This window comes from Pipra filicauda, unplaced genomic scaffold (genome assembly GCF_003945595.2).
Source record: "Pipra filicauda isolate LSUMZ 115617 unplaced genomic scaffold, ASM394559v2 scaffold23_size5868930_pilon, whole genome shotgun sequence".
Classification (NCBI taxonomy): Eukaryota; Metazoa; Chordata; class Aves; order Passeriformes; family Pipridae; genus Pipra; species Pipra filicauda.
The window spans coordinates 5213945-5502302 of NW_024104354.1; the positions used below are offsets into that span (position 1 = coordinate 5213945).

General features: G+C 41.1%; 4 protein-coding genes, 1 long non-coding RNA gene and 1 other non-coding gene across 18 annotated transcripts; 2 read left to right on the forward strand and 4 right to left on the reverse strand.

Moving 5' to 3' along the window:
- Positions 1-6695: 6695 nt before the first annotated feature.
- On the reverse strand, positions 6696-58954 carry TRMT11 (tRNA methyltransferase 11 homolog). 6 transcript variants are annotated; one of them, XR_003546348.2, is made up of 14 exons: positions 58841-58941; positions 55295-55360; positions 54503-54576; positions 53143-53224; positions 52955-53047; positions 51790-51924; positions 49994-50150; positions 44097-44177; positions 43292-43456; positions 41831-41903; positions 41022-41153; positions 36955-37075; positions 27319-27474; positions 6696-6959 (listed from the first exon to the last, which is right to left on the reverse strand). XR_003546348.2 is itself a non-coding variant. In XM_027751096.2 (13 exons), exons 1-13 carry the CDS (start codon positions 58913-58915, stop codon positions 31715-31717), a joined length of 1386 nt encoding a protein of 461 aa, XP_027606897.1. In that variant the 5' UTR covers positions 58916-58954; the 3' UTR covers positions 31252-31714. The 6 variants fall into 6 exon arrangements, 3 of the variants coding, with proteins under 3 accessions (XP_027606897.1, XP_027606980.1, XP_027606955.1); XR_005563693.1 differs by having other exon boundaries at positions 6696-19697; XR_005563695.1 differs by lacking the exon at positions 27319-27474 and adding an exon at positions 36596-36767 and having other exon boundaries at positions 6696-19861.
- Positions 58955-58982: 28 nt separating this feature from the next.
- LOC120323346 lies at positions 58983-67084 on the forward strand. Its single transcript, XR_005563696.1, has 2 exons — positions 58983-61781; positions 62015-67084. It is a non-coding gene; the product is annotated as an uncharacterized LOC120323346 (long non-coding RNA).
- Positions 67085-67208: 124 nt separating this feature from the next.
- On the reverse strand, positions 67209-74072 carry HINT3 (histidine triad nucleotide binding protein 3). The gene is made up of 5 exons (XM_027751925.2): positions 73778-74072; positions 73201-73318; positions 71835-71904; positions 70906-71032; positions 67209-68939 (listed from the first exon to the last, which is right to left on the reverse strand). Exons 1-5 carry the CDS (start codon positions 73919-73921, stop codon positions 68892-68894), a joined length of 507 nt encoding a protein of 168 aa, XP_027607726.1. The 5' UTR covers positions 73922-74072; the 3' UTR covers positions 67209-68891.
- Positions 74073-76221: 2149 nt separating this feature from the next.
- On the reverse strand, positions 76222-167088 carry NCOA7 (nuclear receptor coactivator 7). Of its 7 annotated transcripts, none has more exons than XM_027751772.2 (17): positions 166954-167088; positions 164519-164695; positions 141480-141611; positions 121421-121674; positions 102299-102378; positions 101327-101434; positions 99802-99903; positions 98607-98732; positions 96086-96270; positions 93603-94639; positions 92063-92231; positions 84998-85145; positions 81353-81478; positions 80792-80944; positions 80179-80274; positions 79433-79506; positions 76222-78504 (listed from the first exon to the last, which is right to left on the reverse strand). In XM_027751772.2, exons 3-17 carry the CDS (start codon positions 141527-141529, stop codon positions 78369-78371), a joined length of 2844 nt encoding a protein of 947 aa, XP_027607573.1. In that variant the 5' UTR covers positions 141530-141611; positions 164519-164695; positions 166954-167088; the 3' UTR covers positions 76222-78368. The 7 variants fall into 7 exon arrangements, with proteins under 7 accessions (XP_027607573.1, XP_027607537.1, XP_027607560.1 ...); XM_027751736.2 differs by having other exon boundaries at positions 93603-94672; XM_027751759.2 differs by lacking the exons at positions 164519-164695; positions 166954-167088 and adding an exon at positions 159730-159823 and having other exon boundaries at positions 93603-94672.
- Positions 167089-167186: 98 nt separating this feature from the next.
- TRNAE-CUC lies at positions 167187-167258 on the forward strand. The gene has a single exon. It is a non-coding gene; the product is annotated as a tRNA-Glu (tRNA).
- A 13092-nt stretch (positions 167259-180350) lies between these two features.
- HEY2 (hes related family bHLH transcription factor with YRPW motif 2) lies at positions 180351-191675 on the reverse strand. Of its 2 annotated transcripts, XM_027752171.2 has the most exons (5): positions 191453-191670; positions 190217-190295; positions 190026-190109; positions 187347-187428; positions 180351-182547 (listed from the first exon to the last, which is right to left on the reverse strand). In XM_027752171.2, the coding sequence occupies exons 1-5, from the start codon at positions 191533-191535 to the stop codon at positions 181868-181870; spliced, it is 1008 nt and encodes a 335-aa protein (XP_027607972.1). In that variant the 5' UTR covers positions 191536-191670; the 3' UTR covers positions 180351-181867. The 2 variants fall into 2 exon arrangements, with proteins under 2 accessions (XP_027607972.1, XP_039237712.1); XM_039381778.1 differs by lacking the exon at positions 190026-190109 and having other exon boundaries at positions 191453-191675.
- Between the last annotated feature and the right edge of the window lie 96683 nt (positions 191676-288358).

Here is a 288358-nt window from a genome sequence, read left to right on the forward strand (position 1 = left end):
GAAAATGAAGACAGAACAAGAAGGGACTGAGTGGTTTACCGAGGGTAAGTTCTAGCATACCCCTGGGAGTCAATCAACAGAACACAAGAGAAAAAATACCTGGAAGGAGTGCACTAACCTGCCTATGTGTCTGCTGAAGCAGTCAGAAGCTCACGATGATTCTGGGCTACAGTGAGATAAACTGGTGCTGATGTTCGTGCCAAACCACAGACACCACACTCAATTTGTTAGGGAATAACCCCAGGTCTTTCCAGCAAAATATTCACTCCTTCCATATCCTGTCAGTGAGCAATATGGAAAAATTTCCCTCTAATGGGGGAGTGCTGTGTCCTAAAACAAGCCTGGGAAACCATAGCTTGTACTTCATGCATGAAAGTACTGGACAATTAGAAACTCAGCTGAACCATGCAGATTGTCTGCTGATGAGGGTAGACGCTTATTAAAAAACTGTGGAGGAATTTATTCTTTGTAGTTTACAGCTGTTGCCATTTCAACCACAAGGCCAAGTTTACATCCATGACAGCCAAAAACTACAGCACATTAAAAAAGAGATCCAGCTTGATAATTACACTACCATTTTCCACCTTTCTGAGGGAATTTTTTTTTCCTTCTATTTCAGTGGCTTTGTCAGGGCAAAAGATGACTTGTTTGGTACCCTAGAAAGATGGGGTCTCTTGTTGTTCCCCAAGATGGGATAGCTGGGACAAGAGGAGTGTCTTGGAGCAGTTCCTGTTCCCTCTGGGTGGGAGGCCAGGCTGTTTTCAGCCTGAGTGGGATTGCTAGTGTCTCCTTTTCATAATGTCTTTCTCCCTCCACACTCCTCATAAAACTACTTCTACAAGAAATGTACCTCCCTCACAGAGGGGAGCAGGGATGGGGCTCAAATAGAGATGAAAGAGCACATTAGTCTTCATGTGGTGGTTTTTTTTTTTAGTTACCTGTTAAGATCCAGCAAAGACTCCAGAGATGTGTTTTTCTTATTACCTGGATAAAAAGAATATGCTCTTTAGACACTGCAATGACACTCTGATGTCACCCGTTTAATACAGTCCATTGAGCAAATGAAGACAGTCTTCCATTACCTTGATTTGATATCCTTGATTAAACTGAGCTGCTGCCTGTTTGGAGTTCACCTCAGAGTTGAGTGATCTCTTCACTGCTGTTCCAAAATCAGTGAAGCAAGATTAAAACCAGCCACCTTAACATTGCCACATGGCCCCAGTTCACATCTTCATAACAAAACCTTGTAGGAAACATCCCTGAACATGTAGATTGCCTAGTCTGATCAGAAGAGCACAAGTGTTGGGGCAGGCGTCACTTGTCATGCTGCATGACTCTAAAGTTGATGTCCTAGGATCATTTGTATATGTGTGATGGCCAAGGAGCAGCCAATTGCATATTTAGCTGGATAGTGCATGGTGTGATAGACACCTCACAATAATTTTAACAGTCTGCATTGGCCTAGTAACAGTGTATTGCACAAATATTTTTTAGTTAAGTTTAATAGCAGACTGTAAAGAAAACAGTCAGAAAGGAAGAAAAATGGTTTGAACTCAGCCAGCCCTGCAGTTAACACAGGACAATGGGAAAGTCATGGGCTCACAGGAGTCTGGTTCAGCTTCCTGCAGGGCCTACTGAACTGGCTGGGAAAAACAGAGCCAAAAGTCTGACAAGCGAGAAGCACAAATGAACTCTGGCTGCATCAGCAGGACTCTCTTTTCAGAGCCAGGGAGATCTTGCGGAGCTGTTCAGGGGCACCAGACCGAGACTCAGGCGCTCACTGCAGTGTCTGCAGAAGCAGACACCTGCCTCAGTTGCCAGAGGGGCAGAGCTTTGGATAACTTGGAGAATGGGGAAGAATTGCTCATTTTGTAAATGCTTTTTTGGAAAAGGAAACAATACTATAGTTTTGAGAAAGTGGTTTTGACATTTTGTGGGCATCATTTGTCACACTATCCTCGAGGGAAAGTCCACAGACATCCAAACATGGGTTTTGGTGAAACCTTTCCTCCCTGTACTGTAAGCCCCTGGCAACTCAAGGAGAGTCAAGACTCAGACTCTTGAAATCTCCCCCAGTTAGCGAAGGCTCAATGTCCAAGATGAGGCCAAGCCCCAGTTTCTAGTAATGAACTCTGATGGGACTACGGATGTGAGCCCTACAGCCCCACTGGTCCAGGATTACCCTGGGGCAAGCTTGCATCAGGAGAAAGCATCGACTATTGGCAGTGATGATGGCAATATCCTTTGCCAGGACCTTTGCTCTACAGCAAGTAAGTAAGCTAGGCTTATTTAAGTCACCTGAAATCATGTTTAATCTATTAGCATATCAGTGATTTTGCATTACATTTGCAGCAGAGAATGCGCCAGGCCTGCTCAGTTCCTGCCTTCCAGTTCCAGGGCACTAACAAGAAGTACTCTTTATGATCATCTGAGTGTATCCACACAGCATTGCTTTTCCATGCTGCATTTCAAGAACTAGCAGTTCTCCTCTTCCAAAACCAAACTGCTTATTTAGATGAAATTTCATCAAGACTCTTGTGGTTACTGTAGATGTGCATCAGTAAGAAATGACACAGCCCTTGTTGGACAACAGCAAACACTCACTGGCTTATGTATATAAGGACAAGTGAGTGCTAGGTCATATTTAATTTGCCCTTACCACACTGACCATAATTCCATGTAACCAGAAGAAAACATTGCATGATGGGGAAAACAGGCAGACCACAAACTAAGTATACACCACAAAATCCAGTACAGCATGTTGAGTAAGCAGATGTCACAGGAAGGAAAATACAATATAATGTAGGTACTGAAAACCTTCAACTGACATTTGCTCTTCTTTATTTCTGTCTAAAGATCTCTAATACCTGGCTTCATGATCTTATTTTTTATTCTTTCCAAGACAAAATGGAAAGCTTTTATCTGCAATTCTCTGAAAGACATTTTTCCCCTGTTCAGAAAAACAGGTATCTTCTTGTTACAGGTGAATTAATGTTCATCTGGTAGATGATTTCTGACCAACCAACCATTGACACTGGTGGGTTACTTTAGAGAAAGTCTATTTATGACCATAAAGAAAATTACTTTTAGCTGGAATCAGCAGCAGAAACAAAAGGTTTGTCAATCTTAGGTAGCCTGAGCAGCACCTTGTCCTTTAGCAGGGAGCTAGCCTCGAAACACAACACTAATAAAGGAAGAAGTGGCCCATAAGAGCATCAATCTTTTCTGTCCACAATCGCTCATAGAAACTACAGCTTAAAATCTCAGCAGGGAGCTGGATGTCAAGTACCTCATGCTTTGGAAGCACAACTTGAGAAATATTACAGGGGCTCAATTTTAAGGAGTCTTCTAAAAATCAGGCTTTGTTTTGGGCATCATAAGCTGTTCAGCATTACCAGCCAGATGCTAAGATCTTGGGCAGATAGTACATCGTCCCATAAGCAATATGTACTTCTTTACAATAGGAACTCAATCTGCTGTTTGTAATGCTTGGCATTCTAACCTCAATTAAATACACCAAGTAATCTGCAGGATATGTCTCTGAGCATGCTTACATGGTAATAATGATGTTAAAGTAGAATGGCCATATGATTTATTATGTCTTGTGAAATAAAGCAAAGCCAATCTACTACCACAAGAAGCACCATCACAGTAGAAAATGGAAACAAGAAAAAATTAAATACCACCCAGGCCTGGTTTAAACATGCAAACTTTCTAATAAAATATCAGAACCAGATGCTGCTAAAGATGAGTGATAATTAAAGAAGATAAATTAAAGAAATGTTTTTCCAGGGAATGACTCTACTGCGCACAAATTGTTTCAGCATGGGGGAAAATATATAATAAAATTACTGCTGCTGCCTGTTTTCAAAAGTTTCCATTAATAAGTGAAGGCAGGTTCCCTGCTAAATTCCCCTATATCCAGGCTCCCTCTTTGCCTCTGTTGGTTTAATCTCAGTGTGGTTTAGCAGAGTGAGCAGAGGACTGAGCGCCAAGAACTCGGTTCCAACACTGACTCACTGTGTGGGCTCCCTTATGTCATGCTCCAGGCAGGTCAGCCCTGAAAAGCATATCTCTAAAAATGGTCCTGAGGGGTCCAGAGCCTGACAATCTCCCTACTCTTGTGTCAGATGCGCACAGTTCACCAGAGGTTTTCCTCTGACCGCCAGTCCAGTAAACTGATCTCGGGGTAAGATGGTGTAATGTGATTTTTTTTTTGGCTTGGTGTCTCATCACAAGAAATTAGTACACTGGAAGCCAAATTATGCAGGCACCTGTGCAAACTCACGGCAGGAAACATGGCTGGAGCATTGCAGATAAAGGGTGGATTCAGCAGACCCACTAAGACCACCCTGGAGCTTTATGTGCCTGTGTATAAACTCATCTTAGTCCAGGCTGTTGTTAAGCTTCATTTTAGCTAAACACAACATGGTGTTTAAGCCCCTCAAAGACTTTTAATTTTTTTTACATTTCTCGCATGCAGCAAAGTGCCTATCTAATTGTCAAAGGCATTTTTGTAGCAAATAAAATAACGTGCTGCACCAGAAGAGGAAAAGAATAAAATGAAACCACGTAAATACATGGCCTACTTCCCTTTTAACCACATGTTCCCCAGGCTCATAACCTCTGCAAAAGCCTATGAGGAATAATGTGGTTTGCAGTGTGCCTGTAAGGTCAACAAATCTGGCCTGTTTCAGGCTGAACAAGGGCTCAGACACAGGATCAGGTTCCCCTTGCTTACTGAGTGTCTGTGTGAGCGCTTTGCTTCACACACAGCAAGCGAAAGGTGAGACAGTGCGGCTTCAACCCACCTCATGTGGGTTTGTGTTCCTGGGCTCCGCTTCCCGTGCCTGAGGCACTGAGAGGACACGCACGGTGGTTCACTGCAGTTCGACTGCCTCTCACAAACCGGGGTAACACAGTTGCATGTCTTGTATGCAACTGTGAAAGCAAAGGGAGCATCGTGAAGGACACTGGGCTCACAGCTCTTTCTCCTGGATAGCAAAGTCAAATGGAATGGATGAACACACACGGAGTCAAGAACAGGGACAGGCCTCTTGAGCACGCAAGCTCCTAGCTATTTGCAGATGTTTTAGCTCAATTTGGGAATTTATCCTCGATTTGAGACTCTGTGCAAGCTAAATCTGTCCACAGGTCAGTCTGCTGGCCCCAGCCATGTGGTGAGGCCAGCTGCACTCTGCACTTCTTCCACCCCAGCCTCCTAGGAGGGAGGCTGTTGCTGCTGTGCTGTGCAGGCACAGGGGGACAAGGGCTATGGATGACGGTAGCTAGGGCTGATTCCAAAACAGTAACAGGCATGTTCTGCAGGCCAGACCCAGAGACAGAAGAGCAATGCTGATCACAGCTCTCCTTTAGTCCTTTAAAAAGTACATTTATTAAGACCCTCTACCCACTGCACTTTGAACTCTAAATAAGAAGTGTTGGTTATGCATCTCACAGGGAGACTGGTGATCTCTCCTTGATCTCTGCTTCAGTCCTCATGTTACCAATGCTGCAGGGCATCTGCCCCCAAATCATGCTTCTCACCAGCTGGACAGACTTCCCTGGACATGCTGAAGATTCAGTGGGAAAAGAAGAGGAGGGGAGGAGAGGGGAGGGGAGGGAAAGGTTTGGGAAGGAAAGGGAAAGGCTTGGGAAGGTTTGGGAAGGTTTGGGAAGGGAAGGTTTGGGAAGGGAAGGTTTGGGAAGGTTTGGGAAGGTTTGGGAAGGGAAGGTTTGGGAAGGTTTTGGGAAGGGAAGGGAAGGTTTGGGAAGGGAAGTTTGTTGGGAAGGAAGGTTTGGGAAGGGAAGGTTTGGGAAGGGAAGGTTTGGGAAGGGAAGGTTTGGGAAGGGAAGGTTGGGAAGGGAAGGTTTGGGAAGGGAAGGTTGGGAAGGGAAGGTTTGGGAAGGTTTGGGAAGGTTTGGGAAGGTTTGGGAAGGGAAGGTTTGGGAAGGGAAAGGGAAAGGGAAAGGGAAAGGGAAAGGAGGAAAGGAGTCATGAAATGGGGTGTGTAATTTATATATGAGGGAAAGTTTAAATCAGTGTGATTGGCAAGAATACAATGTTACTAAAAGCCAGAGACACGCTAATTGGTGAGTAATTTAAGTAAACTCTATTGATCTTGTAAGTTCACCAGTTTTCAATTTTCACTTTTGCTTGTAAACAGCTCAGAAAATAAGACTTAACCAGAAGCACATGATCAGTGACTTTTTCATCCATTTTTTTAGCAAATGTAGCTTCTGTATCTTGAGCGGTGCTCAGGTTTGACTAAGGGAACAGTTACAGAGAGCTTCCCTTGACTCACCTAAGCCTCCTCCAGAGAGAGTTGGAGCAGGCCAGGTCCTATATGCTTTCCATATTTCCATTATTTCCATTGCAGCTGCAAACCAAGATATTCTTTCCAACCATGGTCTTCACTGCTAGCAACCAGTCTTAGGTGTGTGAGAAATAACCACCAGAGGCCTGTGATACCTCAGCCATGGCACTGCAGAGGTGGGGGATTCTAAATGGTCAAGCTTGGTTCAGCTCAATTTTCTGCAGTTCTTACAGCCATGCCCAGCATAGAAGCTCTGAGCTGCTCAGAAATTTGACTGACATCATCAGCTTGCTGACAGTAAAGGAATGTGACTGTTGTGTAATGATTCAAAGACGAGTTTAGTTCAACAACTCATGTAAAGGAACGAAAAAAGAATGCTTTTATCCCATTATCCCATTTATCCTTTATTATTTGGGCTGTAGTGAAGGCAAATTTGACAGTGTAGCCAAAACAGGTATCCCTGCCCATCCACTCTGCTCCTCTGCCACAGGTTAAGAAGGTCTTGTCCTCTGAAAGAAGCACCATTGTCTGCTGGCCGATCCTCAGCTGCCGCAATAGAGGGCTCCTTCTTCCCCTCGGAGAGAGCATCAGGAAGCAGGCACAGGCTATTCCACATTAAGAAAAATATTTACTTTACAAGCGCTGAAATAAAATTTGGAAAAGTGAAAAATAATATTTATTTTGATGATGTTAAATTGCATTAAAGTCGAAAGTGAAAATTAGACGCATGCACATACACCAAAGGCATTATTCACTAATCATAGGAACATAAAAGAACTGGAAAATACCCTCCTTCGCTGCCAGTAGGAAAGTTGATCTGGAATAAATTACAGGCAAAATGTATAATTAAGCAAGCTATTATTATCCAGTGTCTTAGCAGATGCTGACCTCGTTTATGGTGATTGGGATAAGAATTTGAGATTTGATTTCATAGCTATGTCTATGATGCCTTGGACCTGTTGTACTGCCCCAGAAATCCCCAGTATGCTAGCACTGGTATCTAAGTGTGGTGCTCATGGATTCCTGTCCTCCTCAGCTGCTTTAGCTTCTTGGAAAAGAGAAATGATTTCACTGATCTGCCAGCCAGCCTGCATACTTGAAACCTGTGTTTAATTACTTCGAAGAAGCTTTAATATTCTACCAGTATAAGGAGAGGGGACCTTCCACTGCAGTGCTATTCTCTTATTTTTTATTTTTTGCAGGTTTAGGCTTGTGGCTTAGTTACTGAAACAACAATTCCGTTGAAAATATCCTTGGCATGAGAGATGAGCTGCCAAAGTGTTATGGGCACAGTAATTTGTATATAGAAATGAGGATCCAGGGAACAACATGAACATCAGTGTCTGGAGGGGCTTATGATTAAAACATTATGCTGAGCTTTTATGATTTCTACAGCTAATTAGCAAGATTTACAAGCATCTAACAAAAACCAAGGCTGAACACAGTAATGATCCTTATTTTCCACTTGAAGCAGAAAACTACTGGGTTCTAAAATAGCAGGGAAAGGAAGAGGAAAAACACCCTTATCTTTTCATTTGCCCACAATTTAGACTAATTGCTACTCTTTTCAATAAGATGAGTGGATGTCTCTTAGGTGGCAAGCATGAAGTCTGTGACTTACTCACATTGATGGCAAAACCTTGTTGATTTAACAGAGAAAAGGTTTCCCGTTGTTTTGTTATGGTTTCAGACTAGCACTGGTTTTTGTTTTCCAGCAGTGTAGTGGGGGAATGCGAGGTGTCTGAAAAAGCCACTTCCACCAATATATACTTGGTTGATTCTGTTCCCCTGAGGTGCAAAAGGAAAAGGAGGAGGGTGGGGGGGACAGAAAAAATACTAAGTTACTCTGTAGAGCAATGAAGGGCTTAGTCTGCAGCTGTAGACTGCAAGGGCCTCTGCTGCTCCCAGGAGGGCTTCTGGCCAGCAGCGCATGGAGGGGATGTGTATGACCCCAGCCCTTCCCCTACAATTTTTGTATTTTCAGAAGCCCAAACATCCTCATGTAGTCACAGACTGAAAACCCCTGGCCAGCATTGTAAAACTTGTCTATTTTGCCTGAACAAACCTTTCAGCCAGAAAAGGAGACACTCTCCAGAAAACTTGATTGCATGGACATCTCATTGCACAGGATGAGCCTTACTCAAAGGAGATGAAAAACAATGATTGTTACTGAAGCCAGTGGCAAAGGAATTGCTCCAATACAGACCTATAGCAACTGCAGTCACATGTGGTGACTGATTTTGCGGTGATTGCAGCTAGCTCCTGTGTGCAGAACAACTGAGATTTCACCCAGAACACAGCTGGTTGTTTTGGCCAGGGTGTCCCTTGTCCAGGTTTGCCTTTGCGAAGAGACTCTCCAGCCACTGTGGGCATTGCCCTTTCCCTGCATCTGCATAGGGCACCTCTCCTGTTTCTAGCCAGGAATACAAGGACCACGGTTGGGTCTGCACTCCCCTGGCTGGGAGTTGTGACTGAGAGCCTCACTGGGCCCTCAGCTGCCTGGGCAGCAGTGCTGCCCTTGGAATAGCACTACATGTAGGGAGATATGCTGTTTGTACAGCCACCTGAGGCAAACTTTACCTTCAGAGGGCTGTAATCCATTTTTTCATGGAGGCAAACTTCTACTGGCAGGCACACCTTCCTGTATCCCTGGGAAGTGCTGTACCAACTGTAGGTCGCCACAATGTAATAATTAAAAATCACAGCTAGTGTGACCACAAAAGTCCACTTATAAAGTTCCATCTATTTATGCTAGAGATATACAGCATATCTCTGCTTAGAGATATACAAATACTAATATGCCACACTTTGGAGTATCCTAGCATTTTATCCTTTTTAATGAACCACTGTCATCACCTCCTTCAGTATTTTTTTCTCGTTCCTGTATTCCTAGACAGTTGGCCTAAATGGGTATAATGGGATAATTTCCACTCCAGTAATGGTTTGGCACTTACATTATACAGTGCTTGGTAGGTGACGCATCATTAAGACAGAGAATCTGATGAAGTTTATGGCGAGTCCCACACTGGAGTCATGCCATACTCTCCATTTTCACCTCCAAAGCCAGTCCATTTTTCTGGTGACATGGAGTAGGAGCAATTACACAGAAACATTTTTGGAGAGTTTCTGGTCTAACATTAGATTGGAAGGATAAGCCAGAGAACTTTCACTGAAGTGGTACCTTGGCCAGAGGTGCTTCAGACTATGCGAATGTCACATTGGCACCTCCTACTGCAAAATGTCCAGTGACAGGAACATCAGCAGAGCTTGACCTCACCATATAAAGCCAGGGTGTGTACGAGTACAAAGCTCTCAAAACAAGGCTGTGCGTGAAAGGATCTCATGCTGCTGTAAAAAGGAAAGTGGAAAAAAGGCCTGGCTTGGGCAGCATTGCTGGGACGCCAGCAGAGCTTGGATTAGTACCTGTAGCAGTGGGAGGGGACTAGGGCAGGGGGCACCCTGTCACAGGCAGCCCCCTGCATTCTTCATCCTCCAGCACAAAGAGCGGAGTCCTCCCAGCTTCCTTTACAGGTGTGCAGGGAAATGGGGGAACAACAGGCTGCTGGGGCTCTCTTCCCAAGCATGTGCGCTCCAGATGGGCCAGGAGTGAAAGCCAGTCAATATGAAATATTATTTATAATAACAATAATAACAATATTAATAACATAAGAACATCTGGTAGCATTTTTTGCCTCCATCTGGTAGGCTGGAGGCAGAGCATCCGGGTGACATGACAATCGGTATTTCTGTTTTCAATTTAGCCCCAGCTCAGCTGCTGCAGTTACTCAGAGAAAGGCGCTTCCAGGGACATGTCTCTGGCTCCTGGCTCGGCTGGCCCCGCAGGTGTCCCACCACTAACGGCAGAAGCACCTAAGATCATCCATGCCTAGGTTTCCTTTATTGGCTGTTTCATAAGAGATTGCAAGGGGCTTTTTACGCTTCCATGGCTCCTTTCCATCTCATCCTGTGAGGAAGTTGCCCAACTGCAAAGATGTGCGGTTTCGGACAGAAAACAAAAGCTAGCTGCTTTGAAATCAAACCAGAAACAGCCTTATTACGCATTTCACGCTATTGAAAGTATACTGGACTAAATACATATTTGAAATATTTTGGTATTATTTTGAATTCTGAGGCTTTCAAATTTGTCCAGTAAATATATCACTTCCACCTACAAAGACTTCAGTTTTGACATGCAACTAGCATCTAGCCTAAGAAATTAATGCTGTGGTTAAGAACAGTCCTCTAGCTAGCTTTTCTTTCCTAATTATACTGACAGAAAACTAAAAGCAAAATTACCACGGAAGCTGCAGCTGTTGCTCCTAAAGTGCATACAGATAGTTGCATTAGGAACATCCATCCTGCTCATCATTAGTTTCTCCCAAGCAAATTCTAGTCTGGGGAGCTGATTTCTTTGGGATCTAGTGAAGTGGGTGGATTCCCTAGTCATGGAACAGTTGAAGCATTGCACAAACTCTCATCTGCTATAAATTTATACATGATGACAAACTTAAAAGGTGCACTATTAAAACTTCATGTTCAAGAATAATGTTCATTTAAGTATTTGAGCATTCTCTCTGAAGTCATTAAAGACTGAGGTTTACGTAAAGCAAATGAAGAGTTCCCCTTATGCCTTCAGAGGCATGTATCCTGTTCCTGTCCTTGGGGTCAGCCAGCTCTGCACGTACGCTCAAGGACAAACGAGGCCTCAACACTCACTATATTATCAAATTTGCATATGAAGTAGCAAAAAAACTGGTGATAAACAGAAAATCCAGACCTTTGGCTCAGCACTTGTCCAGTTATTAAAATCAGTTGCTTTAGATGGCATCTGAAATTAATCCATTTCTCCTAATGCACTTTACACAGTACTCTGTGAATAATAGCTTAGAGTAAATCTAATTATGCAGTTTGACCTCCTAGTTTATGCAGCTGAATTTATAAGGCAATGCAAGGCTGCTCCAATCATCTTTGCTCTAGTGCTGTGATCCTTAAAATCCGTAAGATGAAAATTTCAATAATGCAGCACTATTTATAACAGACAGAAGCTAGGAATTTGGGTTAATTCCTCCAGCCTTATTTTATTCCCCACATAGGTTCCCTGTTGTCACAAATATTATTAGCATATGAAATCTGCTGACTGCTAAAGTTTGGGGAATTCCAATACTGAAGGAATTCCATACCTTAAATCTAACACAATTTCTAAAGCAGACCCTCTTCTAATGTATACTGTAAAGCTTTCCTGGTTGGTTCAAAACTTAGTGAAAGTAGCCAGGAGCCTGGAGCTCTGGCATACAAACAGAGGGCCACAATTCCATCTCTTGGCCTGGAAAGGCAGTTGCTCCCTTTCTTTTGGGAGATGCTTGTGATGCCACCAAAGTGGGGCCCCAACATTTGCCTTTTTTCAGAATCTCATGGCTGGCCCCGAGTGCAGTGATTACATTATGGGGCAGAACACAGACTAGAAATTTGGCCACTGAGCAGCCAGAAGAAATGGAGAGGAAGCAGAGTGGAAACGAGCAGACTTGGGAAAAGGAAACTGGGAAGGAACAAAGAGAGAGTTGTAATCAGAAATCATCTGAAGCAATGCTGTTAATACATTATGCATAACAATGTCCTTGATGACAGCCCAGGACTCTCAGCTTGGGCCAGGGAACTGTCAGCTAGAAAGGAGTAAGTTGTTACGTAGGTTCATGCTATTAATAGTGACAATGCTCAGTAAATCTTACCTTGTGTGATGTAAACAAGTTTTTATTCCTGTGGCTCGGGACAAGTCCTTCTAAATCCAGAATTTATCTGTCTCCCAGCTACACAGACCAGAGGTCCAGCTTTGCAGGCAGAAGTGAAGCACCATGATACTGAGCACTGCACTGGGTGCATCCATTTTTAGCATAAATAGGTATGATTCACCTTCCTCTTGCAAGATGTTGATCTTCTCTGTTCAGTTTCTCCTCCCCTTCCCACATTATACCACTCCAAAATGAACTCTTCCCTCCCTTCTGTAGCGCATTCCCTCACACACAAGCTCTTTTGCTTTATGTGAACTCAAGTATTTGTGACAGTCAACTGGGAGGGGGACAAGTGGTTCCTACCTTTGTCTGAAAGATTTGGTGCAGCAGGAGGGTGGGAACTACATTTCCACAGTCTCCAGAGAGGTCTTGCAGCCTGGAGAGACAGCCTTACCTCTTCCAGTGCTTCCTCCAAATATGATAATTAAATCCTTGAATCCAAAGATGACAGCTTCAATGGGGAGACTGAAGTCCACAATCGCAAAGCTTTCTAAACCCCTTCCTCCTACAAGGTCTGTTAAAGAGCTCCGGTTCTCCCTGGCAAAGGGGGGTGTGTGTGTGTGTCTGTGTGCGTGTGTGCATATGTGTTCAAACTGTGTGTCCCACAGACTGGGTAAGCAGGTAGAGCTGGAACTGAAAGAGGACAGACTCAGATTAGATATGAGGAAGAAATTATTTACTGTGAGGTTGGTGAGACACTTGAATAGGTTGCTCACAGAATCTGTGAATGCCTCATCCCTGGAAGCATTCAAGATCAGGCTGGATGGGGCTTTGAGCAATCTTGTCTAGTTGATCTAGAATATGCTCCTGCCCATGGCACGGGGCTTAGAACAAGATGATCTTTAAGGTCCCTCCAACCCAAACCACTCTGTGATTCTAAGAAATACCTTCTCAGTCCTTCACAGTGTGCCTTACTTTATCATCAGAGGGAAGCAGAGAGTCAGTCAGCCAGTCTTTAAATACCGATGCAGAGGATACTTCAATTTATTTTTGTTGGTTTATGCCTTTTTCCAATGGTTGCCTTTGAGCATCACTCACAGACAAGACACTTTCCTCTCCTTCCAGGCCAGAAAAAGCTCTTTCCCCAAAATGGTCTGGAGAAGAACAGATACAGTCTACCCAGCAATTAAATTTGAGAGTTTCCAAGAACTGCAGGATTTCCCAAGCATCAATACCTGCAAATTTGGTTCAACATTCAGACTTGTTCTTCAGCAAAGAAAAAATGTTGACTAGATTTACCTTTGGTTTCCAAATTTAATTTATGGGCTCCCTGAGCACTGAAATATTTGGCACTTCCACCTACGTAATTCTGAGTGCTTTGGCCAGGGGACCATGGATTACTCTGTATTCTCAAAGAGGATGCGGCTGGAAGCAAAGTTCCCTTCTGACATCAGGTTAGAGCTGCCGTTAGTGAGCTGACGGCTCGTGCTACGGGGGAAGGAAGAGAAATATTTCCTGGATTCATAAAGAAAGGACCCTGGAGTCGTCAGTAAATGGGAGAAGAAGTGAAGATGACTAGTGTTGTATTGATTGCTGTCAGCAAGCAACTCAGAGTACAGTCCCTTCCAAACTCTTTTTAAGGAAAAACAAAAGACTAGGGAACAGAAGCCATTCAGCCCAGTAAATCAGGATGGACAGTCCACCGCTACACTGGGTAAATGAGCTGGTCCAGTTCCTACCTCAAAATAGCAGAAGCTGGAAGGCTAAGCCCACTTAACTTCAACCACCTTTTGCTAATGTGGGACCTTAAACCACACATTTTGGGGGATCAAGAAACAAGAGTGCTACTGGTTGCATTACAATGAACAAAATAAGCAGCAAAGTACTGCATGTGGGTAATAAAAATAATAGCCAGTGGGAAACATGAGGAATCACTTAAATGATGCAAGAGAAACGATATACATCTGAGTATATTTTTTCATAGGCAAACAGATGAAAACTGGTCCTCCAGCAAAGCTGGGGTACAGCCAGGGACTTAGATGTTGCAATGTTTTAATCGGCAGATTTCCTGTTGCCTAGTAGACTCCTCAGCCAGGAATTAGACACTCAAGATACAATTCCCAGGGAGAATTAGGTACCTTAGAATAGTATTCCTAGAAACCAGCACACTGATCATGAAGTTATTTACACTGCCCTGGAGAAACCACAGCAGAAGAGAATGGGACCACAGTCAGAGACAGCAAAAATATCTCTCTGCTTAGTCTGAATCTGCTCCTGATGGAAGGTGTTCACACCCAGGTAACTCTTTGTCACATAAGGATACATTGCTCTTTCTTCACCTCCCATTGCCTCCAGTATTCCAGTAGCTAGATCATTCTCCACAAAGAACTCTGCCAGAAATTGACCTTCTCCTTTTGCCCTCTTATTAAGTGTACATGAGTAATATTTATGTGAAATCACCTGAGAGATACATCCAAGAAACAACTATCCCAAAGAATATTTATGTGATTTTACCCAGCTAACACTAAAATGTCTCTGCATAAGCAGAATCTGTTTAGGTAATCTTATCATTCAGACAGCTGTATACTGCTTGCAAGCAATCTCTCCACTGATTTCAGTTCGTCTGCAGATCTTAAGGCATTGAAGAAACCTGCTTTAAAATAATTAAAATATACTTCTCATTGTCCAATTCAGAATAATCTTGACAGTCTAGCCTTAGAAAAACATTTTGAAATTGCCATGAATTATATATGCTTTAGACTTGTATTAGGGCTTTTTTAAAATTTAAGATAAAAGTGCACTAAGTAATTTTCAATGCAGCATCACTCCCAGTCTCAGATTCAGCAGATTTCTGTCTCTAGGCTGCCAGTGAAACTTTCTTTCTGTAGGCGAGTAATTTTCATTAGTTCCTTATTTAACTCTTTAAGACAGGTTTCCCTACTAGATAACCACTGCAATTTGAAACCACAGGAAAGCAAACTGCAAACCTCTTTGCCCAGAATGACTGCAAACATGCTAGCAAACATGCACTCAATAAACAAAACAGCCTTTAAGTTAATGAGGATGCATGCCAATAGCCATCATGTTTTCTGCTATGTGAATATCCTAGACTGAAAGGATTGAGATAAGTAGGACTCAAACAGTGCTGGTGATGTAGACATTTGACTTAACAGTTAATGGAATGTGCTTCAGAACAACCTACTGGATCTGGTATGAGTAAAAAGAATAAAAAAACAGATTATTTTTCTGACCATACAAGACCATCTCCCACCTCTCAACAGTACCCCAGACTACCCCCCTGTTATAGTTAAGGTTATGTGGGATATTATTAGTGGCAAAACTCTGTCGAATAAACAGGACCCACTTAGCAATCAGCTGGACAAAACAATAGCAAATGGACCACAGAAACAATAATCCTGTGCTGGCAGAGATGGACACTGGATGATCTAATTGACCTTCTGCATTTGAACCTTGTCATCTATCACTGGCCATGGGCTGCAGAAGAATGAAAAATGTGTAAGATGAAAACAGGTTTAACAATGGAAAAAGAAAACACAAATGCAAACGCAGAGTGAATACGATTGCTCAAGATGCAAATTATAACCAGACCCAGAGACAGATTAAGAAATGATGAGTATACTCGGAGTGCCAGGCTCCAAATAGTAGGTTACTGTAATGCCTCCTTTTTAACCCCACTCAGATACTGAGCCAGCAGTAAACTTCATTTGCAGGATTTGGCTCTCCCCATGTTCAGGACATAGGTAGAAATACACAGTCAAAGCTCCAGTTTTACTTCTAGGTCCACAGCACTTTAGAGGCAACAACCTAGACTTCATTTTTCAATAGGAAGAGTCACAGAAAGTAGCTCATTTCATCCGAGGCAGCCGAAGGCTGAATAAAACCTGTGTATGGCATAACTAACAGATCCCCTCTGAATACAGCTCTATAAACCCTGATTTCCCAGTTTATACTAGAAGCTATGTGAATGCTAGTGCTGCCATTAGCTGAAAAAGCACCTTGGATTTCTACTATAAGCACTCTGAAAATCTTTGATTCGTAGACCAAGTTAATCTGTGTTTCTTCCATCTCTGCAGCCAGTTCCATTAGGCTAGACAGGGCCTGAGGACAACAGCATGCTAAGTGCTTCTCAACAATCTCACTCCTTCAAGATTCTCCATCTCTTTTCCCAGGCCCATCTCAGGCACATCATCTCCTCAGGCAAAATTCAGAAAAAGAGACTGTTCTCCTGCTCTAGAATTGTTTCTCCTCCCTTTCTTTGGGAAACAATGGACTTGCTCCCCAATTCCTGGTAAAGAAGCAACTCCAATGCATCCCCACTTTGTGATGAAGCTCAAATGCAGAAACTTTATAAAGGAGAGAAAAGCAGTAAAAGTACTCATGAGAAGCCACAGCTCTGCTCTCTTTCATCTCTGCTACTCAGCTCAAGGTCCACAGAGCATGAGGGTTTCTACAATATCAGGAGGTGGCTGGTAAAATGACTACACCTTGCTTCAAACAAACCCACAGCTTCCAAGCAGGTTTGCTGACAAGCATCACCACCTGCTAGAGAAAACAGTGGGAGCCAGTCCCTCAGCCATCAGTTTTTCAGGGTTGGCAGGACTTACTGGAAGGCATAAAGACATTTTTATTATCAACACGTCTAATCAAATCGTTCGATTACAAGATTAACCTAGGATTTTGCAAAGTGATTAGCTTGATTGCCAAAGATTTTCTTACTTATTACTGACCCTTTTTTTCCAACAAAGAGAGGGATTCAGAAAGGTTCATAGATTTTATAAGACTACACCATTCTTCAATTAAGAAAGGTTGAGAAATACTACCCTTTTTCAAACTATTCAAAGACATTACAAATCCCGCTGCTCTCTGCCATATGATTTTCAAAGCAAGATTAAGAAGGGAAAAATATAACCTTAAAACATACAGTTCAACCTCTCCTAAGATCTTTGCCGCAATAGAAATGGAGCTGAATGTATATGAGTGACCGTCTGTTTTGAAGTTTTACAATTTCTTCTCTTACAAGTAGAATTAATAATAAGTCTAGGTTCATTTTATTCTTCAGATTCTTGCTGTCCTCTGACTCTAACAAAATGTCCCCTAATCTCAGAATTACCCCAACAGCTCTCATAAGCTGTTACAGGTCTCTGCTGAACAACTTCTTTGCAAATCAGATTAACACAGAATAATTTCCTTGGCCAAGAAAACCAAGAATTCAGCCAAGAAAAGAAAGAAAAAAAACCCCAAACCTTTCCCCTAAATTTTTATGCATACACACAACTGTAATAATATTTGAGCATATTTTATCATCAAAATCAACTACTTCATTCTTAAACAACTTACAATATCTAGCCAGTCATCCAACTAAACTGCTGGTCTGTCCAAACAATTAGTCATATTTTAAACCAAAGATAACATGCAAGATCATGGTTTCCATAATAAATAAATTGATCATTTTAGTAGAAACCATATTTTGTATCTGTTTCTCCAATGTATATATGTTATTGTATGTATTTCGAGGTAGTTAATACTCAGATTACAACTACTGGAGAACAGAAAAGAAACTGAGGCTGGCATAGATCCTACCTCATCCTGAGTTTCTGCTTCTGGGGCAGGAGTCAGGAAAATGAAAGGTCTCAGTAAACTTCAGTCTGTCATAAGTAATGAGTAGGAAAGAGGAAGGGGAACCCACAAAGAAATCAAAACAAGATGAGACATTGAGATTTCAAACTCCCTTCCAATTTATATAAACAGAGGCTATTTCCTTTGGGTTTAAATCTCTACCCCACCTTATTGATGTGTTGTACATTACAAGTAGAGGTCCTAAGCATTTACTTGACTGAATAACCACAGTATGTTGCCAGAAGAACAGTGATCACCAGGAGAACTCAGGTCACCATTGATCAGCCCAAGAAACTGGCTGCTCTACCACCTGCTAAGGGGTGAGCGGTTTTACTGGCATGAAGCAGACACGTCTGGAGACAAGGACATGGTACATTTTGGTCCTTCCAGGCCCTGCATCTCAGGGCACAACGTCCTGCTTTGCCAGAAGAGGTATCCACAACATAAAATAAAGCAGATGGCCTCCTGCTGCAGTGGGGAGAAGGCAAGAATGTGTGTCTGTCATGGCCCGAGGCACCCAGGCACAGAATCCCTTCCCCCTCTACCTGCCCATCTGGGCACGTGCTCAGAGGAGGCTCGACACTGGCTGCTGGTACATCACCTCAAAGCTGGTTGCAGCAGGACTCCCTGCTCACAAGGACTGGCTGAAACAAAAACTTGGGACATTCAGAACAAAACCCCAGGCTTTGGAGTGAGGTTTTTTTGGATAGGTTTTGTTGTGGGTTTGTTGGGGTTTTTCTTCAGGCAGATATTTATGTTGCAGAGAGCACCTGAACTAACTGAAATCTAAGTAACAATGTGGGGAAGGGAGAGTGGTAGGAACAGGGAAAGGAGTGGAAAACATTGGTCATCAGTAATTCTGTACTTATAATAATTTCTAAAACTGGCTAAGCACCTAAGCATGTGCAAGACTGCATAGGCTGAAGTCTTCCTTGGATCACCTCCAAGATATTAATGCCGGTACACTTAAAATTAATGAGATTACATATTTTGTGAGATCCCATCATTTCTAGTTCAAGGTAAGAAGAGTAATTTTGGAGGGGTCAGTTGCCCTTTCTTATCCAAAGAACTCATGCCAATGCAAAATTACTAAGTGGGAGAAGAATTAAAGCATGTCACTGGAAACTGGACAGTTTAAGTCTCTGGAGATATACATCTGACTTTATAGTTCATTCTTTGATATCTGTTTTAAAGACTGAAAGAGTACAAGCAATTGAATACCAATTAAACAATTACAGTGTCTGCAGGGCATTTTTTCCATTACCGTTTCAATAACCTAAATGAGGTATTTTAGTTATTTCTGCAGAATCCAGATTTACAAAAACACACACACAAACACACATGCCTGTGAATGCTGAAACCCCTGGTTTATAAAATCACAGTTTCGTTGTCCTCAGTTCTGAGGACAACACGGCAGATTAGTTGGACACTTTTCAAACTGCTCTATCTTACTTTCCAGATGCTCCAAATCTACAAAGAAAAAGGTAACTGGTACCAAAAGACTCTTTGGGTAGCAGGCTTACAGACTGGCAAAACCTTAAATCAAGAAGCTGTTAGGTCTCCTTTTCTCAGCCCAGACTATAAAGAGGATGTAATATTTCAAGGTAGAAGACTGTCAGGGAAGATATTTGCCTCTGCTTCTATAAATAAAGTATGTTTGGCAGCTATAGGGAAATGGACATTAGGTACTTTTCCATCTCTAGAGTCTATTATTCTAATTTCATTTAGGAATAGCACTGCAGTATCCATCTGTAGCAGTGAAGGCTAGAAAGGCAGAGGTAAGCACAGGCATAAAATCACAGGCTGCTGGAACAGGCAACACGATCAGTTGTCCATATCTGGTAGCCAGTAATCTGATAGTCCAGTCTCTTACCTTTAAGACTGAAAATATCCATCATCATAGAAAAGGAATTCATTTCTAGAAGAACAAACATAAAACTTTGAAAATAATCTTCTAGGCATGTGCTGGAGGTACCTCACCACCCTGTCCTCTGTCTTTGTGCTGATATGTTGCATCCTGTGAAGAAGGTTAAGACAGATTCTCTGAAATGTTGTGATGTTTTTCTCTTCACCTTGTCACAGCTCTGCTGAGTGATGGAGGAGAATCTGAATGGTCTGTTCTCTCTGGAGTGAGAGAATAGTGTCAACACCGCTCTAGATTTCAGATCTGGCAAAACATGCCTGAAGGTGACATGGAAAAACAGTAAGTTTTAATGACATCTCCATTCTCATGACATTCGTGAAGGTCTGGTATTAATAAAATAAAGCTTTCTGAAAAATTAAATGTTATTCTTGTGTGTTTCATACTGAGTATCTCAGCCCAATGCTGAGTTAAATAAGGCAGACACTTGCTTTAGATGTGGAGTAATAAGCCCCAATTACTAGTTTTAATGAAATTCTATGAGTGTGCTTTAGTCCCAGCATCATCAGTGCTCACAAACTAGCAATGCTCCATACATAATTAGGCTTTCTTGACATTAGCAAACACAAATATTCATTTTTTACTTTGAAAATCCTAACACAGATGGGTCTTTTGTGGAAAAAAATCTTTCAGACAAGCTTTGAAGATAACTGCTACAATAAAGGATTGATTTTCTCAGTTTCCTAGGTCTTGATCTGTTTGCCATAGTTTAGTATAAAATAAAGAGTACCTTTCTTACAACTGACAAGTCAAAGTGAATGAAACCAATTGTGCAGATTGCAACCTTTGAAGTATTACTTGAAGATCATACTAATTGCCCAGAAAAATTTAACAGCAATTGATGAATTCACTTGCATTGCTGCTCATGGTATCAAGCAGTTTTGTTTAAGAGAACCTGCACTGTATTGTGGACAATTACTTTATATTTCAGTATGAATTTCCCCACTAATTTTAAAACCATTCTCTCTTTCATGTATTTTTAGTACACTGCTGTGGATCATTGGTTCTTTCCAGTCAGAAAGCAAATGAGTGTAAATGGTGCCCAAAGCACTAAAATATTAAATGCTACAACAGAACCCTCCAAAATACTAGTTTCACAGGTAAATCCAGATTGAGATTTACAGGTCCAAAACATTTTGCTTCCCTGATCTCCTGGCACAGAAAAAAATCCCAGTGAACATACAGCGTGGGCTGCTTGTGATCAGCCCTAGAAGAAAAGATGGTGGAGTGGTTTGGGAGCTAGCCTGAGATTTGGGAGATGTTCATTTTCCTGCTACACTATGATGTCATGTATGACCTTGGGTACGTCACATTTCTAAAACTAGAACATCTATTTCATAAGGATCTTCTGAGGACAAATGCATTCAAGAATGCAAGACACTCAAATCATAAAATCATAGAATGATAAAATGTTTTGGGATGGAAGGGACCTTAAAGATCATCTCGTTCCAACCCCCTGAATACTTCCAGGGATAAGGCACCCACAACTTCTCTGGGCAACCTGTTCCTGTGCCTCATCAACTTTGCAGGGAAGAATTTCTTCCTAATATCTAATCTAAACCTACCTGCTTTCAGTTTAAAATTGTTACCCCTTGTCCCATCACTGCACTCCCTGATAAAGAGTCCTTCCTCATCTTTACTGTAGGTCACCTTTAGGTGGGAGGTTGCTGTAAGGTCTCTCTCGAGCCTTCTCTTCTCCAGGCTGAACAACCCCAGCTCTCTCAGTCTATCATCATAGGAGAGGTGCTCCAGCCCTCTGATCATCTTCATGGCCTTCTCTGAGCCTGGTTGAGCAGACCAATGTCTTTCTTATCTTGAGGGCCCCAGAGCTGATGGTTTACATAAATACATAAAGTAACTATGTAAGCTATGGGTTTAGAAGCTCCTAGGATAAGAAGTCCTAGGTTCCCCTACAATTTGTAGAAAGAATGGCCACAGCACCGTATAGAAGGAGTTTTAACCCTCCTTTCCCAAAGGCAGATGTTCCACACAGGAAGATGTTCCCAGCCTCAGAGATGAATGTGTATTTGCATTTCACACACAGAAACCACCTTCCGCTTCAGGCAGGATATAAAATCTGGGTTACCCAATGCAGTCACAGCTGCTCTGTCACTCTGGTACTGCTTCATCATCTCAGCATATAGGGTACAAATGTCCCCACATGGCATCTCATTCCAAACACCTCCCAAAACTCTGTGTGCTGCTGTCTTCTTGCTAAGTGTTGCTACACAACACTGCTGCTTCCCCATATTATTCAGGGTGGAATTAACTAGTCATTGATTTCACACCTTGAGTCTTGTTTACATCCTGCTACTCAGACCTTATCTGCACAGACAAGGGCTGTCTCACAAAACCAAAGAGAGAAAAAACCCACCACGCCAGCACATCCTCACACAAGCTAGCCATGCATGCTCTCTGAAATGCCTGTTGCAGCATCCAAATGAAAGGAGTGCTAACACGCTGAGAGTGTTGAATGTCCCACGGTCTTTCCAAAGGAAAGGACTGACTTCTCAGTAAAAATCAGTAGCCACTGAGATATAAAATCCAAATAGGCCAAAGACCAAATCAGAAACATACTGCATTTCAAAACGGCCAGTTTCACACAGTTGGAAACTATTATGAGCCAAATCAGCTTGGAGAGAGAATTTTTGAAAGGAAAACAGAAGTAATAACTGGGAAGTACTAAAAAAGAGAGCACTAAATACACAAAAGATCCACAATCACACACAAAAAAAAGGAAATTTCTGCTGCTGTGACACACATTACTACTCTACATCTTAAAACCCTCCAGAATTTTAAGAGAGGCTGCAAGTGCTGCAGGGCTGCAAATCTCTTTATGCCCCTCCAAGGTGCTAAATCCCACAGACCGTAAGCCCAATTGTACTTCCAGGTTAACTTTGGCAAACCCTGTCCCTGGATCACAAGAAGTAAAGCCATGATATAGCTGTTCAGTTAAAGGAAAAATGTAATAAAGCATTAAGTCTCAAGTGAATAAATAACCCTCAAAGACAATCCTTCTCACTTTATCTTTCCTTTTCTCAAAGGCATGGTCAATCTGTGTTGAGAAAGGCAGCTAATGACTTTTCTTCTTCAATTTTCCAAAATTTTACATTTAACAAAGCCCACAGTAATACAAAAGCTGCTTTCCTTCTGCCAGGAGGTTCTTGGGCAATTCAGCAAGGAGCTGCACAGCCTCCACAGTCAGCCTGAGGTCTAGGAGTGATGTGACCAAGACCACAATTTCATGACCACTGTGAGCTGATCCAACAACTCACCTCTGAAGAAAGAAATTCACTCTCTTGGGGTAATCTTTTTCATCAAAATAAACAGTTTTCTGCTTTCTTAATATGTTAAACTGGCACATGAAAGGCTCCAGTAAGAATCAGAGTCAGTGTAAGAGTGGGCAACTCTGCTGAGCAGAGGGTGAGAAAAACCAGGACCAGGGAATAGGGAAAAGGCACAAATCCACTCTCCTTTCAGCAGCACTGCACTGTCACATTAGCTTCCATGCTTGTGAAACCGCAGACTGAAGACCTGCTGTGGAGCAATAACTCTTCTGCAGAACCTTTCATGAAATGTAATCCAGTACTCCCGAGGAGGATTCATATCTCACCCATCAGCTCCCCCAAAGCATCACACGTATACAGTAACAATCTAGTGAAAGGGGAAATAAAATTAGCTGTGCAAATATTTAGATAACCCGCAAAAAAAGAAGTAGGCAGCAGCTTATAGAAATCAGAAGCGAAACCTGATAAGATGGCCAAAAGGACAAAAGGAAATAAATTCTGTGACTGCCAAAAGACAGCAAGAGAGATTTTGATCTTCATTGTTTGCTCCCCTGTGTGTTTGTTGAATTATTGTTTTTTCTTGTATATCAAAACCTAATTGGTTCATTTTTGGATGGACAAAGTAGATGAAAATGAAGATGCAAAACTATTTCATAAATATTCTTATCCAGCTTAGTAGAAGCAGGAGCTGATATGCGTATATGAAATGACGATGAATTAACTGGCCTCACTGTAAACAAAGAAGTACTGTGAAAAACCAGACATTACCAACTAGAGTAACTCATAAATGAGGAAGTCTGAGTTGTACACATCCAAGAGCTCCAGAACAGCAGACTGACAAGCGCCCTGGACTTGGTCCTCTCCACTAGAGGACTAGAAGGAGACTAACATAACTGCTTTAGATACGGCATTGACACGAAAGATTAGGTGCCGCCTTGAGGCTATATTCACCCCTACCTCAAGGCATCCTGAGAAGGAAAGATGATCTTGGTCATTGTGCATTTCCCCTGCTCCTTTGAAGCAGCTGAAGGCAAGTTAAGGTAGCCTCTCAAGCATCTGCTCATACTTGCTGAGTAGCAATGGGGCAAAACAGCAGCTAAGAGGGACAAGGAGCACATTCTATAAAAACCAAGCCCTCAGACCACTTGAAATGAGTGGGAAGGGTAAGTCTCTCACAGAAGAAGGGTTGCACATCTTTTCATGCCAGCAGGCACAGTGTGCAGACAGGAGATGCTGCTGTTCCTACACCATCCCCCTATAATGCTTCAGCAGTGGCCACCTCCTTCACAATCTTCACATTTGCCAGAAACTGCAAGTAGGCAAAGTTGCTGTTATTCATAATTATTAATAGACTATGCCATAAATATAATTGATAGTATTCATGTGCCTTCTCTGTGCAGGAGGTGCTCCAGCCAGGTCAGCAAGGCACTTAGAACATCTGCAGTGAGGAGCTCCTGCCACCCCCTCTGGCAAGTGCCGGCATCTAAGCCAGCTGCGCTCACAAGTAGCTTTCAGATGCCTTTGTGAGCTGCAGCCTCACACCTGGAGGGGCTGCACTGGTGAAGAGGACACCCTCTGGCAAGGCCACAGGAAGAGGCTGTCAGTGTCCCACGGCTCTGCTTGTGTTCGGAGCACTGCCTTTCCTCAGACTCAGCACGGTCATGAAGAGAGGAACACACTGAGCAAGGGCTTAATAAGCTCACAAGTTTCCAGAAGACTCTCCTGGCGAGAGGGAGGAGGAGCAGGAACATGGGCCAGTTGCCAGAGATCGATCTGTCCAATTTAAAGAAATTAATTTAATTGTTTGTGGCAGTAGGAGAGCTTGCAGCTGCTGGCTCCAGGAAGCCTGGACAGTAAGACAACACGGCGCCAACACTGCTAGAATTAAGCAAGTGAGGTGAACACCCAACAGCCGGGACTCAGGAAGCTTGGTGGCTTCATGTCCCTGCAACGACAGACTTGCACACCCAGCATTGCCATTCTGAACTGTTACATCCCAGGGCAGAAACCCTCTCTAAAATCCACACTGGCTGTTAACATTCAGAGTAGCTGGTATGAGATAGTGCTTAAGAAACGCACCACTCTGCAAGCAAAACCTTGTCCTGCAAAATCCAGGGGTCTGTCCAGCAAAGAGGAGCCCCAGCAGGCTACTGGGGTGGTGGGACCCTGTGTCCTAGACCAGGGAGGGGAAAAGCGGGGAAAACATTAAGAACTGTGTAATTACAAAATGATGTTTGCTTATTTTCTTTTTTTTTCTTTTTTGCCTCAGAAGATAAGAACAGTTGGAGAAGTATATGCCATGGGGCCTCAGCAAATCTACTGCCAGGATTTGCTGTTTAAAGCTTTCATCCATCCAGTTTTAATCCAAATTAGTAGGAGCTTCAGAAAGGGATCCTGGCAAAGTCACAGCTGGAAAGACTTTCATCATTAATTCTTCCAGGCTTATAAAAACACAATTTAAAAAAAAATAGGAAGGGGGTGGGATGTAACAGCTCTTGGCACAAACTTGTTTTGGTTTGCTTTTTGAGTAAAAACAAAAACCAAAATAAAATCTATATTTAATTAAGAAATAATCTGTATCTTTTGTCTTCGAGATCATTACATAAGGCTGAAAATGCTATTCTATGAGATTTATAAAATTAATTTCTTTGCTTCATAAGGAGGCAAGGTGGCTGGGGGTGAGAGGGGAGGGCCCACTCCCCCGGCCCCAGTGGCACGAGGCCCGTGCATTTTTTTGGCAGGTCATTCCCTGTAGCAAACAGCAGCAGTTTAACAAGTTCAGCCTGCAGCCTGTCAGGTCACTCCGGGGAACACCAGAACGAGGAGGCAGAACAACTGCAGGTGGTGCTTGGGTGCTTGTATTCACCCAGGATGCACCAGCACATTCACACTGCTCATAGCAGCCCCTTTCCTTATGTAATTCCATTCCCTTTTTCCAGGGACTACTGTGTTAAGGAATGAGGTTTGGTCAAAGGCATACAAGTACTCTCTGTCACACAGGCATTTTGAAGAGAGAGTAGGAACTTTCCAAAACCCTCCTAAATTGCTACAGGTCTGCTTATTAATGAGACACAAGGTTCTCTTCAAGACAGGTGTCTATGTCCTATGGTGCTCCTCATGATTCTGTTTATCCTAGTCTCTGCCACAACTGTTATTGCAATAAACCCACTGCACCTGCCTAGCACCCCTAATCTCAGGATCTCATAGCTTTAAGTAAACAGCCTCAAAACAAACCTGAAGGGCAGAACAGGTTATAAAGGCATGAACTGTGACCACAGAGGCATCATTCCACCCACCACATGCATTCACACAAAGGACAGGACCACAGCTCAGTGGAGAAGACTGCCTGTGTGTAAGGAGCTATCCTTCCAACTTAAAAGATCCAACTACTCACACGATTTTCTCCACATAGCTATGTTTCATCTCTAGCCAAAAATCACAGTATTTTAGGAACCTTCCCTATTAGGTGCTAAGAACTTTCATAACTAAATTTTTCCTGTACTGAAATTATCTACTTGCATTTCTCCTAGTGATACATCAGTAGAAAAATAGATAGAACAAGCGTGAGTCTTGCCTCTAAAATACAAGTGTTCAGTGGAAATCTTTCACATCAGTCGCAGGATAAAGCAAAGACACTCTGGGCTGTCCAGCCCACAGAACATGTCCACAGAACATTCATTCTTACTCATCAGTCAGAGACATCACATCTTTTGGGACAGACTCCAGAGAAGGAACTATTGTGATTAACTATGACTATTTTACCAATGGCATCTTCTTATGGAGATGAGATTGTTTAGTTAGCAGTTATATATATAAGATTAGAATTAACTACTTGTCCCATCACATATAGTAACATGACCTGCTGTTTTGTACTTTATTAGTGAAAAAATTATTAGAACAAATCCATGAAGAAAATGTTTTAGATTAAAATTTTATACTTCAAGTGGCATTTTAATTGGAAGAAAAAGAACCTAAATAAAATGTTGTTTTGGAGAGAATTACAACAGTGATAATACCATGCTGTTTTTACACGTTTAGATTTTTTTTTATTTTCACCATTTTTATGTAAAGTAAATTTGGATTAGAATTTCAGATGATCATTGCCAATCATCACCTCTCTCCAGCACCCAAAACCTGAATGTTAAAAAATTACCTTCTGGGGAATTTTAAATGAAGCAAAATATCCTGTTCCTACCCAGTGGTACTCAAAGTACTCCTTGTTAGACCTGATACGCATGGCCAGAGCCTCCTGTGCCTTGGTCTGCCGTAGGTTGGCAGCAGCCTCTCCTGGGCACCTCACTGAGGGTACAGTGAGCTACTATCCTAACAGTGGTAGCAAAGACACCAAGATCTCCCTCCTATCAATGGATTTTACCTTTCAGCTGCCCACCTCACTTTATGCAACCTGCAAGAGCTGTATAAGATCTTACTTGGCAAACCTGTCTCAAGGTCCAATATCCTTAGTGTAGCCAGATGGAATGTCCATTCTCCAGGACCTTGCGTCTGATGAGGTGTTTCAGCTAACAGAGAGCTGACGTCTTGTTTGAGTGGTGTCCTGCACACCCACAGGCCCAGGAAAGCTGTAGCTGATAAGAGCAGTACAAAATACAATGTACAAAATAACAGCATCCATGATAGAAAACTACAAAGAAAACAGTTGTGAGGATACATACATGAACAGAGATTTTTACAGTCCAGTAAGTCAATAAGAGAACATCACAGAAATATATTAAAAAGGGTAGCATGGAAGCAGGTAAGATGTACTTTGTTGTTTTAAATTAAATGACCATCAAAATCAATTATATGAAAGAATAAAGTTAAAGAAACATATTTTTTTTCCAAATAGCAAACACGAAAGAAAGGGAGAGTCTCTTCATTCTCCTGGGTACCCACAACTCTGTTTGTTTTAGGAGCAGGGAAGAAATCTTCAGACTGAAAAGACAGCCTTGTTTAACTCTGGACCTCAGTTTAAACTGCAAACCAAGCTAAGAACGAACATATTAAATTTTTCTTCTCTGCTTTTACAAAGGGGTGGAAAGGAGAGTCAGAAAAGAGGAACATTGTGGTGATTGGAGCTGAGCTAGCAGCTGGACCTCCTGTCAGGTAATCCCAGAGCTGCTTATTGTCCAACAGGAAAACCTGTAACCACTGCATATCACCCACTTCAGTCTTGCCTGCTCCAACTGGACATTTTTTTTGTCTCTGGAAAACCTGTGACCAGAGGACAGTGCCAGTGTCACCATCTCTGTGACACCCTTCTCTGGCTGGTGGCCTTGAAGCTGTGGAATTGTCCTGGCGACAGTGGAAATAGCCATTAAGAAGAAATCTTAAAAAGCAGTGATAGAAGGAAAGCAAATACTGAGAATTACTAAGGTGTTTTTTCCCTATAACATTTCTACATTCAACCAGTATCAAAACAGCCAGAGAGAAAGCCCGTACTTTATCTTCTAAGCCACATTTTTCAGTAATTTTGGACAGGTGAGCTTGACTGAGAACTCACAAAAATCTGACTGCCTTCTGCCAACTGTGGTGGGTATGGATACCTATGTCCCTCTTTTAAGTCCCAGCTCTGAGCTACAACGTTACTCTAAGGAAAAAAGAAGAGATACTGAACAGTTAAGCACTTCCACTACAGCCTTCCAGCCCTGCTGAACAGGCAGAGAGGAATAAAGGGTCCACCAAAACCAACCTTCAAGAGTTGCTGTTGAAGAGTCTATATCCAGTGAGGCAACACTGCTTCTCTACTGGAGGAGACCCAGAGTTAGATGTTATTCCATTAACAGACACCAGTTTCTTAGGCTGGTTTACAGAGAGAATTGCACTCTTCTTGAGAAGTTCACCCAGCTGATACATCTACTCCTCTCATTGGTGATAAGGAGAAACTACCAAGTCTGAGTTTCTGTGAGTTTGTCTCGTACCCTGGGTAGAAGTGGAAAGTTCAGCCAAGACCTTTATGTTCCATCTAAAAAAAGCTCTATGTATGCTTTTACTTGTGTCTCTTTGTTTTAAAGATAAGACCAAAAAGCAGCAGGGCCAGCACTGGTTGTCACAGTAGGAACAAAAAACATTGGTGAGAGCTTTTGTTTCCAGGTCTTGTTTCTGTGTGGGTTCTCTGATGTTTAATGAGAGCTGAACTTGTATTACAGCCTTTTCCTTGGAAGAGATTAACTAGGTCTTTTTTTTTTTTCAACACTTCTGCCTATTTCAACAAAATGTATAGCTTCCTGTTATCTGGTAAGACATCATCAAACCTTGACCTTCTGTTACACTTTGTCATATTGGCTACTAATTAAAGTATTAGAGAGAGAGAGAGCAGGTAGGACACACAACGACTGCAGAGAAAATCTATTTCCACTATTTTTCCAATTCCTCTTCCCGTAGATATGTAGGAGGCTTGCAGCCAGGAACACCAACATCAGGTAAAGGGATACTGTGAAAAGAGGGGGCTCTCTCCCTTTGTTGCCTCAACAAATCGCTCCCTACAGGAAGAGACAGCCTCTGACCATATGACCTCGCAGCTGTTTTCAGCTCCTCCCTCCATCCAATTTGCTGCAGCACAACAAAGTATTCCAAAAATAACATTTATTTTTAAAAACTGGAAAATGGCATAAACCACCCCAAAGAAGAGAATGACAACGGCATGAGTTCAGCGCGGGATTGTGAACTGATGCTCCCCGCCAGGGACAGGAAACTGGAACTACTCAGAAAGAGACTGAATGGAACCAGATTGAACGAAAGTGCCAGAAACCGCGGCCATGGATGGCCAAGTCCTGCTGAAAGGATAACTCACCCGCCTGTCAGTCCTTTGACAGAGCAAGGGCAAGGACTGTGTCACGGCTCTACAGCTATACATGCCTGTGCTTTGCAAGGCTGCACGTACAACAGGCTGGAGCGTGCACATTAAACAAGGAGAAATTTAAACATGAGGAATATTTCCAAATCATAGTTTTAAAGTTGCGGATCAGCAGAGCTTGAACATCTGATTTCAATTCTAAACGATTTTTGATTAGTGGGTGTTGATGCAGTACCCCAAATACACTTGAAGTTTCTGTTCAAAACGGTATTCTTGAGTAATGATAGAGCTGTTATGTATGAACTGCTAAACAGAGGCTACAGCACCACTGCTGAAGGGACTAAAAGTTGGACCAGGCAGAGGAGAAATAAACTCAATCATTTTCATTGAATAGACAGAGACAGATTTGCCACTACCTTCCCTTTTGTATAACTATGTAGATCATGTCTGTGTAAGGGAACTTTTACAAAAATGAAGCTATAAAGGCATAATAAATCCATTTAGAAAAATTTCTTGCCTATGAAGAATTGAAAATAATTTTAATTTGTAAAGTAATAAAAGTTGAATGCCAAATTGTAATGTCGAAACGAAGACAGGTTTTCAGAAGCAGTAATTTTTGAAGTAATATTTGAAAGTGATCAATTCAAATTCTACTTTCGAAAACTTTTCTGAGCTTTTGATCTTGCTCCAAGTTTAGCCCAGAACAACTATTATATGGTTGACATAAGAAGTCTCAAAAAAAAGTGATTTATAATGGAAACAGAGAAAATAAATCACTATTTGAGAACTTTTTAACACACAACAAATTAGATCCAGAAGGTCAGACAAAGCTGTCATTGAGTTTGTAAGCTTTCCTGCTGCAGCTGAAGACCACAATACACAGAAGAGCAAATTCAGTTAATGAACTTGATCAGATACACACAATGACTCGTGCCTTCCTTGGAGAGGCACTTAAAAACTATGATCTACAAAGATGCAAACATGACCATAGTCGGCAACCTGCGGCAAGTTGAGAAGCAGGGTTCCTCTGGCTGGACGAAGTAGATGCATTCATCAATGCCCTGCTGAAGAATATGTGGCCATATTCAAACACCAAAATGAGAAGGACCATTAACATCCTGAATTAATGGGCTTAGTGGTTTTCAAATGAGGTATTTTCATGATGGACATGGTGTGGATTCAGCAAAGTCTGCCCTTTAACAAATACAGCTTCAGTTTCAAAGATTTGATTAGGCTTAATACCATTAGGGAACCATTACTGATTTTATGCTGTTGTTGTTACTGGTTTAACTATCAATTTATGAACCAAAAATTGCAGACAGTTGGCTTGACCAAGAGTCAAGGTTTAGGAATGCAAAAGCAAATCCAAGGTACAGATGAGCTTCAGATGTGGACAGGCTTCACAGGGTTTAATAGGCTCTCCAGAGTTTGTCAGGTCACAGAGGCTTTCCTTTTCTTTTTTGTGGGGTGTGCACGTGCCCAGTTGTTTCTTTGCATTTTTTGTTTGTTTTAAATACTTCTGACCTCAGCCAGAGCAAGTGGAATTCATTCAAGCAATTACTACATGCAATAATTAAAAAAAACTCACAACAATCTTGTTTTATTGTGTACCATATACAAAAAAACAAAACAAATGAAAATTATCTTCTTAATAAGCAATTCTTGATCACCACCACGTGTTTCTCAAACAGCCAGATGTTCACAGTTTAAGAAGCCAAATAATACTACTACTTTTTTGTAAATGTTAATGGTGAAAGAACAATAATAATGTTTTTAGTCAATCATCATTAGTACTTGAAAGTACAAATATAAATTAAATAAGACTCAAAAAACTTGTACAATAAAATCTGCTGTAAACAAAGCTAATTAAAAAGAACTGCTCTCAACCTGTGTTGTGGGTTTCATCTTGTTTTAAAATTAAAAGCAGTATTTGTTTTTCTGAAACATTCAAATGAATGTTCATATCCAGATGTCCTTACAAAGAAACACGATCTCCATTCTTTTCTCATTTTTTAATCTGTTTATATTATATTTTACTTCTGATTTTCTTTTTCTTCCTTGGCAATCCTCTTTGTCACACCACTGAAATACTTCTCACGGAAAGAATTGTGTCCCCTGTATGGCATATACTGGCCATCCAACAAGTAAGAATTCTCATCTTGATCCTGCACGGTATCAAAATGCAAGCATTAGACTTCAGGACAGTTATGTTCAGCAGGTATTGCCACTGATTTGCTTCCAGACTTTTTCAAACACTTACAAGTAAGGGTAAAGTAGTTAGGTTTTTTTTACAATTCAACAGCACCCATTTAAGACACTAGACTGATTTAAAGAATTTAAAAAATAGAATGCTAAGGTTTCCACTAGGATTAACAAGAACATATACATTCTACTTCAAAGTCTTAACATTTAACAGAAATTAAATTCCATATGCCATGGATTCTCATTTGACATTAATCAAATACAAGCTGTAAGCAGACAAAGAGATTTTGGTTGTGATGTTAGTTTTTGTCTGTGTTTCTTAATGTACTCATTCAAACTTCCATTATTCTACTCTGTACAGCAAAATTATGCAAGTTGTCAGTTTTAACAGCGCTGCATCACTGAAAATATCTCGTCTGGCATCACGAGAATCCTACCCTTACATGAATGAATGAGCACAGGTACTATGCTGCACAGACTTTTATAAAGGAAAACATGTATTTCCAGAAAAAATGCCATCTGGTGAATTCCATCACTAAGGTAGGTACAAACAGAAGAGGAACACAGTCAGCTAAAATGAGTTCCTACAGTTATTGAAGCACAATCAGAGAAAATTTTTTTGTGCAGCATTCATATACCTCTGAAAGTTGATACAGTAAATCCCTATACATAATACATATTTGACACCAGCCAACAACATAGTTTAGAAAACTGTCCCACTACATATACAAAGGTTTAGTTCATTGTGTATTATGGCTTTACACAATTACTTGTCAACTAACATTAGCAATGCTATAAGCTAAACAATACATCAAACTTTGACCTGAGTGCTAAAGAAAACTGATAGGACTTCTAAAAACAGTGTTATGCTTATTGATGTCACTTTATTATGCTCAATAGCATAATCCCCACAACCTCTAAGAGGTCACACATGTGTACACCATTCATCTTGATTCTGTAAGAAACAAAATGCTGATTCAGGGTGAAGAGAAGAAAGAGGAAAGAAACTTCTCCTTCCTCTATCCCCAAGCTGATTAAGGCAAAGAGAGGATATACTGTGTAAGAGAACAAACTTCAAGTAAGACACAGGTGTAATTAGGAGCATCTGTATTCAAGCCTGGAAACAGGCTTGGTGCACCACTCCACAGCAGAATCTATCTTGAAAATCCAGGCCTCATCAAAAGCTCTGCAAAAGTCTGCTCACTAAATGAGAGATCTGCAGCTATGCATGGGTTTATTGGGAGAGATTACAAAGGAAGCTCCGGGCCCACATCACAATAATTCCAGTTTAAGAGGTTTCATTCTCTACCTCTCTCCTGCACAGGCATGACTGCCTAATAAAGATGGTGATTGCTTAAAAAAAACCCCAAAACCAAACAAAAAACCAACCAACCAAAAAGAACTACAAAAAAAATCAACAGATTGTGAACTGTTCTTTAAAAGAGGGAAAAACAAATTAAAGAAATCCTGAACTACCTGGAGGTAACACTCACTGTTAGCATTTACTAGTCAAAATAGTTTTATGGGCAACATGAGAATTGATCAAAGTAAAATAAATTCTTGGATTTCAGAAACTAATGATTTCCAAACAAATTCTAAATTACGACATTTTGTATCAGGGAGCTGAATGGGTACAACTTGAACACCAGGAATGCTTGTCCAAAAAACTCTTCATTAAAGAATTTATTGTGACAATTTGCACTAGAATTTGCCTGGGCATCAAGCAGCAGCTTGTTTCAGTAAGGAAATCAGTCAAACATCCTCAGTTACTCTCTGTCTTGAGTAGCATAAATTGTTAGAATATGCAAACTAAATATATGACAGGAACATTCTGCTGTAAGAGATCTCTCTTAGGGAAGGTGTCAGGGGCAGTGTCAAGTCTCCCTCGAACGCATTAACTGTCCAGTGCAGTTAACATGGATGTTTTTTAACTTTCTTTTCCTTTTTTTTTTCCTAAGAAAAAAAAGCTTAAATTCAGGGAATGGAGTTGAACCATAGGGTTTTAAGGAAGACAGTCTCTTTCCTTCTCTTGACATGCTGGAAGAGAAATAAGCAGTGCTGCTGGTGACACACAGCTGCATCCAGGGATGAGTAACTTTTTTCTCTCATTTCCTTTGAAACAACCATATGTAGTTTTCAAGGCGTAACTGGTTATTTAACACAAAACAGTGAGACTTCCCAAGAAATAATTTAGAAGACTGATCAGCAATGATCAGCCTACTTGGCACTAAGTCAGCTCTTTCCCTAGTGTGTCAGCACTACCAAGAAGACAAAGACTTCTTCTTTTATTTGTAAAATTCAGAACAGGAGATGTTTGTTAATCTCTGGTCATTCTTTATCATCACCCTTGGTTCTTATTTTGAATAATATAAGTTCTCAAAACAGCAGACTAATTGCAAGCAGCAGTTACCACATAAATGTTGCTCTGAACTGTTTTATGATGAGTTCTGTGACAACTGCAAACCAACAAAGTTCTTGTCAAAAAGCTACCAAACTGCTTTTAGCTACTTTGAGTTTTCAACTCAACACTTGTCTTTTGTAAAGACAACACTAAAATAGGTGTTACAGATCTCCAGTAAATAATGACAGAGGTGGAAGAGAGGAGGACGCTTAATGATAACAAGAAAGTTTTGATTTTCTTGAAATCTTGGCAAATATTAAGTGATATTCTAAAGATTTTTATAAATCTAGCATGTCTCAGTTTGGCTCCAGGGTAATTACCCACATTCAGTTTTTGTTTAAAGAAAAAAATCCTTCCTAGCCCTATCACCTCTTCCTACCACTCCACATCTGGTACTGGACAGTAGCTACAGAAACCACTTGTACTAATGTTATACAGCTATAAACAAAACGGACCAGTTACCAAAACGGGGACAACAGGGTCATATCCAGGAACAGACACTGCTAAATTCAACAGGAAAAATTCTACACCAGTAACAACTCTGGAGCGACCATGTGACATGGAAATTTTGGGGTGAGCACTGTGCTGGGAAGAACAATGGCAAAAGTTGCCTGAAACGGTAATTTAAAAAAAAAAAAAAAAAAAGCTTTAAATGTTAATAAACGAACAACTTCTCTGCTCATACTGTGCATATGCTGGAAAAGCCTATTCATATCAACACTGAGTTCAGTAAGAAATCTTTTCCAGTTGGCATGATTTCACTGTAAACTTAAAAAGAACAGACTGGATGCTCACTAGACAGTGAGTTATATACCACCTTTTGTGAGGATTTTAATTCAACATATATGATCTTCATGTTAATGATTAGTTACGATAGACCAATACTTCACCTAGACATACTCACTTTTTGCATTCATTTTGGTCTCCTTTTTATTACAATTCAAAACAAAATGCACCATCAATTTCAGTAACTGACTGAATTCATCTTCATTTAAGAGTTTAGAGTGTTAACAGTGAAATCAAATTTGCTGTGAAATCTGCAATTCCTTATTGGTGGCAAACCCTGGGGAAACCAAAGAACTGCATAATGACACTACATGATTCGTAGAACTTCTTAGCCACTTGCAAGTGCTGCACTAAGCTGAATTAAAAGGCAGCTGTGAGGGTCTGTTACAGACCAGTTTAGTAAAACAGACAGGAACTGTCTGGAAACATAAATGTTTGCATATTCATAAAAATTCACTCTTTCATTTAAGAAAACAGCCAAAACACTATCTATTGAATTTTATGATCACATCTGGTGAGTCAAAGAAATATTCAATTCAAAGGTTGCTCAGGATATTAAGAAAGGAAAAGCCATGTTCCAAGTAAGGGATACGGAGGTGGGGAAATCTCAGACACCAAACAAGACCCTAAACCAGGCAGGCATTGGCTAAGGACTCAATATGCATTTTGTTCTTTAGATAAGTTTTACATCATCAAAAACCATACATGGGTTCTGGTATCTTCAGATTATCTAACAGACATTTGGAGTCCTGAATATAAGCACTTGCACAGTTTTATCTAAGCAGTAAACCTGCCAAATATTCTCAGGTGCTCAGAGCTAAGCATTTCCAGACATGAACCTGTCAAATCATGTACTGAAGAACAGGTGATGAACAAAACAAGAATAACAAATGACAAAAGTCTAATCACAGAATGGTGGATATATTTTTTAGATTAGAACATGTTATCCTACAGCACTGGTATTAATAAAACTCCTGCAGAAAACCCCCCTGAAAACCCTGAGACACACATGTCAAAAATTTTCAGCATCTACCCTCCTGGTTTGCTACTGGTGAAGTCGGCAGCTCTGACACTGGACTCCAACTATGTGCTTTTAAAAATTCAGGTGTTGCTTGAGAACTGCACTTATCACGAGCATTATGAGCACATTACTGAAACCCTGCTGTGTTATTAGTGCAAGCACCATGCAGACACAGCAGTTTGACTGTATCTCCTGTCATCTGAAACAGCTCTTCCAACTGACAAGGATTGTACTAAAAGCACTTGCTCACTGTGTGCATTTTCATTAAGAATTTGCCTCACAGTTGCTTAGCATCTCTTTTAACAGTACTGAGTGAGAGAAGCATCGAGAATGGAAAGGAGACCTGAAGGCAATATTCCCTCACCCCAGTGCCTCAGGAGAGCCACTTAGTGTGTCCCAAAACAAAAAAAGAGTCAGTGTGCTCCACTGTACTTTCACAACTTCAATATTATCTCAAAAACTAAGAGCTCTAAAGATGAAGTAACAGAATCGAATACGGTTTACCTGTACAGAAAGACCCACAAAGCCATTTAGTATATACTTGGGCATCAAGTTAAACTTTGAAATCAATGGAAACTTAGGCATCTCTGTGGATGGGATTCACAAGTAACCATAAGTTCAAAGATCTTTTTCACACTATTCAGGGGCTTGCTTGGGATGAAGACTTTACCAAAAACTGAGAAGAAAAAGGAAAAAAAAACAAACCAGAAACCTTATATCACTACCCAATTTTCCAGAAGCTCTAAATCTGACCATAAAAACTCAAGTGTGATAGAAATAAGGATCAACTGGTGAATAGCACAAACTTGTCATGAATGCTATAACTACTATTTTACACAATATAATCAAGAATTCAAGCTTACCTTGAATTCTTTCACCTTTTCCATGGTAATCAGGTGCCTTGATGTGTGGCTGGAAAGCATCTGCTCACAGTTGCTAATAAGTTTCAGGCACGGGTGGCGAGGAATGATTTCTTCTGTATATCTGGAAGAAATTAACATTCATAATGCTGTAAGCTCATGAAGTGGAAGACTTGTATCTGAAACAAAATTCTTACAGACTCTTCACAAAAAGGCTTACACTAGAAAGTTGTTATGCACTTTAATCTGATTAAAGAAATTCAGATATCGGTGCTCCAGAGTTTTGACAACATATATTTCAATCATCTTGTGACATATAGTGTATAGAATAAATTAAAAGCTCACACTGAAGAGACATAACCCTCCCCCTTTTTTCATATGTATTTAAATTACATTAATGTATGCACACAGGCTGCTTGTATAATGTCAAGTAGAAAATATCTCAGCCAACCAGAAATAATAACTTATCCAATGGGAGCTGTGATTTTAAAAACATATTCCAGCCAACGTATATGATGTTGCAGGAATAAGAGACTTAACTCCGGCTCCCTAAAAAGAGACCATTATGCTTCAATTTCAAATCTTATTAAGCCAGCTCTTAATAGACAGTGACATTCCTGGAGTTCAACATTTGGTGTTACAAACCTATCTCATCATAATTACTTTTTCTAATGGCAAGAAAAAAAATCCATTATCATTTAACATTGGATAGTAGCAACACTGGCTTACAATTAAATCCTATCTATAGAAGCAAGCAGTTAAAGTGTTTTAAATGCCCCATCTCACATGCATACTATTTTCTGTAGAAAGTGCTTTCTCTAGATTGCTTTCAATCTTTCTATTTCTATTGCTGAAAGAGGAATTTAAAGATTTAAGACCTTTTGTAATGGTTTTGAGTTTAGGCCTTCCTTCCTGGCCGCCAGGAAGGAAGGAAGGAAGTATTCCATCCTATTCCTTTACGTAATCCAAACACATAAATAGACAGAGAGAGAAGCCTCTTCCTCTCTTCCCTTCCGGCAAGGTTTGGAGACATCAGATTCCCCACAGCCGGTCTCGTTTCTGTGGGGGAGTTGGGGCCTGGCTGGGCGTACGGGGCCTGTTGTTCCTGCTGATCTGGAGTCCGATAGTGTGGTTGGCGGTGTTTGGGCGATTGTGCTATCCCAAGGAAAGTAGTAAGATATTCTTTTGCTAATTCTTTAGCTTGCTAGATCCTGAGGGGTTTTTTTGATTGTGTATATCTGTTTTGGGTTTTTTTGTTGTTTTTTTTTTCCCCTTCCCCTTCCTTTCCCTTTTGGGATTGTATATAGTATTTCAACTGTATTTGACTGTAATATACGTAAATACATTTATTTTAATATAGTTCGGCTGGTCTGGATTTTTCATAGGTTTTTTTTTCTTTGCTCTTTGTCAGAGGTTTTTGTGCTGGGTTTGCGGACTTGGCAGGGAGCCAAGTAAAACTTAGACACCTTTGCATGGGACTAGAGCAGCAAGAAGTATTGACCTAGCTAATATAATAAACATGAGATCAGACACCCTTCCCATATACTGAAACATAGATCAGTCATTTAGTCTTAGTTTTTATAATACGCTGTCATGTAATAGTTACTTCCACATAACACAGAAAATGGGTTTTGGTATTGTCAGGGACTATGACTTTGTACAAAATGTCTGCTCTCATGATTCTCCAATGCTTGGGAGTCAACAGGAGTCAGACATCAAAATGTAGAACTAAACAACTGAAACACCTATCACTTCAACTTACAAGGTATGAAAGAGGAGCTTTGCATTTTTCTTGTGAAGAGGTGGATTTTACGAATGCACTTTACAAAGTAAAGGTATTGTTCTGGGAGAAAGAGAAGACAAATGTAACACAACTCAAAATAGGATCCGCCTAGGTGCTGATGGAAAACTTGGCATTTCTTAAGATAACAGTGAGTTGTTAAACAAGTAACTCAATACCAAACACAGATTTGTAAATAAGAAAAAAAGAACCCCAAACAGTACTGCCTCTTTGTTTGCCTCAAAACTTCCAGACTGCAAAACAACCTTTCAGTCACTTCTCATGTGGAATCAACTTGCTACTTCCGCTAGCTGACGTCAGAACATGCTTTTGACAAAGGAGAATAAAATTATTTCTCAATTGCTCTTTCTATTATACAAGACTTTCGATGCATCTAGTAGCACCAAACTCGCTCTTTCTCCTACAAAGGTAGGCACTCCACCACATCATCTTAAATTTTTATATATACAATAATATATATAGAAAATATATGTAATAAAGTTTATACATAAAGGTTATAAATATATAACATTATAAAAGACTGACTGCAAAGGAATTAAAAGAATTCTGACTCAACAATGACTTCAATGTCAGACTGAAAGAGTAAACTTTGGAGTGAGATGCTATCTTGCAGAAGGAGAGATCACTATCAGTTTGTTAAAAAGCCTTGTCTGTTAGCATTAAGGCATGTATTTCTACATTCTTTCAGGTAAAACTCAGAACCTTATCAAGTAAGGAATACAGAAGCAGTGGTTTTAACAGACATCCAATTCAATCCAGTTTTGGCTTTAATTTAAGGTAATATACAAGGACCTCAAGAAATGAAATTGAAGGCAGGTGTTGCCAAGGGATATTTGATAATGCAATATGTTAGTAGAAAGTATCTTCCCTTCCCCCTACATACTTGTTTTAATGTCTGTTCCCTTGTTCAGCATTACAACTGAAAATAAACTGACTGTACTAATATTCCGTGCTAATATAGTGACCTCAGTATTTCAATTCACAGTAGGATGTACAAATTCACTTTTTATGAGGCAACTTAACTAGCCATCCCCAAAACAGCAACCAAAGTAGATCCTGAATGTGCAGTTCCCAAGTTATCTGAAGTGAGGAAACATGTTTTTTATCAAAGTTCAATGAGCAGACAGAAAAACTCTAGTATCTTGATGAACAGAATAAATTCAGTAAATCCAAATCGTTTTTATTGACATCAAAATCTTAGAATTCACAATCACACACAGTCTGCTGGGGCTAAGCATGTATAGACAGACATTTTGAACAACTAGCTATAATACTGTTAATGGCATTCATTGCTTTGTTTTTTTAATTGTCTCACAATAAAAAAAAGCCTAAAGATACCAATTCTATCATTTATTAAAAAAATGCAAACTGCTAAGTGCACTCTTCTGTTACAGCAGCACGTAAAAGAAATGGCTCCATTTGATTTCCAAATTTTCAAAGCGTGTGATATATAGGATATACAGGACTGGCACAAGCCATTTACATGATGAAATCAGGGACAATCACCACTTTATTCATCAGTAATATTTTGATTGTACATAGAAACATCTGACATTGTAAAAACTACCTTCAGAGCACATCTGTATCTGGAAGATACTTTGAAAAACCTACAGAACTCTTCACTTTACAGTGAAACAGTTTAAAAAAACCCCAAGCCAAAACAAAAATACCATCAAACCTATCTAAGAGATGCTTAAGTAAGGTATGCAAACAGCTGTCTTTCCTTTTAAACTCAGTTCTGAACTCAGGCTGCACTATTGAGCAGACAGGATCCCGCAGTCTCTGCTGGCCCCTCTCGTCCTTAACAGGGTTGCTCCCTTATGATTCTTGCCTCTCACTACCATCTCTTGGTCATTTGACTTTTATTTCTCAGAAGAAAGCTAAACTAGTAGTGTCAAACTCCAAAGAACCAAGAATGTTTTTCATAGGACCTTGTCACACATCTTTATCAATTACTCTAGAGAAACACATTCTAATATGTACCTTGAAAGTTTAATTTCCTAAGCTTAAACCTCAACTCACTGGATGTACATTTGCAATGACACACTAAGGCTTTTTCTGTTTGGTAATACTCAGGAATTATCGCCATTCAAAAACCTTATTTCAAAATCTGGTTTTCCTCACACAAAGTTTTAAAATACGAAGTCTGGGCACTACTCTTGAGTGCTGGTGCTATGGAAGCTCCAGCTGTACTGTGCCCCAAAAGAAACACAGTGAGAGTGCAGCAGCCATTCTGACTTACAACATAACAGAAATCAACAATACATACTCAGGCCTGTATATTGGCAGCCAGTAAACTAATCTTCCTCCCATCACCAGATATTCTGCCGCAAACTTCAACAGGTCAAAAAAGATGTCACTTAGATGATAATTGGATGAAACGAAGATGTGATTTTCTGTGCTAAACAAAAAATGTACAAGTGTAAACAAACATAAAAGCACGGGTAAAACCTACATTTCTTAAAATAATAACTAAAAAAAACCCCAAACCAAAAACAGACCACAAAAGTACTATCTGACACTTGCAAAACTAATTGTGACAATCCAGAAATACAACTTCTAATATGAGGAATATGACTTTGCAAGTTCCCATAACTGGCTCTTCAGACTATCATCTTTAGTATCTGAAGTCAAAGACTCATAGGTATACTGGGAATAGTTGTTTCTTAACAACAGCTTTCTTAACAATTTAGAGCAAAACGCAGAAGAAAATGAAGGCCAGGCAGTGGAGAAGCCACAACCTATCTCTGAAAAGAGAGATTTTGCAGCCTGCAGAGACTGAAGAGAACTTTCTGAGAATAGGAAATAAAAGGTAATGATGGCTCACAGAGGTGAGAAATAGGATTCAAAATCTGAACACACACAAATGATAAGCAGGGAGAACAAAACCAAGATGATTTCAGGAAATGACATACTGGTTTTGCAAACAGAGTAAAAAGGGCTTTTCTTCTTTAATTTATATTGCCACTATTTTTTTAACTGTTGATAGCCGACCAAGAAATAGTAAAGATTCTAAAACTATGACTAGATTTCCATTAAGACATTTATATTCTACAACAGATGAGACAGCTCACCTACCTTCTTTCAACTGACTTTACTGCTTCCTTTTGTGAACCTGTTCTGCGAGTAGCTTCTCTGATACCATATGGTGCTAGACAAAGCAAATGCATAATGCAGAGATGAGAACCTCATTCCTTGTCCAAATAACACACAATTATACCATACATACATGACAGTGCATAAACTGTGGCTTATACAAAGTTAAAAAAAGAAAAGCTTTTACAAAGTAAAACTCAGCAAGGGAAATTTCTTCAAGATCTATTCAAAGTTTATTACTCCAAAAGGTTACTTTAGAACTGATTCAAAGAAAGCCCTTCAGCTTTCTAAGAGCTTCTAATAGCCTAGAAGTTTGCTACACTACAAAGAACAATGCTTTTCTGTTTTGTTGATTAAAAGATATTCCTCAGACTTGAAACATGTGACAAATAATACCATCCTCTTTTGTTTGCCAGACATGAACATGTCCCCTATAGCACTTAGTTAACCTTTTTCAAAATGAAATTAAATACATTGGAATTTCTTGCCAGTACATTACACAAATGGTAATTCTCTCACATAAGAACCAGAGATGGCTTTTTCTCACACATTTTTGCACATTTCTAATAACATAACATACTTATTTCATGTTCAAAACCTCTGGTTTTGTGAGACTTGTTTCAGCATCATGGAAGCACCAATATAACCACTGCGGAAGTCTTACAAATTGTGTCACACTCAGTTCTGAGTCCATATTAATATTCTACACTGTTTTATTGCCAAATGGACCAAATAAATACTAGCAAGCAACCTACGAAGAAAAGTCACACTCCCTATTCCTAATTAATATGAATGTCTCATCATAAGAGTCAGCACTAGAGATCAGAAATTGCTGTATCAAGGTCTTTCATTTATTCCCTTAGTTTCTATTCCCTCTCATACATGACAAATGGTGTTTAGTACAGAGGTTGCTAAAAGAGCAAAGGATCCTTCCAAAATGTTAATGCTTCTAGTGGTTAAGTGTATTGGAAACACATTAAAACTTCTCTTTGGAAGTATTACAATAAGCATTTAACATAAATCTTCAGAAGTCCATCAAGGCTGCATGGCAGACTCCAATGTCCTGCAGATCAAGTTCTAACAGCAACATGTACCATTCTGATAAGAAGTCTCTGTGCATCAATAAAGTTACGCTTTTACTGAATGAGACTTCTTCAAAGGATGATTTCCAGCCATATTGATTTCTGCTGGTGAACATAACATTCTTTCCACGGAAGAAAGAGTTACTGCCAGCTTTGTTACACATTTATAACTACCCTTAAAATAAATGCAGAGATGTCAAATGCAGATCCAATTTCCACAGTGCTGCTCTCAATAACCATCTTTGATAAACTGCAGATCTGAGCACTCATCCAGACATTAAATCAACACACATGGGCACAGACACAGGCAATAATCTTTCAGTCACTGCTATCAGGCAACAAAAAGCAGTAGCCAACTTACGGTCTGTAATGATTGCATCGAACAGCATCCCTTTTCGCCATATTGGCCTGGAAGAATCAGCAACCAGTGCATCGAGGTAGTATTTCTCTAAACCATACTGTCGGAGATTAGCTCTGATATTTTCATCTGGCCCTCTCCATTTCTGGTTCTTCCTGCTTGCCTTGCCTGGGAAGGGAGAGGGCCCAGAGTGGGGGGAAAAAAGCACACTCAGCAAGAAACTATTATATAAGAAAAGCTTTCCATATACTCTACCATTTAATTTAAAGGAAAATAATTAAATGTCACTACAAAACCTGTCAAAAGTACTTGCAGTAAACTTCAGAAGTAGTAAGAAATAATGAAAATACACTAGAAAAGTTCTGCTGCACCATCTGCATAGGGTGTCCCAGAACACATCTGTAAAAATGTTGTTTTGTTAGACATTCTCTCTGACCATCAGTCACAATCCTGTCCACTAGGTCAGATACAATTTGCACTGCAGATTTTCAGAGAAGTAAGAATAAGATTAGACTTCCTGGGTTAGGTTACGAGAAGCTTCCTACATCACAGGTTAAGACAGCACACAGCTGTGGTAATTATTATTTGGAATTTTGTTTGGTTTTTATTATTCCTTTTTTAAAATATTTCCTGCTTAAAAATAAGATAATATTTTATCTAGGATACATGTAAATTGGTGAATAAAAATAAGCATGACCAAATAAATCCTAATAAGATTAATATTGCTTTAAAATCCACTAAGTATCATCCACTACCATCCTAAATTCCAGAGAGCAAAATTTCAGTGGTTTAGAAATATGTAACATACCTAATCCATGGATTGTGTTGTAATCTATATCAGTACCACACACATATGCTCCAAAGTGTGCTGAGGAGATTAGAAGGCCGCCTACACAGGGGAGAAAAGAGGAAAAATATAAACTCCTGTCATAAATGTTACTTGTGTTGGAATTTTTTCCTCAGGAACTTCAGGAGTTTACAGCAGTAGCATACTAGACCCAAAGCTAGACCCAAGCATAAAAAAAAAAAAGAAACTAAAAAAAGAAAAAAAAATACCAACCTGTTAGAATCACTATGCAACTATAATCAGAAATAATTACACCAAGTCCCTCGTCTGCTATACCTGATTCTCCTTATCATACTATGCCTTATGTCACTCCTTATCTTTTGAGACTGCTCTTAGGAGTTTGTTTATGGTTTTCTGTATTTCAAGGCAGTAAGATTCTTTAATCATTACATGAACCAAAACTTTTGATACTACTTTGCAAGGAACAGAATTTCATATTGTTGGCACACAATTTGAAAAGTCATCACCAAACAAATAGCAGTTCTCCTGTGTCTGTTCTCAAAGTATCTCCTTAACTATGTCTAAAATCAAACTTGTTGTAAAATGTGGCCATTCCCTGCGTAAGAAACAATGGTCAAGAGCCTTGCAAATGTAAATATGTCCAATGTAAACAGGGAACATCAAAACAGTTCCTGTAATTGTTATGCTGTGTGAAAACTATATACAAATGCATTTTTCTGTGAGTATGCTGCCTATTTTGTCAGCCTGTGTACTTATTCTGCAATAAAATCATTTTTTTGATTAATACTATTGCAATCTGCTTTACTAATTGTAGTGGTTTGAACCAGGTTTTCCCCCTGAAGCTAAGAAAATGGTAAAACCCCAGGGGGTGGTGACCCCTGGAAGTTTTGAAGTTTTGTCCAATCTGCACTCCTGCAAAATGTAAACATACCACAAGCAAACAGAAGAGAAGGTTGTTGTAGTTTGGTTGTAGAGGTGGTAGCCATGTTCTGAGGCCATGAGGAGCAGAGGGCAGAAGCCCCTGGGGGGCTTTGGCCCCCCAGCCCCCAGCGGGGGCTGTGGGGACTTGAAACAGCGTGAGGCTGGACTAAGTGCCTGCAGTTGAAAGCTAAGAAAGTTTTCTCCACTGTAAGTGAGCAGAGACAGAGCAGCAGCAGAAGCAGCGTCCAGAGACTATGGCTAAGAGCCGGGACAGATAAGAACTGAACCAAACAGCAAACGGCATGCACCGCAGAGAGGACTCCTGGAAGGAGAGCCGAGAAAAGAGAGTCAGCAGCAGAGCTACAGAGTTTTGGGGGTAAGAACTGAACCAGACCCCCCAAAACTCCTTTGAGACCTCTGAGAAAGGAGGGAGATGGACTCCTATTAAGGAGAGGAGTCTTGGACATGCAGCACTAGAGAGAGAGAGAGGAGCTGAGAAGCTCAAAAGCGTCCTGAAGCTGGACTGGGACGGAGAGGAATGCAGAGGGGGGTGAGCTTGGCCTTTCCCCCCCCTTGCCACTGCTGCCAAGGTGGCAGCCTGAAACAGAGCACAGGAGCTCTGGTAGAACTCTTGAGGCAAAGGCTTGTAACTGAATGCTGCCCAAGATGTTCTGACTTAGGGGTGAACCCCCCTGAGGAAGGGACTTTCACGAAGATGCCCCTGCATTTCGTGATATGCCTGTGGTGAAGCGAGTTTAGTCCCTGCTGGCAGTCCACAGGTGAGACCTTCGCCTGGAGTCGAAGGGGAGCCAAGAGGGGTGAAAGGAGACTCCCTTGTGTCTTGAAAACCCTTCGTTTGGAGACGACAGGCCAAGGGGCTTGGAGATCCCCTTGTGTGCATTGAAAAGAAATCCAGCTATCAGCTGCTGCATTGTGAAGATGACAGATGACTGCTGCCATAGAGAAACTGCTCAGAGACTAGAAGGGATCTGTCCTTCTTCCCTCCTGGACTTTTATTTGGAGGGGAGAAGAGATCTGATCCATTGTAAATACTTATGTCATGGTAGAGATAGTTGTGATCGTGTGTATAATGTATTATAATATTTATTTGTACAGTCATTGTAATATATTCCCTTTCCCCCATTCTGAGTCTCGTGTTTTGTCTGGAAAAAAACCACATCTTATATTAGGTTGAGATGGGGGAGGGGGTTTAGACTAGGGAATTATATTTTGAGGATCTCAAACCATGACACTAATTTACAAAAAAAAAAAAAAACTAACAGAAAAGCATGTGTGATTTCCCCTTTAAACTTGATAGCAGTTGAACAGACCACAAAAATGAACAAATGACATTACCTCTTTAACAGCTTCCAAATGAAACAATGGACAGACTGTAGAAGACTACCAAATACCTGTGTGGTCAAGTTATTATGTAGCAGCAGAATGGTTTAAAACAGAACAGTGACTGAGAACAAGGCTGTGAACCCCACATTACTGGTGTCAACAGTCCTGCTAAAATAAAGGGGAAGATTGCTGCAGGATGAAGAGTTGACAAGCACAGAGAACAATGTGCAAGCTGGTTGTGCTGATGACACCAGTTTTCCCATTCACAGGGAGCATGGAGAGAAGCACTTCAGGTGGCTGAACTACCCTGAGCCATCCACTCAGCACAAACACCTCCCTAACATGCCCTGTGTGCACGGGCAAAAGGATCCCATCTCAGAGCACTCCTACACTATATGGTAACCAACTCTACAAAAACCAAATGTGAGGGAGAAAGAAAAGTTTTCAAATTCCTCTGATTTTTCCTGGATCAAGGAAGTGGATCAGAGAAAAGCAAGGCTACTCACCCCAGAGGAGTCACCCATTTCCCTTCTTGGCTGCAATCCCTCAGAAGAGATGGGCAGTACCTCCAGAGGGTCACGACAAATTTAGCTAGCCCTGACCCCAAGTAAGGCATACCACCCAGTCCTATAAAAAAAGTAAGAAGAAAGTACTTTGCCCATCTAAGAATGGTTTTAATCATAAGCAAAAAAAAGTTAGGAAAACATGAACTTAAGGCTTTCAATAAATCTCAGCTGGTACTAGTTCAATTGTGTTCACACAGAAGGTGCATGAATACTTAAATACAGTAATAGGGCCAGCTCTTTGATCTACTATATGAAACATGCTAAGAGGGTTAATCAGGGAATCACCGTGTCCCCTGATGACTATTAGCAGAATGCCAGTGGCACAGAACTTCATGCCTTTCTATCATACGCTATTCCCCCATCTCTTCAGCACACACGAGGACTGGTCATAGCACTGTCCCCCAGAATGTCAAAGAAAAAAATTCTTGTCATTTGCGACTACACAGTATCACAAATTGGCAAAGAGAAAGTAAGGACAAATAACTTCGAATGGTATAATCAACAAGATTACTGAGATAACCTGAACGGACTGTCTAGGAGGAAGGACAAAATATTAAGGTAGAAGACTTGATTTATTCTTCCAGAAAGCTCCAAGCTTCTTTCTGCCCAACACTGAGGAAAGAATATCTAAACATTTATGGAACTTAAAAACAATCCTGGATGTTCCAATTCTGCTCTACAATAAGAAGGGGAATCAAGTCTCCTAAAAGCCAGCCTGGTCAAAGAGCACTTCATATTCCAATGACAAATGCCAATTTGCCACTGTTACACTAACGTGGAAGACTTGTGATTTGGCTTATGCAAAAACCAGTTTCTTTCCAACAAGCAAGCACCATTTTGCAAGGCCATTCTGATTCGGCACTATTTACATTTTCAGTGTAAAAAAACCAGGAAGAAACCAAGCCAGGTAATAAAGCTGCATCAATAAAGAAATCTGAACCACAGTTTCAAAATGCTTATCAAATCCTGTATGTATGTTCTTTCTAAACCAATCAGCAGACTCATGCAGCTTTAATCTCTAGCCTTTATATTACAGATATCCAGGGCAAAAAATCCCCAAAAATGTAATTCAAACCACTAGGTAATTTGTTGAGAATTTTATATACTTGTATTGTATTTGTTACCTTTCAAACTGAAAAATGATTTAACATTTATATAGAATTTCTATAGCTTTGCCATTTCCATGTGATATTTCTTCCTCTGTCTTTACCTTTCTTTTCACTCCCATGAAAATGAATGCTCTCAGAGATTTTATTTAGCAGATTTTTGTAAGAAGATGCAAAGCCACAGATACCAAAATCAAACAAACTGCTCACAGATAAGTAGAGGAATTTCCTGAACCTTTCAAAGAAGGACAAGCACAAGGATGAGGAGAAAATTTCATAAGACATTATTATGCATGAAAAAAACCCAGATCATATAAGAACAAAAATTTAAGACAAAAACATAAGAGTTCACTGAAGCCTTGTGTTTCTGTAAATATTATATCCCTGGTTTGTTTTCTGTGGTACAGAGAAGATACATGCTATTAAGAATTTATCCTACTGGTGACCCTGTAGTGTTGTCTTCTCTCTCCCTAACTTCTCTGCAGTCATTTCTGCAGAAAACTATCCTCATCCTTCCATTAATGTAAGCATTTTTAATTGTACGCATTTCACACGTGGTCATCTTGATCAAAGTCTAGCAAGTCGGCCAGGAGGGCAAACGGTATCCCGGGGGGGCATCAGGCAAAGCATCGCCAGCTGGCTGAGGGAGGGGATTGTCCCGCTCTGCTCTGCACTGGTGCGGCCTCACCTTGAATATTGTGTGCAGTTTTGGATGTCACAATATAAGAAAGATATTAAGCCATTAGAGAGCACTCAAAGGAGAGCAACGAAGATGTTGAAGGGCCTTGAGAGGAAGCCGTATGAGGAGTGGCTGAGGGCATTTGGTCTGTTCAGCCTGGAGAAGAGGAGACTGACGGGAGGCCTCATTGCAGTCTGAAACTGCTGTGGATGTGGAGGGGCAGACACCGATCCCTTCTCTCTGGTGACCAGTGACAGCACTGGAGGAAATGGCTAGAAGCTGAGTCAGAGGAGGTTTAAGTTAGACATCAGGAAAAGGCTCTTCACCAAGGGGGTGGCTGAGCACTGGAACAGGCTCCCCAGGGAAGTGGTCACAGCACCAAGCCTGACAGAGTTCACAAAGTGTTTGGACAGGTGCTCTCAGGCACATGGTGTGACTCTTGTGGTTGTCCTGTGCAGGTTCAGGAGTTGGACTTTGATGATCCTTGTGGGTCCCTTCCAACCCAGGATGTTCTATGATTCTACTCTATGATTCTAAAATCCAGGTCAAAAACACAGCCTTCGTTACGTTTTTGAAGAAACTACTATAGGTAGCTTAATACAATATACTCTGCTATGATTATATGGCACAACCTGACACAACAGATCAGCTATTTCACCTACACAACAGCTCAGTTTCCCTGAGTCAAAATGTACTTTTATGTCATATGTGGAATAAAAGCTCCCCCTCCTGGATAAACTAGGAAAAGTTCAGCTGGGGGCGGATATGTGGTGTGAGCAGTATTATCCTGAAGACAGGATATGAAGGTACAACAAACTGATCTCTACTGAATGCTATGACCTAACTATTGTTACGCTGTGTTAAAAGCCTGGACGTGCCCTCAGCACTCTAAATAGCCAGCTCTAAAATGCTACTCCTTGTAATCCCCTGAAAGTGACTGCGAGAAGTGCATTAGCCAAATTTCACTTCTTGGTCACTTTGGATCTTAGGCAGTCCATAACACATATGGAGTAGTGTTTAACCCATGGTGCATAAAATAAAACCATGAAGACAGATTTTTTAGAAGCGTGAAATAAACTGTTTACAGCTTTGGAAGTTGGTCTCCTTCCCCCAAAATCCCTTTCAAGTTAATAGACTACTCATTTTACAATCACCATTTTGCCTTTGGTATCCTCTCAAATATCAGCTGAGCACCAGAAGCCACTGCACCAGGTAAAAGTTGGTGCAAACAATAAGACAATCTTCCAGTTTTTCCCACCAGTGGAAAAAAAATATATATACCTGTTCCAACAAATGGATCATATACAACATCATTGGGTTTTACTCTCCCATGGTTGGCCATAATGAAAGACAGGCAGGCATCCATGCTTGTATTTCCAATGAAGTGTCTCTTCTTTACACTGTAGGATTCAATGAGTTCTCTTTGGCCATCTGCAATCTGTTGAAACATTTAAAATCCCTGTCAGGTCTTAAATACAAGATATAGGCAGGCAGGCTAACATGTGCTTAAGTGACACCATCCAAAACCAGGTAACTTCATTTCATAACACATCACCTTGCTTTCTGATGTCTGAAAATATGACAGACTTCTTTCCAAGCAACAGATATCTTGGTTCAACACCTAGATAAATTCTTCAAGACAGAGGTTAAAAATATACAAACATTTTAGACAGAAAATTCTTCTGAAGAAATAACTATTATAGCAACTTTGCTATTATTCTATCAGAAAAACAATTCCTGGCAATTCAGAGTTAAAAGAATTTCAAAATTAAGAAGAGGAGAGATGCATGTTAACACATGCATTGCACATACACACACGTATGCTTAAGGTCATACAGAACTTCCTTCTTCACTGGTACTTCTGCCATGCTCAAAATCTAAATTTAGGATAGCACTGACAGATCAGAATTTAATGGAAAAGCAAACAAAGACCAAATGCTAGTACTTTTACATCAGACTTCTAAAATATGTTGAAGAAGACCAATGCAATCTGCAAGAAGACATGGTCAAAAGCTCTTCCAACACTATCCCCCCATCTCTGGTCAACATCAGACTTACTGGGTAAACAAAATACATTTGCCTATTTTTTTCAGGTTAGTTTACTCAATACTTCAGAAATCCAGCACAGATGGGCCAACAGCTGCAATGTTTTACAGTATTGTCACAACCCAGAGTGCTTACACATTAATCACATGCAGAGAGAACACTCACAGGTCCTAACAGATCACCTGGAAGTCTGACTTCCCTGTACACAAGCCACTGACTATAGCTGTACAGCCTCTGCAGTGGTTCTCCCTCCTTCCAGCTGCCCTTTACCCAGGACACTGCTAGCACATATTCCCATCAGTGGCTAGTGTCATTCCGGAAGATGTCCTTCGGGCAGCCACATTTTCCTCACAAAAATATAAAAGACCAGATCAAATTTCCTCAGGATATCCTAATGATGCGGCGGCTTTAGAGTGCATACGGCCAACAGGCAAGAAGGTTTGTAGTGAAGACCTCAGCTGACAGGTTCCAGACAGTTTTTATAACTGGTTCCTGCTGTAGGCCCTGCACTGCCAGTGTCTCCTCGGGCCTGTGCACTGAGCCTGCTGATGTCCAAAGCCTCAGGGATCAGTCTGCACCTTTCTGTGGAGGTTCCTGTCAGGACCTCTTGAAGCACTTACAGAATGCTCTAGTGGGCCTGACGCAACTCAGCAGGGCCACAAGGCACCTATAGTTCTGTATATCGTTCTACGTGTCTGAAACACACTGCTGGTGCTTTCAGCTGCAGCTGGTCCCACAATAACATAATACACCACCACAGCTGCGCAGTCTCACAGCTGTGCTGAGTTCTCTCAGTGGAGGGCAAGGAGGTGTGTTTCCAGATACAACTTCATTTTTTCCACCTCCAAACTGCTCAATAAACCCACTTTTTCCTAGTCACAGTAAAGTTTCCCAGACTTGCAGTGACAGATTCAGACATAATTATATTGTCTGCTTCCATTGAAAGTCAATACAATTTTTTACATTTCAATTGAAGAACACTTTCCTGAAAATACAAGCTTATAAGAACTGAAGCAAGCATATTCACGCACCCATCTACCAAAATACAGATGAAAGGGCTCTTCTGGAACATTATTTGGGTTCATTCCATAATCTTCCAAAATCCAGAAGATGTGTTCCGGATTCTTTAAATTTACTTTTCCTTTGAATGGCAGAAACTCAAGGGCCTATACAATAAAGAAAAAACAGAGTAAAAAAAATGTCAAACCAGGGTCAATTTTTTAAATAGAAAAAAACCCAAAACAAACTCTTGCCCCCAAAAAACCCCACCACAATTTTACTAGGAGAAATGATAGATAAGTATTAAAATTCTCAATTTTATCTGGATTTTTGAAATACCTTTCTTGTAAATAAAAATACCTCAAATGATTAAGAAGTAGAAATCAGGAACCATAACACTTTTTATTAACTGAAGAGAACCCAACTTTAGAGGAAATAAATGGTGCATATTATTTATGCAATTTTCAAGTTATAAAAACAACACTGATGATGAACAATAGGATATAAAGTTTCAGTGATGTGCAGCTACACCAATTTACATACTCAGCATTATTTCATGTACACAAAAACTGAACAAACAGGAAAGAGTGGTTACTACTAATACAGATAATTTCAGTCTCTGTAAATGGTGTAAATAAAAGAAAAAGTTGATAAAATAGAATGTAGAAGAACAAAAAATCAACGGTAATTTAGAAAAATTTCCTAATTATAATACTGATACAGTTAGGAGGAGAGCATAAGTGCAGAAAAGAGCATAACGACAGAACAGGAGATTAGCACACAATCCACAGCTTACAACTGAAGTCACTTGTTCCACATTCTGCAACAATAAAAGCCTAATGCGCAGATCAAGTAGCAGATTTTCCAAAAGTCTAGCACCTAACTCTAGCCACTTGAATCTTAGCATTTTGGACAATAAGCTTCAGTTTCCCCAGCACACTGGGCCAAAATCAGCGGTGATTTTTATTTGGCTTTGTATATGCCTCACATGGGCTGTTTAGGGAAACAAAAAAAAAAAGTCGTGAATTTTGAGGGAATTTTAATTCGGACGCAAAGATCTCATTTAGACCTGATAAGACATAAGCAATAAACTTCTTTCAGATCTTCAGGAAACCCAAACTTAAAAACTCTGATAGCATGGAATAAGAACAACATAAATGATTAAACTAAACAAAGATTTCTTAACCACCTACTTACATCGATCTTTTTTATTTTCTGTGCTTGAGTCAGTGTTTTATTAAACGTATGAATATGTACTTTGTAAGTAGAGTCTGACTGTAGATATGGAAGCTGAAAAAAAAAGGCAAAGACCATTTCATTAGTACAGATGCAGTGCTATTCAGTGTATAGAGGAACCATATTATCCAGATTCTTTATATGCATACCATCTTGTCCACTGGATAGTTCTTCAGAGAGGCATAGAGCTCCCCCTCAGATCTTCCATGACCCCACAGTTCAAATATAGACCTGGAATTACACAGGTTTTGAGAGTGCAGTCACATGGAGGGGGCAAAATGCCTTACAGACACTTACTCCTTTTAACCTTCTTGGCCAATTTATTTAGGCTTTACTTCATAGAGTACTAAAGTGTGGTATTTAACTCTTAGCAAATGTTTTAATTTTTGTTCTTAAGAAGGACGCACTAATTTTTAATCCTAAAATGACATTTTAACAATTTTTTTTTTTTTATTTGGTAACATATACGAAAAGCTTTAGAGCTTTTGTTACTGATTAGCAGTGCAATGGAGATGCACCAGAAATTTTCTTCTAAAACTAACATGTCTTCCCACAACGAGTAGTAGGCCAGAAAAATAAGTTGTGGGCTAGTACACTTTCTACATAAAATAAGGATACATTAGCTGAGAGATCATGGTATACAGAACATCTACAAGCTGCTTTGTCGTATTTTACTTCATTGGTTGCCTATGGCTGCTTTCTGAAGTGCAGTACAGTTGATCTCCACTGGAAACATACTGTCATAAGGACAGTTTTGTACACATGGGACTCCTTTAGGCAAGACTGGACAGCCCTAGTCACTGGAGGTAAAACTGAATACCTGACAAAATAAAGACTCAACAGGGACTACACAACGCTCTGCAGAAGGGCCCAAACTAACTCTGAAGAACACAGCACAGACACCACAAATTTAGTACGGTCAGAGAGACATACCACACTTACACCAGCTCTCATCCTGACCCCTACCTCCACAGCCTCTCTCACAAGCCTCACTGCAAAGAATATTATTCAGACACCTCTGAAAAGGACCAGCCGGAACAATCACTCTCTGGCATATTCTTGTGCTCTTGAATTTTCTAGAAGGACCTCTGCTGCAGCAGATTGGGCTGAGGGTTCAGATGCCAGCACTAAGGGAGGGTAATACAATCTTTCCCTTCAAAACTTGATTTTCAATTTTTACTTATCATTGTTTTTATCTTTTAGTTCCAGACATGTTTTAAAACAACTCACTAACTAAACTTTATTCAAGGTCAATAAAACATCAGTGAGTACTGTCTCTGGAGTGAAGAACACTATCCTGACTTGATCATACCCCAAGTAAAGAGAACATGAACTCTACATAATCAGTCCTACAGGAGTCCTATAACATCCAGTTACATCTTCTCAATTCTAGAAGAAATCAAAGACTGTTTATTTGAAGACTCCATAAAAAAATCTGTATTTGCCACAACATAACAAAACAATATTCCACCGCTTCAGTTATCTTTTACAAGATTTTCCATCTCTTACTTTGCACATACTGTCCGTTTCATTAGTCCCCTTGCCATCTCTTCTGAAGGAATATTGAGAATCCAAAATGGAGACTGAAATAAAGAGAAGATAAATCATACAAATACCTAGTTGGAGGATGTCAGATGAATTACACAACTACACAATTCTGTTCTATAAAAACAGAACATGCATGCTGAAAATAAATAAAAAAAAATAAATCTGTTGACTGTAATCATACAGAAGATAAATATTTAATTTCAGGCAAAACTGTTTACTTGGCTTGAATGTCTGAGAAATTTTGTTATGTATTTCATTTTTCCACTGTGTCTTTGACTTAGCAAAATATTATTTGTTTGCACTTCTGTAGATTATTCAGCCCCTAAAGACGGAAAACATCTCGTTACACAAAAGTAGTAACTTATTCCCAGTAATATGCTCTGACTAAGCATTGAGACCAAAATCATACAGCTTCCTAGCCATATTCTGTCTCACTGATTTAGATGCAAACACCAAAGTGCTGCTGAACGTTTTCACAGTTCGCCTATTCTGAGAAGAAAGGAGAGCCTCCCAGCAGATGGCACTACTTCTTTTCACAGTCTTAAATGAAGACAGCCTGAGGTGCATTTTGTGCATCTTTTTTTTAAGTTCTGAGTCTTCACTGAAATTGAGAGTTCCTCATTTTTGGAAGATTCTTGATTTTTCTAAGAAACTTCAAAATTTATTCAGCTACCCACATTTAACAAAAATACTATAAAGAACGTACTTGCATCCCATACACACACTCAAGTAAAATATTTGATCCTCACTTACATTTACACGAATTTCCTGCTCACCACTGAATTTTCCACCACAAAGGGAGAGCAATGATGTTATTTCCTAAATTGAAAATATAAAGGTCAGGCCTCAGAATCATTAACGAATGTTTTGAAGAAAGAAAGGTGGGAAACAAGGAAAAAAGGACAGCGTAACACAAATTCTAATGCAGACGGTGAGGATTATGAAGAAAATTCTAGAGACAGCAAGAGAAGACAGAATGGCATGTACTACCAACTTTACTGTGGGAACCAACAGTGAAACACTCAGAGTAGTTGTGTGGATAGGACAGAAGTTCACAGATAAATTCAGCTTGTATGTACTGTTCATGAACAGAAAAAAAATTAAAACTTTCCTGCTATAAAAGCAGCTTTCTCAGAGTTCAGTGGCAAAGGAATGGGCTCTGTTAGGCAAATTTCAGTAATCAAATTCCCCTGCTTCATATTTTCTCTTTCATCTAAATCTTCACTGTTCAACCCTGCACTCTCATAACAATATTCCTCTTACAATATTATTCTCTCTATTCTTAAAATATTTATCTGCCTAATTCACATAAAAATGATGTTTCACTAGTAACACTGACCCAGGGCCAGGACAAGCACCGAGCATCAATTCCATTTCTGTTACCTCTCTGCTTTACAAGTATCTCAACAGTTTTCTTCAGTAGATGTCTTCTCTAAATCAAAAGACTGTAAATTGAACATATGCAAGAACAAACCACCAAGAAACAAGCTAATAAGTAATACCTGAAAAAAAGAAAAAACAATGCACTAAAAAGACTTTCAAACTCAAATGAGATGTAAACACCGGGGATGTTTCTCATGTAGCCCTAATACTAGAAATTACATGCTGCAATCTCTGAATGATACTGGCAAAAGAACACAGAGGCAAAATTTTATAGTGGCTTAGATTTCAACTGAGTGGGTAAATGAAAAGATTACCATTAATTATCACCAAAAAAATGGAGGAAAGGAAAACCCAACATGACACTAGCATATGGTTTTAGTGGGACATTACCCCACTCATTTCCATCTTTCCATTTGAATAGAAAGGACATAAGAAACATTGGAAAAAACAGGGGGTTTGCTCCAGGAGAATATGATTATGTGTAACCATTTCACTGTATGGTCCTGAGGCACAAAAAGCACCTGAGATGTTACACATGAGTCGGTGGCACCTCCAAACACTGGTAATATTACCTACAGGAAAGTGACAAAAATGAGAAGCAGAAAAAACACGGCCTGCAAGGAAAGGCTGGGAGAGACCAGCTACATATGCTAAAGGTTGCTGTGATAAAGAAAGATAATAATCTGTTTTCAACGTTTATTATGGAGGAGATGACTGAATGAGGTTCAAATCACAGCAGTACTCTGGATGAGAATTTGGGAAGATCCTTCCAAGAGTAAAGACAATGAAGCACTGGAACATATCAATGCCTGAGGACATTGATAAGAAAACATCCGACATGCACTGATCTGTCCATTAGGCACAAGCTTTGCTGTAAAACAGCATGCCTGATCTTACCCCTAAGTATGTGACCTAACAAAAAACAGATCCCTGATTATGGAGCACAGTTTATCAACTAAGAAATATGAAACACGTAACTTCAGACACTGAATAACAAATGTGGACTCTGACAAACACCTTCACCTGCTGTGATCCAGCACTACCGGAAGTACAAAAGCAATCCTCTCATATCCCATATGCAGCTGTGGTAGAGATGGAGATCAAGCAGATCATCTGGCTAAAAAATCTGTCCTTCCTTGTTTCATTAAGTCCTTAACACAGCTCATGACAAAGCCAAGCACATAGCTGAGCAGAGTACAAGAAAAGGGAAATGGAACTGCTTTCTACAGCAGTTATATCGGCCAAGTGCCACTACAACCCTGGTGATAAAACAAAAACTTTGTTACATATCATCTTCTTACTTCATCTGATGACCTTGCCTAAAGACAAACTGGGTTGATCATAAATAAATTCATGTTCCAGTCTCACAAAGCAAATAGTAAAAATCAATGCACAAAAGAAAGCCTTAATGAAAACAAGGAAAACAAATGATGCAAGACACATTAAATATTTTATAACACATGTAATGATGACCCACCAATTCTAACAAAATAACTCCACATTTTCGCACTATTTTAAACAATAACATACCATCCTGGATATTACTAGCTCTTATAGATGGTGCCTAGAAGAGCCCTTGGGGTATCAAAATTTGTTAAGGTGTATAGCAACTCCATAAATTATCATGGGAAAAAAAAAATAATCACAAGTTAAATTTACAAACAAGAGGATTTTCTTATTAATGTGGAAACTGAGTGTATGCTAAACTACACATTCACCAAGGGCCCATAAAAAACACTGGGGATTCATAAAAAAGACCAGGGATCTTCAAATAAGTTACAATTTATTTTTGTTTCAATTATTTCTGTGAACACTACTTGGTAAGGTAAAACAGATTTAGCGACAGGGAACAAACTGCGCTCCAGATTTTGCAACCAACCATCACACACCTGTCAATGACAAGCAGAGTGCAGCACTCGAGGCAGCACTTGCTCTGATCCCACCACTGAAGCTCCTCTACTCTGCCTAATCCCACACAGGCCAGTGGGGCACAAACCCTTCTGACTGCATGGAAGCAAACACTCAGGATCACAAGCCGAAAGAGAGCAGTCCTCAGTGCCACTGGTGCGAGCAAGGCTCACAACCAGGACGCCAGCCGAGGCCTTGGAGACCTGTGCTCATGTGCTCCCGGCCCATGTCACAGGCCCTAGGGCTTCAGAGAGCACCATGCTTCCTCCTGAAAATGCAACTCCTGCAACTCTCCCGCCTCGCAAAGCTCCATAAACACCTGGGACAGGGAATCACAGAATCAATCAGGTTGAGAAAGACCTCTGAGATCATGGAGACCAACTTACGCCTGAACACCACCATGTCAACTAGACCATAGCACAACGTGCCACATCCAGTCTTTTCCTTAAACATCTCCAGGGACGGTGACTCCACCACTTCCCCCGGCAGTCCATCGGACACTGGAATGAGAGCTGGCCCCACACGTCCCCCAGGGCTTTCTGTACCCACACTGCGCTGGCGGGAGCAGCAATGTAGTTTAAACAAATTTTAAAAGTCACCAGAGCAAGACCTTGTGAAGGCATTTTTGTAACCCCATTTCCCCCCCCCCCTCACAGCTTCCCCTTCTCACGTGGAGCCCCACGTACTCTGCTGCCATCCTCTCCTAGCACCAAAAGCAAGGAAAAAAGCCACCACGCAGACGTTCTCCACGGGGCAGGAAGGGAGGAGAGGCAGCCCCACGCTTGGGGGTCCCTTGCCACGGGACGCGGGGAGTGGAGAGCGGAGGGGGACCGGGAGCCCTTCGTCCCCGGCTCTCCCCGAGCCGGGGCGGGCGAGGCCCCGCCAGAGTCCGGCCGCCCGCGGGCACACCCGGGACCGCGCTGTCCGGGAGCGCTCCGGCTCCCGGCCCCGGCTCCCGGCTCCCGGCCCCGGCTCCCGGTCCCGGTCCCGGCCCGTTGCGGCGCTCACCGGCAGGCGGAACTCGAGATGCTCCTGCGCCAGCAGCAGCAAGTACCGCCGGAGCGCCGGAGCCGCCAGCTCCATGTCCGCCCATCCCCCGCCCCCCGCATGCGCCGCCGGGAGCGGGCGGGCTCCGCGCCGTGGGGCGGGAGAGGCGGGATCAGCCCGGCCGGGGGCGTGTGACAGGGATACCCCGCGGACCGAGCGAGGCGGGAGGACTGGGTGCTGCGCGCACTCTGCGTTAACTACTGTTCATTTCGTCTCCTTCTCATCCTTCTTGTAATTTGTATTTTGTGTGTGCTTTATCATGCGCGCCACGTGTCAGGACAGCAGAGCCTGCGTATGGTTTATAAATAACTACACGTATCCTGGGGACACACGCTGGCTCAGAGGTGTTAGCACTGGTAGGGCAGAGCTGCGGCCTCTCCTGGCCACATTTAAGGATCTGGAGCATTAAATAACATTAAGAATTAACAGATGCCAAAGGAGTCGCATTCGTTTTTCCGTGGGAAGGAGGTCAGCACCGGCGGCGTGGGTGTCGGACCACGTAGAGAAGCAGATTCCCAGGAGAAGGACAGAGGTGTGACGATCCAACGGGGGGGGGGGAAGGGATTTGTCTTGCGGATTATATTTTATTTTAATATCTAGGCTTGATAACTATAATCTTGTACTCACTGATCTCCCTGTTACGTTGAGTTGAGAGATTCGGCTTATCCAGATTTTGGTAAGCTTTTCATTAGAATCAGGCCGGCTCAGCACTGAACTCATGTTCTGTATTTTATGTGCTAATTTTTGGACAGCTTTTTTTCTAGATAGCTAAGATTTTGCTCATGACCAGTGTGCGCTCCACAGGCCACCTTCCTTATGCATCTCCATAATCCCACCCTGCAGCTTCTCCAGTTATCCCTTCCTGCAGTAATCAAAACTGAGGTTTACTGTGAAGTTTTAGCCCTGATGATTGACAAGAAAACAATCTAAAGTGACCTGGCAGCTAAACGTGAACTTTCCTAGAAAAGAAAGAAAAGAGGTAGATGTGGATCAGGCTTGTTCACCTGAGCAGTTGAATGCTGGCACCCAGCAATAAACACATTGCTGAACTGCTGACAAACCCCGAGAGCCTGAGATTGCTTACAAAATCTTGGGATTGCTGAGAGAGATTTATTGAAAGAAGCCTGCTTTTATTTTTACGTTCTGTCTCACTTTAAATTTCTTAGCTGTGTGGCTTCCATTTTTTAAACTCCTTAGGAGGCGTTATTGGTATTATTTTTAAGCTTAATCTCTGAGACTGGCTTTTGCTTACTTTATCTGCACTGCTTTATCTTCATAGCATTGCTGTCTGTTCTCACGAGATGAGTACCTCAGTTTTCCAGTGATACTGCTTCTGCAGAAGAATTTAACTAAAGCCCTGTCTTTTTCTTGCTTTAGACTTTAGCACAGTTTGAAAGTGAATGTACATTACTAAGACTTACAGAATATTTGATTCTGACGTAAAAACAAAATGCTTTTCAGATGCTGTGTTTGTAAACTGAACATATATTCCTGTAATGTCATTGAGGAGAATAAAGCAGTTTGTTAGTGTGGATTTGGGAAGTCATCCTAAATCAACAACATTATGTAACTATTTTAGGGAGAGAAGGAAAGAAAAATGTCCTTTTTAGCCTTTTAGCCTTAAAATTTAAAGGAAAATTTTAAGTACACAAAATGTAATTACTTATCTTGAAATTTATCCAGGAAGCTAGAATTAACCACCTTCCTCTCACAAAAAAATATAACAATAGGATCATATGCCAATCATGAGTTTCAGTTTAAAAGTGAGAGAGCATGATTGAAAAGCCACTGTTTAATGTGTGCTGCTGCTTATTATTCTCAGGTCTCTTTTGTGGCAATTGTGTTGCCATTTTCTGCTCACTCCATGCCCTCTTCTGGACCCAAAGGCAACACAAGTGTTTTTTGACTGACTTGCACATTCTGCTGGGGCATTCGGTGAGCTCTGTCACTGCTCATGGATTCATGTGCAACAGCACCAACATGGTGCAATTTGGGCCAAGTTGCCCAGTATGGACAAATATCCATGAAATTCAGCCTTAAAAACAGCCATCTTTTTAAATTATAGAAATACCTGTTCTATAATTCGGTTGTTAAACTGTTCAGAATTTGCATTTCTGTCCATTTCCCCGTAGAAAAACTAGCACTAATCCTCGGTTTTGTGTTCAAATGTCAGTAAAAGTATCAGCTCTACTAATGTGCTATATGGAAACTCTAGTTTGCATATTTCAACAGGTGAAAAATACGACCCAGCAAAGACATGGTTATAACACATTCAGATCTCTGTAGGGATGCAAAAGTCTGTGCCTAATTCATCAAAATAATCCTGTACTTCACAGATAGCCCATAATCTAAGTACATGTAATGTCATAGGTGGTGGGCAGCCCGTGTACCCGGAGCGGTAAGGCAGTTTCCCCTCTGGAGCACAAGCTCCCTTGCCTTGGAGCCTGCCTGTGGCTTGTAGCTGGCAGACATGGCTGTGCAGCACAGCCTTTTAAGGGAGAACTATCTATTCGGGTTTTGTCTTCTTCACTAAATAGGGTGTTGCAGATAGTGACACGCTCACTAACTGGGATTTCCACTCCTCTTTGCAGTGCCTGATGAGGAAAATCCTCCTGCTCCCACCATGTACTGCCATTTCAGCTCCAGATAATATTTTCTGTGCATAATAACTTCCACAGTCTGTGGGAACCTTGTCAGCACAGCGTGAATTTGTCCACCTTTAATCAGCGCGCAGGCAGGAGAAAGGCTTTCCACCCCTTTACATGGGTTGCTGTGCTGCCTCTCGGGGGGAATGGTTTGCTCTCTTCCCGGGTCAGCCGGCACTGCATCAGGTTGTTTGGGAAGTCAGCGAGGCTGCCGGGTACTAGGATAAAGTTCTTTAAAAGGCATCATTGCAGGAAAAGTAAGTACTGCACTATGTTTGTGTTGCACAGAGGCTTTTACGAATAACTTACCCTGTTCCAACGTTGTTTCTGAATTTCAGCTGAATCACTTTTACTTTCTTCATTGCTGTAGAATTATGGGTGGACTTAAAAAGTCTTCAGATATTTATTGTCTTTTTCAGCAGCCTTTCCTCTCGCTTGAGCAAAACTCCTCCAAAAATTATCGAGCTGATTTGTTGTTTTTCTTTTACAGCTGACAGTGCACCCAAGAACCGCAGTTACAAGCAGTCATTGATTTGTTTCCTGCTTGAGTACCATAAAACGTTTTTCAAGAAATGGAAGGAGATAAAGGGCAGAGTGCTAAAGCTACCAGTGCAGTGGGTGACCTGAGGAGAAGTTGGCAGACCTGGGCAGAGGATCACATTGAGTATCAGAAAAAGAACCCGTTCAGCAATGACGACAGGCTTGCATCTAAACCTGCGCACACTCACCGAGGAGATCCTACCTATGGGAGACCCCCTGAAGGGTCTCGGACAGAGCAGAGAGGGAAAGATGCTCATTCACACGTGGGCAAGGAAGTAGAAGAGCTGTGCTTGATCATTAGAAGCACTGGACAGGTGGGAGAAGATGGACACGTGAGTGTGACATTCGGGCAGCTGTTTGAAACATACGTGACTATTTCCAACAAAGTAGTAGGAATCTTGTTAAGAGCCAGAAAACACGGTCTGGTTCATTTTGAAGGTGAAATGCTTTGGCAAGGAAAAGATGATGATGTGGTCATCACTTTACTACAATAAGGCTTTGTCATGGAATGAATTTTGCTGCATGGTTCCATTTGGACAAACATACCTAGATAGCACCTTGAAAGGTTTTCATTACAGAATTTCAACTCAGCTACCTACTGGGACATGAGCAGGAGAGAAAATTGGTGAGAAGGATAAAGCATATTATTGTAAAAATGTAGAGATTTGGACAGAAATCACAAATGATGAGCCAATCCATCACGCCATTGGATTGTCTTTATCATCTACTATTATGTATATCACAGTTCTACAAATGACTCTGCTGGCTTTTAGGTTACTGAGGATAAATAACTAACTTCCTACCATACAACACTGATCCTTGCAAGTTGTGAAATACTTGCTGCATGGGGGATTGAGATTTGTAAAACGTGAAATTGAAAACTTTTGTGGGCATTCATATACTTCTTCAGACAGAGAGCCTGGATATATTTAGGTTTAATTTCACACTGTTAAACTGAATAAGTGGAAGCTATTTTCATGAAGGAGAAAAAAATTCCCAAACTTACTAAAATACCACAGCAAGGATATTTGATGGTTCCTAAATTAGTTGCACCTTGCATGTATTTTGGAGAGCTGCACTAGTCCTGGTTTTTAATAGCCTATTCTTATAATCATATTTTCTCCAAACCTTCTGTGTCCTGTGTTCTTTTTCTTCTGTATCTCACACCATTTTTACCTCTTCTGTTCTTCCAATGCTGTGTCATACCCTAGAAGGTCACAAAGCTCTGCAGTTTTTTTGGTGAATTCAGCTATACCCCTTCATAGGAAGTAAGTTGCCACAATATAAAGATGTGAAAGACAACAGAAATTCTGTACTGGGGCATCTGTACATTCATAAGGAAAAAAAAGGCTCTTTCACAAAAATGAGGCAATGTTTTTTACGAGAGGAGAGATCCTGTAGTGCCAAATGCATAAATAAAAATATAGCAGTGCTGTCCCATACCTCGTTTACCAAAGGCAAAGCTGTGCTTTCAGAGCACAGTTGTGAGCTCTCCAAACTTTTTAAAAGAAAAAAAAAGGATTGATTATATAAAATAGTTGTAATAGTGCTATTAAAAATAATCAGGAGCTGTATTTACAATAGTTCCCGTCAGTAAAGCTGTAAAATTAGAAATCTAAAGGTCTGGTTTTTATCGGTGCAAATAAAAGCTTTTGTGTGGTGTTAACTACACTACTTGATGGGTCTTTAAAGATACTCTCTTGCATCAAAAGGATATTAAAATTTAATATAAATTAAGAACTTGATAAAAGTGATGTTACTTTATGCTATTTATATAAAAAAACCTTTATTGCAAAAAGCCTAAAAGAATGGTTTTTTGTTTTGACGTTTCCATCCAATTGGGATTTGCATCAAAATAAGCCTTTTGACTGGGCAAATAAGAATACAGATTTCATTATCACTCTGCCTCCTTTTTTTTCTAGTGAGAAGACAATGAAAATAGGAAAAAAGGAAGAAATGAATGTGCTGAAATAAGTATATCTGGGGAACAAGGGAGTCAGATGTAGGTAAAAAATGGATGGGGGAACAAAGGGTGGGTTTTAATCACCACTTAATTTTACCATGTCGGAAACTGGGGGATATGTGCTGCATCAGGCATTGCTGGTGTGTGTCCACTTAGTTTTCAAACCCTCCATTTCTTCCAAATAAATCTACGTCTTGCAGCTGAAAATAAGGCATGTCATTTGTGATCTTAAGACATTTAAAATGATTTGATTTTTTTGGAAAAGCATTTTTTGCCAAAGTGATGTGAGCACACCTCAGGAGATTTCAGCTCCCATTAGATGAAGTCTTTACATACATTTGGATTTCAAAACAAATCGAGCTTTTTAAAAAGCAGCTATGGAATGACTTTTGTTTAATTCTGTCAGTTCTGAAATTCAGTCAGGTCTGCTGTAGTGTTAGTACATAGCTTGCAGGAAGCAGCATCAGGTGCTTCAAATGTCACCAGCCAACTAATGGGGTTGTAATTACCAGGAAATGTAATACATTGCTAGAAATTGTACAAATAATCCATGGCAAGACACACAGTTGAGGCAGTGTGTACTCTGCAAGTGTGTACCCCAAGATGCAACTCCAGCTTATATAAACTTACTAGTTCTTAAGGCTGGCTGAAATAGTTAAATATGAGCAATCTAAGTTGTCACTGTGACTACTGTAAGCAGTTAGTGGCAGATGCTTATGCAGCCTCTGATGCATTTTCTCCTGCTGCTGGTTGGTTTAAATACCCCTTGAGTACATCTTTAAGCACACCTCTGATCAAAACAGATGGAAACAGAACAAGGTCTTACCTACTTTGTAAGCAACTAAAAAAACCTTGCTCTATCATTTTATTTTGAATGAAACTAAGGATTATTATAGAAAAAAATATTATTTATAGAGGGGTGGTATTTTTTTAAGCCATTATAGGGCCACATTTCCTGCCTGCCAGCTTTAGATGAGCATTCTAGAAAGAGTGACTGAAATCCTTCTATGTGCCCACACAATGATTATAAACACTGAGCTGCCAAACTGGGTCAGCATCCAGGTTGACAAATCTGATCTCGTGCTTCCACTAATAGCCAGTATTCCAAAAAAAACAGCTAAAAGATAGGTAATACAATTGGTCAGCTTGCCCACTCCACTACAGAATAAAAAATTACTCCTGAAGGCTGTATAGTCATGAATGCATCATATCTAATGGACACGACTCAGTTTAGCTACTAGTTTACAAGTTTTATAAAATTCTGTTTCCTCATCTGTGATGTGATTAATTAGCATCTACAGATGAAATGGGAATGTAAACACACAATTTTTTTTTTCAGCAGGCTCCCATTAGAGTAAATGAAACAGAATTTATTGAATTATTTTTGCAAAAATTTTAGCACGTGAGGAGCAGTAAACTCCAACACTCTAAAAGGTGTTCTTGCCCTATTCTAGGTAACTTTCAGCTCTTGAAATCTCTCCTAAACTTCACTTCTTTGCGGCAGCTCCCTCAGTGGTCTTTTCTCTTCTTTCCCTTGAAGGTTGTGAACTCTCCATCTGTTTTGAACTGTACATCATATAGGGATTATCTGTGGTTTGTCTTGTCAAACACTGAAGGCACTTTCACCATTTCAATAAATATTGCACATCAGTTTGAAATGACAGTTTTTAAGCAGCATTTTATTGTTTCCAAGTTTGTCAGTTTTCAAATACTGTTTTCACTGATTTTCTCCCATTTTTATGCTTTTATTTACAGCTCTCACTTAAAAAGACTTTGGAATAGTTTGAGGAGCTATTACTACTTTAAGCTGTTAAAAATGCTGTCCGTAGTCAAAACACAAACTTTTCTTTCATTCTTAATTTAACAGCATTGTATGTGTATCTGTTTCATCCTTTCAGAGGAAGCTTTTAGTAGTTCAGCATAACAGCATTATTTTTTGGGTTCACATTAGGTTGGGAGTTTATGTAAAACAATTGAGCAAAACAGTACAAATAAAGCTTTGTCATTTCTAAACATGAGGTCAAAAAAGCAGCTTTTCTCAGGATTGCTAATACTGGATCAAAGAACAGAGCTGGGGCAGTGGCTAAACAACTTTGCTTCTCCAGGCTCTTGGAGAGTAAGAGCTACTGTGTTCACTCTGCTTATTGATCTTTGCTCCTTGGAAGGCTCTACAGATGATTTTTTAAGTTTTAAAATAACTAAAATCTTCTATGGAAGATGGTGACATAGTCAATGGGATTTGCCCACTGCCTGTTCCAGAGGACAGCCAGTAGTTCAGAACCGTATTCAAAGTATTAGGTGTTTCACAAAATATTTCTTTCCTAATTAAAAAAATTATCTGCAGAGTCCAAGAGTGCTTGTCAACGTAGAAGGAAAATGAACACAGTTCTGTGCTGAAAAATGCTAACGAGATGCTGAGCATTCCTCAGTAATTAATGTTCCTCTGTTTAACACTTTGTTGTTTGAGCTGTTTTGAGGCCTATCTATTGCTATCAGGGATAAGTGAGATTCTCCATCTCACTCATCAGCAAAGCTCTGGAAGCTAGAATTATATCCAGATTTTTATCTTTCCAGTCTTATCATCACTTGTGCAACCCTTCTCAAAAGTTAAGATATAAAACTTGACGTTTTTGCTTTTGTGTACATTTGCCAGCGTACTGAGTCTGGCTGGGACAGAGGTGACTTTCTTCAGAGCAGCCCATGTTTTGGGTTTGACTGGAACAGTGTTGGTAACACAGCAGTGTTCTGGCGATTGCTGAGCAGTGCGTGCACAGCATCAAGGCCTTCTCTTTTTTCTGCTCTGCCCTCTCCAGTGGGCAAAAAGCGTGTAGTGGGCACAACCTGCACACCTGACACCGACTGGCCAGCAGGGATATTCTGTGCCATATAATGTCTGCTCAGCAATAAAAGCTGAGGAGAGGGCTTTTTTTTTGGCGGGGAGGTGGGGGGATTGCTACTGCCCTACTTGTGGGAGGTCATGGGAGGACTACCTTTGCATTGCACACCTTGGCTTTCTTCTTCCAGTTTCCTTCACACATTAAACTGCTTTTATCTCAACCCATGAGTTTTCTCATTTTGCTCTTTCTGTCCTCCCATCCTGCTGGGGTCAAGGGTGAAGAGTGAGCAAAGGGCTATCTAGGGTCAACCCCCCAGTCAACTATTCCATTGCACTGGAAGATCATTCCAAGGTTAGCATTTATTCTGTTTATTAATCCTTTTTGACAACAGTTCATGTTGGTACTTAAATATTACATGTCACAGTTAAGTACAGTTACATAAATTAATTACAGATCAGAACACATGCACAGTATTAACTCTTGAAAGACCTTAATGTTTGGGTATTTCCCAAAGCTAGAAGCCAGCTCAAACCTCCTCATCTCTTGCACAGAAGTAAAGTTCAGTGGCTTTAAGTCACACTTTTCCTACCAAATGTTAGAAACTAAAACCCTAAAGGACTGCAAATTACATGTAAGTGCCCACTAATAAGAATAACAAGACATTAGGAAGAAGATCTTACAAACAGAGAGGTGTAAACTCTTCCAGGTAGAAAATGCTGTTCTTCAGACTGCTGGGAACTCCCTTAAGTACTATAAGAATATTACAATACATCGTATCACCAAGGCAACAGGTGCTGGAAAACACAGAATATTATATTCAGGGAAGCTTGCAGGTGGAACAGACATCATCACCTCAGCTGCATCTAAATGCATCAGGTAAGGGCACTTGGTTAGTTAGACACCAAGACACGCTCTGTGAACAAAGAAAATCCACTCCATGTTTTCTAGAGTTTTAACTTTCCAAACAGTCTGCCTTATTATGGTATTGAAAAACAAAGTGCTGGCATTCCCAATTAGAGTCATACAGCAATGGCAAATGTTCAGCAGGTTCCTTAAGCAACTCAACAATTGAGTTTTCCAGTTTTGGGCTGAGTCACTGCTATCCCAAATTCAAATCACATTGCTCTTATGTAAGCCTGCCACATACTTAACTGCACTAAAGACCTGTTTCTATTATGACTTCACTTAGAATCCAAATTCAGCCAAGGTATTAGTAATCTCCAAGGAACTTCCAGTGAGAACAATATCAGAAAATTTGGATTTTTGTATCTACTGCCATGCAGAAGAGCAATGTATTAAATCCATTCCTCTGAACTCTTCGCTTTTTTTGTAAACATACGATAACTACTTTCAAATATTGTGCATATTAGAGGGAAAAAAACCCGTTTAAGTCCAACGTACAACCACTTACACATAAACTATATTCAATGTTATAGGGCATTATCACATCTTGGGCACATATTGTATTGACATTTACTATGTCATCGTGATGCAAACAAGTCAGGTAACGTTGAAGTGTTTTAGCACCAGAAAGTAATGCACTTTCAGCAATGCACCTACTAATAACTAGGCATAACTACCATATCATACAAATGTAGATGGAAACTTAAATGTCTTAATGTTACCTGCAATTCCAGAACAATGCATCCCGAAAATAAAAGCTTGATTCCACAAGAAATACTCCCTCTGGCACCATGTACATGCTGTTAGTTGTAACTTGTTGTCTTAGCTGCAGTACATTCCGTGACTATCCTGCCTTTCATTAGGAGAAGTTCTTTGCCTGTGTGCGTGTGTGTGTATATTATGCATGTATATACACAAATATAAAATTATAATTAAAATACACTGAGCTATTGCGAGGGAAGTATACAGACTGAAGTATCCAAAGGAGAATAAGGTTGGCAGTTACAAAACCTTTGTGCCTTTCCTCATAAGGAACTAAAGCTTTTTTTATCCTGGAATATTACTGGCAACATCAAACTCTGCAACCTTAAATCAGAGCTCAAACTGGCTAATGACACAAGTTTTCAGCTGGCAGCATTTTCACTTTGCAGTCTCTCAATCAGCTGTTCGGCCTAGGAGAGAGAGAAAAAAATGTTTTAACTACACCGTGGGCCTTCAGTTTACCGAAAATTCCATTTTAAAAACAGTGACGCTGACAGAGCATTTACTTTGCACTTTTACAGACAGAGCATACAACAGAAGCAGAATACAACAATTGCTTTCAACAGCAGACTCTCGCAGTTTCTATCACACTCCCACACTGTGATCAGAAGAGTTAACATAACCTATGGAAGTCAGAGGATGCTGGAGCAAATAAATGGCAGATCTATTAAAGCACTGTGAATTTAAAGACCTCAGAAGAAAACAGTGCTCATAACAACCAAGTGGTGAGACCTGGGATTTGTTGTGAGACGCTCCAGAGCACAGTGTTGTGAGCTCTCATCACCCAGCAAGCTGCACACCAGCTACATAAGATGCTGAGAGGTTGGGGGTGTCTGTGTATGTGGTTCATGTCATGAGATACACATCATTCTTTGGTCCTGTCACTACGCTCATATGTGCTTTTCTCATTATATGGCTTTTCTCATCATATCACATCTAGGGCAGAACTGGGACAGCTGTGTTTTGTACACTAACAGCACCAGCTCACCAAGCCCTCAGAAAGGCTCAGGGCAGGAGGAAGTCTGCCAACAACCAAGCCAAATTGAGCCCACGGGCACTTCTGAAATAGATGAGTTTACTGTCAGTCTTTCCTTTTTTTGACAGTCCTACTGAATTAAACTTTTAATTTGAGCTAGTGCTTGAGGTTTTATTGAGATCTCCAAAGGAACTACATTAAAAGGTGAAAAGTTTAAGTTTGGCGTATTTTAAACACACACAGTAAAAATACAATCAGCTACTTAGGGTAGGAACTTAACAGGACTTCAGTAGTTACTGTGGGTTTTTTGCAGTAAATGAAGCTACGTAAAAGATGGAGCAACTGAAAATGAAGTTATCTGAATCCTGATTTGCATTCTGAGACAAGTACTACATTCAAGATGCTATAATTAAAAAAACCCAAAATCAAACCAAACCCAGCACCAACCCAGGAACATTTTTCAACTTGACAACGGGGCAAAATACTTTTTAAAGTGCATTCATATTGAATAACCAGACTTCATACAGATCTCCCTGAACTAATCCAAGATAATAAGCAGTAGAACTACACAACTATACTTATTTTAGGGCCAAATATTTGTAAGATCCTCAACAACACAGCAGACATCTGCTTTTTTTTTAGCTGAGATCTTCAGCGAGGTACCACTATGAAGAAGCCAAGTTTCTTCTCTTTTGTAAGAGGCTGTCTATATTCTTTAGATGAGACAGACATTTTTTAGCAACTTTAATTTGGGGCTGTGTAATTATACCAGGATGCTGCAGCTACATCGCAAGGATAGGTGCTTTGCTGGATCAAAGCAGTGAGAGTGAGCTTTAGATCCCAAGAAAGAGATTTTCAAAGTGCTTTAGTCAGTGCCAGTTCAGTTTCACTGCTTATCTCCACTGGCATAAATCAGCAAAAACTGACACAAATCAGTACAAACAATATTTTTGTAAAGCAGACACTTGTTTTAGTCTAAAGATGACAAGATGAACTGATAAATGCAATCATTAGGTGGATATGTTTTCACCTACACTGGATGAACCAGAATATGTACAAAACAGTCCATCACATTTGAATATAACCTTTACATTAATCTTTTAAATTAAACCTCAAATATTTACAAAGTGTCCACAGAAGCATATCTCAGAACCTGAGCTTCACGTAAGATCCAGAAGTACTATACTGTTTGCTGTTATTAGGACTCCATTCCCTGTAATAGGTAAAAACCTTAATGTTTATGCTATTATGTTTTTCTCAAGTGGTTCATGCAAAATATACATGATTAAGAATTACAGTAACAACAAAAATCATTGGTCAAAGTTAAAAGGTTAGAAAGACATCACATTTTCAGCTTGCAACTGAAAACCTATCAAAAAGCTCATGTGCATTACACTCACCGTTATAAACCAGTAGGAATTGATTCTGTAATACAGCCTGGATAAGAATCCTAGCTGACTGGCTGGGGCCAGAACATGAAGATGCAAGTGGGATATTGAGCAGAATGGAGGCCAGTGAAAACCCATTCTTTAGAAAAGGAAAAGAAGTAAAAGATATTAGTGATGTTAATTCAGGAAGAAGTGGAACATTGCAGGTTATTTAACATGATAATGGAATTCACAACTCATCCCATTTTTCTTGTACATAAAGGCAAGAACAAAAATATGCCTTTTCATTATATCACAAAAAAACTTTTCAAAAACCCATTAACCTCCTCCCTCACATCTCTGTATTTAAGACACATTTTTTTAAAAAAAGAAACAAGAACAAGTATTTAAACGTATCCTATCAAGTTTTCAGCTGGAAAACCAACTATCAATTTTAATCATGAAGGCCCATCTCCTTATTTCTCTATACTGTTTAAATTATGTTATAGTTTACTTCAGCCATCAAATGCACTGCCTTAAACTACAAGGTCCAGCACTGAAAGAAATGAATGCAGGTATGACTGAAACACAATGCAGTGCCCTTGAATAGGACAAAGGTTATACCTCTCTTCTAGCATCTAGGATTTAGAGCATACTCTCAGCATATAAAGAGAAAGCAGCCTTTTAGGTAAGTTGTTTGAAGTGCCCTGCCTATTCCAAGATATGGTTGTTAAAGAATCTCAGAGCTGGAATGCAATCTGTGCTGGAATTCTATCAGACAAAAAGTTTATATTCAATGCCAGCAGATTCTACTTGAGAAGTCATGCAATAAGTGAACGTAGACCCAATTTCTTCATTAAATCATACTGCAGTTTTTGCCACCATTTCTGAAATAACATTTTAAAGTTAAGTAAAAGTAAAAGTAAAAAACCATGCTCAGTAGACAGGTTTCCATTACATACCTTACATCATTCATGTCACTAAAATTATTTTTCTGGAGGACAGATTTTCCGACTTCCATCATTCTCTTCACTGTTAAACACAAATAAATTTGATTTAAACAAGGTATTCTTCAGAATATTAACTTCAACAGACTAATAACATTGAGATTACAAACAAGGGTTTTTCAAAATATAAACACTGTAACTACTCCTAATCAAACAAAGACAACCAAGAGAGTGTGTGCAATGACTGACTGAAAAATTGCCACTGTTACCAATTTCCACGTTAGTGATAATTTTAAGTGTGATATTATGCTAAGGACTTTGGCCAAAGCCATGCTATCATCACATCCTTATTAAAAAAACACAACAAATACTGATTGGTCAGAATGCTGACGTTTACACTAATTCCAGTGTTGTACCTCTATACAAGTACGGGACTTTGATCTCCAGGTCCTGCGCAGCCTGGTGTAAGTTTCAGAGACAGTACAGAAATTAAAATAAAATTCCTAGTCCTACTTATTACTAGGACAAAATTCCATTACTCTATCACTAAAAAGTGCAGCAACTCCAATACAAAAACTCAATGTAAAAGGCAAAGGAATTGTCTTCAATTCAAACACAAACACATCCAGAAAAAAAGGTTTTTTTCTGGAGAAAATCACCCTATGTTTAGAAGAGAAATACCGCTAGTGATGCAAGATTTGCAAAATACCACTGTAACTATTTTCTTGCATCATCTGTAAATTTCCCTAAGATGGAATCTCTTCATGCATGTATGGCTGTAGTTTCTTCTGTTACCCAACACATTTAGCTAGGCATATCTTGTGAAACAAATTCCAGGACAATGTTTTCCTAAGAAAAAAGAAGCCTGGCAACAATAAATCATAGCTTCAACATTTTAGAATTTTATTTTTTCAAAATTTTTTAAAGTTTATTGGAACAGCATTTCCCCCTTTCATCTATCACTCCCTTTTTTCTGAAAAATGTAGCACTTATTTCGAAGTATACATTTCATAAAATTCTTCTATTAAGTTTTTCAGATAATTTAAAATTGCATATATATTTAAGAAAACACAATGAAACAGCACATAAATGCTTTAATAATAAAGTTGCAGTTCCAACAAAGTGCAGAGGCATCTGTACTCCACGCAAGCATAAGAGACTTCATGCACTAGTGCAGTGTTTTTACAGAATTGCAAAAAAAATGTGCCATTCCAGAACAGCACATGGAAGTTCCCAGAAAGCGTAAGTCCCTACCTACACTCACATCAACTATTTCCGTGTTTACAAATAGTGTTCAAAGGTGTTATTTACTTCAGAACGCACTATTTAAGGCTGTGAAAAATTATTTTCCCTTAGCTTAAACACACACTTAGAGCCTTACCTAGAGGTATGTGCTCTGCCTTCAATGTTTTGCAGTTTCCCATGTGCTTCACAGGCACCACCAGGTAGTGGTGGGGGGCACCAGGTTTCCTATCTCTAAAGCAAACAAGGTCTTCATACTAAAAAAGGATGTAAACATATTAAATTGATTAGGATGAGGATATTGGCGAAGAGTTGGCAAGAAAGTCCATCCTTCCCATATCAACAACAAGACCAAACTAAAAAATCTAAAAATATCTAATGTCACAGCTGAAGTAACTAGAAAAAAACCTTGAGATTTTTGGAGCCAGCCTAAAAGCACGATGTCCTGACCTCCTGCAGTCAGGAATCCTCGGTGCCAGCTTCACGGCTGCTGTGCCAACATTTACGGAAGGCACAGCGTTTTCCATCCGATCGATGTTTCACCCCCATGTCCACGTGTAGGAGCTGACGACCCTCAGGGCTGCCGCGCACCCGCCCCGCCTCTGAACGCGTCCCCTTCGCCAGGCGCCCGCCCGGCACCGCCCGAGGGAAGGCAGGAGGGAGGTGGGAAGGATGGAAGGATGGAGGCCGCGCTGGCACCGGTGCCCCTCACCCACCTCGCAGGGGAGCAGCGCCGTGCCCGGCTCCTCCCGGCGGGCGATCCTGCAGAACACGCACTTCCCGTCGTAGCCGCCGCCGCCATTCCCGGCTTCGCTCCCCTGAGCGGCGGCGGCCGCACCCGCGGCCTCCTCCTCGGCCATGGCCCCGCTCCCGTTCCCGTTCCTCTCCCGTTCCCGTTCCTCTCCCGCCGCCTCCCGCGGCCGCGCCTGCGCCCCGCCCGCCGAGGGAGGAGCGCCGGTACCCCCGGAGTCACTGGGAACAGGGGCTGCTCTTCCAGGAGGCACAATCCTGAGCTTCCTCGGAGCTCTGCGTCAGGCCTCTAGCCGCACGCCGAGTGACACCTCCGCAGCATCGGCAGAAACGCGTGAAGTCTGCTCACTTCAGTGAAGTTTTCACTGAAAAAAAAAAAGGTACAGACTGGGAATAAAATCAAGTGATTGCACTCTGAGGTCATTAAAGCCGAACTGCCAGGAATAAAAAATAAAAGAAATCAAATCCACAGTAAAAAGGGCAGATAGAAAGTGCTTATGACACTGGATCTGTCTCCACTTACTCCTCTGAAAGTTTTGTCCAGCAATTCCTTGATCAATACAAAACATGAAAAGTCTTAAGAGAAATTTAGGCATTTTGCCCCTATATTTCAAGAGTTATACTAAGCTTACTTAGATTTATATATATGCAAAAATAATCTTAAAATACCAACTCAGCTCTGTTGCAATCAGTTCAGGGTCACTAGTATAATTCCAGAGATTTTTCCAGTTGAGCCTACCTTTTTTCTTCTACACCCCTACCAAAGAGGGCTAAAGTCTGATGTTAGTTCTAACTGCATAAACTGACAGCCCTGAAATAGTTGCCTACTCACAACAGCTACACTAATTCACAGTCAAAGTGAGATATTTCATAGAATGGTTTGGGTTGGAAGGGACTTTAAAGCTCATCTAGTTCCACATCCCCTCTCCCCAACCCCTGCCATGGGCAGGGGCACCTTCGACTAGACCAGGCTGCTCCAAACCCCATCCAACCTGGCCTTGAGCACTTCCAGGGACAGGGCATCCATGGCGTCTCTGGGCAAGCTTTGCCAGTGCCTCACCACCGTCATCAACTGCTTCCAAAGCTAACAGAGGTATTTGTAAGTGGTAGTTATCTTTCAACTTCTAAAAATGTTTTCTTAATAACTTGTATTTTAAATTGTTTGCACTGCTGCAGAATCAACTGACTGTGGAATTTCAATGTTTGTATTCTTCATGCAGCCCAAAAGGCATAAAGTACTTGTCCCACCGATGACAAGATATAGTGTTTGAAAAGGTAATGAGATGAAAAATTTAGACTGAGATTTTTCAAAAATGCATATTTTTTTAGGGCCAGCAAGCTGTGCCTGTACAAACAGGACATGGTTAGCTATTCTACCCGAAGCAACTCATTTGCCAGATTCGCCAACCTGCGGAGTGCTGGGCATTCCTTTGCAATGTCTTAACCTGCTCCTTTTCTCTGCTTCAAACAGGCAAATGAAATCTTTAAAGTTTACAAATGAGAATTATTCTGAGAGTAACTAGATATTCCTTTGCTCTAAAGCCAGATTTGTGCAAAACATCCAGTGCAAAACCTGCACTGAAACCAGTATCAAATAAAACATCTGCACTTACCTGAGTAATGACAAGCCTTATTGAATGCACATTTTCGCACCATCCCGAATCAAAAATCTTTATCCAAGTAGCACTAAAGCACATGCTTGATATTGCAAGAACAAGCTTTTGTTTTACCTGAGAGAAAAATTACTAGTGTAATTTTCCAATTACTTTAAGAGAGTCGTTAATGCATTTCCCTCAAAGCAAGGCTCACAGCACACTTGTTCCATTGCACACATAAGCGTAGTTTGTTTTCTCTTAAAGCCACTTCTGTATACAGTAAAAAACAATAAAACCCAAGAAGCAAGTACTTTTAAGACGTTGTATGCCTTTGTCTTGCTTGGGCAGAAATAAAAATACATAAACACTTTGAAAATATGAAAAGAGTGCATACAATAATGATTTACATGGACTTATGACTTCTAGGAACAGGTTGGTCAAAAAAGATGAGGGAATACATGTCATTCCCTACTGCTGATAGTAGCAGCAAGAACTACTAAGTTAATTGTTTAACTGTTTACTGGTATTTCTTAGCCCTTTGTCAGCCTATCTCCGAGTGAACTCAAAACACAGCTCTCTTTTAGGACATACCATACTACACACACACACACACACAGAAAAACCTCAAAGCCCAAACCAACTCAACCAAAAGCTCCAATCTCCTTACCTGTGTTTCTAAAAGATGGTATTGCTAAAATTCTCTTTTTATGAGGAGGCACAGGTATTTGTCAGCATAGCCTGTAACTTAAACTGCATCCTTTAATCTTTAAAATGTTCTAAAGTTTGTGAATAAAAGAGAAAGCAGTTGTAACAAGTTTCTGAATGCATAAATTCCTTTATTGAAAATAGTGTGATAGCACTGCATTACATATATTCAATATTCATAGTTCAAGGGTCACAGAATTTTGATTGAACAACACTGTTTTGAATAAGACCACAGCGTTTAGATATGCTCTGACTAGATAATATAATGGAGTAAGTTGTAAGTTGCAATAGTGAAATGTATGTAAAATGTTGAACTTAGTTGGTCTAGTTTTGGTTGTTGTGGGGGTTTTCTGTTGATTTTTTGGTTTTTTTAAAACTATTAAGTAGTCTGCCACCATTTAAAAGAGCAAACAGTGTTAAATATTCTGGGTATCTTCAAAGCATTATGCTGTTAGCAACTTCCAAAATCTTTTAAAGCATTACCAATAAGAACTTTATTTATGGCTGTAGTAGACCAACCATATAGAAAGGGAGTGTGAAAAATTCACGTGCAGTGTGATACAGGCTTACCGTATATAGCACTGGTTTTTTAGACAGTGAAATTTCTGTGCAGGATTAAGATTTAGAAATGCTTTTCAAAAAAAAAACACCTGGCTTTTTTTTTTTTATTTAATCTATTCAAAAAGGAAAGAGCAGTAACTAAATTGCGTTGTATTACTCAGTTATTAATATTCCAAAATTAGATTGTACTGTTTTAGTGCACGCTACTGTTTCTAAAACCTGCCTTTCTCAGGACAATGACACATTCAAATCTAAGGGCAGGACAGCATCCTAATGTTGGTTAGGCCTGAACTGTGTAAACAAAACCACAGCTTAATGGCAAAGCAGAATTCCTTAGCAAACAGTGAAGATTGCCAGTCTTCTCTCACACTCTCCCTTTTTACCAAAATTTTCATTTTGTACTATAGTCTTTTCAGCTTTGGCGGGCAGGGAGTATAATTTCATCTCATTAAAAACAAGCAAGACTATTTAGTTGCCTGTCAAATCCTAAACCACCCTGTTGCTTCAAGGGCCTTTTTTTGGGGAAAAGAAATATTGTATGTAATTACTAAGAAAACAAGTTTTACACTAACGCGAACTGGCCTGCAAGGAAAAGAACATTCTTCTCTAAATCTCCATTGTATCTTCTCCTTAACAAATTCTTAAATTAGTAGAGAAATGCTCATAAAAGCACAGTGAGAGGCTTATTTTGAATCATTTGGTGGTTACACAGAAAAACAATTCTCTTTTAAAAATGTCTTTCGTAAACAGTCAAATAATACTAGGGCAGATGCTCAGAGCATGCCGTCCCAACTCTGTGGACTGCAACAGAGCTGATACAGTCTACACCACGTGGCACTTTGCCCAGTGTCTCCATACTGCCAAAATAATAATCTATTAACAGGAATGTGACAGCAAAGTTAATAAGAAGCACTATCCACCTTCTCCCTCATTTCAGGAAAAGAAAATGAAACAGAATTATGCACTCAAGTGTTTCTGCCAGAAAAACAAACCCTCTAAATTAGGGTATAATGAAAACAAAATCTCATTTACAAAATAAAAATATAAAAATTAACTTCAAAAATCAAATAAACTGATTCAGAATAAATGTCAATGCATAAGAAACCTACCTCAAGAGCAACTATTTATCAAAATGAGATTTGAAACATGGAAAGAAAAAATCATAACTAATATATTCACAAAAAAAATCTGCTATACAATAACAATAAATAAAATTATTTTAAAAACATGTTCCCTTAAGTGCTGTGTACACCTGTTTCTGACTCTTTTCCATGGCAAACAGTATGCTGTAGATTTTGGTAAAGTAACCTTTTATTTTTGGTCAGCATTTGTATGTTGAACATAAATACACATGGAATGTACTAGATAGTTACAGATTTCCCAAAGGATTTTTTTCACAGTTACATAAAAAGTTTTCAACTTATACACCATGAATGTTTTCATAAGCATCATATCTTCAAGGGAGGCATGTTGGAAGAGGCAGTAAAAAACACTTCAGAGTGATCTCTTACTGTTCCATCTCTTGCTGCCTCTCAAAACCAATTCTTTTATTCTTGGGTTGTTTGGTTGGGTTTTTTTGCGCAGTCATGCTCTGGTACAAACTTGAGGAAAAAGCGTGTAACATTGTGAGGCAGCCTGCACCTTCTAGTTAGCTTTTAAGTGCCTAATGGATCCAGTCCTTAAGGCAGTCAGTATTTCACTCAAATGTCCATACTTCTACGTCCTGTATTATGAAATCTTCTTTCTTAGTTAAGATGTCATTATTGAAGGTGCTGCAGGAATTGCTTCGCCCATGATACAAATCTGCATCTAACCATAAGCCAAACCGGCCACTAAAAAGGAAACACACAACAAATTTTGAGTTATTTATAATAGTAAAAATACTGAAAGCAGTAAAAACAATCAAAGAAACAATATGGAGAAATCTAGGTAGTTCTGAGGATCTCTTAGACCAAACTTGAAGAGCTCAGTCATGGCAAACCGCTCACCAGGAAGCCTGCGGAGCAGTCCCCTTGCTTTGTTTGCACCAGTGAGTGGAGCAGTGCACAGGACCTTGAGAGGGCCCCCAGACCCTCGAGCCATTCGACTGTTTGCACTGCCAGCTATGGCTCACACCAGGGCATGGATGCTGGGGTTCCTCCCTTGGCTGGCTGCCTGGATGTGGACACAGCCCCTTCCGGTTAGGAGGAGGAGGCAGGGAGTTTATGTACTCCAGATGCAAACCATGCCCAGAGGTACCATGGTACAACCTGCAGTAAGTTGTACTATGTTAGTCATAGAGCCCTAGCCCTTGATTTCATACCCACTGCCTCTCTCAAACTCACGACCTGACTATGCACTGTCTGTATCCTTGCTCTCTGGATCAACAGAATAATGACAACTTAATAAGGACGATGTGATAAACCTTAGAAGCTGATGGCAAAATTGCCATTAAAGATTATCTTCAACCCTCTTCAGCAAGAGATGTATCTACCCAAAACATCTGGATTTTTTTCTAGCTAAAAAAATACCCAACGAAAAAACAACACTACAACAAACCCTACTTGGCTAACATCAGTCACTCTCTTTAAGCAAATGAAATTGCTCTTAGTCTGTAACGGAAATCAGATTGCTGAGGTATCTGCACTACACAGACTACATACTTTTTACTGCTAAAAGTTCAGACACTTGACTGCTAAGTTTGTCTTACATCTACCATTGTCCCTATTCTCATTTAAAATAAAGTTGGCCACGTGATTTGAAAACCAAACATTCACTCACCCGCCACCTCCAAGCTCCAGAGAGCTAGTATCTCCATTGATAAAGTAGGTATTCTCTCCGCTCCATTTGAATACCTGAATAGAGGGAAAAAAACCCAAATATATTTGGACTGTGAAGATTCTTGTGCTCTCAAACTCTTAGGTACCTACTCTTAGCAGGTATTTTATGGTGTAGTCATCTTTTATTTTACTTTTTTCTTGAAAGGGGAAGAGGTAATAGGTAGAAAGTAAAGGATCAATATATATTTAAAACTATGAACAAGGCATACTAATCCTTCTCTTAAATTCTGCCTCCCTCTCTAAAGCAACAGGTATTCTGTTAAAAAGGAACAATGTGTTCAATATGAAAAAAATGCATAGGCCATAAGCATTAAGGGGTATTTCAGTATCACTCTTATCTCTAGTTTGTTGCCACTGTGATTCTAAGCACACATAAAATTATACCCTATTGTTGATATCACTGCCTTCCCCGGTGTCTTTGACAGTCCACTCCTTAATTCCTCTCTGCTTCCACCTTCAATCCACTTAAAACCCTCTCTTCCTCACCATAATAGATTGTCTTCTCAGCACTTAAATTAATTATAGCCACTTTTGCTTAAAGCATTGCATTGAAGCAATGAATGTAACTGCATTTATCAACAGCTGGCACATCTTCTAAACTCAAATATGCTGTCTTCATAAAAATCTCATAAATGTTTCAAAAGGGGAACCCAAAAATTTCATTTGAGAAAGTGAACATCCACTTACCTTGAAATGTGGACTGAATGTATAGAGGAATGTTTCACCAGTGCCATAGTAGTGGTCACTAAACTTGAAGGGATGTGTAGCGTATGCTCCAAATATCTGTTGGAATAAAATGATTCAACTACTTTTGTGGACAGTGCAAAATTAGAGTGAAAAAAACCCAAACATTTTAAAAATACTTTCTAAGAACAACTGAGGTGATTTTCATGTTAGAAGAACCAACTAGTAGAGTACACCAGATAAGCAAGTACTCCTCCAAATCTTTTGTATCTTGCAAGTTAAAAGCCAGATGACAACAAAGGCAACACGACTGCCACCTCTAGGAGCTACTGAAGAATGAGACCTCCACAGAGACATTGTGACAGCTCCTTAACTAAGATACCTAAGGAAGATACTACCAAAGGCACTTTTGCACTCATTGCAATTCTTAAGCTTTTATTAGTGCTGAAGTACTTTCCTTCTGTAAGTTTAGTTTAGGCAGTAGAAAATACAAAAGAAAACACCAATGTCTTATTTTGGTATGATGTCACTTCATGGTATGACTAGCATTTCATAATGGTTGCTTTTCATAATGTTGCCCTTTCAGTCCAACCCCTGGAGAACAAGCACTCCTTACCTGGTTGTCCATATCTTTGATGACAAGGAGAACAGGACTGTCAAGAGATGCTGATTTACGGTACAGAGTCTTCAAGCTAGTCCCATGCTCCAGTGTGCTGTATGCGAGGCGCCATGGATATCCCTGCACTCGTGCAGGCAAGCGCCGGGCAAGCTGGGCAATGAACAGGGGGAAATGGTTACACAATCAACAGGTTGGCTCACAGATGGTGCCCCAGGCTATTCCCTTTCTGCAGGGGCTTTCAAACCAAAAAATGGCTGCCAAGGGAGCAGCAGCTTAACTCTCTGACACATGGCCATGTAATCTGAGCCCAACTGCCTACATTCTCATCACTTGTTGAAAGCATTGAAAATGTTGCCAGTCCTCAAGATCACAACTCAAAAATAAGTTCTCCAGGTGATCCAGTGCTGCAGCAAACTGGACTTTGCACAAGGTCACTCCAACATGCTGCGTACTTTCCAGAAAAAAAAAGCATTGGCATTGCCTCCAGCAGGCAGAATGTCCCACACTCAGAGACAGCACCACATCTAACAAGAAAACTTGAGGTTTTTTTAGCCATACCTGCTCTATGTGCATGTTCTCCAGGAGAGCACTGTGATGCTTTAAGATAGGCAAAGTATCATCATCCTCTTCTTCATAGTAACTGCAAACACTCTTTCGTCGTTTGGCTTCTTCTACAGTAATGATCTGAGGCAAGAGAACAAGTGTCCAGCCTAAAGCATAGCTCTTACACTGTCAATCCTCTGTTGAAACCAATTAATTTAAAACTTACTCCTCAGGTGTCACACTGTGTGGAGCAAAACCACCATATGGGATAGTTATATCAAGCACAGGCAGCCTTAACCAAATGGGGAACATCTTAACTGGCAAGGTGCCTTTTTGACAGAACAACAGTCAAGGTCTTCATAAAATACATTCTTACTTGGAGGTGATCAAACAGCTCTTTGGAAACTTCTATCTACTCCTTTGCTGAGAAAGATGGGGCAAACTCTGAACACACGGCATGAGGAGCAAACAGGATCCCAAGTGTGGCATGGAGCAGGAGCTCCCAGGCTCGCAGCACCCACGGTGCCCAGAGCTCACTGCAGAGAGGAGGACACCACCTTAACCCCCGGTGGTAGCAGTCCAAGTGTCCTGGCTCCCAACAAGCTGCTGCTGGGGTGCTCAGCCTCCCGTCTAGCAGAGGGCACAACACCTGGCACAGCTTAAAAGCTGCCAAGACGTCAGTGCAGCTCAGGGTGCTCTGTGAGTGACAGGAGCCTCAACTCCTCACAGCAGTGGGAAGTGGGATGAGGCCTGTTGTACCCAGCAGCGGGGCTTTACCTGGGGCCTGGTGCCACTACAGCACATAGGAAGCAACAGCAAGAGCTCAGAGATGGAGCTGATGAGAAAGAAAAGTGGAAGCAAGGAGGCCTAGCTACAAAATAAACAGGAAACCTTAAACCGTCCTTTCCTTCCATGAGCATATCACCACAGAAGAGCAGGAAGCACAAGATGTGGCTGCAGAGTACACTGCTATGCCCCTCCTTGCCAATAAGGCTTCCAAGCAGCTTCCATGTTACATATGGATCAAGTTTTGCATAACTATTCTGCACCTTCACGATCACTGCTTGAACTTGCCTGAGGTCCTACACACACCTGCCCCCCAGGCAAGAAAGCAAATGCACTGGACTGACTCCAGGTGCGGATTTAACCATACTGCAAAGCACAGAAGGGGGTTTTCATGACGACCAGGACTGGTGAGGAGTGTTAGGAAGAGAGAAGGATCACAGGGAAAAATCCATCTTGCAGAACTAATGCTGTTATATGTGACCCTGCACCCTGAGGGGTTACAGGTATTCCTGACTGCAATACTGCAAGAGGTGTACAGCCTTATCTTACCCCTCCAGCCCAGTCCTAGGTCTTCTGAGACAGCAGAGAATCCTTTGCTGGAAAATTTTTCATATGGTCAATTTCAGGGAAGGTTTGCACTGCAAAATTAGGATAACTTAAAAAAAAACCCAAATCCAAACCACCACAACAAACTGTTAAAAGAAAATGGGTTTTCTCCTTTTATCCTTGTTCTTTTTTCACTTTTTGAATGGTTTGCCTTTCCTCCTCATCTCCCAGATCATTATTTTATCTTTTTTTTTTTTAATTAACACTTTTTTTTTTTAATTTTCACCTTAATTCAAAAGTACACAGCTCCAATTTGAAGACTATCTTTTAGGAATAGTCTCCCACCAGGACTAGGGGAAAAGTATCACAGTAAATCAACTAGCAACAGGTACCTGTAGCAAAACGTGACTAAATTCAAAGACAGGCAACTATAGAAAACCTATTAACACAGTTTTAAACTGCAAATTGACTCCAGAGACCAAGAAGCCCCTCCTCTTCTCTGCATGGGCACCTACTCAGTCTCTAACTGAACTGCACATTTGAATGAAGTTTAGTCAACAACTGCTAAAAGAGGGATCTGTAAGATCAGATATTTAAAGACCACACAAAAGCAAAAATGGATGAAACGAATAAACCACTACAGAAACTGGATCTACAAAATCTTTCAAAGATTTTAGAAGTCTGAGAAAGCAGCTACCTGAGGTGGAAATGCCCCCCCATGTGAGTACAGAGCACATTTATTACTAGGACAGAAGTGCTGTCATCAGATCTACACTGCTCAAACAGGGACACAGTTCAACATACCTCCACAAAAGGTTCCTCCTGGTCAGGTCTGGCATAGTAAAGAATTCGAATATTCAAAGGCATTTGTCTCTGTTTCATCATCTAGCAGTTTATTTTGCAGTATCCACCACTCTATCCCTGCTCTAGTGGCAAGAGTTCTAACCCACAAGCATGACAGACAGCTACTGGCCATGGCGTGCTGTGATAAAATTGCTTATATGCTTCTCTACAATTACACTTTCTGTTTCCCCGCAAGGGAGAGTGAAACTTCCACAGTCATCATGCCCAAATTTGGACTTTATTCAACAGAGATTTCCTGGCAGACCTACTTTAAATTGGTAAAGCCCGAATATATTACAAATGAAAGAAACGCACCTTTAGAAGCAGTTTCCAGTTCCCAATACATATTTAAATAAAACAATGAGAGACAAGCTCCTAGTGTGGCTAGATCTCTCCCACCTCTGTTCTTTGGATCACTGGCTCTCCTCCTTCATTTTGGTTTTATGAAAATGGCATGCAAATAACTGAACAGTGAAATCTAGTGCAATGTATGACTGCCCTCAGCTCTGAGAAAACAAGAAAGGCTTTTTTTTCCTCATCTTGCAGTTCACAAAGCACCAACATTAAGAAACTACAAAAGTGTAAAAATATAAGCTATTTGGGATTAGAGGCTGCTACATTGCAAATGACAAGTCCCACTCTCAAGTTCCATTTTTGAACAGTATAACACACTTTGAAGATAAAAATGCTCAAAAAAAAGGCAGTAGAATTTAAAGAAAACAAGTTTAAGACATATAAGCAGATCACTTTTTAAATCGCCATAAAGATATTTCCCACTTGGGAATTATCTGTCTTTTTAAATTTATCCCATATCCTTAGCACAGCAAGTGTTTGAGCATTCAGAAATATAATTTTAAAAAGGTGTTCAAGCTTATTTCCCTTAGAAACTAGGCTTTGTATGCAGAAGAAACAGATAGATAACAAGCACATGCATGCCAAGTGGTTAAAACAGATTGCCAAAGACCCCTCATGAAAAACCCAAAGTCCAAGGATAAAACTTATCCATCTTAGAGCCAATATTCAAACAGTACTGCTGTGTGCACCCAAGAAGCAAGAATCTGGCACATCACCACATTTGAGTTTCAACCAGGACACAGGAGTCTGTGTTGATGTTTACGCGCATATATACATTACATTCTAAGGTTTTATTTGTAGCATATAAATACAATAAGAATTTAGCAATATCCACCTGTATAGCTTTGCAAAAGACTAACATCACACGATCAAAATATTTACACAATTTCTGGCTGCACGCCACACAGCTCCCAGGTAAACACCTGCTCTTTCTAGGGAGAGAAGAAAAGAGGACTGAAGGAATAGGAGTACATTTGTGAGACAGATAAAAGTCTTGAAGAGACCTCTATGTGAAGCAGAAACTTATAAAGAAACACCATAAAAATCCTCAAAAGAACAACTGCTAAGATTCTTAACAGAGGATGCACACTTGATATGCATGTGCTTCATGTAAAGGCAGAAAGAACTCACCTCCCAGCTTTTAGAAGTGGGCTCACTGAAGAAGTTGTCTATCATGTCAAGTTCCTCCTTTTCTACCACGACAAAACCTTGTTCTTTGGCATCTTTCCCATATATTTCTGGTGACCACTGAACAAAAAATGTGTATAAGTGATCCACCCTATGAAGAAAAGAGGAGGAGACAACCATTATTCAGTGGTCCGTGAACATAACGCTGTCACGTAGTACAGAGGTCTTGCCCAATGACAAAGCAGGGACAACCACACAAATAGGATACTCGTGTACCTCCACCCTCACATATCACACAAAGCAACAGCTCCCCCCACCTGGCAGCCTGAAACATTTGAAGGTTGCTCTGCTTTCACTCCTCTCAATGTACTTTACTTATTTAGTTTGACCTCCAGGATAAAACAAGCCATGAGATCACCAGTAAAGTCTACACCACATTTCTAGCTGCCCTTTAAAAGTTATAGAGGCTAATCACAAAACAATCTTCATTCTGTTAGCATTATGAAAATAAGCTGTTACCAACAGCTTTGCTAATGATATTATACCAGGAGTACATGCTCTTCCATAAATGTAGTCAGCTCTCAGCCACTGTCTTTAAAGAAATGGTCCTTGACAACATCCGTAACAAAACATGAAACAATTTCTGAATAAAGAATTTATGTAATATGTTAAAGTTAAAATGAACACATGCAATTTTAAACAGGAATATGATAATGGATCCACTATACAAAAAGTTGAATTGCCAGCAAAAAAAAAACACCTGGTAAAGAGGGCAGATAGAAAGATAATAAGTGCTTATGGCACTGGATCTGTCTCCACTTACTCCTCTGAAAGTTTTGTCCAGCAATTCCTTGATCAATACAAAACATGAAAAGTCTTAAGAGAAATTTAGGCATTTTGCCCCTATATTTCAAGAGTTATACTAAGCTTACTTAGATTTATATATATGCAAAAATAATCTTAAAATACCAACTCAGCTCTGTTGCAATCAGTTCAGGATCACTAGTATAATTCCAGAGATTTTTCCAAGTGAGCCTATGTTTTTTCTTCTGTACCCCTACCAAAGAGGGCTAAAGTTTGATGGTAGGTCTAACTGCATAAACTGACAGCCCTGAAATTGTTGCCTGCTCACAACAGCTACACTAATTCACAGTCAAAGTGAGATATTTCACAGAATCATAGAATGGTTTGGGTTGGAAGGAACCTCAAAAATCATGCAATTCCAATCCCCCTGCCATGGGCAGGGACACCTTCGACTAGACCAGGCTGCTCCAAGCCCCATCCAACCTGGCCTTGAGCACTTCCAGGGACATGGCATCCACAACCTCTCTAGGAAACCTGTTCCGGTTTCACCACCCTCACAGTAAAGAATTTCTTTCTAATATCTAATCTAAACTTACCCTCTTTCAGTTTAAAGGTATTTACCCTTGTTCTATCACTACATGCCCTTGTAAAAAGTCCCTCTCCTGTTCTCTTTTAAGCCCACTTTTTGTACTGGGAGGCTGATATAAGGTCTCCTCAGAGCCTTCTTTTCTCCAGGCTGAACAACCCCAACTCTTTCAGCCCATCTTCATAGGAGAGGTGCTCCAGCCCTCTGATTTGGATGTCTGGAGGGGCTTCAATCACTTTTGTCTCAAGATATTTCGCTCTAATTTCCACTCCCCTCAAAAAGAGTAAAGGATTTGCTTTGCTTCATCATGGAAATGCCCTCTTAATAAGAGAAAAAGAAACATGTTTTTCTCCTCTCCTTTGCACATTCGCATTTTGTGGTGCATGGCTAGGAGATGTTCTAGCAGAATTTAAATTTGTTATCAAATAACAACTGTACCTGTGAAACATTTTTAATATATATAATAAATACAGTTTTACAATTATCCTACATTTTTTGAACACCCAACACTAGTTCCTGAGTTATCAGCAGCCTCCCTTCATCAAGAACAAATAAGGTAGTTAATGCTGATATCGAAGTAAAAAATTTTAGCTGCTGCTCATTCCTCCACAGAAACACAGACACAAAAGAGATCAAGGTAGTACTGTGCAAACAATTGGTCTCTGGGATAGTTCTCACCAATAATTGCCTGGAAAAAGCTAAAAGAGGGTCGCACCCCCATTGTGAAGGGTTCCCTCTTCTTTGTGAGGAGCCATGTGATTGCTTACATGTTTGCACTGATCTAAAACCAGTGAACTATGGAAGGCTCTTCTAAAAGTTGTATCATCTCATTTCAGTCAAGATCTTATCTTCTTCTAACTGCACAAGTTTCCCACATCAACAGCATGCCCTGTTCCCTTCACTTGCTCGCAGAGGCTTCAGAAAGAGCAGTATGATCATCTCTTTGCTAACTAATGTGACTTTTAACTGGAAGAGACATTTAACTTGAGCACTGTGTATTTTATGTACAGCAGTTCTACTCTGGAAAGCCAACTACTTAATTCCTGCAAATCCCTAAGAATGAACAATAAAATTAATGGTTGCTGCTGTCCGGCTAAGATCAGTTTTAAAGCACATTCATGCAGGTGGGTGAAGGAGAGCGGCATACTCTGATCTCAGAATTGCAGAACATATTTAGGTTGTAAGGCACCTCTGGAGATCATCTAGGCCAGTTCCTGTTTATAGCAGAGCTACCTTCCAGGTTACAGGAGGCTGCACATTCTTGTCCATTTGCAGTTGTAAAAATCTCCAACAGTGATTCTACAACCTCTCCATGCAACCTGTGAGTCTCATGTATAGTGAGTCTCATGGGTTTTTTTTCTCTTCTATCTAATCAGTGATCATAACCTTTCAAAAGATGATAGAAAGCAGCCCAACTTCCTCAGTATACTCCGAACATTTCCTGTCAGGCCCCATGGACCTGTATATGCTCAGTTTATATAAGTAGTACCTAACTAAGTTTTCTTCTACAATGGACAGTTGATAAATAAATCCAGACACTCCAGATTTAAGAAGCAGCAGCATAAAACAGAAATAGGTGATTGTCATTCTGAAAATGGATGCTCTGCTAATAAAATTGTAACATTATGCTATCCTGGTATTTTCAAGCTACCAAATTGAAAAAAATTGGAGCCAATTTTTAAATTGAAAAACCACTGCTTGAGGAACTCTCTTACAGCCAACTTGACAGCTGTGAGGAAATTTATCCTAGAACTCAGCGGCTGTTTTGGTGATCATATGCTTATGAGTGTGTCATGACTAACAGAGAAACATCAATAAAACACAAAGCACTTGGAAAGAAACAACTTCAGAAACCTGAAGTTAATCACTCCAGAAAGAAAATATTCAAAAGGCTCTAGGTCCAACCACAGCTCCTGGCCTAGAAAAAGGAATTAATTCAGAGGAGTCCTGTGACTGTATTATAAACGTGCCTGCCTAGATGACAATCCTTCACAAATTTTATGAGGGCTGAGGTATCATAAGCCCTCATATGCTTTTACCAACTTATATAGACTTCGATGAGTCCTCCTTATAAGACATTAAGCTACAGGTACAAACAGGTTTTCATAGGTTTCATCTATATAGTTTGATATCTTATTATGAGTAGACTAGGAGTACTCTCCTTGTAGGAGGCTAATTCAAAAGGATTCTAAATCTTTTATGCTACCTGTTCCATTAACATGAACATGGAAGAATGATCCTTCAGCATCTGGACCATCTTAATCATTGTCCCTTTATGCAAAGCCCTGTGTAAGTGCATGGAAGCATCCTGTAGGTATTGATTCCAGCCAGTTGTGCTGCAAGTTCTTTCAGGTCTCAGCTTCAACCGTGTTAAATACAGGGTGTTACAAACTAACACGAGTCACAATCAAGCAATATCTTGCTCTACAAAAGGAAACCCCACAGAAACTGAAACAGTAACAAAAACCAAACCAAAACTTACCCATCTCCCCAAACCAAATCTAACAAATCAATGAGGTAGGATGCCAAGACTGAAAAAGAGAAGCAAGGCTCAATTCCTGTTATTTTTCCTCCTTGAAAATCTGCCTCCTTTCCAAAATAAACTTAAAAAAAAAAGCAGGTATCCTCTCAGCAGCATGATCTCAGTCTTTTACATATACTTCAGTACAAAGTTTACATTCATAAACCAAACCTGTCTGCCAAATTTATACTATGGGAAAATCAAAGAGATTTACTTCTTGACTGATGAACTAGTCAATGCTATTATGCGCAAGCTATTATTTACAAAGAAATTCTGCATTACTATCTCTGTCCCAGTGCAAGGCATTTTCTTCTGCAAGACACTAAGGAAATCTGTGTCCTAATTACTGAGCTACTACTACTCAAAATCCACTAGGGTGGGAAATCTACCTACCATTTAAACATAAATCCATGTAGTAAGAGCACACAAAGACTTACCCCCTAATACTGTAAGCTATACCCATTGCAAGACTTCCCAGCAAAAGAATCAGCTTCTGTATTCGTGTCCAAAAGCATGGGTTCCTCTCTGCTCAGCTGAACCTGTCATGAAGCTGCCCTAGCCTGAGTAATCTGTATATAAGGGAACTCAAGACACCTACTACCCCCTTTACGTGCTAAGGTGAGCACTCCTGTGATCAAACAGGCAGCACAAAGGAGTCCTGTAGTGACTGATTAACTCAGCCACACTGTGCAGGTCACAGGGGGATGTGTGCCGGGACACCCTTGGCACCCTGGAAGCCATGCAGGAAGAGAGAACACCTACAACAGTCACAAAAGGCAAATGAGACTTAAGATTTAGCGACAGCCTTCATAAAGAATATCAGCCTTGAAGTCTTCTCTCTATATTAATAATGTTTCCAGAGGCTTCCATTTAAAAAAAAAAAGTAAATTAAATGGTAAGTACATTTTTCCCTCTAGTGCCACTTTCCTGCAGCCTCCAAGGCCAGGAAAGCAGCCTGTATATGGAAGAGCAGCTCTGCTGGGAGGAGTGGGCTATGGGGTCCAGGCTGAAAATGGAGCCATTTTCACAACTGATGACAGACGCTGTTTTAACAGCAAACACTAAGAGACCATGGAAAAAATGTAATTAAAAGTAAATCAGAGGAAGCTTTAACTTACGCTGTGATTACAGACATGCAGACCAATTTCTTCACAATCTCTCTCCAGGTTTGGACTGTTAGTTTGTTTTGGTGTTTCGGTTTTGTTTTTTGTGGGTTTTGTTTGTTTGTTTTTTTGTTACTATCACTTACACTGCTTTGTGGCCAACAAGATGAGAGTGATATCTTTGGTATTTTCATACATGAACATAAACTGCATTCCAAATAGTTTTAAATGTAGTAAATTATCTCATATATTGTATCTAAAATACGTTGCAAAGCTATCCCTCATGACCTACTATCCACGGCACTGTCAAGATGCAACACTTATAATTATATACTACGCAGTACTGATGCAAGAATATTCTCAGCAGGTAGGAAGCATTGCGTTTTGCTTGGAGAAAACACTGTCTTGTTCAAGAGGCAAAGATGTCTTGCATTAATACAAAGGAGTGGGGCTCACATTTCATTTCTGCTCCAAGTTTTACATGATCTTTTATGCAATTCTGTCATGTTAAAACAGGCATGCATGAATAGCACCAAAATGACCCAATCTTATAACCAATCATTCACCTCTAATTTTGATCAAGATCTGAACAGCCGCCCTGATATCAAAGATCTGGTCTGTCAGCCAACACAGCCAAGTACTGCTGCAGCAGCTCACCGCAGAAATTACTTTTTTCTCATTATAAAAACTGAAGTACAAACCAGTTGTCAGCACCTCAGTTTATATATGGATTAGGTCTGCTCACTCTTCAGAAAGTTTCTGCACACAAGTACAGAAAAGACAAGTACAAAAGCCATTTTCCAAGTCTGTGGTAAGAAGCTGGATAGATTTACCTGTTGCACAGAGCAATGATTAGAGATGACCTCAAGTTCAGCTCAGCAGCTTTATTCAATGTTAGATACACTATCCCCAATGCAGTAACTGACCTTGTGTTATATTACACCATCACTCCATTCCTTGAAGTATTTACTCACACTTCCACCTAGAATTTTCTGAACCCACCCTTTTGCAATCCCTGAGGAGCCAAGGACTGAGATCAGCAGATAGCAAGCAAGCCAAAATCTATCCAGCTACACTCCCAATGGCACATTCCAGCTGGATTAAACCTCTCCCTCTCCTCCAGGGAGAGTTCCAGGTCAGCAACTTCCCTACAGGCAATCAAAACACTCATTTCTAAACCACTAAAAATAAACACTTAAATCAACATACATGCTACATATTTGAAATTAAAATTATTAAATAAAAATAATTTAAAAAAAAGATTGATTGCATCTTAAATAAACACCTCTGGGATGGATCACAAGTTCAGCTTCCTCCTTCCCGGTATCTAATTCATCAAAATCACTGATTTTGGTTCATCAACAGACCAGAGAATTCCTCTAGCTGCCTTCTAGCAAAAGAAGGATCAGGGATCTGATTCCTCACAGACAGTGAAAATTCTTGGGTGATTTATGTGGAAAATCACAGACCTTCACCTCTCTAGTTTGTTGTCTTACTTTTTGCTATAGTACTACATAAGTACACAGAAACGTTTATGTTCTTCAATTTTATTGCAAAGGGACTATTTTTTATGGGCCTGAAGGCAGAAATAATCACACTTGTTTAGTTAGGAGTGTCTCCCTTTTCCAACATGATGCCCTTTGCTCATGTGAAATACCTGGGGTTTTTTAGCACTGACACCTTAGTGGATTCCTTGACTCTCCAGGCACTGCTCCCCTTTACTCCTTTCCCTCACCTTCTAGACTACAGGGGAAACCCAGACCATCCTTCAGTTCGTTTATCACATGTTAGCTGCACATACATTCCTCTTTCCATCTTCAAGTGGCACCTAAACCTCTCTTCCTTCCCACTGGGAGCTGTGTTAGACCAGCAACAAACATTGCTTTGTTTCTGGCATGCAATGAAATGAGGGCACCCCTCTCCTAATCTCAGCATCCCTGCTGCATTTCACACCTTGGACCACATAAGGAAGATCAGATTCAACTCGAGAAAGCACTACACATTTAAAAAGTAACAGACAATCATGTTTTTGTGCTAAGAGGACTGCAGCTTACCTTTCCCGAGGAACAGCAAACCAGTACTCTGGTTGCTTTATCTTCTTACTGTACTGCTGAGACACGGTGGTGTTCTGAGACACAAAGGACTTTCTCATGGGCTTGCCTACTTTAATGCACAGAAACATTGGAGGAGTCTTGCTCTTCTCCTCTTTTGAAGGAAGCATATCTGAATAAGACACAAAAGAAACAGGCTGCTTACAGGAAAAGTACAAAAACTGTGGCTGATAAAACACTGTGACAAAGATTAATAATCTTGTGCAGAGCAATACTCAGAGGCATCCTCCACAGAATTACACCTGACTTCAATAGCACAATTGATTTAATAATCCACATTCATCCTAAACTGTACCCCCCTCAGCTGTAAAGCTATGTACAGAATAACCCTGTAAAGCAAATAGGTAACATGACCAGGCTGGGTGCTGCCTGCAACATGAAGCAGGCAAGTAGAGGGGACAGTGTTTGACTGGGTCCTGGAAACCCATCCCACTGAGGGGTAATCCTTTACGCACGCACACAAGAAGCCTAATCGGTTTCTCAATTCTGATGGTCAGACAGCCATATAAGCACCTTTTATCTGCACAAGTCAGGGCCAAGCATAAGAGCAGTTTAAGCTCCTCAAATTGCTAGTGTGAAGAACCCCTGCTTAATAAACTCTAGCCTTAATCACACTGAAGTTGCCTTCTTCATTTTAGGAATACGCATACAGCCAAATATAACTAGCAAGATAAAAACCCTTCTGAAAGAAAGGAAAAATCATTTTAAGAACTACTGTTTTTAAAATAAAGACTTCCACTCTAATCATCCCCCCTACCTGATATGGATCAAGGGTATATCCACAGGTTCATTAAATTGCCAAGAGAGGAGCATCAATGCTCCAGGACACGCTAGTGCTTGGAGGCACTGGGTAGAAATGGTAGTATGCATACTTATCATTGTGTGCATACTATCTGAACTAAGATTTCATTTCGTTATATGCTTTCCAGTAGTAGCCTGAATTTTGTGATAACACAGTAACAATCACGAAAAAAGATCAGTCAGTAGGACTCTACATATATTCCTATTTATCACTTCTTTAAAGGTTTCCATAGCATGAAAGACACCGGACATACACAAATAGTGTCAAGAATACTTTGGTAACCTGCCTTAGAGCAATGCACTACTACTTTGGATACTCTCAGAAATACACTGACAGACTTCCATAAGGCAACAGATGCAATATAGAGTGACGATTCATAGACCATGAAGTGTCCTTGTCAGTAGTGAAAATGGATGACATTTCACTGTCCTTCTTAAACCCAGCAAACAGAGGTAAAGATATATAATCTGTGATCACTGGATATGGGAAGAGCACACAAGCTACTTATCAAACCAGAAGCTTAGAGAATTTGAAGATAGCAGATAATATAAAAATGAAATATACAAGAGTAAAAAAGAGACCAGGGAAAGAGGAAATTTAGAGCAGAATGCAATCCATTCAAAGGTTACCATCGTAATGCTGTCCAAGTCTCAGAGGAAATAAGGATAACCAGAGACCTACCTTCAATTGGCACTTGAATTTTCTGCAGCAGCCACAGTCTGATTTCTGATTGATTGTCTAACTGTGTTTCTTGACAGGTCTTGTCTATAGCTGGTACTAAAGAAGAGTCCACAGACTCTTTCAGGTTCTTTTCCTCTGCTGCTGCTGAGCTGATTTCTAATGAAGGTGCTTTCCTTTCAACACAGCAGGAATCAAGCTCCATACTTTTAACTGTATGGACTTCATTAGCTTGGGACTTTGAACAGCTAAGTGTAAGGTCTATGCCAATTGCTTTATTGTTTTCACCTTTCTGGATTTCAGCCTTGTGTAAGTCTTCAGATGACTGAGACCCATTCCCATCTTTATTGAGGTAAAATTCAATAAGTTTATCTTTCTCTAGCTCTTTCTTAGTGTCCAACGCATTCTCCACCTTACCTGTCGGGGAACTGACACATTTGTTTACTTCTGGAATAACATCTTGCTTTTCACACAGCTCTAAGTCTAAGTCAGCTTTAGGTTCAACACTGTCCTTTTTTTCCAAGGAATCAACTGTCAAGTGTTCCTGGACTTCTGTAGTAGGTTTGGTTACCTGCTGCTTAGTTCTCCCCAAGTCCTGGGAGTCTGCCAGCAAGCCTTCCATTACTGAGATTTTCCTGTCCAACCCTCTATCCATATGAGACGATGATGTCTTTTCCAGCTCAGTGAAGTCATCCTCTCCTTCTCCTAAACGCAATTTTTCTTTGGTTTTGATATCTGAAGCATTTTTTTCCCCAGAAGGGTCCTTGGTACATGGATCCACAGTAAACTTTTCCAAATGTTCAGTGGCAGTGATGTTGTTGGGAAACTCCACAGAATTTGATCTGATTGAGCCTGTACTCTCAGATGACTGAAGAACTTCAAAATCAGCAGACTTTTCCTTATCTGAAGGCTTTATCTGTTTGGAGCCCAGAGCAATGGATGGATCCCCATTCTGTTGCCTCTTTTCCTTGCTAAGGGATTTGAATTTGCTGAAAGGATTGATATCTTTCTCAGAGGATAGGTCTTCCCATTCTCCTGGCCTGTACAGAGGACAAAGATCCTTTGGTATGTCACTGTCAGGGGAAATGATGGATGTACATAGGATGTTAAAAGCAAAACGGAAACAGAAAAAAAAAACTGAAAGGAAAAACTAAATAATATACAAACTTAAACTGTGACACTCAACGAAAAATTATCTTCTCCAAAATAAACACAAAATTTTGGAAATAAGTGACTTTAAAGAAAATGGAGAAAAATGCTGAAAGGATAATACAAAAATAAAATGAGTAAACCACTTGGCAGAATATGCCACATGGGTGAAGAAATGGTACACGTGTAATAACAGTGTGCAAGTCAACAGAAGTTCAGTAACAGAAAATCACAGGACATGTATTTAGCTGATGGAATTTCATTCAAATCATATTAATACTGTAATTTCCCAAACCTGACAATGTGTCAACCTCTACAACCATCCATGCTTCCCTAGTCAGTACAAACGTATTTTTGAGAAAAAGCAAATTGGAGATAAGTCATGTCCTGTTCAAACATATTTACTGCAAAACAGTAACAGGCAACAGAGGTTTTTTCCTTTTATTTGTCTCCATTACTCAAACATACTGTTTCAATGCAGCTTCCTCAAACGTTTCTTTTTAAAGTAGGACAATCATAAAACATTTCAGAATGGAAAACTCTGAAAAAAATCTATCATCATAAAACTTGAGCTCTTCATTACTGCAAAAAAGTCTGAGGTGAATGAGAATACAAGACCCTCATCACTTAAAGGTTACTAAGAAGTTACTAAACGCTCTAGTAATGAGCATAACAAGTATCTGGAAAGTTTTTCTTGAAATGAGAAAATGGAGGGAAGATGATGAATTCCACTGATCAAACAGGTATTGCCTGTAAGAACAAAACCTTGCTTAGAACAAATACATAAGCACTGCCTAGTCTATGCATAAAAGAAAGTAGCTCACCCAGAAAGTCTATTATGCATTATAGATTATAACTATCGATGCATTTCTGGTTTGAAATAGAAGTATTCCATAGACTGGTATTTCTGTAAGTCCTGAAGATGGCAGTTAAGGGAGTGTTATCTTTAAAAGTTTTAAATACTCCTCTCAGAACAGTCCTGGTAACACAATATTGGTCCAAATCTAACCCTATTTGCTTCCACTGAAATAGCCCTAGAGACAGGTCAGTGCAAGGGCCCAGCCACACCAATGCTTTTATTAATTACTGGTTTGTACTGGTCTCCTTTGCACTTTGGTTCTCATATGCATGACCGATTTGCCTTTAATGCCACTTCAGTGTTCTAAAAAGAAAGTGGAAGAACAACACAAGTGAATCATTCCTTTGCTGGCACTTTCCTCCCCTTTTTTACTCTGCTGCATTAAAACTCTTCCCCTCCATTCCCCCCTCTCCTGCCCCTTTTCCATGACCCTTACTGAAAATCTACAAATATAAGTTCAGGAAAGAACACTCCTTACGATGGCAATGCATCTTTAATCTTCATGTGAGAGATGTCATTGTAGAGAGCTATTGAGACAACCTCCTCCATAGGGCAGATGAGCCCATATTCTTCACAGCCATTCTCAATTACCAGAGGATCAGATTTATGTGGGTCAAACATGATATTGTTTGGAGTTACTATCATGACTCCTCCAACTACACCCTAAAATAGGAGAAGAGAAGAGTTAGCACATCACATATAATGCACTTATCATTTATTATTGGCTTTTAGGCTATTATCCTAAAAAGCAAAACCTCTTTCCTGCCTCTTTATACTGTGTCATGCAATCTTTGCTAACAAAACATTCTGTGTTCCAATTGCATCAAGTCAGACATTGTAAGAAGAACAAAGAAAAAAGTGTCTTAGTAACAACCAAGTTCTTTGCAGGTAAGGAATAACATCTGAATTATTCAACTTTCAGTGCTGACTACTACAAGATAAAAATGTGACTGTTAATCAATCTCTAACAAAATAGATTAGTGGATTTATTTTTTTAAAAAAGGATGTAGTTTTTTATTCTAAATGCAGCCATCTTCATTTGATACATGAATTTACATGCAACCAGCACACCTGAATGCAGTCTTACTCATGGAAATGTCCAGGCTACTATGCTAAGCTACACTATAGGTCTCCTTGATCTAGTCTCCCATAGGTACATGCAAAAAGCTTCTCTATATAGGGATCTGATACGAGAGATCTTCTCCCCAAAATAGAAGCAGCTTCTACTACCAATCCAAGCATATTTTGCACAGCTGTAGAGGACATATTTAATTCTTCAAAACGTGCTCTACCCATGAATTTGAAAGAGGCTGCATCAGCCATTACTCAACATCAACTCGTGGCAACTGACCATTTTTCAAGATTTACAAAGGAGATTTCCAATGTCTCTCTCCTGCACCCTCTCCTTCAGAGGAGTTACAAAATTCACCAGACCAACTCAGAAGCTGTGTGTAAATCATGACAACTGACAAATAGGAGCCACAGATCAACTGGAGTGACTCACACTGCAGATATTATTAACTATTCAAGGTCATCTGCAAGGCAAGCCAAGGAAGTCTCGCAAATAGGCAGGTAAAAGACCACAAGCTTGGTTTGTTTGTTTGTTTGTTTTAATGAATAAGATATCAAGCTGATGGTTTGGCACTAGCAAGTGAGTACCTGAATGCCTGCTCCTCTGTTAAGCAAAGTCCATATGTATTTCACATTTGCTTTTCCTGTATGACCCAGTTCACAAGCCTGGTTTGTGTTTGGGTCAAAGAATCGAAGCCAAATGCAGAGACATGTAATGTAACTCTAGTATAGCCAGAAAAGCAATACATCAATAGGCTGTGCTTCCCACTGCGGGAAGCAAGGCAACAAGGGATTTTAGCTATGCTGGCAAAGAAGCCATCTCATTTTAAATTGTTCTGACTGCAAATTACTTTTTCAGTCCTGCAGCCATAAAACTGGCAATCTGTATCCTCTGCAACTAACAAGCATCACATACAAAGTGACAGTATTGCCCTAATTTACATGCAATGCACCAAGTAGTTCTCTATTACTTTCTACAAAATAGCAGACTGCAAAATTGCAGAGTGGTTAAATACAGTCTACATCCACTGAAGCCAGAAACTGTAGGTGTAAACACATCCATCTTAGTCAGGACTAAGGGAAAAAATACGTTGAAATGACAATGATTAGCATATCCAGTGTTATAAATTCCAGAGAATTTGAAAACCCAAACATGCAGATATCTAACTGAAACCAGAGTCAACAAGAGTAGATATATCAAAGTAGGTGGTTCAAGAAGACAGTGTCTTGCAACCTTGAGAAGCAAAGCAGGTTAAAATACTACCCAAGCTTTGTGCCTTTGCTTCTAAAACAGCTGCTGTAATTTAGGGTTTGCAGTTGTGGTGGGTACACATGTATTACAAGAATGCTTACACAAAACAGAAAGAAAAGAAAAGAAAAGGTTGTATAAAGCAATATTTATCTTTTTATTAAGGCTTGCACAACACTAATTAGAAAGACAGAAGCAACATGGACATATTTGGAAACACTGCTCTGGGAAATAGTTAAAATTTATCTTGAAGTCATAAATGAAATAGATTGGCATGTACTCATTTTATAAAGCTGTTGCACAATTTAATGGAACTTGGACAACTAATCCTGACATGTCATAACTCTAAAGTGCAGTTTTCTCTCTGTATGCACTCTACAGCAATGCACTCTTACACAGATAATTGGTAAGACATAGTAATGGAATAATGACGGGTAGAAGAGCTATTCTTTCATAAAGCTATTAGCATAACAAATTAAACAACTGAAAGAACAAAATTATACAGCATATTATCACAGTATCAATAAGCGCAGCAGTAACAGATAAAGCCAACATAACGTTTACATTCTTTAAAAACATGGAGCACATTTGACTCCCCCACTATTCATCTCTTACTTATCCAAAGAGATTTTGCTTTTAAAGAATCTCAAACAATGCCCAAAAATCAGGTTTCACCTACCTTACCATCTGTGAAGTAACGACAATTCATTTTTAAAAATTTGACAACCACAGGCTCATCCTCTTCTGAAGTAGAGGACAAGACTCTCTCAACTGGTTTGAAAGCCTTTCTTGCCAAATCAGCATCCTTAGAAAAGAGAAAGTTCAGTGCAGAGCAACAGGATCGGAATACTATACTTTTAGATTTTGAAAAACTAAAAGGCCAGGTTCAAACAACTATTTTCCTTTTGCTTAAGGAAGAAAAGCAATGGTTATGTATGTATGTATGTTCACTTCCCACAGCATCCTGTATGGAAAAAACCCCTTGTAACACTACAAAAAAACCTCCATACAAACAACAGGTAAGAAATTAAAAAATACCAAGGCAAGTCAGCTCACCAAAATTCAGTGATGCACTCTCATTAAGAGAGGGCCTGCCCTGCCACATCATCTACACTGAAGACCTCTGCTCATAGAGCACTAGTGTGATTCCCCATGCAGGTGGCACAGAGGCATAAGGCTAAGGTTAAACACAGTTATTCACTCTAAGCTTCTCTCCACTTTCCTTTTCATTAGTTATGGATTTGAAATAACTAATTACTTTTACATCAGCTAATATTAAAGATGTTAAAGGCAGCTAAACTGCCTAAAACTACTGTCTAAAAATCATCATAGCCAATCATCCTTCTAAAGAAAATGAAAGATCAGCTGTAGCAAGGCCTTTCACAAAGATTAAATCCTGCAGTCTTGTCTAAACACAAGTCTATATATGGGTACCACCATAATATGTTTAACTAGAAAGATACTGACTGCTCAGACTAAACTAACAGCCTCTCTGTTCAAGGATCCCAATGCAGGATTCAAGACTCTGGACTGCAGAGCAGCATAAAAATCTCCAGTGTGAAACACTAAATAATTTTTCATATTTGACTTTCTATTCTTTAAAGATTGCACACTGGACTATTTTCAGTTGTTTTGATAGACTCCGGGCCCAATTGAACTTGTAATGGGGTCCTAAGCTCGGACAGAATTTCCTTACTTTGGAATTTTATTTAAGATATGGTAAATTTCGTAGTACAGCAAATTAATTTTACACAATACACTACACACAAGGCCTGTAACCTCAAAAGGCTGCTATTTACAGAGCCTTGAATCTCAACTTCAGAATCAGAAAATATTTCGAGAGTTTAAGACCAGTGAACCCATATCTGACTTACAGGGAGTTTGTCATATTCGGCATCTGACGATGAAGGAGAAACAGGAGCACCAGGACTAAAAGACGACAGTCTTGCAGCGCTTGTCTCTGGCACAAAGAGAATCTAAATACAAACACATTTCAGAACAGTAAGGTACAAGCTGTAAAAGGTTATTCAATATAAATACTACATTCTTCTAGAAAGACACCACAATATTGATCACTTATGACTGCAATGCACTCCTTAACAACTACTTATTCTAAAGCCCTTCATAGGTGATGATAGTGGGGCACATGCAAGTCTAATTGCAGGATCTAGCTCTACATTTTGTTTTGCAGCACAGGCAAGAGAGTAAAACACATTCCACAGATTGAGAACCTTTTTTCCCCCCTAAGATTTGCAATCCCAGGTTGCTTTGCAACTACCGCCAACTAGAAAACAAGTAACTGCAAAATTACTATTAATAACCACTAACTTGTAAAAACAAATTCTGCTCTAAAGTGAAGGCCGTTGCTGAAAAAGAGGGATTTTTAGTGCTAGAAGTTTATAACACTTCACTACGGGTTGTCTGTTTCCAAAAACATATTTGCATCTCCAAATCTAAGAAAATATTCTTTATATGAAGCAGCATTTTAGTATATACTACAATTGTAAGAAAAAAATCCCAAATGTACAATGCTAATATAAGCGTATATAAAAATGCAATGCTTTGTTTGAATTTCCACATTCCCTCACAGTGAACATTACAGATTTTTAGTACAGGAGTACTAGAATTGCAGTACACCTTTGGACCTCCACCCAAAATAAAAAGTGAGTCATTTGTTCCAAGTCTCAGAGCAAAGAAAGATATTTCTAAATTTAAAAAATGTTCACAGTTTAGTTTTAAACTAAAAATGTTCAGAAAAATGAAACTATTTTCCTTATCCCAGCTTTTGTCTGCTGGGTATTCTTAGGTAAGTCAAGCCATCTCTCTCTGCCTCAGTTTCCCTATATGCAAATCAGGACACTTGAATCTCTTCATGTCTGTGAAGCAGAAGTAGAGATCTGCTCTTCATGAACCGGGTGTTAGTCTCTATATTTGCCTTTCCGATACGTGACTCTCCTAAAACCATTCTCTCGCCATTTATTTCTTATCTTACAGGAGACTGACTCATTCCCAACATAATGGCAAGAAGCCATTTCAATTTCTGTATCTAACTTTGTAATTCTTTAATGCATTATATATTGCATTTATTTAGACTTGCCAAGAATTCAACTCCCTTGCAACAACTGCATTACCTTATTGAGCTTCAAAGTCATCTTTAAGCTTTAGTGACAGCACACAAATAACAAGCCAGATATGGCAATTACAAAGCTCTCCCTTCCCCCCCCCACTCCAAGTAATGATCTACTAAGTTTCACTTTGAGGGAGGGCTTTAAATTACTGCCCCTTATCCTTGTATCCAAGTACCTAAAAGATATATATCTAAGTGCTAAAAAGCTTTTAAATACACAGCAAATAATGCTTCAGGTATTAAAAAAAACCCCAAATAAATAAAAGATTTACCTGGCCTGGCACAATGGTCTGCGTGAAAAGCTTATTGAGCTCCACAAGCTTGTTTGGGGTGACGTTAAACTTTAATGCTATGCTGTTTATGGTGTCCTGATTTCCAGCCTGAAGAAAGAGTTGAAGCTTAAGGTATAGTGAAAACATTCAGCACACCAGCTGAACCAAAACCCACCTAACAGACTGTTTTCAGGGAATAGACTTGATGACCTCAATACACCCTCTATTTAACAGCTTAAGTGATAGACGAGCATAAAAAAAAAAGACAAAACTATTCTCTCATACTATACAGTAGATAAAGTGCTGAGGTGTTACAGATGTCCCTCTCCTTTCCTGTTAAAACCTTAAAGTAGCACCACTGTATTTAGAACTGGTCTGGCAAGGAGAGCAAGGTCAAACACTGCAAAGTTCACCACACCTCCAGCAGTCACCGCAGATCAGGCATTTGTGTTGTTCCCAGCTGGGACATTCACCTTCCACAGCAGCTCTGCATGATAGAGAGTTGAGTGCAGTCCCTGTTTAGGGTCCTGACAGCTCACACAGACTTTCTGGGCAGAGCTAGTCCTCTGAGCTACCACAGCAGCATGCTGCTGTCCTGCTCCAGCATAGCCAAAGAGGTCTCACCATCTCGAGACCAAGCACAGGCCAACCACCTGATGACCTTAGCAACACTGTGGGAATGGAAGTATTTTTCAGAATAACAAAACAATTGCTCTACTAGAGAGTTATAATGTAGAAGTAAAAATAGAATTGGCAGCTGCAAGAAAAGACAGAGGATCTGGGCTGAACAGATTCAGGATGTCAGCCTAGCTCTCCCCATACAACAATATTTGGAGCAATCCCTATTGAGACAGGTGTAAACTTCAAAATTATTTACTAAGTGCTTTCAGTTTTGTGCCACTGCCTCCCTCTTGACCTCAACAGCTCCACTTTCAAAAAGCAGATATGAACACACCACAAACCAATACTTACAGTGTATTCTATGGTACCATGGGGTTTCTGAGAAACCATTTTCTTCTCTTTCTTTTCATTGGTTTTGTTTTGATTGTCATCTAAAGAGCAAAAGAAAATTCAAGTAATTGACTTTCAAGATTTTTGTCTTTCAGTATGTTTTGAAAGTGATCTACAGGCTGTGCAAAAAGGAGTTGTAAACAGGAACAAGAGAAGACATTAAAAATACCTATTAGGCCTTAAAATTGCATTGTAAGGCAAGCAGAACTTCATCAAGCACAGCAGATTTAGTAATAATTCAGGAACTCTGCAAAAACCCTTGCAGGACCCAAAAAGCGCTCAGGAGCTCTCAGCAGCATGAACAAGGTAGAGATTTTCCAATTTTTACTACAGCAGTGGGGGAGTGAAGCCAAGGATCAGGCATGATGCCAGCTGCCCAGCCAGCCCCAGCCCCATGGGTCTCGCCTTCCGCAGCCAGACCCGGACCCACACCCACATACCTGGGGGAGGTGAGGGCAGCATGCAGCCCCAGCTCCAGGAGTGGGGATGGGGCACGGTGAGGCAATTCATGGCTGCCCTGCTCGCCCAGCCTATCTCCCTAACCCCTCAGGAAGGTCCTGCTGCCTCCGGCAGGTTGCTGCAGCCTGAACAAGATGGGAAGAGGCGAGAAGACAACGCAAGGCTGGGCCCAGCAAAACCAGCAGCCAGAACCAAGAGCCCAGAGACGCTGTCCTTCTGGGAGGACCGTTCCTGTGGTCCAAGCTGGCAGCTCTGTAAGATCAGGAGGGAAAGGACAGGGAATGACAGCACAGGGCTTCTGACTTGCATTCAGGCTTTGCTGCAACCTTTGCTATTTCTAGGGAGCAAGAGGCAGATAGTAAAAACAAGGGCGAGGACTGGCCTGCCCCACTGTAATGTACACAAGAAACAAGGAGGGGTCGAGAATCATGCTGCACCTGATCCTTCTGCTGGCCCATGTCTACAGCAAGATTAGTGCTGTGGAGCTGCCGCAGCGTCTCCCAGAGGCTACTGGAGGGACTATCTCCTTCAGTCAGAAGAGACTCACAAGAGCCCTGAACACACATCCAGGCAGTACTGCCAGCTTACCCCGCTCCCCACCTGCCAGGGATGCAGTCACGAGAAGTGCTCTGGTTAGGGATACAACAGAGAAAACATGTAGGGACCTAAACATACACAATTTAAGTACATGTGGATGGTACACATGGCATGAATGACAGAGGTAGAAAGAGAAAGATCAGGATGATGCTGGCTTTTCTCTAATAGCATTTTGGGATAGAGCATCAATCATCTCAGATATTTCATCTCCGAGACTGGAGACCCACAGTGAAATTTTTTCTGACCATTTGTATTTTCACCATTGTTTCACCACCTTCCTATGATCAAAGTCAAAGCAGTCTGTGCTGAAGGATGGAAAAATAGGTAAAGACAGCATTAGCAGGGCACAATATTAAACTATCAGAAACAAAATAACAACATGAAGACAAAAAAAGTGACAAATACTGGATATTTTCTTTATCCATTATCTACATACAATTGCCAATATGGCACAATGCTGCCTGAAGAAGCTCCCCCAATTAACAAAGAGTGAGTCTACACTATTTTGTGCTAATAGGAGGTACCATTTTGGTTACTCCAGGATAACTAGAACTACGTATCACACCCATGCAGCCAAACCACCTAAGCTGTTTGCAACCTATGACTGGAGAAAAAAAAGAAAGGTTGATAGGTAGACTTAATCTTCTAGTAAATTATTTGGTCTAGCTGGAAAAAGCAGACAAGTTTTCAGATATTTTAACCTTTACTTATATCTGAAACAGTACACAAGGTAGAAAACAGTTAAGAGTAATTATTTCACACTAACTAGACATGCACCAGTATGACCTTGGAGGTGTGGAAATAAAGTAGCCCAGATAGATGTAGGGAGAGAGATTTTGTACCTGTTGAATGTGAAAAAGTTTAAGTCTGGGTGTGGATGGGAGAAATAACAATATGCAATAAAACCAGTTTCTCTGAAGAGCTTATGATGTTTGGTATTAGCTAAACATTTTTTGTTCCAGAGCTTTGTCTTTGGAAATTGTGACTGAGAGCTGAGCATGACAGCAACCACTATGCCACTGTGGCAAAAGACGACCACAAAATAGCAATACTTTCTCCCCTAAAGACAACTTTTTCCCCTACAGTTTTCTCCCTGGGAGACAGGACACCTCTCTCTCTCCCCCTGTGAAATACACTGTATTTTTCAGGTCCCCCTAATTGCACGGACTGCAAAGTCTGGAGATTAAAAAATACTATCCAGTGAAAAGCTGTAACTTGAAATACTGTGTTCAAAGGAGACGTACAATATGCTCTAGTTCTTGGCTGACAGGACTGTGAGTCTATTTAGTAGAGTCCTAAACACAAGCATGGTGCAATAGAGAAGAGTGAACTAAATATGCACATATAGTTGAAAACCCCAAACCATACAGACAAGAAAAAAAGTTCAAAAGACAAGCTGAGTTTAGACTAAACATAATACAGTCCTCCTTTTGCCAATAAATGTTAATAAATTCTAAATAAGTTGAACAATTGGACACTTGCTTTTCTTGCACATCTATGTGCAAGAATATATGTTGTATAGCCTGTTTAGCTACAGGCTAAAAGAAGCAGTCACAGTCTGTGAACTTACTTGTCTTCTGAAACCAAAACCTTACACTTTCTGTTTGGATGCTTTTTTTCTTCTACCCTCTACTCCCTTTTTTTTTTTCCTACCCCAACAACAAGGAGCTCTGAACACTGTTCTTACACTTGAGCCTAACTATTAGGCAGGCTTGGGCAATCCAAAACCACATCATATCAATTTGAATAGTGCAAAGTCTTAACTAGTCTATATTTTTAATTGTGCATATAAAGATTTAAAATCATAAATTAAAAAATTCAGACCGTCGGAATAAAAAATTGCAATGAATCCATTTAATTTGACAGGTACTGCTATGCCCCATATACTGTACATGTAGCGAGGTCAAGGTCATAAATTGTGCTCTACATGAATGGTTTACAGCACAGTGAGTGGGAAGCCTGGCTAAGCACACCACCACATACTATCTCTCCAGTTCCCTTATCTTCTCTCATTTCTCCTTCAGGAAGCCAATCTTTTTCTGGCATGATCTGAAGGCAATAGCTCTAGTAGTAGTCCCAAAGGCACCCAGAGCATATGCAGACATGATGGAGTCCCTCAGAAACCACATTTCTTTCAGGTAGAACTAGATGAAGAGCTCCACAGGCTTTAAAACAACTGCCACTGTCTACTTTTTGAACATTTGCTTAGTGGTGAAATGACTCATGGTTCTGCCTCCCAAGTTCTTCTGCACTGCATGTACACTGGAGATGGGATTGCACAACAAAGAGAAGTTACTAGGTGTTAATGCAAATTTGATCACACTGCATTTTTAAGAAAAGGGCAGTGTGGGTGGACTGAACCTCTCTGAGGTTCCAGGAAACATGCAAAATAAGAATTATGTAAAAAAAAAAAAAATGAGCAGAGAGAAGAAGAATGCCAAGAGAGAACAGGCCTACTGAAAACAGACAGGTCTAGAATGGGAATTTTTCTGCTCTTAATGATATATTTGTATCTCAGTTTCCTAGCAGACTCCTCACATTTCATTTAGCAGTGCTAAGGGAAACCTTACAAAAACCAGTTACTTAAGAGTAATTTGGACAGCAACTATTGAAGGAGTATAATAAAGAGGTTAATCAGTTTATCATCCAAAAGACCTTGACACATGATAGCAGAATTACACCTCTGCAACTGTGTAAATAGCTCTATAAGTAGATAGAATAGGTCAAGGAGCATCAGCAGACTCTGGGGCTGCCCACACTGATGTACAATACCATCACCACCAGTGTTACAGACTAACCTGCTGCCAGTCAAAATCAGTGCAAGGTTTCACAGTGCTGGCAGTGACAGCTGAACATGCCTGACAGGTCCTGATGTCTGGTAGCCCAGCAGGAATGCTGAAGTAAGCAAGGGGCCAAAGGACTGACCATTTCCCACACCTGGCAAACAAACTCAGTATCCTGAGAGGATAGAGGCAATGGCATACTTAGTGCAAAAGTCCAATTTACTTACTAATCTCTGTCTTACCAAAGACTTAGGCTGTATGTAAATAAGATGAATCTTTCCCCTGACTAGTCCCCTTGGCTTCTAGAAATCATAAATTTCCCAGAGTAGAGTAGCAGCATTCACTCAACTGCCCTGTCCCTTCAAGACCTCCACACCAGCCCTATGCCAATGAACCCCACGATGTGCTACATAAATTATCGCTTCCATGATGCGCTACACAAATTAGTGCTTCCCTTCTTGTACTTTATACTTAATTTCACTGATCATCATAATTAATGTTAGTTTAAGGGTGAACAAGTCATCATTCACCTTCTGCATACCATTCATGATGTCACAGATTTCCAACATCTTTTCTTAGTTATTTCACTTTTTCAGGCCAATACTTTAGACTCTTTCCAATTTCTCTGACCACACAGGCCATACTTCTTGTTAGCTTTTCTTCTCCTACTATATCCTTTTTAAGATGGATGAAGTAAAACCAAGCACAGACTTTAAGATATGAAAAAAATATTAATTTGTGCTGGTGACATAATAAGGGTTTCCTTAAATCTGTATATACTGGTAATTTTTCCACATCACACAGCAGTCATACTTTTCCACACCGCTCAGTACGTCATTGCTGGTTTAGGACATTCCAGTCCTACAGATGTTAGAAGTAATAAAACTATATTACCACAGTCTAGCCAAGCACCAGGACAAAGGAGTGAAAATCTGCAGGTAGCTTAAAAGAATCTAAAATGCAATAAATTCAGGGGAGAAGAGTTATCACTCAGAGTAACCTAATCAGAGTACTGATAAGAAATTAAGCAAACAAGGCTTCCTGGGGTAGTTCCCTTATCAGTGAATGAGACCTGATACCAATTACGTTGACAGAGACGGGGTTAGTATCACTTAAGTCATTCTGGAGTGTCCTAGTTAGGACAACTGAGACCAGTTCATCAGGGTATGGGTGTAACCCAAAACTGTGTATTCTATAGCCTTCCATGCCATTTCCCAGAAACTGTTATCAATGAACCATTTACACCATCTGCCCATAGAGCCTGACTCCTCAGGCTATAAACTAGGTGTTAAGAGGCCTGTGAGATAGGAGGATGCTCCTGTCCTCACACCCTTTGTGGAACTCCCCGCCCTGAGGGAAGTGCTGAGCATTCCTGCCTGAACTGCAGGATATATAATCTTGGAGTCTTGGAACATTTTTAACCACTCTGTGGGATCCAGAGAAGGACTGCGGCTCATCGCTCTCAAACAGACTTGGATCTATACTGGACTCCAATCACCACTTTGACCAGACTGCAACAGCTCTCCCCCCAGCATTCACTGCAATCACCACTTTTGACTAGACTGCAACAGCTCTCCCACCAGCAGGTTCTTCCCCTCTCCCTTTACTTTGGACTCAAGCGGGGCCCAAGGAACACCACGTTGTTCATGCCCCAGGGTACTGGGTTATACATTTGGGTTTTGTGGGTTAAGACCAATTGTTTGTTTGTATGATTGTACTTACTGTATTATTTTAGTAAATTGTTATTCTGACTTATAATCTCTCCTTTGAGTTGAGTTCATTTCCCCTGCTGGTTAACTCTTAAACCAGCACATGGAGAAATTCAGAAATCTCAAGAATATGAAAGTCCTGCTTGGGATGGTAGAGGAGGAAGACAAATCAATCTGTCTGAACAATTTTTTCCATTTCTACTTTCTACACTGACTTTTTAATAACTTTCAGCAATTCTGTTACGTGCAGACTAGTGAATAGGATCATTTGTGACTTAAAGCAACTCTCTGGTTCTTCCCATGACTCCTGAAATGAACTGAACAGCATTCACATTGCAATTATTAGTTTAAAATAAAAAGTTGTTCTTTCAGGTCCTGTCACGTGTGAGTGAACCCCACCACCACAGGAGCCAGATTCCTGGTTTGGGACACCTCCCACCCACTCTAACATTTCAGCACTTCCCAGGAGATGCAGCAGACTCTGAGACAGACATTATCCCAGCCCTATTCCCCCCCTTAGGTAGCTGCAGCAGCTAAGGGGCATATCCATAGAAAGGTTTTTTGGCTATCTCATCAGACCTATCTCCCTGAAGAAAAGCAGCGAGTTAGACAGAAACATTCTCTGCTCAGATTTGGGTAGCGTGCTGCTACCATATTAAAAGAAAAGAAAAATCCCTATACCTTTTCAACTCAGGTGTCTGTTTTTGTTCTGCTTCCCACTTTCCCCACAGTCTTCTGACAAGCCCTCACCTTCGCTTCTGCATATTTTATTCTACTGAATCATATTCTTGTTTGGTTTCCTCCTTCACTACTGCTGAAGTCCCTCAAAACAAAAAGGCAACTGTCATCCATTATGACCACACCTGTGCTCCTTCACCAGTGAAACTTTTGCCATAGGAAAATAGCAATTCCCTGATCAGTACAAATCAAAAAGGGAGGAAAAGGGAGCGAAGTAGGAAGTGGAATACAAAAAACACCCCCTCCACTCAATTTCAGAGGGAGGTCACACACTCCAACTGTCAGGGGGAAAATATGAACATTATTGTGAAGAAACAGTGAGATGCAGTCAACAGCACAGTGCTTTAGCTCTAAATATCAGCTGGAAATCTCTGTCCTGTGTGACAACAGTTGAAATGTACTGAAATCAGAGTACTGCTGAAATGGTGTGTCACTGAGCAGCCAGAAAAAAGCACTGAAGAAGGATGACTAGAAGGCTCTTTATACTGAATGTGACGGTCAGAAGGGAAGTTGAAAGGAGAGGAATGTGCAGTGCTGTGCAAAGGAAGGACATGCAGAGGATGTCCAGTAAAGGCAAAGGCGAAGGGTTGCTGGCATTTGCTCTAAGACTGTCTGAAGACACAAGCATGATGCAGATCAATTGATAACCTCTTATCAGACAGGAAACAGACATACTTCTGCACATAGAGACCAAAACTTAAGAAATAGGTCATAGCAATATTTGCCAAAGTGCAGCAAGGCTGTAGAGAAAGCGATTCTAGATGCATGTGCCTTGCTGATGGAGACTGCACAACTCATCCTCTGATAATAGGGGATACTGATGGGCAGGACAGCCTCTGCCTCCAGCTCCTGTGAAACTTATCCTGGGGAAAAGGGAGATGAGTGACTCCCAGGGAGCTCTCTCCCACCTTTCTGGAGATGTAACGCAGCCTATCTGCAATGTGAATATTTGGAGTCACAAGGAAGAAGGAAGGAGAGAACATGAAGGCAGGGGGTGAAGTGTCCCTTGTAGCCAAAACCAAGCAAGACAAGGCTATTGTGAGAGGTAAGAGGTTTCTGACGGTACAGTGAACACAGATGGAAAAATCAGAGAAGTCTTTGGGACCACCAACATGTTTTTCAGGTCTGACAAGGATCAGCCTTTGCTACTAAATACATATTAGGAACAAGTTATGTTATGTATTGTCTGGACAGAAGAATAGCTCCTAGCTGCACTGACTGTGTCTGTCTTTACCCCTCAGTAAACTAGCTGCACATCCTTTTCTTTTTGGCATGGAAAATGACCTACATGGTGCAAACGTTTTATGTCCTAGGCCTCTCAGAGATAGACTGGGCACATGAGCAAACATCACCTTTAGCTGTCTGTGGATCAAAACAAAAATCACATTCCCATTTGGGTTTGAGATGGAACACACCAATACTGTTTTTAAACAGCTGGTTAGATTTCAAGAAATACTTCTGCTTGTCCCTAGGGAATGTAATGTACAAAAATGGAATTATCCTAAGTATCTCTCTAAAGGAGTGGTTTGCATTTCAAGATGCAAAAGAAAAACAGGTAAGACAAAATCTCATTTCTGCAAGTCACATTTTGGGGAACAGTTGATAACAATCTTTAAGCCAAGTTCCCACGATGCAACTGGCATACTTCTGTACGCAAGGTTTTTGCAGACACAACCGAACACCTCCTTACACAAGGGTGAAATACATACTGAGCAAAAAACCTAACAGTTGTTTATTGTATTATTAAACCATATGTGGCCTTGCTCTTGGAGGAGATTTATCTGATGTTGAGATACCAATCGCAGCTTCTTTTTGGGTAGGATTTGCACAAGTGCCTGGGTCCGGTTTTCCAAGAGCAATTTAGGGCTCTGAAGTAAGTGCATCTCTCTTGAACATTTTACACTAGAGCATACTGAAGTTTTGTTTCTTAATTTATTGGAATTGACAGTTCACACTGTCATACTGTAATATGAGAAAGTGTTTATCAAAACACCAAACACAGGTAAAGAGTACTGTCAAAACCAAAAGGGACTGCTCAGCTGCCTAAAGTTAAACACAAGCTGTACATCTGCAGATCACTGTGACTTGTCCAAGACTGTATGATGGCAGCTGGCCAAAGAGCTTCACTGCAGAGGTAGCCTTGCTTCATATTATAAATCAGGTTATTATTTTAAAATTTCTATGAGAGATATTGTTCCCAAATAAGTATTTGTTCAAGGCAGCTATACAAATGAAAGGTAGATAAAAAAGTGGCACAGGAATTAAAAATGTACACTGGATAAAGTAATTTTCCTTACACAAAAGGAGAAAACTTTAAAGAATAGGGGGGGAAAATGTAAACAGCTCTTGGGGGGTATTCAGAGTATATTAAATAACTAAAAGTAATGGTACAATACCTTGCACTCAAAAGCAGAGTCAATACTGCTTATGTACAGGAAAGTATCTACAGGACAAACCAAACTCCCTCATATGCAAATACTTGAAAGAAAACAAAAGAATTGCATGTCAAGAATCATTTGATTTCGATTTACTGGATTCAACAGGAACAAAACACACACAACTACTGAATTGACTTCAATGAAGGTGCAGTGACCTAGAAAATCAGTTCAGTAGTTTATTTTTAAGTTTACATTTACATTGTGGTCTGATAAATGGCAGTGTCAGTTCAGAGGGAGAGAAAAAACATTGCTCCAAGCAGGGAGAGGCAGTACAAGACCTCCCCATCCACCAGCAGCAAAGCATTAATTCACATTGTGGAACATCCAGTTCCTCATAGCACTCAGCTGTACTCGGAACTATCACCTAAGAAAACGATAGCCACCAGACATATGGATGTATGCTACATCAGGCATGGGCTACTTTAAGAAAGAAATTTTAAACAGGAAACATACACGTATGAAACCTATTTATTATTCTTTAAGATTGTGAGGGACAACCAGAAATATTCAGATGGCATAAAATCAGGCAATTCATTGACAGGAGAGCAGTAAGACCGATTGACAGATATGAGGCAGGGAAGCTCTCTTTAGTTTTAAAATGGATCTTGATCGGTTTAGTCTCCACAAGAAATTATACAACAATTACTATCTTTAAGGAACTATACAACTATTACTGTAACAGAGAACAAGATCCAGACCACAAGCAGCTCCCCTAGTACCGTGAATAAACTGGTAGTATAAGCATCATGGAATTACAAGTTATATGCCCTAACAGCAGAGTTCATCATGTTCCTAGGAGCTTTTCATACATTTTATAGAGTGCTCTTCACCATGCACCACATTCATATGTGAGGTTTTAGCCTGTGCAACACTATTTCAAAATTCAACAGTGTACATTTGGATCAACCCACATTATCATACAAAACCAAGTTTTCAGTTCCTCACTTCTGGGGAGATTAATTTTTTGGATTATGCTTTAAACCAGTAAATAGTTTCCTAGCTTTAGTTTCTGTTCATCCTACTCCAATCTATGAACTTTCACTCTATCCCAACTTGCCTAATCCTCCCAGAGCAAGGTGGCATTTAACCAAGGTTGGTGTTAGCACTGAGGATGAGAGAGGGAAAAGAGGGATGAGGTGGGGAAGAACGAGGGAATGGGAATGTGGCAGTGAGTAGGGACTGATTTTTCAAGACACTCCACCACAGCTGAAGCAGTTGGGTGGTAGATCCAGGTCCTAATTCTGTTCTTTCCTTTAGAAAAGGACAATTGATTTCTCTCTTCAATATCAGTTGTATGTCTGATCTGTTATCACAATTCCTTTTCTGAAGGTTGTCTTGAATTCCTACTGATGCCTGGACACAAAGACATGTGTGATAATTTTAGCCTTCCATTTCACAGACAGGTCTCTTTCTGTACATCCTGTGTACAGACAAAGCAATGGTGACACTGCTGAAAGATGTGAAAATGGTGAAAGGAGATCTGTTACAGAAAGTTTTAAATCTAACATTGAAATGGAAATCCACAGAAAACTGCAAATGGAAAAATATTTGTAAGTGTCCTCCTGCATTTCGCATACATGATCTAACTATACTTACTGTGGAAGTACTTAAAAACATGTATTTATTCTGGCCCTGGATAGTCACAGTGAAATACTGACATGACTGTAACAATAGGAAGTGATCATCATTTTTGTGACAGGAGCTTGTTCCCATGCGCTCTGGGTAACTACTTTGTGGTGTCATCAAAACTGTGGACTATTCCTGACCTACTTTTAATTGATCACTAAAACTTTCCCCACTGCTATTTCACCAACCTGCAACAGCCTGTTTAAGGTGGACGTGGGAGCACGTTGTTTATCTGAGTTATTCAGAGACTGAAGTCCTACTTGACATCAGCACCATCTTAGGTTAACTGCTGTCAGCAGCCAAATACCTTGTCCTCAGCCAAGTGCTTCATTCTCCTTCAGAGCAAAGTTTATGAGCGACATTTATCAGCCACACAAAAGATGGCCTGCAAGCAATGGATGTCTCCTACTTAAGGGCAGATTAAATAGCTACCATCCATGAGGTCTATGGATATCGGGAAAGTAATTACATAGCACCCAGGTACACATGCTACCTTCAGTCTAAGAAGTGTGAATAGCAGTCAAAGCAAAGATGCATCAACAGAAACTTCAGCACAGGCTGCTACCAACTTGCTGAGTACACCTGGGTATGTATACAAGAATCCCAAAACTGCATTATTGTATCCTCCAGCCTGTTTGGCAGTTCCCCACTAGCATGATTAGCCTTATACAAATATACAGTGCTAAGTCGACCTTCCACAGAAACACCAACTTGAGCAAGACAATTCACAGATTCAGCATCCAGAAACTTCCTCCCCATCCAGAGTTTCAGCTTTACTCATATGTAAGAAACACGCAGACTCAAGATTTGAAGCTCTTCATTTCTTCCAGTTTCTAGTTCACAACCATTCAATCTATGCCAAAATCCCTGTGTTTGACAGTCTGCCTCTACAATATCCTGCTCTCTTTGTTTATTTGTGTAGGAAGAAAGGCCCTCATAGGTGCACTGAAAAAGCCAGTTGGAGCTGCAGGACAAAAGGAATTTTGTGCTTTGCCAGATTTATCAGCCAGTGAGGTCTCAGCTGTCTTATCACATAGCAACAGTGACCACGCACTTAAAATAGAAGCAGCCCTACACCTCAAAAAATAGCAAGGTGAACTACATGGGGGGAAAAAAGAAGGAAATAACCAACTAATTTCCATGGTTTTATTTAAAAATCGGGGGGGGGGGGGAATCCTACATTTTCAGTTTGATAAAGACAGTAGTAAAGTATCTGGTAAGTGCTTCCTTGAATACTCTTTCCCCCCATTATTCACTGCATGTGTAAGAGCTTTTCTGCCTAAGTTGGTCACCTGCAGATATATATACTCCATGCAGATGTTTGTGCTATCAACTTATAAACCGGATCAATCCACACAGCCTAGCTGAAGTATTTTGATCTTTGAACGCACTACCAAAATACACTGTGTTACTGAGAACTGCAAGAAGAAAGCCACACATATCTTTAGATCAGAGAGAGAAGGCTGTTATTTTCTGTCACTGGCCTGGGCTATTCAGAACACTTGGTATCTAATTGTGTGGCCAGAAACCCAATTCTTAGTAAACTCTACATCCTGTTTTCAGTTACCGAAGGAAATCCAGGCACAGGAACGAAAGTTTTCACACCACCTCTCTCAGGCCTCTGAGTAGATGGAGTTCATTCAGATCAAGTTAAGAAACAAAATAGTGGGAATAAGAAAAAGCAAAAACTTCCATCAGAAAACACTAAAAATTCCAACATGTCATTTAGAGCACATGTTTTTCAGTTTTGTTTGTGGGGTTGTTTTTTTGGGGTTGTGGTGGGTTTTGCTTTTTCTTTTTTTAGAAAAAAACACCACATAGACTTTTCAGACTAAGCAATGGTTAAAAATCAACCTTTCACATACCTAACTTTAATTTCTTCAGTGAATTTACCCTGATGGTAACAAAGACTTAATGCAAATGTCTCTGTACAGCTCCCCCTGAAAGCAAACTCAACATTAATCTCCTTGAAGTGAGACTGAATTGGGACACAGGGCCACAAGGAGCTAAACCAACCTAAGATGAAGCTGTTGCTGAAAGTGGCAACTCCACCAACCTTCTTCCTCCGCATGTTCCTGCCACCAGCCCAGTACTGCTCAAGGTCACTAGATACCAACCTAGAGAAAGTAGGTCCTGCCTCTCTGGGCTGGTGACAGCTGAAGGCTAGGACTGGCACCACTCAGCTGGGCTCAGGAGAAAGACAGGCAGCATATCCTCTTTTAGTGGCAGCACAGACACCTTAGAATGACTCTAACTGTTTATGAAAGTGGACTCTGGGACAGAAATGGTGATAATTAGACCTACTTCCAAGTTTCTTACGCAAAGGTGGAGATAAAAAGAGTTGCTGATTATTTCAAGAGATGAGGGGATGCAGAAAAGAAGATACAGTGAGTTTGTACTCACTTTGAGTGTTAGCAGGCTGAAGAGCATTTTGGAGATAGTGGACGAGAAGCTGCCTACTGATCTTTGTGGTCTGACAGCATTACTTGTGAATTCTGTTCAGGTAAGTGTCAGTGCCTAAACGCACCAATCACAAAAATATCACTATAAAATTTCTGACTATCCACTACATCAGGTACTCAAAGACAATATAGAGTGAGAAAAATCAACCTGTCAACAAAGCAGGTATGAGGGAAGGAATACTTAGGCATCACAAGACAAAACATGGGTATTTTAGAAAACTGTTAACACTACACAAGTTGTTTTTCTTCATTTATTTTGCTGCTTGTACACACAACAGCTTGCCTGGGAAGGCTATGCCATGTAAGTCAACCAAGTTTCAATTATTTGCATCTTTTTACTTAGTTTTACAACAAACAGGAGCTTATCCATCAAGATGAAAATTCGAAGAGGATTCCACACCTGCCCAGCGTTAAGATGTTTCCATCCAAATTTTCAGAACTTAAATGCTAATAGCATTATTACTAGTACTTACTGCTCAAATCAAATTCTCTTGCCTGTGAACAAGGCACCCCTTCTCTGTGCAACTGTTCCTAGTAAACATCTATTAACAACACAGCTTGAATATAACCTGGTGGCCTTACCACTGATCCACCGGGAATCACGATCATTTGTTCTTGTTCCAAAACAAGTCATATGAAAACAGTTGCCTTTCAGTCATTTGTCCACTTCATTCTTTCCACATGGTTTCCATAGCCAGTGCTAATAAACCAGCTTCCTAAAGCTTCTCAACCAGCCACTGCCCATTACATCCAGTTTACACTCATATGCAAGTTATTCCAACCTTCCTGTGATTCTACACAGGCAATTATAACCATATATACTACTTTTTATGCTATTTCTGGAAGAAACAAATTATTTCCCTTTTCACTCCTCTTTGTATTTACTCTCATTTTTGCTGTCTGAAGCCAAACTGAAACAAAACGCTAGAGCAAGCTCTCAGAACTTGGAAAAATTCAGATCCTGTTCCTCTTATAGTTGTATTAAGCAACAACACAATACTGAGTAGACCAGTTTTTAAATTACTTGGATTACTCAAAATAGAAAATACTTTGCTACACAAATAGGGCTCACCAAATCAAGTCACCAGAGATTAGGGCTGATTACTGTTAGCTAATTACGAGTAAAAATTTGTAAAGATTTTCTCTTTTTTTAAAAATTCTTTTTACCTTTTTATGACTAGCACCTTAATTAGGTCCTCAACTGCATCCTACTGTTTTGTACTAGGTAATACAAAAGACAAAACCAGGACTCATTAAATGAAGGAAGTTTAAATTTTCAACTCAATATATATTGAAAAGTCCACTTCAGATTGAGCCTATTTATCAGGCCTAACTATTATGTAATGTGCATTCAGTAAGTGCCCTGCCTTTTTAATAAATTTAAATTCTCTATAAATTTTCACTGCGTGGCAAGCAACTTTCAACTTCGAATCAGAGTAAGTACTGCTGGCATCATGGGAGTTGCCTCTGCTGTTTCTGTGCCAGTCACGGCAAATCTCACACATTATGAGCGATGAAAATTGCTATGCCCTCTCTATTTTATTTACTAAAATTTGTTCTTGGTCAGCTACCCAGAACATTCAGAGGCTTGGTAACTGCACACATGCTGCACTGCTCCTGTATTGCCCCCTGCTCCAGTGATGGCAGGGAGTATAAGTCAAAGAAAGGCTTCTGGTTTCTGCCTCTGGCACCTCCTGCTTAACATATGATACACTATCTCATTAAACTGGCACATACCATTTTCCTTCTCGTGATGTTCAGGACTCCTCTTTGTTTTAGATAGAAATCAGAGCTACAATAAGAAGAGGTTTTGTTAATCTCACCTCCCACTCACTGCAGAAATTGAACACCGTGCGGTGAACGAGAAAGGATGGCTTTATGATTACAGAGTATAACAATAAGCTAGTCAACTGGACTGTATTTTGTTGACAAAAGTAACTCTGTGATGTGGGATAACTCACCTAAACCAAACTTTTATTTCTGATGTATTCTTTAATGGAGACTAATTCCTCACATATGTCGAATGCTTATATTCTCAAGCAAAATCAGTGGAATCTAGGAATATTATGCACATTTGATAGAAGGATATATTATATCGTGCTGGAATAAGTATATTGATGAAATTTAGTGTTGTGTTTGACCACTGTTACACTGACTACTTTCAGAAGGTCACACACAGACACTGTTTCAGCATCTTCAGCAGCAAAACACAAACAAATATTTTCATCCAGTTTAGCAATTCCCGACAGGAATCACGGTTTCCTAATCTCACAGAAGTCAAGTCAACATCTTCCAACAAAAACAGACTTCCCTGAGAAAGTGTATCTGAACCAAGCAGCCATACTGCAGAAGTAGGTCAACTAGTTATCCCAAGAAGAAAGAGGGAGCATCCTGGGCACAGAGTATAGCAGCCAGACTGCCTACAGAACCACTCCACTGTACCTGACAGTCTGAAAGCAGCTTTCTGCAGCAACAACAGCAGAAAGGGTAAGACAAAGTTAAAAAGCAGACTACCACCTAAGCCAAGAGAGGAGGCAAAAATAAGGAGAAAGGAGTGTCATTTCCATTGGTCTTCAGGAACAAACAACAAGCAGTATTAGCACCTCTGTTGTTTTAAGGCAAGAAAACAAGGGCTGTATCTGCAAAGCAATGTCTTATTGGGTGAGATTTGGAGGCTGAATGGTACAAATTATTCCAGAAGTATGGCGACACTGCAAAACAGTGCAAACGCTAAGAGAAAACAAAAATACGAGGCTACGCTGGAGAAACCTTAGGAAGAGTAGGACCTGTTCATTCATTCAGCAGTGCCCTAAGAGAAATGATCAATACTGTGTACCATCAGGTTATTTGTAACAGTGCCACGACAATGCTAACAGACTCTACAGAAGAGTCTATAGAAGAGTCTTGGCTGAGACAGGGTTGCTGGAGGATCCCTTTCTAGAGGATGCTCGAGTGCACCTCCTCCTGCTCGGCTCGGCGGTGCCACCCGCCGGCTGCAGCCATTAACACAACCTTGCACCTGAACACCAGGCGAGCAGCTCCTCACTCCACCGCTGCACTTCCACCTTCCTCAAATAATCAAAGTCTTTTAAACACTCAGGGACAACCACCATCTGCAGTTCTGCACAGCCTTCAGAAGCTGTGTTACAGTCTTTCCACCGGAGAAGAGGGATTTACTGAGCCAACAAACTCCTCCTGACAGTGTCATGCCTGCATGTTACCTATTAAAAGGCACGGCATTCAAAGTGGAAGTCAGGATGTCACTGTCAGCATTTCCAGATTCATAAAGGCCAACACATTCACAAGCTTCTAATGAAGTGATGTGGTATGCAAGGAAGAAACCGAAGTCAGATGTGATGTTCCTTCCCCCATCCCTTAGCACAATAAATAAAGAAGGATTTATTGTCTGTTAAAATATGAAAAGGAGATTATTCAGAGGACAGTGGTCTTCACTCTGTTAGACTGACTGACACAACTCTTCTAGATTCATATTGTCTTATGACAGGACTTCCATATCATGAGAATATGCAAGGCTGTTGCTATGTCTAATAGATTTTTCTTCTGACAAGGAAAACTTTAGTATTTTGACAAAGTGCAGAAAGTATTTAGAAAAAAAGAAAACCAGTAATTCCTGTCTCAGATTTTCTTAAATTTAGAATCATAGAATTGCTTGAAAGGGGCCTTAAAGATCACCTAGCTCCAATCCCACTGCCATGTTCTAGACATTACTCAAGGCTGGGTAGTTGGGAAGGAACAACCATCAGGAACCCCACGCCCTTGAGAAAACACAACTAGAAAAATGGTTAACAGGGGGAGAGAGGGAGGGGGAGAGAGAGACAGAGAGAGAAAGCACATTTTAGTCAGAACACCTCAGAAACATCAATAAAGGGACAAGTCAGAAGGGAAAGAAAAAACATGTTGGGGGGAAAAACAAGATACATGTATCCCTAATGTTAAATAATGAAGACAGATGCATACGTATGGATAATCCCTCTCGGCCACTTTCATATGGATGTGTATCAATGATTAAAAGATAAAGTCCTTACAGATTTGGCAGTACCTTCCCACTATGGCAGCTAACACATCTTCCAGCAGAGAACTGTCAAATGTACACCTGGCAGAACTCAGCTCACCGAGACAGATTGTTTTGTCCTCTGCCACACCACATGCATGTAAAAGGCTAACTACTTTAACAAGTCCAGCTCTTCAGACTCTATGGGTGTAGAGACAGCTCTTGGAAACTATTCAGTGTGTTAGCAAAGGTGGCAGCTTTCAGGAGAACAGCAGTAACAAACAGTTAAGCAGGTAAGCCCTGTGAGTAGTAGCTGCAGTGGATGAAGGCACATATAAGACACGCAGTCTTTCTAACACTATAGCAACGACTAGCAATTCTACTCAAGTGACTTAATTTTGAAAATTGCACAGGAAACATAGAACTGCTGCCCTTGTTTCACAATCAACTGTTTTCTGTATCTATTTAAACTTTCAATTCCGCAATCTGATGCTCCAGTTGGGTAAACGTCTTTCTTTAGGAACAACCAAAAGCTGGCATTTAAACACGAAAGGGGTTTTCATCTCTCTGAGTTTTTGTCAGTCGGGTCTGTGCTCAGCTCAACAGCAGCATTAAATTATTTTATTTCTCAACAGAAATTCTGTATTTCTGCAGAACCCAGAAGCTTTGCACACCTACATGATGGCCAGTAGCATTTCAAGTCACCCCATAATGATGCCAGTCCACATGAAACACAGGAATGCTTATGAAACAAACGTTAGTAAAACCTGAGTTTGTACTGACTGTTGGATCATAAGTCAAAGACAAGTTGGAGAGCCTCACAGCATCCCTCACCAGCCTAGCCACACTCTTAAGTGACATCGACCCTCATCTCGCCATCCCAAGTGTCAACTGCTGCAGCATTTTTTAATTAAACTCCTGAAACACTAAAAAAACAAAGTTCAGCCACAGACCCCCAAATCCCTCTAGGTACAAACCAAAAATAAATCACTGCTTTTAGCAGAAACATTTTACTGGGAATGCAACAGAAGCTTATATTTTGGTGTGTTTGGATTTCTTTTATATCAGCATGCTACTAAAAGAATTTACAGGTTCATTCACTAACAATTCTCCAGTTTTTCCTCTACAGATTTTATATCAAGAACAGCGTGGTCAGAACTTCAGACAAAGATAAGAAAGTTTTCTTTTAGTTTCCAAATTATTGATCTCATCACAGTCAAATCTGCCAAAAAGTACAGGCTGATCAATAAATCACTGTAAACTCTTGCACTTGCCAAGAAACATTACTCCAAGGTTCATCTTCTTCATGGCAAGGCCTGTACTGCCTCATAAAAGACACTTTTTGGTTGTGGGCTAGTACACATCCACCAGTCAATGCATAACAACATTTTTGCTGCAGATTTCTTTTTTTCTCCTAAAGAGGAGGACTCCTTAGGAGTCAGCCATTCATGCACTCACTGTGTGAGCAGTAAAGAAGTCTGTTTTGAGGGTAGCTACAATTTTCTGTTCCCTTCCTTCTCTTTAAAAAAGAATTTCTTACAAGATGGAACCAGAGTTCTCCAAATCTAAGAATTCATTCTAACAAAATACCAAGAGAAAATCTGGAACTAGAAGTATTTCATAAATCATATCTAAAATTACTTAGAGTATCTAACAAATTACAATCCAGAACTGCAAATAGATGTGTATATGACTCATCTCGTATATTTATGCAGAATTTTTTTAATTACTTGCAAAAATAAATCTAAAAAGGAATTTAAAATTAACTGAGTTAATCATACAGCTGGGGGATGAGAGGGAAGCAAGCTTTCCATCACACAAGCCCTTTGACATCCTGTTTAAAAATATGTAGTTAATTTACTTACTTTCTCACATTTCAACAGACAAACATGAATATGAATTGACTGAAGTCTTAAATGGTATACATCAATTCATGAAACAAATAACCTCACCAAAAAACCTGAACCCAAATACCACAAAACATTGAAGACAAATCTCAAAGTAAAATCCAATAATGAACTAATTGATGCCTATAACAGCACTGAGTTTTAGAACCGAGAAGCAAGACATTTTTTTTTGAGAACTGCAAGTTTTAAGTTAGAAGCTGATGATATTTAGAAATATATAATTCTATTTCCTTTTACAGGAAGGATATTCAAAGTCGATTATCCTTTTAAGAAAGGCCTAAAGAATATGAGAAAAGTACACTAATAAGCTATAAAACCAAACATGTTTCAAAATACTATAGCATTAACTCACCAGTACTATAGTATCTTTTAAGTTCTGTGCGTCTGATGTCTTTCAGCTGATTGTATTTTTTCTTTTTCTTTTCCTTGTCTGGAGCAGTTTCCTTTTCCCCAGGAAATTTACAGTTGTCTCCAGAGGAACTGAGTTGCTCCAAAATAACTTTACTTTCATCATCTTTCTCTGACGGTGTTTTGGAAACAGGAGATCCAGGGGAACTGGCAGAGACAGTCTCGGTGTTTTGTTTGACTTGCCTTTTCTTTTTCAAACTATGCATAAAGAAAAGAAACCCACAATGTTAAGATGTAGCCAATCTCTACAGAGAAGTTAACTCACTTGCTAACTTGATCTTTTTAAAAATGAATTTAATATCAGAATTCCTTACAGCTCTTTAAAAACCACACACCTGGCATCAGTAACTTGGTAACTAAGATTATCCTACCTCATACTCTTCAATTATATCATAATCTCAAGGATGCTTTCTCAAGAATAACAAAAGACATAATAAAGTTTTTACTGTTGTTTACTGAGAAGGAACAGGGACAAACAAACAAAATATCAAAAAGTTGTTTTGGTTTAAAGCATCATACATCTGAATGTAGAAACAAGATAGTGAATCATGTTTTCAAGATGAAGCACAGAATAAAATAAAACCTTAGATCATAATGTATTATAATGCAACAGACAACATAATAATTTCACAGTCCAGTGCTCCTGCTTTGTAAAACCATTTGTTCTCATATAAACTTGTTATTTTTTTTCCACTTTGTCCAAGGTTATCTCCCAGCTGGCACTCGTGGTATTCCACAGCTGTTCTTGCACAACCCACACCACCTGGTACTCCAACTGATGCTGAAAATCTGGTATGAAGAACTGCTCAGAGACTTTGGATCTTTTGAGCAGCAAAGTATTTATTACAACGTTGGGAGCAAGAGTGGTTTGCACCACAGAAAACTTGCTCAGAGGTATCACACAAAATCAGGGGGTTTATATAATTTTCATATATGATTCTTATATTCATATGATTGCAACATCTATCTATACACATGATAGGCGGAGTTCAGGCAGAGCTTAGGGTGGTGCTTTTCTTGCCCCCCCCATTTCGGTGGGGGTTCCAGCCTTCAGCCTGGGTTTTGGGGTCTTCTTCTCATCTTCATCAGTCTGACCTCTCTACCTTTCCATTGTTCTCGACCCGCTCACTGAAGCTTGGAGAAAGCCTTGGCTCCAGGCCTATTTCTCCTATTCAAATGTCTACCTTATCCTAATTTATTACCTCTAGGCCTATTGTATACTGCTTCTAACATTCTTCTAAGTTTTGGTCCAGGGGGCAGAACAGAACGAGTCTTGGTAGCTCAGGCAGAGTAGATGTTACAGGGCCTATCTTAGTTAACTCTCTTAGGGCTGACTCTTGTTTCATAAGTGTCACCCAGCAGCTCATTCTGCAACATGACCAATGTGGCTGCAAACTACTTGTGCCGGGACATTTTCCAGCTGCCTGGATTTCTTCTGAGAGAAACCTTAACGAGATGCCTATAAATCATCCAACTTATCCCTATAGCAACAGGAGTATTTTCTTTTTAAATTACCTCTTAAAGCACAGCTCAAGTGAGAAAGATGCTTCAGGAATCCTAACAGAATTTTCTGCTAAATCGCCATCTAATAGCACTGACTTCGCTTAGCAAAAGCAAAGACTGACTTTATGGTTTAAGGGTCAGTGTCACTAAAATAGTTCCCAGTTAATCACTGACACATACCACAAAATGAAAAACTAATCTATCTAATCGCCCTTCTCTATAGTACATTAACTTCTTAGTTACAAGGTACCCGAGGGAGGGAGTAGTATATTTATCTTGTTGATGCTAAAAACTTTGTTACGTGCAAAGGAATGCATATGCATAGAAACTACAGACAACCAGTGAGTCACCACAAACGTGTAAAGGTTACATGATCTCACAGCAGTAGTTTACGTAAGTGAAAACTCAATACTTGAAGTTATTAATATAATGCAGGAATTTCAGAGAATCTTCCTTCCACCGTTTGTGTTCCCATGCTATTTGTATTTTTTTTAAGCTACAACATAAAAATAAATACACAGAGCATTTGACAATTTTAGCAATACATTTCAGCCTACTCATCTATTCTCTTAATAAAACATTAAAACCAGTTCCAAGTTTAGAATGTCTAGTGTGAGACCTCTGAGAAGGGTCAATTTCTCAAATTACATGTGACCAACACTTTCTAGTTAAACATTTCAAAATACCACCTTACAAACTCTGTCTATCACACATGTATGTATACATATTTCTTTAATATTTCCCAAAATAGGACAGTAGGAGATTCACATTCTGCAGTCAACTCAGTGAGGATTCTCCATTCACTCAAATCTACAGATTTTTAAGACAACTAGTAGCAATTCACACTCCCCACAGCAACAGACATTTATTGTATGTGCAACTGTCTGGATTCCGTCCTGATTACATATGAAAACACTGTACAGGCATCCATAAAAGATAACAGTGAATACATCTTTATAGCAAATGAAGTGTTTTGTTTAGACTAATGAAAATTTGCATATGCAAAGGAAGCTTTTTACTAATAAGCCACAGTCCTGATCAAAGGCTGCTGTAGCAATCACAAAACATTACAGTCATATTGCTTGCACAATGTGTATATTTAGCCCTGGTAAAAATCTTTGCAAAGCAGCCCTCTATGTTGAAATGGCATATTCTTATCATGGTTGTATCTGATTCCAGACTTGTAAATGAGCCACATCCCTGACCTTTTACTCTACTGATTCAATGACCTTCCTGTCCACGTGTATACCACAGGGTACCCAAATCATCTGCTTCAGCAGACGAGAACTAGCAAGTGTCCACTGGCACCCCTATTTCTACTCACACTGCATCAGAGGCTTCCGTCTTCAAAGTCTATTTGTTTTGATCACAAACTGTTAAGTAAGCTCTCTGTAGTATGAATGTAGTGTCTCAAAACAACAAAAAAAGCCACTAATGGAAACGTAGAACACTTTTCTGGAAGGGAAACAAAAAGGAATAGAGAAAAACCCCTCTAGAGGTCAACAGTCCTTGCGACAATACTAACAGCTTCTGTCAGTGCTTTCCTTAAAACATACTCATTTGAACTGGAGCTTTCAAAGTTGCCCCTGGCAACTTTTAGAATGAAGAGCTAAAACAGAACTGGTCCATTAGTGATAGAAAAGAGGAAAGCAGAAATAAGCTTCTGAACTGACTCACTGCAATGCAACTGACTGGCGCTTCTCCTCAAAGTGTTTAATCTTGCTGAATTCCCAGTACTACAGCCCACTGAGAGCTCACTACACAACCTACAGCACCCTCAGCACACAGCTGATGCTGCTGCAAATGGACAGAGCCACAGGCACCTTTCAGATACTAGTGATCAAGAATCTTGGCAGTCCATAGTTTCTATTCCATTCTCATGGCAGGCATCAGATTTTCAGATGGTGCCAAGCTTACTCCTCCTGCCCATTGCTCTGATTCAAGGCCATGACAATCCAACTCCCAAAGTGGCAACCTTGGCACTAGAAAAAAATAAATACCAAATGAGGACCAAGTATCCATGACATTCAAGACAATACCCAGAGTGACTGCAACTCTGCCTAGGGTTATGATCTCTGCTCAGAAGATGCTGCTTCTAGAGGTCTCTAAAGCCTGGTCAAAATTACTCTGAACCCTCCAATTCACTCACTCTTGAAAAGCCTTGATTAATATATCCCAAGGAACTAAAACAAGCCTTCAACAGCATTTAAAATCATAACAGCAGCCTCAAATCTACTATACTTTTTGATATTATGTGCACCCTCTTAGTAAAGCAAATATGAAGCCCTCTATACACACAAGGCAATTCATTATTAACGTACACTGGTACAGTGCAGCAGAGAGTGGGCTGTGAAGAGCACAGCTGGAAAGATTACTACATCTTAAAGTCCATCCCCCTGAGGTACTTCCTTCAGCCTTCACTCGCCCTTCTCTCACACCGACCCGCATATCTCACACAAATTCCCAGTCCTTCCCATGCAAATATCAAACCTGTCACCTCCTGAAGAAGGTGGAGGCTGAAGGTCTCATCTGCTCTTCTCCCAGCTCTCAGGTCTATTTCCCAACCTTCATGACAAGAGCTACCACAGAAGATGGGCTTAGAACATAATTTGTCAAGTTTTTCCTTTTCCAACTACTTTGGAAGATTTTGAGTAGTTTTGCTCAGTTTTAAAGAGGATGTCTCTGAACAAATCCAACATTCAGACTTGTTCTAGCAGTTACGAGAGTAAAAGGGAGCTGAAGGCCAAATAAATAAATAAATTAAACCCCTCAGTTTGATCAGTGTCATGTTTTACAATTACATCAGCCTTTCAAACAAAACAATATGCATCTTTTCCAGTGAATGCATTAAGTGTTACTGTAGAAAATGCTTGATTATCAGTATCAGTCAATAAGAAAGTTGCTGAGGGAAGAAAGAGAAGAAAGAAAAAGGGAGGGTAGGATAAACATCTTATCTGGAAAAACACTCCTGTTTATGAAGAAAGTCTTACACATCTGTAATTTCATTTAGACACCAGATAACATTTTTCAAGCTAATTCGTTCTGACAAGCCAAACATTTCTTCTGAGTTTCTATAGAGGCATCCTTTTCCAGCTCCTCAAAGTGTCTTCTGAGCAACAACCAGTAAGCCATTTTCTAAATTAGTCCAAATACAAAGTTTCCCAAACAAAAGTTTACAAAAAAAGTAAAACTTTCTGCAACATAAAGATCATTCTCATTTAATAAAGGCTAATGACCCGAAATGTATGCAATCTCAAAGTAGGCACGTAAAAATGCAAGGTTAGCAGTGCTTACTTAAATTAAATTTGCAACTGACTGTTTAATACCTTGGGCACTGACTTACAGGAAAAGAGCCAGGAAAGATTCCAGAAATGCCCTACTTCATCTACCAGACCCAAGTCTATTTGACTGCCTATGAAAGGCAAATAACTAGCTTTTAGGATAAAGCAGCCTGAATTTCCCATTACACTAACAAGATAGATGGTTAGTGTAAAAAAAAAAAACAACTGCTCAGAGGAAAGACGGGTGATGTAATCTGCCCAACTTTCACTAGAAACTACAAGCAACCAGTAAAGCTATGCAACTCTGACATTGTCAGATTTCCATTTCTTTATTATCTCAATAACTTTTTTCTAGAAATTCTATTTTGTTTTTCTTAACAGTTATGCAACAGAGATGCCTATCAGACAATTAAATAGGACCTCATCCGATACATAATATCACAGACAAAGAGCACTACATCCCTATCATAGGATGTTATATAAAAATCCTAGGATAATAAGGCATGTTTTTTATGATGTATTAGATTAATAAAAGTCATATACCATGAACAATTCTTGCTTTTGAAATAAAAGCATCTAATGAAGTGGCCCTCCAAAAATATAAAAAAAAGAGGGAAGGGAGAAGAAATCATTTTATCCTGAAGCTGACAAGCTCAAGGTTTCCTTTTGGGAAATTTTCCACAATGTGCATCCTCTAAAATGTGCCTTGATATCTGGTATACAATCAGCTTAACATCCTGCATGGTGCAAACAGACCATGTTCACAAACACTGTTCTTTTAAATCCATTTACGCATATATACATTAACAGAACTTGTAAAAAAGAACTTAAAAACACTTCAAACATCTTAATCTGTTTTGTTCCCATCAAGATTTCTGTTAATTTACTTTGTATGAAAATGATATATACCCTAATTATTTCATTCAGAATTAAACATTTTAATTGTAATTTTAATCTGTGCACTGATTATAACACGTACTAGTTTCTTTCTACCCTACATGCCTTTCTCCGACCATCCAGAACAGCTAAACAAATCAAAACCACGTCAAAAAACACCCACATCTACGTACAGAAACCTTACAGTAAAAATCCCCACTAGGCACCCACTGGTCTGATGCTAATCAGCTATTCTCTTCCATCCTGCACAGATCATCCGTCTCCCTTTCACCCAGTTCGGTGCCAGCATGACTTGGCCAGCTCCAGGCGTGGCTGTGCACTCGTCCCATTCAATACGAATAAGCAATTTCAGACAAAATAAATCATTACTGTCTGTCAAGCCAAAGGAAGTCAGGCTGCTTGCCAGACTGTAACACTTTAACCCAAGTGTAGCTACTTTCACCTCACCCCAGAAACAAACACAAAACCGTTCATCCTCAGTTAGAAATCTTCCTAAAACTGAACAGCATCCGCCCTGCAAGGAAGCACGGTCCATGAAACACCAGCCATTTCAGGTTGGTCTATGACCTGTTTTGGAAATGAGCAAGCCACAAGGCTGTGTATTTACTATTAAAACAGACTATTAAGGCAAATATAAGGGAGGGAACACACCTTTTACCAGAGATTTAAACAATTAACTACAAAGGGAAAAAATACAAGAAAACCTAACTCTGAAGAACTTATCATGGACAACAGTGTGGTTCCAGACACCCAAAGTGTCCATAATCTGGTCATTCGTAATGACAGAGGAAGAGGAACTACAGAAAGATCTAATACTAGTAGCACAGGTCAAAGCTGGAAATTTCCACTTTTATTGGAACTCCTGTTACTAATTTACAACAAATACCAGCACCAGGCTTCATGCATGGTCAGTCATCAGCAACGCTCAACAAAGTTGGCACGCTCCAAAAAGTGAAGTGCTGTACCGACAATTAGGGTATGTTCATTTTCTTCCTCATACTGCCATTAGCTCACTAAAATAAGTCACTACTTCTGTTTCTCTGTAATGTGGAGGGAAAGATTTGTAGTGAAGGTTTTTCTGGAATTTTAAAGACACTGCATTTTCTGATAAAAAAAGTTTTTAGATTAAGTGAAAATATGTTAATTTACCCTCCTCAGTTTTCAGGCTTGTATCAGGGAATTTTAAACATCCCAGCTAACATCTTTTATGTTTATTTGGGAGATGGGAATAATCCCAGTTTCCCAGGGTCAAGCTCAAGAGTTTTGAACTGTCAAAGTTCTTATTTTCTTAAATTTAAGACTACAACGTTCCCACACAGTTTGATAAACTTTCTATTTTCAAAGGCAAAAAGTAACCCCATCTTTTCTGTTTCCTTAGCAAAAGAGGTTATGATGTATTCAGCACTCTATTACCATGACAATGATTTAATAAAACATTTTCCATATGGGAAAGATTCTTGAAAGCTATTTTGCTTGATTTAGACATATATTTAGCTCCTTTTCTTATGACCTCAGTTATTGCAGGCTCTCAAAGAACAGCTTTAGGCAAAAAGCAAAATAAAGAAATCCTTCTCTTTGGATGACTCCTTTAACTCTGCCTGAAGTTCACTTTAATAGGCTTGTCCAATTAAACTAGCACCACAGATGTTATTTTGTCACAAATATCAACTTGACTCTTAACCACACGCCCATCCTGCTCCTTCTCCTCTGCTGACAATGCCAGATACTTTCTCCTACTGTGGTGTTCATTAATCACCCCAAACCGCTCCTACACATGCAAGGAATTCTTCCCAAAGTGGTTCAGCAAGACACTCTCCCTGCACCGAAGCCCTGACAAGGGAGGAATGGCCTTGCCCCTGTCACCTCCAGCCAGCACTGGCCTCCAGCTGCTCTCCCACACTTAGTGCCAGCTCCTTAAGCCACCATTCCCTCAATATCAGTGGCTGAAACTCAGGTAAGTAAAGGGAAGTAAGGAAAAGGGAACTGCAGTTACACAGCAAAGGAGGTTGTTACAGAGAAGCTGCACAGATTTTGCACAGAAGAATCATGCTGTATTAAAAACTGTTAAGATTATTCTCATGGGGACAATATGGCCACAGCAATCGAGCTGGCTGAAACACATCTCAAATTTCCCCAAAACTTTTATCCCCAAAACTCCTCCCTCCCTGCCTCAACTGACATGGAACTCAAATTCCATGAAACAAAGAGGAGACCCTTTAAAATTAGTAATTAGTTAACATAGGGAAACAAAGTGCAAGAATTGAGAACAACCCCAGACAACAGGGACACGGGAAGCTTTGGGGGGATGAGTACCACTCCATACAGTCATTGCTGCACACCCACTTTATCAGATCACCTCTGTACCAAATTTTCCTGATAATAGAAAGAAGTTTTAGTATTGATTAAACTGACTGGAAACAGTCAGAAAGAAATGTAGCGCTCAGTGACTCAAACATCAATAAAAATTTACAAGGAAGCAATAAAACAGTAGATGGAATTCAATGGTCAGTTAAAGCAAAATCCACAGGAAATGTGCTGTACATTGTGCAGCAGTAACGTAGCTGGAAACCACCTCCAGGAAAAAAAAAACCCAGGGAGTGCTATCTTATTATTTCTTATATGAGAAGTACCAAGGACACGAGATTTAATTATTTCAAGAATTACCTTCAGATAAGGTGAAAAGCAGCTAAAAATAAATAGATTAGGCATGCTGTGTTTGCCAAAGATGTAAAATGGTACAAAGAGCAACTATGAAAATTGATCAAGGCAGGGCCATGGAGAACACAGCAACAGCCTTTTGGGTTTAGTGGTTTGTTTTGGTTTTGTGGGTTTGGGGTTTTTTTGCTCAGCAGGTACCTGCACCACCAACTGCCAGAAGCCTGTACAGCTAGGGGCAGACTCTTGAAGGATACTAACATGCATCCAGTTCTCCCCCAGCCCCCATTCTTGAGCACCCCTGACTGGCCCCTGGCAGAAATAAAGCATGGCAAGTGCAACAGTAAAGAGGCAAAAAGCACAGCAACCCTCCAGGGCTCAAGAGGAGCCCAACACTATTTGAGGAAAAAGAGACTTGTCTCGAAGCTCGTAGCTCAAAGAAGCAACTTAAGCAACTTTGTCAGCAAAAGAAGGTGCCTCTCTGCTCACCACTGATCCTGTCCCCAGGAGATGTCCGTTCTCACACACAGCTCTTTGCTGCACAGGGACCAGATCTGAGAAATTATCTCGGTTAAAGATAACCCAGCAATAGTGCCAGTACATAAACTGTTTTCCAAAATTGGATCACTCCCTCATTAGATCCCACTTGGCTGTGCTACCATTCCTATCAACTCAAAGAGAAGGCCAAAAGAGGAGATAAGACTGCTCCTCCAAGCACCAGTTCAAAGGCATGTTGCCCACATGGATGGGCTTGTCAAACAACACCCTTGGTTCTTCTCTGCAATATTAGTTGAGACCAGTAAAAGAGGATGCCAGAAAGCCAAACCAGGCACACACCACACCATGCCCAACAGACCTCTGGACAGGAGCACCGAAGCAGTTGTGGCAGCTTCTTCCCACTTATCCAGAAAAGGTGCTTTGATGATGGGAAATTTTCATGAATATTTGCATTCCCGAGGGCTGGAAGATGGGCAGGTTCCCCTCCTGCAAAAAAGTAATGGTGATTCTGCTTCTCCAAAAGCAGCAGAGAAGAAATTGTTGTTTTCTTCATAAAGAGGATCTTAATGTTGAGTAAGGTGATTCAAGTCAATGAGTGAAGTCACATCGTGTTTGCCGAGCAGTAAGGTCAGGGGGATCCAAAAGTAGCTACGACTAAGAAGTCAGTGACCAAATTCAAGTCAAAAACTCAATGATTTCTTTATTTAAATGACTACTAACAGGGATATCTTAGAGAGGGAGAGGACTGAGATTTAAAGTACTTGTCTTTGCATTAGCTTTTGTTTTTAATAAAAAAGTTACTTTGAAAATTACCTTTTAAATGTCAAGGCTCTCCACATCATTGCACCATTCTGTACGGCATCAAACTACAGATTTAATACAGCTATAAACAAAAGTAGTTTAAAGAAAGAAAAATACATAGAAAAACACCATCCTTTTTATTTTTTATTATTAATAGAGAAGACTAAGTTTATAAAAAAAAAAGGCACTAAAAAGGAAGTCAAATTGTTGGTTTCAAATGCTAACTTTCATAACGATGCCAGAATTATCCAAATATCACTATATATTTCTCAAGGATTCTGTTAATAACAGCTAGAACTCCTAGTATATGGGATATTGTGCACATGCCTACAGACAGGCATTTAGGAACAAATTTACAGCAAGAAGCACAGTGACATGAGTGAGAAAAGGTTTTATTTAAAGTATTTCAGAGTAATTGCTAAAAACAAATCTCAACCAACCCACCGCATGTCTTAGTTCTATGTTTGCATTCATTGTCCTCAAATGACTTGTAACCTATTTTGCATGTTGAGCAGTTTAATGGATTTCCTGAACAGACTTCCCATTAACTGACACGCAGCATGGAAGAAATGCCCAAGTGCACTGAATAGTGTGTTACATGGATTAAAGTTCTAAAAAGACAGACAGCCAGGCCGATAATAGGTGGGGAAAAAGAGAAATCTGTAGCTACAGTGTTTGGAATAATGACTGATATTGTCTCACACAAGAAATATTTCATAAGTGAGAATGATAATCACTCTACACCCAGTGGAGATGTTTGCATCAATGCTTCTATTCAAAATAATATGGCATCATCTTTTTAATACTGTAGTCAAAAGACATTAACCATAGGTATAAAGATGACAAGATAGGGAGGGCTTGTCTACGTGGGGCAGTCACATGGCAGGTATGTACCAATGCAACTTCTCAAATGCATATACTTTATGCTAAAATGAGAATTTGGCATGGTCTGATATTTTCCATTAGCCATACCATCATAGTAGTGTAGTAGGTCCTCAATTACACATGTAAGAGATAAAGTATGTATTAATTACTTCATCTTAAAATTTCTCTGTGGATTTTATATCAAGTATTATATTATTTATGCTTTGATTTTTGACTGAAAAAGATTTTGGATTTTTGCTTTTTCACTTCGGCCGACACTTTCAACATGTATCAAAATGTATATGGTTGGAAGGAGAACCGCCTACTGCAGCGGAAGTAAAAACACAAAAAGTAAGTCTTGCTCTCTGTCAGCACAATGGAAGAAGAGGTGACAGGAAGATGCAAGAGGTCCTGCTCCCTTTCCACGATCTCTGGCCTCAAGGAGTCCATAAGGTCCCACGGCACTTCAGGTAAATTCTGAACTAGAATAATAATGGGAGGACATCAGAAGGGTATACTGCTCTCAAATTTGATCTCACAAGGCACCCCTCTGCTTAACACCAAGTGTCCTCGCTCCTTGTAGCACCTACACACCACCCAAGCTGCAGTACATCCAGGAGGTTGAGTGTCACCTCTTCCCTGCAGATGCAGAGCAGGAAGGTGGCAGGGAAGCAGGCCAGGAGCTATCTTCAGTCTCCTGTTATTTTCAAGGACAACAACCTCCTAGCAAATCTGGTTGGCCTGAGCCAGATAAGGGAGGTGTTCTCTGACACCCTGTTCTGCTGCCTGCCACTATGCCCACACCTGACCATTCCCTTCTGGGCTGGGAAGGAAAGCTTCCTGTCATGCTGGGTCCTATCCTTGCTATGGAAGGTGGGTAGGAAGCTGCTGGCCTCCCCTCTTCTGCGGTGCCCTGGCACTTCACCCTGCAGCCACAGTGCTTTGGACCTGCCCTCACCACCCCTGCTTGTACAGTTCAGTTCCTACAAGCAACTTCCTCTGTTCTGTTAAACCTAACAGTATGGTTCTTCATATGCATACAATTGCTGAAGTGCTTTAGTCCATGGGACCAGAGGCATATGCTGTAGTTTCAGATCCCGGAAAAAAAAAAAAAGTTTTGGCAGCATTTGTAAAACAAAACACCTCTATAACAACAAAAATCCTTCTCAGCCTCAGGCAAGCAGAACTGCTACATGCAGCACCTGCTGTGGTCCAGGTAGAAAGAGGAGCATCGTCTTTTTAACACAGATAGTGAACATAGAGATAAATCTTCTGCTTAAGGAGACTTTATTTTTAAAGATTGTCTGATTGAAATATGTGATTAACAGCTTGAAGCTATTTATTTATAGAAGCATTACTGAAAGCAAAAATCCATGAAAGAAATATGCCAGAAACATAAAATATAATTTAAACTAAGCTTACCTGTGATTGGTTAGCTGTTAAGTTTACATCTACTTAAATAAAAACAGCCAGTCCAGAAAAATAGTGGTAAAAACCTGAAGCTATTATCAGTATTATACAAGTGTTATACAAGGCAAGTTCTCTGTGCCTGAGACTGATGTGTCACAGGAAAATACTCAGTGCATTGAGACACCTTGAGAGTTGATTTATGGCTCATTTACATTACAAACATTTTCTAAAGTAAGGACAATTATCTCCCTCCTCCCCAAATTCCTAAGCAGTTCTGTTGCTCTCCTCGGGATTTTCCTTCACACAAATCAACAAGAGGAATCCCGCAGACCTCAATGGAATGGCACAGAGACTTAGAGCATAGTTAACACACATGCTCAAATTTCAGATGATCCTAGGAAATGCTCGCTACCCAGACTACTGAGTAGGACAAAAAAACCCCACCTTAAATCTACACTTATAACTCACCTCCCCATAATCAGATTGGCAGGAGCAGGGTGGGGTGGGTACAAATCCCTTCAAAATACAGTCTGGAAGCTGGATTAACGCTGAGGGCATGAGAGTTTACCACCTTAGCACCATGGGGAACCTAAGGCCATCAGGAATATCCACACAGCCTCTTACCCTGTTCGAAGTCCCAGAGCATAGGAAAAAATTTCAGTCCCTTGGGGAGGCAGGAGCTGGGACCCCAATGTGCACAGGTATGCAGCAGAAACTTCAGAACATGCAATTAAATAGTTCAGATACACTGCAAGCAAACAGGCACACAGTGCACCCAGACAAAATTCCCTTAGTTAGCTATATAATGCTCTACAATCTCTCTGACAGAGGGGGAAAAACTGCCTCTTTCCAAAAGCACATTCCTGCAGGTATTATTCATACCTTTCCCTTTAAACAGGCAGCACTATTACCAGAAATAGACCATCCCACCAGCCAAACCAAAAATACAATGTAGCACGGCACATTCCAGAACCAAACAGGCAACAGCCTTGAATAAGGGGCAGCAGATACAAAGGCAGGCAATTTAATTTGTGGGCCAGAAACACTGGTACCTTCCCTGAACAGGCATATCTAGCTTCTTATCAACCCGTGTTTTCCTCAACCCAGTAAACTCTTAACAAATCTCACAATGCTAACTCTTCTTCTCAAAATACTATACACCCCATTCCCTACTACCATGTGGTACAAAGTTGACCAGGACTGCTGCCACAAAGAGGTCCGACACCTGAGATTTCTCCAAGCATGAGCACCACTAAAAAGTCAGTACCATTAGGCATCTCTTTAGGTGGTTGCTTCTGGAAGGTGCCTTCATGCTGTAGTAGCTCAGTGATGCAGCTGTCACCCATAAGAGACGTGGCAAAATCAGAAGGCTGAGTTGGATCACTTCTTTCAGTAGCATCTTATGCAACACTGCTTCAAAAATTGATCGTAGAAAACACATCAGCCAAGTAGGAATGCTAATTTCCACCAGCATTTAAGTTAGACTTAATTTTAAAATAGTTCACTGGGATTAAGCAAAATTTTATGCAGTAAGTACATAATGCATCTAAGAGCAGAAGAGAAGATATGTCTGGGAAGCTGAAGGGACAACACCATACTTGCAGATGCTACAGAAACAGTGCAATTTAAAAAGGTAATTATATCAGATACAGCAAGAAGTCTGTATCTCATCTATCCAGAAAGCCATCTTGTGAAGCCTCCAAATTTTATAACCTTTAAGATATGTCTTTAAATCTCTCCATGAGTGAAAAGGTAAATGGCACAGCCCACCAGGAATGTCCAGCACACCCCTCATGCCTGGCATTCATGGGGAAGGGAAGCAGAGGAAGACAAAATACATTGCAACTATGTTAATACCAACTCTTACCAAAACTGCACAGACATCTACATCAAAAAGGCTATGGTTTAACTATGTTCTAAAAAAGAGGCTAAATAAGTTTCTTTCTAAAGGCTGATAAGAGACACGCAAAGGTCCCTTTGGGAAAAGCAAATTTAAGGTCATTGTTAGGCCTCTGCCCAACAATCCAGTCTTATAAGAATCTTGCAAGGTGAAAAATTCTGAAATTACTGGTGTAACACCACATGTTTGAAGATTAAATAAACTCTTTTCTCTGCATAGTCTGTGATATAGCACTCAAAGAAATCAATAATAACACAAAACTCTGCCTTTCTTCTCCCTCCTAAAAAAAGGTTCTTTATACAGAGCTCACACTGTTACCCAAGTCTCACTTCACATGTAGGGGGAAAGTGAATGGGTGAGATTAACCCCTCTTCCCTTCTTATGCAAGGTTTTTATCTCCATTAACAGCATTTCCAGTACTGGAAAATTTTGAAGAACATTGGGCCTCAGGGCCCCATTAAATACTTTCACTAACTCTGTTATCAGTAACTGAAGTCTTCTTCAATCCTAAATAACTTCGCTGCTCTTGAGGATGAAAGCAATGAAAAGAACTGTGACTACAGAAACCACCATCTTGTTTTATGTTTCCCAGAGGAAGCACTCACGTTGGGAATAATTCTGTGATTCAAAGACTAAATAGAAAACAGTAATCCATGTTCTGCTGACTCCCAATCTGCATCACAGAATTAAAAGACTGCTAATATAAAAACGTCAGAATCCAGAAAGCAACTGTGCAACACAATGTGAGATGAGGAAACAGTTCCCAAGATAAACAACTGTTCAACATACTTTTCCCAGGCACTGCAACACTCTTCAGAAAAAGTAGGTTCAGTTTCCCTCCCAACTCTCATTCTCCAGGTTTACAACTATGATAAAACTTTTATATATATACATATCTATATCTATATATATAAAACAGTAAGTTTGTAAGCAATGAATAGCAGCTGTCTCTTAAGCATCGGAAGGACCTAACCAACCTCGCAAAGTTCTACTCCTAGTGCTGCTGTCTGTGAAATTTGAGACATTTTTCAATGTCTTAAACTATGACAATTGCAAAGGACAGCTAAAACACTAACCTACACAGCAGCAGGCAGAAAGTCTGCTAAAAACATTGAAACCCTTCCATTTTAAGTAACTGGAAGATAAATCACAATACTGTATGTTTCAGAAAACATTTTATCCAACATAGCAAATCACCTATTCCAAACATATACTCCTAAATAACAGAGCAAATAATAAACATTGCACCCCATAAATTTGAAGTAGTGATATATTCAGTCTTTTCCTACAAAATAAAATGCCTCAAGCATACAAGTTATTGACTGAAACAATGTGAGTAAAATGCAATATTGTTATTTAGTTTCAGTAACAGGATTATGAGGTAATGTTTATATGACTGGAAGCAGAGCTATTTCCATTACACAGATGAACTGAAATGATGCATTATTTCCCACAGTCATTTAAAAATATTTAAGCATCTCCAGGATCTTGGCTTGACTGTTCTTCACACCCAAGATAAACCTCCATGATGGTTTGTTTTAAAAACAATGTGTGGAAACTTTTCCTTCTAAAAGCAAAAAATAAATTAGGGGTGCTACAGGAAACCTGAATAAACACCAACACTTTGGCTCAGCAGACTAAGAACAATCGCAAGGAGGCAACTGCTGGAGAAATAGTGAACTGAGGAGCACCAAACATTTGAAGCTCCTTGCATGGATATAATGAGTCTGGCCAACAAAAAAAAGCACTTAACAGAACAACTTATGACAAAGTCTCATGCATAGGAGATGCCCTCAAGAAAGGGTGTTTGTGTATATATCCCCTTATCTATATATCCCTTATATTGTGTTTTCCTTCGTCCTAGACACCACTGATTTCTTCTTTTCACACATTCCCTCTGTGTTTGCTGCATTTTTCTTATTTCATGATCTTCCTATGTCTTAATAGCCACAGGGTACAAATACTCAATATGAGAATAAAACAGAAGACAGAAAAATTCCAAATGAGATGCTTACAAACCTGTTAGCTTGCAGTACACAAACAACTGACCAAAGGAGTGACCATAGCATGTCAGACCCAGGGTCTCTGCAAGCCAACATCCTGCCTCCAACAGTGCAAGGACCCAGGAAAGGCCATAACAATATGACATAAGCTTTCCAGACTCTAGCTGTTTACAACTCAGTAACTATGTAACAATGATTCCTATTGCTGGAATTGTTGTGAATGTTTAAAGGGAAAGCTAAGGTTAGGTTGTAAACAACTACTGTGATTGAAAATCTGTATACCATTTGTTGCATGGTTTGTTTTAGTTATTTTTAGGCATTAAAAATAATTAGAAAGGGGGGGGAAAGCTGTAAATTAGAGCCTGGTAACAACTAAATAACAACTGCAGTAAACACTCATATATTTCCTTGTAAATCTTGGTTTTAATGTATGTCTTCATCTGTCTGAATGCAGATTTAGGTAGCATCTAAGCCAAGAATATAAATTAAATTACAACATGCTGTGAATTTCTTTATTTCCCTTAGATATTCACATCATAAGGAAACATGAGGTGAATATTAGGTTGTACAACTGGCTTCAGGTTCTGACAAAGTATTAGCAATCTGGAACTAAAGGGAGTGTCTGCCTACTGAGATGGGCTTTGGAGCTTTGGAGCATTGATGTAGTTTTTTCAGAAGAATAATGGTAATAAGACCAATGTAAATGTAATAAATACAAAAGCACCCAAATCCCAGTGAGAACATTTTCCCTAATACTTTCACTTCTTCTTTGACTTCAGAAATCTGGCTCTCAGTGATGACTGAAAAAAAGAGACTGAAAACTAAGATTCATAATTGCCCTGGAAACCACTAAGAAATCATTCAATTTAAGTATTGCTTTTACAGTTCATCTGCACATAGCATTCTTCAGATTAAGGTCACCACAAGTTGGAGATATAACAATTAATAAAATTAATGTAAGCATTTTGGTCAACTTGTTGAAAAGCAACATTTTTTCAAATAAAGCATACTCAGTTGTTTTCACTGCTAAGACAGTAGTACACAGCTACTTGACACAGATCGTACATAGCACGGAAAATGCTGAGTAACTCATTGTGATGAAAGTTAAGATACACAGAAAACCTGAAACTAAAAGAGCCCCTTTCATCATTCTTTCAGAAAACTATTCAAACTCTTCCATTATGATTTCTCATCTCCTTCAACTTCTTGTCCAAATACATCCAGTATCACACAATAGCACGTGCAAACCAATTCCAGCTTCAAGCTGTACATTCAGCCTTCTAGACTACCAATTCTTTCCATGGGACACACATCACTCATTTTGGTAATTTCTTTTTAAATTAAGTTAAAATTTTAATAGCTAATCATTTATGAGGTGCATTGCCTAAGAACTTGACCCTATGCAATGGGCAAGGGAAAACAGAGAGGCTTTCCATTCTGTTAAGGTGAGAGGGAAGATGCACAGATAGAGGAAAATAGCAAGTTGTACCTGGGTTCAAGGGCACATAATCACAATAAAAGGATCAAATGTCACAGCAGAGTCAGGGACCCAACAGACATAGATGTGCCACTGTACATCTATATTACACTGTGCCATTTATTTTTGGACTTGCTGGATACCAGTACGGGTATTGGTCCATTTAGGAGCCAGTGACAACAGAAGAGCCTGAAAACAAGGTTTGTAAAATTAGGCAAGAAAACTTAACTACACAGAATAGTCTTTAAGTAGGAGTAACAGTCTTAAATAAGGACCTATTGCATAAGAGAAATTTATGCTTGCATGTTACTCTTTTACTTCTTGCCTGTTAAACTCCCACGAGCTATAACATCTTATCTACATAAGGAGTCTAAATTGCTCTTTAAAATTTTTGTAGACATTTCTATTTTGTTTGAAAAGGTACTTTTTCATTTCTTGCCAACCAAGGCAAAAAATAAGCCCTTTACCACAAGACAAAAAAGGAGCATTTGGTAAGAAGCAAAAATGAATGGAGAGGGTTTTATTTCAGCATCACTTGCCACAGAGAGGGGAAAAGACCTGGGAAAACTGAGGTTCTCAGACCATGACTATCCCTAGTGGAAAGATACAATGGTTGGGTGGCTCCCTTCTACAGAGAAGTTTCAAATACTTTAAAGGATAAATGTGTAAACAAGCTTATTTACAACACTAAATCTGGGGGGAAAAGATGTAGACAATTTCATGTTCATCTTGCTTCCTCTCTTGCAGTTCAGGAGCTGGTTTGCCAGCACACAGTATTTTGGCATTCTCAAGCTAACCCTTCCAACAATTGCTAGAGTAACCACTCAGACACTGAGCAACACTCCTACAAAAAGCTGTCCAGGAGGCACAAGAATTACACTAGTCTGAAGGCCGAAAGGTGCCTTCTGATTGGTAAATCAGTTGCTTTGGGATGCTGGCTGGGCATACCACCTACTGACATACTTTAGCTTCTATTAAAACATGACTTGAGAGTCTGCAAGAACATTCTTATAGAAATCATGCATGGGTTTGCTTAGAGTGGGGACTTCACTTAGGGGCCTGCAACTTATATAGAGAAAAAAAATGGAAGCCAGGAGGGAAAGAGACAGGTGACCTCCCCAAACTTACACAGCAGTTAAGTGCTAGAACTAAGAACTGATTTCAGATCCTTTTGACCCTTGCTCAATGTCCTATGCCCATACAAGACACACCGCCCCTGTGAATTTTTCAAAGAGAACAGCCACAAGAGGACAGAGAAAAGCTGCACAACAGATTAAACACCATGTCAAGGACTTTCCTGAAAGCCTCTTGGGGCTTTCCATTTGTTTAGCAGACAGCACTAAGAAAGAACTCATAACATCCTCAATACTAAAGCATCTTACTCAGACATCTGTCTCAAAGCCTGAGTCTTCCTTAACACAAAGTTAATTGTTCCTTAGTACAATCCCCCTTTAGCTACTTCTGCTTTATCCTTCCTGATGCGTCCTCTGCTAAAGGTGTCATTGTCAATCTCCCCTTCTCAGAATCCCAAACCGCAACATTCCATTCTGTCAAACATCAACGTAATTGCATTTCTACCAATGGAAAGCAAGTCACAAGGCACTAAGAGATGAAACTTGACCACAGATCTTCAGCCACCACTGCATACCATCTGAATAGCAATAAAGTAGCAACTTTTCCCCACGCTACTACTTCTAAGTGGGACAGACATGTCTCTAGATGTCTGTAAATGCACTACGGCTACTGGTTTAGTGCAGCTTCGATAACAGTTACTTAGTACTGAGTGAAGAGAGTACACGATTCTCCTCTTCAACAGTAGAGAAAATATCCTGGAGACAAAGATGTTTTTTATACTTATTTCCTACCCCCCCAAGAGTAAGCGAGCTTTGGTTCTTCTTTTACATCAGAGGTCAAGATGATTGAGACTTGATAACTTAACAAACAAAAGGTACTAGGAAAGCAACGTCACTTATTTCTTAAAAGTCACCAATTGTAAATTCCAAATGATAAAAATGATTGACTGAAAAAATATTGTTTTAATTTATAAAGGTCACAAAATCACAGAATATGCCAAGTTGGAAGGGAGTCACAGGAATCATCGGTCCCTACACAGGACCATCCCCAAGAGTCACACCATGTGCCCAAAGAGTATTGTCCAAATGCTTCTTGAACTCTGCCAGGCTTGGTGCTGTGACCACTTCCCTGGGGAGCCTGTTCCAGTGCCCAACCACCCTCTGGGTGAAGAATCTTTTTCTAATATCCAACCTAAACCTAACAAAACCTCAGGCCATTCCCTCAGATCCTGTCACTGGTCACCAACAGATGATACAGTCTAGACAGCTTACCCTTTCTGAGTTGGTCTTATAGTATGAGATAATACTACTTAGATAAACTTTAGGTTTAGACATGTTTATATTTTAGATATGCTTGTTTTCTAAATACTCTCCAAGAACTGGATGTTAGAAGCTCAGATGCAGGGCAATTTGCAGTCAAGTACCCAAGAACAGTTTAGTGTCACAAATTACAATTCTGTCCACTACCCAAAAGAAAAAATCACCACTCCAACACTGAGGACACAGCAGGGGTAGCATTTCCTGGATACAAACTGCAGCAGGTTTCATTTTTATACATATCTGAAAAACTATATTTGTGAAAAAGGCAGAATAATGAATTCCATATTTTAATCAACATTGAAATAAATCCTGTAACCTTACCGAGCAAAATAGCCTTGTCGCCGTTCTTTCTTCTCTTCCTTGGTCTCCATAATTCAGACTCAAATGGGCAAGGTGAGCAGCCAAGCACGATGCTCCTTTTCCCCTCAGTACCTCATATCCAGGCAGAGTCTCCTGTATATAACATTTAAAAACCGGAAGTTCATAAATCAACATGTCAACAACACCTACAAAACCCAACAGGTCATGGAAATAAAACTGACCCAGTGACAAAGCAAAGTAAAACTTTAACCAGTGTTTGCCATGCAATATCCGTTTAGTATACAATGAGACAAAAACAAACAAATGGACTCAGGCCAGTTTCCCCATCAGCAAAAAAGAGATACTGTAAAGCAGGTAACCCAAAGAGCTGCACCAAGTTCTAAAACTCTGGAAAGATTAAACTACTTTGCAAGTTTCTACCAAAACATCTTCCAAGTCTCACGTGTTTCACAGACAGAAGATCAAGAGAAGCTTTGGAAATATACAGTACACACAGTAAAACCAGTAAGACACGCACTTTATAAAAAATCTGTAAAACAGTGAGAAATCAAGAAGTTTTAAAACAGTGTAAAGGAAGAAAGAGTGATCTACATTCTTTACACAGGTTTGACTGTTGTCACCAATACAAAAGTTCAAACAAGTACAAGGGAGAAACAAGATGGACCTCCAGCTCTACAGATGAAGTGCAGTCACCTTGAGGTAGGTAGGACTAGGGAAGATTATCTAGGTTATCTCAGAAGTTAAATAAAAAAAAAAAAAGAGACTAGTAACACTGGCTTTTGACATGAACATCACCACCTCTTGGCAGAATGCCATACTAAGACACTTGGAAACCAGGAGCTGGGAATTTTCAAACTGCTTTATAATTACTGCAATTAACAATTTGCCACATCTACTGCTGTCCAAGATCCTGCCAAAATTTTTTATCCTCTTTCCCTCTTAAATACATGTTAACCCACCTCAATGGCTTGTGCACATGCACAAAATAAGTTAACTTTAGAGCTCGTTATCGGTATTTCAGATTAAGCTCAAACCAGAAGTTACTACTAAACATTTTAGTTTAACAGGCTGCATAACAAAGAAATGGAAGCCACGTAAATCATAGCAAAAGAAGAAAAATTCCTCTGGGACCTAATCAGAGGACCTATTTTTCCCTGCATTAAAAGATCATAAGCTACAAACTACCAGTTGTCAACAAAATAGATAATGTAGCAAAGACAGACTAATCTACTTGAAAAACCCAAGAACGTACCATGCTAGATTCTATCAGAAGTACTTGCCACAATTTTCCATCCTTATTTATGCTTCAAAATGCAGTTTTTCTTACTCATTAGGTTTGAATACATCCAGCACATCAAAAGGACTCTAGTCTCTCTGATCTTTACACATCAGGTAGAGTCTTACAGTAATGGGCACTCTTTAAAGGCAAATGTCTAAGACAACTTTGGCTTTATAAAGAGAATACTATTTTATCTCTACGAGATGTAATCTTCAGTTGGACACAGAAACCTACACGACAGTAGCATAACAGCAGCATCAAAACAAATTGGCCTGCTTAGATGTTCAGTCTGTACGAAGACATCACATACTTCCTGAGAATTTTAATGCATCTTTATCTTCCCTGTTGGGGCAGGTCCTTAGATCTTCAGAGGATCAAAACTGGTGGCTTTCTTATCACTGCAGTTAGAAGTACAATAAGTCTTTCAAAGCATACAACTACAACCTATGTGCTAAATTACAAAGAGTTCAAAGAAAAAGGAACTACTCTTTCCCCTTGGCCTTCACTACACTGTGTTGAGGCATGAGGGCACTCAGGCCACAGCTGAGTCTCATGTTGACAACAAGAACTATCAAATAACCACAAAGCATTGAGATAGTATTAAACCCATGACCACAAGGACAGTGGAACCCATGGAAATGAGAAGAGGGAAGTGGGGAGAGCCCTTCACCTCACTGCAACGTGGTCAGCTGGGATGAACAAAGGGAAGAGAGATCTCTCCTCAGTGCCTCATCCAGTGCAAGAGTCAGTGGCACGCTCTTTCCATTCATACTCTTTCCTCCCATGATCTACCAATCCCACCCAGGGGAATAACAGCCCTGCCCCAATGAGGCTACTGCCCAGGGAGCCAGGAGATGCCCCTGCCTGCCCACATCCCTGTCTGACCCAGTGCCAGAGAAGCCCCTGGCTCCTTCAGCAAAAAGAGGCATGAAGAAAGAGAGAGGAGGTAGGGCTTAAGCCTGGACCTAACCGCAGATGATGCAGGAGGTACCAGCACCAAAACAGCGAGGCATGTGTAAGGTTTGCTGTTTGCTTTCATCAACACTAAACAAAACTTGCAATGACAAGGCAAGTACGGAGCCTGTTCCTCTCACATCAGCTAAATGCAGCTCCAAGTCCTTTCATACAGTGAGGGGGAATAAATCAAGAACTTTTAAAAAAAATTAATAATTATATTCATAACAAATTCAGAAAATCAGAATGCTATCCACAGACCAGAAGCAGCAAAGGCATTCAGGAGAATTTTGTTTTTTCTTTCACTAATAAAAATATACAGGAACATAATATCCAATTATAGAAAATTTTTACAATACAATAATTTAACATCAGATCCCACTCTGTTGACTTAAAACTTATTTAGCTCATCTTCCTAGAAGAAACAAAGGTGTTGTTCTAGGAAGGCATATTTAAGTCTGAAAATTATACTTTGAAAATGCAGTACTAGGAAAAGCAAACTGATTAGGAATGCTGACTTCGTAAGTTCTGAGTTTACTTTTTTTGTTGGGAATTTTCATGTACTAGTTGCCTTTAAGAGAGAAAAAAATAAAGCCTGAAAGCTAGGAGGTGCAACCTGCAGTAATTGCTACAGAAAACTAGTATTTAGTATTTCTGAAAGGTCCTTTTCATTTTTTAGTTCTTTAAGCAATAACAGTACAAAAGCCACAATTCCTTTTAGATTGTCACTGACATGTTAAGATTATACCAAAAAATGCAAACCTACTCCATACTTCCCCCCACCTGCCCTTTGATATCTCCCAAGAAAAAAAGACCAAGTAATCTTTATTAATATTAACTGCTTAAAATGTTATTAATGCTATATGATTAAAATGAATCTTGGTTTCCTGGCAGCTCCTTTCTGGTAGAGATGAAGACTGAATCAGACAGACTATTAAAAATGTACATATTTGGGAGATATTTATATGCCCAGAGACAGACAACTCACGTATCATGAGTTCAGTGCAAACTCAAATGATGACAAAGCTGATTTTATAGAAATTTCAGGCTGAGTTTAACTCTTTCTACTCTGAAATTGAAACAGTGAAAAGCTTATATTACATGTCTACAGCAATGCTAATTCTTTTAATTAGGTATTTTCAAGAGGAAAGATATTCCTAATGACCAAACAATGCATTTAAGTAAGGATCCAGTTAAAAATTTGCCACTCTCCAAATTTAACCAATGTCAGCACCTGATAACTATATGAAGAAAAGTACAAAATGCATAAAAATATACTGTCCTTTACAACGTTGGTCCTATTGTTCTGGATATTTTCATTTATATTTGCTCATTTTTGGATACTTGCTTCGTCTATTTAGTTTTGCCGCCAGGGAGTTCTGGGGATGCTACTGAGACTTTCTAATGAGAGTGGGAATGCTCCAGCAAGGCCATAAAAGAGGAACAGAAATTTTAAAGAAGTTAAAATCCAGGGAACAGACTGAGCTCCTGACCATGGATACCCACACCACTTCAACTGCTACCACCCTCCCAAGATCTCCAGAAATGCTGCTTCCAGGTCCTGCTGCCCATCCTGCCACCTGGCTCTGCAGGACAGCAGCCTCCTGCACTGATACAGTCAAAGCAGCAGTAGCAGATGCTTTAAGTGTGAGGATAAACAAAGGGAATGGAAACTGTATTTTTGAGGGGAACATTAAAAATAACTAAGTATGTGACTAGAGCACTCTTTAAAGGCTGATAAATTTATCGATTTTTCAAAATTATTTTTTCTCCCTTTTCCCTCCCTTCTCAGGCATGAAGAATAATGTACCTGCTACTTGGAGTTTAAGTAGTTTACATTTTCATGAGACAACAAAAAGCCCTGCTTGCTGCACTCATGGGTAAGCACCCAGAAATCCTGTTTGCTGGCTCTAAAGCATCAACAATTAATCCCCCAACTGTGGGCATTACTTTGCAAAACCATGCACATGAACAAGAGTACATCCAACAGCACTAGCAATGCAGAAGCTAATGGAGTATCTGATTATTTTTAGAATACTCAGTGGACTTGATGGCTTGTCTCTGACCATCTGTGCCCACTGCAAGTCCTGGAAGGACATACAGAGAAGAAGAAGCATTCAAGATCATGAAGTTCTCTAGATATATTTTTTATGATCCTGTAGAGTCAATATCTCTCAACCTTTCATAAGGTAGGAAAATTATGTAATTCCCTACTACGCAAATAGGGAAGTGAACTACCAGAAGTACCTCCACGTGCTCAAATGAAAGCAGAAGAGCAATGTGTGCAAGTATCCTCCCACTAGCTTTAATCCAGCCAGTCTCAATAACTAGCAGCAATAAGAACACGGGAGGAGACTATTTTGACATGGAGATAGTTATTATTTTCTAAGAACTTAAACTGACTAACTTTTAAGACCAAAGCACAGTCTCCATTTTATTTGGCTCTGTGGGCATATTCATAGAAATTACAGCTCAGATCTACAAAAGAAAATAAAAAGCCAACTCTCTGAGGATCCAGGTTCTGATGCTCTCTGGTACAGTATCCCATACAATAGTAATTTTTAAATTTTTGCTTCTCTATTATACCTCTGCCCCTGAGACTACAGACAAACATCACCCACATCTGCTCATACCACTGCACACTTCCTTACTATCACCTGCTGTAATACCAACATTCAAAAGTGGTCATATTCAGACATGAAGCATTACTAATTATTTGCCTTAGATCTGCAACTCTGTCTTCTTATCAATAACAAGTCTTCTGGGTACATGTGCCAATTCTGACCCTAAAAGATGTACCATGACAGATGACAAGGATTACCAAAAACAGAAGAGATACATATGTAGTACTCCGAAAGCAATATTAAAAATGTCTATCAAATTGGAAAAATACAAAATTGTAGAACATAACACAGGTATAGAGAAAGAATTTTCAGTGCATTAGATCTGAAACTGAACCCTTGGGGGTTGCTAGCTGTGCCTCTGATAAGCCCAAAGGAGTTGCCAGAGCACTGTGCAGATGCAAATAGATAAAACCACACACTAAGAAGGTTGTAGCATAGGGTCACACAAACCACCTTTAAATATAAGGCAACAGAAATATGAAAGAGGAGACACTGCTACTCGGTCATATAAATACATATGATTAAGCTTCACAAGCCAAACCACCAATATTGATTCTTGCATTCATTTCAACAGACCTCCCATGTTTAAAGCCAGGAAGGCGAACGCACATTCACACTTCATGAGAAATGCTAAACTTTGCAGCATTTCATTAACGCCTCACTGACTGGACTAACCAGGCTGAGCTTTACTGCTTTTATATTCTGCTAGTGTATTTTATTTGGCGCAATAGTAAAGATAAAAGTTTTGGAATAAATACTACAGCATCCCAAGATGAAACGTTAACACGAATGCACAGCCAGCAACGAGGAGAGTAAGCTACAACTCCTTTAGTCTTTTTCTTCAGGCAGAATGACCCAGAAAAAAAGTGGGATCGTAAGCTTTCAGGAAAGCACCTAGCACAAGCAAATAAAACATAGCACAGACTTAATACATTAAGTTGGATTGGTAAAATAATTGTTTATTCTAAAGCTATCTTAAGACAAATATGGAATTATTTTAATAGAATTATATAGACACATTATAATCACTATGTGAACAGTAATGTTATTTCTAAAACGTTAATAAGCTCTATAAAGAAGTTCCAATTTGTTACACATAACTGAAGGGTGTTAAACTAACCTAGGAGAGCCTCTCCACCTGAAGTTGAGGCTGATGACTCAACCCTTGCTTAGGTGAATGACCCTTATTCATGCCTTTAACATTTACTCCTGTCACATTATTTCTTGTAACAAGGGTACATTCTTAAAATCCAAAAATAATTAAAATGTAACAATTAAGGGACTGAAAATAAGTCTGTATGCAGAAGCAATTTCTAGACTTCTTGCTCATATTAAACACAGAACAGCATCACAATTCCTGTGTTACCAAATGAAGAGAAAAAAAGAGATTCGATATGGCTATTTGCATGCTGTGGACCCTCAAGGACAGATAAGATCTGGAGATAAGACAGGCAAAGAAAACAAATACTCTTGCTCTTGAGGAATACAGTACAATGTTTAGGAGGTTATTATCCCCCCTACAGTGATATAGTAACCTAACAGTCCAAGCATTTTCATTCCCTATTAATGAAGTAAGAACAGGCTAAGCTTAGATCACCTTCAACTCCCCAACTGGATCTGCAACAGTCTATCCACATGAACAAAGTTCAAATAACAAAACTTGATTCAGCTCCAAAGAACTCTCCACACAAATTACGCCTGTCTAGCTTGGGAAGAGACTTTTACCCACTAACTCAACCTGTCACGTTTCACACAGAATAAAGAGAAGCAAAAGACCTACCAGAAATTCCACATCACCAGTGAAGTTGTCAAGAGACAAAAACATCCAGATTTACTCTTCCCTCATAGGCAGCTGAACATCACCAGATGTATTTTCCATAAGGAACACAATGTATTTTACTGTTTAACTCAGCTGCAGTTGCTAGACAGAAACTGGTTACAAAACAGAACATAAACTATTAACAGGCAGTGCTATGCCATCCAAAATGTAAAAGTGCAGTGCCATTGGAAATCAGGCCACTTGGGAAGATTTTGATTTTTAGGTCAAGAAGAACACTGCTGCAGATGTTTTAAAACAATTAATACTTTCATTTTCTTGTTCATCCTGTTTCAACCCACCCCAATTCAATCAAGCATCAAGTCCAAGCCCTCTGAATCCTACAGCTTCTTATGCTCACACTCTAGAGGTATACACAGTATTACCCTCTACAACTACCTGAAAAGAGATTGGGGTCAGCCTCTTCTCCCAGGGAACTAGTGATATGACAAAGGGAAAAGGCCTTAAATTGCACCAGTGAAGGTGCAGGTTGTATATTAGGAAATATGTCTTCACTAGAATAGTGGTTAAGCATTGGAACACAGCCCCCAGGAAAGTGGTGGAATCACCATCCCTGGAAGTGTTGAAAAAATGAGCAGAAATGGCATTTTGCAATATGGATTCGGTAGAAGGTTGGATTTGATGATCTTGGAGGTCTTTTGCAACCCTAATGACTCTCTGATTCTGTGAACTAGAGAAGGAGGCAGTTTACCATATCCAGAGAGGTAAGATGGATCACTGTTCCCTTACCTCTCCCTAGAGCATGCAGACATATACACAAAGGACTTTTTATGTAGGCACTTCCCAGCATTCAACTAAAATACCAAATATTTACCATTTTCTACAATCCAAAAAAAATTATAAACACTCGACATATCAACTAGCATTTAGGCAATCTGCTTAGCACTACCTTGCTGATTTGTCACTTGACACCATCATGTTCCTTGCTCATAACAACTTCTAATTTCATGATCTGTTTAGTATTTCAAAGAAAGCCTGCATATCTGTTTTGACAAGGTCAAAACATATGCATAAAGATAACCACATCACTCCCAGACCCAAGGAATTACAGGGTTCTCTACCAGGTTTATAAGTGACACGATCAAGACCTCATTAGATTCCCCTCTCTGAACCAAGCAAAGGGACAGGAGCAGCAAACAGAAAGTCACTCCATCCTCACCGCTCCTACACAGTGGTATGTTACAAGAGCAAGTCAGGTAGCAAACAAATTCGGCCAACTGCTTGGTGCTCCCTCCGTGCCAGGTGAGCAACCAGAAGAACTGCCCTACACCCCATAGTTAGAATGCTGCTAAAGGCCACTGAAACCACAGTGTCACATATTGCAGCCTGGCTATACACCAGAGTTGTTTCTATGAATTAGCTTACACAGGCCTCGAGTGGGATTTGCACGGGTAAAACAGCAGCATCACGGCAGAAAACATACAGCAAATGTCCTTTGGTGATAAAGGGGACCCTGATCAGCCAAAGGAACTGGGTTTCCATTCATCTGTCTCAGGCTGTTAAAATACGTCCCTGCAACAAGTAGCTGTCAGTTTAAAGTATTACTGCCCTTCACCTTCCTCCCTTTCACCTACTTCAGCTGTTTGTCACCACTTCTCCACCCAAAATTTCCACAGAGATGACTTGCAGAAGACTCAGCGAAAGTGGCTCTGTGTCTGTACTTCCGTTTATATCCTACCATGCCAGCTCACGCCCCCTTTCCAGCAGGCTTTGCTGCACATGGATGAACTGTAGGCACACTCTCACTTGTGCCACAGAAAGCAGAACTGCAGGAGAAAGCTTGGGCAGTGACTTTGCTCAGGAGGCATTAGCAACCACATACTCAGAAAGATGAGTGCTGTGGAGACCTACAGCCAGCATTCATGAGATGAGAAACAGGCTACGAAAGACAAATAAATGCATGATCTCAGCTTCACAGCAATCTTGCTCTCTCTCTTCTCAGCTCTTTTCTCACAAGCACAAGAAAGGTATTGATACCAAAAGTAAATAAAGCTCAAAGCCAAAAAAGTTTGTGATTGAAGAGTCACTTAAGTCACAAAGATGCTGCTTGATGCTTGGCACAAATACCTGTACCGTCAATCCCAGGTACCATCAATCACCTTCTACTTACAATTAGCTTAGGTCCCAAAATGCTTAAAGTCAGGTTTATATTTGCAAATATACCCATTGTACTCAATGAGACTTGTTTAACATGTTCTCAGTGCTTTACAGAGTAAGAGCAGGCAACAAAAAAGATTTAAAATATGAACAAACCCATCAGCACTAGAACTGGTCACTGTTTTTTAGGTCAAGCACATTTCCAGCCATATTCTAATCATGCTGTGAAAATTATGGGAAATGTTTCTTTAAAAAGTACCCATCATTCTCAGGTTCTTAGAAAAAGAACCTCACATCAACAGGCCAATGACACTACACTGCGAAGGATTAATATTTAAATACTGTTATTTCAGAAAAGCAACTAAAGACACGAGAGCTACCTGAAGGTAAAATTATAATTTTTAAGTTTCAGCTCAACCAGTCGTTTTTACAATTGACCCTGACTCATGCAAATTCCACGCCATGCCTTTTCTCTGTCATCTATCTCCCAGCTGAGAAGCAAAGGAGCTGAACAGTGGGGGCACAAAGGAGTCTCACAGTAATGCAATGCAAATGTTTTCCTATCTGAAACACTGTTAACAGAACCAAAATGCCAGGTTTCCATAGCAACCTGAACTGTGTCACATTGCATACTCTGTACATCAAGTAACATATTGAACAGTTTAATTGTAACACAAAATCCTGTACATTTGTAATGTACAAAATCAGCACTGGAAACCTTCACTGTTTCCTTTTCAATTGCTTAACCTGCAACATTTATTGCATTTATTGTCTCTTGAGTGTGACCCTGTACTACACCAGCACACGCAGCTTCACAGGTGCTCTGACGTTGGCACCATTAGGTGCATTAAAATTACAGTGATCAACCGTAAATGAAACTCTCTCCCTGCGGCATAATCTGAAGCCTGTAAAAGCAGCAATGTTTCTAATTATTTCCTTCCTCCTTGCACATTCCTTTACGCATTGGGTAAGAGAAAGTGATTTACTTTCTTGCTTTTCTGAAACATGGGTTAAAATCTTTTTTAATCTTACCCTTTTTCCTTCCTCCCTCTCCAGATTCCTGTAAACAACTACACATAGTTTTTGGCCTTGTAACAAGAGCCACCTTGCAGTATATACAATGCAAAAACTCCCCTCTCAAATAGAATTCCCCTCGCTATACACCAGAGCACACACACGTTGACCTACTAATCAGAGAGTCTCTCTTCGAAGACCTGCTTTTCTGTTTCCAGAAACAGAAAAGTTCTTCTTGCTTTTCTGTGTTCTAAGCATTCATGCACAGTTGTCTGTTCAAAGTTATTACAGTAAATAAAGTTAGTAGCCTATTTCTATGTATGCAGAAAAGACAGTACAACAGAAGGATTCATACAAAACAGTTATATGATATCCTTTCTTCAGCATATCTAATCTGGCTGTTATTTGCTCAACTCTTGGATGTGTTCAGTCAGGGACATGGTTCAGGGCTTCATTAAACAACAAAGAAGTTGAAGATACACTTAAATTAAGATTGAGTACTGTTGCATAAAAAACAGAAGTGTAGAAATTTTCTGGTAACACAGTAGCAGTATACATTTTACTTTCAGGTTATTCATGTGTTTTAAATATTTTATTGAACAGAGGTGCTCTTGTTGAACAAAACAGTGATTTTGAAACTAAAATTTGAACATCTTACAGTGACAGTATCATCAAAGTAACTCAGGATGCTGACGCTACGTATTTCTTCTTTCTGGGAAAAAAAATACAAAACAAACATCACAAACTCAGAAAATCTGACAAATAGCTTCAATTTCTCCAGTGCTGCATTTTCATGGAAGCCATCCATTTCGGCCACGTGACCAGGTGGCACAATAGAGGCTCTCTGAGCTCTCTATTCATGTACAAAGTGCATCCAGAGGGACTACTCGCTCACACAAGTTATGCTTGTGATACCTAAGCACACATGTGCAGAACTGGGGCACAAAGATGAAAGCTGCTAAATTTCCATTCACCACAAATTATGCCTGACATAGATGGTAACAGTGAGTGTTTCAAATTGCCCAGCAAGACTTTGTATTCTCTTGATTCTACATCACTGCCCTATCTCAAGATGAAGCCAACCAAAACAGTTAATGTATTAACAAGTTTTGGGTTTGTTTGGGGGTTTTTTACATGTTAAAGCACCTATTTTTGAGGGGCTGTAGTCCTTCCATTTTTGGTGTTAAAATTTGGCTCTGGAAATTTTTCAGAAGAATAGGAAAAGCAGCTTGCACCTACCCTACCAGGGTGTATTAGTGAATTGTAATTAAAAAGAACTGACACATTACCTGTGGAAAGTGTATTACCCCAGAGCTGGATTCCTAGAATCAAGGATCATTTAAGTTGAAAAAGACCTTTAAGTTGAAAGATCTTTAAGGTCATCAAGTTTAACCCTAAACCTACCTGTTTAACCTACCTACCTATTCTTGTCAATAATTATTACAGGACCTAGGATTAAAATGCACTCATCAATCTCAAACCCATGGCTGGACTAACCTAATGAACAAGTAACACCTGGAGTAGCTTCCACAGGTCAAAATTGCTTTTCTGAGCTATCTGCTTGCTGGACTCGGGGAAGTAAAACAAAATGAAAAATAAGAAGAAAAAAAAGAGGTGAAAAGAAGCAGGCAGAAGGATACGTTTCAAGGCCAGATAATGTAAATTCCAATTTATGACACAGTACGCTGTCACGCTAGAGCCTTTCAGTGAGAAAATAATCCACAGCTCTTTCATCACAGAACTCACAACAAATAGCATATGATATGAAGAAGAAATAAAAACTTAAACAACAGTTGCAAAACACAGTACAAGGTAACACTTTTTATTTTAAATGCAATATAATGCTGACTGCAAAGGAGTTAACAGTTGAACACTGTACTGAATGTGAAGTCCTGATTCCAGCTGACATCCATGGAAGTCTGATTCTTTACAGAGTTTTTGGATATTATAAGAAAACCAAACCAGAACAACAACAAGAACTAACAGAAATAACAACCCACAGCCAGAGGACAGGCTTTTGAAGGACTGTAACCATTTACTAAGGGATGATGAGAATTTTGCCCAAGAAATAAATTTGGTAACTTGAAGCCCTTACGTTCCAAACCCTACACTGGTCCACATGACAGTTACCAAGTACAAAGAAATACATGTCTCCTCAGAAGGACCTTAAAATCAGGTTTGCTGCTACAGGGGGCTCCCTTCAGCTCCACCACCTTTCCTTTTGCAAACCTTCTTGGCTTTCCACTGGCATTTGCACACACTACCCACCATACTCTTCAATCGTGACTCATTCCTAAAGCAGCAGGGTCCCATTCTGCAAGGAGCAGGATCACTCTGCTCTGCCAGGTCTGGGTCTACATTTCCTTCCCAGGAGGAAAACGAGGAAGGGAACGCATCTTCTGCGCTCTTCTCATAAACTTAATCTGAAGCGCATCAAGAGTTGAGCAGAAGGGCAAGGAACAATGCTCCTGGATGCAGTGTTTTTCCTGCAGCTCACCATCCATGGAGCCCAGGAGAACCCTCCAATACATAAGGTCTCATTGATTCCTGGGGTTCATGTTACTTGCTCTTTCCAAACTCCCTGTAGGAGATTTATGATTTCTTGTACTTGCTGTACCATTTTGGTTTCAAGATCAGTTTCTAGTCCCCTTTCCCTACACCTGCCTGTTACCTGCCAGGCTCAGCCTGGGACTGGGAACCACCAGAGCAGGGCTCAGAAAAGGACATAACTAGTTGACAAAACACTGAAACTTACTTCTCACACAACAGGGTCAGGTGCACAGTGTCAACAGAGCAGGAGAAAAGAAAACTAATCTTCATCTCCTTAATCTCTTTTCATGACAACCGATGTGTTAGTTGTACTAACAGAAATGATGCATTACAAACAGAATCCAATTTTCAAAGCAAATAACCCACTTAAAAATTTGTCCACTGAGTGATCAGTTAGCAGCAGAGCTCTATTTTAAGGAATCTAGAACTCCTGATAGAAGTGAACAAATAAGTCCCAATGAGCAACCACATCAGCATTAGCCCAACAAAGGAGATTTATTTTCCATCCTGTATTACCATAGCAGGACACAAATGTAGATGTCACAAGAAGTTCTTGCCTAGCCTTTGTACAATGATGTGATGCTACCCTCTCTTCACTCCTAACCACAAGGCATACCTAACCAAAGAAACAATTACCTGCAAATCAAATTAAATTTCTTCAGCTGATACCTAACCACAAAGACTGAAGAACAACTCACAGCACCAGCACAGAGCCACCCTTGTCATTCCTTTGTGGTTCTGAATTCATCTCCTAACTGCCCTGATGACTACTCAGGCTGCTTGCAACTTGACCCCTATATCTGGGTGGCAAAGGGACTTTCATGCTCGCCAGCTGTTGAAAAGCTGTTAATCATCTGGACCAGATCTGCACAAGTGACTGGCTCACAGCAGGCAAAGTCAATCTTTCACCACATACCTGGGCACATTTCAGCACACTGTTCCCTAACAAAGTAAAAGTTTTACCTCCTTGGTTCTCCACCCATTGTCACCATGATGTCATGACTCACATCACACATCTAGTGGACAACACCAGCACTTCAGTTTTTGAAGCTGGGACAGATGGCATGGCCTGGATTTTATGTCACAGGTTATCACACCTCCTACCTTTAGCAGTCTTCAGCAGCTTCAGTGAAAAAGGTTTGATCCAGGATGGAAAAAAAAGGGAGTACAACAAGTCAAACATTGCTCATATCAGTGAAGAATTTATTTTTAATATATATTCTAAATATCACACAAGCAATCTTCATATGTAAAATTATTATACACTTCGATGCTTCTGTGAAGAAAGTATAATGGAAAAACTCAAGCCACTCTCTGGCCTACAAAGTTTTGCCACGCTTGCTACAGCTACCAAATCCATACAGATTAAACCCAGCTTTATCAGAAGTGCCCAGGTCTTTGGCATCAGTACAGCTACTTAAAAAGCATTATGGAAATGCTGCTTCTTAAGCTGAGTAAAATAAAGCCCTTGCCACCAGACTAAAGCAGTACTTGACCATGAAATAGTTAACTACAGCAACAGCCTAATGCTACCTACTGCACTTGTGCACAGTGACTACTGACACAGCATCCAAGCACTGCCAAGCCACTGACAACACCGAGTTGTTCCTTGTAGTATCTCCTCCAAAGTAACAACCTAAGCAGACTCAAGTATTTCTGCAATCACAGCACCACCTGATCTGGCAGGAAGCCATCCACACCTCTTCCCTTCGGAATGAAGGTGGCAGTGATACTTCATAAATATTCATACTTCTTTCTATCCTCTGCATTACCTTAGAGTATTTCAAAGGAAAACAAACCAGAAAATAAGACAGATGGCATGTGGGACAGAAAGCAGAAAAAAACCAGACAGGAGTAGCAGCAGATAGAGAGAGTACTGTTAAAAAAATGTTAAATTCACTTGAAAGAATGAGGCAGAGAATAAATTACCTTTTCTTAAGATGAGTTCAAGGAAGCAACAGCTCTCACTGTGAACTTCTGTAAAACAAAGCTGTGATTTCCTCTAACTGATACACTGGGACAGCTCTTTGCCTGGGGAGTCTTAGACTTTGGGGAAATGGCTCTCCTATCTACAGAAACACTATGGGAAGATATTAAAATCAGTCAGTAACGGTTGAGACTACAGTAAGCAATTTTCCTTTTTAGAAATTATATAAAAATCTTTTCAATTCTCTAAGTGAACAAAAAATGAAACATAAACAATACTAATTTGACACTATAACCAAAAGATAAACACATATCTTGCCTGTATAAACAGGTATAACTTCCCTGCTCAGCTTGCATGCTTTCTGTTCCTGTAAATCAGTTTGATGTTACCACTACTTAAACATGATGGGTAGTCACAGAGCCTGCATTTCAAGGAGGAGGTTGGAAAAAAACCCTGTAAAACGTACAGAGTAGCCATAAGAAAGGCAACAAAAGAAAAAAGTGGCACCTCAGTGGGATCTACACATAGCATATTGAAGAGGAGGCCTAATGCTTAATTACACCTTGGGAGTACTTCAGAGCATAGAAAAACTGAGAAGAGCAGGGAACAGCTTCACCTACTGACAGGGCACTGGACCACACAACACAAGGAATTTGAGGCATGCAACTCAAAGCACAGCTCACCTCTTAAGATAAATAACAATCAGAAGGGCTTAGTGAGATCATGATGAGTACTGTATACATTGAAAGCTCCAAGTCTAAGCCAGAAAGAAGTCTTCCTAAGGGATAAACTGTGGTTCCAGGACAAGTCATTAAGTCTCAAGTAAGTACATGCAAGTCACCAGAATGCTATATGATACTGAGCAGAAATACTGGTACTGTTTCTCCAAGCTTGGTTAGAGACTGGGAGCAGCTGAGGTGCAAAAGTGAAGCACTGCACCTGGAGTAACTCACCCTTCTGAGCACTTAACTACCACCTTCTGCAGTGCAATGCAACCCACTGGAAATCCCAACAGACCCCAGGACGCCTGCCTGCACCCTGCCCTTGCAGGCAAGCAGAGCAAAGACTGCAGATACACAACCACAGCCCCATGAAGCACTGCAGTGCGCTGCCCACCCCAACACTGAGCAAACTGTTCCTAACACACACCTTCCAGCAGCAGCAGAACTACTCATACCCAGCTGATGTTTTGACCAGGAACAAAGACATACAGATTTCTGCTTATAATCAGAAGGGTTTGCAAAGAAAAGGGAGAGGGGGAGAAAAAGAATACTCCTATGTGTATGTTTAATATATCAACCTGAAACATTATGTTTTTGGGGAAAAATATAAACCCTCTAGCCTGCTGTGAATTTTGTCACTGCCTCGTTTCATAAATCTGGCTAAGGAAAAATGACAAGGGAATAAGAACTTAAAAAGAAAAAAAAAGGGAGGAGAGGGAATAAAAACAAAGACTTGTTTCTCCTACCCTGCTTTACTTCCCAGTCAAAGGAGGTCACCTAAGTGAGTGCTTTTAATGCTGACTTCATTGAAACATAAAATTATATTTCCTCTTTTTGGGAAAGCAATCTTAACCCCCAGGACAAACTCACAACAGCAGCAGCAGCGTGACTTCTGCATTTCCTTCCATGAGGGTACAGATCCCCAGGCCCAGCTCCCTCAAGTGAGAAGGCACCAACTGTGTGGCAGGTGGCCATCCCCACTGTCAATAACTCCACCAGCAGGTGGGTACCTCACTAAAACAAGAGCTGCACCCATAAAGCCTTAGAATCTTTTGGCTTATTGATCACGATGAGGAAGCAATTTGTCAGTTTGCTGCTTCTTGGCTGATGACACTGGATTCACTCCCGAAGTGCCAAGGACTACTGCAGCTGCACTGGGCAGCACCCGCTGAGACAGAGGACACAAGCCTTGTTCCAGAAAGGTAGTTTTACCATTTTTCTCAACACTGGTTATGTTCCAGCTTTCCTTCCATGCCTACTAAATAGCAAAGAGAGTCCCTTTGTCCCTTATTTCCATAATTACTGTTTGCGAGTATTTCCAGCTGCCTGGAGGGCAATTTCTTGTGTCAGATCATGCTGCAGAGGCTCAGACTAATTTCCCACCCAAATGTGTGACTGCACAGAGTCACTCTGGCTGCAGTACCTATCCATAGGATTCTCATGATTTGTTAATTATCTTTTTGAAAAAATGTTATTCTCCAACCCAAATCACTCTCAAGTGAATTCACTTCTGTTTGAATAGAGGGGCTTATTCCCTAACACTGTAGGAGATTTTCAAGCTGTCCCCTGAAGTCAGGGCCAAATATTTACTATAGCCAACCTCCAGCCAACTTTAGTCTTTCAAAATCCTGGATATGCAAAGCAACAAAGCCTATACAACAAGACAAGAACTGTTCCAATCAATTCTAACTCACTTCAACTCCAAAGGGAATCACTTATCATTTTGGCAGTAGATGTAACAAATCCAAATGGAAGTGTGGCCACTGGTGCAATGAGAACAGGACACTGGGCAAAGCCCAGGAGCGAAACCCAGAAACTGCCTCATAACTAACTTGGACAAATCAGGCGTTCTAGAAGTGTTTCTTCTTCATAATAATATGCAACAAGAAAAAAAGGAACTTAATTTAAATGAATCAGAGAATTTCTCTCCAAGCCCAAGATTTTGATCCGTTATTTAAAAACAAAAACAAAAAAGAGGGAAAGGCATCAGACAGCATTTTGGCTAAAAGCATCTGCTTCAAGACAACTCTTCACAGGATCAACCTAACTTGACTATTCAGGTCTTTAAAATATTTTGGGTTTATTTATGGACATTTTCCAGGTAAAAGAATAAAAGAGAAAGCAGTCTAAAATGCACTAGGACTTATATGTTTTTAACCATGACTTACAGTTAAAGATATATATTCCCGATAAAGTAATTTTAATTCAGAAAGTATACATTTACGCATAATTTCTTGGCATTTTCTATTGCCTTCTCCATTAATTTTCTGAAAGTCTGTGTGTGTATATATAACTGTCCAATAGAACAATATCAGCAAATTATTATTTCCACAGTATGTAAACATTCACTGATAAAATATACTGGCAAAGTTCATCAACATACATTTTTAAGTATCACACAAACACAGGCCCTTAGACTGTTTCACAGGATTTGAGGCAAAGCATAATGGATTAACGGGCACCTACACATCTTAAAAGTCCACCATTGTGCGTTAATACAAGAAACCTATGACTACTTAATGAGAGAACAATAATTGTAGCATGTAAAGTAAACACATGCTAAAAGCCCGTTATTGAGTGGAAGTGTTCATCATCTAATTTCATCACCTAGGGGACAGTTACTGACTGCATCCTTTAGCACTGTAATATTGCAAACACACCACTCAAGACACAAGTATGCCCCTCCACCCCAAAACCAACTTTGAAGTACTGTATGATGAGGTACAAGGAGGAAAGTCCATTGCACAGATTAAAGAGACAAAAATCAATCACCGACAAACCTCTAGCACCCGGCAGTACTTCTTAATAACGACAACCTAAGACTATAAATTAAGAGAGAGAGAGAGAGAGAGAGAAAGAGAGAGAATGAGAGAGCGCCTGGAACATTCCAGTAATTCATCCAAGACCTGGTGAGGGAGGACATCAACGAGGTTCGAAGCCGTGAAAGCCGTCAAAGCGCCCCTCAGCAGTACCGACTGGTCAGCGGCGGCCGCAGAGCCCAGCGCGGGTCCCCAGACAGCTTCGGCCGCCGCCCCGGCCCCGCACGGCCCCGCCGCGCCCGCAGGGCCGCCCCTCACCTCCCACGCAGCGGTGCCGGGCTGGCCCCGCGCACCGGCGAGCGGGCAAACAAACAGCTCCTCCGCCACCACAGCGCCCTGTCCACGCCCCGGCCGGGAAACAAGGCCGTGACCGAGCAGCCCCGCCCGCCCCGCGGCCCCTCGGCAGGGCACGGGCAGTCACACCGACCTGCGGGCGGGCGGCATGGCGGGCCCGCGGCCCAGCGGCGGCGGGAGCGCTCCGCGAGGGCTCCGCCGCCCCCCGCTCTGCCACAGCGGCGTCGGCCCCGCCGCGTCCCCGCGGCTCCGCCCCGCTCCGACGGTCCCGCCTCCCTTCGGCCCCGCCCGGCCCCAGCGGACCGCGCTGGCCCCGCCGTCGGCGGGCGGGAGCCGCGTTCATTGCCCCGGGAGCGGGGTCGTACCGGCGCACGCTCCTCCTGGGCTTCACGGCCTTCAAACCCTATCCTGGGGAAAGGGGTCGGTCTGCGGGGCCAGAATAAGTCCTACGAGTTAGGCGTATTTCTTCATACCGCCTGAGCGCCAATGTGTGCCTCTAAAAGAGGAGTTTTCTCAAGGGCAGTACTAAAAAGAAAACAACCAGTTTTGGAAATTAAGGTTAACCAAAGCCTTTAGATCCGTGGGAAACTGAAACGCCTGCAAACTTCACCTGCTGTTTCTGCACTGCCAGCAAGCGGGTTCTTCACCCGACCCCCAAAAAACACCACCTGCTATAGCTACCAGAAACTACATTCCCTTACCCGAGGTAACTCCAGGTAACCCTTCTAGATATTTGCGGCTAGTCTAAACAAGATCTAGCTGCTTATTCCTTCCTTCGGTCAGTAACCAGCTCTAAAAGGCTGAAAGCTTAGGGGAAGGCCAAAAAGGCATTGTAACATTAAATCCTAAATTCCACAAGACAAAAGCCAGAAGATAGGCAGATACCTGCATAAATGAAAAAATGACACATATACGTGGAGATGCTAAGAGAGTATGTCAAAATAACAAGTGGTGCGCAGGTGTCTCAAGTGTAATTTTACTAGTTATAACGTTACAAACCCAACAAATTCTAATTTTAAGTAAGAGAGATATTTGTCAGAGGCCTATTTTTTAATTTAACAGCTGCTTAAAGATCCATTTTGAAAACATATGTATCATTTTCAGGACAAAATGCAACTCCAATACAGACACGCAGCCATCTCCCACCACTGCCATTACCCTATTCATAGCATATGCTTGCTACCACTCAGTTTCAATACTGGGACAACAACTGCCTCAACTCCTCCACTAAATTTGCTGCTAAAATTGAAGTTTCCACCTGATTTTTTTTTTTAAACTGAAACAGCGCATTTTACAAGACAAAGATCTGCTTTAAAACATAGTCTCCTGCTTAGAGGATACATTTTGATCACATACTGCAGCTATTACATCTTATATCTATATTATTACCAGGCAAAAGATGGACAAACCCAAAGTTACATTGGTTAAAATCTCAAATACTTCACTAGCACACAGGTTCTCTACCACCACACAGAAGAAAGGGGCCCTGCTCTCAGTTACTCTTCCAGCAGTGCTTAGATAACAAAATCAGGGGAAAAAAGAGGAAGAAAACTGCAGTACTATTTACCCAACTTCTTTTGCCAAATTGCAGAAACTATGAAGCCCTATCCATCAAAGTGGTGGAAACCCTTCTTATCTCTTAGCTGCACTTGCACAACAATGACAGTGACTAACACCTTATTTTAGCTCCAGGAAAAGCTGTCCCTGTCCTAATGTACCAGTTTGCTGCCAATCGTCATTCCAAGCACAGTCACCTCTATTGTATTGTGTAGGTAGCTCTATGAAGACAATGAGTAGATTCCATACAGTAGACAAAGAAACTACACATTTCTATAGCACTTCTTTTGCCCCAAGCATTTCAAATACATATTCTAAACTGCTGGCATGGTATGGGGAACAAATGACTTGAACTCCTGTCAGAGCAGCAGGCTAAGTAGGTTAGGACTAGAACAGAAGCATTGTACAAGTTCCAGTTATGGCACTGTGGATTACTGTGGTTGTAGCTCAACCCACAGACTTCATGTCATCACAAGAACCTGGGTAAGTGGGATGTAATGCACTGTTTTGTTTTACTGAGTCTGGAAGTAATAAGTAATGCCTGCCTATTTGTTGCAGCAATGAACATGAGATAAGTAGACAGGTCGATCAGACACAAACACACACATCACCTTTGAAATAAAATTTAGTTTTGTTCTCTCTACAGTTTAGAGATCTGAATGGTTTGCTCTTTCCCATGGCAATATGTTCTGTGCCAATTCATTTGAATACAAATGCTCTAACATAGTTTAATTCATTGTCTTTGTAGTATCAACTGCTGGTTTGAGAATAGATAGTTTGGGGCTTTTATTGTTACAAGTCAACCCAAAGTTGGGGAAGTTCGTGGACTGAAAATGGGGCATGGATTCTTGCTACAAGGCCTTTGCTTCTTTCTTTGGAAAAAATTACCCATTTTGCTTTTCTTCACATGATTGTAACGGTGTGATTAAAACATATTATTTTCCACTGCAATTGGTAATCCTTAGTATGATCTCACTAGTGTCAGATCTTATCCTGATGACAGATGGGAAACTGGGAAACATGGGTCCTATTTTAAGCTTCAGATGGTGGCATTTGATTTGCTCAAGAGTCAACCCCAGGCATTCCCAAGATATGCATCAGGGCCCGAGAAATCCCAAGGCTATATTTAAAATTATGAAAGTTTTAAAGCAACGTGTGTTTCTTTTCTCTGTCTTCTTTTTTTCTTTCTAGTTAGAGGAGAATATCTTTAGAGGTTAGAATATCTTTACCTGAGAAAATCTTAAGTTCACGTTGCTCATTCATTTCAGGATTGCACAAATTTGTTTTATCACTGATTGCACTATTTCGATGGACATAAAATGCAATTTCACTATTTTAATCACTTCCAAATTGTGAATTTTTACCCTAGAAATAGATTTCTCACAAAACTCACATGTATAACCACACATGGAAGACAGAACAGATTTGGGATACTTAAGTACTACATTTGAAGGGGTTTTGATCTCCCACAATACACACTTCAGAGTACATTAACAGAATTGCATGCATTACAGTGAAAAAACTGTTAGAGGTACAGTATGTTTATGGCCTGCATTCAGATCAGCTTACATTAATAGCAGAAAAAAATATTGTATTACTCGTGTGTGTTTCATGTAGTTTCTGGATTTTTTTTTACATCTGCAACTGTTAGCTTACAGCTTGCTTATTTAAGAAAGACAACCTGCCATAAAGAATTACACTGATAACCTTGAGTACTACAACAGTCCATTTTTTAAAAGATATGAAAATAAAGGTGACACCGATCTTTTTTTTCCATTAGCAGTCCCATTTTTCCCAATTACTCCTACAATTATTCACCATGAAGTAGTCACAAAATAGGTTTCATACAGACAGACTTTTATGCATACATAATTGAGGCCCAGCTTGATCCTACCATGCACTGAGGGCTATTTTTAGCCTGGTTTCTTCAGTTTATGTAATGATGAATTTTCAGAGTGTCCCCAACTCACCCTTTAACTTTGAATTGATCATCTAAGTAGAACTCAATTTGACAGAGGTATTGAAAATTTCCACAAGTTTTACAAAAATGAGAAAGAGGCCATAGCTTGAAAATTTTATAAGAACTTCTCCACTAATAACTGATTCTATGCACCCATTTTTACTGTGTAGTAGAGCAAACCAAAAGTTGCTTCCAAAATGCTCAGAAGAAAGACTGTAAAGGAAACGAAATTTGCTGATACAAAAGATGGCAAAAAAGTCCTATTTGTTTCAACTAAGGTATTTTTTTGAGCTCAGTGGGCGCTGGATGAAGCATCCCACCACCATACCTTATCCCAAACCCCCGAATCAGGTGCATTTTAACATAGGCTAAGAGAAAAAAAAAAAGCTGACACACGTTTTTCTAAATCAAATACAGTGCCAGGGTTAAAATGGCAGCTGAAGGAAAAGAATAAAAGAACTTGTAAAAGTATTTATAAAATATTGCTGGTTGCTCCTTTTCTTGTTCTTCAGGATCATTAAAGTATTTCCCGTAAACAGGGAATGCCGCTCCTGGACGGCACCGAGATGTGACGCTGCACGTCCTCGTGTGCCGCTCCCTGGCGCTGTGTGCGCCACACTGCAGGCAGAGGGAGTCTGGAATAGGGGCTTGGAGCTGGGAGATCAGCAGTTCTGATACTTGGACAATGCCTTTTGAGGTTTTCCTTACGTTATTTCCATCAAAACACTATTACAGTTAAAACAGATATAATAAATATAAACTACAATAGTATTTTTCCGCCAGAAAACTGTTATAATCTAACAGTTAGGTAACCATTCTGACCATACGTGGAAAGTAAACATAAAATAGCAAAAGACCATGCATCATCTTCTCCATCCCTCTCCTCTCCACTTCCTTGAAACTGGGATGATGTACATTTTAAGTCAGGCTAACTTAAAGAAGAAAGGCTGATGTCAGGACTTTCCAAATGAAACACACACTTGAGGTAAGAGAAGAGTGATAAATGCACAAATTACACAGTCGCAAATACAATTTACAGATTTTGTGCGGATCGAGGATTTTCGCTACTGCTGAAGCATGTACCACGGGTCCTAAAGACACTTTGTATTTACAGTTATAGAGTAGAAACATACTCAAATGATGTACTTTTCATAAATTAGCCATTGCTTTGATGTTATTCTTACTCATCTTTACGTAGTAAGCCTACTGTCACACATCAATTAACATGGCAAATTAAAGTAATAATAATATGTAATGTATTCATATGGAACAGACAAGTTAATTGCATGCTGCTGTACAGCTTGCATTTAAAGTAATCGCTCTGATTTTCCAGGTTCCAAAATTCAGCTTTACATTCCAAACTGAAGCTGTGGTACAGTAACTCTTAAGACTGAATGGTACTCACTTGGTTTTACCAATACACCACTGTTCTGTTAAGTGAAAAGAAACATCAGTCTCTGACATTCCTTCCCTGGCGCTTTCGGGAAGATCATTCTTCAGCCAGCATCTCAGGGATGCAGGCACCGGCTGCTTCTGTGCTGGCAGGAGGCTGAATCGCTGACAGTTTCACTGATGCATTTCCCTGTTGGATACAGGAAGCAAGAGAAGAAGCATAATCTTTTGTCAGTGCACATGACTTGTACAGCAGAGAAAGCCATTTCTAAAAATAACTAGACAGCATATGACTCTCAATGCTACTTTCCTGATGGTCTAGTGGTCAGCCAGGTTCACATCCAGGAAAAGATTTCTTATTTCAATACATTTTTCTAGTACATACCTTAGTTTTCACTGCTTCTATGGATGTAATCAACAACCCCTTCACTGCTCAAGAGAAATTTAGTAAGATGTATTACTCTCTTGGAGAATAATTTGCTAATTGTCAAGCATAACAGAACAAGACTGATTTGTTTCTACCTTTAAGAGTTTTCTAGGGCCTGTAAAAACCACATTTTCCCACCCTGCCATCAGCCATAAGATCACAGCTTTCATAGGCTCTGCTACTTTTCTGAAATTGTCAGGGGGGAATATTTTGTCTCCAACAGTCAGGCAGCTTAAGAATCAGGGGGCTCGTCCCTACCTTCCTCTGCAGTGTCACACAACAGAGGCCTTCTAAGAACTCAGTGGCAATGACCCTTCTGTAACACACACTTTCAACACTGCAAATGGAACTGCTGTGGACCTACTACTGTGTTCTAACCTAATTGTCTCGTGCTGCTAACATCTCAGCCACAGAAGCACAGAACTCAGTACCGCTCCAAAACACACATTATAAGCACCCAGGGTGGAGAAGCCTATGCTTTTAACCATGACACTGTGGACCTAGCGAAGCATACAAACTCCTTAAGGCTAGCTCAGTTTCTGCAGCATGGAACCATCTCATTATTTGGTTCACATTCCTTGCAGGTTCCATGTTGCAGGAAACTAGGTCCCACCTTGCCTTTTTCTTCGACAATGGGCACAGATTACCTGCTGGGACCAGCTGACCTCTTTCCCCTAACCACACACTCCTCTTTGCAGTGGCCTCAGGCCACAGTGATACCTCAACCCCCAGCAATCCACAGCTTTGTCTCCTCAAGGCCTGAAATGCATTGGTCTTACCAACGAAGGTGCTATCAATCTACACATGTGAAATGGTATTCTTGCATATATAAGACATAAGATTGTATTTAAGACAGGCTGATTATAACCTTGTATTTTATGATATCTACCTCATTGCACAATAAAATTGCTCAATTCAGACAAAAGAAATCTCCATCACAATCAAGACCCATGTTTTGTTCCAGCCTGCTACGGTGAAGGGTTTGGGATGAAATCACCTGTTGGCCGATGACAAGGAACTCCAGTGAGACACAAACCAAACACCATCAACCTCCTGAATACATCCCTGAGGAAAGGGATCCCTTTAAGTTTGTTTTCTGACTCTAAAGCTTTTAAAGATCAGCTAATGTATATTTGCACAGTCCAGAAGAAGCTTATCTATCTTAACACAGAAAAGGTTTCTTATATAATGCATTTTAGAAGCAGAGTGCTTTAGATTTAGAGAAATTTACTTGTGTAGAGCCAACCCGCCCGTATTATTGGACACTGCTTAAATAGGGAATATTATTTTTCCTCGTACTGCTCGCAGATCTACTGCTTTCATAAAACCGACATGCCAGAGGAAGAAGCGCTCATGCAATGTCATCTGCATCGCTGGCAGTTTTCATTCCTCTCACACAAATCTTACCAAAAAAAGCAAGGTCACGGATTATTATCTATGGCGTGAGGAGGCGGCGGGAGTGCAAGGCAAGCAAACCCCCAACCTCGAGTCCCTCTGTGGAGCCACTGGCTCCCACCTGAGGCACGCCCTTGGACCGGCTCTCCCCTGCCGGCCTAACACCGGTGCTTTTATTTCCACAGCCTGCCCGGAGAGCGACCAAGCCGGAGCTGAGGGAACCGCCACGTTCATTCCCTCCCGGCAGCCGCCTCCGGGGTTGTGCAGGGCAGAGCGCTCGGCTGACGAGGCCCCGCCTGCAGCCGTGACAGCGGCACCCCGTAAAGAAACGATCTTGTCAGCAACAGCGTGTACAAGCAACACGAAAGGAGGGAAAACAACTGCGCGGAGCCCCGCACCCGCCGAAGGCGGCCGGAGGGGGCCCCGCGGAAGAAGGGAGGGAGACCCGGCCCCGCGCTCCGGCGCCTTTCCCCGAACTCCCCGCCCCTGCCCCGGCCGCGCAGCTCTTGCCTGTGGCCATGAGCGAGTCACCCCCGCTCCCGCTGCGGCACCCCCGGGCTGACGGCTCCGTCTCGCCCGGCCCCCCACAGCCATCCCGCCTCCCGCCCGCGGTGGGGGACCCTCACCCGCCTCGCCTGGGCCGCCCACTCTCCTTCCCACCCCGCCGTCGCTATCCCCTTCTGTGGGGTGGAATGGAACGTCCCTCCGTACACGCAGCTGCCTCCACGACTTGGTACTGCCTGGAAGGTGGGAGCACAGGGGAAAAACAGCGGCACAATGCGGCGTAGGGGTGTCGTTATGGCCGTTGGAGTTCTTCAGAAGAAAGTCGTAGGAAGGAATGACGACGCTACTGTCAAGTTCCCTGGTGGTCTAGTGGTTAGGATTCGGCGCTCTCACCGCCGCGGCCCGGGTTCGATTCCCGGTCAGGGAAAATTGTTTTTGCCCTCCAACTTTCCTGCGTTTTTGGATTCTTTCTGACCCTCTCCTGCTTTTACAATTCTGGGAGCATCGGCCGGCTGCTGTGCGAGCGCGAGGCGTGGGCATTACTGCCCAGCTGCGAGTATTAAGACACATTTGGCAGCGTGGAGGAATCGTGCACAAAGGCAATGAGCAAAGTCACAGCGCTGTGGGCAGGGGAAGTGTGGCCAGGTGTAGTGTTTGGACATCTTGACTTCACAGAACTACCTGTGGACACCCCATGCTCGTGCATAGGGAGTCTAGAAGTCAGCAGAGGCTGCTTAGAGGGGTAAAAGTAGGGCTGTTGGCCAGCACTTACAAATACCATAATTTCCTTTTTTTTTGGCTGCTCTTAACAGTTTAGGGTGTTTCCACATCTTTCTCCCCAGAGGTGAATGGTTACTTAGTGCTATCACAAATCTTTGAACCATCTCTGTTATGGGGAAAGGCTGAGGAAACTGGGCCTGTTCAGCCTCAAGAAGAGACAAATGAGAGGAAACCTCATCAAAGTCTACAAGGATCTGAAGGGAGGATGTCAGGAGAAGGGAACCAGGCTCTTTTCAGTGGTGCCAAGCAGTAAGACAAGAGGCAACGGGCAGAATCTGATGCACAGGAAGTTTCACCTGAATATGAGAAAGAACTTCTTTACTGTGCTGATGTCCAAGCACTGGAACAGTTTGCCCAGAGAGGTTGTGGAGTGTCCCTCACTGGAGATATTCAAGAATCGTCTGGATGCAATCCTGTGCAATGTGCTCTAGGATGACTCTGCTTGAGCAGGGAGGTTGGAGCAGATGACCTGCTGTGATCCCTTCTCTGACTCATTCTGTGGTTCTGTGACCCGCTTAGCTGTCTGTGGTGTGCATGTGCCTCTCTGACCAAGTGCTGTTTCCCTCAAAGAAAGTGAGAAGGGTTTGTCTCCTGTACCCCTGTCGTGGCAGAAGGGGGACTGCAGTGCTCTGTGGTGCTTCCTCAGCTAAGCTACAGACTGTCTTTGTGCAGTGTATTTGCACAGCCCCCACCATGCAATGCATATGGTTGGGGGGGTGCAAGGAAGAGATAAGATATTCTTCTGGAGGTGGAAAGACATAAACAAAGAGACAAAGGGATTTTTAATACTTCCCTGCAATTAGCACCTGTCTTGCTCTCTCCTGCAATGAAACCCTCACCACAACTTAGAATCATTATTGTTGGAAAAAGACTTTTAAGATTATCACGGCCAGCCGCTGACAGAGCACCACTGCCATGTTCACCATTGAACTATGGTTTTTTAACACTTCCAGGAATGGTGACTCCACCACTTCTCTGGGCAGTCTGTTCCAATGCTTAACAACCCTTTTCATGAAAAAAAATTTCCTAATATATAATCTAAACCTACTCTGGCACAACTTGAGGCCATTTCTTTCTCGGCTCCTAAAAATGGTGTGGGTTCTCCAGTATGTGTGAAGGGAAGAAGTGATGAGAACAGGGTAAAGCCTATTCCAGTCCTGCAACAGGTGGTGCCTCCCCTTCTCCTCCACCCAGAGCTCACAGCTCTGTCCTGTAGCAGTGCACAATCAGCTGCGCATCCAAATCCTCATCTGGGGCTCCAGCAAGAGCTGCTCTTCTTCACCTGTAGCCCCCCGCTCCCACACCTGCCCCTAATTTGTAGGGTGAGAGGGCAGTGGGAGGACCTCTTCTTTCACACTGGAACAGTGCCTGCCTGTGGTGAGCTCATGTTGGCTTGCTATGAGGTGTCCACCTACGCCCCCTCCTCAGCAGTACAGGGGGAGAAAATAAGATGAAAGACTTGTGGATTGAATAAAGGGAGTTTAATGAAAAAAAAAAAAGGCCAAGTACATGTAGCAGTTGCTTTGGAAGAAAAATACCTTAAAAATTAATCCCTTCCCCCACCCTTAATCTTGCATTTTATTGCTGAGCACAGTGGCTATAGAGTAGGGAATATCCACTTTGGTAAGTTTGGGTGGGCCGTCCCAGCTGAGTCCCTGCCCAAATTCTCCCTCTCCTGACACTAAGCCTACTGGCCTTGGGAGGGAGGCGTGTTAGTGTCTTGATGCTGTGGAAACGCTGATCAGCAGTAGCCAAAACACTGGTGTGTTATGAACACCCTTCTAGCTACAAACAGAAAGCACAGCACTATGAGGGCTGCTAAGGGGAAAATTAACTCCATTCCAGCCGGACCCAGGGCACTGCCATAAGAAATACTATCAGTATTTCTTGGTAAAACAAGAAATACTGATAATAAATGAACATAATAGTTAGCTTGGACAGACTACAAGCCAGGGGCTACCACACCTGGCAGATTATGCTTTAGCAGGGATTCTCCCTGCTGCCAAGAGCAAGCCACGGCCCTTGCATCACCCATGTAACTCCTTGGTACTGGCAGGCCACTCTTTATGTGGGAGTACTTTGGTCTGATGTGAAAACACCACTGGAAATAATGGTTTTGGCTGCCTTTCTCAGGCATGCCAGAGACGTACTGCACCCTGGGCTGCCCTTCAATGCAGATAGGAGTGTCTCATGAGAAATCCCAAGGTCCTACACTACATTTTGCATGCCAAGCTTCAAGAAGGTGCAAAGGGATGGGATAACTTTTGCTTTAAGGCAGAAGGCAAACAGTCAACAGGGCTGTTGTCACCTCTTAGGTATTAAGAAAAAGTGCCAAATAATAGTTAAACCCAAGGACCAAAGGATGTCACCTAAGGAATTATTGCATTCCTATGGCTGGAGGTTGTTAAGAGTGGGTTGGGCAAGCATCTCATCAACGCTCTCAAACTGGATCAGGGGAATAGCTCAGTGGGTCACCTAAGATCCTGAAAGTCACAATTATATTATTTCATCTTGCGTTTTCCCCTTTCATTAACAGTTCACATGAGCTGTGTAGGGCCCTGAGATTCTTCCCTCCATCTTAGATCTCAGTGAAATGCCTTACCAAGTTGGTGGAAGAAGTCTCTAGTTTCTACCTCAAAAAATGATGCATTGTTTTAGAAGCAGCTAAAATGAATTACAGGTGTTGACTAGCTTCCAAGGAAAGGTATATGTATGGGTTTACAGAATAGGAACAAAAAAAGCATCTCCTTTGGTTTTAACTCATTTTGTAGTAGGACATTTGCACACTTTTAGCACCTTAAGAGTCACCTGAGAAAGGATAATCATGTATAAGATTTTAGAAACATGGAAAAGCCACCACACTACCTCTTGCACACAAAGAAAGAGTAGTTTTCGATATTTTGTTAGGAATACTAGCATAGTCTCTGAAGAAACTATCTAATGGCCTTCCCAATCTGTTTTCAGTCCAATGACAGACCTGAAATTTTCCCTTGTTCAGATGGCAAATATCCACCTGGCAAGGAGTAAGAACAGTCCTCTTGCTGGTGTCCTTCCTGTCCTGTTCATGTCCCATTGTGATTAAAGGTATCCTGATTTGGGGTGAAATGACTCCAGAATCAGTGTTCACCTTCAGCGTGTGTTGAACAGTTACAGCAGTTTCTGATTCCCTGTTTCCTGGACCTTAGATTAATGTGACGGAGGAAAAGAACAGAGTACTTGTTTTTAACAGGTGGAAGAACCATCCTTCCTAGAGTCTTTGTTGATATTTTTGTTTAAAGTAAAAAATAAGTCATGATGCTGGCATGCTGAAACCCCAGAAAAGGCAGGCAGTTTTACAGTGCAATCAAAAGCACATTACAAAAGTGATCAGTCTAGAACAGAGATATTGTAAACAAATATAAGATTATTAATATCACATTTTGAAAGTGTAGCTGAATTTGCTTTTAACTGGATAGATTTTGAAATACTAGCTCACAAGTACTTTTACTTTCATTTCTCTTCTTCCTCAAAAGTGTGACCAAGTGCTTTTCATCTCACAGCAAAGGCTGATGGGAATGCACTGCAGAAGAAATAAGAATAGTAAGGAAGACAATATCTTAACAGTAGATCAATTTAAACTACCAGCTGAGTCAACTTTTTTTTGTGGCTACCTCCCTTAGGTTATAGCCCTACATTAATTCCACTTCTTAAGATTTTTTCCAATCTTATATGAAGTAGCTTGGCTGGGAGTGAACATAAAATTTTGCATGACTTTTACAACTGGCAACTCTTTGGAAAATGGAACATCTCCCTTTTTTTAAATAGGCATATTTTCTACTTGCCCTCATGTTTCACTTCTATCTGAAGGGCGAACAGTCATGCAGTCATTAAATTTATTCTGTTCCCAGGACATTCTGGTGGCTGCTTATGGCCTTTTTTTTTGTTTTATTGTGGACATAGACAAGTACAACTTTGTGGTGTCCTCTGCAAGGCAACGAGCCTCTGCCTATTGATAAAAATATCGTTGGAACACGCCACGAGGTGGCAGCCCGGTCCTATGTCTGCCCCCACGCACGGCTCCCAGAGCGGTCCCTGCTCTGGAGGTTTCAGATTCAATTCCATAGGTTAACATTGTGCCCGTTCATTCCAACAAGTAATGAAGGCTTCGTATTTGCTGATAAGCCAACTTCATGCACAAATGAGGTTGTTATTAAGGCAAATTATATGCAGCCTAGTTCAGAAGTTGTACATGGAAACTTTACAAGCTGTCTTAACATGACATTTAAAAAAAAAAACAAAGAAAAAGAAAAAAGAAAAGCCACACAGTATTATCAGGAGTACGACTTGGACTCTAAAACCTCCTCCTATCTGTGGCATTAATACATTAATGATACATACCATTACCAGAGTGACAAAGAACCACGTGTCCCTGGATGTGTTCACCCTCACAGCTGCTCTTTTGGGGACCAGCAGCATCCCTGCTTTTCACCTGTAGATTTTGAACTGAAGATCATGCGGAAAGTTTGTGCCAAGGCAAAGAAGAGAAGAAGAATTTCTGCATCCCAGGTCAGGATCCCAGGGCATTGGCTGCTTTCATCCCAGGCAAGGTCTGCTTTCATTCCCTTCTGCATGGATTCACAAGGATGGTGAGCCATGGGAGCAGTCTGTGCTATGAATTAGTGCTATTTTCACCATGGCAGTCAAATGACACAAAAAAGGCAAAGTGTTTATTAAACTGCTGAAGGTAGAAGAAAAAAAACAACCCTAAAAGAAGCTTTCAGGCACACAATCCCTTCTCCAGACTTTTCCCCCATCCTATTATCTATCTCAAGATTCTTTCTGTAAAATATTGCTGTATTAAAATATAACTGTAAATCTCTTCCCTAGCTACAGATTCAATATGAAACACCTTCTGGACAGTAAGATAAAAACATAACCTCATTTCACATCCTCCTAGGACTGTCCCTTCAGAACTATAGTTTGGAAATTTACTCTTAATCCTATTTTAAGAGAAATTATTTTATCCTAACCAAGGTATTTTATTTAAGGTAATGTTAACAGAAGTCCAGTGCAGATTTAATTACCACTCACAGATCTGCATAATGTTATCCAAGGACCATTTTCCAGCAAGTCCTTTAACGGGAGCAATTGCCATATCCTATTAAGAAGTGGTCTGATCATGAAATTATGAAAGCTCTGATCCTTTTCAAAGTCTGAACTTTTGCATGCTGGAAATCTGTTTTCTAGACCCTTTTTATACTGCCTTGTGGCTACAGTCAATCATTACCTTCTGCCTTTCCATGCTTTGTTTCCTATATGCTCTTTTGATTAATCACATTTTAGTAAACTATACTGACAACATTATTATGCTGTGCCTAATTTTTGTCTTGCTGGCAGGAAAACATAGCTGGGAAGTGCCAGTTTCCCCCCAAAGCAGGAAAATAATAACAGACTATAAATTGCTATTACAACACATGGTCTGGCTGGTGGTGCTGTCTGCTGCATGTAACAGGGGATAGCAGTGACCCAGACAAGGACAAGGTGGCTGGGCTGATGGAGCATGGCCATAGCAGAGTGCCTTCTGCAGCTCTGCCATGGAGCGGCTCTGCACCCAAACTGGTCCTGCATCCTTTGCAAGGGATTTTTTTACATAAATGACAACTCTGATTACTAGAAATGGCATAATTGGTATTTTGTAAGCTGCAGATCTGCGCAAAAGTTCTAGCAAAATAAATGAAAAAACAGGAATGATTTTCCTTTCTATTCAGATGACTACCTGTGTAATTCTATTAGGGTGAAGTTTTGCAATATCTAATCTTCAGTTTGTTCATTCTCCACCCCAAGCCCGGTAGTAAGTCTCAATTTCAGATTTGTTTGGACTATGGCCTTGGGTCAATTGAAATGGAGTTTCTTATTGTAGCCTGCTGGGTGGCTTTCGTCCCTCTTACCATCTTAAGGGGAGATGCACCCATCTCCCCTTAAGCAACCAGGCTGAAGCTGAGCGTGAAGCACGTGAGAGGATGAACATGAGCTCGTAAACTCCTATCACCATGACTCCCCTGCTACAAGGCTCACAGGCAGCCTCTGTGTGTGTGCCAAACCTGTTTCTGAAGTGCTCACCCTTGGGCTTACCACCATTATCTTCCCAAGTCTGTCTTTGGTGAGAAAGGAGTGACAGGTGGCTGGTGGTTCTGGCTGTGGATGCGGGTAAAATGCAACAGCTCCCTGTGGCATGCTGTGCTGACACACTTCTTCAGAAACACAGAAGTTTAGGACAGGTGCCCATCACCCCCTACATGTCTGCTTTCTTGGTGACTGAACTCTGTTGATGGGCTATTTGTAGTACATAACTCTCAGCAGCATGAGGCAAACACACTGCAGGCAGCAGGAGCAGGCAGCTGTTTGCCTACAGGCAGGCAAGAGTCACCCCACCCCAGGCATGAGGCAACAATTTCCCCAGGACAGCTCAGCATAGCAATACACAGAAGCAGCGTCCTCTGCTTATTCATTCCCATCATATTGATATATTTACAAATATTATAGTGCTCCTGAAAACCAAGTATCTTAAAATCTTTTGTACCTAGTGTTTATTATGGTTTGCTGATCCTCCTTGAAGAGTAAAAAATAGAACAATTAAAAGTAATTTAATAAGTTCTGCTTCTCTTCTGGTCATACAATTTAGAGGGGATTTTCTTCCGTGTCATCCCTTATGCCATCAGAAATTTGTCTCCCTCACTATCATCTGGGCTCCAGGAGAGCTACTATATTCTATTAACCAGAGGCTTATGGTAAGGGCCAGAAACTCAGGTGCTCACAAGATGATGATGAGTTAGGAGACAATCTTTCCCCTGGAGTCTAAAGTCTAATTAGACAAGATCAAGGACAAGAATTAAATAACACTATTCCAACTTTACAGGTGGGTAGCCAAGAAGCAGGATAACAAACAGTTGTATTTCTGATGTATTTAAACACTCAAAAGTAGCTGGACCCCCAACATTTTTAAAGATCAGACAAATAAGAATGCATCCTCTAAAGTTTTGGTCTTGCAGGATTGAAAGTGTAAATAATTTTGTTTATACAAATAATCACAATGAAGAGGAATAGTTCCTCTGTGTCCCTCAGAAGGACATCCTTAGTCCATCTGCAGGACAAGTCCTAAGTGCATATTGATGAACTGTAAGACTGATTTTGAAAAGCAACAGGGAATTTCCATTGCTGAAAAAGTCATGCATGTTAACAATAGCTAAAAAATATCTCTCTAACATTTCTAGCTCTTTTTCCCTTAAAAGGTTATATACAGTAAAAAAAGGGCTTCATTTCCCATTTTTTTTGTCTCCAATTTGGTCCACAGGGACAGAAGTACCTCACTGCAAAAGCTGCGCATACGAGCAAGCAGGTTTTACACATTTGTATTGAATTATTACTTCTCTTTTGTTTTGTTGGTGGCTACTGCTATTGGGCATCCTTGGGGTTTGACGGTCACATCAAAGGAGCGGCTCTGGCGTGAGAACCGGTCAAAGTGAGCCAGATAATTAATGGATTTATTACTGAGGTTGGTTCCCATGATTGTCGGTGGGCAGCAGCCACTGCTGTGTCGTAATCCTCATTCGCTTGGTAAGGCACACACTGCCTTAAAAAGGTTTAATGATCCAACAGTGATTTACTAATGGGAATCTTGTTTGTCAGTTTAGCAGACCTTGAAGGAGGACAGAGCAGCATATGCAGGTCAGTTTCCAGCAGTACCAAGAAATGGTTTTATTTGTTTTGTTTTGAGAATGCTGTTTGTAGCATTTTTATCCACTAAATCCAATAATAAAATGAAGGGTCAAAGTCATTGTAGCGGGCAGGTATCAGACTCCTGATAACATGAGCAGGGAAGGAAACAGCCATTGGTAACAGCAGATTGAGGCTGAAGGTCTGAGATAATTATCAAAAAACATTCACTTCAGTTTTTATGATCAACAAAATGACAAAAAGTGTGGCGAGGGGGACTAGGACAGCCTGATGAAATCACAGGCTGGCAGCTGGTCCTTGCCACCGGCTGCTGCTGGGATGGCTGCCTGGCAGGGACCTTTCACTGAGGTTGCATCTCCTTCATGTTGGGAAAGGAGGGAGGGAGACACCTGGTGGGATGGCTACCCAAAAAGAGGGCAGGGGAAGGAAAAGGAGAGGAAGCAGCTTTGCCTACCCAGAGGGAAGGAGATGCTCTTGCTGCCCAAGGAGGCAGCATCCCAGCTGCCACTCCCCCTTGCCACCCTGGTGCCTCTTCAGGAAAACAAACCCCAGAAAAGCCAAGCAAAAGAAACTCCCTTCTCCTCCACCAAAATACATTTAGAAAGCCACAAAGAAAGAGGAGGGGAGGAGAAAAACAATGTTATCTTATTTTAGGTTTTATATATTAAAGTCAAGAGTTGTGCTGGCAAGTGACATTAAAAACTATGTGAACAATCAACACAACATACCTCATCTTTTTAATCAAGTTGCAAAAATGTACCTTGAATGCATAACTTTTCTTTTAAACTACTCAAGGGAGAGAGTCCTTCTCCTAAAGAAAATTAAAGTTACTTGTCTGTCTGAAATATATATAAAAAATACGGCATTCTGAGTTAAATCAAAACAAAGGGGGAGAAAAAGTATAGGCCTTCAAGTAATTATTATATTGTCTTCTTAGGTTTCTGTATTGCCTCGTAGTCATTTGTTAGATTTTCACTTACCACACAGTAATATGTATGGGTATTCTTTACAAGTAAAACACTTTTCATTGACCTTCTATTGAGACACTGTTTTCTGCAGCACTGTGTGCAGAGCTCTTGCAGTGTAACACACATGAAGACACTGGCAGCGTTCGAAATTTCCTAGCAATCACAATTTCAGTGTTGTATCAAGGTATTTTTTCATCGTGAAGACTTTCCTTTGTAGAAGAGAAAAATGCCAAATATGGACTGGGCAGAAAGCAAAATCAAGTCAACACCTCAGAAGGACTTTCCTGTAGAATAAGTAATAGCACTCTTCAGATAAACATTGTCTAAAACATTTAGCTTTACTCGAATTCAATATTGGCAGTTTTATCTGTAAAGAAAGAGTCTGCCTCTCCAGACCATGAAAGTAATCGCCCAGACATACTTCATTTTATTTCCCATAATAATTTCCTTTTGCTTCTGATATTTGATTATCTAGGATATGACACCAATTCATGTGTCCCAGCTTCGCCTTGCCACCATGAATGGAGAAAAATACCCCTTAAAAATAAATTATATTGGTATCATCTTATAATCACCACCACTGCTGCAGTCAGACCATTAAGAGAACTTCTGAAATTAGTGTTGAATGAAGTGTTGAGTGGTCTTAGTTTTAAAGGATTGATAGATGATGACAACACATTATCACCAAATGATTTTGATATTGTTCTGTTGTTTCTTCTGGTGAGGAATCTGATTCTTTGAAAAAATTACATCACATCTCCAGAGATTATGCAAGATAGGGAGAAATTCAGTTGCCTGGCCACACACATTTAGTGCCACTTAAGCAACTTGGGTTTCCCAGGCATCTGCACAGAGGCAGAGGTGACACAAGACACAAAGGAGACCTGCACCTTCCAGAGGTTGAAGCCCAGCTTAGGACATAGCAAACATTTAGGCAACTAAATGCTGAGTGATTGTATTTACACATTAATAGCACTTTACAACTTCCAGTAGTAGCAATTACCAGGAAAAAAAAACAAAACAAAAAAAATCCCACGTATTTTCAGATACGTCAAAATATTGTTTCATTTAGAAATCAGGAAAGGTTTAGTTTACCCTCAAGTGAAGATTCCAGCATTTCTAGCACCTGCCTGGTGCTCCTCTGCTTATCATTTCTTGTTATGGTGGGATGTGTTGCTGCAATCATCCCTTTGAGGTTTTTACACATTAGCTTCCAAACAGCAAGTACTTGCTGAGTAAAAAGATGAAGCAGAGAAACAGAGCACAAATAAAAAGTTCACTGCTGAGTAAAATTAACTCAGGTTCACGCAATGACCTCACAAAAATGAGGCTTGCAAACAAAGCTATACCAATTCCTTCATCTTTTCTCGAAGTTGGGCAAAACTACCAATGACTGTTCAATCACTCAGGTCCTCATTTGTGTGATCTCAGGCTATCTGTGCCTGTAGAAGCAGATGACTAATGAGGTTTGTGACTACAAAGCTGGTAACAGTCCACACTTCAGTAGATTTTCTGATATTGTATCTTCTGATTAAAAAATGCTTGTGACCTTTTCCTGTTGTAAAGAAGAAATTCCTCATTTACAATAGCCCTAAGAATTTGCCAATATCCATGTCCCAGGTTTATCTCACGACATCCTGATTAAAGTGTCGTCCTCCAAAATAGCTGCAAACAAACATTTTGAAAGCTCACACTAAGGAGGCAGCAGCATGAACTGGCACCTCCTGGCGGTCGTTCAGGCAGATGTAGTCACAACCATGAGATGATTATTCTACTTTGAATATATGCATTCAACACTCAGCCACAGTAGCTGGTTTTTCTTCTGGGCAACACCTAATGCCGGATTTCCTCCACTTGCAATCAGAGCAAAGGGAGGACAGGCAGCACCGCTTCTCAATTGCCTGTCTTCTCTCTAGGATAATAATCTTCTCTCAGCAGCCTAAGTGCTTTTTATTTGCATTGCTGAGGGCTAAGGTTTCGAGCCTGCTAATGCTGAGTGACAGAATTGGTTTTTAGTTTTTTTCCTCTTAAGAAAAACATTCTAGGAAATCGCATAACCTGCTTTGATCCTCTTGATAACTGGAATTTAGGTTGCAAACCCACCCATTGAAAAGTTAGTCAAAGCCAACTGCTTACTGTTGAACAAGCAGCCTGATTTGCCTTCCTGTGCTATGTGCTATGATTATGTCCTAAATTATATAAATTAAAAACTTTATTCTTCATTCAGGTCCAGTTATCACTGAATGCATAATAAAGATAGAAAAATGCTGAAGTAAGGTTGCATATGCACAGCCACGAGTCCTATCTGTTGGATCTTAGTTATGCCAAGTAAACAGCTTTCCCTTGCTCTGTTTTAAAAACTGCATAGACTTCTTCAGCTCTGACCAGTTAGCACAACCATCACCTGTTAGCACCAAAGCCATCAGAAGCTATTACCCTCTGATGTCTTTCCAACAGCACATGTGAAATATATCTCTCCATTAATTTCTCACTTGGGAAATCTTCATCCACTCTCAGAGAGGTTCCCAACAGGCTAGGAATGAACAGGCATGAAGGATGAGCTCCTGCTTCGTGTCCCGGCCTCTCTAGGTGATTGAATTAAAAGAAACCAAACCAAAACAAAAGAGAACACAACAAGCAATAGAGGAGACCAAAAGGAACACAATAAGAAATAGAGGAAACATTAGCAACTCATCATCCATGGGTCTGGCCTGTTTTGTGAGTGAAAATAGGATAAGCACCAACAGGCTGCAGCAAATCCATCTGTGGTGTATTGTTTCAGGATGTTAAAATAACTACGCTTTCATCTAATCAGTGTCTCAGAAATATTTTTTCAAACTGACTTTTCTCTTTTTATTTAGAATGAGGCAGAATATTGCATTTGGGGAAACAAATTATAATGTTTTGGGGCACATCAATTAGATTGAAGGCCTTAGAGGGAACCGAGTCAGTGGGTGCCAATTTTTTAACGATACATGAATTGGAGACCTCCTACCAGGCTCTTAGAAGGCAGGTTAATAGTTAACATCTTAAAGTCAAGGAGGACTGCAACCTGCTCTTTTTCATGTAACCCCCACTTTTTATATACCTGCCAGTTCATCAATGTCATCTTTTTTCTTGAAACTACATACATATACAGTGAATGGTACCTGAACTGTATGCTGCTAAAAATGGCAGCACAGAAGTACAGCATTACTGTCCTTAATCAGAAAAATGTCATATTCCTCTCCATACAATACTTCAAAGAATATCAAGGTTGATTTACAGTGCAGGGATTGCAAGGCTTCTTTCCCCTCTTTTGTCCATTTTTTCCATGGGACAGAATGCTGTTCAGAAGAATCACAACCCCTCCTCACCTAGGTGCTGGACATCAGCTGATTCAGGCAGGGATCAGTTCCAGGTTTAACATTTGGGAGAAACGGATCATAGGGAGTGAGCCACCAAGCTGAGGCTGCTGAGGCTTTTGATCACAGGTGAAATATCTGTCTGACTGTAGGGTTATCACCCTTCTTCTGTGCCGCAGTCTTGTCAGCTGTAACTTGGGCATTCAGACATGTAAGACTTCATGCTCATACCTTTAAACAGAGCTTTACACACCTTCCATAGAGGGACTTTGCAGGTCTCAGATGAAGCAATAACAAACCCTTGCCTCAGTGAGAACTGGCAAATTAGAAGATCGAAACTGGAGGTAAAAACCACGTCCTCTCATTCTGTGTATTTAATGATGTCAATTAAACTTTTTGCCTTCTAAACCCTTAGTGTGGATCTGAAGGAAAGCTGAACCTAAAAACCGCAATGATTTTTGGGGCTCTCCAGGATGGACAGATAGGTTTGCATCATTAAGCACACTGTCAATGCAGAACCAGTTTACAAGCCTGAAAACCAGTGCTGTTTTACCGCTGCCTTTTCCTGCCTATTCCAGTGCACACTGAATGAGACAGGCTTCCTGGCTGAACAAGGGGAGCAGAAGAGTACAGAGCAGCCAACAGGCTTGTTACCAGTGGCAGAAAACAATTGTGAGTCCACGAGTATTCCTCAAAAACAAACAAAAACTGCAACAAATCATCCATAAAACGCAGTCAAAAAGGACTTCGTTTAATTAGTGATATGTAAAGACTTTTGCATAGAAAAAGGTTAACAAGGTAATGCATAAAAGACCGAGTAGGTACAGTATTTTTAAAACAAATATTTTAAAGTATATTTTGCATAATGTTTAACATTCTCAATGCTTATTGCTTTCTCCACACAGCAGAGAAATCAAGTGCATAATAATACATGCTGTGCTTTATTTTTATTATTTTTTTTTTACATAAAATCTCTACTTCTTGACTGGATGTATTAAAATACTTATGTTATTTTAAGTCACTGTAATAGAAAATGAAAGCAAACCATTTTATGCAGCACTAGTTATCTGGGTATTGACAAAATAATTTATATCGATTTAATACATTCATTTTGGTTTGGAATCAAACCCACATTACAATGTTGGCATGTTAATAGCCAATTTAAAAATTGTCCCTACCATAACTTCATTCATACCCAGAGTGATCATTCTCCCAGAAACTGATAGTGAAAAGGAGAGGGATCTTACACGGAATCAGCTAAAAGTAAATGTCCAAATACAGCTAAATAAGTTAAATTGAACTCTTATAACACTGAGTCTCTTGTATTGGCATGAATCAACTGTATCCAAGTGTGCACGCTTTAAATAGGTGGTTACTTCTGGGTGCATGACAAATTCACTGTTTGTGCAGATAGAGCTAGCACCATGTTTAAGCCATAAAAATGGGTGCCTCAGGGCTCACAGGCAGCGCTGAAACGTTTATTAATCCCAGCACTGATAAGATAATTGCTTTTGCCAGTGCTATGCTAGACGTCACAATTTAGCAAGTCTGTACAAAGAAAGTGAACTAAGGAAGTGACAACTAGGCCTGTCGAATTGAACGTTCTTCCTGGGCAATCTTTTGGCTAAAAAGCCTTCTCCCCTTCAAGAGCACGCTCTGCCCTGGAAATGTATCTGAGTTCTGAAGTTGAACGCAGAATTTTGCCTGTCCCCCATACCATTTCTATACCTGTGCAATGTTATTTCTTTTAGCAGAACACACACACATACATATATTTATTTATTATTTTTTCAATGTCAGGCACTTATGAAACTTAAACTCTTTTTCTAGCCTGAGTAGACCTGGTAGATACAATCCCTCACTCTCTGCCAAACAAGGATGCATAGCTGGAGAATTATTAGTTCTAATGTCTACATATTCCTAAGTATTTCACAGGAAACCTCTACGTGCCGATATGGTCACACTGTTATGAAAGCCATTGCTGGTCCCTCAAGGTGCATGACCTCTCCAGCACCCCAGTGAGGAAGATAACTGTGCCATTCTTCAGTGGACTTGCCGGCACCTCTCAGGCCCTTTGGGTGAAGGCGGCCACCCGGGCATCCTGAGCAGGAAGGACACACCAAGTCCCAGAGGCCCATGTGTGGGGGTGTGTGTGTGGGCACGTGGGTTGAGCACATGTGCGTGTGCTGAGGGAGAGGAGGGAGCTGGACTGGGAGGACAGAGGGGGGGACTTAAAATGCTCCAACTTCAGTCCCCCAGGGTCGGTACGATTTTGTGCTGCCTCCACTGCCGGCCTGCTGGGGGCTGGCAGCGGCTGATACAGCCAACGGAGGGGTGATGGCTGTTGCCGCAGCTACGGCAGCGGCAGCCGCGCTGGGGGGAAGCATGGGGAAGGTGCCAGTGAAGGAGAGGGGGAAGCTCTGGGCAGCAGCTGTAGCTGCTGCTGCTGCAGCATGAACAGTAGCTGAGAGGGACAAGAGGGAGGTAGAGAGAGGAGGGACACAGGGAGCAATGCTGCCAGCGGAGGGAACTCTGAGGGCGGCATCGGTGTGGGCGAAGGTGGCCGTGAGCAGGGCGGAACCATGGGGGGGCACATCTGAGGAGAGTCTGCACGGGGCGGCATCGGAGGCGTGGAGTCCATTTGGCTGCAGCAAAGCGGCTGGGAGGTGGTGAAAGGCAGCTGCCCAGTGGTGAGGATGCAAGGGGTGGTGGTGGTGGGCCATGGAGGAGGTCATGGCAGCAGCTTCCCTCTGAGATGCACAGGTGCTCAGGTGAGACACGAGTCTAACACGCAGGGGGTCAGATGTGTCGAGACCTTCCACTGAAGTCAAGTACCTTGCGACTTCTGTCAAGCACTCTCGGAAGCCGATGCTCATGAAATCCATGGCCAGGGAATGAGCATCAAAATAACCTGCAAGGGGAGGGCAAAAGACGTGTTGAGTGTGGAGCTGGCTTCCCAGCCAATATTAGGTGAAACAGCCCAGCCAGTCCTGGCTCAGCTGCCCCATCACCCATTTGCCATTTATGGGTTAAGATGTGGAATATGAGAAGTTGGTTCTCTGATCTGTAAACGATCTCTGTCACCATCCCTGTAATGCAATAGGCTGCAGTTGTTTATGCAGACAATATACACATGAAAAGAACTAAGGACACTTAAAAAGATACATGACGCCTTTCCTGAAATTCCTCGGCAAGCTGCAGCAGTGCAGTGTTGATCCTGTATGTGTGAATGAGATGCTTATCCACACAAAGAAACAGGCTGGAGATCAGAGAGCTTGCATGTACTACCCTGCCTTTTCTTCCCTACACTGGCATTCATCCGAATGCTTCAAACTAGTTCTTGACATTGTGAGATAGTTGTTGTAACTGCCGGGGTCCCATCTACTTCAGAGAGTCATTAAGACAATATGACATACGGTGTTACTTAACTACAAACTAAAAACATCTTGTGATGACTCTGCACACACACAATAAAAAGCTTTACTGAGAAAACGTTTTATGTAATGCCATTGCTAATTTGGAGATGGAAGACTGACAGTCATATGGCCCATGAGGTATTTCAACAAACAGCAACTGGAGCCTCACAAGCCCAGGACAAAAAAGCATTTGAAAAAAACAAAAGTCTTATTAAATGCACATGAAATGATACGCTCTTTCTAAAAGGGTATAGCATAAAATCTTGTGTTTAAGTTGCAGCTCTTCAACCAAAAAAACCTATTCCAGTTTTTGCAATTTTCCTATTTTAGTTTAAATGTAGTCTCCTTGGGGGAATAATATCCTATTCACTCCCAAGCTGGCGTGGTGTTTTTCCACTTGCATTCAATGAGAATTTTTAGGTATGCATGACAATGATGTGTGTCCGTATATAAAGATCAAGTGCCCTTATTATGGAGGAACGTGGCAGCAATACCTTGTACTCTGTCATGAAATAATCTCTGCCTTTCTGAAAAGCACTAGCACCTTAGATGGCTTTTTTCACTTCTATAAATTTGCAAGCTAGAAAGGAGCGTTTCCATCACTGCATGCCCAACTATACACCCCTTCCTGCCAAATCACAATGGCACTTTTGCTGCAGGCCATCTCACTCATCTGAACCAGAGAGAAACTCTGGCTCGGCCAGCAGATCAGCGAGCATGAGGGGCCAAGGACTCCTGTCAGCAAGCACTAATTTCTCAAAGCTTTTCTCCTGCTAGGTCCACTGCAACCAAATGATCTGTGGAAATGCCTCAGTTTGAGTGAAATCCTGAGAAACAAAGACCAGGCATGCCAGCAGTGGGGAGACAGGAGGGTACCTTCTCGGGTGCCAGTCAGCCAGGCTGGAGGCTCCAGGACCTCCAGCGGCTTCAGAGGGGCTGACGCAGAGCCAAAACCGCTTCCCAGCTCTGGCCACAAGTCAGCCAGCCTGGGAGTCCTGAGAGCACTCGGCTCAAGCCAGGGCTTCCCAGCCTCCCTCTGTCCCTCCTTCTGGACCGGAGGAGATGTGGGGGATGTGACTGTCACCAGCTTCCTCTGAGTCTGAGCTGCTGGCTCTGTGACGAGCCATCCCAAAGCCCTGGTGATCCTGGCTCCCTTTCAGTCTCCTACGGTGGCCGAGACACAAAAACAGAGGGTAGATGAGAGCTGGGACTCCCAGACTCCATTATATTTTGATGGTTATCTTTTCCAGGTTTCCCCTTCTCTGGCTTCCCCCCTCTGAGAGGGACTTAAAAATATTCTTTCTCGTTTCCTTCCAAAACCCAAGAACATCCTCCACCACCACTTACATGCCAGTGTTTTGTAGCAAATGGGAAGAAGTCTTGGATTTACTTCAGCTGTCCTGGTAACCCATCTGCGCTGCACACAGGGCACAGGTCATTTGAGCTACACAAACCCATGCTACTGACCCAGATATCAGTCACTCAAGCTAAATTTGCAGTGAATCTGCAATAAAACCACATTGAGGTCTCAGCAAGCAACTCACTGTTGACAAATCACTCCTCCCCGTGCATGCTTGCACTGTCAGCAAAAAGCCCTGGCCCTAGGCCAAAATAATAACTCAACGTGAACAAGAGACCACTGCCCGCACCCGCGTCAGGGTGGTGGAAACGTGCAGTCTGCACAGGTCCTCAGAGACATCTGCCTGCCCACCCTGGCAGCTCAGAAAAGCAGAGAGGGGTCAGAAGCCACATTGAGTTTCCTTCCACTATGCCCACCTCAGGCTCAGTGTGCTGAGAGTGGCGGACACCATCCTGACTTGCCGAGCCCAATGCATTCCCCATCCTGGGTGTCCTCCTTTCTGCGTGAGGAGGAGGATGAGAAATTCTCCCCAGCCCTTAATGCGAGGGAGAATAAGGGTATCAGGACCCATTTCTCCTTCCTGCAATAATTGCTTTTGTCCATGGGAAAAATGATGAAACTGACCTTTTTGCTGATACAAAAAACTTCTGTTCACAAGATGAATTATGAAGTGGGAATAACTACACTTTCAAAAAAACCACACATCTACTTTAAAAACATCCTAAGAAGTTATATTTAAAACTGTTACTTAAGCTGCAAAGTAAAATATTAAGTAAGCAGGAAAGCAGGCTTAAACTTTGCCCAGTACTAATTCTCAAACCTCTTTTTCTTACAGTTTCTTAATTCATGCAGTGAGATTACTCTTATCTGTGGGACAGAAGGAGAAGACGAAGTTGTAGTACTTGTGAAGCAATCAGGTATTACATGGATGGGCCATCCACTATGGACCATAGTGTGAGAGGCAGCTGCAGAAATCAGCCTGCATCACTTCTCCTCGCACCCCAACACTTCATCCTTCCCTGCACTGCTACAGGTGTGCCAGAGTTAGCCTGGGCAGAAGACGCATAGCACTAGTGGCTGACCAAGGAAGAGACCAGACCACGGAACCTGGGACTGCTAACAGCATCCAGCTTGTCTAGTAGCAGCCAGAGGCTGGGCCTCCGCCAACACCTCTCTCTGTCTCACGGCTCCCACCCTCACTAGCTGAGCCAACTGACCCAGTTATAAAAAAATCCCCCATATACTTTTTTTTGGGTGGAGAAGCAGGGAAAGGAAGCTTCCTGTTAAATTAGGCCTCTGACTGGGTTCACCTCCTGGCCCTCTTGCTGTTGTTGCCAACACTGGAGGGGTGGGAGCTGCTTCAGCTCCTCAGAGGAAAAACGTGCCATGTGAAGTGGGGGTCAGGCTGGGATAGCTGAACCACACGTCGCACAGGGAGGATGAAGTGAAACAGTCAGCACTTCCCTCAGCAGACGAGTGCTGTTTGCTCTGTGCACTGAGTGAGACGGAGCTTGTGGAACGCTACCACGCAATTAGAGACGGCACCTTCACGCACACACACAGAGTATCCAAGTCCAGATTGCACAAGCGTGATCAATTCTGGTGTTTCATAACTTTCAAGTGTGTAGCTTTACCAACTAAATAGTGCTTTCCTCAAGGACTTTCTATACATATACATTAATTTCTTTTTTTAATTTTGCACATTTTCCAAGGAATCCAGAGGCATGTCTGTTACCTGGTAGGCAATAATATTCCTTTCATCTCTCACTGAATGAGTCACCCATAAAGTTTAAGCTTAAATGGACTCCTAGAAGAAACTCCTTATCATGTAGAAAAAACATACATCAGCTTGGTGTTAATTTTCACAATTAACAGACCACCAGCCTTCAACGTGCTTTCCTATAGCCATCTGTTGTTATGCATGCACTGGTTCTAAGTTGAGTTTTGTAATTGCTGCAAGGTACGGAAAGCAGCAGTAATTCAATCATGCGCTAAAAACTTTAATCAAAAAAAGGAAGAAAGAAGCAGCAGTTTCTTTTCTAGCCTTTACCTATATGGCATAGTGGGTGACTGAAGAATCAGCTGGTTTTCATTACCACAATTTGAACAATGATCACAGTTGATGACATGGGACGTGGACGCCAGCAAGTTTTTCGCTCCAAATAAGTTCCAAAATCATGACTACACAGAACACCTCGTGGGTGGCTGAAATCATTTGGCCTCCAGCTTCAGGACTGTCAGCTTGCACAAGCGAGGTACGCTCAACTCCTGGCAGTCGGCTGATCTAGCGGGTCAGCCGGTGCAGCCACTGTTTCACACCAGCACCCATTAACAGGGAGCTACCCAGGCCTCTGACACACAGACGTGGCATAGAAATATGAGTGCAGAGAGCACTGCTAGCCTCCTGTCTGTCTGCTTTATCAGATACCTGGAGCTGTATAGAGCAAGACTGGGTTTTGTTCTGGTGAATGAGACGGTCTAACCTGGCACTGAAAAGTCTTTCCAGAACAAAGAAAATATTTTAAAATAAAGTTCTTCTCCATCCACTTCCTTCGGTATAGCTGCTGGATAATGAGGTTTAGCATCGGTTTTGTGCTATACAATTGTTGCCACAAACCTTCTGTTTATGTTTGGTGTTTGTGTATTTGTTTTGTCTCCCTGTGCAGATTTCAGTGCTCTTTGGAAACCCCAAACAAATCTCTGACTGGGCTGCCTGTGAATGAAGCCTTTACTCCCACAGTGTTATGAAAGCAAACACAAGCCCAGGGTCAAGTGCTTCTTTTGTCCCAGTAGTTCTTTCCCACGAGTTCAATCCTGCCATTAGCATTGATTTCCACTCCTTTAATCTGGAAACGCCTATCACAGCTCCTCAAAGCACTTTTTTTTTTGCTGAGATTTCCCCAAATATTAAAAAAGAAATCATTGGCTCCTTACCTTTACCTCCTGTCGCCTGCAGCATCTTCAGATGATCCACTGTCATTTGCAGTATTTCCGCTTTTTCTAATTTGGCAGATCCCTTTGAGATAAGAGAAACATATAAATAAAGGCTTACGGGTACTAGAAACTTTAATTTGGTATACTTTCCACTGAGCTCAGCCTTATGGTTTCAATTTCCCCTATCATTAGGACATTTTCATCTTATTTCTTTCGTGAGCATCTGCTTTCCAGACTTTGTCTAAGAACTAATGCCATCTCCGATCTAGTGACATAAGCAGCAGCAGAATTTTGCTTTATTAGGGCTATAGCGCAGTGTAGCTCTGGCCTTGAAGGTATTGTAGGATGACATCTTTATGAAATGAGAGAAATACGTAACTTCCTGGACTTCTTTTTAATGACAAACACAAATGGAGAGCTGACAAGACGGGTCCGTATGGTCATCAATGAAGATCCTGCTGCAACGTTACTTTCTGGGCTATTACCGGTAGATGTCCCTGCGGACACATACCCAGCACTATCCCTCTGTTAATCACCTGTTCCTTTTCAGCACGTTATTTGGCTGCTGAATATTTAATTCTTATTCTCAACTGAAAAAAACAGCTACACAGTCCACAGTATTTTAAGTTAGTGAGAGACCTAGTTGTAAGGACTAAGTACTGGGAAAAAGCAAGGGTGTAGCTCCTCTGTCAATAAAAATCTTTTCTGATACTAGGGGTGGCTCACAGAGCTACAACAGGTACTGAAAAAGTACAAAATACAATTCAAAAGGTAGTATTAATATATAAATAAAACTATTTTGCCTGGTAGCATTCCTTTCAATATCTGGAGCACTCCCAGACAACACAAATGTTATTTCCCAGGAAGAGATCATCCCTTGGCATCAGCTAAAACAAGCTGCGGATATCGGTGGATCACATCCTGCAAGCAAATTTCTTTCTCTTAGTTATCATCTGGGCCACCTCACTGTCTCAGCCAGCTTCACCCAGCTGGCACGTGTGCAAATTAGGGAAGGTTTACACCCTCCTCCACAGCACCCATCTCTGCTATGGTCTCGAGAGCAGCGCTGTGATTTGGGAAGGGAAGGAGGCGGAAGCGAAACTAAACCTCCAGCTTGGAAACTCCAGTGAGCTGAATGTCAAGGAGCTGGAAAAGGACTGATGACTTTGTCCTTGGCATATTGCAGAAAAATGGTGGGATTTTCTGATCCAAATACAGTGCGTGCTCATTTTTACACCAGTGCATTTTTTTCAATCTGCTTATTGCTTTCAATGCTTTGGTCATACAAAGGTTGGTGTGCGTGTTAATTTTTGGTCAGAATTCCCCATTTTACATGTAACTACATCCTGCAGTTTTCTCAGACTTCATCTTTTCCATAGACACAGTACAAGCTGTCTCAGCGAGAGTGACTAATAGCTAAAAACTGCATGGCGCTGGGTAATTTCCAAAGGCTCTTCTAGGACTTGTTTTATAATGTTTGTGGTTTTCAAGAAATAAACAATAAAATGGGACAAACAACTGTTGTCTCTTGCCCCTGTTTATCTAGCTGAAAATATCTCTGTCGCTGTTTTGCCAGTACCAATGCAAGGGCACAGTGACAACTACCAGTTACTAAAATCATATTGCAGGTGACACAAGTGATGCTCTCACCAATACTTAAGTTCAGTTTTAGCCAGCTTTTGTTCAGGCCAGGGATGGAACAGGCCTAATACGGTGCAGTGTTTGCCACGTAGTTACCACTGGCATCCAGCACTTCCCAGTCCTGCTCTCAGATTTTTATTTTCTGGGTTTTTTTATTTTACTGCTACAAGGAAGTCAGGTTATCTATTTTCAGATGTTTCCTTTTTATTGAAACACAGTGTCAATTGCACATATCCATAGATCTTCGGACACATACAGAAAAACAGGAACAAGACTAAATATTAAATCAAAGCCCAAAAAATAAAAATCAAGATATTGAAAAAAAATTAATTTTACTGGCAAAAACAAAAAGCCTTTTTTTAAAAGAATAGATTATATTCTAAGATTTTGGTCTAAAATTTCATGACCACAGAGTCAGGCCAAAGTTAGCTGGATCCTTACAGTTTTCCTGCTCAATACTTTCTCACTGAAAGTCTGAATATATCACTGACTTCACTAGCCCACAAAACATGGGCCTATTCCACCTCCTAGAACCTCTGGTTCTAAGGAGTTATTTTAAAATGTGAATAATCCAGACTGTCTGTTCCCTTCTAAGGAAACTGGACTGATTAGTTTGCAATGATAAGATTTAAAAATAAAGGTTTCTTAAAGTAGGGGCAAAGGAGATTATATTTAAAGATTTAAACAGAAGGATAATTTACATACAGGTTTGGGAGAGTTATGTCGTGTTTGTGTAGTTTTTTTAAAAATACGGAGTAAAGCACATTTTCAACAAAGCCACTACTGGAATTCATTGAAAGAACAGAGGCAACATGAACACAGTTACCCTTAAGGGAAAAACAAGCCAAAGAATGGAAATGTTTCTCAGCCTTATAATGAATTATGTTTCTAATAGTTTTGCCACAACAAAGCATTTCATTGAAATGCCTGCTTTGTGCCAGATCAGGACACATACAGTATTATTTTAATGAGATTTTACAAGAGAACTAGCATTGCCAGATGAGATATAGAATTTAAAAAAAAAAAAAAAGGGCTTACTTGTTTTTCAAAAGCAGTTGGCACAAGCCGCCTCAGCTCTGATAAACTGTTATTTATACGATCACGGCGCCTTTTCTCTATAATCTATTCCCAAAAAAACAAAACACATTAAGTTTATAAAAAATGTTGGAGGTCAAAAGCACAGCACACATGCAAATTGTCAGATACGAAAACAATTAAATGCAACATACCCCTCTTCTTTTCTTTCTGGCCATGATCTGAGATGTCGTCGTCGGTGAATTTGATCGAATGACAGAACTATTACTTTGCCTGTGGAACAATAAAAGTATGTCAGGTGTTGCACAACTTGACAAAACTCTTTGAAGACACCTAAGGTCACCATATTATGTGTGCAGTCCCCCTCATGCCATTTTCAATGCCTAGAAAACACTCCTTTTATTGCACAGTATTTTTAAAGAGAGAGATATTTCAGTTTTGACTGCCTCAGCATATATTTTGAATTGACAGAACATTCTGTTGGAAATGAAGTCCTTTCCTGGAGACAATTCACCGTCCAGCACAGTGGCTTTAATTTTCTTTGCATATAAATCCCTTTGCCTATAAAGCCTGTACAGGCTGAAGAACCGAGCCCTAACCCAGGTGAACCATCTCTAAATGCCAACAGAAGTAGTAAGTGCATGTACACTATAACACAACCTCTGCCAGGCCTGCTGGGTTTTGACGTTCCTGCCTATTGCTATGCAAGTCAATAGATGCTCAAGTACGATGCCAATTGCCGAGCCTGGGTCTGTTGCATCGTTCGGCATCGGGAGCAGAATTCAAAATCCACTTTTAAACCTATACTACCCACGAGTACGAGAAGGCTTTTATTTTATTATAAGCGAGTGAAAAAAACCCACTAGCCTTTAACACTCATTTGGCTACTGATGCGCATGAGACGGAGGTCCGGTACGTGAGCCTCTAAATTGGCAGGACCAGCCCTAAAGCCCCTCACCGTGCGCCCAGCAAGCCCAGCCCAGCCCTGCCTGGGCAAACACCACTGCTCGCCCTCGGCTTGCACGGCGGGTTTGCTGAAGTTCAACTGCTGTGGATCCCTGCTTACTTTCCACAGATCGTTTTCCACTGGCGCCGATTCCCCTAGGTTGCTCGGCCTGCTCAGGATCGATTTTGGAAAAGATGATTGAAAATGGCAAATTAAGCGGAGCTAACGAACGGCTCACAAGCTACTTGAGTGCTTCACGTAATTTCGAGGCTCGGGCAGTCAGATTGCGGGGCTAATTTTCGGTGGGCTAAGAAGGAGCTGCCAGCTAACCGAGGGGGACACAACAGCACCCCGCTCTCCCCTCAGGGGGCCACCACCTCCCCCGACGGGGTGGCCGGCATTCCCGCCCACCCTGCCCCATCCCGGGGCGCACCCCGGCCCGTGCCACCGGCGGAGGCGGCGGTCCCAGGGGTGCCCCACTTACCCCGAGTAGTTGTTCTCACTCCCCACGTCTATAGTCTCGTCCATGTCGCTGTCTGAGGTAGTTTCCTCGCAAGGTCGCTTCATCGTGAGCACAGGGCGCGGCGCAGCTTCTAGCCGGGGCGGGGGCAGAGATAAATAAATCCGGGGGGAGGGGGGGGCTCCAGCACAGCACCGCACCACCAGCAGAGCAAATCCTCTCTGAGGCGCTTTCCCACGCCGCGGCACAGCCTCAAGCCCGACGGCCCGCCCCCGGCAAGGCCCGCCCTGCCGAGGGTGACGGGAGGGGGCCGCCCACCGCCGGGGCGCGGAGCCGTGTGGAGGAGCGAGCGGTCGCCCAGCGGGGGCCTGACCGCCCTCGGATCACAGCAGGCGGAGAGCGGAGCCGCGGAGATGCCACCGGCACAGGGCCGGGAAGGGGCGGCGCGAGGCCCTGGGTATCCTCGGAACTCTCCCTCCGGGAGAAAGAAGCGCTATCAGGCTCCCAGCCCTCCCATGCCGTCGGAGGAGGAGGGGAGGCAGGAGGCGGCCCCGCTGTCCGTGTCTCAGCAGGCATTTGGGAAGACCTTGTTCCCCCTGGCCCCTAAGATAGGAACCGGATCAGCCCCCCGCCCCGTACTCCAGAGCCCCAGGCGGTGGCGAGCAGCTCTGACCGCTCTCTTGGGGTGCTGTGGGTTGTCTTAGCGGGCACATGAGCTCGGGTTGGAGAGTTTTCCAGTCTCGGCAAAGGTATAAATCTCGCCCGTTCGGGCTCCCGGCCCTGACCGCCCCGTCCCTCTGGGCTCCACGGGTGCGCCGAGGGGTAGCGGGCGCTTGCAGGGCCGGGAGCCAAGCACGGCGATAATCCCTTCTGGGAACAACTTGGAGGAAGTTTAGCGTCTCGCTTACCGGAGGATCTGTAGCAAGAGGGTTTTATTTTGCTTTTGTTTGGGATTTCCCCACACCGTTTGTTTGTGTTTTCAAATTCCGGGTTCCTGACAAAACACATTCGGAGTGGTATGTTCTCCGCAGAAATGTAATCTTTCGACTTTGGTGCCAGTCCCTCTGCCTGTTCCCCCCTCCGTCCCCTTTGCCACCTTCCTGGGAACATATTTCTCTCACCCCTGCTGCCGGGACGCTGGCCGAGAGAGACCGGGGCGGGGCGAGGAGGGCTCGGCACCAGCTCGGACACCGCCGCGTTATCCTGGCTCTCAGGGCGCACGGAGCCGCTACCGCTCAGCAGCCCCGAGAACTTGGCGGCTAGCGACCAGGCGGGGTGGCGAGGGGCGGGCTGCCCCTGCCCCTACCCCTACCAGGCACCGAGTCGCGGCAGCAGCCCCCTCGCCACCCCAGCTGGCTGCCCAAGGCTGCGGCTGCCCGTCCCGGACTCCGGGGAGCGCTGCGGCAGCACCTGCCGGGGAGAGACACGGGAAGCAATTAGCGGCATCGCCGCAAAATGATAAAGTGGCGAGGGGTCGCCTCTCCTTCGGGCCGGCGTGGAGCCGCGACCCTCACCGTGGCGCCGGGTTTTCAGGCGGCGACAGCACGATGTTGCTATGTCCCGAGGGAGAGAGGATCGGCGAGTCGAGTAGGGAGGAAAGAAGGGTTCGAGGGCGCCAATGGCTTCAGCTTTCCTTTCGGGACAGGCTGCGAGCTTGGCGGGCCTGAAGGAGCGAGTACCTTCCCGGCGCGGGGCCGAGGCCGCTTCTGCTCGCGGGTGAAGTTTGTCCCAGCTGCCTTCTATTTAGCAGCCAACAGTGCCAATGACTCAGTTTTCCACTCAGTTAAATCGCACGGAAGGTGCAGGTGGTTTGGTTCGTTCGCGGGTGTGCATGTGGGAAAGGTCCGTGGCGAAAGAGAAACCGGCGCCAGCTCTTTTTTACGCCAACATCCGCCATCTCTGCAATTATATTTGGTGGCACGTCGGGTGTTTGCCCTTTCATGTGGATGTTGCTACTATGTAAAGGAACAGCGGGATTTCATGCCTCATTGCCCTACCGGGACATCCTTTTCATGCCCGCGTTTGCAGAGTTACTAAAAGCTCCGCGGCTGCTCACACACAACAGAAGCGAGCGTCCGCGGGAATGGCGAAGACAGCTCTCGGGAACTTGGGACGCACTCCCCACAATGGCCCCTTTGATGGGGTCTGAACTACAAAAAAAAAACCAAAACCAAACCAAAAACAAATTAAAAAACAACCCCCCCCCCAACCAACCAAACAACAAACCCCGCGAACAAACAACCCCAAAAAGTACTGGAGCCTTTCGGGAAAGTGGACTACTAGGAGCAGCCTGCAGCGCCCGACTGCAATTTGAAGCACAAATACTTTAGAAATCTGGGATTAGGCTCAGCAGTTTTACTGTTCGAAAAAGGGTTTCTAGAATATTTGTTAAAAAATCCAAATAAACAAAAAACCACCCTAAAGTTCCCTTCGTTGTCTGTGCTGCGACGACACGGGAGACCTGCGGGAGCCGGGCCCGCTCCCGCCGCCGGCCGGGACCCTTCTCCTGGGCGCTCCGGGAGCGGCCGGGAGATGCTGCCCGGCCGCAGACATCGCCTTTCAGAGGGGGACGAGGATTGGTAGGTCTGAGTTAAAGTCCATGTTACCCCGCCTGGGCTGCAGCTGCTCGAGAGGCGCCTACAAACACGGGGCCACAGGCTCGAGGGTGGGCGTCTGAATCCCCTCTAAAGCACGCGAATCACCCGAGGATGTTGGTTGGTGCATTTCTGCACTGTCTCGGGGTTTTGCACAGAAATCTTTAATGTCACGCGTCGGTGCCACTGGATTTGTAATTTCTGCTCACTCTGGAAATAGCTCCTACTGCTCAATGGTATATTTTTTTCCCCGGGGCACAAGTCCCGCGTACTGTTCTCCTACAGAAACTTGAGCTATCTTATGGTTATCTCCCCTAGCAGAGTTTATGTCAGCGTCGTTTGTCGTGGATCTGGCCACTAAATTCTCCTGGCAGCCTCGCTGAAGTCCTTCCTCCGTCAAGCTCCTGTTTTCATTTTGCCCACATTAATTTTTATTTTTTTTAAGAGCTCTACCTGCTCCCTAGAGGAGGAATTACGGGCTTTCCCAGGACGCAGCGAGGAAGGCAGGCCTTTGCATCCCCTCCAGGTCTCGGGCTTGCCCCCCGCAGCAGGTGCTCTGCGGCAGGCAAGGGCTCCGTGGGGACCCCATGGCCCCCCGGGACAGCACCAGCACCACCACTCACGGGTGGGGCTGGGGCTGCGGCGGGCTCTCCGCGCTCGGGGAGCCGTCGTCGCGGGGCGAAGCCTCTTGTTTTGCTTTGGCCCCGGGTGTATGGCTCGCGTGTCCCTTTTTCCAGTGGCCCTGCAGAGCATTTGCTGCGGCAGGATTGCCCGCTCTGCTAGCAGCACTCAGCGGTGGCAGCCACGCATTTGAAGCTCAGAGAAATCCGTCTTTCTTCATTTCCCGGTGCTTTTTCCTCCAAAGGGAAAAAGCCGGGCAGACTCGCCGCCTCCCTCCGGCCTGGAGGCCCCGGAACAGCCCCCGCTCTCACGCACCGCAGGCAGGGAGAGCCGGGTGGCGACCCTCGCTCCCCGAGCAGCTTTTCCCCGGGAGAGGCAGCCCCAGCCAGCGGGCGGGCAGCGGCTCCGCGGAGGCTACCCGGCCTGCCGGGCTCCTGTCGCGGCCGACGGGCGGCGGGAGGGGGTCAGGCAGCTCCCCCTCCCTCCCTCGGGTTTGGTTTCTTGTGGTTTTGTTGTTTGGTTGGTTTGGTGTTTTTCTTGTTGTTGTTGGTTGTTTGTTTGTTTGTTTTGTTTGTTTGTTTTTGTTTATTTTGTTTTGTTGTTTTTGTTTGGTTTGGGTTTTTTTTGTTTTGTTTGTTTTTTTGTTTTTCCTCTTGGAAAACTTGGTATTCGGTGTGGCTGCGGGGCCTGGAGGCGGCGGTGGAATGCGCCCCCGTGGGCGCTCCGGGGCGCGGTGGGGCCGGTGCCCCCCGCCAGGGGCTGAGCTGTGGTGGCACTTCCAGAATTGGCTAGTGAAATAAGCAAAGCAGGATATTCGCGATACATCTACAGAGCTGACTCCCGCAGAGAAGCAATTCTCTTTTGCTCCGTCCCCGAAAATGAAACTTCCTTTTCCCCGAGGTTTCAGGATTGCCCCTTTTACACGTCGCTGTGAGCCATTTAAGATTAAATAGCTGGGGGTTTAAAGACTTTTAAAAATGTGCATGTCCTCCTGAAGGAGCTGAAGATTTTCTCAGCAGCTCTCTTCAAAGGGACTCAAGATTGTCCCGAGTGTCTTTACTGGACACGGAAGGCACCCAGACTTTAAGTCTCAGAGCGTGTTTTTTTGTTTGTTTGTTTGTTTTATACTTTACCCCCTCTTGCTCTAAACAAACGTTTCTATCCCATTTCCTTCACTCGGTAAGCAGCCTCTTAGGGATAACTGTTCTATTACTTTTAAGTTACCTTCTCATATTAGGAAGCTCTTAAGAACAATAGAGATAGACAATTCGCGTTCATGGACTATGAACGATGGCACTGTTATTTTTGTTTGTTTGTTGGACTCATCACTAACTGCCAGGAAAACGAGAAAAATCCTTCTTGATTTTTTCTTTTCTCCAATGTGGTTGTAAATAGAAGGTTAACATGATTTCTGGCCACATTCATACCAAGGTGGGATGCACAGACTGAAGTAAGAGCAGACAACTGAGGAAACCATGTGTTATGAAGCTGAAGGAAATAATGCTCAAAAAAAGTGAAGACACCTTAAAATATGTGGCTTTGCCTAGACAGTGGCTGCACATGGGTGGAAGTGGATGCATGGCATTCCATGCATATTTACATTGTGGAGAGTATTTGACTATTAGCTGGGTTGTAGGATTCTTGCCAATAGGTTACATAGGGGGTGATCCACAGGTGATTAGTGCAGTAGTACAATAACCTGGTAGATACTGATAAAACTGCAGTGCCCTCAGATGGATGCAATCACTCCAATAGATCACTTCAGCTTACTTCAGTTTTGGGAAGGATAAAAAATGCACAAAGACATGATATAATAAATTAACATTTCAAGCTGGAGATGAATAAAAAAAAATAGGAAGGAAGACTCGATGGGTATTTATAGACCTTTCTCAGTAACAACTTTTAATGTTTATCATTGAGCTACACCTCCAAAATCTGATCTTGGTCAAGTAGTTAAGTCGTCTATCGGGTTTTTAGGCTGAGCACTGAAAACATAACTCTGCATCGCCTGTAATGTGTCACACTACTTCTCTGCTTTCGGTGCCTACAGAGGTCAATGGATGCACCCTTCTGGGTCGAGTGCTTCCTCCTGGCCCCTAGTCAATAGGTGTTGCATGTTTGTCCAGTCCTCCCATTCAATGCATGCAATGCTCTCCCTGAGAGCTGTCACTAGATTGTAGGTGATACAGAAAAACAGGAATACTTCCTCTGGCTCCCACTTTCTAGTGATAACAAGGGTGATGAAACAGCACCCCAAGGAAGGGCTGCTGGAGAGGCCAAGCCCTGCAGTCGAGAGTCTCATCCTTAACTCTTTGCACCTTGGCATGCTTCCTATGTGAGCTCAGGCACTCAAGACAATTAATTAAATTAACAAAAGGTGTAAATTAAAAGTGTCTGTGAAGTGTATTGAACTTCAATTTGCATGCTCTTATTCACAACAGAACTGGCTGCAATTTGATTTAAATTAATTCACTTTCAGAATAAAATAACACTGAGTAGAATAAAAGCAGCTTTGGTTTTGAATGGATGTCTACATAGAATTGTTTGTGGTTTAACTAATCCACTCTAAAAATTAACTCAATTTTCCTGGGCATTTCCATCTAGCCTAGCTTGCTTTGTCCCTCTATTTTAGGCCCTTATCCATAAAATGGAAATAGTAATTGCCTGCTAACAGTTTAAAATCATTGTGTGAAGGGTCTTGGTAATGACGGCATTTTGCCTGATACTCAGCATATATGTTCTGCAAAAGTCAGGTCCTGATTTTCTACACATGTGCAAAATTCTTGCCTGGTAATATTTTATGAGGACTGTACCCAGCTGTACATGACCACAGAAGACGTGCAGCAGTAGAGAATTAGGACATCACCGTGCATTTTAAACTTTCATGGAACATCTCCTTGGCTTTGGCTCTGTGTTTTTTTCAAAGACTATGGGCCAAGATTTAAGAACTCACTAACTTTAGTCATCTTAATGAACAGCTTCAATGCTGCTAATGGGAACTAGGGCACTTCCTTTATTAATGGAAATCAGGCCACTTAATTACCTCACAAAAATATACAGAACTTAGTCTCACGGTTTTCTGCACAACACAAATTATGAACTTTAATCTGTTTTAGAGGTAGCTCTATTAAAATCCATAGACCTGTAGCAAGAATAAAACTACCCTATTATAATGGAAATAGAGTACTTGTAAAAATGAGCACATAATCACAGTTTTCTCATTGAAACTCATTTCTGTTTAAATAAATTTTCACAGTGGTGAAACATGGTTTAATTCACTACTAAGTGCGGCAAGCAAGGCTAGATAAACACATCCTGTGTCGAAAATGGAGACCTTGAATTTTTAAGTAAAATCTTGGTGGGTTTTGAACTAAAGGAATTCTATTTTTTTTTTTTAGTTCCTTGTTCCTAGTCAGCTTTTTTCATCATTTTCCTGTATTTCTGTTATGGTTTCACTCCAAATGGGACTTCTTTAATGCTTTTTGGTTGCCGAAAACCGGAGAATTGTCATTATTTGCATTTTGTTGTTAGTTGCTCTTTTAAGATAAAAACAAAGATGCTTTCCAGAAAGTTTGGAAGGAATCAATTTTAAGGCAATGCTAAGATTTTAACCAAGATTTATTTATGAGGGAAAACAGTGTGTCATCTTCAGGCTTCAAACCTCGCTGTTAATAATAAAGCACATCACCTAGTGCTCTAAAAATGCTCCTGCATATAGACTGTGAATATAATAAAAATAAGCAACCCCAGATATTCTGGATAGATCCATGGTATTTTAGCAAACTTCCTCAGTAATAGCAGTCATTATTGGCACTTGGAAGGGACTTTGAAACTACAGATCTTGCAAAGCTAGATAAGTAAAAGGACACACTAAACATCTGCTTGTCAGTAGAAGAAGTTATGATCTCTGGAAAAAGAAAATTATTAATGAAAACATCTTCCAAGTCTCTGAAATAAATCATGTAGGGTCAAAATGAGTGCTCGACTGGTAAAATTTGTACCCAAATTAAACAGGCAGAAATGCAGTCAAGAGCCAGAGTCTTACCCCACAGAAGAGTTTCGATCAGGTTTTTAAGCCAAAGGGAGAAACTGTTTTTCCCCAAAGTGAAAATTTTACAAACTAACATGAATGTGTATTCATGTAGAGAACTTTTCATCTATACTACAGAAAGTTCCTTTTTGCCAGCCATTGTCCAAGAGAGAGAAGTTGCTTCTGTTCTGTTCTGCTCAGTCTTGTGTCTTACGGCACAGCACGGCTGCCTGTGCTTAAACAAGTATTTTTGTGATTCTTTAGTTAATATCATGTTTGATCCTGCTGAGCCTAATCAGGAAAACCCTGTGTTGACTGGATATGAATTTTGCTTCAAGAAAGAAATTGAAGCTCTCTCTCTCTGTAGGAACTGGGCCTAATTCCAATTTTCTTCTTACTTCTAAAAGAAAACAGTTTTGTCAAGGTATTTTTGATTTGTAATGATAAACTTTTCTCTCTCCTTCAAAATATTATATTATTTTGGTATTATTTTATTTTAACATCTTTCCAATTAATTTTATTCTGTGTAAATTTTTTTTGTTTACTTTTTCTGTTACACACAGTTGAAAATAAATATGTCATATTGCAGCAAAAGGAGATCAGACTTTGAGAGGAAAGCTCTGCAGCTCTGAGGACGTGTCAGACTAATTGTCAGTGACTAAAAAAGTGTTCATTGTTCTTTGTGGTACAAGGGATGAAATTCTGTGCAGACTGAAAGCTTTCCAAAATTCTAAATGCTTTCTTTTGCTTGGTAAGTTGTTTTCTTGTGTTTCATTTCTTATGGCAGATGTTAACCAAAGCACATTTACAATTACTGCGAGAGCAGTTTGCTTTTGGTGCTTGATAGTTCTGTGTGGGTCTTGGTGCTCACCTTTGCAAGGAGCAGAAGTGCCATTTTTGTACCCATGCTGTTCCTTTTTTGAGTTCCATTGCAGGACCTGGGTTGGCTAGCAGCACTTTCTCAGGCCTTCAGCCTGGGAATCTCCTCTCCTAGATATATTCAAAAGCTATCTGGATGCAATTCTAGAGTAACACGTGCTAGGGGACCCTGCCTGAGCTGGGGGTTGGAATAGATGACATGCAGTGGTCCCTTCCAACCTTATCCTTTCTGTGGTTCTGTGACCCTTCTAGAACCACAGCAAATGGACACTCCTGCCAACACATCATGAGGTCCTTGGGTGTTTTTATTCTGGTGTTAAGGATAAACCAAGTGCTGTTCTTTCATGTTTCCTCCCTCCAGCCCCCAGCTTAGCCACTGTTGTATTGTTTTTGACCATGGAATGCTTTTTTTAACTGAATATTTTAGCTTTATTTTCTGAGCCAAAGCTCAGGTCTCTGGAACTTTCTCTTCTTTTGGGCCACTGCTCCTGCTTGGAAGCTGTCCTGACCTTCTGCAAGCCTTGCTCCTTAGCTTCCTTTCTGATTGTTGCTTTATTTTCTACTGCTCTTCATGAGACATTCTCCCTTCCTCTTTGCCAGCTCCATCGCTGGGAACAGCCTGCTGATGTCTTTGGACTGCAGGTTGCAGATCCCCATTTCTAGCAATGATTTCCCAGTCACAGAGTGCCTTTTACATAGTGCCTTTTTTGATAGACTCTCCCTATTTTTGTGTCCTTCTCCCATCTTTGCCCTTTACACAGTCAACACTGAACTCTTCTTCCTTCTTGTCTCTTGTCTTCTCTGCTTTCTTGAATAAGGCTGAGGGAACCAGTTCTTCCAGTCTTGATGAGAAAGGGCTTATAGTGCTGGTGCCTTCTCTGCCCTTTTGTTTGCTTAGATGTGAAGGTTGGCTCCAAATGCAGATATCAGATCTTCCTACAAAACCAGAGAATAATCTGACTTTTCTGCTAGGTAGACTAAATTCTGTTCAGGTTCCTGCTTGGCTTCCTAAGCACACCTTCTCTCTTTGCTTCTGGGCTTTTAGAAAAGCTGTTCAGTTCATCCTCCTGGTTAACAGTTCCTGTCACTCTTTCTGGATCACTCATTCCTACTCTGCCTGAAATACCCTGCCTTCACTATCCAGGCTTTTCCCCAGCTCTCCCTCACCCCTGCCTTTTCCCTTACCATATTCTCTCCTAACTTCTTCTGGTAGTTTGCTCAAGTCAGACTTATCTGCCTTCCCTGTTCCTGTGCTTGCACAGTCTCTGATGGATGCACTTTGGTGGATTTTTCAGGTACTCTCAGGGTTAGCAGTGATTGTTCGGGGCTCCCAACATGAGGGTTGTCTGTGACATCTGCTCAGACTCACCATACTGATTGTCCAAGCTCAGCAGGTGCTCCCCAGCACAGACTAGAATCATAGAATCATAGAATCGATTGGGTTGGAAAAGACCTCCGAGATCATCGAGTCCAACCCTTGGTCCAAATCCAGTCCATTTACTAGATCATGGCACTCAGTGCCACGTCCAATCTGCGTTTAAAAATCTCCAGGGATGGTGAATCCACCACCTCTCTGCGCAGCCCATTCCAATGCCTGATTACTCTCTCTGTAAAGAATTTTCTCCTGATATCCAACTTAAATTTCCCCTGGCGGAGCTTAAGCCCGTGCCCCCTTGTCCTATTGCTGAGTGCCTGAGAGAAGAGACCAACCCCACCTGGCTAGAACTTCCCTTCAAGTAGTTATAGACGGTGATGAGGTCACCTCTGAGCCTCCTCTTCTCCAGGCTAAACAACCCCAGCTCCCTCAGCCTCTCCCCATAGGACTTATGCTCCAGTCCCTTCACCAGCCTTGTTGCTCTTCTCTGGACCCGCTCCAGCACCTCAATATCCTTTCTGAACTGAGGGGCCCAGAACTGAACACAATACTCAAGGTGTGGCCTCACCAACGCAGAGTACGGGGAAGGATCACTTCCCTGCTCCTGCTGGCCACGCTATTTTTGATACAGGACAAGATCCCATTGGCCTTCTTGGCCACCTGGGCACACTGTTGGCTCATGTTGAGCTTCCTGTCAATTAGTACCCCCAGGTCCCTTTCTGCCTGGCTGCTTTCCAGCCACTCTGTGCCCAGCCTGTAGCGCTGCCGGGGGTTGTTGTGGCCAAAGTGCAGGACCCGGCACTTGGCTTTATTGAACTTCATCCCATTGGAATCAGCCCATCTCTCAAGTCTATCCAGATCCCTCTGCAGAGCCCTCCTGCCTTCCAGCAGGTCGACACTCCCTCCCAATTTGGTGTCATCACCAAATTTGCTGATGATGGACTCAATCCCCTCATCTAAATCATCAATAAAGATGTTAAACAGGACTGGACCCAACACAGACCCCTGGGGAACACCACTGGTGACCGGCCGCCAGCTGGATGCAGCTCCATTCACCAGCACTCTCTGGGCCCGGCCCTCCAGCCAGCTCCTAATCCAGGAGAGGGTACACTTGTCCAAGCCATGGGCTACCAGCTTTTCCAGGAGTATATTATGGGAGACAGTGTCAAAGGCCTTGCTGAAGTCTAGATAGACCACATCCACAGCCTTCCCCTCATCCACCAGGTGGGTCACCTGATCGTAAAAGGAGATCAGGTTGGTCAGACAGGACCTGCCCCTCCTAAACCCGTGCTGGCTGGGTCTAATCCCTTGTCCATCCTGAAGGTGCTGTGTGATTGCACTCAGGATGATCTGCTCCATAACCCTGCCAGGCACCGAGGTCAGGCTGACTAGCTCCAGTATTTTCCAAGTTATATTACAATAGTGCTGCTAGTTTATCTCCTGTATTACATTTAAATTGTTTCTGGGCCTAAGCTTAGGTGCTGTAAACCCTGAGTGCCCCTAGGGTTACCAGGTATGTCCATGTCCCTAAGCTGTCAGCCCTGGAGCTCCTGCTGGCTGGAAGCCCCACACTGAGGTACTTCAGCATGCAAGAGGTTTTCTTTGTGAGGTGACATATCAGAGCAGTGGCACTTGGACTCCATCACCCATCCATCTCTGAGAGAGATTTGGATTCCTGCAATCAGGGGGAATTTTTCTTCCCTGATAGGGGAATTCCAAGTTGGAGCTCTGTCAGGGAAGATGGAGGTAAGTGGGATGAGCTACAGAAACCTCCCTGCTGCTTTACTACCTCAGCTGCCAGAGAGCCCAAACCTTCCTACTGAGTGAGGGAGTCTGACAGTCAGGAGAACCAGGGAAAATCTTCTTGCTGGTATTATGTAAGGAGAGGGGAGTGTCATGCAGAGTAAATGCCCTGCTGGAGGCTGTTGCCAAGTACCTTCCTATCTTAATTTGGTTAGTACCCACACAATGGGTACCCTGCAGGGCTCAGGGCACAGTTTCATATAGAGTGAGACTTTTGCTGTGGTTACAGAAGGGCCAGAGTCCTTGTGCTCTATAAGTCTATGGGATCATCTGAAGTCCATCACTTGTGTTATGGACTTTCATTTCATTTGTTCCATGCAGCAAAACATAAAATAGCACAATACCACAAGTAATACATATTTAGATTTTCAGGACCACTCTTCCATGCAGATTTTCTCCAGGAATCGAAACTTTCTGCTAATTAAAATTATTTCAGATAAAAACACTACAGTAAAGAGAGAAAGACAGCTAACAGACTACCTACAAAGAGGAGGTGCCAACAATGCTTTGTGGTCTGGAGAGGAGTGTCTGAGAGAATTGTTGTTTAGTCCATTGATTTCTTCTGTATTGATCTTAAATGGGAAGTAAGGAGACTACTGGAGTGATGATAAATAGAGTATATAAATTGATTTAAAATTTAGAAGATCTGACAATAGCAATAAGAACATGAGCATGACAGAAAGCAACCTGGAGAGCTCAGGAAACACAGCCCAAGGTGCAAGGTGAATCGTGAGAAATTGGGGTACATTCCAGTGAACAGGGGGGCACAGAGTATTTTTAGCACATCAAGTGTATGAAGTGGCCACTGTAGTTCAGCTGGTGAAACAACCATGCACTTGTGGAGCAGGCCTGCATAGGTACCAGGAGAATAAATCCTCATGGTGCAGCCAGCTGCTGTCACATCAGAGACACAGACAGGCCATTTAGCCCACTTGGAAAGCTCAGGGAGAATGGGACTTGTTTCCCTCCCTTGCGTGTTTCGTGCTGTCCTTGCCTTCTTATTCAAGTTGCAGTTCAGCGCATGCCTTGTACAGGGATCAGAGTCGGTGCAGGAAATATCTAGAGAGGATGATAACTCTATGTAGAAAGACAACAGAATTTCATTGCTGGGATCAGGGGTAGTGCAAAGTACGTGTGTCAACAGCACACCTTTGTCCACACACCTGCTTCTTGCCTTCCCCATGGGCATAGAGAGCATTTACTTTCCCATCATGACTCTTTTTTCACATGTGCCTGCATGGGATAAGTCTTTTAGTGGAGAAAAACGTAAGCCCTTCAAAAACAATGGAAGAACCTGTTGAGTTAATTTTCAGTGTAGCCAGTTTTCCAGTCCTGGGTTGGCTGGACTTCTGATGTTTTGCTGGGGTTTCATGGTTGCTGGCAAAATGACTAGGCAAGTATTTCAAAGGGTCATCTAAGGAACAAAACAAAACATCTTAGCAGAACACATTCCAGCAGATGACTAACTTTTAGAAATACATTTTGATATTTGCTCATATAACTCTACATCATGTTCAAAATTGTAACAGATGAGAAAATGCACCAATGACATCTCTTTTCCTACATCAATTAGTATCTTGTCCACTAAATCCATGTTCAAATATCTTTTGTGAGAGGTATTATAACTCAAACAGCATAGGGAGTGATAAGCACTTGCTCTGAAATAATGGCGTAGCTGATCTGCTGCTATTTTATACTCAATAGGCTGGAGTAGACCACACAATGCCTTATCCAAAGACCTCTGATATTTTAATAATATCAGGAACATTTTCATTGACTTCTATATTAGCACTATCACATAGCCTAGTTATTAATCACTTAATTAACCATTTATTAACTAAATAACTAGTGCTTAAAAAACTGCATCTTAATATACAGTAAATTAACTTTGAAGTATGGTAGCAATTCATGTGTAACTATTTCCCTTGTATTTTTTTCACAGATTGAGTGCCCTTCCTAGACTCAAAATATCCAGACTTAGTGGCTCCCATGTAAAAAATAAAATTGTTCAAATGGCAATGCTGCAAAACTTCAGTTCAAAGGGTGAAAGTTTTGCAAAGTGTTCCAGTAATAATAAATGTAAATTTTGTTATGACCACTTGGTGTCATCTAGTCAGAGCTAGTTAGCTTCTTGTTCTAGACTTGGTTTTAGTGTTATAAAAATCACATTTAATCCTGATTATATGAGATCCAGTGGACCAATACTAGCTTTTATTCTCTCCGGGTGAGCTCTTCAGGGACAGCACTGCAGTGTCACCAGAAGACCAGCAGCCTTAACAACTGTATTCTCTCTTAGAAAGGCTGCTTTTGGGGCAGACCTAGGCACGTGACTGAATTTTCCAATGATTGACAAGTTATTTTGCTGCCAATGCTGCTGGAGAGCAGACAAGGTGAATACATCCTGCTTGCTATACCTGAGATCAAACACAAGGGTCCAGTGTCCAGCAGACAGCACTGTTAGGTGACACAGGTGGAGACCTCAAGAGCTCCTATACAAATTTGGTGTCAGCTTAGGGCAGCTCTTCAATTCACCCTGCAGCACGAGCCCTCTACCTCTTTGCCAGTTTGCTAGCGAGAGGAAAATACTCAGCCCTCGAATGAGACAAACAACCCCAGATCTCTGGAGAGAAGCAAATTTTTCAAGAATTCCTTGTGAGATGAAACACTTGAAATATTTTTTTTTTTTCTTTGTAAAGAGCCTTCTCTGTTCTGCTCTCCAGTTGGGTGACCCTGCAGTGAGTTACACCCAGCAAATATGTAATTGCTTGGAACTGGAACTGAGACTTGGAAAATCTTTTTGTGTTTAAATCTGTACCTAATCAAATATCTACTCACTCTGTGAGGAGCAAGAATGTAGAGCAGAGAGGAGGAATATTTCCCATTGACAGAAAAGAAAGGCAATGTTTTGGTTTGGTTGCTTTGCTACCACTTAAATTCAGTTTACCAGGAGATTGGGTTAGAGAGAAGATGCTTTTGAAAGGGTTTTAATTGTTTCATATATCATAGTTTGCTGTGTTTTAAATATTTATGGCAATTACCTTTGCTGTTGACAGACTAAGGAATCCAATGGTGTCTGGTGCTGCTTACCACAAAATTGTAATGTGGAGAGTATAATGGAACTGGGGGAAAAAAAGAGAGGTAGAATTAAGTGCAATTAGTAACATGCAACAAATGAGTAGTTGGTTACTTACAAAAAGAAAATGGTCACACCTTGTCAACACTGTGACAATCCAGTTATTCAAACATCAGAGCATTGCAGATTGATGTTGACAAACTGGAGGGAATTTACATAAAATAACTCAAACCACTGTTGGACTTTAAGGACTGGTTTATGGGAAAGATTAAGACAGCTAGATAAAGCCTGCCTGTCTAGGTACTTGCATAACAATAATGGATGTGATATATTACACTGCGTGGTGAAGGGCTCAGTGGAAGTTGAGGGATCCAGTAACCACTTACAAAGTTGTAGGCTGTAAGCACGAAGAAAGGAAAGAAGTGGGTAAGGATTGCTGAAGGAGCACAAGTGCTAAGATGAAAAGGAGGAAAGCTCATGCCAAACACTAGGAAATATTACCTCCTGTGAGAACTGTTAGGCTGTGGTCAGAAGTTATACAAAACCTCTTAGCTGAGTCATTTAAACTGAATTGTAAAAAACACTTTAGAAAATATGCTGTATTGGCACAGAGCAAGCCTAGATCAGGAAAAACTAGCCTACTCCCTGGTTTCCTTTTTCCCAAGGGTCCTTTACTGCTAGTGTGGTAGATATTGACTTAGCAAGAAGCGGAACAGGGGTGGCTGGAGGCAAAGAGGGAAAATTTGGTACATGAGTTTTGTGCATCGTGGGAGCTCAGCATGGCCACCCTTATGCACATTCAGTAGCCCCATGGACATGGCACTTCACGACTGACTGGAAGGAGCTGAATGCACCTTATCCCACAATGAGCTGTTGTATTAGCTCAAATCTAATCTTTCCTATTTTGCTGATCAAAGGGGTCTGCATCAAGAAGAACCACTAGGAAATATAATGGGGCAAACTAGGGAATCTGCAACAGCTGCTGCTATTGCATCTATGTTCATGACCTGTTGTGCCTGTGGAAGGAGAGCAAGAGGCAGGAGGTTTGCAAAGACACGTCACCTTGCCACACTGATTTATTTTCACCTCTTTCTACCAGCACCACAGACTTCCTACATTTTTAGTTAAGAAGAAAAAAACAGTTGAATGTGTCACTCTGTACATTTTATGTTTCCTTCCTTTCTTTTATTGATAAGGCAGGAGTTACAGGGATTTGAGGGGAAGCTCTATGGCAGTTGGAAGCAGTCTGGAAAAAAGAAGAATTGCTCTCTTGGGAGTCTCAAGAGAAAGCTGCAAAGTGAAAAATATTGTTCTCTGCTGCATGGAAAATGGTGGGTCTACTTACTCATCCTCTGAGGTCACTATGAAAGCTTGGTGGTGCCCAGCTGCACCCATCATACACATCTAGCTATATCATTATTTGCTTTTCCAGCAAAATTCTTTCCATGGCTTTACCCCATTATGGCCAGCACCTGGCTAAAATTAATTTTAAACACAGTTTTTAACATCAATACTGTCTTTATTGTAAGGGGATATTAGTGATATTTATAAAGTCTCAATTCTCAGTACAGCAATCACACTGTGGGATGTGTAGTGGCATATGGAGCGGATGTGAATGATGTTTACATGTTGCTCAGCAGGTTAGTAGGACACACCATAGGTAAGTCCAAGCTGCAAGCCTTTCTTGATTTCCAGTACTGATGCTGGTCTGCTGTGGGACACAGCCTGAAACTCTCCCCTCAAGGTAGACCCCAAAGCATACCATGCTTGAAGTTTTCGACAACACAACCAGCTTGGTCTGAGGCGAGTGATGGAGAGATTTGGTTTGCCCTGGAAAGAGATGAGGGAGAAGAAAAGGACAAATATGAGGCAGAGCTGGGGGAGAGCCCAGCCTGCTGCTCCTGCTCAGGAATGGATGCCTGGTGAAAGGAGCAAGGATCCCACCAGCAGGAGCTGGCCATGCAAGGTCAAGCAGCGAACCCAGTTTCTCAGGCCCATGCCACCAGTAGAGAAGATCACAGGACTGTCATCCTCTGCAGGCTATTGCCCTCCTCAGCTGCTTATGCCCAGTGCAAGCTCTATGCTATAGCCAGTCCTCTGTAAAACAGACAAGCTTGTCTCTTTCTTTCCAAATCTTCTTATAGATGAAGTACTTGTTCCTTGTATGCCTCAAAATTGATAGATGTGGGAGAGGATATTCACCTTCATTTCAATTGAAGTCATGGCCTTTTGGCATGACCATAAAAAAAAAGAATGAACAGACCTGCTCTTTGCATGGACAGCACTGTGAAAGAACCCAGCTGCCAGCCTCTGGACCACCTGGTGTGGAGGAGGAAAGTTTCATGACTTAGTGACACATGACCTTGTGCCCAACCACCACAATCCTTCTTCTCTAAGTAATTAGAGATTAATAGTAATAGCTCTTAATTATAGTACTTTATACTTCTGAAGCATTTAAACTTTGGGTCATTTTGACCTAGGGATCGCTTTTCTTGTGATATATTGCAACAGGGGAGGCCAGACTCAGCCTGAGACTTTTTGCATGTGTGAATGTGCGAGTTGCAAGAGTGCAAGATGGGATGTTCTGCAGAAGATGTCCTCTGGCAGAGCCTTTGGCCTCCATACCTGAGTGTGTTAAATTCTGGCTGAACTGCAAAGAATCATCCCTTTTCTCTCTGTCAGGCTTACGGGCTGGGTAGCAAAAAGCTGACTTGGAAACTTTTAAACTTTAATGGGGTCCGTGGTCTCTTGGTTTGATAATGTATTTTTAGCAGAATATGATAGGTATCCTGTTCTGGGAGAGAAATGCAATAAAAACTCCAGTGAATAAATACAAGTTTTTGCTTTCAACACTCTCCTCCTGGACTCCTGCTGTCAAGTGGCTGCAGAATTCAAAGAGATTATTTTGGCAGTTCCAAAAAACTGTCATACAGATCTGAGGTTTTTTCTTTGTATTTGTCAATGTGTGACTAAGCACAAGTATTACAGGAAACATGGAAATGTTTCGGCTTTAAAGAATGGCTGTGGAAAAAGATCTCCAACTGATTAACAACTGTTGTTTAATAAAATAATTTTCAGATGTCCAAATTGCTGATTGTTCCAGTGAGGGTTACATTCTGACCAAAAGGGATCTCACCAGTCCCATGTCATCAGCCTGGGTGCACTGAGAAGGAGCTTTTCTGCAGCCATTTCCTGCTTCAAAACAATGGAGCATGAGAGATGCCCATCTTTGCTCCCTCACGACTTAGCACAGTCTCTAGGGTGGCATCAAAATTGTGGGAGAAGGAACTAGGAGAGGTACTGGAGTGTAGGGAGGTGTCTTTGTTTTAGAGATACAACCCACTGGATGAAGGCCCAGCTAGGACAGAAAAGAGAGGTTATCTCATGCTTGCTGAAGCACTAAGGGTCACTGTAGTGTATCAGGAGCTAGCTGGAAGGAGAGCGGAGAGAGCTAGGGACCCACGTGAAGTTCACCAGGACCTTCTCTATTCTGAATTTCTCCCTCCATAGCAGGGTCCAAGCCCAGTTACTCTTATGCTGTCCTCTGCAGTGATGTCGCTTAGGCTGCCTGCCACATACACACCAGAGCCCTGGTTGGCACTAGGGCTGTTTTGGAGGCCGTGATCTAGTGTTTCTGTCTTGTGAAGTGGTAGAGTGCTGCTGAATGGCCTTTCAGAGATGATGTGGGCAGTATTACAGCTGTACTCTCCACCCTGAACCAGGGCCTCGTTCAGTGTGTCATTCAGGTCTGACACGCCCCTAGCAATATGTGTTCCCTCTGGCAGTTTCTCTTTGGACACAATACTTTAGCTGCATGCAGCTATATATTCTTAGTCTAAGTGTGGCTGAAGGCAGCAAATTAATGTGAGTGCCCCTTTTTTTATTATTTTTTTTATACAGCTAGCCAGCAGATGTGAGCAAAGGTTGCCTACTGACATTAATCATTACCCTGTTGATAGCCCTGGGCAGGCCTGCTTTAATTGACCAGAACTGAATCCAGTAATCATATCATGGAAAATATACATCACATTTATTTCAGTAGCACATCTGAATTACAGTAATATGAGTTCATGGCAAAAATCTCAGTGACTACACTAGAAGCAGGAGGAGAGCCATTGTCTGGTAGCACAGATGTAAATGAGCTGTGCCCCACAGTCTGCTGTGCTTAGGCAGGACAGTGAGGCTATGTCCAAGAGTCATAAAATTACCCTCCAGGATACTGCAGGCCAAGCCCTATTCAGACAAATAAAGAGAAGTCCGTGCATGGTGGTTGTAGAATTGTGTTTTTCATTGTTTTCTTTGAGTATGGCCCTTCAATAGGAGGGATGGTCACAGTCCCTTTGGACAGCAGAAATGCTCTAGTAAGAATACATAAAAGACACCATAAAAAAAGAGACAATAGTTACAGAAGCCTTTCCTTTACCCAATTATCTACAGAAAATGATAGTTTGAAAAACAGCTGAGAAAGTAAAGCAAGAAAAAAAGCCATTTGATATTTAGTTTGATCATTTTATGCCTGGGAAAAAAAAACAAGAACTCAATCAACAAACAATATTGATATATTGGCTAATGTGTTAATGAATTCAATTTTTGTTAAATAGCATCAATATGTTAGATATTACATGGAAAAGAAACAAGGGTGAATAGCTGGTCAACCTAGTCAATTGAGCCTATTTTTTCCATAGTGAATGCAAAGTCTGTGACCTTTGTTCAACAGAACGGTTGAGAAATGAGGTTTGGGACTCTGTTGAGTTACCATGAATGGCAGAATCCAGGCGGAGCAGATGTGATTAGTTGCTTGAAGTTGACTGTAGATATATTCCTGTGAACTTTTTCTCATCCAGTTCTGTGCAGCAGCAGTCGAACAGCTAAATATTAATTACGATTAATTTAAAATGTGAATTAAGATGCTGATTTGCAAAATTGATAGCTTGAGGATGAATAGACACCTTGGGCTCCATGAGCGTGAATATATTATATATGCTTCACTTTGTGCTTTAACTGTATGTATTCGTAGTTGTTACAGTGGTTCGCTGACATTACAGCTCCAATAGCTAAAATGTCTCTTTTGAAATGCTGTCTTTTAAACCAGTAGGACTGTGTACAGTATGCAAATTAAGTTAAATTAAGTGTAACTCTTGTTCAAGCTTGTTATATAAAACTAAAACCTTATTTTACATCAGAAAAATAAAATACCTAAGATCTTACTGTGAGAGTTGTACAGTTTTTTAAGAAATTGAAGCAGTTTATTAATATAAGCTTTTAAAGCAATGCTGATATAATTTTAAGTAACACCCACCCCCTTAAAGTTTGCTGTTTCTGACGAAGGAGATAGATACACATACAGCAGAGGATACACATGCAGCAAGATGTACAGTGTACATATGTGCATGCACTGAAAAGGTCAGTAGTCCTTAACTAGATCATTGCCTCCTCTCTAGCAGAAAAGTGTTTTAAATAGTCAGGAGAGACTTGCAAGGACTTCAAAGGGGGAATTGGTAAGGGCATTGGTGAGATGAGTTGGAATAGTCTACCTGTACTAGGCCAAGGAGGTTCAAAAGAGAGGTAGAGCTGGGGCAGAGACCAGAATTAGTTTATTTTTCTTTATATTGAACTGGATTCATATGAAATTCTTTAAATATAGCTTCCTTAGTAGAAAGACAGCCTCTTCATAACAATGAGGAAACTTCTAGAGATGGATTGATGTTTTTAGCTGCCTTACCTTCAGGAGGAGATCCATTTTTCTTGTGTTTCAAAATTTCCAATTTCTTTGATGTTTTCATCTTTCTTTTCAGCCATCATGAAAATGCATAAAAATTAGACAATCCACAGAATTTAACCTTTTTATTTCAGTTCTCTAGTAATAGAAATATTGCAGCATATAAGACAAAACAATTCTCAGAAGCTACAAATTTAATTGACTGCTGCCTCTTATATAGCCATCTACTAGTTCAGATTTCAGAATTCATGCAGATTTTAATGCAGAGTCTGTTTTCAAGCCTTTTTGTTAGTAGGCAGAAGAGAATGGTAACAATGATTTAAATTATTATCTAACTTGTTCTTCATGGGATCTCCTTAGAAAAACTTACTGTGTGTAATTTAGACATATCCTTGAGTGATTTGTTGTCTCAGGACCTCTCAGTCCAGGCTGAATGTGCGAGGGGATCATGCAATTTCCTTGCTGAAAACCTCTGACAATGGAATCAGGAACGTAGTGAATCTGAAACCCATCTTTCCATGGCTTTATCTCAACTCTCTTCTCTTTAAAGCTCTGGTGAGAAAATTCACAGTTCTGCTGCCTTCTCTGCATTCTAGAAATGACTGTCAGGTAGGTAAGTTACGTCTCTAGAGAAAAAATTAAAAGAATTAAGCTATCAAGACTGAATTTAATTTTCTTGTACTTCCAGAAAGGGTTGAATTGCATTAATGATGATTTTGTACTTCAATTTTCTCCTGCAGAATTGTAGGGTACAACATGTAAAGGGCTTCTTAGTAATGAAATGCTTACCTAACTGGTTGGGCTTCCAAATTTTCCTCTGTTAGTCCTCAACAAATGTGCAGGCTGGTTAAAATTCAGCTCTTTCTGTTTAGATGTTTGGCCCCAGCTGTTTTTTAGAGTGTCAGGAAAAAAAGAAGACCCCGAAGAATGTGGCGGTACTTTACAGAGGAGAAATCTTCTATTTGTACCCTCACACTAAATCCTTAAAGGTGAACAAAGAGGGAGACATGTCTAGAAATGCACGAAGAAGCTGAGCTAATTAAGAGAGTTCCCACTGCCTCCCTTCACGAAAGCTGCTATGCTTTTGAAACCCTGGAGATGGTTTCACTGCGAATTTGTGAGGTTAAGAATACAGCTGGGGTGTTGAGACTGTGGGCTGGGTGGTATGTATAGAATGTGTTTGATCAGTTTCCCTGGTTGTATTAGAAAGAGATGGCATAAACCAAATGGGGTGGAAACAGGCAGAAAGGATGGGGATCACCCTATGGGATAGGTCTGAGCAGATTAAGATTGTGAGAATTTTTTTTTAGGTTGAATGTATTTTTCCTGGAGATTTTAGAGACATTTTTTTTTTCCTCCTAATCTTTATCAATGCCACAGAAAACATTTTTGAGCCTTCAGAAACATGAGGCTCAAATCTTGCAGTTCGTTCCTCCAGATGTTACCATGGCATGCCACAGCTCAGCTTTCTGTATACTGACATGCAAATAGCTTGCCAATCTCATCTTGCACCATTATTATGATTCTCTATTTGATTTCTACCACTTTTAGGTATTCAGCACAGTAAAAATCCTTTTATTGCTTGAAACATCATCACTGAGTGAGTACTTGAATACTGCTGTCTCTGGGCTAAATATATGTAATTGTTTCACGTTTGATAAACAGAACCTGGGTGATGCAGGACGCTGTGCTTCTCTTTGCAAGCCACCGAAGATGAGTAATGAACCTTCACTGCACCCCACTAAATACACCAATGTTAGGGTTATCCAGGAGATCTCAACACATTGGTAAGGAGATTCATATGGCACTCAGTCCTTTCAGTCATATTCATAGGCTCAACTCCTTCACTCTTATTCTAAGCAAGAAAAGTATGTATGCTTTACACTCTCTTGAAATGCACCAGAATCCTTGTGTCTCCTCTTCCCTCGTGAGCCTAACTGATCATCTGATTTTTGTATCAATGAGGAAGGATTTCTTCACTTGACAGGACCATGGATAAACTTGGCAGAAAATAAGGAACATTTATAATAACAGATGTTGTAATGTTTTGCTGTGTTACAAGACCCACGTATGCTACATGTATCATTTGAAATTATATTGAAATGACTGATTTTTAATCTAATTACTGCAAGATAAAATATTTTCAGAACAGTTCAAGGGTTTGGGGAGATGAAAATAAAGAACTCAGAGTCTGTCTGAGAAATTCTGTGTTTGGACCTGACTCCACCCATTAAAAACTGGTACTCAGTCAAATGAGAAAGTATAATTTTGCTTCAGTTTTATTTCTTTTTTATTATAAAGATAAGAGCTGCACTGAAATTCTGCAGGGAAAGCAATACCAATTAAGGAAATGTAAGGCATCAGAATTGAAGGGAAAACAATTTTGAAGTTTGCTTGAAAACTTTGTGCAATCATATATGACTACGTAATCTTCTTTCAAAGTCTCTTCCCTTTGGCTTTTATTCAGCTTAATTTATTTGCTTTAAGCAGGTAGCATATTAAAATCCTTGTTGAACTGGGGCAGGCACAGTTACATGTTACTTCAGCTCAGAATGATAAATATTTGTTCATAGTACTGTGCAAAACCTCGTTTTTAATCTCATGAAAACTCTGTGACATGAGCAAAGAACTTGTAGTCTTGCAGTAAGCCTCTTGAGGAGAAGTTCCCCATGTACACGTAGGGTGCATGAAGGGCACTTTTATTCAGAAACAGCCGTGCATTTGTAGATCTGTGATGATTCATTGAGCAGTTTCCAGTGATCCTGGAAACCTGAGTTTCCTGGGGCAGCAGAAGGACTACTAACAGATTTGACAAAGGAAATGGACAAACTTTGTGTTTTCTGCCAACCAGAGGACACCCATTCTTCATTAGGGTGTCAGCAAAGGGTCTAGCAGCCTACCTTTGAGTCAAAGTTCTTTTCTGCTTTCTCACATGACACTTTGCAGCGCAGAAGTGATGGGGCACTAGGGCAAGTCATACCCACAACAAGCAAAATGTGTTTGAGTTTGCAGTTTTCATGAAGTGAATCAACTAATTTCATCCTAAATTATAACAGGAAGTTGAGACATGCTAAAACAATGCAGTTTGCAGGTGCACTGAAAGGACTGGCTAAACCAACACAGAGCTCTTAACACATTTTTAGTCTAAACATTGCACAGACTGAAGAAAGGAGAAAAGACAGCAGACAGATTACATACTAGGAACCAGCACTCTTTGAAGTTATCCATAAATGGCTTTCAGAAAGTAGGGCTTGGCCTCCAGGTAGGTGTTAAGTAGATGTCACAGACATCTCCCTAGGTTACAATTTTAAAGCTAGTCAGCTAGTCCTTGCATTTCCTCAAATCCATATGCCAGTTTGTCACCCATAGCTCACTGTTGCCTCCTTTACAGGTGGCTAGGCACCACATATGGGCAGTTCCTCAGCCTGCGGTACATTAATCCAATTCTTGTCTACAGCAGCAACACTGAGGTAAAGCTATGTTGACAGATTTGGGTTCTGTTGTATTGTTACTCTGAGCTTTGTGGGAATCTGAGACTGTTCTTTAGAGTAAACATTTTAAGGAGAAGGGACAAATTTTGGTAAACTGTAAGGAGGGTAGGAGAGCAGTTTTGATGTTAGAAGAGGAAGCTGGAAATGAAGACTTTTGTTTACTCCTGCATGGAGAGGTCACTCAGTGTCTCTGAACTTCCAGTTACCTCCTATAAAAAATATTACAGCTGTTAATGTGAACCATTGTAATGCCCAAGTAAAAAACTGACAAGCTGAATGGAAGAGATGGTCTTTGGGGTTTTTAGTTGTTTTTTTAATCCCTCTGTAAAGAAGAAAAAAAGGAGAATAAAATGGGTGCAAATTGTAAAGTCTTTTCTCTCCATTTTAAATTGCTATAATAAAAAAGGCCAATATAAAACAGTCACATAGAGAATAACACAGACATGGAAAGAATCATAAGGTTAAGAAACCGAGCTCATAAGGCTGGGTGCAGTATGGCATTAATCATAGAATCACAGAATCATTTAGACTGGAAAAGAAAGACCTCTAAGATCATTGAGTCAAACCATTAACCCAGAACTGCCAAGTCCATCACTAAACCATGTCCCCAAGTGCCACATCTACACATCTTCTAAATACCTCCAGGGATGGTGACTCAAACACTTCCCTGGGCAGCCTGTACCAGTGCTTGACAAGCCTTTCCATGAAGAAATTTTTCCTAATATCCAGTCTAAACCTCCCCTGCAGGATTAATTCCTCTCCCTGCAGTAGCCCATTTATAAGTGGTTTGAGGATTTCTGCAGGGTGTTACATGCCCTGTACCTGTTTCCTGTGGCTCTACCCCTGCTCCTGGGAAGTGCCTAGCTGAGAGCAGCTCCTTTCTCATCACAGTTCTGCAACTCGGAACACAACCAGCCCAGTTGATTTGGTACTTCCCCACAGATCCCTGGGCTAGAAAGATGATGACCAAGGAAATGTATGCACTCCTGGAACAATTCTGGCCATCTGTTCCTGATTAGCCCCCTTTTTCAAGAGACCACTAGCTGCAGACATGGGTCTATCTGTCCTTCAGCTCAGGCAACAAACCCAGCTGTGGGATTAGAGGGAAGGGAAGGAGGAAGCAGTGTGAAACTTCCCCTCCTATTCAACCCAATTGGCTTATATATGCTCCTAAGGGCCTCCTAGGAAAGGTGGGAAATAAAGGATGTAACTTGTGTCCTGCTCACCCAGTGTCTCTGCACAAACATAAGCACGCCGGTCAGTTGTGATATCCCCTCTGGGTTCCTCTGTATTTCTCCAGCAGAGAAGCTGGCATTGTCATGGCATTTGTTGACAGCCAGCTGTCCTACTTGGAGAGCAGCACCTTGCTCTTGCATCCTGGTTTCCCAGTCTGTCCCAGACACAGAGAAATCATGTGGAAAAAAGTTGAATATCAGGTTTGTATCAGAATAAATGGATACAAGTGTCTCAAATTAACATCATGTGGGGAATGACAGTTTTATACTTCCTAAATTTTAAGTGCCTGGCTTTACACCTTATCAATATTCATAGTACTTTTTCTTCTTTTACATTTTGTTGTTGTTATGGGAAGCTCTGGCTGCCCATTAAGTACTATGGGCAGCCCTGAAGAAACCCGCAGTTTATTTGGAAATATATTAATTTGTTCCAGATCTCACTTTACTTATCATCATTTGTTTTGGAAACCAATAACCTTAAAGCAGAGTTGCAAATTGTTTCAGCATGTTAAAACCCACAGTGGTGTGTAAGTTCATTTGCGTATGCCATGTCTTAAACAGAGATGTACATTTTATGTCAAACACTCAAATGACCACTTAAGAACATGGGAATTTATTTAAATTTTGGCTGCTCAGTAAGTGTTTGACTACATTTCCACTAAATAATAATGACATCAAGAGTTTTGTTAAATTAACCACAAGACCAGTATGTATTTCCTATGCTTTCTCAGGGGATGTCCAGTACCCTAATCCTTCCAAAAGGCAAGATGCTAAAATATTGCAGGGACTGAGTACATGCAGAGCAAGACTGCAGCTGACAGATGACGACCAGGCACTAAAGTCCAGTGTAGACCTATGTAATTTAGGATTATTGCTGCTGTTCTGGAATGTGAAATAAATCCAACAGCACTTTGATGTCAGCCTCCTGGGCTGAATTGATCATTAGAATATGTAACTGAGGATGCTCTGCTCATGCTGGGAACTTCATGGCACATCTGTTTTCCTATCTCTTGTGTACCATTGGGTTTCAATATTGAAAACTGCTGCCCCAGGCCATGCACACAAGCAAACATTGGCTGCTGTTTTCTGTATGTGTGTATAAGTAAGTCTGTCTTTGCTCAAAGATCCAACTAGAAATGACTGTTTCAGTTACAGTCTGTTGATGTAAGGTTTCAGTTTCTGGTGATAGAAATTATATCCTATGACTTAGGTACAACATGAATAGCATGTTTCTCAATAAAGCGTTACAGTGAATTCCTTGCAAGTAAAAAAAAATTCAAAAATGCAAAGCTTAAACATAATTTATGAATAGGAAAAATGGCTGGATTTGTTATGCTGTTGGCTACAAATAGTTTACTTAGCTCTGGTGCTGAATCAGCCAGGTAGTTTTAACTACTGTCCAAATGGTGTTTTTCTCCAGGAGCTTCAGAAGCTGTGCTAAATGCTATGGAAGTCTGCATAGAGCATGGCATTTCCTCTGGTACATATCTCCCTGCTCCTGGGGCACTGTTGGCTGCTGCTGTATGCTCATGGTTTTGTCCTGGGGGTTAGTGGTACAGAGCTGTTTCTGCTTTTTCATAGAAAGCACCCTGACCATAAAATATGAAACACTGGAGATACCCTTGCGAACAGTCGTACTTCAGGTTCTGGAGACAAATACCTGATGCTCCAGAAAAAGCAGCAGCAGTTGTGAGTATTTGGCAGTGGTACTTTGCTGGGAGATGGAGGAGCGGAAAATGGAGAAAATTCTGTGCATCAGTTCAGATACTCAGACAGGGAGAAATGAGAACTGAATGAAGAGAAAGGGAGGGAAAACACTGCAGGTACAGAAAGGGGAACTTCAGTGGCTGAATGTTCCTGACTTCCTTTCTCATCCTTGTCGGTCTGATCCTCTCCTCTCATGTCTATCCTCTTTGTACCCAGCTTCGTAACAGTGATCTCAAGGAAGAACAATAACTGAGTCTCACTAGAAAAATGTTATTTACAATTTTTTATTCCTAATAGCCAGGAAAAATGCGGGCATATAATGACAATGATGACACCTGAAAGCACCCATAATATGTGTACAGAGTGTGGAAAAGCTAGATTTTTGTATTGTACCTGCTTAGTATATCATTTGGATTCTCAGGGTTCACTTTTCAGCAAATTCTTTTATGGGCGTATGACTTTTATCTTGGTAATAATGGCTGGAATTCAATTATGTTTTGTGGCAGTACTTTAAAAAAATCTGAAAGTGCCTATGATTCCAACAAGTCATTCCTGCACTGTATTTAGGTGCATGTATCAGTGGTACATCGTCAAAATTTTGGTGAGCTCCTAGCTAACAAAATGGAATAGTCCTGTCTTGCCCTAAAGTACCTTTATTTTAAAAGATGAATTTTGGCAGGGAAGGACTGGCATCGTGTTACCAAATGCACATTTTTGTGACATGAGCATTTTGGGAGTTATGCACTCTACGATAATGTGGCCATTTGAAAAAATAATGAAGATCGGTCTTAAGGGAGTACTTTATTTTATATGATGTACAAATTGTGACTGATATCTGCATAAAAAAATCTTTGTCAAAGCAGTTGGTGGTCATAGAGTATGTGGATATTATCACAACTGTTGCTAAAAGAGGTAATTACAACTTACAGCCGCAACAGCAACCACTTCTGTCTCCATAGCTGTCTCTTGACAGCTCAAGAGATTTCTACATTCCTTTCTTTCTTTTTCTCTCCTCCACCAAATGCATACCATCTGATCAAATTTACCTTCCATAATTCCCACACTTTAAGCGGTGGTTGCTGTTGGATTGCCACTACCTAGCTGAATGAGCTAATTGAGCTTGCAAAAATGGTAGTTGTCTATGTAGTTTCCTACTGTGATGGCACGCATTTACACCAGGGATAATCAGCAGCTTGACAGAGTGATGAATACATCAGTCAGGGAGGTGTAGCACAGGTTGGGAATCAGTGCTGTAGGGTAAGGCCTTGACACACATAACTGCATCCACACTCACTTGTTAAGCATCCAAGTGAGTCAGTGATATGGCCCTCTGTGGAAACCATTCTGGTTATGTATTTTTATAACTCCCAGAGTATGGCAGCATTAGTAGAGTTGTAACTTTTTTGTGGTATTGGAAATGCAAAAGACTATATCTGTATGCCCAAGTGACTCCTTGTGGTATTATGTTGTGTTGTAGCAAGGCGTGCTCATTCCTGAGGTCTTAGTGGGGTGGCCAGGGCAACTCTGCTGTAAAACACGCTTATGATAAAATACTTTGGGGACATGTTTTTTCATATTGCCTGGTTTAGCCATGAAATACCAGTCCACTCAGTGAACAATTGCAAGTAGGGAGACATTTTTACTGACTAGTGACTCTTTCTGGTATTTGCCCACTAGATGGCTGCAATTCTTGAAGGTAAGTAAGTACCTTAGGTGCTTGGAAGGAACTTCAGATGGGAAAATCTACTTTCCATTCTCTCCTGAGCTGTTGTCCTTACTTTCATTGCTTAGAGAACACGAAGAACTGAGAGGTAGCAAAAGGATGGAATTCCTCAGATCAAAGGTGTAATATCTATCTCTAGGTGTAAAAGGTGTAAAATTTACCTCAAATGTGCAAAATCTATTTCATCTTTGGCAAGGAAGAACTTGCAGAAAGGGGTCCGGTTGTGGCCTAACAAATTGTTGTGTCAAACAAAAACAATGGAACTTGAAGGCTACAAGGAATGGAAAAAGGACTTACTAGGAATTACCTGGATCATAGAAAATGTAGGCACAAAGTGAGAATTTCCAGAAGTCAGGCTCTTAACTTAACAAAAGAAATTATAATGACTGACAGCAGGTAAATCAAGTAACACAAAGAAAAAAAAGAAAATATTCATCTACTGTGTCCTAAGGATATTACAAGGTTTAAAAGTAATCTGAATATTATGTAAAAGCTAAAGAAGCACTTTGTCTCAGCTTTCAATAATTATGATGTTGGCAATGAGGTAAAAAGTGGGAAAGTGAACGAATCTCAGAATGAGTGTTGTGGAAACAAGACTCAGATAAGCTCCACAGTAAGACACATTATATTACATAAATATATGAGTCAATTCACTGAGTTTGCCTGAAAATCCACCTCGCTATGCTTCCCAATACAGTGTTAGTTTCCAAACCTCCAGCAGCTTGTGGCCCAGGGACTCCCATACCCAGAGTAAGCGTGGGAAGGGTTGTGGGTATTGCCCTTCAGTTGCTTCCACTTTCATTGACTCAGTCATGTACCCCCTCATCTATTTGGAACTTTGATCATCTATGACACCTCAGAGGTTACCAGCAGCTTGATTGAAGAACAACCTCCTTGTGTTTGCATTGAATTTGTCTCTGCTTCTTGGATTGGAAGAGACAGTGAGGAACATGTGGTCTCCAAGACCTCTCCATGTACCCAAGCCAGGGCACTGGACAATCTTCACCTGAGACCAGTCGGAGAAGTGTAGCTCTATCAGCAAGAATTTTTAGTACAGCTTACTGCCAATGTACAGAATAATTAAGGAAAGGGAAGTAAATAGAAAACATGACAAAGCACTACCTTGCTTGCATAAACCATTCCATATTGACATAAAATTTCTCTTTGAGGTAAATAAGTGATTTTCTAACTTAAGGGAATATAGTGAAATCATAGAATCATTTCATTTGGAAAAGACCACTAAGATAATTTAGTCCAATGTTAACTCGGTGTTGCCAAGTCCACCATGTCCCTAAGTACCACATCTACACCTCTTTTAAATACCTCCAGGCTGGTGACTCTTCCCTGAGCAGACAATTTCAGTATTCCTGATCTCTAATGAAATATTTTATATTATACCACCAGAGAAACTGTCAGATTGGATATGATGGAGAGTAATATGAGAAAGCTGAGTTGCACGTAAAAGGGATGGGACAACATTCTGTGCTGAAAAGAAACCTGTCAGGCTGCAAGGAGGTATCTTGAGACCCTGTCTTGGCACTGGTGTCATTCAATATGTTTGTTTCATGAGTTTGGAATAGAAAACAGGAAAAAGCTGATGAAAACTGCTAGTGATAAATAAAAAGAGAAGCATGTCAATACAGATGAATATCAGATAGTTGAATAAAGAGGACTTTGAAGACTACTTTGTAGATTACTGCAGCAGAAATAGGGTAGAATTTAATAATACAAATAGGTAATCATTGCATTTACAGAATCACAAAATATGCCCACAAGAATAATCGAGTCCAACTCCTGGCTCTGCACAGGACCATCCCCAAGAGTCACACCATGTGACTCTTGAGAGTATTGTCCAAATGCTGCTTGAACTCTGTCAGGCTTGGGGCTGTGACCACTTCCCTGGGGAGCCTGTTCCAGTGCCCAACTACTCTGTGGGTGAAGAACTTTTTTCTAATATCCAACCTAAACCTTCCCTGACACAACTTCAGGCCATTCCCTTAGGTCTGTCACTGGTCACCACAGAGAAGAGATCAGTGTCTCTAATCAGACAGAGAGATCAGAGCCCCTCCTCTTCCCCTCACAGGGAAGTTGTAGACTGCAATGAGGTCTCCCCTCAGTCTCCTCCAGGCTGAATAGACCAAGTGACCTCAGCCACTCCTCTTATGGCTTCCCCTCAAGGCCCTTCCCCATCTCTGTTGCCCTCCTTTGGACACTCTCTAAAAACTGAATATCTTTCTTATATTGTGGTGCCCAAAACTGCACACAATATTCAAGGTGAGGCCACACCAGTGCAGAGCAGAGCGGGACAATCACCTCCCTCAACTGGCTGGCAATGCTTTGCCCCAGGACATGGTTGGCCCTCCTGGCTGCCAGGGCACTGCTAACTCATATTCAACTTACCTTCAACCAGGACCCCCAGGTCCCTTTCCATGGCACTGTTTTCCAGCATCTCATTCCCTATTCTGTACGAATATCTGGGATTGCCCCATCCCAGGTGCAGAATCCAGCCCTTCCCTTTGTTGAACTTCATATAGTTGGTGATTGCCCAGTCCTCTAATTTGTTGAAGTCTCTCTGCGGGGTCTCCCTGCCTTCGAGGGTGTCAACAGTTCCTCCCAGTTTTGTATCGTCTGCAAACCTGCTTAGTATACCTTCTAGTCCTGCATCCAAGTCATTTATGAAGATGTTGAAGAGTGCAGGGCCTAAGATGGAGGGAGCCCTGTGGAACCCCACTAGTGACAGGTAGCCAGTCTGATGTCACCCCATTCACTATTACCCTCTGTGCTCGACCTGTGAGCCAATTGCTCACCCACCACATGATGTGTTTATCCAGCTGTGTGCTGGACATTTTGTCCAGAAGTTTCCTGTGAGAGATAGTATTGAAAGCTTTACTGAAATCCTAAAAGATTACATCAGTTGGCTTTCCTTGATCAGCTAGGTGAGTTACCTTGTCATAAAAGGAAATTGGAACATCTGTTATAAACCGGATCTCTGGAAGAGGTCATAGGGATTAGAAATATCAGTGTGATTTGGGAGTGAAAAAGACTTACCCTCAGATGTTTTATCAGGTCTGGCATCTTCAATGGAGGTAGAGAGGTATTATTTTGCAAGATGTTTTTGAGCTTGTATTTGAAGTTTCATTTTCACTCTGTTTACCTTACTTCAAGAGTAACTAGGTTAGACCAGAGTAGAAGCATAGGTGGAAAAGGAGAGTGATCAGAAAGTAAAAGATCTGATCTACAGTAAGAAAATAGCAGAGGTTGGTGTGTTAGCTTAGTGGGGGGGATATGATTACTCTCTCTACACACATGGGTGAAGAAGATAAGCTGACTAAAGCTAATTTAGAATGAAACTAAATACCAAGGTAAGCATGAGAACAAATGGCTATAAACTTACTGTAAGTAGGTAAAGAAAAGCCAACTATTTTTTTGATGGAGCTAGATAAGTACATAAAAATTTTCTTCTGTCAGTTCTCTGGTGATAAGGGAGAGTCTAGGAAGGTCTTTGTTTTATCATTTTTTGTCACTGAATGATGAGCCATTTGCCTCTGATTTCTCAGGAGTTTGTAGCAGCAAGCATGCCCTAGTGAAGGGCACTGACTACTTGGTGATACCTTTCCTGGTATATATTATGTGCCAACCTTGAGCAACTGCCAACAAAATGTACAAGAGTCTTGGCACATTTGTTTGTGGTTGGTCACACCAATTTTCAGAACACAGTGTCCTTCCCGCTCTCTTTTGGAGAGCCCTGTCCCATGCTGCCTATTTTTAGCTCCTTTTTTGCCCACTGTCTTTGGGAGGGGGGGTTTGCCTTCAACCTCTTAAAATGCTCTTCATGTTCTCCTTCCATTTCCTTAATTTCTTTTTTTTTTTTTTTCCCCACAATCCTCTTTTCCCTCACTAACTGTAAACCTTGCACAAGGCTGTCTTTGAGGTATTTCAAAGGGACATAATGCTCCCTAAACAGAAGGTTTTCAAATGCCGCCTTCTTTTCTTTCCAGGGCCATACTATCTGGTACATCTACATGTTGTCAGATCAACTTAGTTGCTTGCTGGTCCTCCTATTAAGATTTTGAGAAAGCTGCATTAATTTTGTATACCTGCAGTCCAAGACACACCTGGGAACATCTGCATGAATTGCTTGGAAAGTACCGCTCCTTGTGAGCCTAAATTTCAAGAGATCACAGAGTCTTTTTTTTTTCCCCATGTGATTGTAAGGCTGGTTTTGTGGTTTCTTTTAGATTATCATTGAAGAGAGGAAATTCTGTGTACAAAGTCATCTCCCTTCCCTTGCTGTCCTGGTCTGTCAGCTCATCAGACCTTACCTATGTTGGAAAATGCTGGAGTTGCCTCCAGCAAATGCATCTGACTTTTCTTCCCTTGGGACTGAGGGCATGAGGGAGGGAGGGAGGCTGTACCTCTGAGTCTTGTTTTGGATGCCCCCACAGTCAGAGTGAGGATTTTGGGCATGCCTCAGGCATGGACTTCGTACTGGGGAACTGGTCACACATCATGGTCTGGTGCTGTCTAGGCTCTCACCTGTGAGTTATATCAGTTCGTCTTGTGGTAGTTTAGGTTTGTAAAGTTCATTTTAAGGGAGGAGCATCAGAAACATGGAGAAAACTCCTGTTTTGCCCAAAGCTGTAGCAGATCTGGTGACAGAGTTAAAAAAATTTATCCTCTGATCTAGAAATAAAGTCAGGGTAGCAATGAACTCATCAACATCATGTTTGATATTGAGAATTTTTTTTCATATTTTTCCCTTTGTATGACCAAGCGTATAGTCTCCCTGCTCTTTATTTTTGTACATTCCATACCACAAGATAAAAACCCACTCATGGATTTCAGAAACAGAAAAGCTTACCATGATTAGAGAGGCATATGAAGAGATGTCCTGGGTTATATGCCCTGGTTTCTCATTATATCACATAGATTAGTTAATATAATGTTTCAGCAGTGCCTGTGATGAAAAATATGTATGTAAAACAATAGATGACAAGCTGGTCCATGTCACTGTTTTGTCACTCTTCTGTGACTTTCTTTGCACATCACATTTTAAATGACAAAGTGACAAATGGAGACTCTACCAAATTATTCCATTTGCCATACAAGATACACAAATACAAATCAAAGAAGTCTTTGGGAAGCTGCCTCTTATTTTCCACATTTCTTACAACAAAGGACCTGTCTCAAATGTCTTTGGGACATCTATTCCCACACAAATACACCACGGTTAATGCTTGATTTGAAATCCATTATAGACATCTGAGACTAGAAAACATCCATCGTTTGTTTCTCAGTTTTTGTTCCAGTTTGCTAAAAGCCCTCCCAACATTTTCTATAATCTTCTTTCTTCCTTTCTATCTCTGTTGAAGGAAGGATTCTGAGAACAAGATTTTTTTCCCCCAAGCTTCCAATTTTGTTACAGGCTGCAGGATGCAGAAGGACACCCTGAGGTATTTCAGTTTTACTGATCTTTGTTTATTAGGTAATTTTAGTGGAAATTGATAAACAATGCTGATGTTACAAATAAGAGCAATTGGAGTGAGCTGGGAAAAGTATATGTGGACAGGGATGGACTTAAATATCATTTGGTATCTCCAAAACTTATAGAGATTAGGAAAATATTTCTTGAGCTATTTAAAAGAATGTAGGGACATTTTGAACATATGCCACCAATCTGTACTGAGCAGATGACCCTGGGTCACAGTGACCATGTTAACTCCAGAGGGATACCAGGGAGAAACTGTTAAGGAGGACTGTTCTACTTCAGCTTAGCTGACGCTTTTTCACCATAACAAGAAGATTACTTTGAACAACCTTCCTGAAACTCTGTGTTGATACTTAATATTCTCCAAAATAGGGCAATGGCTGTTCTAAGATTCATTTCTTGGACTGAACATCCTGCATGACTTCTCCCACCAAAGCTCCCCCCAGTGACTCAGAGTGCTGGCTAGCTCAATACTGGGCTCATGGCAAGGAAAATACCACTCCCTTTTTTTGACTGAGTCCTTGTAGGCTCCCCTTAGTGCATCTCCTGGCAATGATTAGGAACATCTACTTATTTTTTTAAAGGCTACTCCCCCTCCCATAGACTTCAGTCCTGTGAAGTCCTTAGGAAACATACCAAGATCTGAAAAGCTATTGTTTGGTATTTCAAATCCTGGTCCCTTTATGTCCAGCTGGTGGGAAAAGAGGAGAGAGAGACAGAAAGAAAATAGGAAGAAGGCAGCAGGGAACATGGGGGAGAGTTAGAAGTTTAGCGCAAAACGGAAAGAACAAGGGATAAATGGATCCAAAGGACAGAGAAAAGAGGGACAAAACTGGAGGAAAGTATGTTTAGTCCTGGTCATGCTGGATGTTTCACTAGACACTTCATGGAACCATGAAATTTCTCCTAAGCAACAGCCTGTAGAAAGAAGTAATTAAATATACAGGCACCTCAATTATCAAGACAAAGATAAAAAAACCCAATCAAACAAAATGCCAGCAAGAAAAAGAAAGAAAAAATATCTAAAAAGTATCTGGATGATAAAGGCAGGAGAAAAAAAGATGAACAAAAAGCAAGTATTCTGTAAGTGGATTCCTGCCAAGGACAGATGATTTTATCTCTCTGTGCTGCAGTTCTTCCCACTGCAGAATGGAGCTATGGATGCTCTTCCAATTTTTCAGAACGATTTGAAGCTCAGGAGTTGTTTGTATTGCTATTAACAGTGGGTAATGTAGAGTGGGAGAGGCTTGCTACAGAGATGGAATCATTTTGGGACTATCAAGACAAAGACAATACGAATATGCTACTGAGACTTTATGGGAGAAAACAAGGGAATATTTAATGAAGATGAAGAAGATGAAGAAAGCATTAACAACATATATTAATAAGAATCAACAATATTAGTATACAAAGAGTTGATTTGACATGTAACTTCAGTATTTTCCCCTTCCATAGTTAAAGAATTTGATTTTTTTTAACTTTAGTTTGAGTTTTCCCCTCCCATTCCCATCTCCAAACTGTAGGTCATCAGATTTGCTGACTGTCTATGATGGAAAAATCTTCAGAATAAAACCTTATATTTGGTTGGCTGGGCAAAACACATGGCGTATTTACAGAGTCTGATATTCTATGGCAAACGCAATTTCAATCTGTCTGATAATATGATGTTGTGCTTCTGATAGACACATATAAATGTAAAGACTACATGAGAAACTTTTCATGGGATCATTTGGCACATATTTGGGTCCTTTTCCTGGTTAAAATGAGTTTGTGAAATGGCTTGCACTACTAACAGCTGAAAATCATAATAATTCCTTTCATCTTTGACATCACTGAAAAACACATGGTTAGTCTCCATTGCAAAACTCTGATGGTCTTTGTCAGTTGCTTGAAACTTTGGCTATGGTTTTATCTTCTTTGCCAATCACTGCACTATCTAGTTTCATATTTATCTCATGTATAGTCACATTATGCAAACTGCTGGATGATGCCTCTGGCCATGGGGTTGTAGTTTTTGTTCAGCAGCAGTATGTCTTAAACTTCACTTGAGTCATGGCAAAGTTTGGGCCATGCTCGGAAAAACAATGTCAGAAGAAGTTTGGATGGGCTTCAAATCTCTCATATTTCAGACAGTATTTGGCTTGCAATAAAGACAATGAATTGTGACAAAAAGATTGTAATTCCAATGCTTAGGAAACTGAAAAGTATATGATAAATAAGAAGAAGTAAAAAAGCATAAGGTTATAATTGCATCTGTACATAAACATCAAGGCACTGAAATACCCAATTTTTTTGGAGGAATGTAGATCTGTTTCTTTGTCTCACAGATAAGTATATGCAGAATATTCGACTGTAATTAAGGATGGAATCTCTTTTGAACTCTGCTCTTTTGGCTGCATGGGGAGACCTGCTGGTGGTTTGGTTTAATGAGGATAGTCCCACAGAGTTTCTGTCTTCAAAATTCTGGGATTTAAAGATAAAGAATGCAAAAGCTATGAATACCAAGGAAGCTAACATTTTTCTTATTTCACTGATTTACAAACCAAGTTTGACTACTTGTTGTCTGGAGCTGGCTTATGGAACTACCTCACCAGTATGAGGTTTTGAATTAAGAACTTGATGACAATGACAGCCAGACAATGGCTGTCTGGCTTCAGGATCTACTCATTGGTTTGACATGGATTTTTATGTATTCCTTATGGTGAGAGACACCCATGGGTCTTCTAGCGATGCCTAAGTGTGTCTGTACAGCTGCAACATGTGGCTCATTCTTTCTCCCATTCTTCTTTTCCAGAGCTTCTAGTAGGCTCAACTCAGGATGCTGCATAGTTCTAGTGGACAAAGGCAAGGAAAAAGTTCTCCTTTTTTTCTGGAAGCATAAAGAGTTGCTGGAAATCAAAGCAGTATTTTTTTTTCCTACAGGCTGAAAATACAGCTACCAAGTGTTTTTAAATATCACTGCTGCCGTAATGGAGAAATTATGTCGTGCTCCATGAGCTATGCTGTTAAGGGCTGAGCAAACCTAACAGCTTTTATGAATACTGGATTCCCTCCACAGGTTTTACTTCTGACTTTGTAGTCCTTGTGATCATTGTAACAGTACAGCTGACGGCCAAGCCAGGAATGAAAGGATTGCCATGGTGCAGGAAATACCATAATAATTTCAGCTTTGATTGAGACTTCAGCATCTATCCTTAGACTGTGGTGTTAGGGATTGCTATAATGTTACTCAGCAAAGTAACTACAACCCCATGGCCAAAGGTTTTAGGGAGGAAAAAGCTGTCTATTCCCTCTATTGATGAAAAGGACAAGCGCTGTCATGCAGAGCTTCATTAGCAAAAGAGAAGTTCAAGAGGTAGTTTTTCATAGTTGCATTTGTGCTTTGGGAGTTTAACAGAAGTGTATTCTTGTAGCAAAGACTTCATTTCCATGCTTCAAGACATTCTGCTCAAGGTTGCTGCAGAGTTCCCCATTTCTGTGGTCTCTTGAAATGAACTGAATGCTAATGTGGGTAATGGTAAGAAGGCCCTTGCAGTGGGAGGTGGCACACAGGGCAATGGTGCGTTCCTCACCTCTTCTGCCCCCCAGGGAGGCTGGGACACTGTCTGAGTAATGGAGTGATGCTCCCAAAGTAGTCTAAACAAGCTGGACTTGCAAGGACTAGAGACAGGCCTACCAAGAGTAACCTAGGCTACCACCCTGCATTGACGTGGTCTGTGAGAGGTGATCAACCTGGTATGGCTGTGGGACAATCTTTGCCTCAAGGGAAAAAGGAGATACAGAGAGATCTCTACCAAGGGCATTAGAAAGATACGAGAGGAGTACTCTATTTACCTTACCCACTGTATTTCAGTAGGGTGGGTGGTTTTTTTGTTGTTGTTTTTTTTTTTTGGTCAGAATTCATGATTGCATTCCCCATCATCTAAACACTTTGTTTCTAAGCTTTAATGTACTGGAATGCAAGAAGTGATGTGGAGAATACTGCTAGGGGAGGAACACTGAATTCCCTCATAGTTATGAATTAGTCATGACCCAGTACTACAATTCATTACAAGAAAAACCCACAGACACTAATGACTAGGGGACTCAGGGGAGTCAGAGGATGGCTAGCTGCAGACTGGTAGCAGTGCAGCTGGGGGATGCTCAAGCAGCTCTTTCCCTTCTCAGGCTGTTCAATGCGGCATGATCCCGGAACAGCTTCCCAGGGCTTATTTAAGGGACTGGCGACACCAGACTTGGTGTAGGCCTTCTAAATCATTGTCTTCTTTTGGAGTGAAACTTCACAAACTAACTAAAGACCAGAAGGGGAAAGAGGCAACATTTCAGAAAATACATTGATTCTGTTTTTTCCTCTCCCTTCTTTCCCCCCCAGCAGCTCGGATGGGATCTGCCGACTGCTTTCTGCTGCCTCCATGCAGCAAGAGTGCTCTCTGTGCCACAGCAAACTTTGTTTCTGTTAAATCAACACTGGAGGCTTAAAATACAGTTTTAAAGGATCTTTTGTCTCACTGGTGCAATGTCCTGTGTCCCTGGTGCGGATCACATTATGTCGGTTTTACTTGCCACTTCTCGGCTATCTTTACAGCATTTTATTTCTGAAGTCCCCTGCCAACAATCCAGTCACACTGCTGCTTCCCTATGAGAACCAGGAAAAAACGTTTAAAAACTGTTATTAATCTCTGTTTAAACCCACGGAGTTCTGTAGTACTTTCAAGAATGGCAGAAACTGACAAGATCTAGTAATTTTAGAGGACAATCTGTAGCTTTCACCAGAGGTTCAAGTCGACAGGAAACACAGCTTGTGGGATACAAATATGCATTATCTCTATAAGGTCTGGATTTCTCCATCAAAGTACAGGAGATGATGTTGTGAGGGTTTAGCTGGAATGAAAAAGTGTAGAGTACCTCTCCAATAATGGCAAGGTAATAACATAGAAATTTATACAGAAAGTATACATAAGATATACTGAAAATATAATATATATGTATTGTAAAAAATTATACACACATCTGCATTTTTTCATATATTTTTTAACTTGACCACTTTCTGGGGAAGAAAAACAAAAGCTCCATTTCTGCTAGAAAAAAAATCACATCTAACATAAAAAGTTATCCTCCTCATTCTTCAATATAATGAGATGTAACTATGCTTCTCCACCACCTTTAAGTTTACAAAAACTTCCTTGTTTCTATAATCATGTGGGAAACACTGCTGGCTCTGTACCTAAAAACTGCAGAAGTGAATGCTGTATTTCACTGCCCTGTCCCCTGTACATTCTTGTATCTCTTGTAATAACCTATTCTTTGAAATTCAAGGTGTCATACATTCAAAATGAGCGCTGGAGGTATAGACGTAGGTCAGTGTGTGCCATTCATGGCTTTAACTGTAATCTATGCCCAGATTTCTCCAGGGAATCTTTGACCTGACACTACACTGAATTTACGAGAGTGAAATCCCTTCCTAAAGGCAAGTGCTGAAAATTTATTACATCTGTTTCACTTTGTGGAAAAATTATGTGGTCTACAGAAAATCTAAAAAATGAAATCAAAACACACAACAATCTGAAAGCAGGTTGCTTCTGCTGTACTTTGTTTTCTTCCGACACCTTGCAAACTGCACAGCAGCATGCTTGGACAAAATATGACTGAAAATACAAGAAACTGGAAAGCACAGGCAAAAAGAGCAGAAAGGTGATTTAAGTTCCAAAGTTAGTGCTGGAAATAAGAGCATCAAACAAAGCCAGAAACTGATTTAATCTACCATCAGAGCAATTTTAACACAGCCATGACAGTAATAGTCATCATGAGGTGTGTCCTCTGTGAGCGCATCAAGAACTCTGTGTAGCACAGTATTGTAGCGTGTATTTGTTTTTAGGTGTATCTGTAAAACTAGTTATTTCTATTTCATTCTCACTATCGATAAGGAAAACCTTAACCTAAAGTTAGAGGGCTGCCCATGCATTCCACTGCATCTGAGAACTATGAAGGTGAGAAAAGCTTGTTCTGTTTTCTGCTGATGGTATGCTGCAACACCTAGCAACCTGGTTTATCACATCTTGTCTATGGGCAAGTCCTATGTCCAGCCCAATACATCTTACCTGGTGGTTAAAGAACAAATTACATTTCTGCATGTTGCCATCATTGTCATTCCTGTTAATGGTTTGGTTTTTCCTTCATGAGACATCTGCAAGAGGAGAAAAAGTTCTATGGGAGGGTGGAGCTGGAAACCCCTGCATAACTTAAAAAACGTCTGATCAGCTGTAGTTTGTCTCTCTGAGAGACAGATAGAGTCAGTGAAGATGACATCACTTGCTTCAGTAAAGGGCAGGCTTGCATAACTGGTCCACTATTTTCACTGCACTCATGCCTCCGAGCCTAACATGGACCGGCACCCGACCATGCTAGGTGCTGTACAGGATGAAAAGGTTTTCAGGACACGCTCAGTTCTGAATTGCCTTCTGGTGCTCAGTGGCTGCTGTGCAGGCAACCAGCAGAACAGCTGAGTCTAGGAGATGTTGCCTTATTTAACCAGTAGTATTTGTTCTAAAGCTGTGTGTACATTAGCCAGCATATTCTTCTGCTTTCAGTTCTTTACTCATCACTGCTTCTACATCCAGGGTTTCAGGGAACATCCACCTAGTGGGAATGGAAACACCAAAATTAGTCGTCTGAGTCAGGGGCAGGTGTGAAGTACTTTACTTACAGAGGTCTTGAGAACAGAGACTTCAACCTGTGGAAATTGACAGGTCCAGAACTCAGGTCCATATGACAATTCAGTACCAATAGTGCATATTTGAAAATAATTGTTTTCACAATTCCTTGTAATTCTGTAAATTACTGCTTCCACATCTATTCAGAGGAGGCTGCATAGGATTGCCCTACTGTTCTGAGAGTACACTATGCTGGGTACACCCTTGCACTGGGTTTTGTGTGTCGTGCTCTGCTGCACAGCAGAGAGGTGCTCCTCAGTCTTCACAAGGAGGCCTGAGGCACAGGAACACAATGGAACAGAAATAAAAATCAGACAGTCTGAGAAAATGTCGATTACAATTGTTGTGCTGAAAATACCTCAGGGATCAGACAACCAGTTTATTCAGGTAATACATTAGTCTAAATAAGACCAGTAACAATGTGATGATATGTTAAAACAGATATTTGTCCATACGTGTTTGATTTCAACCAAATCCCTTTATAAGTAATTTGGATAGCTAAGTGAAAACATCTGCTTGTAAGGTGGCTACATAGGACTGATGCAGAGACTACTGGAGACCCAAAGAACGTAAATTTCCAAAGAATGTGGATTTCCACCAGAAAAGTTCCCTGAGTGCCTGCAGTCCTGTGTGAAGCTGGGTGGGGAGAGCCTTGTAGCCTGGTACACCCTTCAGGACCTGCCCCTGTGGGTGCTTCCCACAGGTGACATACACAGTGGTCTGTACCTCATGCACCTGACCAGCCAGAAGATGTAGTGATGGGTCAGGACCAGAGGAACAGTTGCTCAGAGGTGGCTTTAGTAGGTACCACATCAAAACACTAATAAGAGAACAATCATGGGTATTCCCTGCAAGTTGCTGCTCAGGAAAGGTGTGACTAAGAGACAGTATGCTTGCTGTATAAAAAAGTTTTTCTTACGACACTACTCATACATGTCCCTGGTAGAAGCATCACTCTTTTCTCGCTCCTTGTTTCAACTCTCAAGGACCTTGCCCCACCCACTGCCGTGCCTGACCCGTTTCTCATGCAGCCAATCAGACAGTTAAGTTTCTGTAGCCAAAGGCCAGGGAGGGGGTGAAATAGAGCTGGCTGCGTATTCCGTGTGGCTATTTGAGAGGAGGCGTTACAGCAGTAGCACTAGCATTGTCTTCCCTCCAGCTGGTCACTGCTCTTTCTTGCCCTAATCTCTGATGTGTGGCACTGCAGTGACAGAGAAGACTGCTCAAAGGGGCACCAGAGAGCCACTGGGTAACAAAAGGGCTCCCTGCACATCCAGCTTCCACTCCTATCCATTCACAAATTGCTCCTTGGTTAGAGCACGTGGGAAATATAGTTCTTAGCCTCTTACAGTAGAGGTAATATGAAGTATCAGAATGGATTGAGAAAACCCATCCCACAGCAGCCTGTACCCAGTAGCCATGGTATTCTCCTGGAAGATTTGAACTACAGAGGCTTTGACAAATTCAAATTGACTTTGCTCCTTTCCTCATTACCTTGCAGTGATTCACAAATATTTTATTTGATTCTTCATTCTAATATTTTTCCTACATTAGTGATAACCTGATTTCCCTACAATCCCATAACTTCTCCATTTCCTAAAGATGTAGAGTCAATTCAGGTTACATGATGTGAGATGTTGGAGCACTAGATGCTGTTGAATGTCCAGTTTAAAATAGTTATCAAGGATCCCTTTGTAATTATGGGAGAGATGGGTGCCTCAAGTGAGTCATTTTAGGAACCATTTTAGCATGAGGAAATTACCTTCCAGAGAAGACACTTGTCTCCAATGACTGTGCAATGGAGGTTGTTAATGATGCCTGACTTTGAGATGATCCTCACTGGGTGGAATGAATGTCCATTCTGTGTTTGCTCCTCTGAGTTCTGTGACCCTTCAAGGTAGTTTCAGCTAATTTTTTGAACACCTCAAGATAAAATTAATCAGAAAGCTAATTTTGAAAACAACACAACTAAACAGCTAGCTTTTCTTAATATTCTGTATCCTGTCTCAATCTGTCCTCCTAGCCTGAGAACTGAGCTCTGATGTAGGTTGTCGTAATTGTCTGGTTGCACTCAATATTTGTATTGAGGGCCAATGCAAAGATTTAATGTTTTACTTTCTCCTGTGTGATCAAGTGGTGTCATTACTTTTACACAGCATGGTGGTCCAGCTCTTTTCTTGTCCTCTTACTACCAGTGTAATTGCAGTATGTTTCTTTGTTGCCTTTTATGTCTATTTGTATGTGTATTCTGTAGAATTATAATTTCAGCCATCTTTTGTAGGATTACTGCATAGCTGCCTTGTAAATAATGACATGTCGAATGTTTTAAGAACACAGACTGGGATTAATTCACATCATAGACTAATGTGCTGCCAATGTCCTTTTAAAAAGTCTTTTATATCAGTCCTCAAAGAGGCCATCAAGCAGTAGAAGAAGAAAAACAACTGAAACAAAACTGAGAAGAAATGAGGTTCTTCTTAACATTAAATGCTGCCAACAGATTTTTTTCCCCCATATTTCTAGACTGACACTGTTTGGCATATACGTTCCAGAACAAATCTGTGTTGTGATCATGCAAGTAGGTTGTTTTAAGCCAAAGACCTAAGACACGTAATTTTTTTTTACTGCAATATGGTGACAGTTAGCAAAGTGAATTTAAAGAAAGAACGTGAATAGTCTGGTACAGCATTTACTGTATATATAGCTGAGCAGTATAAAGGGGGCTAACATCATTTTATCCTAGACACGTAGGAAAGAGGCATACTACCAAAAATACTACTTTGGTAGATTGTCGGGGTTGACAGCAAGCTTGTCAGCAGCCTGGCATTTATCGACGAAGCAGTGGACATAAACCAGATTACAGTACACCCCTGAAAGGAGGAGAACACAGCATGCAGAAGAATGTGGGCAACTTTCAGACAGGAAGAAGATGGAAGACAGAAATGTACTTCCTGTCCTTTTTACAAGTCAGGATGACTCAACAAAAACTGTGTTTACTATTTTGCAACCAATCCTGGTGTGTGTATACATGAAAGTACCAATGGCAGGTTGACATGTGGCCTGATCTATGTGTACCAATAGCAGGATGACATGTGTATAGCCTGATATATGTTTATACGAAGACACCAATAGAAAGTTGACGTGTCATGTGTGAAAAGTATAAATGTTTGCAATCTGTTACAATAAAGTGATTACAACCTTCTTGTAGTCCTGTCCCTGCTTTGAAAGAAGATTCTGTGTCTCATTGGCGGTCCCCGACTTTAACAGTGACAGTAGGTGGACCTGTATCTGGAGATTTTACCCTCCTACAACAACTTAAGTGCTGCAGCTTGTGTGTGCAGGAAGGCAGTGCATGTCCTTCATCCTGTCGGTGCCCCTTGCATTCCCAGGAACCTCTCACAGGCATTGGGCCGTATTTCTGTGCAGCTATGTATGCTGTTGAAAGCCAAAGAGACAGCTATGTGTAAGGCTAAGCACATAGTTGTGAAACATATGACGCTATCAATTGTTAAGCACTGTTGAAGAAGTGATGGCACAGAATGGTTTTTAGAAAGAAGTGCAAAGGTGTCCTAAGTGGAAGGCAACAACAGCAGCAAAAAACAGTGACAAAACTTTGTATGATGTTTTCTAACTGCTAGGCAGATTTTTCCCTATGTCCATGATAGCCAGGCTGTGACACTCTTGCAAGCTAGGCATGGCTTTTGGGATAGGACACCTTGCAGGAAGACTAAATGCTATACAAGGAATAATGCTCTCCCAGTAATTCATCAAGGAAGAAGTCATTCTTCCCTGCAAGTGAGGAATGAATCAGTGTCCCAGCATGAAGCTAAGGGCTCCAGACCTCCATGCTCATTGTCAGGGCTCCAGTAAAGCTTTTTGTAACAGCTAATGTCTTTTCTAAATTTCAAGCTGAGAAATTATGTTCTGGTTGTCTGTTTTCCTATAGTGGTTTTATTTGGGCGTGATATGCTCATCATCTGTAGCTGTTGCAGTGTCACTCTTTGTTCTCATAGCACACAAAATGTTCCACCTTAGAAGCAGCTGCTTCTCGGGGTAAATACTTCCAGCATATGCAGCACATAAAGTCCTTTAAAATTCTACACAATGAAACATCCTATATTTTGGAGAACTTTGTTCTTGTTCTTTTAGACCTTCAACTGGAAATATTTAAGCATATTTTCAATTGAGTTGCAATGAAGTTATTATAATTGATGTCCCTATTATTTGCATGTGTTTCTAATTAAACACATGCGTAGATGCTTTCCTGATCAGAGGTCTTTAAGCCTGCAAAGTGTGAAAGCTAAAACATTTGTGTTTGGCTACTCTGGGTGTTTGTTTGAGCATGTACATTTGAAAGCAATCATCATATTCCCTCCTTCTCTAGTGCTAGATCTTAGACCTGACCTGGGAACTGCAGTTGAACCTATAGAGTCCCAGCCTCAAGACTATGGGTTGCTTAAAGCAGTACTGGAAGGTATGATGCTTGCAGGTTACACAGATGACAGTCAAACACACATAAAAAACAACTGAAGAAGCACTGGAGTTGAAAGTTTCACAAATTAATTTAATGTTCATGACTTGTTGGTTTGAAAGTGCACACCATACTCTAGCCCTCTTTAGGACAGAGATCCTGGTTTAAGCCACCACTAGTTTGCTCTGGCTGGAAAAAGAGAAAAAAATTCACAGTAAAGCACTGATTTGGGTTGAGCAATAGTAATAATGTTTTTGCAGCATAAACCAGAGATACTTTAGGCGACTCATTCAACACTACACAAGGAGGGAAGAGAGCAGTGTGCTCACGCATTAGGCAATGATTTCAGCTGCCTTTTCACTAGAGTGTTGGGACTCCATTATAGTCCTGTTACATGAAGGAGATATTTGAATTTTTACAGCTTGAGATCACTAAAAGAAAATTGAACAAAGGACTAGATCCATCAAGAAATATGTTCCTCAAAGTGTCTGACTAGTTGGATACAAATGTTTGTAAGTGCAAGCTGCATGCTTGAGTTGACTTTTACTATTTTTTCGATTATGTCAAGTAAGGAATGTGACAGTTTTTTAAACCTTTTTTCCTAGGTTTGTAGTTAAAACCACAGATTAATGGATTTTTCTTCATCATCTGTAGGTAATAGCAGCAACGATTCTTTTTCAAAAAGAAAGGCAGGATCTAGTTGTGATATTATGAAAAATAACCTGAGAGTCATTTGCTGGCTTCTTTTACTGCGCTCGTCCTGTCATGTTTTGAAGAGCTCATCAACTTGTAAAAGGAAACAAACCCAAGAAAAAACGAAGATTTCTGCATCTTTCTCCTTCTCCCTTTTTTTGAGAGAAAGTTTCTCTTGCTTTTTTAATTCTGAGCTCTAAGTGGATGGAGGATTAATGGTTCACTGTGTTTCTACATTTTCTTCTCGAAGGATGAGAATTTTGATTGAGTCTTCCTGCAGTCATTGACAAGCACATGCTGCAGCTGAAGGCTGGCTGCTGCAGAACACCTGTCAGCCAGGCACAAGGTTTGAACTTGTGGATCTTGAGAGCTCCATTGTCCCCAGAAATGAAGTTGTACTTACTATTTAAAGTTTTTCTGCTGAAAAACATTGTTTATGAATTACTTTGTTAAGATTTGTATAAATACAGATTTGTGACTTTACATGTGAACTATTAAGCCTTTTTCATAAGAAATCCTAGCATTAAAGACTCTCAACCACTACACAAATCAATTTGTTTCAGTGGTTCCTCACCAGGGAAGATGCTCCAAGGAATATCATCTTGTTGGATAGGGTCATCTCAAGTATTTGTACTTTTGAACCCATTAAGTGGTAAATCCTTGAAAAGCAGAGATATCATTGTTCATTTTTACCCTCTCTCTCCTCCTCCCATTAGTCCCAATTCAGTAAGCCCCAGATTATCTACTGAAAGGTAGTACAAATGTACTTCATAAGGTTTTACACTTCCAAGAGGTGATATTCACAGATCTACCCTTAGCCAGATACTCCACATCAGACATGTAGGGGTACCATCTGATTCATTAGAAGTCTTCTTAGACAGAATGGATGGAGCCCTTTCTCTTGGCCAGAGGTGGTCAGACTTCTTTATTTGCTATAAAATAATATGTACCGTAATTTTATAATTTTGAGTGTTTATTTGACTTGTAGACAGACTCCTGTATACCTCAGTCTCTTGATATATATCTTAGGCATGTTTTACAGTGCCTGTTTAATGCAAGTCTTTCAATAACTTTCAGAGCTCCACTATGTGCTTTTTTGTTTTGTAGGTAACATCAGTGTGCAGAGAGTCTGCTCCCAAAGGGGGACAAGCGGAGAGATGAAGGAGACCCCAGTGTAAGTCATGTCCTCACCAGTGGGTGCTGTCCCACAGTGTCTGATCATGGTGGGCGGATCTGAAGGCTGTAACGGCGTCCAACAAGAGACTCTGACACAGCAAGTGACAAACCAGGGCCAGGTGCTTCTGTCAGAAACAAGAGGAGATGGAGCTAGCCTACTGCATCTGTCCAGACCCGGAAACAGGACTGGAGATAGGCTGCTATATACATCCAGGAAACAAGCTACCTGTGGCGTAGGTCTAGTCCATCCACGGGGTAGGGCTGGAGACCAGCATTGCTGTGGCACCACTGGGGCAGGAACTGACTGAAATGGGGTTCTGGGCCGTGTGCAAGGTAGCAGTAGTCCCAAGGGAGTCTGCTGGGAACAGTGAGTAAGATCTGTGGGTGCCTTTAGCACCATGACAGGTAAGGGGACTGCTGACACTACTGCCAATGACATTACTGGTGACTTTGCTTTACCTACTAGTTGGATTTTCTGGGAAATAAGGCTCCCAGCATACCACTTAGTGTGGCATGTGTTTGTTCATATTCTCATCCCTTGATATCTTTCAAACCAGCTGGTGATTGCTGAGCTAGACTTGGTAGGGATCACCAAAGTGTTAATGATACTCCTGCAAGCTTCATGAAATCACACAAGGCTGTTGAATAACCTCAGCAGAGAGAAATGTTGTTGGGGGAACGCAACTCTAGTAGGCACTTGAAAATCCACTGGAGACGGAGTTTTCCAAAGAAGAAACTTTACTCCTCTCTGGACACCAGCTTAGAAACATAATTCTGTGAGAAACCACGTGCCCTTTGAGCTGGCACCCAGAGTGACGCATTTGGTGGGCACTTCAGTTTTCCTCCCTTGTCCCTGGTTTGGCAGCAGCTGACTGTGAGCAGCCGGCTGGTCTGGTCAGCCCACATTGTTCTTGCTTTTCCCTTGGCCAGAAAGGTACATTCATTAATATTTGCAGTTAGTACTTTTTGTACATTTACTTGTTAGGAAAGGAATAAGTGACAGCAATAGCAACAGATTTTACTGAGCTATCAGGAAGAGGAAGCAGTCTACATGGGCAATGTAGGATGCCAAAGGAGCAGCTACAGACCTTTATATTTAAACTCATGTTTGGCAAGGAAAGCAGTCCTTACACAGTGCAGTTCCTCTTCGAAACTGGTCACAAAATATACTGTCCCTTCACCACAGGAGCATAAACAACATTATTGATAGTTTAAAAAAAAATCCATAGAACATCAGGACTATACATGCAGCAAGACACACAAAAAGTAGCAGTGCCCCAGTGTACGGGAGGAATGAAAAAGAAATGCTGCCCTCTTTTTTTGTGAGCTCCCACGAGGCTGGGTTTGTATCGTGGAGAACAATTAATTCAGTGTCCAGCTGGAATCTCAAATCACCATATCATTTTTCTTTTCCAGTAATGGGGCCAGTTTTGTGCAAAGAAATAGACACAGAGGTCCAGGGAAAGCAGAATGTTTAAACCCATATGTAAGTGTAATTGCAGTTGGCTGAAAAATAGGATGAGGCTTCTTGATGTAAGAGAATACATAAATATAGAAGTTGTAACCTGAAGATGTTTCCAGGGACAACTGCTGTACCTCCTTACCACTGGTACCTTTACATTGTGTTGAACACATCTCATAGTGGAAAAACATAATGTTTGAAGAGTGCAGGAAAATATTTTGCAAGTGTGCCCAAAAACCCTGTGACTGATGTGCTGCAGCTTGGCTTGTCCTCAAAATGAGACTTTATGCACTCTGCCGTCAGCTTACAATTGAGATGATTTGTGCTTGTGAGGACATCTTCTCTATCGTTTTCAATACCTAATAATAAGCTAAAAAATCATGACTAGCCCTGGTACAGTGCCTTTCTCTGTTCCTTGTCACTCATCCACTGAACTTTGGGAAGCCTGCCAAGCTCCTGACTGAAGCCTCTTGTGGGAGCAGAACTGTATCATTTGATCCAGAGGAAGAGAAAGGGTTTTCATACTTTATTCCGATGTCAATAACAGAAACCTTAAAAGCAGAGGACTATTTCCCAGCTGTGGGCTGTGTTGCTCAGGAGGTACCACTCCTGTCACTTCTTCAAATCTGTCAGGGTAGGAGAGAACTCTTTCTCTAGGCTGGGTGCACTGAAGAGGCGCCAGGGCCTCCCACCCACAGTCCTCATTAAAGAAAAATAACAACAGCACAAAGCCCAAGGATTGTTTACTTATTCATAGTATCTCAGCAACGACTACTCTCTATCATCTGTTTTTGCTTTGGTGATTTCTTTTTTTATTAAAAAGAAATGCCACATGCTGCCACACAAGTAGCTAACCTCCTGCTGCCGGTCAGAGGCTGCCCACTATGCCCAGGCAGGATGGAGCATGGGCTCTGCTCCCCAGCTGTTTGACCTGGCTTAGAAGGAACTGCCACAGACCAGGACTTTGCAATTGTTCTTTTTTCCCCAATAAATCAAGCATTCACCCAAAAAAGTTCACGCCTGTGACACTGGGTCAAGCAGGACAACTAATTTTGGCTGAAGCAAAAACCAACAAACACATAGAGTTCTGGAAATGCCCAACTGCTTCATTTCAACATTTTCAGGAGGAAACACTGAATTTTGGAAGGCTTGATTCATGGGGCAACTTAGCGACTTTCACAATGCAGAGAAGAAAGAGATGGTTGCACATCCCTTCCTTGCTACCCATTCTTATATTTTGATGTCCTCAGCATTTGCCTGAGTGAGTAATTAATCACTTTCTATCATTTGAGATGAAGCTTCAGTCAGAAATAGTGGGTGAGCTGCATTCCAGACCATCTTTTCCGAGTGTTGAGACAAGCTCCTAAGAAGTAAAGGGCCCAAATTCAAGTATGTTTCTCTCTGCAGTAGTCTCAAGGAGGAGTGCTGAATTTTTGTCTCCTTGATAAATACTGCAACAAATGAACTTTCCTGATTAAGGATGTAGGCTCAGGGCACATGTTCTCAAGATTTTTAAAGTAGTTTGGTAAATCCAGCCTTTAATTTCCAAATCTCTTTATGTTATAAAGCCCTTAAAAATCAAATAAGGGTCCTGAAAAAAAATCAATTTAAATAGCTCTGAGTCAAACATCAAATTTGAAATAATTTTTTAGGAATCTGTACCACAAATTAACAGAGGCAAGGGCTAGAACTGTATGAAACTAGCAGGTTCTTTGAGAGGAAAATCATGTTATTACATTTCTGTCTGCAACAGATGACACCTCACTGGTGTAGAGCTCTGTGAGAGTATCAGGCAGTTGTAAAACCTTAATGATTGTGAAAGATGTTTCTGGCCTATGGAACAATCTGTACTTCTGTCTACGGTGGTGAGTCTGCCAAAATTTGGTGGAGAAAACCAAGAGCAACAAAAAGAAGCAGGAGAGCACTATCTCATATCAAGCAGTTGTAGAGTGATAAAGCTGAGCTTAGGAGCAGCTGTTGTTAGATGATAAAAAGGGTAAGTCGTATGTGAGCATCAATCTGTCTGCTTATTTTTTTTAACTCCCACACAGCCTTCAGTGACATTAGTGTCCCTGTGACAGGCACCACTTAAACACAGGGAGAAAGGCACTCCTGGTCTGAGGACCCACAGCTATGACCCACAATAACACAGATACTGGGTGGAGCTGTCATCCCATTCATGTAAGATTTCTTGCCTTATCCAGCCTTTCGACTAACCTCCAGCTGAGACAGGGACTGATACTGGGTATCAGTGCTCTAACCACGTGGCCATGTGTCAGGAAGACTCAGAGGAACACCAGAGCAGCAAGAATGACTGAATTGAATCCCAGTCACTCCACAGGCAATTTCTGTCCCAATCACCAGGGCAGAGGGGATTATTCCTTTCCCTCCCACACTCCACCACACAGCTTGCTTACAGTCTCCTTTGTACTTGCTCCCTTTGGTTAAGGGACTGCCCTGATCCGGCTGGTAGGACAAGCTCTGCATGTACTGGTGTAATTGAAAATGGTGAGGAGCACAGTAGGAATTGTTCCTGAGTACTGGAAACAATACTAATAAAATCACTTCATAGTAATTATAACTCAACTTGCTGGAATACAAACAGCTTTGAAGACCAATGGCTACTCAAAATCCTCTCTGAACGAAGAAGCACTTGTGCTCTGCCACTTTCAGTCTCCCTGTACTTCTGATCCTGCAGCAAAGGCCAGTTTAAGGGAAAAGGGAGACGCCAGTGTTTTCCCTACAGGGATACATGAGTGCCTCTCCCAAAGGAGAGGCACTCATATATATGATGATTTTGCAATGGCTGAGAACGCTGGGGAGCTCAATTTTCAATCATCAGCCCACTTTAAGGGGTATCATGGCTGAAAATGATTTAGTAACACATTAAGCACCTAGCTACTGATTTTCTCATGCAATATAGATATGCAAGCTAAATATACAATCTCAGGTGGCCTCCAGAGCTGGAAATCCTCAGGCTATCCACACCATCCCTGCTGCACTAGCAGTCTGGAAATGATGCTGAACCCTCCCCACTTTTTTGTATTTTCCAAGCAAACTGGGGAAAAAAACCCAAAACAAAGGCGTTTGGTGCCATTGCAGCCCCCAAGTGCTGAACTTGTCTTTCTGAAATGCTGTGTCAACAGCTCTTCACTCGCAGGCCCATTATTTTTATTGGCTGCAGCTCTCAGGCTGGTGTTGACAGGTTAATTTACAGTAACAGTGAGAGTCACCTTTATTCACTATACCCAAAAGTGCAACTTGCTCCGTACTTGAATGCCACACTCTCAAGAACAGGAATGTTAGAGGGAGAGAGAGAGAGAGAGAATGAAAAAGAGCCTTGAAACCTTGCACAGGCTCTCAGGCAGTTGTACAAAAGAATGCTCTTTTGGTGAAATGATTTTTGCCAGCATATGCGACTTGAGCAGGAATGGTTGCAATTATTTCTTACCATGCTTGTTAGAGAGGACATATGGGAAGATTAGCCTCAAGAATGTCACTCTTGGACATGATCTTCTCTTGGGGATTACGCCACAGTTTTTTTTTTTTTTTTTTTTTTTTTTTTTTTTTTTTTTTTTTTTTTTTCCTTTTTTCTTTTTCCCCTCTTTTCAATACATCAAAGTTCATTGTGAGAAATTTCCCTTAGTAATGTGTACAGGTCTCAGAAGATAGGTTTTATGGGGAATACTTAAGCAACTTGTCTCCCTTTTGCTTTTCTCTGTCCTGTCCTGTCCTGTCCTGTCCTGTCCTCTCCTCTCCTCTCCTCTCCTCTCTTCTTTTTGCTTTTATTTGCTTATCTTCGTAAGAGAGTCTTAAAAGAGCAATCCTAGCATGGGGAAGAAAGCTGTAGGCTGAGAGAAAAGCCCTTTCTCTAGTTTGCAAGGCCATAGTGCTGCAATTGAAAGTCTCAGGCTAGACTGACATGATAGAGATGGTGAAGAAGCTGTGAGAACCAATGGAGAATACATATGTTGAAGAAGTAGGAGGAATTCAGAGCAGCTAAGTGAGGGGGATAAGTGCTGCCAAGAGGCAAATTATGACAGCCAGGTTGCAGATTGACAGACTTTTCATCATAGGAAAACTAAACAAAAAATGTTAATAATGATGTGTTTCTAAGTTGTTTGTGTCAGTATAGTACTATTTCTTTTTGTTAGTTTGATGTTTGTTTCTTTTTTTTTTTCCTACTCAGTACAGCACCAAAGTCTTTCTCTTCTTTCAGCATTGGTAGACATGGTGCCACCTGAACCTACAACCCATAGACTCAGATATTCTGTAGAATTCAGAAGGTATGCCTCTGGTGTTGTGACCGTAATGGAATTTAGACTGGTTACACTCTGCTGAAGTGGTCCTATGAGCTTGCAGTATGATCTTTTTTCAGGCTAACCTTTACTCTTGCTTTTAATCTCTCCTGACACAGTAAAAATGTCAAAGCAATTAACATATTTAGTCCGCAAATCACAGAATCACATAATAGGTAGGTTTGGATGGGACCACAGTGAGTTGCATGGTCCAACCTCCCTGCTCAAGCACGGTCATCCTAGAGCACATTGCACAGGATTGTGTCCAGACGGTTCTTGAATATCTCCAGCAAGGGAGACTGCACAACCTCTCTGGGCAAACTGTTCCAGAGCATGGTCACTCGCACCTCATATTTAGGTGGAACTTCCTATGTATTAGTTTCTGCCTGTTGCCTCTTGTCCTATTGCTTGGCACCACTGAGAAGAGCTGGGCTCCCTCCTCTTGACACCCACCCTTTGGATACTTACATATATTAATGAGGTCCCCTCTCTGTTGTCTCTTCTTGAGGCCGAACAGGCCCAGCTCTCTCAGACTTTCCTCATAAGAGAGGTGCTCTAGTCCCCTCATTATCTGTGTAGCCCTCTGCTGGATGCACTCCAGGAGCTCCATGACTCTCTTGTCCTGAGGAGCCCAGAACTGGACACAACACTCCAGATGAGGCCTCACCAGCACTGAGTAGAGAGGCAGGATCATCTCCCTCAACCTGCTGGAAATGCTCTTCCCAATGCACCCCAGGGTACCACTGGCCTTCTTGGCCACAAAGACACACTGCTAGCTCATGGACAGCTTGTCATTCACCAGGACACCCAGGTCCTTCTCCACAGAGCTTCTTTCCAGCAGGTCAGCACCCAGCCTGTACTGGCGCATGGGGTAGTTCTTCCCCAAGTGCAGGACTCTGAATTTGCCTTTGTCGAATTTCAGATTGTTTCTCTCTGTCCATCTCTCCAACTTGCTAAGGTCCTTCTGAAGAGCTGCATAGCTCTTTGGGGGATCAGCCTCTCCTCCCAGCTCCATGTCATTAGCAGACTTGCAGAGGAGGCACTCTATCTCTTCATCCAAGGCACTGATGAATAAATTAAATAATACTGGGCCCAGTACTGAACCTTGAGGAATACCACTAGTGACAGGCCTCAGTAAAACCTCCTCCTTGAAAGTCAGGCTGCTTGAATATATTTTAACATGTGCGCTAGCAGACTGAGGGCCACTTTAAGCCAGGCCACATACAGAAGTGATATGTGGGAAACCGGATTAGGAGGAAAAGATAGAAGTTTGGTGTGCTGCAGTAATGTCGCAAAGGCAAGAAGGCTGGGACTAGTGGCGTGTCGTGTAGAACAGCTTCTGCAGAGCCTATCTGGACTTGTAAAGGTGGAGGGCTCCTTTGCTGACTTGTACCACTTCTGTAGCTCTGGTCAGGGGGACATCTCTGTTTCTGTGGCCAGGGGACAGAGCTGTTCCCACAGCCTCCTTTGCACTGCTGTAACTCAGTCACAGTGTGATAACAACAGACAAAGGCAGAGAGAGAGGCACTGAATCAGAAAATCTCTTCTCCTTTGAACCACAACTCTTGCTTACAGCACAGCCGAAAGAATGTCAGGGAGACGGAGTTAAACACACTGCAGCACGCCAGCATTAGAGGATGCTCCCCAGCTGCTGAAATCATCTATACTGAAGGCAAAGGCAATAACAGAGCTCTCTTATGCAATGCAACGGCCATTATAGTTTCTGGATGAACGTTTCCAGCAGTTACTTCACATCTGTGTTCCATGACCTATGGCAAAGGGTGTAATAAGAATAGAGAAGCCTTGTCTTCTCTCAGACCGACAGCAAACCAAACAGGATCTGCCGCTGTCCCCACTGTCATTGCTGCTTCCATGTGAGAGTCTGGGGAGAGTGTTGGGGGGACAGATTACATGGTCCAAGCAGAACTACTGGAATGTTCCTGGGTTGCCATAGAACTTGTCACCTCCCTCATGAAAGGCCATGAGGAGTGACCAGTTCAATAGCAGCCCAGGGACATCTGAATAGCCCTCAAGCAGCAACATGCATCTCTGTTTGAGTCCTCCCATGGCTGCCTCCATGTATGCAAGGGGTTTAGTGGTTGCATTGAAATGGGAACGTACTGCTAGTGGGAGACACCCACTCGAGCAAAGTGCATTGAGCCCAAACATTTTTGTCAGTGATCTGTGACCAGCCTTGGGTTGGAGGACAGAGACATTTACCATCCTGTCATTCTGATACACATCCAAATTCTCTGTTCAAATTCAGACCAGAAGTCTCTGGCAGAGATGAAAATGGTTATAGTTTTCAGCTTGGTCACTCCATGTTCAAGGCTAGACCCTATTATGCCTTTATCCAGAAGACAGGGGTGGAAGGCTGGTTATTGCTAGACTAGATAGCTTCATTATTTCTATTAACTGAAAAATGGAGTTCATAACCAAGTCCCTAGTCTAGCAATCTGTAACCTCTCTGACAGATTTTTAAAATTACTCTTTCTGCCCTGGTGGCTTTCAAGCAGCAGGAATGTTACACATTTGGACTTGCATTTTGGATTCATCACCTTTTGGGACCCCCAAAAGCATCCCTACCACACACCATACCAGCATCTGTAGATGTTGCCCAGTCAAGAAAGAAAAAAACTGATCAATATCCGCTGCTTGGATTATTGCTGTAGCTCTTCCACAGCAGCGGTTTCACCTACAGGTTAGATGAGACCCATAGTTTTGTTACAAGGTCATGTTGGAAAGTACTCTGGCAGTTTTTTATTACCTGCTCAGGAACCTCTCATTCGCTCTGTCAACAAGCCCAAAGAGCCAAAAGAATATTTTCCATCATCCAGAAACATGGTATTGCTCAGTTCCCTTCTCAGTAATGCTGGGGCACAGGTTGGGAACCCTTTGGTTCCAGTTTTGATAATCCTTTTAGTATCCTTCCTTTTACTGCTGGTGGAAAAGAGCTTGCTCTGGCCTATTGCACCACCCTTCCACCACTATGACAACCTTGTGACTGAGGAGGCAAGAGAGGAGGTCACAGTTCTACTTGCTAGTTTATTTAAGTTTTGAATCTGCATTCCTTTGATGAAAGTATCTGTTCATATATGATATTAATGCCTTCAGATATTTATTCTCTTTATTAGACCTCCTACTTTCTCCAGAATAACATGATTTTGGTGGGAGCCTCAGATAAAGGAGAATAGCGTGACAGAAAGCATAATAGCCTTCATTTAGATAAACTGATGTAGCAGGTCTAACTAAACAACACAAGAAAAGTACAAGAACAGAGAAGTTCCAGTGAGTGAAAGCAGCTGGAAAAGACAGCAAGGATCTGACCTCTCGACCAAATAAGTGTCATCACCTTTTTCCTGTCTGATTGGTTCCACATTACTTCCCCCCCCCCTGCTTGATGCCATTCCTGCTGTGCTGGGGGCACGAGCCCTGGCTTAGGTGGGACAGAGATGGAGCTTCCCTACTTTCTGAGCTTCTCTTTGCTCCTGACAGCATCAGAAGAAGACAGCGTAGCTGTTACTATGAATTATGTCTGCACATTAATTGACTGAGAGATTCAAATGTCAATAGCAATTGATGCCCTTCTCTCAGATGTTGTTATACTCCTTAAAAAAACTCTACAATGTTCTTTATTATACTAAGAGTGTAAAACCCCCAAACTCCAACATTTTTACAACAGGCCATTACTTGTCGCTGTCGTATATCTAATGTGTCTTTGCTCTTAACACAATTAAAGGGATAGTTTATTTATGAGGAACACAAAGGAAAACCAGAAATGTATGACTTATGCTCTTCAAAAGCGGTTATTTATAACTATAAAAATGTTTTGTTTCCTTAAAAGCTGTGGGTCATGGCATCACAGCTTCTTTTGCTCTAGCTAATAAGCCTTAGTTTTGGACTAACGTTATGAGATTAAGTTTTCAAGCCCATTACAAGCAGCCCACCAATAGTGACACAAACCTTTTAGCTGCCTGCTGCGATCTGCTAAGAGACTGCAAAGGTAGAGATTTATTTGTGCTCTAAAACACACTTACTCTTTTACAAGTATTTAATGACATATTTCCCCTTGATTTTACCGGTCACACAGAGGGGAGGATGAATTTGTTAGCCAATACAAGGATTCTCCTATACTCTTTTAAAAAGGTTCTGCCCTGTCCTGCAAGAGTCAGTAACTCATGTGGACTTGCTGCCTGTCAAAGGCATTCATAAAGTTTGAAATATCAACATTTTAGTAACTCAGTGTCACTTAATGAAGAATATTCAATTATTTAATGAAAAAAAATCTCTTCAACTGATACTTTCCTGTTAAACACTCAACCATCAATAAGAGTGATCCTCTTGAGCTTGAGGAAGCTGCTGAGCAAGTGTACAGGCTACATCTGGCTCCTGACTTGGTTACGGAGCAAAGACAAGGGTTGACTTCCAAAAACCATTTGCTGGATACTAAGAGAAACTCGAAGTTCACTGACAGAACAAATGGTGTCTTAGGCCACAAGCTAGACAAAACTGAAGGATTTGGAGAAATAGTGGTTGCTGTAACTGTAGGACAGTTCAGGGGCTTACACTAAAAGTGCTAGAGGCAGGAGCACTGCTTTTTTCTATGGGACTCTTCATACAGAGCCTCATGGGGTCAGACTCACAGCCAGGAAAATCATCCCATGGTTGGGGAGCACACAGGTGTAGTGGAAGTTGGATACTGTAATTGAAAAACTGAAGCCACAAGTCTAGTGCTGAAGTGTTGCAGTTGACTTTTAGAGCTCAGCTGGTAAAAAGAACAAGTTAGTGAATGAGGTTAGCAGTGATCAGTGCTCATAAACTTTTTTGTGCCAGATACAATGGTGAAAAGGGAAAAGATGTTACATTGAGGTTGATTTTAGAATTATTGCAATATCTCTGTTTTTAAGGAACATGCTAGTTCTCCTATCGGACTAGTACGTGGCTCATCCTATTCAATATGCTACCTTAAAAAAGCAGTCAGCGCTAGAGACTTAGTGACAAAACTTTGCCTTACATGAGCAGGTAGATTCGTGTTCCTCCTCATTGGGTTTGTTCCTTACCACCAATAATTATGGCCATCTAAATCCTGAAGTAAAAGCTTTAACATCTCCTTTGGATTTTTTTCAGCATTATCTCTTATAATTGCCTATATTTTTTATTCTTCACATAGTTGTCCAATCTCTTTTTCATAGCACCAACCATTTGGATTTTCTCAGAGACACATTGAACAGATACTTTTACCAAGGTCCTCCAGAAGGTACCTGAATCTTCTTTCTGGTGGTTCAAATAAATGGTGTATTTCTTGGATGCTAGGTAAGAATTACAACTTGCTGTGCCTTTCTTGTGTCACTACTTTGCAATTATCTCGAGGAAACATCAAATCCACTGATTTGAGAAGGGAGAATTTTGGAGAACACTGTTAATCTCACCACATTGAAAAATAACTCTTTATAGATCCTAGCTTTTCTTTCACTCTGCTATTTTCGATTTGTAGTCAGATTTTGTGTAGTACCAGAAGTATAACCATATGCGGAATTGTTCTATTTGACTCTTTCTATCTTGCAGTTAAAATTACTTTTCTGGAGTATTATTGACCTGTCAATTCAGACTGAGAGAGATCCATGTGCTCGTATGATATGCTAAGTTCATTGCCCAATGTCTTGGCACCCAGTTACTGCAATTGATTTAAATTTTGGATGTTTCCTTTTCTGACCCCCTCGTACTTACACTTCTGAAAGGATCTGTGTTTTTAAAACAATGGTGATAGGAAGTGTATCACAGTACTTACAAAAGGGAGTCCTACAATTAGAATTTGGCTAGACGAAATGCTGCAAATAAAAGAGCTGGAGCATATTCCAGCTTTAATCTTACCATCCTGGAACCATTAGGAGGGAAGATGGACCTGATGGACCTATTCATGACAAGGAGAAAGGCAACCCAAATGAAAATGCTAATGTGTAATGCATTTTGCCTTCCTGAAGACTGTGATGTATGAATACCAAACAGTAATAAAGGAGATTGGGGTAGATCTTAGGAATTATTTTTAATATGCAGTCAGTTACACATCAAATTATGTTACCTGGGGAAACTGAGGGGTCCCCGTCATTTAAGATCCTTAAGACAAGATTTCATAAACATGCCTGGTATGGTTTAAATACAACTGGTCCTTCCTTGGAGTCAAGTCAGAAAAACTTTTCAAGTCCTACAGCATGTCTGTTGTTTAAAGGTCTGCTCATGATTCTGTTGTGATGGTACGATTGCAAATGGGTATGTTATCCTGCTTGCTACTTGCTTGGAAACTGTTTAGTTTGAAACAAATCCTCTCTGTTACTGATGCGACAAGAAATTCTTACAATGACTGTGCTGTTTCCTAACACGGACCCTGGATTGTTGCACAGACAAGCCATATTGCTCTAAAATTATTTTTCTGTTTAACAGGTCAAGATAACACCTATTTTGTGATTCTTTTGTTTCTCTATTAATCTTTGACACTGAACCAACCTCATCTCTTTGAGAGCTGGCTTGCTGCTCTCTGTTCTCTGGAAAACTTGGCTTACTTTGTACGCCAGTATATTTGGCCTTTGAAAATTGGCTTGCAGTTAGCAGACAGAAGCAGGGTCAGAATTAGTTCAAAATAAATTAATAGTCAGAAGTTCTAACTTGCTAAGCTGCATGCAATCCACCCTTCAAAGGATATTCACCAATTGCTGTAATTACTTTCTTCAAGGGCTTCCAAAAAATCCTTGGACATGCTAATTAATGCTGTTTTAGATATATGTTAAGGTATTTGACCTGAGAGTTTAATTCTACAGTTTAATTCCATAATGATTGTAAATGGTAGGACTGCTGCATATTTAAAAGAACATTAGTGTGAATTTAGCTAGCTGTTGGCAGTTTAACAGTGACTAACAGATATTAAATAAGCATGAAATTCTAGTGGTGAATGACACTTTTATAGTAGCAAGGGCTGAGAGCTGAAGGCAGGAGAAAATATTGCAATCATCCATGGCGACCTTCCCTTTCCCCTGGATTTTACAGTCTTAGCACAACTTTCCCAGCATCGGGACAAGTCTGGGTTGGTGGAAGGGCCTTGTCCTTGCAGGCTTGGATGGTACATGGTGAACTTGGTGGGATAGGAACTTGCTGATATCCTGAAGTCATTGACACATCCCTTGCTGATGTCACTGAAATCAGGATTTCCCCAAATAACTGAATTTTTCAGCCACTCAGAGTTAATCACATCTTCCAGTATTTACAGTGTCAAGGCAGAGGTGTGTGAATTATGTCCCTTCTCCTGCCAGATTTTTCTTTAAAACAAAACAAAACAAAACAAAAAAGTGAATGTCAAAAGAAATCAATTGCTAGAGAAAAGAAAAGAAAACAAGTTGATCCTTTTATTGTTGCTGTTCAAAAGCATCTCTTTGTTTTAGAAACAAAAATGTTAGCAAGTGACTTTTTTTTGCACCCCTCAGTGGCTATAAAAATTTTGCTACTAAGGGACAAACATCATTGATTTGACCGACTTATTTAAAACAGGTCATAAAGCTACAGTTTCTTGTGTCAGTTCTCATCATGCACTGATGTGGCACGTTTTATGAATAAAATACGGGCAGTTACTGTCTGGGAAGTTGCCACATCTTAGCTACCCCAAACCCTCTGTCCTTGAAGAGCAAAGCTTTGAAAAATTAGGACCATGTTTCAATCCAAGCTGTACAATATGCTTTTCAATGAAGTGTAATATATTGTTTTTAACTGAATAACTTTCTTCTCCTCTTCTCCCCTCCCCCTATCCCTCCCCTACTTAGGGAAAAAAAAAGCCATGGCATCTTAAACTAAAGCACACTTCAGTCAGTCTCTCTGTGTGTGCTCCGTGCCAGCAGCCACAGCATTTCTTTCATCTTGGCTTCAAAGTGGTGCTGAGAGGGGGAGGGGGACATCTAATGAAAGAAGGGAAAACAAACAAACAAACAAACAAACACAAAATGGGGGAGGAAATGAAAAATGGCAGTCTACCTTTCAAATCTGAGTGTTGCCTGCAGGCATGCTCTGCAGTGGATGTTGCACTCAGCTTCAGCCCCTTGTATATTTTTTTTTGTTATTGCCACTTCCCATGCTGGGAAGATTCTTGTCATCCCTCACATATTTTATCCGCAGAAAAGACTGCCCTGCCCTGTGCTTGGTGATTGAGGCTGTGCCCCTGGTGTGCCACACTATCAGTGGTTCCCAAGGCTGCCTAGCCTGGGAAAAGCTGCATGGAAACGGTCCAAAATCAGCATTACATGCATTATTGTTCTTACTCTCTCTGATTAGAGTGCACACAATGAAAACAACAGCAACAGCCTCGTTTTCTAGCCCTCCTCCCAACACAGGGCTGTTCTTGGACTGTTTTTCTTTCTCAGAGTCTTCATAGAAATTAACTGCTTCTGTGCTGGTAAGATCTCAGGCATCCGAGCAGCTTCTCTGGGGGGAAGCCTGAGAAGCTTAGTCCAACTGGGAGTAACATTTTCAAAAGTGTCTAGTTGACTTGTGAACTGAAATCCTATTTTTTAAGAACAGGTAGGCTGCTTTATGCACTACTGGAAACACAGTGCTCAGATGCCATGGTAATGTGCATGGCAAAGTAATCCCTGTTAAACAAAACAAAACAGGCTGAAAGATATTTAGGCATTAGTCCCTTGAATACTTATGCTTTGTGTTAAATGCTGGATGCAACACATGCAATGTCCTAGGAGCATGTCACAGCATCTGGGTCTCCTCCAGCGTAACCACCATCAGTTTTTTTCTTACTCCCTGGTCAAGGAGGTCTTGCTGTCCTGTCTGAGAAGTGCCAGAATTGACTAGCACTGCTTTAGTGACTAAGCAGTCATTTGGCAGGCAATAGTTTAAATTTCTTGAAGCCTGTTCGATGTCCTGGGGTAGCCAGTTGGGAATTGGATAAAGTTCAGTTTCTTCTTTGAAGAAATAGTATCCAGTGCTTATCCCAAGCATATGGAAATGCTCTTTGGAGTCACTGAGTGACATATGGCATTTCAGGCTGAATCTGATTTCATATTCCCTGAAATATATTAGGTAGCCTATCAAACAAAGAATAAAATGCATTTTCTTTCTACTTAAGAGGTTAGACATATTCCAGAGTGTCAAGAGTCTGCACCTTAAATGTGCTGAAGTATTTGACAGGAGAGAGCAGTAGATAGCCTTGAGTGCTAAACATGAGAGAGGGCAAATGACAGGAAGCACAGACTGTGTTTTTACACATAAAAATACCATAGAGTACATTTTTTTATTCAGTTTTAATAGATGCTACTCTTTCTCATTTTTTAAAAACAAATGCATGTCTGTCTTCAGGATGCTATTGGGAACACATGTAGGAACAGACATACACTGTAAGTGATGTTTTGTTTTAGGATTCTTTTCTAACTCTTTCCGTATCTGCCAGCTGTATTGCAGAAAGGAACCTCTGATGCTGTATTCTCTTCTTCACAGAAAGAGGAATAGATGCTCTGGGTTACTTTGCACCCAAAGACCCCCAAGAGCTCCAATCATCTCTTGCTACTAGGGACACAGAATTTGCAGAGGTACCTGGGGGGTTAATGGTAGATGTTCTTTAATTGCTATCCAACAGAAGAAAGACAGATGTTTACTTTTAAGCCATTTCAGACCAGAGTAAAAAGCACTTTGAAATTTGAATTTCTGCAGCATGAAGAAAAAGAAATAGCTCTCTAGTCAATGCCATGTCTATTCCTCTGTTCTTCAGATGAATTAGGCTGAACCATGGAAAGCAAAAATGTAAAGTTGCATAGTACTGTTCTGTCGCTTGTTTCAATGTCAAAGTGGTTAAATCGACAAGTTTTTTTCCAGTTTTTGTTGTTTCAGGTTGAAATTTCAGAATCTATTCAGCATTTTTTTTTCTGCCTTGTGCACCACTTGTGGTAAAAAATGTGAGAAGAAAGTCAGCTCCCTATTTTTCTAAAATTCTAAGGCAAAATGCAGGAAAAGATTTTTTTTATTCTTCAAGAGCTCTACTGACATTGTATTCCTCAGAAAAATAAAATTGTCTCTTTTTATGCTGACAAAATCCAAAGGCAAAGCTGGGCAAAAATTTGCTCTTGTCTTAGCTGACTACTATATCTTTGGGCACGACTGACCCTTTGGTTATCTTATATTTCATAATTCTTTTAACTTTCAGGACTGCATAAAGAAAAAGGTGAATTGAGGTCTGTAAGAAATCATTTTAATCAGCTTTTCTGAACTTTTCGTGTTTTAAAAACAACTTGTGTTACTTAGTATGTGAACTTAAATACAGCTCAGATGGAACTTCTGTATCAAAAGCATTTCCTCTATTAAAAACCTGGAAACTGGTTGTCATTGCTCTTGCTTCTCTTTCTTCCCAAATCAAATAGTTGTGCCAGTTGCTTGTTTTGTTTAACAGTCTCAGTCAGAGACATATCATGGCTAATCACAGTATCATTTTCTAATGTTTGCTGGAACGAAGTCTCAAATTGTTCTTGAGAACCTAAATATTAGGCTTATTATAAATCTGATTAAGCAGGGACACCAATTCTTGAAGGTAGGATGAATACAACTCCTAGCAAATTGTGAAAAAGAAAACTAAGTATTGTTGTATCACACTGTTCACAGATTGCTGCTGGAGACTGGTCTTCCCAAATGTATGGCTTTTCTCTGCTTTCATTAATTTATTTGCCTATCAATTTCTTTTTCATTAGTTTATAAAAGATCAAAATTTAAAGAAAACTGGCAAAACCCATCCCTGTACTCTTTGGTAATGTGTCCAGCATAAACTGAAATGCTTATTTTCAACTGTGTGCCAGGCAGAAACATTGGAGTCATGTTGTGCCCTGCATGGGGTCCATGACTGTGTGTTCCTGCCTACAATGCCATATGCCAAACAGGAATGTCCATTGCAGCAGTGACATCTATGGATCGAGAAGTGTGGAGCCCAGCCATATGTGAACTGATGTTATTGCCAGCTTGGACAAGCCATTGGCCTGACCAAGAGCTGGAGCGAGTCAGGCCCTAAAGTCACTTTGAAAAATAGTGTTTAAATCCACCTGACTGTTGTCTGGGCTTACTTGTCATAATTTCTTATTTCTGTAACAGCTAAGGAGTTCCTCGCAGTCACTCGGTTTGAGTACAACAAGATGGGATAAATCCTGGCAGTAAACAGGCTAGAAGACAGTTTTCTTTCTTTCTTAATATTTTATTTATGGAGAAGAGGCCACATGAATAATTGAAGATGCCTGTTTGCACCCACTGCAATCTGTGAGTGGTTTGAAATGTAAACATGTCAACTCACAACTGGAGCTTGAGAAACACATGTGCCAAAGAGCCACAGGCTGTTTGTCTGTCTGTCACACTTACCTTCCCAGCAGCCACCTCCTCCTCTCACGCATGGGAAGCCCAGGTGCAGGGCATCACTATCTGATGTGACAATGGTGCAAGTTTCCATGGAAAAATTGATGTCGGGGAGAATGGAAACACGCACATAGCATGAGGTGAACTTATGGTGTATGTTACGCACTAAAAAACAATTGGTATTTCAGACTGGTTTTATTTTTTCTTTCTTGTATGACATACAAATTGAGATCAGCTGAGGCTCCAATAGGGGTGCCTTTAAGGAAACTGAAATGCTGTGCAGAAATACTCAATAGAAAGAGCAGACAAAAGGCAACGGGGAGAAGAAAAGAGGTGGAGAGGCCTGGAGCATTGGAGGGGGATGTTAACAATCCTGCTTGCAGAGGTCTAGTAAGGGGTTACAGAAGACAGAACTATTGCTTAGTAAGGTGCTATAAGAAAACAGAAATAATGCAAAAATCCAGGGTTCTCTAAGAGGTGGCAAGGTTTCCAAAGTCTTCTAAACCTGATTTTACTGCATATGGGCCAGACACTGAATGAATCAGGTCCTCAATACATTTCTTGATCTGGCATGATTTCTGAACACAAGTGTAAACTCAATAGTGAGGAGGTAGTGTAATTAATTAATTCCTATATATATTAAAGAAAAATTGACATTCAAAACTTCTGCCATCCTAAAAACCTAGAGCATGTGGGAGATAGTATTTCATCCCCTCTGAGCCTAGAATTGGGTGGAGACAATGAGTTGCTATTTAGATGCATTGGATTAAAACTGAAGAACTTGGGAAAATCATACCCATGATGTTGAATTAAAAAAATGAAGTGGGCACATCGGACACTAGAAGACTTATGTAGGGGACTGTTCTGAGTGTACAGAAAAAATAGAGAAGTCTCTGTGACAGACAGAAATATTCAAAGACAGTCATCATTGCTTTTTTTTTCCTCTTTGCACAGAAGTGAAATGTGAGTGAATAGGATTTTATAGAAATTGCTGTTAAATTTTACTGAGATGAGTCAAATGGAGAAATGTATCCTACCAGCAGCTTCAAAAATGTATATTTACTTTAAAAAATGAGGTGTGAGCAACAGCACTATGTTAAGAACAACGCTGATGCAGAAAAAGGCTTCTCACCAACTTTACATTGATGTCACATTGTTGGCTACAGTGGACCCAGCCCTGATTAATTGCCCTTGTCAGTCAGATCCTGGGAAAGAGTCTTGAAGGCAGACTGATACTCCAAGGGCATGTCAGATGTGAGGTTATTTGATTAGTGTCTTAGTTGAGAGCAGACTTATAATGTTTTGAGTTGCCAGGCTGTGTAGCGAAAATGAGCATTAACTGACATGTCTACAGGTTCTGCCTACTGTTTCTTCATGCAACTAAAGGCCTCCCTCCAAAATGTGTGCATAGCTCCTGTCAAAATCAGTGGGAATTATGTGAAAGCATCAGAGGATGATGAGATCATGGAGCACTTTAGTTTACATCGCTTGTGAGAATTGTCTCACTGCATTGTTCCTTTGCTAAAGATTGGTTTCTGCAACTTAAAGCTTTTATATTAAAGATAATAATGCCTAAGATTTTTTTCTTGATCATTCCTGAATTAGGACATGCATCACTTTTATCTAAATTTAGTCTGGGTATGACTGCTCTAATATTTTCTCTTATTTTATATTCATCTCTCTTCTGTCTGCTGGCTTAATTTCAGACAAAGAAAGTCAATATTTTCTCTGCGAGTTATTTCATTTTGTTGGTCTATGATATCATAGCAAATGTCAGCTGATCTTATGTAATATAGAGTTGAAGACAGACTGTTATCCATCTTTTTACAAATAAACAGGTCTAAATAACTTGGGTTCATGGTCAAATTGAGTATTTTTAGAACTATTAAAGCAGTTAAAACAGTTTTCTCTATTGATGAGAAAGTCTGCCTCTTACCCTGGTGGTCTCTTGTTTCTCCTCCACTCACATTTGATCTCTGTAACACTGTACCATTTTGCTGGTAACAAAGTCATCATTCACTCATTACTTAGCAAGTCTGAGCACATTTTATGGTTGATAGCTGGATTGCCAGCACGATACAAAATTAGCCTCTTTCTGCTTATTTTTGCTTAGCTGTAGGGCCGAGATAGTACAAAACTCCACATATGGCAGGAGGCAGCATGTTTCCTTACACCGAAGGGGCTAAATTCTCCACTTTTTTGAATGCAGGTAAGTCTGTGGTCAGCAGATGAAATTCGGGTCCACTGTTCTTTTAGTCTGTGATTTGGATAGGAGCTGGATATCTCTGAGTTTACAACTGCAAGGCAGCCTTAAGATGACCATGACACATAGGCACGCCACCTTCTTGCCTGCGCAGGTGGTGGGAATTAGTGAGCAGGATCAGTAGGAGGATCAGCGTTCACACCATGTTGCTCTTTTCCTTGGTAGGACGCAGCTGGGGGGAGAGAGAGCAAGGAGGGTTCCTTGGTCTGATGCAGTTGTTGGGGGATGCTGGTCAGCCCTAGCCTTCCACACATGTAGGTGTTTCTCTCCCAGCACATTGTATTAGTTTCTGCTGTTGGCAAAAGAGTAACACAAATGTATTTTAAAATCTCTTCCTCTGCATAATCAAAAGGGAAGTAACACAACACGAAAGTTGCTTAACAAAAAGCACTTATTGAACCTCTCACATATTGAACCTCTCTTTCAGTCACCCACATGCTGGCAGGCTCTCAAGGCCTGTCTAGGTCGTATTATGACTCCTTTATTACTGTTTAAGGTCACCAGGAGACATGCAGTGCATCCTATATCAGGAAGTGTAGTATGTCTCAAGAGTGAAATATTTGGCTGTTAGCAAGAGCTGTGGCCATGACTCGGAAATCCCGGGACGCGCCTGAAGGGCAGGCAGGCTCCAGGCGCCGTGCTGCCTCCCAGCAAATAGAGCCACCGGGAAGTGGAGCAGCTTTCCTGCCATTCTCTGCACGGTGCTGCCCTTCTCCCAGACTTCCCCACAAGCACTGATAACTCCTTTGCCACTCTGTCCAGCTGGCTGTGGATTGCAATTCCAAAGAAAAGGCCTCCACTAAGGCAGGTACCCAGCACAAAAATGTGTCGCCGTCTGCCCCAGCATTGTCACTCCTGCAGGAAGACTGATTAGGAGCACATAAGGCGGGCAGGGAGGAGGTGGGTGCCAGCCTGCAGTCCTGCATGAGTGAGCAGTAGATTCACTAGTATATTTATAAGTACTGGGATGTGGGGAGTCTTGGCAAGTGTGCGGAGATGCTCTGCCCTGTGGCACGTACCACAGCCCGGTGCCCATGGGAGAGAAGCAGGAGTTGCAGTGCTGGAACTTGTCTCGTGTCCTCTTTAAAGTCAAAGGTGGAGGCCTTTCTGGAGCTGCAGGCCTTGCAATCAAGATTAGATCACAAGTGCAAAGATCCTTGAAATGCATTGTGTGACAGAGAGTTTCACATCTTCCTTAGCTGTACCCACATTCATTCGGTCACTCTTTGCTCTAACGTCACTCAGGCATAAGCTTCCATCAGAGTATACGTACTTTTTTATGCAGCATGCCTGACAATAGCTAAATGAAGCTGCTGTAGGCAAAATGTGATGCAAAAAGGGAGACAGAAACAAGAACATTTTTCCTTATCTACGTGTTTAACTTCAAAATATTTATGTTGCATCAGTGTGTGCAAGGATAATATCCTCTTCTCTTTATTGTCCTCATGTAAAAGAGAGAGAAGCAGACAAGGTTGTGTAAGTGTCAAGAAAAATTTTAGCACTGAAATGTTTATCATCTGCTTTAGCTCTGATCTTGTTATAGGGTGAAGGATCCTCTCAAAAAAACATCCAACTGCAAATAAATAAATACTCAAAAAGTGAATGTTTCTCCTTACACCAGGAAGAGACTACCAAGAAATTATCATCTCGATCTAACAGATTACAATTACAACAACATCTCTAAGGCCCCATGAACATTAAGATGGAAAAAGTAAACTCCTGGTAACAGTGATGCCTACTGTAGCTACTCAGTTATTCCACCAGAGATCACCATTTTCAGGGATTTCCAACTTTTTTTGTTTATCCAAATTGGCCTAGGCCAAATAGTATCTGTGTGTGAGTGTATTTGTGTGTGTTTTTACATGTGTGCATGCAGAGTGAACATAATTTACTGTTCCATTTTTTTAGATTCAATGAGGCTGATTTAAGATTGCAATGTTTCTGTTCTGATCCATTTTTCATTTTCCAAAAATGTATTTGACTTATTAAAGGGATATTGTTATTTAAATTTCATTAAAAATCACACTTGAAACACAGTTTCAAAGGAAATAAATCAATTACCATTTTAAAAAGGGAGCTTAGTAAGGGGAAAAAATGCCAAATTATTTAAGTTTTCGTACTTAGATTAAAGTTCTGAGCTTAAAGGAAAAACTCCAATAACATCACCAATGTGTGGCCAATAGTCATCTTCCAAAAATGTCAGGTTTTCATGAAGCATTTTTTGGTGTTTTAGTCAACTGCAGAATAATTTCCTTTTTACTGTTTTTTTTTAGCACAATGAAAGGAGGGAAAAAGTCACATTTTATAAATGCTCAAACCTCTGCGTTAAGGGTGTAGTTTTAACTTCCTGGCTCTTAGAAAATTTTCACGTAACCAGAAACATTTTATTAATACAGTTCATGTAGATAAAAAATAGTGTAAGTGCATGCAAGAAAAGAGAATCAGCTTTCCCTGAAGTGTTTTATCCCATTTAGAAAAGAAAAACTAAAAATCCAGTCTTAGGCTGTATTTATGACACATGTGACATGCAGTAGAAATTAAGTGCTGCCCTTCACGCTCCTCTGTCCTAGGGGACATACATCTGCCATGAAAGGGCACCTCCAAGCAGCATCTTTGCTCTGGGTAGCTGACATGGGCATGCATAACATGCCCGTTGAGCACCTTGGGCACTCAGCTCACATATGGAGATTTTCTTGTGTGCTGATTTTGGCAGTCAGATCAAATTAGTTGGTCTAACTTTATGACGGCTGGTTTTGACAGGTTCATTTATTACATTGTGTTTAATTATTTATGGTTGTCCTGCAATAAAAACTGTCTATGCCTCATATTGCTGCCTTAGATCATCTGTGATTAACGTTATTGATAGCACTCAGAGGGTCAGTTGGAGGCTTTCTGGAAATGTTAACCTCAACGGGTCTCATGTGTGGATTTCCGTGCAGTTTCCTCATCTCTCCCTGGAAGGATGTCTCTCCTGCCTTGGCGAAGGTTAAGTAGCAATACATGAGGAGGTGATGGTGATGAGCTAAGGGTTGTCTCTTTTCCTCTTCCAGTGAGAAATGCTGTTCCCCAGTGTAGGCCATGCAAGCCTTTGCAGGCCTGGAGAAGCAGTAAAGGGTTGTGTGCAATCTGTTTTTCTCACGCAGATCTGAGACCAACAGCGTGACAAACATGGCTGTGTCATACATGGCAGGCTCAGAGCATTAATAAGCACTTTTCTTAGCTATTGCTGTAAGACAAGTCTCTGCTCTGCGAATCTGTTGGAAGATATTTACTGCTTGAATAAAAAAAAAAACCACAACAGATGAAATTAATTAAAGGTTTCATTTTGCTAACTAAAATTTCATATTTCCCTCCACATAGACTATTATAAGTTGCATGATGGCTAACCTAAATATTATCACATGACATGCTGTCATCTTTTATAAATAATACAAGGATTGCTGTAATACTGCATAAACCTAGCTTTGGATGTTGAGAAATATTATGCAAGTGTCCAACATGAAAAGAATCATGTTTCTTATTCCACCACTCTGGCCAAATACCATGTTGTCTTTACTGGAAAACTGGTGTTCATCAAAAAAGTTAAAGCTGAGAGTGGGAGCGGGTGGGACATTGCATTCTTGAGAAATGAGATTATAAATAATACGGTACTGTTTTGTGCTGTTAGTAAATTGGGGATATTATAGAGCAAGCAGGAAGAGCACACCATAGTGTACTTGTGTTCCAGCTTCGCTTCTGTCTTTGAACCCACAGACTTCAGAGAGTGATTTGTGCTCAGTGTGGCTTCCCATTCCCTTCTTCTTCACTCTCTTTAAGCTTAAAGCTCTGGATCAAGAGATGTGAAACTTCTCCAATCTTTTAGCTCATCATCAAATATAAAAAATGCGGGGGGGGGGGCAGGGAGAGAGGGGAAGGAAAGACAACCAACACAGCTTTGCTTTTATTTCTATACAAAAAAAAAGGGATGTTATAGAGGAAGAACAGGACTAAAGGAGGGGTTGGGATGTTGATTTTGAAAGGCTGTGTCACGTAAGTGCTGAGCATAAGCATTTTTTCTACGTGTAAATGGCTTTGTGAAGGCTTCAGGTTCTCACATCATAAGCATTGAAAAAGTATTTTAAAGGTGCCATTTCTAATCCAAACTCCTGTCTTTCTCTATGTAGTGTTTTACACATGGAAAATGGGTAGCCTTTTTTTAAAAATAAGATTAGGACTTCTCCCTTTAACTGATGTAACAGACACTATTGTAATGTGTGTTTACTGTATATGTAAAAAATATGCAAAAAAATGTAAAAAATAACCTTCCTTAAGCAGTCTTGGAGGTCTACAGTACCAGTCTGTGGTGCACTATGCATGCTTTGGGAGTTTTGAGGAATACATCAGTCTCACATGCAGGTGCTGTTGATGTGTGCTCTCCTACACAGCAAGTGCTTTATTAATTTCTTATGTGTTCTTCTTGTTTAATTAATTTCTTATATGGATTTCTATGTTTCCCTGGAAACTGGCATGTTGTCAGAAATCCTGGAAATTATCAGGATGTAACAATAAATAGAAGTAATGAAGCGTTTTTTTAGAAGTTAAAATCCCTTTCTTATGGGGTCATTTTCTGAATCGTCCAGCAAGCTGTCAAAGCTTGCAGCTGTAAAAAATGTAACTTGGCTGCACCAACTACAAAGGTTATGCAAGACTGTTCACTCCTTGCCATGTTCTTCCTCTCGCCATTTATCTCTCTTCCCATCCCCCATTTCCATTTCACCTTCCCTTCCTTCCCTGTTTCTTCCACCAATGTACAGCTTTTGGAAAGGAATGAGACAGACTGCTCTATCTCCCGCCTTTGTAGGCAGAGCAGAGGACAGCAATGAGAAGGAACTTCACTCATCATGCCTTTAACACAGTGTCCTTCTGCAACATCTACACCTTAAAACCTGGTAGATCATGAGAGCACTCCAGATGACACAGAAACAGCTGTTAACCATGACTGTAATGAAGAGAGAAAAGGAGTAAACAGTTTTTCTTCTACCTTTCTACTTCACAGTGTGTAGGGGAACTGAGTAGGTGAGTTGGAGACAGTGATTTAGGGAAAGAGGATCAAAGTGCTCTCCAGTCAGTGCTGGCTGGCACAAGATGCACCCTTGTCCTGCTTTTTCTTGATAGTTCTGCAAATATTGTTGACATCTGAGATAGGTTTGAGTAAGCATAAATAACTTAAAAAACAGAGTATAGAATTTTGTGTTTGTCTAAGGGAAATTCCTGTTCAGGTTCAAGCAACACTGAGTAGAAGAGAGCAGAGATATGTCTTTGGGAGGGATGACTAAAAGAGCTTGGAAGTGGGCTGGGCATTTGCTTACAAGATTTTCTTTATTTTTCTAAGTACTTGTTAGGCTCATGTAAACCAGTGAATGCCTCAATCCTGACTAATAAATATCTGCAAATGAACACTGTCCCCAAAGGCTCTCCCTGTGAATATCAAAAGTTCAGACCAGCTTTCCTACGCTAGTACAGCATACCATCCAAAAAGCTCTTGGAGTCCTTTTCTGAGCCTAAAATCCTGGTATCTAAACTTTCTTTGAAAAGGCTTTTCTGTGGAGCTGTGCTTTATTTTCCTCACTGGTCTCAATGAGTCTGTGGACAGAAATGGACAAAAATGGACAAAACTACATCCATGATTCTATGTAGCTTGCAACTGCATGCCAGAGACCCTCATTTGATTCTGGCTAAAGGCGGTATGCCAACACAGAAGTATAGGGTTACAAAAATATTTAAGAGCAAAGCTATTTTGTATATCTATAAGGCAAACCTGTGAATGAAACAAAGTATTACCTGAGAATAAATAAAAATATTTAAACCTGGAACATTTTCTTGCCTCATCTAATGTCATATGTTCTTGAATGTATTGATTTTTGTTTAGTTCTTGATACTAAACATATGCATTAGAGCCAAATTTGTAGTGAAAAGATAATCTAAATATCAAAAGAAGAAGGACATAATCATTTTTGACAGCTACTCATAAACAGAAACCATTTAAATGTAGACAGATCAATAGGTAAAATGTTCTGGTTTAGTTTAAAAACTTACTGTTTTTTTCCAGTCTGCAACAGCCCTGAATAAAGATATTTTGGCTGCAGAGTCGCCCTGAATTTCCTCCAAGCTACCCCTGTAGTGAACCCAGAAGCGAGGACTCTGGGTCACTTTAGCAATACTCTTGGGTCACTGTGGCATACCAGTAGCAGAACAAGGTCTACTCCCTTCAGCTTTCACATCCAGGTTGGCACAGAACAGTTTTGAGGAAAAAAAATTCCAAAAGGATTTTTAATATCTTACCAGTGTTTTGTACAGTAAAATTTATGTAATAAATTCTGTTTTCCTGGGAAATAATAAATATATTTTGAAATAATAAATATATTGAGGAAATCTAGAATTCCTTCATAATAATAAATGTTTCAAAATAAGATAAGATGGAGTCAGGAATATATAATCTGTTTTTTGGAAAGCTTCATTAATATCTTGGGGTTAATATTTAACACTATAAATTCTTTAAAGTTGAGCTTTCTTTCATGGCAGGATATGAAGAAAGACAACTACAGAAAGAAGGGAATGGCAGACTTTCAGACAGAATTTTGGTCTCAGTTTCTCAGGGTCCCAAGCTGGTAGTAGGGCAATAAATATAATATTACCACTAATAATGCAGGCTGCTATCTCACTACTTAACAATCTGGGGTCATGTAATGAGTGTACCTGGTAGACTGTCAATTACTATGGTAGACCCTTAGTTTGTCACTTGAGTTGTTTAAATTACGATGGGCCAGCTTTTCAAAAAATTTGCTGGAAGTGAGTTGCATCCTGGTGGAAGCGAAGAAATTTTAATGCCAACCACAAACAGTAAATTCCCATCTTAAAAATCATTTAAACAAGAAAAGTTTAGAAAGCTGAGTAGTACAGAACTAGGTATCAACCTTCACAAACAGTTTTGTTTTCTTACTCTCTGCTAGTTATAAATATGGTTTAAAATGCATTTCATTCATTTCCACCGTGGAAGTTTGCAGCTTCTGCAGTTGGTGAATTCACAAACAGCATGGTACAGCGGCCTAATTAAGTCTATAGATGTGGTTTTGACTTTATATTTGGGATAAATTCTTCTGCTTTGCAAATCATGGGGACAGAGCAAACAGTTTTTGGTCTGTGTTTTTTATTTTGTTTTGATTTGTTTGGGGGACATTGTTTTCTCCAAAGAGCCTATATAGAGGTTTACATGAATAGGACTGCTTTAGAGAATTTTAGTGGAAGTCTACAAAAAGAAGAATAAATGGAGTGATACATAAATTGCATTACAAATACTTGCTACTCTGCAGAGAATTTAGGTATTAAACTGCAAGAGAAATGCAAAAATACAGAAAAATTCTCACTTCTCTTTTGCATCTGTTTATGCTAATACAACTTTAGTGGAATGTTTCTTTAAAATACTGGGGGTATCCTGGGGGAGAAAATAGGTTCCAGAAAGCATCACATTATATGGTGAGCTCTCTCTAACTTACTGACCACAGAAAATATCTGTGACCGTTTGTATTTTGCAACTCCATGCAAACTTAAAACTCAAGACAGAGATAAAGCACTAAGCATTCTGGAATACAAAACCTGTTGCACTTTATGTCAAAAGTATTAACAGTGAAAGTAGCTAAATCAGTACATCCTCTGAGGTGGACCCAGATTAAGTGCAAAGAAAAGCTGCACCATGATCATATCAGAATTTTTTCTTCCCCCTGGAGCCAATAAAAGGGCTTCCATGAACTAATGCTATTCAAATTTCTGTCCTTCAATTTACAGTGGGTGACTTTGAAGTATTACCTCCAGTGCCACAAAATGAGAGAAATTTTCTCTGCAAGAGAGATAAAAGAGATACATCTTCTGTCAAAGACCTAGAAGTAGGTACTGAAGGGTCTAGAGGGCCCTAATCTTTTCCCTTTTGGGGCAAACTAATTTAAAAAAATATACTATCAGGCTTTCAGCAGATCATATGAACTCTCTAGGGCACATTTTAGTAGTAGATCAGGAACATTAGCGGCATGAAATTGATTAACAGAGCTGTGCAATCAGAAACATAGCAAAAACTTATGGTGAAGGTCCTGCCAGAAGTAACTTGTTATTAACCCATTTGAAAATGCTATACTAGGATATAAATAATTTGGAAAGCATCTATTTCCATGAGAGACTGACTCTTACACTTTAAAAACTGATATCTGTGGTAAACTCCAGCAAAGAAGGCTCAGAGTTATCCTGCTAGAGAATTCCTGCACAACAGGAAACAGAACGGTAACTGGATTGTATTGCCAATCAGTTCTGCTCCTGTCCAGATTTAGGGACAGGATGCTGAAGGGTCCTCTGCATGCAAGGTTCAGTATTATGTTACGGGCCTAGTTTACCAAAAATATAAGACACAGAAAGAGAAAGGTGCAAAAGAAATCAAGATAGTGATGAAATACAGATTATCAACATTTAGTTAATGTTCTGGGCAATATGTCATGGACCATCTTAGAGGAGATCTTACTGTAGGATGCTAAAATTTCTATATCAAGTGGAACGTGTCATGTAATATGTCTCTGTATTTGAAAAACGTTTTGCAAATTGAACTCTGAACAGATAAGGGTCTATAGTACAACAGATCTAGGTCTGTGAACGTGGATTCCATCACAAGATAACACATGCTACTGTGATAACAGTCATCTCCTGCTAGAAAACATCAGAGGATTAGAGGTCAGAACACGTCAGAACATGTAGGAGAAGACAAAAAAGCTTGTACAGATTGAGCTGGATTGCTGAAGAGGTAAAGAGCAAACATAGAGGTAGGATGCTTTACAGGAATGTAGTGCTTCCCTAAGACTATAGGCTCCAGCTTCTGATGTAATTTAAAACAGTCAAGAGTCAATCTGATCTGACTAGAACAAAAACATAAACATCATTGTGCTGGTTAGGTGTTGGCCAAAGTTGTCTACACTCTAGGAAAGTGTCCATTTACTGTTAACATGCAGTTTTCAACCCTTCCAGTTCAGCTACACCTCTTTTCCATGAAGAACATCTACTAGGGCATCTATGTAGTTTATACTCACAACAGAGAAATCTTCACTTGATCTTCATTTCTTTATTTCTACTTCATTTCTTTCAGTTAAGAGCTAGTGTCTTTGTCTGTTCTCCGTAATGTCACTCACTGTGACCTTGCATCATCGGAACTGGGAGAGCTTTGTGTTTTGCTAGGAATGGAATTGCCTCAAGGTAACTGGCATTTCCTTCCAGGAGTGGGATTCAGACTTCGACTGTTTCTTGGTTATATGAAACCACTGATGATGAGTGAAGTCAGCCAGGTTTCTAATTTTCTGCTGGTTTTCGTTTGGATTTCAAAGAGGTTTAAGAACAATAGGTATTATGTTTTCTGCTGCCAGACTTACTGCCAAATTGTTTGAGTTCTCTACAGCTTGTGCCTTTGAAAGAAAACATTTTTCTCAACTGATACGCACTTCTGATCTGCAAAGAGGAACTGGATATAAAATTATATACAGCACTGGATATAAAATTAGGGAATTCCTTCATTTACATAAGGATAAGGATTGTGTTATCATTTTGGTTGATATGCAGATTGAATAATTTGCTATATTTTCTTTTCCTAAACTAAAATGAAGCATCATTCCTGCAAGAAATGCCACTAACTTGGTCATTCTGTGCAACACATACTTCTCATTTGCCTGTAGTCCAGTTTAAAAGCATGTGATGACTTTGAAATACTCAATAGATAAAGATTTATAGGATGATATTACATTCCTCAGAAAACTGGGACAAGAGAAGATAATTAAACGTAGGTAAATGGAAAATACTCCTGTTTTGACAGCTGTACTGAACATTTATGTAGTGAGAAATCAGGTGACTAAAGACAACAGAGAACTAACAGTTTTGCCTACAGGGATCAGAAACATGTAGTCTCAAAAATTGCTCCAGGAGGAAAATGGCTACACTAGGGTTGTTCTTTTTTCCCAAGTAACAAGGGATAGGACAAAAGCAAACAGCTTCAAGTTGTGCCAGGGGTAGTTTAGATTGAATATTAGGAAAGATTTGTTCATGGAAAGGGTTTTCAGGCATTGGGACAGGCTCTTTAGGGAAGTGTTTGAGTCACCATCCCTGGAGGTATTTAAAGGACACGTAGATGTGGCACTCAGGTACAGAGTTTGGTGACAGACTTGGCAGTGCTGGGTTCATGGCTGTACTCATGATCTTAAAGGTCTTTTCCAACTTTAATAATTTTATGATCCTATGACAATAAACTTTAGTTATAAAAAATTCTTACACAATGAGGAATAAATTTACGTGATAAATTTATATTATTAAACTAAAACCAAAGCCTTACATTGAAGCTAGTAAATTAAAAAGTATCCTAGTAGAAAGTGGTAGAAAATGTTACAGGAGTTGTTTTAGGTTGGAGAATTCGCTACACAGGAGAATTCATTACTACTTTTATTGTTAACAGGAAAACAGAAAATAGTTTAATATTGCCTTTTCCATTCTAAAGTTTTTAGTTTTCTGTAAAAGTAAAAAATAAAGCAAATATCTCCTAGAATGACTTATTTAGAGACCATGTGGTCCTTGGGGTCTCAGTAGAAAGTGTTCACAAGTAGTATGCAATCACTGCATCATTTGAGCAGAGCTAACAAAATCATCTCTATAAAAAAAGGAGCAACAGCTTATTCTTTCCAAATGGAAGAGGAGCACAGACTAGGACACACAAGGAGCAATGTTGCTGGCTCTACTGTTGTCATCTACACTTCACCACATATCTTGCAAATTTGGGTTATAACAATTGCTATCCGAGCAGTAATAGAGAAATGGAAGTGTGAAAAAAGATGTAATGACTTACAATTACTCTGAAGAATAGGATTACAGACATGAAGTTTGTGTGTTACCAGATACAAAAGGAATGTGAAATATTAAGTGTTTCCTACAACAGGCCATTCTAAGAACAAACATTACAAGGATAATAAATTCAAAGGTTTACAGAGACAAACTTGTTAAAATGTTTGTTTTAGCAAGGAACCATAGTCAAACCACTAAGAACAGAGAGATCCAAGTCTCCTCACATTGCAGTGAGTGACTACATATCATGCTCCAGATTTGGGGTCAAGCTTTCAGAGCAGTGATATAGGAACCCAAGTCCCATGAGCATTCCTTGTGAACACTCTTAGGTTAGAAGTGACAAGTGACTTCACTTCTTTCAAGGATGTCAGGACAGATGATGTGTCCATTCTTCAGCTGCTGCCAGCCAATTCTGTTAACCTGAACTTGTTTAGGCTGTGAGGCAGATGTCGGCTGAGTAAACTGGGTGCAGAGGTGGGGACATCCCTGGGGACAATAACCTCTCAGAGGTTATCATCCCACAAATTCCCAGAGCTTCTGAAAGGACAGTTAGAAACGGACAAGCAAGCAACAGAAAATCCTAAACAACTCAGAGAAGTGAGAGAAATAGCACAGACAGAAATGCTAGATAAATTTTAATTCTGCATGTGTGCTCTTTTGTTTTCATTTTGTTTTAAGGTGAGATTTGTGATGACTCAGATGTGATTAGAAAAGGCTGGAAAATTGACATCTGGATATTTGTTTTATAATAAGTTGTAATAATGTTAACGTATTAGAGTAAAATAAAATTTGGCATCTATTATTTCACTCCCTTTGAGTAGACTGTGAAGTTCTTCAAGAAATGTCACCATGGAAAACAAGGGTTACACCTATACCAGTAAACAAAAAGGAACAGGGGCTGCTTTCTGCCCTTGGAAGTAAGTGAATCAACCACCTTCTTGGGGAGCCTGTTCCGGTGCTAGACAACCCTTTTGGTGATGAAATTTTTTCTTATATCCAATATAAACTTCCTCTGGGGCAACTTGAATCCATTTCCTCTTGTCCTTGCCTGTGCTGTGCCCAGCTGCCCCTGCCACCTCCTTCATGGCCAATGATGTTCAGTGGCACCTGGGCTGCTCCCACCGCTGGCCCAGCGAACACAGGTCCCACCTGTCTCTCACTTTGTCTTCAGTGTCCTGGGGGCTCCAACATCTCTCTATGTCTATGGACAGGCAACCAAGAGATGGCCCTCATAAGGATCTTCTTCTCTCTAAGGTCCCCTACACCCAGAGTGGGTAAGGCTGGCTGGGGGCTCTGCACCTCTCTCTGTCAGAGCTCTATAACCACACCAGATGGCAGTTAAACTGCTAAAGGTAGATGGTAAAATGGAATTTTTTCTAAGTACTCCCCTTCTGCTTAAACAGGTTAGAAATAGTCTCATTTGTTTGGGAAACAACTTTGACTAGTTGTATTATTCTTTTTTAATCTGAAACAAGATTTTGTGGTGAAATAGTGCCACCATTCACACCAAGTGAGGCTTTAGGATAGAATTTGATAATGTTAAGGAACAGTGATGAATTAGTTAGCTCTGTGTTGGGTTGCAAATGATCATCAGATACTGTACAACAGTTTCCTCTTTGTTTGGTGTAAGTGGTATTCTTACAGACACCTTGGGACTTGAATCAGGATTTTGCATGTTGGGCAAATGAATGTTTGTTTAATAGGGGGCAGTATTGCATTGAATTTCCATGTACTCATGGGCAGATACGGCAAATAGATTTCAGAAGGCTTTTACTTCAGTTAGACAGTACTGTTGTGTATAAATATTTCAGCTTTTGTTTCAAACAGTTACAGTTCTCACTTTCTGAGGGCTGAAGGAGTGTGTAGGTGCATGTGCGAAGGCTGGGAGGAACAATGTTACCGAGCCTGTTTGTAAAGAAAATACAAGTAAAAACACTTGGAGTACTCAAGTGTGATTTATGTAGGCACCTAGATAATGTTACAGGAGTCACTGTTATTCTAAGTGCATAATACTGTGTTAGTCCTGCTTATCTCATTTCACTTACTTGACAGACAGTTCTTGTACCAGACCAATTTGTGCTTGTGTGAAATAAGCAGAGACAGTAATGCACAGCTGGCCTTATTTTAATGTTTTTACCAACTGGAGCCAGAAATGGTCTTTCAGTCCAAGGAACAAGGAAACTCCTTTCATAACATCCTAACGAGCTCACAGTGCCCCATTTAACATAATGCTGCACACAGCATGTCTTTCAACAGATGTTGTAGAGCCTATTGATGAGTACCTGCTTTTCTCTTGAAGCTGGGGAGTTATCCCACTGCCCGGATGTACAAGCAGAGATGAGGAGGGAACTCTGTGTAAGTAAGGATGTACATAATGTCCTTTATTCCCTTTACTGAATATGAGTTTAATCGAGTATCTACTGAAGTCCTGTTCTCTGATGATACTGATGACACATTTTAAACTTTGAAAAAAAACCTACCCATAACTGACTGAGGTTGTCATTGTGCATTATGAATAGTGTATCAGTGGGGTGGACAAACAGCAGAGGGACTGACGTGGCAGTAAATCCTCTGGAAGATCAATAAGATCTGCAATTCCTAAAAGGTAAAGAACATAGCTGGATGAATCTGAGTGCTCCCCTCACAACATTGTGCATATACTCTCTATCCTTGAGACAGAGACAGCGGCAACTTTCGTAAACTGATGTGCTTACTTCCAAATTTACCTTGCCCCAAGTAAATATGAGTTCAGAGTTTGTAAAGTGGAATAATAATACAAAGTACGTACGAAATGGAGAACAGTAATTCAGTATCTATGATAACATCACAGAGGAATGTTTCCCCTATTTTGCCTACAGGTAAAAGCACTACAGACTTCCCTTTTGTATTTTGGGGCTTTCATCCATAAGATATTTGAAATATCTTATTCACATGGGATATCAGAAAAAGAAATGTCATATTACTCATATTAGACTATGTTGCATTAACTAATAGAAATGAAGATAGTATCTTGGTGAGCATGTAGAACTTTAATAATCCTTTTTATAAAAGTTACAGTTAAACTACCAAATCCCCCAAGCAACTGAAAATCGAGGATTAAACTGTAACCTGATGTACAATCCTAGCTACAATAGTGAATTATTGAGTTAATCATCCTGTAAAGTTTAATGCTCTGTCATTCTCTTTCTAGTAATTGCTATCAGAGTGTATTTCTCACTCTTTATGGATAATATAATGATTTTCTTGATAGAAAGAAAAAAACCAAACCACTATCGTCACATGACACAAAACACTGATCAAGAAGAAATTCACATAATCAGCAAAAATGTGCCAAAAAGCATTGACAACCCAACTTTGTACCAGTAGGATTTATGCTGGATCTTGTGTTATCTTCCTATGCTGCTCTAACTTTGTGCTGGTTCAGCTATTTTAAGTCCTCTTAAAGTCAGAATAAAACTGGTGGAAAAAAGGCCTAAAACTGGCACAGACTCTATAGTGTGTGCTCTGATTAATCTGACAGAGATGTGGTTGTGTGATGAAGTTTGGGCTTCACAGGTGATCTGACAGGGTTCCTGTCTCTGAGAGGTCTTGACCAGAGAATGCAGAAACACTGAAGTTGAGATAGAGCAGAAAAAACTTTCATGGGCCAAACCAAATCCTTGGGCTGAAGCCCCAGTCAAACATGTGAAGCACCTTGGTCAGACTTCGAATGTAATTTCATCGACCTGTTCCTTGCAGGACTAGGAGAAACAGATAGCTGACACCTAGTGCTGGCATTGGAGAATAAGAGGATGGACCAGAAGGAGATTCCTCTGATTAACCCTGATCATTTCCTGCACACCCTCAGTTCATCCAAGAGAGTCAACTTGATTTGAAATAATTTTATCAGAAAAATTCTTCTTTTAGCAGAAAAAGGGTGATTCCTTACCCCCTGGAACTCTTGGTAATTTTATTTATTACTTTATTTAAGTTCCCTTCAAGGAGACTGCTTACAGGGATCAAGAAGTCCCTGTTGGAAATACATTTGAATACGATCTGTAAGAATATGAGAAAACTCTGGTAGCAACTTAATAACGATATTTTTTTCAAGGAAGGGGAAAAGGTATGAAAATACTTTTTATCAGGTCTCAAGAGTGTCTTCTGTGGCCCGCAGTAGGGAGATAAAAGGGACTGTGTGATGTTTACACAGCGTCCTGCAGAGTAATTGCCGTAGCAGCTCATATAAAAGCAACAGTAGAAAGGTGTAAAAGTCATTTTCTAGGAAGAAATAGGAAGCAATCAGCAACACTTTAAACAAATTATTGCCATGAAATCACTCTCTCAGCTTGAGATAAGCACTCCACGTCTGTTAAAGCTATAACAGCCCTGTACCTTCTTCTCTTAAGACATTTTTCTGCTAAGTTTTTTTCATCAAATGAGGAGGTGCGGTGGAGTTATGCTTTAAGCCAGTGCTGAATATACTTGTCCCCAGGCTAAAGCTGTTAACTCTGCTGTGAGTGAATGTGTGTGTGAGTGTTCATGTGCGTGCAAGGACTTTTCAAATGTGTAGATAAGTGTGATGTCCTTTTTCAGTGAAACAAAAGTCTGCAGGTTAAGCTGGTTAGAAGTGGCTGTTTGCAGAGAAGCCTCTGCAGATGTCTGTGATTGGCAGCAGAGTTCAGAGCTGCCCTGAGAGGGAAGCACTTGGCACAGGTGAGCTGGGAAAGGAATGTCCTTTCCTGTGGATGGTACGATTTTTTGCACTGCCTATGAACCTGGGCCAGCTCTGTGGCCACCCTGGCTCTCCGGAAGTGCTTTCTTGGTGCTCTGCCTTTAGAGAGAGAAAGTATGGACCCTGCCCTTGGCCAGAGGCCATGTCCGCACTGAACATTTGGCTGCTTGTTACAGCTCCTGGTTACATCCAAAGGGTACTTGAACTGCGTATCCAGTTTCTGTCATTACAGGAAACTCAGAAGTGTTTGCTTCAGATGCTGTCATATTTCTGGGTGTACAGGTTTTTTTGCTATTATTTCTACTTATTCCCTTTCTATTTTTTTTTTTTTTTTGGGAACAGATGGGTGTGGGTGTAGACAATGAATATGAGACCACTCACTTTTGCCTTTGAAAATTCAAATGTCTACCCATTCCCCCTGATGTCACTGGTAGGATTAGGATCGCAGGTGGGGACTAAATGGATGAGCTCTTGAGAAGGAAATTCTCATTTTGTAAATCTTCTTTCTGAAAGAAACTTGGCTGACTAGAGCTTCAGGGCTCCAGGGTAATGATTCAAAGGAAAAAAAACAGGAATAGTAATGCACTGTGGCATTGCACTGTGGCATTACACTGTGTGTATATGTACAGACCTGTGCTAACACCAAAGAAATCGTGAATGAGGTGGGCTTGTTCTTGAATATGGGGAAGGGGCCGTGATTGAGAGGGATGGGAGGTTACAGGACTACCTCTACTGTGAGAAAATGGTTCTTGGCATTTGCAAACCATGTCCAAACAATGCAAGGCAGGCTGAGAGGCAGCCGTCGGCACTGCTCTCAGGAGCCTGCTGACAGCCAAATGGCAGAGGCAGTCATGGGCTGGTGCTTAAGCTTTTTGCCTGGCCTTGCTGCATTTACTGGAGCAGGCGTAGCCAGAGGAAAACTGACATGCAGAAGCTGGTTTGGGAAAATAGAGATCTCTGCCATGAAGGAGGGGAAACAATCACAGTGTTCCCAGTGGGGACTCTGATGGACAGAAGCATTGCAGATAATCTTTAAATCAATGAGAATAAAATGGTAATGGAAAGGAAAAGAGCCAAGAAATCCACAGCTGCCTGTTTTTAGATATTATTTTTTAAATTTAGATGAACAGATGTGGCTGCAGGGATAGCCTCTTCCAAACACTTCTGTCGGAAGAGATTGGCATATGTCACAGAGCCAGGGCTTGTAGACTTTGGTATAAAAAGCTGTGGTGAGCTCTAGTTATTATTTTGTGCCTTTCTGACCAGCTCAGTACCTCCTATGCTGCAGAACTTGTAAACTTTCTTGGAGGTAAACTCACTAAGAGGGAAGAGTGAAAGAAGGATGCTGCTGGTCTTTGTTGCTGCCTTGCCACTAGCCTGGGAACCTTCTCAGTCATACTGGAAGGTATGTTTTGTTACTGTAACGCTTACTCCTTTTCCTAACTACAGGGGCTTAAATGTTACTGAATGTCTCACACTTACTTGCATTTAAGTATGTGACACATCAGGTTCATTTTTAGATTTGAAACATCACTGAAGTTTGACTCCCTTGACATTTTGTTATCATTCATTGGTTGTGTTCTGCATTTTCCTTCAAGCTACTGTATATTCCTTGCTAAGGACTTGACTTCGGTTAATGTTAGATGGAGATAAGTCCAGACCACAAAAATTGGATCCATCTCTGCATTCAGGCTTCTCCAAAATTCAAGCATGGTGCAAGATAGAGTTTGTTCAGGCTCATGTCTGAATGGAAAATATTCAACCCTGTTTCAAGGTTTATTTACATGTTTTTTGATTTCACTATTACATGAAACAACTACTGTTTAATTAGTGAGGCATTGTAGAAATTCTTCTTACGGGTGTAATTTGCTTTCATCTCTTGCCTGATGAAGGAGTTTAGCAATGGAACAACTGCTCCTTCCTAACACAAGCACACATAATTGTAGTTGTTTTGTCCTGGTTGCAGACTAGATTATTTCTCTACTGCTTTTTAAACATTACTCCTTCCTCTCTAATAATTTCTTCTGTCAGGAGCAAGCCATACATACCTTGATTTTTTACTAGTCCATGATGGTTTAGCCTTCATACTGCTTGCTGCCAAAACTTTTTTTATTAGGGCCTATTGACTAGGAAAGTGATTAGTGAACACCTTTTGCAAGCTGGATTCATAACCTCATGTGTAGCTTCAGACCTTTATTTTACAGCTTTTTACATACATATGGAGAAAAAGTGACATCCAACAATTCTTACCTTATGCAGTCAACAAATGCAGAAGAGTAGCACATGTGCAGTTATTTACTTGTTGTGATGGCACTGTCACACTGGAGCTTTCTGGGCCATCTATCCTGTTGACCTCTTTGGTATTAGGTGGCCCAAACCCTGTGCATGATGCTTTTTTAATTGTGTTTGCTCCGGCAGGAAGCAGTCTGCCTGGACATGCTGTCAAGCAGAGAGCAGGAGGTGAGTCTGGCCCCTTTACATCAGGAGAAACAGCTGGGCTGGAGTCAAACAGGGAGGAGAGGTCAGCAAGTCACCTTGGGGTCACGGTGCAAAAACCTGATTTTGAGTGAAGTCCTAGTTTCCTCAGAAACAGCAAATCTTCCCTCCCACTTTTCCATCTTTCTTTCATCTCTCTCAGCTCCTCCCCATCGTCTTGGCATCTGTGGGGCCAGCTAGCTCATCTTTCAGCAACAATCAGAGGAGCTGCTGACACTCTCACTGTGTATGCCTTTTGCAAGTTTGGCAGTAAAAATACTCTCTGCTAGAGGCAAATCCATAGCTAGCTATGACTGTAGACAAGGCTACAGCATAATGTGACCCCAAAAGTGAAGGCTGAACCAGCAGCCGGAAGGCAGAGCAGGCTCTCACCCTATAGCAAGGTGAGGACACAACAGTACCTAGTTGCATAAAATGGGAGAAGAAGACTGCAAGAGGCAGAGAAAGGAAAGCGCTGCCCCTGTCCCTGCCCACAGTCTCTGTTGAAGAGATATGTGTGGGGAAAATTACTCTTGAACCTGTTTATGGTACAAATTTTGGGGGATATGGAGTGGACCATATGTGTTTGCTTGGGGTGATTTCATCAGTGACTTTCTGACTGAGGTTTTTTTCTCCTGTAGATTATCATGCACTCTTTTCCATCACTTTCTGACAGCTTGGACTGGGACCCTCGGTAGCTGCCTCTAAATAAAAGCTTACACACAGTAAAGTGTGGCAGGGAATCAGCATTCAGTCAATGCTAGAGCTTCCTTTTTTCTCCTCTTACTTGCTCTCTCCTGTGCCCACTGCCTCTGAAGTTTAGCATCCCCTCTTGCTTTTGGGAAGAACAAACTAACAGATTGAAGAGAGCTGGTACAACAGATGAAAGTTCCTTGCATGGTGCTGTGTCTCAGCATACTCTGCCTCACATTCACATCTGTAAAATGAGGTGGAAACTTCCTTGCTAAATGCAGTGACTGTGGAAATGAGACTATGGCAATTAACCAGAAAGACAACTGGATAGCATGTCTGAGGAAAAAACAAAGCTGAGCTCGTCTTCCTAGCAAAAGCAAAAGTGAAACCTTGATTTAATAAAACAGGGTGAGGCCATATACTTAAATGAGCTGGCAGCAGTGAGAAAGAGGTGCACATCCACTTGGTAGCATTTATGAGCAGAGCTTTTGCAGCACCCTGCTCTCACATGTTGCTGCGTCCTTCTTAGCGTCTCCATGCAGAGCTTAGACTTCAGCCATACTGTCCTGTGACAAATGGACAGGGACTGCACTCTGCTTATCACACAAGGAGATAAGCAAGCTGCCCAACTCATCTCTTGAAGCAAGATAAAATTTTCTAATTCTAATTTCTAATTTTCTAATTTCTCTTTTCTAACGTAGGTAAGGTATAACACTGGGGCAGATAGGATCCAAGGGGGAGGGAAGGATTTATTTTTCTTTGTCCCTTTGTTTCCCTTTTCCTTCCTAAACCTCTTCCTTGACACAGTAAGCCGCGATACTATGGCAGAGAGATGGGAAACTTTGAGCCATAGATCCTCTCTGTCGCAGCCACACTTTCAAACCACATTCCTGCTGATCTGTCATCTCAGCTCCCTACAACGCTCCTGCAGCTGCTGCAAAGCAGTGTTCACCACCTGGCTGCATTTTTGGAACACCCAAACCAACAATTTACATTATGATAAAGCCTCAGTCTCATCGTGGTTCCTTTTCAGCTGTAAAAGTGAGGTAACAGGTGGAGCCCATACTTTGGTCTTTCCCAGAATATGAATCTTCTGTTCATTATAATCACTGAGGGATATTGCTTAGGCAATTGCAGGCCCAATAAAGGCCAGACTTTAAAATGGCTATTAAGCCACAACAGAAAAAGGCAACAGGATGCTAGACTGTCACAGTGGAGCTGCTGCCTCTGCTTGGCTGCTGTCTCCAGCAAGGTCTTTCTGGCCCTGGGCTGTTCTTCAGATTACTCTTCAACTTTAGGAACAGCCAGGTGTCTTACCAGTCATAGTAGACTTGCATTGTGTTAGACCCATTTAGAACCTGGGGAAGCAGAGCAGATAGGTATCAAACAGGACTTAAAATCCAGTTTAGACCTTCATACTCTGAAAAGCTTCTTAGGATCCCTTGGATGTCCAGGGGTAAGTGTTAGGGACCGGTGTTTCTGCATGGCATCTTAGCTGCCATACTCAGTCAGGATTTCAACAATTAAATAGTAAGTGGGGTAATAATTATTAGCTACCTGGACATCCAGAGGCGGAACAAACCTAGGCTATATATGACAAGTATTGAGGCTGGAAAGAAGTGTGTTACCTGTTTAGGAAATAGATTGTCAGTTTTTCCCTTAGACTAGGAAAATTTACATCTTCCCTTCTACTTGCACACCAATTTTTTTTATCAACACATACAATAATTTGTATTTATAAATAATACATAATTAAAGATGCATAATTATAACATATTAGATCCTGAAATCCTTGCATCAGGGTTTTCACATTTGATAACATGCTTTGGAATAAATAGAGGATAACTTAATTATTTTATAGGTCTTTACTAATGTCAAGGATGAGACTGCTTTCCCAAAACAGCATTAACTCATACCTTTTCTAAGCTGCAGAGCTAGTAATACCAGTAGAGCTCTGCTCTTCCCACTCCTTGGACCTGTTGGAAGTTGGATGTAAGGGGTGACACTGCTTGTCCTGAAATCAGTGAAAAAACCTGTGCTAGTTTCTGTGGTAACAAAGCAGTCCAGAAGGTGCTTTTTAATAAAAGGCTAAATGGCAGATGTCTTGAGAAGTTATACTTAATTCTATATTTATACTGCAAATGCAGCCGTGCAGCAGTGGTCATGTAAGACAGATCAGATATGAGCTGTTCTTTGCTGTCTGTGTTTCATGTGACAAATGAGTACTTTCCAAAGCAGCAGACTTTTTTTGCTGCTACTTTTAAGAAGAGTGTTTTATAGATCTGGAAGCACTCTTGAGCAGAGTGTTTTGACCAAAGGACTATTCCAGAATCCCAAGTTCCCTTTTGTATTCTGTTAAGATAAATACCCCATCATCATAGTCAAACCAAAGGGTGATGCACAGAAAATGCATCTAATCCCAAGATTAGGACTAGGACTACAGGTAACTGTCTTTTTAAAAGAAAATACAGATAAAAGAGCAAGATTATACTTTCTTTAGTCTGTGTATTGTGTATGTGAAATATATGAATCAATAATTTTTCTTAAAAGCAAATACACAAACATTTTCTTGAAGTTTGGAGAGCATTTAAATTTTTAGTCTATTAATTTTATTACATACATTAGGCTTCAAAGCTTTCATTCATTTAGGTATGCAAGGAAAAACGTAATATCTGAAATTACCTAGATTGATCAAAAATGCCCTTTAGATGCATTGTCCTGTTCTTTATTAAAGACAAGCTTTTCTTTATATAATCAGCTTGTGAAGGTATAAATGCAGATCACAGTAGGTGTGTTTTGGTCAGAAATTTACTGTAGCATCACATCTATCCCACAGTACAGAGAAAGCTCTGATGTCTGATCCAATCTTAGGCATCTACAACAATATTTTTCCTGGCTTTTGCTCTTTGCTGAAAAAGTATCTCCCCTTCTTGTGGCTACATTTCACCCCAGGTTTTCCCTTTCTAATCTCAGTTTGTGTAGTAAGTCACAGCAAGGGCATCTAATCATCTCTAGAATGTGACAACATTTGGTTCAGATTCCCTTATCAACATTACCTTTCCTTCTGCCCCTGCCCCACCCTTAAAGAAGACCAGGAGGTGGGCCTTAGAGATCAGTCACACGTCGACCGCTTCTTCAAACACTTCATGTGGGAAACCATTCAGAGGCATGATTGCTGAGCTGGAGACCTGGAAAATAACTGTCATCGAGACCTTTACATCTGTCAAAGGAATTTCAGAGCAGTGCCACACCTTTGCCTATTTTATTCTTTTAAAAAAACTTCAGTAAGCCCTTGGATTCCCTATTACTTGAAACTAATACTGTGGGGCATTACTATGTGAGGTACTCTACTTCACACAAATATTTTAGCCAATTATTAGTTACGCACCTTTCAGATGAAAAAGCTCTTTATTTTATCTTTTGTTCCAAATAAGATAAAACCATATGCTTTGTTTCCTTTATTCCTGTCAATTTGTGGAAAACCCCATGCTCCTGTAGCCCTTTAAAGCCGACTGCAGCTAGATCTGAGCTGGCATGGCTGCGCCAGGGGCAGTGCAACCTCCCCTGCCTTGCTACCCCGTGGCCCAGGCCAGCCTCTGTGAAGGGCACAGGCTGCCCCCTGCTCCTGACTGCCTTCCATAGTCGGCCAAAGGAGGTCCCAGTCCTTGTTACAGGATCAATATCAGCCAGCAGAGCTAGGCTAGGCAGGGAGGTGGCCCTAACCCCGGCCATATTGGGTGACAAAGAGTGGCTCTGATCCTGAATACATCACCTTAGCCTGTGCTTGACTCTAAACACATAGTGGAGACCTACTGAGCTTGGCAGGACTGAAGGGTGGCTTGCATTGATGAGTTCTGCTAGATACTAACACCTGGGTATGTTATTACACATTTTGTTGAATCAGGATCTGATTTTGCTGGAACGTGGCTCACTGCAGAAACATGAAGCACTGTTGTGTACACCTGCACTAAAAAGTACAAAAACTGTTGCAAACCTGACCACTACTGCTTCTTGTTAAATAATATGCTTCCTACCTCAGTGTTTTTATATGCAATGGCATTAGAATATGGTGGCATTTAGAGTCTTACAGAACACAATTTTGGTTATTCGGAAATCTATGTAAATTTTTTTTAGTTTTTCAACTGTGCTTATTTAGGAATGAGTTTTGTGAATCCTACCTAAACCTCAGTTCAAAAGCCCCTTTTGAGAGCTGTGTGCCTATATGCTAAAACTTTGAAGAAAAACATAAATTACATATTTAGTATACATTTAAATGCATCAGTGTTAGCCTGCTGCTACCACTCTATATGGAAGGCAGAAAATATTTTGTTCTCTTACACAATTTGCATTTAATTACATATTTTCATCTTACACATTTTCATGAAATGATATCCCATTTTTTTTTGTGCTTTGGTTGAATGCAAATTCATATCCAAATATTGAAAGTGATGTGCTTTGAGAGCGAATGATATCTTGCCACTTCTTCCCTTGCTGATAATAGCCACCTTAAAAAGACTTGTTAATTTTTATCAGGCTCTGTCCTTTTCTCTGTAGAATGCAAGGCTGAATGTTTAGTAAGTCTAAATAAAAACATAAAGCCTAAATCAAGTTGCAGTTTTGACCTTAATATCCTCCTCACTTCATTAATCTTTGAATTCACATGGCTCCTTTTTCCTGGAGATCGCACAGAACTTGAAGTAATTACCCACCAGCAAGAACTGCAACTATTTAACATGTCTCTTAGCCTAATTTACATATGATTTCCCTGGCACGATAGGTGTTGTCATGTTATTTTTGCTTCCATTTAGACCAGAACAGTAATCAGGGTCAGCTGGGGAGGGTCAACATCATCAGCCTTTCTGTGTGGTGCTCTGGAAAGATAGGATGGTTCTCAATGAGATTACAGCTCTTCAAGCAGATAATGCATGTAGGTAGGATATTAAAAACAAAAGGGTATTTTATCCTTTCTTTCCTTTTTTTCCCCTTTTTCCATCCTTCCCTCCTTCCTTCCTTCCTCCCTCCATCCCTCCCTCCCTCCCTCTTCAGATAGAGTATATTCCTTCCTTTCCCTAAAAAGTTTCAGGGATGTGTCACTGTAAGACATCCAACAGTATACTGTCTCAGCCTGTTTTACCTTTAATCTGAAAAGTTCATATTCATATCTGTTAACCACTCATAAAGTATTCCTTTATAGCCTGCATGGGGAGATACAGATTTTCTAGACTGATGGAGTTGTAGCCAGCCCATGGTGAGAAAACGTAGCCAAACCATGGTGAGGATGGGTCAGATTCAGAGGAAATCCTGTGCATTCTGGATTGAGTACAAAGGAAGTGGATTAGCAGAAGATGGGCCTTGTAATGGAGGAAAAAGTCAGCCACTCATAGTTGACTCAGCCTGTCAGTCACCAGCTGTGGCTATGAGATTATCAGTCTGTATGTTTCTGCCAAAGATGAGAAGATAGTAGGTTATTTCCAAGACACCTTTAATTGGCTTTAGTCAAGTAACACGGAGGGCTGATAAGTTATCAACCCTTTCTAATCAGGCACCAGTTCAGTTATCCAACATACTGGCTAGACCCATTTAGGCAGTGGCCATATGCCTCTAGCTGGAAGCAGCTGCTGAAACACACAATTATGTTTAAAAATAAGTCAGTGAGCAGTTAAAAATCTGTCATCTCCCCCCAAAAAAAACCTCCAAAAGTTTTTAGATGAGAGGAAAGACAATACATTCCCAAAGGGGATGTGCTTTGTTTGCGTACAAGGCAATGCAGCAGCCTTTCCAATTATCACCTAGTCAAAGAGGATGCTTTCTATTTCATTCATACAGCTGCATGTTACTCATTCCTGGCTGAATTCTCACCCCTGTAATTTCAGCACTCCTCTGTGATACTGGAATGCGTGCCCAAAGAAGAAAGTCCATGACAGACAGATCCATAGAAAAAAAGAAAGCAAATGCCCTCCTCCTTGAAATCTAAAACAACACCCCCTCTCAAATGGTTGTGAGACACTTCAAAAGTATGGGTATAGTAGAAAATTAAAAGCTTGGCTTTGTGTTTTGGAAGCACTAGCTCAAGTAGCAGCAGGTATCTTGCTTTTTCTGCTCTCAGTTTCCTCACATCAGATTTACAATCTGCTCCCAAACGTACACTAGGAGCATACGTTTTGCATAGTTCTGAATTCAGGTTTTGCCAACCACTTTCAGGAAAGAAAAACTACCTCATATATATTGTGTTTCAAAATTAAGATGTCATATTTAAAAGCACAGAGTCATTGAAATCTATGATACTCTATTTCTGTTTTTAACTAGCATGAGCTGCACATACCTGCTCACCACGACACATTGCAAAATCCCAGTCCACCCATCATTCAGAAACCATCTCAGCTTGAAATTTGGTGGTTAAAGCATGCTGCAGATCCTGGCCCATGTGTAGACCTGATTTTCATCAGCCCAGGAACCACATTGCCTGGGGCAGGTGGGGAGCAGGTCTCTGTTAAGCATCCCCAAGTATCCATTTATTCCCTTGTGCCTGCCTGAACTGAGGAAAAAGAATGGTGCACCAGCACACACACAGCCCCAGCATCTGAGCAGTTCGGTCATTCAGGGAGTATGTGTGACTTGTATTTTCAGAGACAAAATCTGAGGCACATGGAAATGATGGTTCAGACTGAGACAAAGGGGAATCAAATTCAGAGATGCCCAAAGACTTTTCTGGATTTGTCCCAGCCTCATACAAAAACCTATTCTTCTTTGGGGAAGTGGACTGAGGCTTGCACTACCTATGCTTCTGATTATAAGCTTTTCTTCCTGTCTTTTTAGGAGATAACATTAGAACAACAGGTCCAGTCCATCCCCAGCCAATCCAGAGTGGCTCACTCCTGAGCATTGGCTCATCTTTTCCCCAGGCTTGTTTGCAATGTGTCAGTGATGGTGATAAAAGTCGGCTGAACCGAAAGCAATGTAAACAGCCAAACTGTCTTCATAATGTTCCTCTGAAGTATCTCCTTGAAAGTTTAGAAAAATGATGTTAATAGTTTATTAAGGACAATATGTTAAGGACATAACTACCTTTTTGGTAGCCTCTTCAGAGACTTGTAACAAGGCTGCTCATTCCTTCCATGACCATAAATCATCTGAGTGCCTCTTGTCTATGAAGTGAGACATGGCTAAATGAAACACAAAGCATAGCTTAGTTTTCTGACAGTGAGGCTTCAGCTGCAGTCTTCTAGGGCCGAGCTCCATCCCTGCCAGAGGAAGGAGCTGCTCAGTGCCCCAGGAGGGTGGGCAGCCTGTCTCACCATAGGATGCTCAGACTCCTATCAGGTGGGCTCCTTTAAATCTGCAGCCTTACTTTCAGTTGATTCTTGAGAAACAACAGGCCCCACAGAAAAAAAAAAAAGAAAAGAAAAGAAAAGAAAGCTTTCAATTCAAAGCACATAGTTGTGAAAAAGACATGCTCAGAACTAGGGTGAGGGAAAGCAGCTCAAGGCATATATTCTATCCTAGCCTGTACTTAATTATGTGTTTTGAATTGAAAACAAACATATTTAAAATGGCTACTGAGACGCACTTCTCGAATGAATCCAAGATGGTGGCAGATGTTGCAGCTTCTGTGATAAATGATTTCAAAGGCACCGAGGCCCATCACCCTTTTAAAGTGACAGCACTTGGGTCTCCACAGCCCCTTTCCAACTCGCCAGTGGTTTCTTCACTCGGCTGTTTTTGGGATGCCTTTCCACCTCGCATTTCACAATATTGCCACATCACTCAAGAGGGATGAAACCAAGCTGTTTCTGTGACATTCGTGCAGAAGGACGGCCACTGTGATCCCAAAGAATGTGGCACCCACAAGCAGACACATGGCTTCGATATTTTTTATTTTATTCAGAGCCATCTAATTTAGAAAGCCATGTGTCACCAGGCAAAACCAAATGCTTGTTCTTAGTGATCTCAGCCTCCTGCCTCTGCCCTCTCCTCTCTCCCCCACAGTAGTTAATGACTCAAGAAGCTGCTAGAGAAGTTGCTCAGGAAAGTCCCTCTCTGCCATTTTTAAGAAATGTTGTTTGCTGGCTGACAGTTAGCCAAGGGGCTGGAAGACACAAAACTGCCCTAGCACAAGCCTTAAGAAATACTGAGCTCTATAAAAGGCCCAGAGGGTCATAACTGAGAATAAACTATCAACTTTCCCCTAGAATAATGGCATAATGGGTAGTGGGACAGTGGGAAGAACCGATATGTTCAAGTACAACAAAAGATTTCTGAAAAATAAATGTATCCTAAACACCAATCTGGGACTGCTACATATAGAATATATGGAAAATTACTAGTATACCAGTATGGGAGAGGAAGGAGGGGAAATAATTTTGGACCAGAATATAATGTATGGGACAAAAAAGAATTTGTCATCTAGCTCATATTTCCTCTCAGGATGGAAGACAAGTCTCCTCTCAAACAACTTCCAATTTCACTGTATGTCCCTTCCCTTCTTTTCTGCAACTTGCCATTGTTTTTAGAGAAGGCTTTTCTTCCTGGACTTCCTAGCCTCCCAGTCTTGCTGGCCACAGGATGCTCTGGAAAGGTGAACAGTGTGTGTCTGATTCTTTATAGACTTGGCAGGTGACTCTGATGCGCCTTCTAGCCTCTGGGCCATAAACTCTCATCAGATCCAGGCATCTTCCTGCATCTTCACTGGGAGACTAAGTGTCTCACCTGGGTACTGAAGACACTTGCTGACCCCCGTGGGAATGGAGACATCTTACCCTTCCCCAGTGTTCCAGATCAGCTCTTGGAACTTAGGAAGAAAACACCTGGCTGCCAGTGTCAGAAAAATACTTATGCTATACTGCAATCAAAGTAAGAAGGTAGATTAACATCAAATTGTATTCCATTACCTGACTAAAATTATTTTTGAAAGGTCAAGTTTGGGAAGGAGAGCAGAAAGATAAAATGCCTTACAGTCAACTAAATAATTAATTATTAAGCTACTAAATATGCCTTTGGTGAACCTTTTACACTGATAACACTTAATACTTCTGTGGCTGGGAAGAGTCATGAGATGTGCTGAACCTCACCCAGTCAGTTCTGCTTGACCTCCCACTTGACTCTGTTACACCTCGCCTGTGATGGAGACCATGACCTGCTCTCAGGTTTCCCACTTGTGAGTGCTGAAGTGTTAGTCCCATAATCCACTTTGTAAGTGGACTGTAAGATGGGTGCATGAGGCACAGGCAAATTCCTGCTGCAAGAGATAATGCAAGACATGCCTCCAGCAGTGGTAGGCATGTAGATCAAAAGGTGCAGGCTGGGGTCAAGGCTCCAGATAAGCAGAAGGTGAGTTCCGGGAGTGTACTGCTCTCTCCTCGTGAGGAGAGCCCTGTAGCCCATTTTTCTTGCTATTTCAACCTGTAGCAGCACAGAAATATCTTCAAACAGCAGTCTTGGAGTTTCTGAACATCACTTCCTTTGACAGTAATACTATGTCAAAACCAGACACTTTCCGTATCAAACTCTTCATTCTTTGAATGCAGAACCTGTAATCTATGGACTAAGTAGAAATGGTTCTCAGGAAATCTAGGAGAGGTTGGTCCCAGCATAGCCATTGAAACAGGGTGAAACTTAACTTTGTCAGCATTGTACGTTATTGTATTTATTCCATATTAGAAAAAAAAAAGGAGAGAGGGACGTGCAGCTCTTGTGTACCATGATATACTCTGCCATTCTGCCAGGAACAGCCTTTTGGAGGATGAAACACACAGCTACATATATGTAATAGTTCTTGGATGATGCTGCGATCCTGAATGGAGTTTGAGAAAATTTTTTCATTTGTTAAGTGGAAAACACCCCCAAACATCACTTCTCTGAAGACTTTGCAGTATTCTGTTGCCTCATGCCTTCTGCAGTGTGTGTATGTCTGTGTTCTCTTGCCACATGTGCATACACATACAGTCGTGCACACAGTGGTTGCCTGTCTTCCAAAATATCTTGGTGTTGCTGCTTGATTGTGCTGTATTGTAAACATACAAATGCTTTCCTGTTGGTTTCTTTACCTGGGCTAGGTGTGGAAACAGCAGTCATAAGACAGCAGTTTCATTAATATCCATGTTGCTTCTTTCCTTCTGTAAGTTGTATTTCACTGTTAGTAGCTGTTTGGAGCTAGATCCAAGAAAAAGACAACACAACTACAAACTGTGTGCTTGACCCCCAGAATGTCATCTGAAGGTCAGAGCTACATCCCTCCATCACTTTAAGAAAGTGTGCTGAGTGCCCTGACCAGAAAGCCATCTATGGTCAGCTAATAGGAAAAAAAAAGGTGGAACTGCTTTGAAAATCCTGTCCAATTCCAGCTGTCAGAGCCAGGATTAGGATTGTAAAGTTGTTGTCTTCCTCCTGAGAGGAAAGACAGTCTGTTCTTGTGTGGAACATTTCCTCTGACCAAAATGAGGTTGTCACATTGTGGCTGCTGCCACATTTTATAGTGAATGGGGTAACATCAGACTGGTGACTTGTCACTAGTGGGATTCTGCAGGGCTCCATCTTAGGGCCAGTTCTCTTCAGTGTCTTCATAAACTACTTGGACCCAGGACTTGAAGAGATATTAAGTACGTTTGCAGATGCTAATAAATTGGGAGGAACTGCTGACCCTCTCAAAGGCCAAGAGGTCCTGCAGAGACAAATTAGAGGCCTGGGCAGTTGCCAACCTTATTCAGTTTAACAAAGACAAGTGTCAGATTTTGTACCTGGGACGGGGACAACTCTGGGTATATGTGCAGACTGGGGAATGAGATGCTGGAAAGCAGTGCCATAGAAAGGGACCTGGGGTCCTGACTGACATCAAGTTGAATAGGAGTCAGCAGTGCCCTGGCAGCCAGGAGGGCCAACCATGTCCTGGGGGGCATCAGGCAAAGCATCACCAGCCAGTTGAGGGAGGGGATTGTCCTGCTCTGCTATGCACTGGTGTGGCCTCATCTTAAATATTGTGTGCAGTTTTGGGCACTGGTAATATAAAAGAAAGATATTAAGCTATTAGTGAGTGTCCAAAGGAGGGCCATGGAGATGGGGAAGGGCCTTGAGGGGAAGCTGTATGAGGAGTGGCTGAGGTCACTTGATCTGTTCAGCCTGAAGAAGAGGAGACTGAGTGGAGACCTCATTGCAGTTTACAATTTCCTCATGAGGAGAAGAGGAGGGGCAGGCACTGATCTCTTTTCTGTGGTGACCAGTTACAGATTACGAGGGAATGGCATGAAGGTTTAGGTTAGATATTAAGCAAAGGCTTTTCACCCAGAGAGTGGCTGAACACTGGAACACACTCCCTAGAGAAGTGGTCATAGCACCAAGTCTGCCAGAGTTTGAGAAGGATTTGGACAATATTCTCAGGGACATGGTATGATTCGTGGGGTGGCCCTGTGCAGGACCAGTTGGACTTCAGTGGTCCTTGTGAATCCCTTCAAACTCAGCATATTTTATGATCATATGATTCAGTTCTGTGCAGAAAGTCAACATAACCCTGATGGTCCTGTCAGTCCCCCAAAATTACGAAGAATTGCTTTTCTTGATCAACACACCTTGCCAAATTACCACTATAAATAATTTTCCCTTATTCTGATCACTGCAAAGCACCAAGTCTCCTTCTTCTTCCCTGTAAAAAATCCCTGTTTGTAAGGGTTTACCTTCAGCTTGTGGTAGCAGCATGGGATGGTCCCTGCACAGTAGAAGGACCACCAGAGAAACACCAGACAGAGCTGCTTGTGTTGCTGCAGTCAGCACGTACTGGCTGTGATGATGAGAAAGGACAGCCCCTTCCTCAAATGCCACAGTGTAAAATGATGGTAAGACAGGAAATGCCAGAGACAGAGGAAATGGGAAAGGACAGTGTGACTTGCACACGGCGGCAGATAAGCAAGGACAACTGGGAAAACAAATAAGATGTCAGGGAAAATAACAAATGAATAGAGAGAAAACACCCAGGAAAGAGACAGCCTGA

Excerpts from the sequence above, each read along its gene's own strand:
- HEY2 (XM_027752171.2), bottom strand. The coding sequence starts at position 191,535 with ATGAAGCGACCTTGCGAGGAAACTACCTCAGACAGCGACATGGACGAG. Across the intron at positions 190,110-190,216 it reads CCAGAAAGAAAAGAAGAGGG|ATTATAGAGAAAAGGCGCCG; the intron begins GTATGTTGCATT and ends TTTTGGGAATAG. Across the intron at positions 187,429-190,025 it reads CAACTGCTTTTGAAAAACAA|GGATCTGCCAAATTAGAAAA; the intron begins GTAAGCCCTTTT and ends CTTATCTCAAAG.
- TRMT11 (XM_027751096.2), bottom strand. The coding sequence starts at position 58,915 with ATGGAGCTGGCGGCTCCGGCGCTCCGGCGGTACTTGCTGCTGCTGGCG. Across the intron at positions 50,151-51,789 it reads ATCTGTATTTTGGTAGATGG|ATTGCAGATGGCCAAAGAGA; the intron begins GTGCGTGAATAT and ends ATGTTTCAACAG. Across the intron at positions 44,178-49,993 it reads TGATCCATTTGTTGGAACAG|GCGGCCTTCTAATCTCCTCA; the intron begins GTATATATATTT and ends TCCCCTGTGTAG.
- HINT3 (XM_027751925.2), bottom strand. The coding sequence starts at position 73,921 with ATGGCCGAGGAGGAGGCCGCGGGTGCGGCCGCCGCCGCTCAGGGGAGC. Across the intron at positions 73,319-73,777 it reads CGGCGCTGCTCCCCTGCGAG|TATGAAGACCTTGTTTGCTT; the intron begins GTGGGTGAGGGG and ends ATCCTTTTTTAG. Across the intron at positions 68,940-70,905 it reads ATTCCTACTGGTTTATAACG|GCCGAACAGCTGATTGAGAG; the intron begins GTGAGTGTAATG and ends TCTCTCTCCTAG.
- NCOA7 (XM_027751736.2), bottom strand. The coding sequence starts at position 141,529 with ATGGAGACCAAGGAAGAGAAGAAAGAACGGCGACAAGGCTATTTTGCT. Across the intron at positions 96,271-98,606 it reads GTTACTTCACAGATGGTAAG|GGTGTAGTTGGAGGAGTCAT; the intron begins GTAGGTGAAACC and ends CTCCTATTTTAG. Across the intron at positions 80,275-80,791 it reads TCAAAGATATGGACAACCAG|ATATTTGGAGCATACGCTAC; the intron begins GTAAGGAGTGCT and ends TTATTCCAACAG.